At 40.6% G+C, this 219,826-nt stretch overlaps 3 protein-coding genes across 11 annotated transcripts; all 3 read left to right on the plus strand.

Moving 5' to 3' along the window:
• The first annotated feature begins 8,814 nt into the window (after nt 1-8,814).
• On the plus strand, nt 8,815-28,277 carry FAM83F (family with sequence similarity 83 member F). Its single transcript, XM_050914905.1, has 5 exons — nt 8,815-9,285; nt 13,090-13,257; nt 21,688-21,809; nt 22,397-23,109; nt 28,035-28,277. Exons 1-5 carry the CDS (start codon nt 8,830-8,832, stop codon nt 28,097-28,099), a joined length of 1,524 nt encoding a protein of 507 aa, XP_050770862.1. The 5' UTR covers nt 8,815-8,829; the 3' UTR covers nt 28,100-28,277.
• A 33,313-nt stretch (nt 28,278-61,590) lies between these two features.
• On the plus strand, nt 61,591-182,295 carry TNRC6B (trinucleotide repeat containing adaptor 6B). Of its 6 annotated transcripts, XM_050915602.1 has the most exons (25): nt 61,591-61,645; nt 66,676-66,774; nt 86,282-86,349; nt 133,861-133,948; nt 137,788-137,809; nt 139,495-139,839; nt 145,906-148,233; nt 149,245-149,403; nt 152,688-152,866; nt 154,104-154,178; nt 155,466-155,511; nt 163,005-163,153; nt 164,329-164,499; nt 166,765-166,890; nt 167,943-168,074; nt 168,610-168,705; nt 168,950-169,124; nt 169,512-169,646; nt 169,849-170,025; nt 174,803-174,949; nt 175,203-175,298; nt 177,778-178,002; nt 178,494-178,564; nt 180,440-180,579; nt 181,560-182,295. In XM_050915602.1, exons 2-25 carry the CDS (start codon nt 66,721-66,723, stop codon nt 181,948-181,950), a joined length of 5,595 nt encoding a protein of 1,864 aa, XP_050771559.1. In that variant the 5' UTR covers nt 61,591-61,645; nt 66,676-66,720; the 3' UTR covers nt 181,951-182,295. The 6 variants fall into 6 exon arrangements, with proteins under 6 accessions (XP_050771559.1, XP_050771560.1, XP_050771562.1 ...); XM_050915603.1 differs by lacking the exon at nt 164,329-164,499 and having other exon boundaries at nt 177,778-178,098; XM_050915605.1 differs by lacking the exon at nt 164,329-164,499 and having other exon boundaries at nt 177,778-178,047.
• A 13,593-nt stretch (nt 182,296-195,888) lies between these two features.
• Nucleotides 195,889-214,017, plus strand: ADSL (adenylosuccinate lyase). 4 transcript variants are annotated; one of them, XM_050894875.1, is made up of 13 exons: nt 195,889-196,052; nt 200,682-200,885; nt 202,021-202,065; nt 202,856-202,935; nt 205,315-205,486; nt 205,792-205,838; nt 206,248-206,338; nt 207,176-207,245; nt 208,269-208,416; nt 210,435-210,525; nt 211,090-211,179; nt 213,380-213,556; nt 213,874-214,017. In XM_050894875.1, exons 1-13 carry the CDS (start codon nt 195,897-195,899, stop codon nt 213,958-213,960), a joined length of 1,458 nt encoding a protein of 485 aa, XP_050750832.1. In that variant the 5' UTR covers nt 195,889-195,896; the 3' UTR covers nt 213,961-214,017. The 4 variants fall into 4 exon arrangements, with proteins under 4 accessions (XP_050750832.1, XP_050750860.1, XP_050750840.1 ...); XM_050894894.1 differs by lacking the exon at nt 195,889-196,052 and adding an exon at nt 200,571-200,595; XM_050894903.1 differs by lacking the exon at nt 213,380-213,556.
• The last annotated feature ends 5,809 nt before the right edge of the window (nt 214,018-219,826 follow it).

Below are 219,826 nucleotides of genomic sequence, written 5' to 3' on the forward strand. Positions count from 1 at the left end.
CCAAAACTTATTTTGGGCTGACTCACTCTCACCTCAACTCACTGACCTAAATTAATCCTTTGTGTAATTCAACTGACTAAAATTGACGTAAATGGAGTTACATCAGAGCTGAAATTAACCCAGTCTGACTAAAATAGCACCTGCCTTTTCTACTGAACCATTCCTTGTCTCTTCCCCATCTCCACCCACATATCATGATTTTAACATTTCTTTCTCTTCATTGCTCTCTCTCTTATCCCGCTGCCATGAGCAAGCTGTGTTCTCAGTGGCTGGTGTTGCCCTCTCCTCTCCAGCATCCTGTTCTCCTTCATCCCCATGGCACAGGCTGTCGGTCCCTGTTAACAGATGAGCCTTGCCTGTGTCCAAGTCTATGCAACAGCTTTTCATCTCCCATCGGATTTTGCTGTTCTTCATGACAGAGATGCACTGGCTGAGTTCAAAGCCTGGTTGCAGTGGGCACTTCACAGGCCTGTAGAAATGATAGTCTTACTCCAAAGAATTTGCAAGTCAGAGTGCCAAGACATTCAAAGATGAGGAGGGAAGTTAGATGAAGGTGAAGTGATTTGCCAAAGGTAGCATACCAGGACAATGGCAGAGCCATGGATGTCAGACTCAAAGCTCCTCTTCCTTTTCCATGACTATCTTTATGCCAGCATAGCATTTCTCATCGTCTCTTACAACCCCTATCTTTGGGCCCTCACGCGGTGGTTAAACATCTCCTTCACTATCTTTCTCATCCCCTTTGGCTTTCTGACTTCTTTCAGCTTGCCCTTGGAGCCTGCTCATGTTGGCTAGGCTTTCTTCCCTCCTCTTGCAAAAACCCTGGGTGTTTGCAGCACGCTCCTCTCTGGTTGAGCTATACTTTATGTTTGGCAGCGTGCTCCACCATTCGCATCTGGGTATCTCTTTGGGGCAAGGATTTATTCCATAATTACTCTAGCTTATTTATTATCATAGCATATATATCTGCAGTATTATGCAAACTGTAAAGGCTTCTAGTTCTAAAGGTCACCATGGGCGTACCTTGTGTTTACCTTCCAAACGCAGATGAGCTCAGAACAAAAGGGACTGGCAGGCCACTGAGTAGATGAAGGCAAGGAATCACCCTGATCTAACTAATTTGCCAGGGCAGTGTTCATAAAAGTAGGTTACCTAGTGCTGCAGACAAACAACCCAATCCAAACCCGCCCTCTTCCAGCTGACTGAATTAACTCCCCAGCATTGCTGTGTAGTCCCACAGCAGTATATAGCTGCATGTCCTGGACACCCTTCGCAGGAGCCTGTCCATTTCTCATCCTAAATGTCAGGCCTACCCAGTCTCCCATGCTCATGTATGGCGCTTCTTGTTCTCCTGTGGGTATTATGGCTGCCTCTTGTTCTGCAATGTTGAGTGCCAGCCAGAGCTTCTTGGAGGTGAGGGACAGAGGCTGTGATGTTGCCTTGCCATGGTGGATTTGGCCCCAGGCTCAAAAGAGCCTTGCTGCAGCTAATGGCCTTCAGATGAAGCCGAGCTGGAAAGCCACCATGCTACCTGGTGACCAAGGCCACCAGTACATCCCTCACATTGTTTGTCACGGTGTTACCCTCAGCATTGGCATGAGTGATATTTGAGCTGTAATTTGCTGTTCACATTGCTCTGCAGTGTTGAAAGAGGATCACAAGGCAACTACCTTACATGAGAGGGTGAAATGACCCCACTACATCCTATATGCAACTTGCAGGAAGAGTATAAGGAAGGATAAATTAAATGTTTGTGAGAAATGCAAAATGCTAAGCCATTAGTTGCAGTCCTTCCCAAGATCATCTGCTGTCTAATTGCATTTCCTGCCTTACTGTGGCTTAGGTCAATTGTCAGCATGAGAAGGAAAAAAAAAAAAATCCAATCATCGCTTCCTCTACTAATTGGCAGCCTCAACAAAGTGGAAGTAGAGCCATGAAGACTGGACTCTCTCATCCTGCTTGTCAGAGCAGAGATACACTGGTAGGAATGGGGATCTGCCACAGGCTGCACTCTTCCCCACGGGATGCAGCTGCTTCTCCAACAGAAGAAAATAAATACAGGAGGGTGGGGAAGAAGGTGTGGGGGTCTGACAAGCAGAAACATGTTACTGAGCCAGCCTTGCTGGAAGAGTAAAAGGAAAAATGCCCATGGTCACTCTCAAGGGAAGAGTTTTAAAAGATCCCACAGAAGGATGGGAGGGTAAATGGAAAAGAGCAGGTGAGGAGGATAGGCTAAACACAAGGAGAGATCTATGGATTCTCCATCGTCAGGGGAAGAGGGAAAAAGGAACATGGATAAGCTCAGAGCCATGGCTTATTTCTGCTGCAGCTCCTCCTCCCCCTCCCTTCCTCCTATGCATTTTGCATGAGGGTGCAGCATGGTAACCTACCACAGCCTCAAAATAAAGAGTAGTGGGGGACAATCTGACTGAAAAATACCCCTCTGAAGAAAGGAATCTCTTAAATATGGTGATCAAAGTGTTCAGATATTAACAGACAAGAATGGTTTATGAATCTGGATTAGCTCAGAACCCATTTGATTATTTTTAAACCTCTAAGACTGAAAGCTATAAACCCTCCTAAAAGAAATGCCACTTATTTTAAAATGAGCAGCGAAATCTTGATTAATTGAGTTGCAAAAGAAATGGATCTAAAAACAGGCACTGGAGGAACATAAGTGCATTATGCATTTGGGTTTTGCTTTTGGAAGAATTCAAAACCAAATCTTTCTGCCAATGCTGATCTGAAAATATGATATTCTAAGCCTGAATTCAGGTGTCTGTACACCCCGGGAGGGACAGCCTGAGTCACTGTGACACTGTCTCAGGACCAAGACAATCACCATGCCTCAGGCTAGCTGGCTTGGAAGCTCTTCGCTGAAGTCCAAGGTAGGAGTGTCTCCTGTATCAAAACGTAGGCACTATGCTAGTTTCTCCTTGTGTGGCTTTGGGGAGGCCGGAGTGCACCCCTACTTGGAGCAACGTTATAGCATGGGATAAATGCTGCTGTGCAGTGTCTCGGTCAAGCTGAAGGGTGATTTGTCCACAGAAGGAGCAGCCAGAGCAGAGGCAGGGGATGTCGCCTGGTACTTTTTTAATGGCCTTAGTTCTGGATTTATAAGGCAAAAAACCCAGCAGATTTCAAGCGTAACTTCCTGTAAAGTTTTGCTTTCACACCTACAACACGTCTCTCTGGAAACAGCCTTTCAGGAGGGAGGTCTGGTCGGCTCCTTTTATTTATTTTCTCTGACTCACTGGAGTCGCTTGCACCCACTCAATCTGCCTTCATGGTGGCACTGCTGGACAGAAACACTGGCGAGTGAATGGCAGGGATCCTCTGGAGCTAGCAGTGTTTCTGATAAGGTCATGAGCAGCTGACTTCGCCTTTACATTGCCTCTCTGGATATTTTTAAGCTAAATACACATCAGAGGCCAATGCATGCTGATCAGTAAAGGGCATCTTCCAAACCCAATAAACACACTTCTACCACATCTTAAAATCTAGCTGTATCTTTCTTTATGTTCATGAATCACAAATCAACTTGTTCCATCTCCAGGTCTAAGCCTACACTTCAGCCTTCTGCATCTCCCCTCAGAGGGTTCCCTTTTTCTTTCCTATGCTGCTCCCTTCACACAGTTTTGCATTTATTGTGGGGGCCAAACTGCTTCCTACCTGTTCATTTTTGTAATTTTAGGGCCAACTTCTAACTTCTCCCCCCATATTCAAGCTTCACAGTTCTATTCTTTCCCCCTCCTTATAAAAAACAGGGCTTCCTATTTTGCCATGGCTTTTTTTTAGCCATCTTCCAGTATGGCTAAAACTTCGTGGATACCAGAGCCTCATCTCTGCTTCCCACTGCTCTCCTTTCCTCCACTGATTATGCAGCTTTTCAAATGAATTTTGTTCACTCTTGGACCCATCATGTCTCTCTTGCATCCCCTCCACTGACTCCCTCTTGTCCACCACATAGCACTGGGAAATCTCATCCTTGTCATCAGCACATAATTCCATCTCCCACCTCATCTTGCTGCACTGGCTGGTGGCCTGCTCCACCGTATCAAGATTGTCCCATTAATTGCTTCCTGCCAGTCTGCTCCTCATCCCTCCAGCCTCTGCCTGGATCACCCACCCCAGCCTTCCCTCTGTGCTCCACTCCTCTTCCCGTCACCTGAGCATTTTCTTCTCCAAAGAGTCGGTAGCAATGCACACTGACAGGTGGCCAGTACACAGGTAAGTACACGATGCTGTAGACTTGTTGCTGCCTTATCACCGCCCCCATTCCTGGTGTTCCTTTGTCTATAAAGCACACTATGGTTTGAGAGCTACATAATTATAGCTGCAATTAAGCATCCTATTCAGAGACTGCATTGCTTATTCCTCACTGTTTTCTTCAGCGACAGCTTCCATTCAGGGTTTGGCTCATGTGCAAAGGGACTGTACAGCTGTCATTTTTCTCCCCCCCCTTGCAGGAGAAACGAAAGTAAACATAGGTGATGTTGGTTTGGGTTTTTATTTTTTAAGCTCTTCCCTGTAGCAGTCCTGTGAAGTAGAGTAGTATTTTCTTCATTTACACGTGGGGAACTGAGGCACAGCAGACGACTTGGCCAAAGCCCCACGGGGTAGCTCTGCTGAATTCTGAATTACAACCAGTTTTGAGTCCTTGCCTATATGGGAGTTGAAAGATTAAGCAAGAGACCTGGGTCAGCACTATTTCTTACAGGAAACTGCCTCAAACTGTTGCCCTGTGAATGGGAGCAGACGGGGAAAACAGCTAAAGGTCTTTCTGTGCATGCTCAGTCAGCAGATACCTTGCTGCAAGAAATGAGCCCGCGAACATAGTTGTTCCTTTCTGCTCTCTTCAGAGGACTCTCTTACCTATTTACTCTCACATGGAAACAACAGCTGAAAAACTGAGTGGGAGGCCAGAAGCACTTGACTCAGTTGCGGCAATTCTCCAATTCAGCAGCTAGGTTTTCTCCCTGAGGCAGTGTAATATGACAGAAAGGAAGCATCTGAAAGCATTTCTTCATCCTCCAGATTGCAGTCTGTCACTGCTGCTGCAGAAGTGACACACCCACCTTCCACCGCCTGCAGCTCTTTGGGTCGCTGGAGGGAGAACAGTGAAGGCAAACGCTTCTTCCTCTCCACCCTGAAATCACCTTGTTTCAGGCTTTTTAGCTATGCCAATACTTGGACGTGACTAATGCACCCACTCTTGCGCTGGGTTGGCAGCCCTTGCAAATGAAATTTCAGACTCGGGACAAACAGAGTGCGGGTTGCTGCGCACGTAATAGTCTTCCCACAAACTCCTGGATCCTGGCTGCAGAGAAGAGAGTTGAGAAGATGCAATCTCCACCAAGCCTTTGCAAGTCTTGCTGTGGTGCCAGCCAGCACAGGGAAGGAGTGTAGTGTTTAATAACAACAACCATGGCACAGGCACCTATTTATTTACTCTTCCATTTCAAGATGGCAAAGCCCCATCACCTCAGGCTAACCTGCAGCTGGGACACTGAGAAGTGGAAAACACTCTTGTATCCTCCATCCCTTATGCCATCCTGTTTTCTTTGCAAAAGTAATTTTTAATCAATTGCTGCTTTTTATGGAGGAAAAAAAAACAAAATAAAAATCCAAAAGGTAGTATGGTTGATCAGACACATTTTGGTAAATCATGTTGTTTTGTTTTGGAGGATACCGCCCCTCAAAAAAAGGCTTCTACTATACAGCTCTCAACTACTTTATCACAAAACGATACTTTCTTTTAAATATCTGCCCCTGTTGTTACTCCTGTTTTGCATGTAGATGCTGACTGCTCTTGGGAGAAATAAGATGTAGGTGAGGGGAAAGGCATGAGAATTTTATTCCTAAAGAGCTGAGCACCCAAAGGTTTATAAGAAGAGCTTGTAGCAGTTTGTGTCATAAGAAGAACACTGCTGGGAAATTTATCAAAGAATATATCATGAGGCGGGCTATTTAGGGACTGAAATTACACAGGAAGGACTGGCAAGAGAGATGTATGCTCAGGACAAATGCGGTTACAATTAATGCTAAATATAAGGTGTCATATCTTTATCTAATGCACAACCTGCACTGCCTCGCAAAGGAAAGTGAAGCAATTAGGCCCAAGTAACCAGAATATACGTGGGAGGTGTTTGAAGGCAGAAGATTTAAAACACTGTAATGGGGTTCGGGGAGGGTTACAATAAGAGGTAATATTTCCTGATAGGTTAGTTTACATCCTTTGGAGAACGTTTTGGAACCAGACCAGAAAAGTAAGCAAGACCTTAACCAGGACTTGGCTGGGACAACACCCAAACAAAAGCGAAAAGCAGAGAGACCTAACCCTGCCTACGCACACGCAGCCCCTCCAGCGAGTAATCCCCAGGAACAAAATAAATCAAAGGACTGATAGTGTAGTTCGGTGTGGATTTGCAGCTGCCTCGGCCCAATTCAAAAGCAGGCTTCCCCTTTCTTCTTTCTCTTGAGCCAGTGCTAAGGGCAGAGAGGAAAACCTAAACTGAAACAATAATGACCCTCTTCTAGAGTGAAAACTGGAATTCACTCCTCGATCCCAGAGGGGCACAGCCAGGCACAAGTATTTCCCCCCACCCTGCCTGCCACATTTCTTCTTCTCCAGTCCCGAAGGGTTGGGTTACCGCTGTGACGGAGAGGGCAGTTTGTTTGCACCGCCCTTTTTACCAGTCTTTGAGGTGAGGCTGTCAGCCGGAGGGTCAGGGTATATCAAAAGGGAGTGAATCATCAGACCTTATAAAAACTCCATATAGGAAATACACTTGGTTGGAAAGTATTGCTGCGAGAACGGGGAGGGGGGACGGGACACGTGCATGCATTGGGAAAGGGTCTCTCTCAGCTTTTGCACAGCTCCTTGCCCCTATTTATCATATCAACACACAGACAACACTTTGTCTTTTAGAGTGAGAGATGGGGGCTAAACATTTCATCACAACAAACTGAAAAATCTCTGCTGCTTTTACTTGGATGTGGGAAATGTTCACTTGCTTTTAAATATAAAACTAAACATATATTTGTGAACCTACTGTTGCTTTCATGTGGGAGCCTTAGCTGAACACAAAGGATTACATTGTGCAGCTACAAATGAATAGAGCACCTAGGATTAAAGAGATTTTATTTAGCCACACATGAAATGGCAGAGTTGATGGCAGCCTCCGGTACAGAAAAAAAAAACCCAAGTAGTTCAGTGAGCACTGGAACTAACAAAGCCGCATCTCCTGTGTATTTTTATATTGTGGTTGATTGACTAGGGTGTCTAAGATGGCATAAACTTCGTTTGAAGCTTTTCATACAGATCAGGCACTTATTAGTGTTTTCAATTTTATGGAATAGCTGAAATCTAACAAGGCATGAACCCACGTTGTACTTTTCCCTGTCAGGGACTGTGACAGGGTCTCTTTTTGCTATGAGGCCATTTATTTTCACAAAATTTGTAGGGATGTAATTACGCTTCTGCAAAACTTGTTTGAAATCAGCCAGTGGGTTCAAAAGTTATTAGAGAGATGGACAGACAGGCAGACAGATGCAGATACCATGACCATGTAAGCCTCATTTCCATTGGAAATCAGGCTAAAAGAACCTATATTGAAATTAATTTTTAAAGGGGACTTGATAGGCAGAGGAGTAGACCTCTGCAAAGTGCAATTTCAAATTTTAAGTGAATTCCATGCTAGGAAAAGCTATTGATGACAGTCTGGAATACTAAAATTCTCCCTTCTACCTAAAGGAGAGGAACAGCGCAGGATGAGCTCCGCTGCCCCACCTCATCCTTGCATTTTTAAGCTACCTCACACTGAGCACAGGCAGTTGCTTATAGAGAGGAGAAAAAGAGCAGCTCCAGCAGCTCTGTCCCTACAGTTTTTTGTGCACGTGAGCACTTAGGGCTAATCACATACGTAAAGCGCTGCAAATGCCTCTGAATGTTTGTATTTCACCACTGCCTTGCCTTTATCCCCGCTTCCTTGCTCATCCCTGCCAGCTCTGTCCCTGGGCTGCAAGGGGGAAGCACAGCTTTTTATCCTTTGTGTACGCACTGCAAACCGCAGTGGGGCCTGAATCTTGATTAGGGCCCCTAGCAACTATCGCATACCACGCAAAAATCATAATTTAACATTACAGCCCCTAGTCTCTCAGCTGGGACACGTGTGTCGAGCCAGGGGTATTTATTCATGCTCCCAGCCAGGGCTGTTTTATTCCCAGCTCTGACACCAGCCTGCTGGGCGGCCTCGGGCAAATCGCTCTGTCATCTTCCCATCTGTAAACAGGGTACCCACCTCCTGCTTTTCGAGAGTCGCTGAGCTGCTCCTGCTGCTCTGTAAGTGGATTTGGAGAGGGCCGGCTAGCAGCCAGCTGCAGCCGACAGACCACGGCTTGCGGCCACCATGGTGCTCTGCCCGCATCCCCGGCCCCACTCGCGTCCCCCCTTTCCCCATGAGCGCCCCTCAGGTGGCTGCCACGTCTGAAAAAGGGGGGAAAACCCTCTTAAACAGACTTTTGCATTTGCATCCCAAAATACACCCGCGGCCCAGGCCTGGTTCTCCTCCAAGCGCTGTGGTCAGGGACCCTGGTGCCGGCCATGTCCCCCAGGGGCCGGGGCCACGCACGGGTCTGGGAGAGGGGTCGCACAGAGGGGAGAGCCGTGTCCCCAGGCAGCCAGGGGAGCGTGAGGGGCCGGCGCAGGGCGGCGCGGCCGCTCCACCCGTCGGGGCGGGCTCGGGCAGGCCAGGTGAGGCGGTCCCGGCTCTGCCTTTCCCTCCTTCCGCAGCTTCCCGGCCGGCCGGCGCTGCTGGTGCCGGCAGCATGGCGGAGTCCCAGGTGCTCCTGCTGGACGAGTCGCACGTCAACGAGAAGGTGACGGAGGCCCAGGCCCGCTTCTACTACAGCGAGGAGCAGCGCCGGGCCCTGGAGGCGCTGGTGACCCGGGGCGAGGCGGCCTACCGGGAGGCGCTGAGGAAGGAGCAGCTCCGCGACTTTCTGTCCAGCCGGGAGCTGCAGGCCCTGCGGGGCGGCTGGCGGGGATACGACGACCCCCGGGAGGGTGGCAAGGTGGCGCGGGGGCCCAGTGGCGAGACCCTCTCGCTGGCCTACTGGCCCGAGTGCTCGGACACGGAGGTGCCCCCGTTGGACTTGGGCTGGACCGACAAGACCTTCTACCGGGGCATCAGCCGGGTGGCCCTCTTCACGCACCCCCGCAAGGAGGAGAGCGCACCCCACCTGAAGGAGGTGGTGCGGGAGATGATCCAGCAGGCGCAGAAGGTAGGGCCCGGCCGCCACACGAAGCGGGCGCCCTCGACGGGCCACCCCTGCCCGCCTTCACGCCTGGGCGGAGGGCTTGGCTGGGGGGCACGTGGGGTGGAAGGGAGGCAAGAGACTGCCGTGGCCGGGCTTTCCTCGCTGGCCACCTCCAAAGCGGGAGGAGCGTGTTGGCCCTCCAGCTGGTCGGCGTCCACCAGGCAGGGCTTTTTCTGCGGTTTGTTGCCAGTCACGTTACGGTTTGCCAAAGCTGATGCCCAGGATGGGGTTAAACCCCTGCACACCCACCCCCCAAATTGGGGTTTTCTACCTATGGTTCACTTTGTCCTGTCCCAGTCTTATTCCCTCGCTCAGGGGAAGACAGGTCGTGATGCTGTTACAGCCACCCCTCCTGTACATGCAGGTATCCCTAGTTAAACACAGAGCAGCGAGTTTGTTCATGGGATGGTGTTTTTTGGGTTTATTTTTTGTGGTCTCAATGCCATCCAGCCTGGAGTGTAAGCAGCCAGAGTCCAAACAGTACGCGGCTGCTCCTCCTATCTGTCTTTGGCTGGAAAGGACTGTTAGTGGTGACAGGGCACCTTTGGCAAGAAAACAAAGCAGCCATGATGCTACAAGAGCTTGCATTGAATAGGTGCGGGCAATGACAAGGTTTTTCTAGGTGTGGGTGAAGTTTCCAGGGAAGACCACCCAGGAAAAGATCCCCTTGAGAGCTGACATCTCCCCTGGGGAAAGGGGATAACAGCGTAAGAGACTTCATTCCTGCTCTTAGTTTTGCTGCTTTCTGTTTTTTCTGCTTTCTAATTCGGCAGTTATTTCCTACTCCACCTGCTCCCCACCCGCCGGCACACACTATACGTGCAACTTTTGCAGACTTGTTAAAACCAAAGCAGCTGGGAAACACAGAAAACTTTCCAGAGACGCATTAATCCAGCAGGTGATCTCCTCAGCTCCCTGCTCACAGAAATATGTGCACACCCCGTAATCCTGTTCAGCGACTGGTGTGATCAGTCGTATAGAAGAGCCAGAAGCTGTAAAATCCTTAGACTCCGATTTAGTGTGACTTCACATCCTCTTTGCGCTGCTGCAAATGCCTCTACAGACTGTGAAAGGAGTGGGAAACTTTGCTCTTTTTGATAGCTGTGCCTGGCACCTAAAAGTAATTAATTCCTTTGTAGATTTTTATTTTTTTACTGACTGGATGAACTGTGCCCCTCCCAGCCCAAAGGTGGTTTCATGTTTAACAGCCATTTGAGTGTTTAATGGTCCTTTTCATAGATAACTGTGCCTATTGTGTTCAGCTGAGCTGGCACTGGCAAAAAAAGTCTCCAGGTAGCAGCTTTTCATTCAGCAGATGAGAGTGGGGTTTTGTTGGTTTTGGTTTTTTTGAGGGGGGTCTAAGCAGATGCTAGTAGTATGTGGCACATGTCTGTGGGTGGCTTATCATCAATGTTTTACAAACACGTTAATTAAGCTACCTTGCTGCAATGAGATTGGCAAGTTAATGCTTGCCAATCTTTAAATACTGATGAAGAGCTAGGCACGCCTATGGGCCCTATAGATAAGTTTATTATCCATGGGATAGGTAGAGGAATGGGGAAAACCTCTTGCAGGGGTAGACACTCATGCTCTGACTTGCTGTATTTGGGAACGCTCCTAGGTAATCTTGACAGATCACCAACTGTGGCAGGGGTTTGAGAAGACTAACATAACAACAGGGGTTGCCTACTGCGCATTTTGCTGGCTTGGAAGCACCATCTGCAAGGCAGCTCATCTGCCTTTCTTACAGGACTGCAGTTTTCATGGTTTTAGTCCACAGTCTTGCAAAGAAGCCTGAACTGACCCAGGGCCCCAAAGCCCGGAGGAAACCACCCCTTCATATTGTAGGGCCAGTACTAACAATTAATGGTTTGTCCAGGACACAGTGTAATTTCTGCAGTCATTGGACTCATTGCAAATGGAGGGGATGGAAAGAAAACAAATTCACACTTCTGCTCTCTCTTCTTGATCAATTCCCTATGTGCATGTTCTTACTTCAAATGAATATTATGTGGCATTCTTGCTCCTAAATAACTACATCCATACCACAGTGTGTGGAGGGGAGAGGGAGCATAACAGGCCTGAATTAATGCATGAACTCTTCATGCCTTTAATTATAATCTGCCTGTTGTTCAGGAATAAAGTGGCACAAGTTCACTGTATTTTAATTTTCAGAGGTTCTGGTAACATTCCCTGCATCTTGCTGCTTTGTGCTGGGAAGTGAGAACCAAGGCAGGACCTGAAATCCAGTTCTGCCTAGCAGAAGTTATTGAGGGACTTATTATTAGTATAACGTAGCTCCACCATAGTTCACCTGTATCGGGAACCTACATGTTAATGATGAGCATAAACACAATGTCAGCCCTTTTTTTCTTTTTCTAACAAAGAAAAGCTTGTGTAAGCACTGTTGACAGAAGGAGCCTGACGGAGCAGATGTGTTGGTTGTTGTTGGCCGTACAAGCAGAGACTCAGCAAACACAGTGGGGGACATTTACTGTGGCATCACTTTCCCAAAAGCAATTTGTTCAAGGGCATTTTTCAAAGGAAAGAGGTCTCTGGTGATAATTATTCCCCCTTCCATAGGGGGCTCCTGCAACTTGAGCTGCACCTCTTCCAAACTTCAAGTGAAGAAAATCCTACTGTTCGACCCAGTCTTCCGCTCCTTTCACACCTGTATGTGGCGTCCCCAGCACAGCTTGGCTTGTCACTGTGATGCAAGCGCCTGGGAAATTAAAATTTAGGCAACTCTGTTCCCAGCATACTGTCAGCATGAGAGCTCTGACCTGGCAAGTTGATGTTTCCCAGCAGGACTAGGAAAACAGTAGTTCCCTTCATTCATAACCTTTCAAATGTTGGGGAGAATAATTCTTTCAGGCAGAAAAGTGAATTGGTATTTCTAATGGTGTAAAAGATACAGAAAGGGAGAGAAAGACAAAACATGTAAGATCAGCATTAAAGTTGCCCATAACCACCTTGGTTTTGTTGTTACTCATCCTATGAATGTTCAGGCTTGTCTGTCACGTCAGTACAACCGTTTGTTTTAATGTAAAAATCTATGCCTGGAAAGAGGGATTAGTTTTCTACCAGAAAAAATGTACATGTGAAGAGAGGGAACGATCATTTTGCCTCCAAATCTTGAACACACACTCCAGTCCCTTCCTGACAAATATGAGGTGTTTATGTTTGAGGTCCATAAGACATTCCTCAGGAAGCCAGCCCTGAGAGCAGACTTCTCACAGGGACTTGGGAAAAAAGGAAAATAAAATTCTTATTGTCTGCACTGTGCACCATGGCTGAGGATTCAGGCTCTCTGATTCCTCTGCGCGTTCATTCTTACATTACTCACCTTCTGATTAAGTGTTAGAGCTGTGTTTTCACTCTTCTTTTTCAATCTATTTTCAGTGTTCTTCTTTGTTTAAGTGGGTCCTTACAGAAGCAATGAAAGTTTCATGATACAGAGGAAAAACTAGCTATTTGGCTTTGGCATTCCTCAGGCTGCTGAAATAAGCCGTCTTCCCCTAGAAGAAGGAGAACCCTCAAAGACATTTATTAAGTTCCTTCCAAAATGCAGCAGGAGCCAAGCCAGAAAATTACAAGATTATTGGTAGTGCTTGGGCACATACATCCCTGTACTTTTGTCTCCCCTATATCCTCCTCTTCCATATTCTGGTATCAGTGCTCTCCTTTGTTTTGCACCAATGTGATGAGCCTCCCTTTCAGTTCCTAATATTTTATTCAGTTGTCTGTCTACTGTCTTCTTGTTTCCAGATTATTGCAGTGGTCATGGATGTATTTACAGACCGGGACATCTTCCGCGATATTGTTGATGCAGCATATAAGCGCTGGATCCCAGTCTATATAATCCTAGATGAGGAGGGTGTGAAGCTCTTCCTGGAAATGTGCAGATGCCTTGACCTCAGTGACTTGCAGATCCGGGTAAGATATTCAATACTGAACCATTATCTCCTGCAGGTCAGTGGCCTTTTTCAGTTGTAATGAATCCTGGAACTCACTTGGACAGGCAAACACATCTCTTCCTCCCTACAAGTCACCCCACAGCACTTAGACAGGGGTTGATGGAACATAGAGAGATAAGAGAGTGACTTGCTAATACAGAAGGAAAGATTTGGATTTTTTGCCTTTCACCTGAGACAGGGGTCTACGTAGTTTCTTGGCTCTTGTGACCTAAAAATTCCTGTTTGGGAAGAAAATTGTCTGAGGAAATTCCTGTGGGTCTCCTATGCAAGGATTCAAACTAGAGTCCAGAGTAGCTCTTTGAGTTGTTGTCTGCATGGATCCCAGTTATAGGACACATATACTCTGTGAAATCAAGACTTTCCTATCCAGCAGTGATCATCTGGGAGTGAATGAGCTTGTAGTCCTCCTTTGCCTGAGAACATAAGGGATTGAGGAGCATAGCTGCTCCCCAGTTCCGTATCAGAGCATGCCTTCATATAGTGCATGCAGCACAGCAGAGTAGTCAGCCTAGCTTGGCTGGCAGAAGCAGCCTCAGTAGGATCTCATTCCATTACATACAGACTGAAATCCTTTGTGTGTTTATAGTTAGTATTGTATTCCTTGCTTTTTTCATGTTTTTTAGTCACTATTGCTACTACAGACTTGTTCCAAATACTGAAAATGTTGCTAGGTTGGAAACAACCTATGGGATGCCAGACTTGCCCCTCTTGTGATCCAACTGTTCTTCTGAGCAGTGGCGGGGGCAAAAAAAGTGCCTTTTTGCCTGGAGGAAGGGCAGATCTTCCATAAACACTCAATAGTTTAAAAAAATCCACAACCAAAACTCAAAAAACTCTGAATTTTGAGGCCTATATTAACCAATTTAGGAGAACCATCTTAAATCTGGATGAAAATGACTTGCATATATCTGAACAGTGCTCCTGTGAACTACCACTCTGCTCTGAGTTTCTGGACTTCATCAAAAAAGACATCCAGCTGAGCAGCTTTCTCATCTTTCTCCAAAACAGAGATGGAAGTTTCTTTCCTCTGGTGTCTTTGAAAGCAAGATACAGACATTATTATAATAGACCTGTTTCAAGCTTCAGGGGTATTCTGTGGCCTAGGCTCAAGTCTGTTTGGTACAAAACTGTGAAATCACAGCAGTAGTTTGTTGTGGTTTAGGCCCAGCCAGCAACAAAGCACCAAGCAGCCGCTCGCTCACTCCTCCCTGCCTCGGTGGGACGGGGAGGAGAAAATACAATGAAAGGCTCCTGAGTCGAGACAAGGACAGGGAGGGATCACTCACCAATTATGGTCACAGGCAAAAAACAGACTCAACTTGGGGAAAAAAAAAGAAATCAATTTAATTTGTTACCAATCAAATCAGAGTAGGATCATGAGAAATAGAACCATATCTTAAAAACACACCTTCCCCCCACCCCTCCCTTCTTCCCGGGCTCAGCTTTGCTCACGATTTTCTCTACCTCCTCCCCTCCAGCAGCGCAGGGGGATGGGAATGGGGGTTGCGGTCAGTTCATCACATGTTGTTTCTGCCGCTCCTTCCTCCTCAGGGGGAGGACTCCTCACACTCTTCCCCTGCTCCAGTGTGGGGTCCTTTCCACAGGCTGCAGTCCTCCATGAACTGCTCCAGCGTGGGCTTTCCCACAGGGTCACGGCCTTCTCCGGGCCCAGCCACCTGCTCTGGCGTGGGGTCCTCCACGGCTGCAGGGGAATCTCTGCTCTGCCATTAACCTCCATGGGCTGCAGGGGAATCTCTGCTCCGGCGCACCTCCTCCCTCTCCTTCACTGACCTCGGTGTCTGCATGGTTGTTCCTCTCACATCCCACTCCTCACTGCAGCTCCTCTTCTCTTTTAGCAGTCTTTTCCCCTTCTTAAATATGCTATCCCAGAGGTGCTACCGCTGTTGCTTATTGGCTCGGCCTTGGCCAGAGGCAGGTCCGAGTTTGGAGCCGGGAAAGCTTCTAGCAGCTTCTGAGAGGAGCCACCCCTGTAGCCCCTCCCCACTACACAAAGCCCCGCCACACAAACCCAAACACATCGTTCCACTTGCTCCAGTACTTGTTTCCCAGTACTTTTCTCACCGTGTCATCATGTGCAGGAATGATGCCTTCAGTACTGCATATTTTAACTCCTGGATAGAGTGAATGAAAAGATGCCCTGGCATTTTAGAAAAAGTTGCAATGCTATTGGAGAGGTGAGTTCCCTTTTGTCTGCCTTCTCCATCTTTAAACAGTAAGCGGTCCCCTTCTGCTCTTCCTCTTACCTCTTTCTCCGTAGATATCTACACAGACTTCACACTCCAAAACCAATCATCACAGTGACATGCTACAGCAGTGACTAGGTCCTGCAGCAGCCTAGTTGTGTTATCCTTTCCCAAAGAGGCAGAATTTGAACTAATGCCATCAAAAGCAGGAGAAGACTCTTCTGTGTCCCTTCTGTGCTTCCCTTCTCTCACAGCAGCCCTTGCTATGTTTTTCATTAGACTCCTTCAGCTAAAAAAAGTCCAAACACAAGCTGAGCTGAAGGAGGTCCACTGAGAAGAACTTTTTAACATCCTTCTTTGGCCTAGTTGTTCACTCTTCTGCAGAGCTCCAGCCCACAGAGTGCTGTCCTTCAACTTTTTCCCCTCTTTTCCCAGCTATCTCATACTCTATCTTAAATTCCCCTTAAGGTTGTTGTATTCCTTTTGCAGTATGGCTAAGGCTTTAGTTAATCTTGTTAAGGTCAATGCAGTTTATTCCTGTCTATGGTACTGTGGAAGGACTGGGAAGAGTCTTCCTGTAAGGGGAAGCATGTCATTTGCCTCTCAAGGAAGATGGCCTCTTAGTATCTTGCCCAAGGCTGCCTTGAATGTATCTATGCTGCTGCTTGGGTCAGTATGGCAGAAATCATCATACAGCGATTCCCCTGACACCAGGCTTTAGATACCCAAGGAATCTCAAGCAAGGTTAAGGCTTCCCCTTGAGGACTCCCCCCACGCCCATCTCATTGATGTGATGTATCGAGGGTTGTTTTGAACTTTTAGTGTTGAAGACCCAGATTTAGAGCAAGAAAGCAAGCTGGGCCTCCGGTCTTGTTCAGGCAGAATGATTTTGTCCTGCCTTGCTTGATCACATGGACCAGGAGGATGTTGGAATTGCTGAGGAAGAATGAGAAATTCTAGTGCAGTTAACTCATCATTCACCCATTTCTTATTTATGACATCTTTCTCCTGACATCTGCTTTGGTATCTGAGTTTCTTCTACAGATTTTCAGCAACAGGGAAAACATTCTCTCCTTACACTGTCTTTTTGTGTAACCATTTTGCTTTCTTCTAAAAGATTTTCACCAGTGGGCCACAGTTTGTCAGCAAAGGAGTTGAATACTCTTCCTTCCTGCCCTTCTTCCCACCTTTCCGTCGGAATGCTTGTGCAAGATTTACAGGATGGCTTTTTCTCAGAAAGTTGCAGCAATGTGAGGTGTAACTTTAAGGTTTAGAGGCAAGTTCTGATCCCAGGGAAAGAGAGAGAGGGATGATACACTACCATGGGCTGTCATTGCTGCAGGGTCAGGATGCTTATTCTGTCTTCTGTCATCACCAGATGCTCAGATTGTTCTGTGATTCCTGCCCTTTTGTTTCCATTGCCCTGTTCATCCAATGCAGAGTGAATACTTCAACGGTCCTAATACAGGGAGATTTACTGTTAACACTGGATTTTGCCCTTTGTCTACATACAGTGCTGGGCATTTTCACAAAATTCCTCGCTATTGTATCATTTTGAGATGGCAAGGTATCATGATCTGCTGACAGTCTCACAGGAGGGAAACTGCTGTAGGAAGACAGTACCTCACTCTGCAAAGACAAAAAGTTCTTTACTGACTCCAAGCATGAAATGAGAAAACCTCAATTTTTGTCTGAAGGCCAGAGATCACTAGAAATGCATTTAAATTCAACCATCAGCACATTCATCCTGGGATGTTAGTAAGAGCGTGTCTTGTGTGTATGAGTCATATGGCTTCCTGCACCTACAGGACATGGTTTGCCAGACTTCTGTTATGTTTGACACAAGAGTGTTCTTCAGAGATCACAATGAATCAAAGTTCTCATAGCCCCACAAAGTCCTGTTTTTGTTGACCTGAAGGTGAGTGTTCTCACCAGTTTTTAGATGAGTTCTCTTTCTCCCCATGCTTCTGCTAACCAAGACCCCAGTAACAGACACTCCTGCTCAAAGAAGGAGTTCACCTAGAGCTCCAGGCAAGCGCAGGGAATGAGTTACCTGCAGGAAGTTCACCTTCATGTTAATTTTTACATTTCATTTTCCCATGTAAGGAGTTCCTCCCCTCACTCCAGGAATTCTTAGCAGTTTCTGCCTAAGAAATTTTTGGACTTTCATTTCAGTATTTCATGTCTTTCCTCATCGATTCCTAATTCAACTGAGGGAGAAGCTGAATGTAATGTGGTACAGTGCTGTTGGTTTTTTAGTTATCTGTTAGAGAATTCTTCTAGGCTGCTTGTGACCTTTTGAAAATGGGGGCTTACATGGCTCTCTTTTTGCAAAGACCTAAATAAATAATACCCAGTAATGACCTTGGCAGGCCAGGTCCAGCTAGCTGCATTCCATCCTATTCTACTTGAATACCTGCAAGTTTTACTATTTTGTCAACAAGCACACCTTTTCCAAAACTGTTCAGGGCAAACATATAGGGTAAGTCCACAGTATTTCCCAGCATTACTTGGCGGCTGCTTCCAGATTGTGGCTGCTTTTGTGTCCCTGTGTAAGATGAGCAGCTACCACCCATCTCTCTGACCTGGAGGTCTGATCACCAGAAATGAGAATCTGCAGACTATGAATAAGAAAAATTCCTTTACTGTTGTTACTGTGGTCCTGTCCACATGAATCCTGTATCTCTCTTCCTCTATCCTCCTTCTGTGGTACCTCCATCTAGGATTTTAGGATGGGAAATAATGGGCATCTGGGGCCTCCCCCTCAGCCCTGTGCTCAGGTGAAGCAGTAGTACAAGAAAACAAAGGACAGGAGCTACCCCAACAGATTCTATTGACTGAAGGGATCTGATTTTTCCAGGGACAGCGGAAAGGGGATCTCCACATTTTGAAAAACACAGTCAATATAAGGGACTGTTGAGTCACTGTCATCTATCAGCTACTGCTTTTGTCTGTTGCCTCTCCTTAATCTGTTTTACATCTGTTAGTTTATAGAGGTCGTTCATGCCATCCATCCCAACTTGAAATAAAGATCCCTGCTTGCTTTGCAACATATATATCAGCAGTTGTTGTAAGAGGGAAGGTACACACAGGATTCCCTGGTGGAAGTACTTAGAATGCTTCCCTTTAGGGTCTGTCTCGTGTATTCCCCCTACTCAACCCCAGCTTGTGAGCACTACTGCCCAGGTCCGTCAAGTGACGACTAAGCGTCATTCACAACACAACCTATTACTGACTTTCTAAACTGGGTCTAATTTAACTTTCTGTGGATTCAGGATGAGGTTTAAAAGTGCATCACAATAAAGCAAGAAAGACTGATTCCTTCACTGTTTGTATTAGGATGCTCTGTCAGGCTTGACTGTTACCAGTCCGTATTAAGTTGCTGCCAGGGAGATGTTAGTCACTGTTTGTGATGAGGAGTGGTGCAAGCCTGTGCAAAGGAAATGGGGAAATTTAATGCAGACTGCAGCTTCCATAAGCCAGGATATGATAAACCTTAAGCAGGCTTCTGCAAGAATACAGATCTGGAGGGCTCGCTTCTATCTGGTGAACTAACTGGTCCTCTACTCAAAATATTTGTTACTACTGTAACACTAGTGCCGCCAAAAAATGGCTGCAATCTCACCTCATTTATATTTGTCTTTCCTCTTTTGCTGTTGTGTAGTCTTCAGTACATGAACCCAGGCTTGTTCCTCCTCTGTACAACTTGATATATCAGTCTACAAATGCTCCAAGATCCTTCAAGGCAGAAAACATTATACAAATAACCTGTTAAGTGACTCGATGTTTATATGACTTTGTGCTTGTTTTCTGCATTTCAAGATGTATTTATGCACTCCTGTGCCTACTTTGTTCAAGGAGGTTTATGTGTTCAGCTGTTTGGTTCTATCCCCTCTGTGCCTTTCTGAGTGTTATGTGTAGCTCAGTTACTGCAGAAATTCAAATGTGCTTTCTTTCCACCAAAAGAAGGTGATGTAACATACAAACACAATAAAATCCACACTTGTTACATGCTAAGAAACTTTGTGCTCGCACAGGCTGATACTTCTCGATTCACAAAGGTACATGACATGTCAGAGCTGTTGACTGATTTGAAGAACGGAGGTACTTCTTGTCACTTGCAGGCAATATTCCATGATTTGGCAAATCCCACATGCACCTTTACTCAGCAAGGAAAAAAAAATATTTCAGGTGATCAGCCAGCCAACTACAAATGTTATTCTAAATACTGGAAAGGGCACCCTTTCTCCTGTGCTCTATCCAACCTGCATTCAGCATCCCACACATATGACTCACTGCTAGGCCTTGAGCAAGTCACTTCATCTTTTTCTCTCTCAGGCTCCTCATCTTTAAAACAGGGTAATAATACTTTCAGCGGTGTTGGGAGCATTAATTAGCTAATGCCCACACGGAACTCCAGACAGATCAAGCAATAGATGAATGCAAAATAGTAGTATCATCAGTTACTGTTAGTCAGAATTTGTACTGCCACTGCTGTATTTTAGTGGGGGAAATAGAAGCAGATTCCAAAGGTAAGCATTATATTCAGAAAAATGTGTTTTGAAAGAAATCTTCATTCTTATAATCACTCATTTCTGCATGCTGATTTCTATAGCCTATCAATATTTAAGCTGTCAGTGAGGTTTATAATAATAGGACTTAGCTCTTTGTGGGATCTGAGGCTGTGCTAGCATTAGCCAAATCCTCATGATTCTCCTGCTCTGCAGATGGGGGAGGAATGAGGCAAAGGTGAATTGACTTTCCCAGAACATCACAGGGAATAGTGTCAGGACTGTGATTACACTTGGGACTATCTGACTCCGAACCCTGGATTTATTACTCCAGATGACAATATCTTTCAGCTTTTCATTGTTAAAGAATTCTTACAGAAACAGATGGTGGAATGAAGAAAATGGTCTAAATTTGTGTGTCAGAGCAACAAGATAATTTGCTCTAAACTTATACTAACAATCAATGCTTTTGGGGTTGCGGGGGGGGGGCGGGGTGTTTCATGTTAGACAGTTTGGCAATTCAGCCTCATGCAGCCAGGACCCATGAGCAGAATAACACTCAGTCCAATGCGCAAATATATTCTTACAGTAAGTGCAGGCAGAGATCTGTTGTTGAAAATCATGTAACCTTAAATCTGTGTTTTCTTTGTGCCTTGTAGTGCTTTGTTTTATTACTTGTAGGTTTGCTGGCCAAAGGGTGTGAGATGGGAGGTTTGGGGAGAGGTATTATCTTTTTCTAACTACTTCCATTCATTTAATGAAAAGTTTTTCTTTCCTCTTCTTCAGAAATTCTTCTTTGCTGATCTATTCAGGACATCAGTAAAGACACTTATCCTACTCCTTTTGTTCAAAAAAAGTTCTGTGTTTTTTCACTCTCCGTTGAACAGTGAGGAATCTGGGTGGACACTGCAACTATTTGGGGTTCTTAGCAAAATTATAAAGGTCATGGTTCTCCTTTTGTTATAACAGACAGGAAACATCTATCTTTTGAGCAATAGAATTGTTTCCTCCTCTCTTCTGTAATAATTAAATTGTCCAGTCTTCTAATTTGGCCAGTTTTGTCAAGCCATGTGTTGTTGGGAATCAGAACACAAGCACAAAAAGAACCTAATACAGACCTGTCTCATACAGTAGCCTCCAAGTAACTGTGTCCTTTGCACTGCACAGGTATTGCAAAGTTCCTTGGTTTTGTGGTCCTGCTAACATAATCTGGAGAAGAGCTCACGAGTGCCGTGGAATAGGGATCAGGATTCAGAGAGTGCAGACGTGACTCAGAGCTTCCTCTGATTCATTCCCCTGAACTGGGCTGGGCCTTCTGAGCTACAGCACAGGATTGGAGGTGGAGGATTATTTGATTTTGAAAGCATTGTCTTGCCAGCGGGCTAAGATGAATAGCTGAAGACAGCAGGCAGGGTTACAAAGATGCTGAGCCATGGGACAGGGCTATAAGCTGATGGAGGAGAGTGACTTGCATAGACAGGGGATGACAACAGGTCTTACGGCACTATGCTTTCCTTTCTGCTGCCCTTCTGATTTCTGGTGGCTGATACAAAATGAGCTGTAGTCCCAGAAGTAGTGAGATAATGTGAGTGACATGTTAAGACTTGGAGCTGGCAATTATCTAATTCTCTGCCCTATTTATTGTGACATTTTGTCTTTTCACCTCCCTGTTAGAACATCCGCATACGTTCTGTGACAGGAGTTGGGTTCTACATGCCAGCAGGGAAGATCAGAGGCACATTGGCATCCCGATTCCTGATGGTGGATGGTGAAAAGGTGGCCACTGGATCATACAGGTGGGTCGCTCTTGCTTAAGGCAATGCTACATTCTTTGTGTAAAGAATGGCTTGTGGCTTTGCTTGAGAGTCTTCTTCCCATGTCATTCCTTTTCTTATCCCAGCCTCTGTAATCTGTGTGGGATCTGTAGAAATTGGGGTGGGACGACAGAGAAGGTGGCATAGAGCACAAGCTGCTCCTGAGAGAATGGAACATGGCCATGCTAGTGGACTATTTCAGTGGGCTAGAGATAGTTCCACGCTGCATCAGGTGGTGATCTGCAAGGACTCCCCACCAGCCACTGTGCTGAGTTCTCTTCAGTGAGGTTTTCAGTCTGGAGACTCCTCCTGTTGATGCAGTGTTGCTTTTTTAAAAGGGTATACTGTCCTTCAGAGTTTTAGGGCCTTTTCTTCCAGGTCTGGTCTGCACGCCTAATGAAGAACAATAATAAAGAGCTTCATGCATCTATCCTGACCTGTCTTGGCAAGGACATATGGGCAAATGGCACAATGCTACGTATTCCCATGTAGTGTCTCAGATATTGTTAGGTGGGCTGGGTCAAGTATGCACCCCAAAATCTAATGTTGGTTCTGTTTCCTACTCTCAGCTTCACATGGAGTTCTTGCCACATCGACAGAAACATCCTGCTAGTCTTGACAGGACAGCATGTGGAGATGTTTGACGTTGAGTTTCGTGAGCTCTATGCCATCTCAGAGGAAGTTAATTTCTACAAGGAACTGGGTATTGCTAACCCATTCCTTCTCGGAATTGGGAAGCCAGGCCTTCATTCCTCCACTGTGGCTCGGAAGTTCATTAACCCCAAGTATGGTTTAGTGGCAGGGGCAACCCGTGGTGATATGATGCTCTGGGCTTCACGACACAGGCAGGATAATCAGGGGAACATGGAAAAGGAGGAAACAAGTGAGTCAAAGAAACGGTTAAATCAGTTTCTGAATGACTTAGTCACATTGGAGCAAGAGTTCCCAGAAATTGATCCACCTCTGGAGAACTTGAACAAGCTGAATCGGAGCCCTCAGAAACTGTTCTCCCGGCTCCACATGGACCTGAAAAATAAATCCAAATCCAGAGAGTCGATTCGTGACGTGAAGAAAGAAGATGCACAGGCCAATTCAAAGCAAGGAAAACGGTTTGCCAGTGGGCTTTTCAGTCGCAAGGCCAAACGGTCTCCAGGCTCAAGCATTGAGGCCAATTCTTTTGCCAGTGAAGGACATTCAGGAGAAGACCTTGGGAACATGAAGCTGGAATATGAGCGGCTCAGCATTGGCCATGCCAGTGTTCGGAGCACTGGAGGCATCTCAGGTAAAACCTCTTCTACCAGCATATTCTGCTTCTGTGTCCCTTGTTCTGAGTTTGGCTGATTGGTGCAAACATATTCCGTGTAGGCATCTGTGATTAGATCCTATTATTTCCTCTATATTAAAATGAGTGGGATCAAAGAAGAGTAGAAGTTGTATCAAATGATACAGGCAATTTAAGTTGAAGGCAATTTAATGGCAGTCTTATTGTAAAGTTGGTACTTCTCATGTAAATATTTTCTCATACTTCTCAGCAAGCGGGCATGGGACAAAGGGAGAGAAAGGTGAATGTCTCCTTGTGTAAAACAGGTTGTGTGTACGGTTCATCAAGTGCACTGCCCTAATAAACAGCAGCAGTATGTTCACTGTTGTAGTGGCTAGCAGAGTGCAGACAGATTTTCAGTGTAAACCCCTCCTTTCCTCATTTGGGTTTCTTCAGGTGTGTTTACTGTGACAAATTACTGGTGGAGAAGAGAGGAAAATGTGTTTATGTTGAGGTGAGGGGGCAAGGAGTGGAGGAGAGGGTGGAAGCGTTTTTAATTTGCTCCTTTATCACCTTCTGAAATGGGAGAGAAGGTCACGAAAATAGAGGCTATGGAGAAGTACTAGATCTCAACTTTTCATTCTTTGCTAACACGATTGATATTTTCACTAAGTCCTTTCAAGGCTTCATCCAGTTGAAGACACAAATGATAAAGATTTCTCCCAATTTATGGGTTCATAGCTGAATTCCCAACGTTTTAGATGTTTTGTCAGACTGAAGTAAATCTATGGACTATTCAGCCTGGTTGTCTTCCTCTCTCAGTGAGCTGTGCTGGGTGTCAATACATCCTGCGCCAGCAGGAAAATAAACTAGTTCCAGGGAGAAAATTTCTCCTCAACTTGTATGGCCAGAGACCATTCTGTGCTCTGATGAATACGAAATGCAGGTGTGGCGAGACTGAATTCCCTTGAGACTGCCATGATGTGAAATGGAAAGACATTTTCCTGAAACCAAAAAGAAAAGCAAGGTATTGGGAAGGTCAACAACAGCAATTGATTAGGTTCTTAGAAACATTTCTGGCTGAATGAATGACAGACTCAAAAATGCCAAATGAACACAAGAGAGAGGAACTGTAAGAAGGCATGGATAGCTTATTTAAGACCATAGTAGACCCATTTTAGGATGTGCGTTTGGCATTTGGGGAGGCAGAAGTAAACCCTAGTCTAAAGAGGTCCTCTCTCCAAACCACTTTATGTCTTGAGCACAGACAGTATGTGCTGCTGGGCCCCATTCCTCAGAGCCAGGAAAAACAAAATCGGTGAAGACCTATAGGGAGATGTATGGACATTTCCTCTTGGAGGACTGGACCTGAGGGCTTGCACTACCCTCTAGTGACAGAAGTAGAGAACTGTGTAATCTCTGATTTGTCAGCACTTTACAATATCAGAGATTCCCTACGTTTCTCACTGTCAGCTGTTTTAAAGCAGACAGCCCACCATTCCCACAATGTCATGATGAAATTAGGCCCAGATTAAGGCACGAAAGACATTGATGTCTCTAGTTGAACAGTGGGGCACTGTGCCCTTCTGGGGCGTTGCACAGTCAGGGCAGCAGGGATGTCACTATTCTTTTTAACACGGTGGATCTGTGCCAGACGATCTGATGCTTGGTCTGGGCCATTTCCACAAAGACACTATCATGCTATTATGTTCAGGTTTTATTTATTGCCACTGCTACTTCCTGAGGGCTGCCACCTCTTTCAATAAAGGGGAAGGAAGAATTGAGAACAGGTGCAGGGAAGGCGCAGAGGTCCAGCACACCAGCCTTCCCGCTGTGCTCTTCCTGACCTGATAAGTCTTTCCAAGGAGTCCATGCAAGTATTTTTTGGTTTTATGCAAATTGAGAATGCCTGTTCATGGTGGCCATGGGAGACTCCACAGCTTTTGAAGTACGGTTTTAGACTTAGGTCATCTGGTGCTGTAAAAGGCTGGAGGAAGATCACTGCTTGTGTGTTGCTTTTGAATTGAATCACTGTTCTTGAGAGAAAGCTTCTCTAGTCTAATGGTCCCAAAGTGGCATGTGAACAGAGATGGTAGAGGGCACATTAGAAAGATGGAGACTCATGAGAAAGAAGAAAAAAATCAGTTAACCAGAAGATCCTGCAGCTACTTGATCAGTAGCACATGCTTCATTAGGATTTAAAAAAAATTCTTGAACATGGGCATGGAATAGAGTTCCAGCTTCAGGATAAAATTAGGAGGCACTTTGTTCTTGGGTAACTGTAGGACTGACTTCCTTTTAAAAGTTTAAGTTGTCTTTGAGCAGGTCTAGTAAAAACTGATGCTGTGATACTCTGGGTGACAGAAGGGGGGTAAGAAGTGGAAATGAAGGAGGGAGAAGGTGCTTGGTATGCAGTCAGGTTAGGATGCAATTATTCAGAGCTTCACAGTTTGAAATAGCTGCCCTTACCTTTTGTAAAGATTAAACAGCACACTTAAGCCCTGTGGGCCTGCCTGTGCACACATCCTTCAAAGTCACTATTAATTCTGTAGTACCACAGAGACACATCCCACCTTGCAAATGCATAGAGAAACCAGATCTACATCCCGAGTAGCTTGCAGAGTAATTGAAAGACATTATTCAAGCAGGCTAAAGGTCAGGTTCAGTCTTGTAAGAGCAGATGGTGATGAAGAGAATCTGAACTGGGAAGGGAAGTGATGAAAGTGCATTCCATGACAGAGTCTGAAAATCTGACTCAGTATTTACATGCTAGAAAAGGATACCTACAAGTCAGAATTGGGAGTCTGGAAAATACAAGGGCTACAGATAGTAATGTCCCAAACTAAGTGTCTGAATTAACATCCTGAGGTGTTGTCCTAGCACACTGCATGGAGACTGTGCTTTGTCTTACAAGGCTTTCTTAAACCACATCATCAAATTGACACAACTCTTGAATTTCACTGTTGCTCGCTTAGGAACACAACAGCAGCAGCTCTGAACCTGACCAGAATCTTGTTAATTTTAAGCTGCTGCTGGGCAGACTGTGATCAGCAAAGGCACTGACGTCTGTGTGCAGCTTCTGGGAAATACTGCAAGGGTTTGAAAGCTGTGTGCCTTTCGAAGGCGCTGGCTTTTTGTTTTGTTTTCTCCCCTGCAAGAAGCAAAGTGGGCTCGTTCAGAAGGGTCTGCTATCCTGAGTTGCTCCATATATCGGCCTTCGTTCCTCATGAGTGTTGGTTGCAGAACACATATACTTAATAGCAGGATTTTGTGTTTCACTTTTGGGTGCTTCTTGCAACAAGAAATGGGATTTACACTGGGCACTGCAATACCACAGAAACACCTGCTTTGTTATCACCAGTGTTTTTCAGCCGAAGTGGGATCATGGACGGGTGGTAACTGGAATTTTCAGCCTCTTTTCTAAAGAGAAAGAGGGGAACATTGTTGGGTACATACAAGGAGGGTGTTTGCTCTAACTGTGGTGGGATCTGTAGAAAAAGGTCAGAAGATGAGTAGAAAGTGAGAAGAATAAAGGAGTGGAGAGTTGAGATTAAGTACAGGAGCACAGACACTTTTGAAAGTAAACATGAGGGTCTTGAATGTGATACAGACAGGGAGGGGAACGGGGTGGTGAGGAGATAGGAGTAATGATAAACTTAGTGGTAACATACAGAATGGGTCAAAGGAGGGACAAAGGAAGTAGAATGAAATGCCATGAGGAGATGTGGGGAGGAGGCAGTAGCATACAGAGCAGCCACAACAGTGAGGGCAGGTTGCAGTGCAGACTCCCATGTGGAGATCAAGAAGTTGCAGTGTGGAAGAAGGTGGAGAGGAGGGGGAGAGAAGAGAGCTGTTCTCTTCCCCATCACCTATGGGTGAGGAAAACATTGATCAAATACCTACAAGCAAGAGAGTGACGTGAAAAATGATTCGCTTGAAGCCCAGTTCAGAGGCAGTGCTTGGGTTGAAAGCTCCCTCATCTTAGTAAAGTTGAGACTTCTCAGTAGTATGTCACCATGACCTGTGACAGTTTTCCCTCCCTGTTCTCACTCTGTACTGGCCACGGCCTCCAACTGCTTGGGAGATGCACATATACCTACCTTCTGTACAAATACATGAGTGGGGTCTGCCCTTGTTCAGAGTGACTGCAAGCCATGTGGCAGCCCCTCTCAGTACGTACTGCCCTGGGCTATAGGTCATGTAAGCCTTGCTGAGCTCAGAGCACAGACGAGCACCCTTACTTGCAAAAACCTCTGCAAACACACTTTAGTATAGTGCTTGAAAAAAATGTGCTGGGGCATCCAGACCAACAGCTGGCTGTAATGAAGGAGATCAGACAGCAGTGCAAGCATTGAAAAGTACAGATACTAGGAGCAGAAGAAATCCATAGAGTGAGCAATGAAAAAAACTAAGATGATAAAAAATTGGGGCAGCATACTGTGCTACTTAAGTGAGAGACCCTGAGGCCTCAGGATTTGTCTTGCAAAGGAAATGGTGGAAATACTGGCACTTGAGATGTTTAAAACGGGATGTGAAAAAACCTCTACTGAGAATGTGTGTGGGGATCAAATGGATTAGATGACCTGACTTTTTTTTCATACCTCACTCTTTGGAAAACCTCCCGCCCAAGTCATGGCCAGAGTGTTTTTCAGTGCCAGCTGGGACCTGAGAATACCACTGAAGCTGGCCTGGGTACAGGCCAAAGCCTGGAAATACTTCTCCAGTGGTTTTCTCCACAGTATATTCTGAATTTGCTCTTATTTTAATGTCTCTTCATTTCACAGTAGTAGGAAAAAAACCCACGAGTGCTAAGTAATGTAGGTCTAACACAAGGTGTATAGTAAATAACAAGAGAGGATTGAAGCATGAGTCCAAACTTTATCCAGGTTGGATACTTTATCTTATTTACTTAACATGAACATTACTTTAACTTCTTTTCATTCCAGGTAACCTGGGTCCAAACTCCACTACGAGCGATAAAAACAAACAATCTACCTGTGTGTTATCTTGATTGGGAAGGATTGTCTGGAGAACTGAAGACTGAAAAAGCTGGAACAGTAACCTCTTGATTGATTTTGAACCTACAGCCATGTCCTCATGCAGTGGTCTGTAAAGCCACTGCGTGGTCCTGGATGCACCTGGCACCCCCAGTTAAAGCACATTTACTGGGTGAAGCGTAGACTTTGGATGGTCGGTCCCTTAAATGAGGGTTAGTGATGAATGTGTTAGTCCATATGTCTGTGTGCACACATATTTTATATATAAAAACAACTGTGATGACTGGTCTCAGAGCTTGCTCTGTGTCCAGATAAATGCAGGAGATTTTCTGACTTACTTGTGCTGCTACTTCAGTCTGTCTAGCTACAGACTCAGAATCACTGTGTTGCATTGTTTACTCTACTGCACTGCAGAAATGTATTGGTCTGACTGGCTAGAAGGCTAAATCCAATCGAAGTGGCAAATTCTGGGTGAAATAAGGATGTTTACAGACAGCATAGCTATCCTTTTGTCCACAAGGAGTCTTCCTGTAGATTCCTGTTGTCACTTATCCACACAGAAATGAGTGGTCTGGGAGAAGGGTTTAGCTAGCAGAGGCCAACAGATTAGTATCTTAACTGTTCCATGTCATAAATATAGCAGTCGAACAAAGTGATTTAGCAAGAATGTAGTAAAGAGAAAAAATGGAATATAGGGGGATGTTTAACCTGCAGTTGAGACTGGGTCAGCAGAAATGCTTTGTAAGGGGGACTGGGCAGGATCTGGGAGCAACAACACAGCCTTCAGTGGCTGTTACAAACTCCTGTTTGTTGCTAATTCAGCAATACTTTACCATTCATGGAAACTGAATGATTAAGGAGCACATCTTTGAGGGTTGAAAGAGGAAGCAGAGGAGGCATACAAGCTTTTCAAATGTTCCTTTTTTTTTAAGTTAACCTTTCCAAACTCTAAAACATGCCAGAATCAAGAGCTTTGATCCGTAAGAAGCACTGCATGCAATCAGACCAAAGGCCATCTCATCTGCTGTCGTGTCTCTGAGGATAGCCAGTAACAGGTGATCACAGAAGCATAAAATACAAAGCTTGTACACAGAGGTCTTTCTCTGACACCGTTCCAGCAAGTCTATGGACTTTCTGAACAGGCAGTTCCTTTTGGACCTGGCCTTAATGAATGCACTTAGTCCCTTTTTAAAAATCCTTTTCTACTTTTGGCCTCCACAGTGTTCTGTGGCAACAAACCCTGAGTTCATTGTGTGGTATGAAAAAGAACAGTTGTCAGGCTGTTTTAATGGTTTTCTTGATGATTTCATCAAGTGACCCTAATTCTTCCACTGTTAGATGTAGTGACGACCACCCCTATTCCTTGTCTCCTTGCCACTTGTAATTTTACAGACCTATATCATATATGTCCTCAGTCATCTCTTTTTCTAAGTTGCAGGTTCGTGGTATACGTAGCTATTCATTGTATGGGACCTGATTGACACCTCTGTCCTCTTGTTCACTGGCCCTTTTCCAGTTGTACCCACTAACAGAGTGGAGAAGCGAGTTGTTTTTGTTTCTTCAGTGTGTGGATTGATGTTTCACTCTGCTTTCTTGCCATCTAAATTACATACTCTGCTGTCATAAATAAGCCCTCTTGTGATACCTAAGAAAAATAAATCCTAATTGTAAGTAGACACCTGAAAACTAACATACCTACTTGCCAAAAAACTATTCAGACATCAGAAAAACCCAGGTTTAGTTTTCTTTCTTTTTGTTTAGAGAAACCATTTGGGTTTTTCACTGCACAAGGAATTCACAGCAAAGGCAACAGCTGCGCTCCCAACACAGAACAAGCTGTTCCAAAGACTCTTCTAGGTGCTGTATTGCAGTAGTGGTTGTTACACTGAAACAGCTGTCTGTGGTTGATGATGAAATGCAATTGATTGATTGATTGATTGATTAACTGTCTTTCCTGGAAGTGTATTTAACTTGAATGGCAAGCAGGTCTGTTTTACTCTGAGTTTACCCTGTAGAATGTCTTGAGACCCTAAAATACCGAAGGTATTGTGCCCTCTGTTAAACATACTCATTCTCACTCAGTGGGTTAAATGCTTGCTACTCTATATAGCTATTCTGTATAGCCTTCTGGGAACAAGCTGTAGTTTCACAGCTGGGTCTGTCAGCTCCTATTATCAGCAGTGTTTTATAAAATTGTTCCTGGTAGTGGGAGAAAAGAGGTGTTGGAAGTGACACCATCACTTGGATGTAGAAGTAACTTAATACATGAGTTATCCTGTTGGCTTCAGGTGTACGGCTCATATGCCAAAAGCTACTAGCTGTATGTTTGTAGGATTTTCTGAAATGGCTTGATTTTGCCATAATTCCGTTATTCTCCAGATGTTTGGGAGATTTTTTTTTTTCCTCTCCTTGTATTTATTTCACTTTGTTAGCAGAGATCAGAGATAAATTTATCAGGCCAACATTGTTCCACTTTTCGTTCTGATACGAACATTGTCATCTGGTGCTTCCTTGTTCTCCCAGACTTTTAAAATATTTATTTATTTTTTAATTGTGCAATAGGTTAATTAACTAATTAGTACCATGTTGATATATATATGGTCAGGTTTTCCAGGAAGTCCCCTCTGTCTTTGTTTTTATGTCTGTTGCTTCATCTTGGGTGGAGTGACTTCACAAATAGTCCGAGAGGCTGATTTCACTTGCCCTTCCTTTCCTTCTGTGCTTACTTATTAACGTGCTTTACTTTCTCTTTCCTATGACGGATATGAGAGCACTTTTCTTTAATCTTGTCAACTAACAGGATCTCCTTTCCAGAGAGAGTCTCTCATCTGTTTGTCTTCTGTTTTGTTGCCACATCAGTTCCTGAAGGGTAGCGTTCACTTGTTTTTAAATTCCTTCCCCTGTCACAGAAGTCTCATGCCTTGACTCCAGGGGCTAGTAGAATTCCTTAGGCTTATCACGCACTGTTTAATTACTTAATTTGAGAGAGCAAACTTGCTCTCTTGCATGATATGAATCTGCTCCTTAAACTCGGCGTGACGCTTTGGGAATGCATGCAGCCTTGCTGATCCAGAATGGATGTTTCATATTCTGGTGGAACTTGTTCTTCCCTGAAGATAAGATCAGCTGAACTTGGACTATTTGGCTGCTCCTATGGCAACAGATCTGAGTCTGGGTGAGGTGACCACATTTATTTTGACTAGTTTTGCTAATTGTGGTTCTTGATGAGTGCTAGAAACCTGAGGCTGTGACCTGTAAAATGAATCTCTATCACTCTTCTGACAAAATGTGGTTGATGGTGCTGGGGGGCAGAGGGGCAAGGAGCAGAGGTTATGAATTCTGTTGAAAGTCTGCTAGTGGAGGCTGAAGGTACAGCAGTCCCTACAGCAGTCTTCAAATAAGCTATCATTTGGTCATTGCCCAAGATGCCACCTCTTGCAACCAAGTCACTAACCTCCCAAGGGGGCGGGAAAGATGGGAGACATTTGTTGTTCTGTTGCTATTTTAAAGAACAGGATTAGCTCTCTTTGGCATCTGTATCCTGACCCTGGACAATCCGAAGAGGACGTCTGTTCTCTGGACCTCGTTTACTCTTTGGCTTGTCAGCCCAGGTTTGCTGATCTGTGTGGTACCATGGGGCCTACACTTGCAGTCCTGGTTTTGGACAGAGAGTAACGAAGCTGGGGTTCGTGGCTCTTTCTTTCTGGCGTGAAATGGTGAGTGGTTCTGAATGAGCCTCTTGGCTGAATGTGTGCCTTCTGGGTTTCTTTTGGTATGCATTTGTATATTTAATGTATATGTGTCCAGTGACTTATGCCAGAGACCTTTTCTAAGTCAAACAAATAAACTCTTTACTATGTTACATTCAGATAGTTTGTTCATTGGTGTTGCTTTTAATTTTTCAGCTACAGTTCCTGGGTTTGGGGGATTTTTCTTGTTTATTTGTCAAGAACCTGTACTGTCTGGATTAGAGCAGGTTTCCATGTAACACATGAACATCTTTGGCCAATGTTTGGCGGTACTTGTTAAAAGATGTGTGGGCAGCTAAATTCCCCACAAGTACAGTGTCCTGTGGCTTTGAGTACCTTGAGGGAGACTAATTCATTCCTGCTTTCTTATTGCTGGAGTAGGCTGTAGCAGATGTCCACTTAAGTTTTTCTTTATTTTCTTTATTTTTTTACTACCGCTCTCTTTGCAGCTGAACTGTATCTTGCTGCAGCTATAAATGCATCTGACAAAGTGCCACCTCTGTTTCCCTTACCATCCTTCTTATATGATTTGTGCCCATCAGCAATGACATTTAATTTATGAAACTGAGTCCCTCTGCTACATTTCAGTTTTACCTGGTACAACGTAATCCTTGACATTTTAGTAACTCCCAAGCTCTTGTTTCCCATGCTCCCTTTGTTTGTGTATACAAAAGCCTGTTTTAAAATTCCTGACCATGTTTCAGAATAAATCCAGCCTCTATTTTACTTTTGGGCATTAAGGTACATGAAAAAGTATTTGCAGTAAACAAAATCTTCGTCTTTCTTTCAGTGTTTAAAGTCCACGTAGCAATTGCATTCGTTTAAGAGGAGACTGTCTAATTCAAGCTCCTTTCACAGGGTATGTCAGGGCTCTGTGGATCCTGAGCATGTTTCTTTATAGTATTAGCACGACCATTGCTTTGTGCCTTTTCTTTTTCTGCACTTGTTCTAGGGAGGTCCAAGAAAGTAAGATAAACTTGTCCTTCCCCTCGCTTCACTGCTACTTTAATATTACACTTTTCTCTTGTTTCTTGACACTTTAGTCTGTGCTCTTTCAAAATCAGGGAGCAGTCCAGGAATGAATGACCTCTTTGTGTCCCTAGACCTTATGTCCCCTGTCCTTAGTCTGCTGAAGAAATGCAAATTTGGGAATCCTCATTAATAAGCAAGGCTTAGGAAAAGCACAGTCAGTGACGGTAGGAACCATTTTGGAAGAGAAACCTATGGCTGTAGATGAAATGGTAAGGCCTTTATGCATGTGGCAAGGCTGGCAGATGTTTACCTAACTCTTTGCACAACACCTGTTTCTGATCTTTCTTGCAAGTCTGGGCACGTGTACTTGGGGAGTTAGGGTACAGAAAACCACAGCATAACATACAGCACCCCAGCTACTCCATTCTCACTCCCAATGTGGGCAAATTTGCCATGCTTTTCAGCAAGATAGGGAAATAAGGGACAGTAGCTGAGAAATGTCTGCACAAGAACTTATGGGCAGAGTAGCTGGTGTATCCTAAATTCGTAACATAATGTGTCAATGTCTCAAGTTTTGGAGATGTTTCTAATCCTGCTTCTCCCTCCCTTTCCAGCCTGTCTGTCTGCAGTATCAACTTCTGCCTTTTCATCTGACTTGTTAGGTTTTGGGGTTTTTTTTCTAAAACATTACATATGTCACTTATAGGAGAACTGTAGGCATAAAACAGCCCTTCTGCCTGTCTCAGGTAGAAAGCAGCAACTTCTAGATGACGGGGAGTGCCGAAAGCCATGATTTTATAGACACTGGATGTGTGAAATTGCACATAACCAGGAAAACACAACCAAAAGAATTTGTGCAGAAAGCATAGAGGCAAACTACAACATTTGAATAATGAGGATTGTAGCTATTATAGAGGGCCTGAAACCTAGAACATAAAAATGAGAGCTGATTTTAATGCATATACATACAGTAGCATAGGGAAGGATCAAGGAGGTCAGGTTAAGGATATTTTCCATTTGTGAGTATTGACTGTATTCAGGAGGTCCTTTGCCTTTTTAATTTATTTAAAGCAAAAAAGCTTCTGAGTAGCAAATTTCCAATGTGCAAGAAAGAAAAGTATGTTGCACCAGTGGGCTGTGGACTGATCAGCATTTTGCATGGGCTCGGGGGTGGATTTGGCACATGCCTGCTGTGGGCTGAATGAACACCCGTGTTTCTTCAGCTATTTGATTTACCAAACTGGAGTGGCTGTTACGGGAAGGATATTGCTTTCTGCAATCGGACCAATAGCGAATTGATTGCAGGATGGAGCACTAATATCAAGACTCTCCAGCCTTTGTACTGTGGCAGGTGTTGTGCCCTTTTATTTAAAAAAGTGCCGAAAGCAGTACTCCCAGGCCAAGGGCTAAGACATACGAGCTAAACGAACATGAGAATAGGGGGTGACAAAGGAATAGGAACACTTCTGCGAAATGTGCATCCTTGTGATACGGCTGGTGGAACACATTGGTCTGTGTTTCCCCTGAACTAGCTACAGACTAGTGGTAGGATGGAGAATGGGGAAAAAAATTGAGCACACAAGAGAGCAGGCTGCTTACTCCAGAGCTGGATTCTACACCAAGCATTAAAAACAAAGGCTATGTCTTCCACGCCAACAGGGTGTGTGGGATAGGAATGTCAGTTGTCTGTATCTGCAGACAGCAGGTCTGGGGTTTTGCACCCTTGGGATTGTAAAGAATATAAATGTTATACCTGAGTGTTTATGTAGGCAGACCCTTGTGTCTGAGGTTCCCCCTAGGACACAAGAAAAGGTGTAAGTGCTGCTGCTTGGTTATAAAGGGCAGAACTATACTTGCCCCTTCTTGCGTTGTTTGGTGGGTGTTCTGCTTAAGAAATGCAGGGGCTATTTTATTATTGTTATGCTCTGGCTTTTCTGAAACTTCAGTACTAAAGGAAATAATAAGGAACTTCCAGGTAGCTGGGGTCTAACTTCTGTGGAGGGGACACTTCCACAAAGAAAGATAATTAAAAGAAAAAGCTAGGTCCCTGAGAACTTACAGTATATTTGGTGAAATTCTGTGTGAAATCTCAAGGTGTAGATGCTAGACAACCTTGGGAAAAGGGCATTTACCTCAAGTGTTTGAAAAGAAAAGCTATTTAAACTTTGAAAGAGCTATTGGTTTTATTGTTGCAATATTTATGATCCTCTCTTTATAGGTCATGCAACCATTTCCTTAGTTATCCTTAATCTCCTACCAGAAATTCTTTCCCTTGGCTGGCAGTCCCCTTCTGCTGAGCACTTGCACTACAGAAACAGAAAATAGCAAATCTAAACAAACTGGGATCATTTATAGCCGTCTTGCTAAGTGCACAACACATCTGCAGAAGGATCAATTGCTCTGATTTAGCATGGCCATTAGTGACATTTTGCTGCCACTGAAAGGAAGAAAATGGCTCTGTTTAGTGTCTTGAGGTATAACTGCAATAATCATAGACATTAGAAATGGAAAAGGCCACTAGGTCGTCTGGTCCATTGCCCCAGTGCAATGCAAGGCAATTCACCAATGTACCTTTTCTAGGACTTGGTAAATTATTCTACCACTTGTTTGAGATTCTCCTTCACAGTCTAATAAATCTCATAGGAAGGAAGTTAAAAAATAACTTTTTGGAGAGGTACCATAGGTAGACGTTCTGACAGGCATTGCACTGAAATAATGACCTGTCTCCTGGTTTATCAAAGCATCTGCCATTGCCCTTTCACAATGAGGCCACTGTAATATATTCACTTCCTTTGTTCTGTATTTATGACTGCAGTGTTTCAATAAATCAGAACTTTTCTGGAAGGAAGAGCTGGAGCCGTCTCTACTGGTTTCTCACCAATTTCCAAACCACTTTTAAAGATGTTAATTCAGCTACAGAGCTAAAGTTACACTTCTGCAAATCCAGATTAATTTTCCTGCACCCAATGGGGTTATGCTGGAGTTACTGACAGCACAGTATGACCAACAGCTTCCTCTTTGCATCCAAGGAGACAGACTCACAAGAACAAAGAGAGAGACAGACAAGCAGAGGCGCCAGCTACAGATGCTCTACCCTGCAGCCAAAAGGAGGGTGTTGTTCCAGGCAGGCTCCATCTTGTTTCAAAATCTTCCACGTAAGTAGTGCTTGGTATAAGTAATTGGGAATTCACCCATGCACAGCAGCGTTGTTAACGTGAGGACACCCTTGGAAACGCTGCAGGGTCTTTGCATTGAATATTGCTGCAAAAGCAATTGCTGCAATGGAAGGTCTTTGGAAGGAGTTGGGCTCCCTTGATAAACACAGCTTCCCTGTCTTCTTGAACACAGACCTGGTCTGGAATGTCTTGGAAGAGTAGCTTAAATGTGCATTTGCCTTGCTCTTTGTGCACCAGCACTACCCTGTGGAAGCAGGACCATAGGCTACAACAGATACGAGGGCTGGTTTAGGCTTTGTAAGATCCTAAATGACGATAAGCAATCCAGCAGCAGAAATGAAGTGTGGTCTAAGCAGTGGAAGCAGACTAGAACTGAGCTACTGAGGGCTCTTGAGAGGGAACACGCTTTCTTTTTAGCAAGGTCCTTGAATCCAGAGCAGCAGTCATAAAAGAAAGAACACTTTGTTCTCTTTCAGAAAAAAACAGAAAGCAAGCCCCAACAAACTGTTGACTTTCCTCTAGCAATCCAGGCGTCGCTTTAGGGCAGGATTAGGAGGAAAGCCCTGGGGTTTTTGCTTGCTTTTTCCCAAGTGAGGGAGAGAGAACCTGGTGTTTTGAGAAGGGCCGTTTGCGCATGATGAAATCCACTGGAATCTTGATTACCTTTCCTTCCTCATGCAAAAAGAAAATGGCACAGTGGGCCAAATACTGCTGTAGCCCCTGAGCAAATGAGTCTTCCTCCATTGGTGCCTGCGTGCAGTTTATCAGTGTCTCCTAAGAGATCATCTCCCAGTACCAAGAGGTCTTATAATTGCTCCCAGGAGTCAGCCTAAGGGCTTTGCCCACACAGCCCCACCTCGAACTCCCAGCAGCCGATCCCATGGCAGCCACAGGGAAGCTGCTGGCAGATTTCCATCAAGGAGGCGACACGGAAAGCTATCCTCACGAACCTGGGTTGACTTTGCTGCCAACCATTGCAGAAGCAGAGCTGGGGCAGCGAGTGAGTCATGGGGTTTGCAAGTAGTCAGGTTTGAGTATTAAAGAAAAAAGAGCTTGGCCCACCCAGCTTTGCTGTTCTTTGTTCCTGCAGCTGCCAGAGGCAAAATCATGGGAACAGCTGCTGCCACCTTCCTCGGGGTTCACCCCACCTCATGTGGGGTGACCCTGGGCCTTTTTCCTTTGCAGCTCTTTCTCCTGGTACTCATTGCCCGTTGTCGCCGTCAATCTCCCTTTTGCCTCTCCACACAGCTATCATCTCTGCAGGGTCTTTGCCAGGGACTCCCTGCAGCTGATCAGGGGTGACGCAAGGGCGAGGAGAAGACTGCAGCTGATGAGAGCTCTGAGGGACAAAATATGCCCTTCTGTGTGCAACACGGGCCCTAGATCCAAGAAGCCTCCCATATAGCTTCCCACTGCCTGGCACATCACCTCTTCCCCACATTTTTCCCCACCATCATCCTCATTCTGCCTTGCACAGAGATTTTCAGTAACCACGTTTTTTTACCGATCCCATTTTTATGCTGTCTTTCAGCTGGTTTTCTCCTCCATCTTTCTTACTTATGATGCTCCCTTCCTGAATTATTCTCACTTTCTGTCCTCAGGTCCTGCCACGATTGACTCTGGCCCCTTTGCAAGTGTCAGTTAGCAGTCCAGTTAAACACTCGGGGATGGTTTTTTTGGTGTTGGGTTTTTTGTGGGTTTTGTTTTGGTTTTTTTTTAAATAAAAATGTAACTGTTTTGCTTCCCCATCAAACACCAGTTTTGGAAACTTTGGGAAGAAAAGGAAGCCTGTGAAGGGGGAACAATATAGCCACCATCCAAAGTGTGGGAGAGTTTAAACAGTCAAATTGTAGCTTTAAATCCCTAATCAAAACTGACAGCAACTTTTGTGGTTTTTTTCATTTTCATCTGGGCTGCCTGAAGGAGGCACAATTTTCCACACATTGGAAAAGGAAACTGATTTTTCCCCCTCTGGATTTTCTGCCCTGCACTCTGTACACTCCACCGCCCCATCCTCCAGTAACTCTTCAGTCTACCCCCTGTTCTCCAGGCCCCACTCCTTGTTTTCTCATATGTTTTTCTTGCAGAGCATTATTCCTGCTCACTGTCTGTGTCCAGCTCACTAGACCAAAGAAAGGCAGCCGCTTTGCCGATGGTATTGCTTTCAGTCCTGCTGACAAGTGTGGACAGCGCTGCGCTTTTTTACTATGGACAGTCTCACTTCCACAGACTAAGGAGAAAAGGCAGCCGTTCTGCTTGCTTTGATCTCATTAATAATAAGGGACAATGGGAGTCCTTTTGAATATGAGGAAAAAGCTTGAGTTAAAATAAAAAATTAAACAGCATACCCAATTAATTAGAACCACAGCAAAGCCTTGGAAAGCTGCCATCTTAAATTACTATACAGCTACAACTCCCAGAAAATAATTTAAATTAAAAAATCATATGCTCTTGCTGTCCTAATAAGAGTCTGGGATAGAAGACAGGTGGGAGCTTTCCCCAGCATCAGTATTGATCATACGTGTGTGGTATTATCATCAGAGGTAGGTTGCTTATTCCCCTCTTGCAAGTGCACGGGCATATACATATCCATAGCTCCTGTGGCAGAGGGAAGGAGCTGGCAGGAATGTGCCCAGCCCTCTTCTTGCTTCCAAACCTGATTCTTCTGTTGTGATGGGGCTGGGTGACACAAATTGGTACATAATGAGTACTACACAGGAAACTGGCTAACTTGAGAGAAATAAAAACTCCAGTGTAGATCTGAACCTTGGAAAATGGAGGGAGAAAGTGCCTGTAGCAGTTACCCTACGTCTAGTTGTAAAATTCTAATGCTGTCCTGATGATGAAGGTGGATCTGTGACAATAAAATACTATAATTGCTTTCACATACCTATACTTTAGTTTTCATTTAGGTTCAGCTAAAGATGACTCAAAACAGTTTTGCACAGGCTGCTACTGGTGTTGAGTATCATAGCTCTAACCAAGTTGGTGGAATGGGGAGGTTAAAAGGTAAATAAAGTCTTGTCTGAAGAGCCACATCACCTCTAGCCTCAGCATAACTGCTCCAGTCCTAGCCAATAATTCCTATATGCACACTAGTTCACTTTCAGCACTGAAAGCACAAAGCAGGCATCTTCCTCTGCCAACACAGTGAAAAAATGGGCAAAAAAAGACTGTTTGGGTAAAAGAACACAATATTATTCAAAACATTTTCCTAATTGCCTTTTTTCCATTAAAAAAAAACCACATTAACATTGTTTTGCTGAAAATGGCAATATTTAAAATAGCTTCAAATAATGTTAATGAAGCATTGTTTTAATTTTGCCTCCAGGAAAAAAAAAAACAAAACAAAATGCTATTATAAATTGTTCTCCATTTAAAAACACTGCCGTCATATTTGTAATTTTTTCCCTTTAGCTGTGGGCTGACAACCTTCTTTTTTCCCCTTTTCCTTCCAACAGTATTATGTGAGCGTGATAGCACAACAAACTGAAACTTCTGCTATGCACTTTGCCCAAGATATGCATAAACTGCTCTTGTTTCTGTTGCAACTGCATGTCTTTCCTGGGTATGACACATAAAAATAGGTAATGTCAAAATAAGCCTATTATATTAAGAACAGTTACAGATGTGAAGATGTCTGACTGGGACTTCAAGCTCAGATCCTGAACGCTAACAGTCATTAAAGATTTTTTTTTACATTTTTTTGTAAAGCAGGAATGTTAGCACAACGTACAAATTTGAAAATTACATTTTACATTATCTCTCTAATTTCCTCCTGCTATTTCATTTAATTCTAGTATTCATTACTTCGTTTTTTTCCTTAAATTGCTCTTTTGTGTTTGTTCTCTGCTGTTATAGGTGACCTAGAAAGGAAAAAATAATTGGGTTGAAATCTGCTCTTCCCTATTTTAAATACAAATTCCTTTTTCCTATCCCCATTTTTGCAGCTCCCAGGCATATGAAGTATTACTTCCTCTCTCTCTTGCTTATTCCCTGAAAAGCTGTGTGAAGGATGCAGGAGAATGGTTGAGAAATCTTCTCACCACTCAGCTGAAGGAACAGGAAATGCTGAATCCTTAGCAGATACCTTTTCTGAAAGTAATTATTAGGATAAATACTTTTAGATAAGGATAATTGGTATTTTAAACAGTATCAAAATGTTTCCAAATATTCATGTTTTATTCCTTTGGTACTTTGATGTCATCTGCCTGCTGAAACTTCACTGAAGTCTTCTAGGAAAAGGATAGATAAAAAAGCAGCTTCCAGGGGAAAGAAATAAGCAAGAGAATAACCTAATCAGCCTGTCTTTATATATAACAAGAGAACATCAATTCTTTTATTACTCTTTTACGAATCATCTTTTTAACAACAGCCATCATCTTTTCCAGTGCTGCCTGCATTTCAGTCACAGATAAAGTACAGCATTGTATCATATGTTAAATGCCACATTTCATACTAAAACACTTAAACATAATGCATCATAAAGAGCATCAGCATACACTTTACTGTGGCTTTCCGAAAAGTAACCTCTTAATCGCAACGCAGGTAACTAACCAGTTACTTTCTGTGCCCACTAGATAGCTGCTGCTTAAAGCGTCTGAAGCAGAAAAAAGGCAGAATTAGCAAAGACTGTTTTTCAGTATCAGTAGCTTTTAGTGACTGACTATCCAGAGTGCATTCAGGCACATTAATTTAAAAAACTTAGCAAGCCTATAAAAAAGATGTTACGGCACTGTTGGAAATAATAAACCAGTGTCACATCTAAAAACCTCTGACTTTCAACTCCAAATATCACAGCTGCTTCTAGTGTTTTGTCCCCTCTCATTCCTGCATTCAGAATTGTTGCAAGCTGGCAACATTCCTTGTTTGTTTAGAGAAGTCCCTTCACGCAGCCTTTTCCTGTACTGTATCTCTGTCAGGTGCAGTATTACTTGTCTCTCTGATATCACAAGTAAACTTAATTTTAAAAGAGAACAGCCATGTGTTTTCACGGCATAAGGAGGTGAAGTTGGAATAGTCAAAAGGTTGTGGAATTGACCTCAATGCTGAAGTGTGTCTGTCTCTCAGGCTACAGTCCCTGTGAGGTTTGATACCTTAAGACGTTTGCAGGCAGGGCCCTGGCCTGCTTCTGTGTCGTGGTTTAACCCCAGCCGACAGCTAAGCACCACGCAGCCGCTTGCTCACTGCCCCCCCACCCCTGGGATGGGGGAGAGAATCAGGAAAAAAAACTCGTGAGTTGAGATAAAGACAGTTTAATAGGACAGAAAGGAATGAAAAACAATGATAATGATAATAATAATAATAATATGACAATAGCAATACTAAAAGAATTAAACTATACAAAGTAAGTGGTGCACAATGCAATTGCTCACCACTCGTTGACCGATGCCCAGTTAGTTCCCGAGCCGCGATCCCCCCTCCCGGTTAACTCCCCCCAGTTTATATACTGGGCATGATGTCATATGGTATGGAATAGCTCTTTGGCCAGTTTGGGTCAGCTGTCCTGATGGTGTCCCCTCCCAGCTTCTTGTGCCCCTCCAGCCTTCTTGCTGGCTGGGCACGAGAAGCTGAAAAATCCTTGACTTAGTATAAACACTACTTAGCAACAACTAAAAACATCGGTGTGTTATCAACATTCTTTTCCTACTAAATCCAAAACACAGCACTATACCAGCTACTAGGAAGAAAATTAACTCTGTCCTAGCCGAAACCAGGACATTCTGCAGAAGCCAAAGGCAGCATATTCATACTGCAGTGAGCCTGTTCCCCCGAGCTTCAATGGTCTTTCACATCACTTGTCCACCACAGAGGAAAGATCTTCCAAAAGTCCTCGCCCCAAAGAAGCCCAACCTTTCCCAGCACCTGGAAATGCAGCACAGCGGTAGTGTAACACTGACATCCAGTGGATGAAAAAATGCAATTTCACTAGCCAACTTGGTCCCATTTTTGGACAGAAGTGGCAATGGGGGAGGCATGAAAAAAATAGGAAGGACTGTTTTATTCATAAGCATTTGGACTTTATGAGAGCCAGAAACTAGCCTGAGAGCTGTGATCCCTCCAAATCCACAGGTGAACCTGGGCGGGAACTTCTGAGTCATCCATTATAATTTCAGACAAACCAACAAAATCTGCTTGCTTTCTACAGTTCAAATTTGTTCTGTAGCATGAAACTCCAGGGACAATGGAACGTGGTATCTTTTGCTCCTCTGAAATGAAAATGTCTGGCTTCCTAGGCTTGTGCAAAATAAATCATATTGCTTCACCTTGCTTTCCATGTCCTGCTACAAGTACACCAAAACCCTGAGCAAAACATATGAAGGAAAACCTGCAAAAGAACATCAGTAAGGGGAAAGGGAATCTAAACAGGGAAATGATTTTTTTTTTTCTTTAATTATGGCAAAGACAATGTTAGCATCTTGGACATATCCTTCTCTCCCAGCACGTGCAACCTGTACTCTCAGTATATTAGTGATTTTTGCTTACACCAAGAAAAATACGTGTGGACAGGATGTACACAGTTCCTACTCAGTGAATAAACACTAAGGAACAGAGATGAGGTGCATCCCTAATTTATACTACTATTTCATATTGATTTATACAGTGCCTTTTGCATTCCTTAAAGCACTACAGTAACAACTATGTATATACCCAGTATAAAGTCTTATGCATATTAATGGAGCTCTTTCCCCCACCAATCAATGTAAAAATCAATTACCATTACTGAATGGGGAAGCCATCAAAAGATTCACCGCTGTTTACTGACTTGTGTAGCCCAAGTTCACATGGATCTTGTCTGCTGTCCGTGCCAGCAGCACACGTATTGTTTTGCTGTGCTGGCAGCTGCCCCTCCTGGTTGATGACTAACCTGCGAAGGGCTCTATGGCTCTTCCAAGACAGACTGTGTTTTCACTGAACACCCATAGACCTGTTCACTAATATGACAGGCACATCACATCTCTATAGTTCTCTCTTCAGCACCAAAACGGTATTTTCAGCTGCCCCACTATTCTGTTGATCAGGTTGTAACAAGATTCTCCGGAGGGGATCAAATGAAAACATTGCACTGGCATGCCACCCTGGGTGAGGTCAGGAAGTGACAGCCATTAAGATAACAGCAGTCTTCAAAAATACTGGAGAATAAGGAAAATGAGCACAGAAATTTGGTACAAGCAAGGATACCCTCTCTCTCCTCCTAGTTTATCCTCCACATGCTTCTGTCATTCCATGTATTCACCTCAGTGCTTTCTCTCCCTGTCAGTTTCAGAGACTTACATGCTCCTCTGGCCATGCTCTTCTGCTCTGCTAATCCTAAACCCTTCTTTGTCCCATGTGGATCCTGCTTATACATCTCCCATTTTCTTCCTTCCCTTTCTGAGATCCAGCAGCACTGTCCCATGCCTGCTCTCCAGACCCTTCCAACCCTGGGCTAACACTGCTGCACCTCACCCTTGGCTTCACATTGCCTCGCAGGAAAGTGGCCCCATGCCAGCTCCTGCCTCGGTCTCCCACCGTCCCATCCCCGCAGCCCTGTTTCTGGCTTAGCCCACTCCATAGATACTGAAGATCAGCGTTTATTTTTAACAATTACATTTATGAATGATATTGTAGTCACTGCAAAACCATTTTTCACAGGTTGTCCTGATTGCTATTCACAGCTTCCATCTGAAAATTATAAAAGTCAGAGAGCCTGCACAACGAAGGGACTATAGATATTCTGGACTGAGCTGTCAGGAGTGCCGTGGCCTGCAAAGCCTCAGGCCTTGTTCCAAAGGAAACCGCTCCTCTCAGCCCTAAGAACCCCCAGATTCCACCCGTGAAATGTAAAACACATGCCGGCTGGCTAATCAGGTGAGCCTGAATAACTGGCTACCCCCAGGCCACCCTGAGGCCGCCGGGGATCAGCCTCCACAGCTGAAGGCAAGCCCTGAGGGAACATGAAGGCCCGCAGGAGAGAGGTGGACCATAAACCTCCCCCCTCGCAGCTCATCGCGCCGTGTTCCCGCACTTCCGTGTGCGGAGATAGACGGCGACGCACACGGTGGGGTGAGGGGGCAAACCGGACTGTCGCCACGCCATGAGCCGTTATGACTAGCCCCCTTCCCCTCATCTCCCTAACGGCCGCAGCGGCGCCTCGCGGGCCCGCGTCACGTGCACAACTGCCCGAGCCACGTTGGGCTCTCCAAACACGCAGCATCGCCCCGCCCCGCTTCACGAGTCTCGGCACCTCCCTCCCCGCCCCTCCTCCTCGCTCCAGGGAGATTGACGATGAAATCAACCAATCAAAGGCACCTTCTTCCCCTCCCCTCCCCCGCGCGGCCACCCCCCCCGCCTACGGTTGCTGTGTCATCCGGCGGGTGACATCGGGGGCGGTTGCCAGTTGGCTGCGGAGGCGTCCGCCTCCCGCCAATGGCCTCGCGAGCCGCACGACTGACATCTTCCCTGCCCAATAGGTGTTTCAGGGCGGGCCTGTCCATGAAGGGAGGGGGCGGAGCAAGGAGTAAATGTCGTTGGGGACGGTAGGGAGTGTGGCGTTCTTGCCGTTCTGCGGCGGTGGCGCCTGGCGCCGCTAAGCGACGACAGCCGCGGCCGTACTCCTTATTGCGTGTGCCCGTCATAGCGCCCCGCCCTTGGGGCCGGCAAATGAAGTAGGCACACTGACGTAGCCTCCCCTCCCGCCTCGGCTGAAGGGGGCCCCAGCGCCGCCGCGCAGGGACCGCCAAGGAGAGCAGCTCGGTGGGCGGGTCTTCGCGGTGTTATGGTGTAACGGGCACATTTCTTCTCCAATAGTGTCCGAGGGTGCAACCCGCAACCCAATCCGTAGAGTGGAAAGGCGGGGCAAGTAGGGGCGGGCGAGCGGGTGCCCCATTTAAGGGGCAAATCTCGCAGCCAACTGGTAGAAAGGAAGAAGGGGTGGGAGCCAGTGAGGGTTGCGAAGGGGGCAATGTTAACCGATGACAGTCAGCAAGTGCAGCCAATCAGTGACGATGTAGTGACGCGACAGCCCAATTAGAAGCGCTGAGAGGCGGGTGTTCTGCTGTGATTGACGTGGGCCGTGGCTAATGGGCGGAGAGATCCCCGAGGCTCTTCCCAATGGGCAGCGTGTAGGGGCGGAAAGGGGAGCGGAGGGAGAAGACGAGCAGGCGGAGCGACGAATCAGCGTGGGGGTCGGCGGTGCGCCGTCCAATGGGCGGCGCGAGGGGCGGCACGGGGGCGTGTCTCGGTGTGTTTGGGTTCGTGCTCCTCGGGGGAGGGAGACGGCGGCGAGGAAAGTTTTTTTTTTTTTTTTTCAGTGGGGTTTTTTGGAGGGTGGGGGGCGTTTTTCGCAGCTTCTTCGCGTTTGTTTCCTGGGTTCGTGTTTCCCGGGCGAGCGGGCGGGTGGAGCCGCCCCCGGCACTGAGAAGAAGGGGGCTCAGCGCACCGCGGCGGCGCCTCAGCGGTGAGTGCGGGACAGGCCCCCCCGTTCCCCCCCCCCCCCCCCCCCCGGGCGGGCGGGCTGCGGGCCTCCCTCAGGGCCCTTCCCGCCCTGAGGACCCTCGCGCCGCCTGTGAGGGGGGCCTTTGGCGCCGAGCGCGCGCGCCCCCTCCCCCCTTCCCGAGCTGCGGTGCCTCCGGGGGGGGGGGGGGGGAGGGGAAGGGGGGGGCCGGGCTGGCGGGAGGGGCCCCGAGCGGCGGCTCAAGGGCGCTGCCCCAACGGTGCCGGGGCTGCTGCTGCTCCCCACCTCCCCCCGCCCCGCGCCTTCCCCCACCCCCCCCGGCGAGTGCCTGTCCCGGGGCAGAGCCGGGCTCGCGCCGCCCCCTCCCCGCCGCCCGCCTCACGTGCGGCCGTCGCCCGCCGCGGCTGCGCCCCGCCGCCGCCGAGGGTGCCCCCCGCCACCGCCTCCGGTTTTCCCGACAGGGCCCCGGCGGGACGCGCGGGCGGCCTCGCGGCCGCTGCCCGGTGCCGTGGTGCGCAGCGCCGTGCGGTCGGCTGGCTGCCGAGCCCGGGGAAGAGCCGCCCGCCCGCCGGCTCGCCCAGGCCGGGCAAAATGTACAACGGTGGAAAGACCCCGAGGAGCCTTTTTGTGGCTGGGGAGAAAAGTGCTTTTGTGTGGCGTGGGGACAGTCCTGAGGTTACGTTGATACCACTACAAACCGCACTGGATGTGTTGAACATGATGCTAGTTGAAATGTGTGTATGTGGGTGGGAGGAGTGACCGTGCTCAGAGGTGTGTCCCAGGCGGAAAAAAAAAAAAAAGTTTCCCGAGCTGTTTGTAGCAAAATGAGCGAATGTTTGTTTGTGGAGACACTGCACCGGCTGTGGATAACGCTGCTTGCAGCATGGTATCTCGCAAGCTCAAATCTGCTTTATGAAAATGCATGTAGGAGTATCTACTACAGGATAGAGCTGAGGCTCGTTGAATAAATCCAAGTTTCAGCAAAGTGTTTTCCTAGCTAAAGTAGACATGCTTACTACTGTAAACGGTACTTCATTTTTCCATGTTTAATATTTTATTGACCTTAACAATATTTGTTAAGATATTTCTCCATAAAGTTAACTTTTTTTTTACAATCCATAATTACTATTTTTTAATCGTGACTTGTTAGGTTTCAGTGTTACATTTTCATCCGCTACAAAAACCGTGAATCTTCCTGAGAAATAGTAAGTAGATCTTTGGGGTTTGAATAGCTCCGTATTTGAAAGGTCTGTTTTACTTGGTATTTTCCAATAATACCACTATCCAGATGAATTGGATTTTAGTTTCTGCTACAAGTGTTGTAAAGGTAATAGCTTAGATTCGCAGGGCTGTTAAATATGTGCACAAATTCAAGCAGCTTTGTAGTTAGTTTGTCTACACTGAAGTTGCTCAACAGTTCCCTCCACTGCTACAGTGACTCTCTCTAATGGTACAGATTCCTTGGAACATGCGTGCTGTTGAGAAGCAAGGTAAATGCTCTCATTTCCTGCATCACCTGAGGTCCTGAATTTAAAGATAAGGTCAAGTTTTTCTACGTGATCCACAGTTAGTGCGGGGACTGCCATGTAGATGTACCTCAGGGAGTGATTTGTAAGGGTGACTTTTCACCTGTGTTTAAGTTGCAGGTAAAACTAGTCAATTCTGCAGCGAAGAAATCACCCTGCAAAAAGTTGAGGCTGGGGAAGGGGGAAATGGAGCCCAGAGCAGTAGTAAGTGTGTGTTATCTTTTCTGCTGTGAAGTTCTGGGGGCAACAAGGCGCAGGCACATCTTTCTTTGTAGAAACTAGGTGAGGTTATCATTATACCTTTTACTTTCATCTTGGTTAGCTATATTGCATGTAAATGTTTTGTGAATATACAATTCTATGGAAAACTATACATATGTAGAGAATTAGCTCAAGTTTCAGTGCTAATTGGTAAAATTCTAATGTGCATACTTGTCTTGTGAACTTGGTCTTGGTTTCTGTTTTCTCATAATGTTTTCGGGATGCTTGGTAAAGGGGATCACTTCAATCCTGTAATGTGGAAGTACTGGAAAAAAAATTTAACTTAATTACAAAACAGTCAGTGCCTTTTGATTAGGCAGCCTTGTGAATTGGTGCGTTACTGCAGTTTCTGTACGGCTGCAAATTTAGCTGGAAATCTAAGCTTTCATTTAAATAATCTCAATTGTTTGGAAATAAAAATCTTGAAACTGTGAATCAAAAAAAGCTTTGTCTACCAGAGATTGTGTGACTGAATAGTCCCATAAAACGTTTAGGTAGAATGTGCATCATGGCTTTGCTTGTTGATGAACGTTTGATCATTAAAACTTGATGTTGGAGGATGACTTGAAGAGGAGAGAGCTTCAGGAGAGAATTTTGCGTAGTTCTGAGGTAGTGTATTTTACCTTAGATCTGCCTCCTGTCGTAGGAAGTAGGAAATTAGAAACAAATTTGTTTTGCAGAAGTAATGCATAATATACATCATATATAGAGATAGCTGCATCTAGAAGAATGGGATGAATAGCTGCATCCAGAATGATGGAAAGAATTAGAGGACTGTTATAGAATAAGCAATTTGAAAATATGTTCAAATGGGGTTTGTTCTCTTGGGTTTTTGAGTGGGTTTTTTTTGTTGGGGTTTTTCCTCCAGTAAAGCTGGTGTATTTCTGCTCGCAGAAAAGATTGGATTTACAATTAAGCAGTATGAACTGGAGATCGTAGAATAAGTCTAAGGAGCTTAGTTATTGACTTGAATGAGTTTATTAATAGTCTGCTTAATGATTCAGTTACTTTAGTCTCCATTTTCTGCAGAATGCTTGGATGCAAAGTCTTTTGTCCTAGTCACTTATTGCCATTATCGTGTTTATTTTCTTGGAATGTCGTTTTATACATAGATATTGTCTGGTTTGTGCAATAATAGTAATAATAACAATTAACAGTCATTTTCCAGCTTCTTTGCAATGGCTTTCCTCAGTAATTGCTCTCTAGTGCTGCTATTAGAGTCACAAATTCTGTCTATACTGAAGATTTACAAATTCTGCAATATTTCTACTTACAGTGTACCTTACAGCTATTCAGTTCTTTATTACTAGATTTTATTTTTCACTCAGCCTTTTTCTGTGTATAATTTCTGGATCAATAAATGTGTCAGTTGTGAAGAGCTGGCATTGTTTGTCTTCGTATGATAAATTAAGCGTATTTAGCACATAGATAAGGGGGGAAGTAGCTGGTACTAGCAAATATATACCAGTGATTTAACTTAAAAGTTTTCTGCCACCTCAGTGCTTATAAAATGTGCTTGCCTGGATTATCTCTGGAATTGCTTTTAATGACCTATTTGTTGCAATTTCAGAAATTTTACTTGTGAAATGTTACACTATCTTGGGGAAAGAATAGCAAGAAGACGTCAGTCTTCAGTTCTAATAGCAAGAACTTAGCGCAGAGATGTTGAGCAAACAGTTAGGAACTTATATTTCTAATTGTTTGACCAGATGTGGTGGAATAAGACATGGATTCTTGCTGATAGTCTTCCTTAGCTTAACATTTACTGTCTTTCTCCCCTCTCAGATAAAATATATATGCTAAGTTCACTTGTTCTTTCAGCAAACAATGCGTGGAGTAGGGACTGAAGAATCAGTTTTAATTTCTTGTGAATCAAACTAAACTTTCTGCTACTATCTGCTAATAAAAACAGGGTACTTTTTGGTACTTGAGCCAGCTGTCACTGTCAGACAAGTAGTTGCCTGTTGGTATTTCTGCTTGTGAGGTGACTACGGTAATAGTAATCAGGATATTCTGATTGCTGTTCCCTGTCACTTTCAGTGGGTAGTAAAACTCTTCCTTACATTTCTCTGCTTTACTGTTCATACCTTCTTTGTGTTGTACTTATTTTTTTTCTTCAGGGAAGTAAGCACGCTTTGCTGCAAAGAGTTGGTGTATTTTATTTTTTTATCTCCCTTAGAGCAGCAGGCAGTGAGTACGTTAAACAATTTTTTCCCTTTGCCGCCTTATAGCGGTAAGAGGGAGAGGGTGGTTTTGCACTTATTATGGTTTGCATCATGTTGTAGGGGAATGTTCTGAGGTTTTTAAGTTTTCATCAGTGTAAGGGTTGTGGTTGGAGTTTGGATGTTCTCCGTGTTTACCATGTAATGAGCTATGGAGATGACCTTTTCCAGTTTCAGCTAGTCAGTACGGATTGCATTTCTGGGCCCTGCCAGCTTTAGTAGTTCTGAAATCAGATATCTTGCATGTATTTCCTGATTTAGTGTCTGTGGATTAGAAAAAACACAGTAGTTCCTCTATGAAAAAATCTGGGAAGAAAATTGATGTTCTATGTTAGACTTCCACTGTTTAAAAATTTTTAAATATCTATTTAGAAGGGTAAAATGGATCTGAACGTACCTCTTACCCAGTTTAGCTTTTAGGTCTGTGGAGAAACATACTGCTTGTCAGGAGAATTGGGAGGTCCTATAAGGCAACAGTCATGTTGCATGCTGTAGGACAGTGGTCAGAATAAATGTGTAAACTGGTAGTCAATATATTTTGACCCTGTCGGGCAGAAGATTGAAGGCTGAAAAGCTTATTAGCGGATGAAAGGATAAGAAGCAAAGTTGCAAAACAGAGTTGATAATTTTAGATAGCCTGACAGAGGATTAGGCAAAAGGTGATACAATAATATCATGTTGCCTATGTGAGGGGAAGCCCTCTAAGCCATCTAAATGAGTAGTGTCATTCATGTTGTTACTTGCATTTAATTTTTATAATTTCATCGTAGCTCTTGACAGCGTTATAAGAAGTACTGTAGTGAAAAACAACCTGACAAAGGGTTTTTCAGTAGTGTATTCATTTTTTTGATAGTGAAGTCTGTTCTGTATTAGGAGAAATTTATTCTTTTATGCCGTTTGATTTGGTAGCGGTTACAAAGAACATAGTTTTTATGAATACTGTTAACTCTCTTCTGTTAAGTTTGGAGATTTTCAGATACTAACCTCTGTTTTGCTAGCTGAAAATTCTTCATGTTCTTCTGATCATCTTGTATCCTAGGGTTGCTGGTTTTTTTCCTACTTGAGTCTCTCTTTTTTTTTTTTTTCTTACAGCAAACATTGGTTGTGCCTTGCAGTTCTCTACTGTGTTCTTCTTGTGGCAAAAGTAGACTTTGAGAAAATTTCACAAGTTAAATTGGAAGTATGATTTTAAATCAAGAAGGTAAATGTTTGAAAAGCTGTATGCTGGCGTTCTTGTTTTAAGACTGGTCTATTAAGTCTGCACATGACCAGAATTGAGAAACGTCTGGGCTGCTCTAAGGCAGTCATTACCGACTTTCCTGGCCCTGTGACCTCTCTGCAAAAATCTCATGGCTGTATCACATGTGTGGTAGGAAAGGGGTTCACCTCTAGGAGACAGAAGTAACTGTCCAGGGACTTGCCAGTCTGCTGTGGACTACATGCTTTGGCCCTGGGGCGATCCACCAATGTTAATAGGAGTAGGCCGTCTTGTCTTGCTGCTTCTTACAGCCAAGAGAGATAAATTACCCAGCAATCCTGTGTCAGCATGGTCTAGTTATAAACTTGGATGTCTTATGAGCTATGTGTGGCTGAAGAGACACAGGTTGTCCAGCTCTTCACTTGCACATTTGAAAACCTTTTACTTCTCTCCTGGGATGTTTTTTGGATCTTTAGAAATAATCTGATGACTCTTTCTGGAGAGGATTGAAATGCAATAGAGTACGCTTTATTTTCTCACTACAGCTGACAGTAGAATCTGCTTTTTATACAGCAGTGCCATAACTTTGTGATTTAAAAGTTTTTCCAGAAGTTAGGTTTTGTAGAAGGTTAAATCACTTATACATTCACTTTCTTTACTAATACAGTGAAACAGTTTCGTATGTCCGAGGTTGCTGTTGCTTGCACACTGTGACTTAAGAAACCTTAAGTTAATAATATTAGTGGGTGCAACTAGCTTGAGGAACAATGTCTTTAATATAAACTTAGAGAAAGTATTAGTATAAATTTTTGATTAAAAATTTTTGTCTCCGAGATAGAGGAAGGGAGCATGTCCCCTCACCCCAGCTTCTTACAGAAAACAAAATATACTTCACTTCAAGATGAATTATGATCCATCCTTGACCTGAAGCAGCTGAAAATCACTTTAAGAAAGAAGGCCATAATACATGTTGCATGAAATAGCTGCTTTACAACATTGTCAGCTACTTTTATGGGGTTTAGTATCTTTCGTTGTGACCCTCTCTAGGATTTTTATGGATTGAGATTTTTTCCTGGATATGTTTCTGTGACTATAACAATATTCTCATATTGCTGTAAACGTAGCAGTTTAACTGTGTTGGGAACATGCTTATTCTGAAATTTGTGTTTGGGGTTTTTGTTTTGTTTTTTTAAGTTCAACTTAAACTGCTTCTGAGTAAGAAGCTACGAAAAGAGCACTTTGGCACCAATGTGTGTCCACACAGGAAGTTTTACTATTACAGCCATTGTAATTTAAATTCATGTCCTTCCATATGTATTTGGGTTCTGAGAATAATTTGTTTCAAATTAGCTTTCTAACTTTTTCTGTTTGTCAAAGGGCTGAGATTCTGCCTTGTCGGATTTTAATTGCGTTGTACCAGATGTCTATTCCTGCAATTAAAAATGCAGATGAGTCTTTTTTTGATGATGAGAAGAAGAATGAAAAAGAATCAAGCCACAGTGCTTGTTTGGGACTGTTCATCAAGATACAGACCGTTTTTTGTTGACATTGCAAAAAAATTTCAATATTTAATATTTTTGAAATTTTTCTCACATTGGGAAGTTTTTAAAGATGGATATTGTCTTTATACTAGTATTCCCCTGCCCCTTATATTAAGTGTCTTTTTTGTGGTGATTTTATACAGGCACAGCTCATGTATTTCCTAGCCCTTCAAAACAAAGTGGGATACTAAAGCTTAAATTGAGGGGGTTTTTTAAATATAGCTGTGTTTTTTACTTGGATAAATGTTTGGGTGCTTCAGGATCTGCTCATCCACTTTCTGTGGCTGGTGTGGTGACAGCATGAAGAACATGTGCAGATTTTAGTTGTTTTTCCGTGTTTCTATTATATTTAGTAAAAGGTTAGGGGAATGTTACCTACGTTTCTGATGGCACTCACTTTGCGGAATGGTATTTGAAAGGGGAAAAATGTTTTTTACTGCACAGCTAGGCTTTTTCGCTCACTTTATAAACTACATAGTTGCAGTAAATTAGCTGTCTATAACTTTCTTTGCTTGGCCTTTTTAATTTTTAGAGTGCACGGAGAAGCAACCAAAACTGGCTGATAATCTTCTCTTGTTGAAAGTTAACTACTCTGGTTCTTTCATACTCAAAGGCCAACTTTCTTTCTTTTTCTCTGTCCTTGGCAATTCATGTATTGCAGAAAATGGATTCAAATTGAGAAAGACTTCCTGTTGATTGAAAAGTAAATTCGCTTGCGGAGAAGTGTCTCAGGGGGAAAAAAGGTAGAAGTCCCATTGTATCAAATACTTTTAACGTTGGCTAATAAGCAATGGAAAACGCTCTTGACAGCGTAACATAGTGGTGGCCTCAGGGCAAGAATACAGTGACATAATTGGTCTGTTTTGTCTCCAGCTCTAACCCTGTACTTATCCAACACTGGATAATGTTACTTTCACCAGTTTAGGTAACTAGATAAACTGGTACTGCCTTGTGTATGGATACTGTGTATCAGCTTAACTTGCCCCTGCTTCAGCTGGGCACCTAAATAAACTAAAAGTAACTTTAGTTTTACAAAGTTTTAACTCAAAAAAATAACTGGGAATTTTTATTACTACAGTTTCAGATTGAATAAAGGATGAACAAAACCTGACATATAAAAGTGAAAAACATTCAAACCTAGGAGCAAATTTAAAGAGGTAGGTTTTTAGATACAGTGGGAGAGCTTGACTATTAAAAATTAATTGTCATATGTTGCAAGTAGGTAGCCTAAAGGCAGACTTGTGTATTTTTGGTGGAAATAATAAAGATTGGTTACCTATCTTTTAAATACCACTTTCAGAGGAAATTAGATGTGAATGTTGAAGAACTGTTTTATGCCAAACCCAAAAGACTGAAAATTTAGGGCCCTGACCTCACACATACTTGAGCAGGTCCAAAACTCTTTTTGCAAGTAGTTCCACATTCAGTAGTTCTAACTGAGCATGTTTATCAGAGATTGCAGTGTTGAAGACTAGGTTTGTATCGCTAATAACTTTCATTTTGCTTTTAAATTAAAAAAAAGAATTTAGCCATAAAAAATGAGTGTATTGCCTCGTTTCTTTGAAGCAGATTGAAAAAACATTGTTGAATATAGAGCAGATTTTTGAAAATTAGCTTCCTGTTCCTTTTTTAGGTGCCTAAATAGCTGAAAAGTACAATTCAGGCTGATGTCAAGCTATAAATATTGATGAAGCTGAACTTGGCAGCTGGTTATGTTGAAAGTTGGTGTTTGCAATTATAGTTTAGAATTATTTGCTTAACAACTCAGTATTTGTTTTCTTTGGCAATAATAGTGTTAAGATCTTGGACTTCTCTGCATATATAATCATGTTAGTAGGAAGTCAAAATGTCTTTGTATAAAACAAAAACCTCAGTTATTAATGATTAGAAATGTGATAAATACGGAACATTCATTTGGAAAATTTCGAGGTATAAACTAGCAAAGGGTGAAGTAAAAAATAAAAGCAAATTGTGATTTAAGCTTCATTCTGCATCATACCCCCTGGCCCTTGTCCTCGCTCTGTCTTGGCTCAGTCTGGCTATAAACGTCTAGCCAAAGCTGCATTGTAGGGTGTAGTGCCGTCATCTAGAGCTTTTCTACGTGCAGCAGGGTATGGGTGTCTGTGTGTCATGACTGCTGTAGGAGTTAGCACCAGTATTGCTGCACTGGTGTGAATTTCCTAACAATGCAGCTCTTATTGTAAAAGATAACAAAAAGGTAGTTTAACAGAGGAAACTTTGATACTCTTCTAATTATAATACAGGAGGATAGTAAGAACTAAAGAGTTTGAAAGGTGCGGTATCTTCCAATTCTGTGATGCATTTGAATGATTTTTAGTAGTGCTGTCTTAAACTTTTATAACTGCTGAAGATGCCATTTAAACGTGTCAAAGGATAAGCCACCCCTCCCCCTTTCCTGTGCGCATGCCTGCTTACTACCGTATCAGTTTTAATTTAGTTACTACTGCTGGTTTTGATAAACGTACTGTTATATAGGACTTGATGACTGTTAGTTGTGGCTCAAAAGGAAACCTTCGATCCTGAGTTATCTTTCGTGGTATGAACAATCTGATGGGATGATTCTGTTGGGATTATCAGCAGAAAAGGAGTTATTTATAGCTTTCAGTTTAAAGTTGAGCTGTTGAGAAGTAGGCTTCTCTCTCATCATAACATTTTGCTTAAGATCTAGAAAAACGTTTAAAGTCTCTGGTCTAGTATAACATCCCCCCTCCTTCTCTTCACCTCTCCTCCAGGAAACTCAAGTCCTCTGTATTCTGAAGACTTTCTGTCATTTTGCGAATGTCCTGAAATAAAGGCTTGCTACCATTGTACTGGTTTTGCTCCAGCAGTGCTGAATCTTTGGGAATGCTAGTATACGTGGATTGCTGGCACTTTGAGCGTGTTGACTGTATCCCCATTTTTGCCACCTGGGCACCATTAAGTTACATGATAGTTGTAATACTCATGGTAATGACTGCTTGTGTGCCATTAGGATTCCCAGCATTGCTACCATTATCAAGTAGAAGCAGTATTCGCAGTGTGAAATAGCCCTTTTTTGTGCCTGAAAAGCATTAGTTTGCAAGACCTAAGAGAACATAAGATGAACAATTGAAAAGAATGTGGTTTTTATGAGTGATAGTGATAGTTTGTTTCCAACTTTGCTAAAAAATTTCTTTCGTTATGTTGGCTGGGTAAAACTTTGATATAAAGTGGAAAAAGTAGCCAGTATTCTCAACTCATGATGTTTTAATTCCTAGGTACTCCAGTCATCACCAAAACTCTTACTATGCTGCTGACTGTCAAGAAGACACTGTTGGTCAGTTAAGATAAAGAGTACTCCCAACAGCCTCAGTTTCAATAGTTTCCATAAATGTTGTGGTAGAGTGTTGAAGGACTTGAAGAGAAAAAGTAGAAATAGTTTTGAGGATGTTTATTACATATACAAATGTACGTACACACACGTACGTACATACATATATGTGTATGTATATAAACGTGGGTGTGTGTATATATATGCTTCAGCCACACTGAAAAGATAGAGTGGGACAAAGCACAAAGGACTTTGGAAAACTTAACCAGTTGGCAGGCTTGGGCTGATTATATTTGGGATGTAACCTTGATTACAGTTGAGAAGTGATGTGTAGTGTACGATGGGCTGCTGAGGCAAAGTAGAGACAAATACCTTTTATGTTCACTGTAACCTTTAACAGATTGTTTGGCAAAATCAGTATGAGCAGGAAAGAAGTGAATTTTTATGCCGCTTTCTGCAGTAGAAAGTGGCAAAAAGGCATAAGCAAAACATTTTTAAAAATACACTTTTCGATTTATTTTTCCTTTAGTGGGAGGAGGAACATTTAGCACCTTAAACGTTGTTTATGTAAATGTTTTGGAACACTGGGAAGGTGGCAATGCAATGTTCTGTCTTCAGCTCATGTTTCAAGGCTGTCTTCAGATTCAAGAACTAGAAACAGGATTTTCTAAATAGAAAGTCTGACTTAGCCCTGGACTGCACAAAAATGGTCCTGCCTTTTCTTATCCTACTTTTGAAACTGATGATCTAGTAGGCAGGTGATCAAGAGAATAAAATTTTTGCTTTTTTTAAAGGTTATATGGGCATGAGTTAAGAAATATTACTAGTTTGCTCAGAAAAAAGCTCCATAAATGTGATTTGCTAAGTATCCTTTTGCACTTGTTTCTCATGTCCTCCTTCACACTGAGTCGAAAAGGGAGACATTCTTTAAAAAAAAAAAAAATCCCATACTCACTAATGATTGGGTTTTCTTGAGCAGATCATGTTGTGTAATTGTCCATTTAGCAAAAAACGTTGACATCTTCAGGAATGTTCTATTTTATGAAAGTGGTTTGCTAATTTATATTTGGGCTGTCGATGTGAAAAGACTTAAGTGCTATGAATTGGGGGTTGTGTTTTGTACATACAAGTTAATGACATAACTTCTGTATAGTCCTTCTGTTCTCATGTTCCCTTAGAAGAGCAGTACAGACTAATGTACATGATATCTATTCCAAGTTACAGTTATTTATCTTGTCGTTGAAAGTGGCTGTGTCATATCTACATTAACAGCTGAACCATTTTCTGTACAGCACAAAAAACATCAGTGCAGAGAAGTTAATATTGAACAAAATATGAAGTTGTGCAGCCAACACTAAATTAAACATAATGGACATTTTATCCTGTGTCATGTTTTGCTGTAGAACACCACGGTGATTTTGTGGAGTACTCAGCTGCCACTGCTGAATGCTGTTCTCTGGATTTTTTTTTTTTTTTTGGTTGTTTAATAAGAGGCTGAGGATTTCTGCTTTTTCCCATTCCTCCTGGCTGCTTTGTTTAGAGTCATATCTTTTAGTTCATTTTTCCTTGAAGTGCTAGTCCTTCCTGGATTTCCTTCCACCTAACTAATGCAAAGAGATGGTTCTAAACAATGTGAAAGAAAGAGGTTGTAAATCCTCTCTCAAGCACCAGTAGCATCTCTCCGTGTCCTACCGAATTGTTTCTAATTGATTACAATTTACATTTCCCTCTTCAGTTTTGAAAAATGAAGTGGAGAAGGACTACCACAGTGAGACCTGGAGTATCCTAGATAATTTTTATAGTAAATCATGAGTGTTACAGTGCCAGTGTGCTGTAGATGAAAAAAACATGAAATATTGCTGTATTGTTTTGAAGTCGTGAATGACTTTAAGCCAACTTCCCAATATCCTAATTGGGTATGTGATGTTTTTGTGTAGTTATGTCAGCAGCTGGTTTTTGTGAGGTGATGTTTTTAGACAGCTTGAGGCCTTTTGAGCAGAGAGTGTGCTCTTGGTTGCTTTATCAGAATCATTCCACAACGTAAGTCAGAACTAAGTTTAAAATTAAAATTTGCTGCTGTCAAACATTTACCCACTTAGCAAAGGGTCAGTTAAACCACAGTGGCAGCAAGGACCCCCTTTTGTCTCCAAATGTACTGTTTCTAGTCAGAAATTGTTTGAATGGAAATCATGCCCAGAAAGCTCTTAGTTAATGCTAGAAGCTCATGAAAGAATATTCAGTTTATGGCAGCTAGTCCAATGACGGGAACAGCTTTTCACTAGATAATGCTGTACATTAAGCATGAGCAGTAGCCAACAAGATGATGCAGTGCACTTAGAAACGTGCCACCTGTTGGTTACCTTCACAACAAACCTTTCTTTTATGGTGCCTGAATAATGGCAACTGGAATAATTTAGATTTTAGTGATGTGAACTTGGATGTGTAGTGGTAAACCAATAGTTCTGGACCTCTTTTCATTCCTGGAAGCTGGTTATATTTTGCAAAACCAAAATTGAAGTATTTAATTCTAGCTGTGGTTAAGACAGGGTGGTGGATTCTGAATGATTTGAAATGGGCTTGAGTGTTAGCCAGTTCACTGCCGCTGATATGTTGTTCTTTCAAAATAGGATTAAATACCCAACAATTGGTAGCTAATGGGATTCATTTTTACACATAATATTTAATATTCAGGAGGTATTGTGGGATTACATAATCACTTTCCTTGAACACACTTGTGTGTGTTCTCTCAGTTCTTATACAAGAAACCAGTGTCACCCCATGTTTTTTCCCAGTTGTGAATAGAAATTATATTTTTAGAGCTTCCTACTGTTCTGTCGTATCTCATAGTCAGTAGGAAATTCTGTCACACATGCTACCGGTCTTTACTATTTCTCAGATTTGGATGGGAGGTTGGGGGGAAGAATTTGAAGAAAATATTTTCCTGATGGCAGCCTGTTCCTTTCAGTTCTGTGCACCTGGAATATTTTGGTGTTCCTACAGAGGCAGCTTATGTGAGCTGACCAGAAAGGAGGTATTTTCTGTGAGTAAAGAACTTGGTGCACAAATGTGGGAAGATGTGCAGCACCCTAAAAAATACTTGATGAAAAAAGGTAGTCTAGGAGTCCTGACTCTGTACAGGATATTCTGCTCCTTCATAGATTCCCTAACTCAGCTAAGCAAATTGCTGCACTTGACTATATTGGAACTAGAAATACATACAGAATATTTGGGGGGTTACACTGTATATGCATACAGTTCTAGTCTGTCAGGGCAGGACTTACATATATGTAAGCCAGGAGTATGTAGGTATAATGAATTGTTTCTGTTATTGCAAGATAATAGAGACTGAGTCTGATCTTTCAGTGTGGCTGGGTGCCTGAACTAATAAGTAAGTGGTGTAGTTAGCTGATTAATACTTGGTTAGGAACTGACATAGTTCTTGGAGCGAAGGGGGAGGTCCCTCCCTTTGTTCTGTCAGAGGGATGATGCATAAATTGTGGGTGGGTTGTTTGTTTTTTCCTTTTCCTCCCCTCTGGCTACCTAATCGAACTGTGTCTGCTTTCCTGGCTAAAATTTTTCCTATGCAGTCCAGGCGAGCGGGTTGATGCATCCTAAAGTCCTGGCCACTGGCAGAAGTAGATACTTACTCTGAGGATTTGAATTAGGAGGAGATGTATGCATGACATTTAAATTCTGTTCTGACTTGGTAGACACTGATATTCTCCTTGCTGTAACATCTTTGCAGTCCTACTCAGCTACACGTACTGTTCTGTCTTTAACCCAAACTGTTTTCACTGCATTCTACTCTTGTGCCACTTTGACTTTGCTAATTAACATTGTTACTGCTCTAGAAACATAGGCCTAAATTTGTCAGAGTAACAGGAGGAGGACGAACAGTCTTTTCTTGCCTTATATCTATTAAAAGTTAGATAGATACTGACAAGAGGCTTTTTTCAATTAGGCATAGGAATCCATACTCCATGAATAAGATTCTGTAATGAGATAAGACAGATTATTGGCATAATTAGTAGCAGTTCTCTGTTTTCCCATGGAGACATTAGTGGTCCATAAGCATGTGGTGGTTTGGCTGGAACTTTGAATACTTTTGCTAGATGCTAATGCTACGGTATTTCAGTATCCAGCCTGCAACAACCCCTCTCTGGGAAAAGGTGTTTCTTGGCCAGCTTCTGCAGTGTTTCCTGTTCTCCAACTTCAGATCCTATGCTGTCAAAAACTGCACAGACACTTCATTGGTCTTGCGTTTTGGCTGATACTCTCATTGGATGGAGGTACGTGTCAGAAACGCATGATAAAACTGCTAAGTCAACAACAGCCTTTGACTCCACCTATAAAGTGTTGTGTACTTGACTGCGTAGATTAATAATAGTGTATTAAATGGCATGGCTGGATATTTCTGAAATGTTTTAGGGAGATGGAGAATAGTTTAACATTCAGTTGAGGAACCAATTTTTCATTTTTTCGTATAGTTTTCAAAATTAATAGGGAAAATTGAAAACTTACAGACAACAGAGTGGGCTACTCTTACCTCTGCATATTATTTTCAATATATTTCAGTAGTAGAAGTATTTCCTTAATCTCCTACTGTCTGGTGAAGCCAGGTAAATGCAACTTGCTTTACTTAGTTTGCTAAGATGAAAGCAGTGCTTATTTTTTTTTCAATGGAGGAAATACTGCAAAGTGGTAAATGTCATGGCTTCTCACTCGTTTCAGAGTATGCATTCACGTATCCTAAAAGTAATCAAGAGTTTGAGTTTTATTAGACTTCTGTCTCCAGAGCCTTTGTTTCTAATAATGATTTAAAATGCCTTGCCTGGTAAAAACATTCTCAATTTGTGTGTGAACTCTAAGATTGCTAATACTTTTGGGACATCATAATATTAAGGTGATGATGTACTTAATGTAGATTTTTCACTTGGAAAACTGCTTCAGAGTGATTGAGAGGAATGAGCATGTTGCACATCTGCTTTGATAGTTCTTTGACTGCATGTTCATTTCAGGATGAAAAATGAACATTTCAGTTTTGTACCTATACATAGTAAGTAAACAGTTAAAAACTGTTGTGAAAAGGATAATATGATGATTAATAATGAGAAATTTGTAACTTGCTGCCAAACAAAGAACATTTTCAGCATGTATAAAATTTGCAATGCCTATTTTAAATGATGACATTCATTTTAGGAGGTATTGCTGTTACACCTTTGAGGAGATGTTAGCTTTTTTTTTTCAAGTGGTTCCAGTGGCAAAGTTTATAGAAACTCTGATAGTGACAGTAAATCCTTGGAAGGGGAATTTCCTGTTCAACATCGGTTTGAGGTTTCTGTCATGCAGCACTATGCAAGGTACATTGTTGGACTTCAGTGTCAGGCCTGTATGTATAGTATCTAGTGAAGATTTGGAGCAAGCTAATTAGCCAGCAGACGAAATACTGTAGATACAGGTATAAGATACTACTTAAATGGTTTGGTGGGTCACAGTATAAGGATACTTATTTTTTTCTCAAAACTGATTGTTGGTCTAAGTTGTGTGGTGATGGGTGAGTAATAAGTATGTGTAAGCAATAAAAAGTATTATATTTTTAACATTTTCTCCGAGGGAGTTAAAGATGCATTTCCAGCAGTGGTGCAACTTTATTTTGTAAAAGCCTAAATTTGCTAAAACTTGAGCCTAAATTTGAGCCTAAGGCTCAGCAAGTAAATGCTTTTTGCAATATGTAAATTTCTTGCCTTTGAAGAATAATCTCCTAGCCTGGGGTGGCAGTTGAAGTGGAAGAATAGTGAGGAGAAGGGTATTTCTCTCCTTAACTCTAACCCTAACTGTAGCTCTCTTCCCCCATCTCCCCAGTACTGCATAAATTACGAGGGGGTGGGACTGGGGGGGCTGTATTGCTGCTTTTGCGATTACGAATTTTTTGTTTACCCTATGTGACTTCATTAAGATGAATATGGCTTTTTATAAGTGCTTTGGGCGTAACGGTTGCTGAGCTTTGGAGACAAATGACTTCTGTTTTTATATGTTTTTTTAATCTAGTAATGCCCACAGTTGGCTGACCTTTTAAATTTTTTTGTCTCGTTTTAGGGTTTCGTTTTTGCACTGAATGTAGCCAGGACGGATCCTTGTGGGCTTTGGCAGCCCTTGGAAACTGTCAAAGGTAAAAATCAACCAAAGTTCAATATTGTATTCTTGAAAGTTGGAGGCGAGAACATTAGCCTATACTAGTTCTTAACCAACTATAGGATATATTGCTGTTTTCATATACTTTCTAGTGTGCTATTTCCTGTGGGTTTGGGTGTGAAGTTTTTTCTGTAACTGCCTGATGCGATTTGTTTTTGTCAGCTAAAGTCGATGCGTGTGATGGTTTTCTTTGAAAATGAATTAATTTATGATGAGATTTTAAAGTCACTGGAATCGGTAAGTGATCAGTTCCTACAAGTAATGAAGTTACATTCAAGTTCTGTTTATCTTCTGGATGCTCTTGCTTTCATCTTAGTACCTCTCAACTCGCATTTAAAGTGAAAAAAATATTCTGTTCTTTTTCCGTATGTTAAATTCTATGTTGCTTTTGTACATTCTTAACAAACTCGATAGAATGTAAAGCTGTAGCAATTAGATATAATATGGCTAGACCATCTGTTAAAAATTAACACTTTTTTGTCTATGTACCTAGATAGAGACTAATGATTGCAATCATGTATCAATACTATTGTGTGAAATAAGCACAGTCTCATTTAAGACATAGTTCAGTACAGTATTGTCTTGTTCTAACTGCTTTTTTTTCAAGTATGCCATGTATACAAGATCACCATCTTTGAAGAGCACTGGTGTGCCTGTTTTGCTTTGTGCTCTTGTGAGAGAGTTTGGGACCTACCTTCAATTTCTGCTTACTGTTGTAATGGTGACAGTTTGCACAGCCTTACTGTCCTTCAAGGGCTTTCCAGTGGGCCATATCCAATTTAGATTTTGGGATTCACAGGAACCACAATTGGTTTTACATTAATAAGTGCTTTTCTTGCAGCTGTGCTCTTCGGAAGCTTGAAATAATTTTTTCTTCTATATCGAAAGAAGAACAGTTTTCCTCTTTAGCCCATATTTGATTGGTGCTGGCAATCTGAAAAAAAAGCATTGCTGTATGAAAGGCCCATGTATTAGATAAGGTGCTTAGTTCCAGTGATGCCTGTTTCTTGAACAGCAAATTTGAAGACATTTGGATTACAGCTCTCTCGTGCTAATGAGGGCCTTGTGTTTCTGAACGGTGGACCTTTCTACCTGGGGGAAAATGAGGCTGAGGAAGTACCTTGTTCACTGGTATTGATTTTCAAGGATTTATAAGTATATGGAAATTCGGCTCAGGTTTTACTTGCCAGAGTGCTAGAATGCAGTAGTGAAGAGATAGTATCCATAAGGTGCTCTGCACTGTTCTGCTTACACTGAATTTTTGACTGGTAGCTGCATCCATCATCCTGATACCACTGAATGAAATACGTACATCTTTGCTGCAGAAAGAGATGGAACATAAATAGGACTAAATATCAAACTGGATTGTCCCAAAGCTATATTGTTTTATGACAGGACAATATTGTAGTAGGCATTAAAGTTTGTAAGAACTGCAGCTAGTTCATATTAGTGAATGTTTTTACCTTTTAAGAATAGATTCTCATCTCTGTATGGTATTTTAAGGAGTTAAATAAAAATTGTTCCAAACTTTAGACATGCATCTGCTGCATCGTATGTGGACATACCTGTGCATTGCTATTTGTCAGACCTTCCTTGGAGTCCTCACTCAAGCTGAAGTTGGTTAATTTTTCTAGAAGATATCAGGTGAATAAAAAGATCGGGGGATTTCAGTCCCATCTGCAGTAGTTTGGTGGGTAGATGCAAGAATGGAAGAGGATTATCTTACTTTTCACTTTTTCCAAGAGTGACTTTGATAGATGTTGGATCTGAAAATCTAAATGGACTGTCTATAAACTCTATGTATTTTTATCCCCTGGGAACCTGGCATACTACATAAATATTGGAAATAAGTAAATAAATGCCTTTTGGCATTTCGCCTTTTTTCCAATCTTATAGGATGCTCGTACACATCCTGATTGCCTGTCTGTCCTCTGTGTACAAAATAAATTTGTGTGTGACCTATGTGTGACCTTCAGCCCTCTGTTCAGAAGCTAGTGAGCTGAAGAGGCGGTGTCAACAACAGGGAATAATTATGTTATTTCTTCACATGGTGGCACTGAGCAGTCACTTTGCTGGCTGCGAAGTCATCCTCAGTTATAAATGACTGCTACAGAAGTCTGCCACAGAGGTAGTTTCCCATGGATGCAGGAATCCCCAAATGCCTGCTTTTGGCAATAAATAAACTTGAAATGCAGCACTTGTGCCAGTGGCCATGGGAATCAAGGATTCAAGTATGCAGAAAGAACATAAAGATGATAGTATTGAATTGGGCTTGTAGTTTGTTGCCTGATGTTTTGTCTTGTGAAAGAAGCCAGAAGCAAATGCAATGGGAAAAAAATACGGTAGAAGGGTAGTGTTCAGCAAAACTTCCTGTTGCAACACCTCTTGCAGTCTGTGGCTTAGGGTCTTCCTACACCAGCTGCAAGATTTTTTTGGTGGATTTTCTTTTCTCCTTGTGAATTTTTCCAGTAAATTACAGAGCCTTTTAAAACTTCCACCTTCTTGCCATCCCAGGTGAATGAGTTCACTCTGAGCACTGTATGAAATAGTATGATACATGTTTTGAACATTAAAGCTGATAAAACATGAATTACGGGACAAATGAAGAGTAAGTGAATAAACTCTCTTTTTCCTTCTCCATTACACTTGCTTTTTTATAGATTTCTCTCTGTTTTGCTATTTCCTACTCTGATCTCTGAGCTATGGATAGTTCCAGTGTATTTAATCTGTCCTCTGTGGGAAAGCTTGCTTATCTTTGTTCTTGTAGCCTTTACCTTTATTTTTTTAATTTCCTAGTTCTACTGACTTTTTTTCTTTGAGATGCACGGGTTGGTAGTTTTTTGTCGTCTTCCAGGAGTAATATATAAAAACTGGTGTCAAATATTGCCACTTTCCATTCCTCTGGTAGTGAGGGATATCTCAGAAGATAAACATGGCAGTTTTTCAGAGGTTCATATTTGAGTTCTTCCAGCACTCTGAATGAACAGTGACCTGTCCTTGCAGTGGTCTTGGCCTGACCTGACTGGTCTTGTTTTATTCTCTAAGCTTTTTTTTATGCTTCTGTAGCTCAAGTTCACTCTTGCCTTTTTCTCTGATTTGAAGCCAGTTCAGTGCCACAGCAGTCCTTCTGGCCAGAGCTGTTTTGGCTGTTAGACATCAGGCTATCAGTCGAACAATCTGTGGAGCTTCCGAATTACTTGAACCTGATATTGCAAAATCGTGCTCAGAAACTCCCAGCTCCAGAAGCTCTGGAGTGAGTTTCAGAAACTCAGCGTGGTGCAGTACCATGGACAGGGACTGCTCGGCCTGTCCTCCTGCCCTCCTGCTGCAGAACAGTAGATAGCCTGGGAGTGAGAAATACTTGTTACATGCAGGAGGATCTTGGCATAGATGCATGATACAAGTCTTGCTTAGCATTTGATACCTATGATTTTTGATTACATGCTGCAGGCAGAATATTTGGTGAGGGTTTGGGTGAGAGTTCTGCTTTATCCTCATTCGTCTTTCCCCAGAAAAGGAAACTACTATGCTGTAAGTCATATATTCTCATGCAAAGCATGAGAGCTGTAAAGATATTACTGAACATAACAGCTTGTTGGTTATAAGATTTAATAAGTTGTATGTAACATTTTGTAGCTTCAGGCCCTTTATGTTTGTAGAACATATTCTGCATTCCTTGTGTCAACTTAATAGCCATGAAAGATGTTGTCTACCTATGCACAACATACAGAAGACATTGACAGTGCAGACAGCCTTACCTTATGAACAGGCTTTAACCTTGAAATGAAGGAGGTACATCCAGATGAACGATTTCCAAGCTTTCTCTTTTTGACCTCATTACTATTTGCACTCCCAAAGTTGTCAGTTTCCAGGCTTGGAATTGCTGCTGTGAAGGTGACAGTAGAGTCAGCAGCTCTGTAGCTGAGGTGCAAAAATGAAGTGGAGAGACTTTAAATGGATTTTAAATGCTGGTGCAGTTGAAGACCTACAGCGTCTTGAGAGGGACAGCTGTTAAAGGCCAACAGCTCTTGACTTTAAGAGAGTTCTTAACTCAGTGTGAGCCCTTACTTTCCACATACCTGGAATGTTATAGATCTGCTGATAGCTTACATCTTGCATTTTGAGAGTGAGAGATTCCTGCTGAAATTATGCTGGTGCGTTTAGTCTCCTAAGTTGATTAATTGGATCCATTACCTCTGAAAGATGGCTCATCCTCTGGAGTAAAAGACATTCTAATCTTTGTAACCAAAGTCTCCCTAACTGTATTGCATTCTTCCATAAGTTACTTTACAATTCTAAGAATGGAGTTTGGGGGGTAGATTTTGTTCAGTTGGAACTGTACTGACACTGTGAAACAAATTTAAAAATAAGTTACCAAGTAGTGCTGAACATTGGAAACACTGGGAGCTGTTGACCTGGGTTAAATTGGGAATGTTGACCTGAAGATGAATGACTTTGTCAGTTCCCTGAACCATTGAGAGCCTAGAATGTATTTATTTCTAAAATGAAGTCAAGGAAAAAATTCCCTAAGGTAAGAATTCAGAGGTACTGTGGGATCACTGGAAGTCTAACAATTTTTCAAACTAATAACCTTTAGATTGTCTATAAGCTTCACAGATTCAGCTTATATTTGCACAAAAGCTATTTCCTAGTAAGTAAGAATTGCTCAGCTCTAGTCCATGTGATTATTCCTTGCTGACTGTAGCTTTAATGAGTAAACACAATGAATATGTTAAATACTCAGCAATGACATATTTTAAAATTTAAAAAAGTGTATTCCTGTTAGGTGCTTTTTCCTCTTAATTAAGTAGAGTTATGTCTTATCCTGAGTAACAGTTGTCTTATGTGTTTGTGTAAAACACATAAATTCAGCAAATATGTGCAGAATGGGAACATTAGAGGTCATAGCCTAGAATTGTTATTTATGCGCACCGCAATCTCACATAACACTGTTAAAGGCAGAAAAATCATTGGTTTTAAAATATGTCTTTCTTTTTTATCTTTTAGGCAGTATTTTGCATTTCTGCAGAGCTTTGCACAGATCCTGTTCCCATGCAAACTGATGAGGGAGAAATACTGGAGGAAAGCAGTCCCAAGGTCAGTGAGGTAAATGCCACTGTGTTTTGGAGGAACAAGAGCTTGCTTGGCTGAAATGGGGGGTTACATGGAGTGAACATTGACTGCTAGTGGTATTTTTAATAAATACCTGCATGCAAGTAAATAATATTTATTACCCTGGAGATATTTAAGAAAATAAAGTTTTTAAAGGCCTATAGAAAGACGGGCTTTTTTGCCGTCTACTAAGGATTGGAACATGTGTCTTTGGGCACTCCCAGGAAGGAAAGAGGAAACTCTTGTAAAGAAATACTAACCTTGATTGTATTCCATTTGTTAGAACTGGAAGAGCTTGTCGAACTTTGTCCTACCCACCCACCCTCTCAACTGACTTAAAGAATTAGGCATGTGGGCCCTTAGGTGCAGTTGTCAGTGTTCGTGGATTACCGACTGATCTATATTCAAGGTTCTGCTTCTTGTTTCCTTGTACTTGCCAGCATGTTCTTTGTTGTGAGACTGGGTAGTATGTTGCTTTTAAAGGTACCTCTGATTCTCAACATACCTTGTTGGGACAAGAGGCTATAAAGTGTGTTGTTGAATATAATGTTGTTGTGTCCTGCTTTTTGCTTACTTCCTGAAGATGCAGATGTTGAGTCACGAATTACTTTGGTTTGCATAATGACATAGTGATTATCATATTCTTCGATAGGTTTATAAATTTATTTTATAGTCCTGACTATCTCAATGAATTAGTGTTAACTTTGCAACTGATCTGTATTTAAAATACGGCTCCTAAATTTCACGAAAAATCTGAATCATTGTTAGCTTGCTTGTAGTTTTGTGTAAGAGACTGGCTGAAAAAGCCAAATACTAGAGGACTAAAATCAAAATTTGTTGTTTTCTAGACGGAGTTTTTTTGAGAGATGTTCTCATCATTTTATGCTCTAATAGAACAAAATATTTTTTAAGCTGTAGGCCTCAAGTTAGGAGGTGATTAATTATTAGAGAAAGGATTTGGCAGTTGTCCTGCATGTACTTTAGGAGTTGTGTTCATTTTAAATAGCTTTGAAGGAAGGCTCACTAGATCAGGAGCTGACAAATGAAGACTTATCAGTGGATGTACCTGTAGTCATCCAGGGTACTGAATGGATCTCTTGACAAGGGTGTGATTACAAGGTTCAGTGGGGGATAGACATGTGAGAGGAAACATCATGGTGCAATTAATTACTAATTTTATTAGCATGGTTACTGGTGCTTACTTTCCACCAAACAGAGAGAATCTGTGTTTGTACATATTTATGTATATACACACAGGTGCCTGTATGTATGTGTGTATATATATGTATATGGATACATAGCTTTCATTTTTTTGTCTGTGTGGCAGGAAGTAGATTGAAGTAGCTATCTTGTGAAACTTACTCTTTTCCTCCAATGAAAAGTATGCTTTTCTTTGGCATTCTTAAATCTAGGCAAAGATTGTATCTCTATTCCAGCATTACGTGTTCAAAAAAATTTAGCAAGCTTAAATTTCAAAACAAATCTTTTAGACTGGCTTTGAATACGTAAGTGTGTATGCAGTATTGCTTTGAAACAATTGTCATTTAGAGAACATGGGAGATTTTGAATCATACATCTGGTATTCAGTGTTATTATAGAGCTATATAGGATCAGTATATATTAAGCAAAAAAGACTCATGACTACATCTAGTCCTTCTCCACGTCCTCTGATGTACAGGACTACTCACTGAAGTGTATTTTTCAGTGTTTCTTTAGTCTGTAAGCGATTATCCTCTCTTTCCTCGTTTCAGGAGAGTTTTATAGCTATAACAATTGAAGGATTTGTCCTAGAAAAATGTAGGCAAAGTATATTCCACTATATTGTCTTGTATCATTAAAATTATGTCCTTAATTTACAAATGTTTACATGATGTAGTGAGCCATTTTCATAAAGATGTTTTTCTAAGAAGTATTTTTTAAGACTTCAGTAATACATTTCAGGTTTTTTCCTTTTGTCAGGACTTTTTTTTTTCTCCCCTCCCCCCCCCCCCCCCCCCCCCCCCGGCAGATGACATGAGTTTTTTGGAAGAAGTTAGTTTTATGCTTCAAAGACAATAATGTAACTACCTATTTATTCATATTTTATTTGGACCTTTCGTTTCTCCCCTTTTACCCATTCCAAAACACTAATCTGTAAACAAAAGCTAAATATATAATTATTGTTATGCTTATTGTTCAGATCAGTGGATCTTCTGTGTTTTTCTAGGTGGTGTTTTAATACTCGTATTTAAGTACTAGCAATCCTTTTGGACCTCACTCAGTTTACGCTCTGTTCTCAAAAATTCTGTAATTTACCTATTCTTTTGCCATCATTAGAAATTATTTTTTGAGCCTGTAAATGATACCTAAAGAAGCCGTCATCTTCTAGCATTTTATTTCCTATGAACGTTTAAGAAGGACTTGGAACACTTCATGTGTTAGCAGCTCCTTTGACGCTCTTCTCTTAAACATTGTAGAGGTCAGATCAAGGCCCCATTCTTAGCCTTTGTTCTGAATAATTCATTTCTAGCCAAAACCAGATTTTTGCATATGATACAAGGAATGAAATTACTGTTTATGGTGATTCGTAGCATCTTTTATTGCCTGCCTCAGAATAATTATGAAATAAAAGTGGGCAAGCTTTCTGTCTTTAAATTATTTCTTCAGTCTTGTAGGACTTCAACAACAGTATTAAAGCTACTGTTGCAAAAGGTGGAGGAAAAGATTGTAGAATTTATTTTTATACTTTTTTGTTTGTATCTTAAGATACAAATATAAAATAACATAAAATATAAGTTAAAAACCACTTTATGTTCAAAAGACAAAGGCCCAGGCCTACATGCTGGAATGCCTTGGTATCAGCTACACTTGAAGCATTTCTGTTGAGTAGCAAATGGCCTTGCTGTGATTGTGCTTGATACTTTTTTTTCTTTTCAGAATGCAAGATGCTCAGGGGTCTGGTAGGTACTTCCCCACAGTTCAGAATTTCTCTCTTATTTAGTTTTGGTCTTGACAAGAAGTGGGAAACCTACATTTGGGCCTCTTGCAGAATGTTTCTGTTATGACTTCACCTGCATTTAAATTGAAAAGCACTTGAACAAGCAGACACGGAAAATTGTCTGTAGACTCTGTAGCCAAATCCCTTCCATGCTCTATTATATTTTGCAAAGAAGGGTCTTTGCCAAAATGTCACCTAACAATCACTTCTGACACTGTCTTAAGCTGATCTCGAGTTGAAAATTGATCTGTCTTATTTTCCGTAAGTATGCATTGAACTTGAGGGGAACAAAGTAAATATACTAACTTCTAGAGTTATCTTTGTTATATTGATATTAAGGTGTTTTGTCTTTATTTATCACCATGGAAAGACATGCTCATAATTTATCTTTGTAAAGAGTAAGGCTCACTATATGAAGTTCTGTATCTCAGAGTGTTAATAACTGACTCTCCTGACTCCACAAAACGACAAAGCAAGAGGGGTTCCTGTTGATACATACTGCAGGAAAAGCAGTGATTAGAATAATAGTCTTAGTTACCTGAGACTGCAGATCCCATGACCAGTTATCAGTATTCGTTTCCAGAGTCTTCAGTTAAAAGGAAGTTTAATTGATAGGAAAGATATCACTCACTTTGCTTTTTATGTTCTTGCCCAGTAGCATGGGAAGAGGCAGTATGTTAATGCTGTCAGCAGTCCTAACCACTAAGAAGCCTTGGTACTTCTCTTCTGGAATCACAAGGGCATAACTTGAGGAACCAAATTTATTGTAGATTGAAGTATACTTGAATGAAGTATTCTGGGGTGCCAGGCATGACATCAAAATCATCTTTCATGGATATACCATGAACATCAGGATATAAAGATTTGAGTACTGCAAGAATTAACTTTCTTATGGTGCCAGTCTGAAAATAACCTAAAAAATTATACATGAAGACTCTATCATACAGTGGAAAACAAATGACGTATCATGCTTTATTCCTTGTGAACTGGTTTGGTTCTATAACTTTCAGATTTTCTGGCATTCTAGACTGCATAGTATTCTGAGATATCAAGAGAAGATGAAGCCTTCTGAGCCTTGAAGAGAAAAGATTTCTTTCTGTTTTTGAAAAAGAAAAAAAATTGTGCCTCATGTAGAGCTGAGCAGATCACTTTAAATGTTTATGTGCTTCAAACTAATTAACATTACATGCAGTATGATTAGAAAATTTAATCCCTGCAGTCAGGCATCATGGAGAGTGATAGTCTTGCTTGACTCCTATCAACCTGGCAGCACTGCTACAAAAGTTGGCCTTCATGCTTGCCTTTGCCACTCTTGAAATGAATGACAGAAATCCAGTGGCAACTTCTCGGTAATTAAGCTTAAGGAAAGTTACTGATGGACTCAGTCCTCACTTTACTGTTTATTTCCCCCACTGTTATTAATGCATACATCTTTATTTCATTTTGTAGTGTTTTTTTGGTGGTTGGGTTTGGTTTGGTTTTTTTTAATATTGTGATAGTTGAGTTGTGCTCTCGTTCTTCTCAATTTTGCATACTTGGGAAGTGTCTACAGTTCTTCCCTTTAGTTTTTTGGCAGTGTATCCTGTTGTCATTCATTGGATTGCTTTCCAGCAAAGAGTGTGGTTTGTGCATGCTCTTTCCCCTTCTCCCCTGCCCTGCCCCATAGGCTGCTTTTGGAGAAACTTCCTGTCTTGGTAGTTTTGTTGCCAGGGCTTTTCATCAGTTAATGTTCCATTGTTTGATCTCACAATTTCTTCCTTGTTGTCACACTGTCAGAAAATACTCTTTCTGTTAAAATGGCATCAACATGGTAAAGACAGCTGGCACCTGTCAATAGCACGCTCTTGATTCCAATAATTATGTAATATTAGTGCCACAAAGAGGGGAAACTACCTGCACAGAAGTAAGCTTTTTCAAATGAGCATAGACTTTTTAAAAGTAGGGGGTTTTGGCAGATCTAGAAGTCTTATTTGACAGGAATATTGGGTCTATTTTATCCATATGATCTGCTGGTGAATATCGTACAGTGAAGTATCCTTTCACTTTATAAAATAATTGGGGGTTGAGATGTCTGGTTTCTGGCTTTTCAGGGTCTCTTTTCCTCCCTTCACAAAAAAAAAAAGGAAAACAACATTTCTACTTGGAACCCCACACCCTCTACTGTTCTTCGGATTATGGTGTTTTGTTTTTGTTGGTTTTTTTTATTATTATGTTTTGTGGTAGTTAATTTGCCACTGATGATTACTAGGCTTTTTTCATTAACAGCCTTGGTACTCTGAAAATATCAACAAGCACTGAGCTGCTTGTTTGTGGCTGATTTCTTTTCAGCTGTTTTCATCCATCTGTTAAGGATTACTGCACAGACAACACTTAAACTTTGTTTCTCAGTTGTTCCTTTGCTGTAAAATATTACAGGAGGAAGCTAAAATTTTATGCCTGATTTGAAGTATTTTTAGATTTCTTTCAATATTGGCAGGACTTTTGAGCTTATGTTGCAAATTTCTTTCTCAAAAAATGCAATTAAAATTTTGGTGTCAAATGTAAAATTTCCCCCTCCTCTCCTAGTTGTTTCTTCATCTTTCAAAGTAAAAACCTATGAATTTGCAGGGAGGGAGGGACTTTGACCTATGTAATTTATGGAAAGGTATTTATGAATTGTGGTTTTGATTCAGTGTTGTAGAAGGGAAAGGAGGAAAAATAACTAGTTCTGCTCTTTTAATGCTTTGTATGGTAAAACTCTAGGTACACAGAATTTTGATGAAAAATGTGGCTGCATAGGATTTGTAATAATGCTCAACTCCTAATAAGTACAGGAAAAGGGAAGAGATTCTGTACTGTATGGTGTTAGGTAAATGTATTTTTATTCAAAGTTTTTTCATTAGTATTCATAGAAATAATTATTGAACTGAATAGGTAGTGTAGAAATTAGGCTACTTTTCCATACTCTGGTGGCTTTTTCAACACCAGCGACACAAACATTGAGGCTTGTCCTGTTGTTCAGTCTCGGTGTCCAGTGCCACTTATCAAGCTGTCTTGAGGTTACCTGTTAATCGTTGTTTTATTTCAAGTTACTGCCCTGTTCTTATCTGTCAACATGAATCTTTTCCTTACATTATTGCCTGCCTGTTCTTATCCTGGTTAATTCTTATTTTTCTTGCCTCAGTACAAGTTTGTATTTGATCTGTTAAGTTACATGTTTTTATATTTATAAACAGAAGCTTAAAATTCAGAAGGAAGTGTTGTTAGCAGGGAGTGTTGCCAGTCAGGAGGTGTCTTTCCTAAAAGCACGAGTGTTCCACTAACTGCATTTATGGGTAAGTTTTATGCTCAGTTTTTGATAGTGGATGTTGCTTGATGCTGACAATAGTGCAAAAGTTAGGCTGGTGCTTTCATTGTGTGGGATTTAGAATTAATATAGTAAAAAGAAAATCTTAGTTGGGTAGTTAACACAGCATCCAAAACCTTGATGCCTGTATCTCTGTGGCTTATAATACTACTTAGTGATACAGAACTGGGTTTCTGTTCAGATGGCACTAAATAATTTAAAACATTCAGGCTAAAGGCCTATACGGTAATGAAATGAACAAAATGCTTTGTCACTGTAACTAAAAAAAGCTGTTTTCCAGCCTAGTACTGGCCTGGTACATGGTGCTTTCAGACTCGATGGTTTCTCTGCAGTATGAATCCCTGCTACTCTTGAAAATTTTGGCTTGTTACGAAGAGGTGAACTTTCAACCTCGGTGTACTTTCTTGTGAATACCTGACAAGTCAGAGTAGGTTTCAGTTGACTCATGTGGCTGTTGCCTCTCCATTGGGTCCAGGAAAGTAGGTTGGTTTTTTTTCATCACTCACCATATTTTTGGAATGTATTCTTTTATTCACTTTTGCTGCTGCTGGTGGGTTACTTGTGGAGCTTACAACATTTCTGTTCCCTGATACACAGGGTATGTTTCCATCATTTTTCTGGAACTTGAGTTGTAGGAACAGCTAGTCTTTCTAATGCTGACCTACAACTATACTAAGTTCCTAGAGTCTTTGTATAAAGTATCTTGTAAAGTCTTTTAGAAGTAGAGAGGTATTCTGCCTAACAAGACAACATATACTTCTCCCAAAAGATAGCAGCTTAATAACTGGTCTGAGCACAAAGACAATTTTTCACAACAGAAACTGATGTCATCTTCACCATGCTCTGCTGGCTTCATTTTTCTACTCCTTAGGACAGTAATTTCAAAACTAAAATCTTTGCATATCGTGTATTTAAAAAAAAAAAACCCACAAACCATTAATCTCTCAGTAAAGAATGAAATTACTTTAAATCTTAAGCTAATAAAGTAGTCCTCCCTTTTAATGACATGTTATTAAAGCTTGTACAAATGTTACGGCATACTCCTCTTGTTTGAAAAATAAATTAACATAGTCCATCAAGGGGAGCAGAAATTTTGGATTAGTTTTTCTCTTGAACACTATAGCCAACAAAAGAACCTAATAACACTTTCCTACAAAACACTACACAGTTGGACCTTTCTATGTGGGGAGAAAAAAACCCCATGCTTGTGAGTTCATAACTTTGAAGTTCAAAATTTCAAGGCATTGTAGCAAAGAGCTATAATTACAGTAGGTGGTTTAACTCCAGCCGGCAACTAAGCACCACACAGCTGCTTGCTCACTCCCCCCGCAGTGAGATGGGGGGGAGAATCGGAAGGGTAAAAGTGAGAAAACACATGGGTTGAGATAAAGACAGTTTAATAAGTTAAAAAAAAAGAAGTAAGGAAAAAAACAACAGAGAGGAAAATAAAACCCAAGGAAAAACAAGTGATGCAAAATGAAAACAATTGCTCACCACCAATCACCTGATGCCCACCCAGTCCCTGAGCAATGGCAGCCACTGCCAACCTCCACACACACCCCCACCCCCACCTCAGTTTTATTGCTAAGCATGATGTCATATGGTATGGAATATCCTTTTGGTCATTTGGGGTCAGCTGTCCCAGCTGTGTCCCCTCCCAACTTCTTGTGCACCCCCAGCCTACTCGTGGGTGGGGCAGTCTGAGGAGCAGAAAAGACCTTGACACTGTGTAAGCACTGCTCAGCAATAACTAAAACATCAGTGTGTTATCAACACTATTTTCAGCACAGATCCAAAACACAGCCCCATACTAGCTACTCTGTAGAAATTTAACTCTATCCCGGCCAAAACCAGTACAGTATGTTATCAGGGTCTACTGGCTTTATAAAACAGCAGTTATAAACAAGGTAAAATTGTTGAGGACTTTGCAAAAAAGAATGTGGAATTAAACAGACAGTGCTACTTGAAATATTGTAAAGGAATGCTGTTGATAGCGTAGCTGCTTGGATGTTTTTAAAGAAATTCAGGATCAAGTGCAAGATTTTGCCAGTTAGGTGTACTGTTTTCTACAGAGGCAAGATGGATTACTCATTTGAAACCTACTTGCCCATAGTGAAGGCTGCTAAAATATAGGTACCAAACTGAAAGATGACTCTCTCTGTTTTCTAATCTCAGAACACCCTGAAGGGCTTTTGAAGCACAAAAGAGAAGGTTAATACAATGTTGTATTTTCTTTCCCTTGGAAAATACCATCATCTGCCAAACTGACTTTGAGATCTGTAAGAACTGTCATCATTCAGTCCTTTGATCCAGCCTTTTCATATGTGCCGTTCACGTGGAGGAAATGTAATGGCATGGAATGTCATTGCAGTGAACAGATGTGTATCTCTGATTTCTAAAAGAAAAAATGTTTTGGTCTTAAATAAAACTCAGTTTAAACTCACTTTTTCCATTCTTTTAAAGGTTCTTTCTTTTTCATAAATCTTTTCTCGTTAGTTTTTTTCCTCAACCAATAGCATCTCTTCTTCAGTTGATTACAGCAGATTATAATACTTTGCAAAACAGACAAAAAACCAAATAATATTTGCTTAAAAAATTTAAAAAAGCAGTTCTGCATTTGAGAGCTAACATGGTATAGTCCCACTATGATTTTGGAGACAGAGACAGTCAGGGACATTGCTTTGTGGCTTTGCTTACAAAGTGTCTTCTCATGCAGGTGTACTATTGGCACACAATTTGAGGGGTTTCTGCCTTTTCACAATATTGCCTTTTGATCTCTTTCCATTCAGTATTGGTTTTACAGAGTTGTTGGCAGTGGTTGTAGTCCATGTCAGTGTGACAGAGTTCTATATAATCAGCCACTTAAAACAAAATCTTGTAGATGTGAAAGTATTGATAAATGTTTTCAATCTTATTGTCTTATGGCAGACTGAGGGGATAGGTATTTGGGGAGAAATTTGAGGCACAGACAGTAAAAGAGTACTTTACCCTTCTAGATCATTTGTAGTCTGATTGGTTTGGCTGAGTCACGGAAAGGTGTAAAACTCACTGGTCTCATTGACTTCATACATTTGCAAGACTTCATACATTTGCATGACCCTACAAGGACAATTTCGTTTTCATTTTGTGAACTAGATGGGTATGAATTTGTTTCAGTTCCTCAAAATTTTTTCTTCTCTCATTGGGTGTGGAAGAAGTGGCTATGGGATTTGTGGAGAAGGCCTTTTTTTTTTATTCTTGACACTAAAAATAGCAGGGATGGTCTTCATTGTTACAGCAGATAAGGGAGTGTGCAGACAACTGAGGACACTTGAACTCTGCAAAAAGGCATTGTGCAATATCAGTTCCCCTGAGGGTAAAAGCAACATTAAAAGCATGTCAACATTTCCTGTCACTTGTTTAAAGTCTGTTCACTGAGACATTTAGATAGTAGACAAGATGGTGTATCATGAAGAACGGAGAATGTAATAGTTGTCTACAGATGCAGTAAGCCTGTGTGGAATTAGGTTGCTGAGATATGTTATAGAACTACTCTGAAATCATATTGGTAGGTTTCAACAGATACAGAGTTTCCATGTGTGATTCCTGAAGAAATACCTTATTCCCATGGCGTTTGAGTTTTTTGTTTGAGGACAAGTTGTAACGTATGTAGGCAAGAAAAGCTCAGGTTCTATCCCAGAGATGAGTGAGTGTTTTAATGGTTTGGTGGTCTGTCAGATATCTAACAATTTTAATAATTCTGAGAAATTTGAAAAAATTATACAAGCAAGTAGCATTGTCGGTGGCTTCCTTGTGACTGAAAGGAGTTTGGATTTACGTTCTGATAACTGGAGAAACTGGAAAGTACCTGTACACAGTGAGTGTGAATAGCCTGTATTCCTTCTCCTTTTTGACAGTGCTCAAAAGTGGATGCCTAAGGCTTAAAGCAGGGTTAATATATACTTATAACAGAATTGCTCTCAGCTTCCAGCTGTTTGTTGCTCAGGAACTTTCTGAGCCACTGGCAGTTTCTATGTGTTTAGAATCCACGCAATAGATTTCTGTGAACACAGAAAAGAAAGTTAGTTCTTTCCCTTCCTTGCCTGTCTGGTCAGATCTCTTAAGGCACAGTAATTTCAGCACCTCTTTGTGTGTGCCTGGTTTATGTCACTTTCAGTGACTCCTAACAAAGAGCAGAAAACAATATTTGTGGCAGTGAAGGTGATTGAATGTATAGTGCTAAAGTGTAATTTAGTTTTCAGTAATTCTGATTATCATCTGCTTTCCTGAGCCATTAAAAATTCTTTTCGTTGTTTGTGTCTGTTGTCCTTTTGTGGCGATGCATCATCTAGCTTTCCAAATCGAAGTGGAAGAGATCAGTTAACATGTTTTCTCTCTTCTCTGTCAGGGTGGTTAACAATATGTATATCAAAATATCAGCCACTTACAGATGTCAGTTTAAACTGCTATGACTTGTTCATGTGTGTCTGCACCATAAATAGTAAATTAACTGTAAAATGAGTTGGCTAAATAGAGTCATTGGGCTGCATACAAGTGGCTGCTCAAAGTGGTGGTGGGTGAACTGTTCAAGGGCTTTCGGGTCAGGCTTTTCCCCTAAATGGGAAGTGTACAAGATTTGTTATGGAAGTGTAAAAGTTTTTTTCAGAGTTGCAGAAGTTAGCAAGAATTCATGGTTTATGAAATGCTAATGATCTTTAGCTGAAGAATAATACAGAAAGTTAGTTAAATAAGAGATGGGAATTACTCGTGTCTTACTAAATTCAGATTTTTCTGGGATCCATACTATGTACATACAGAACGCTAAGAAATGGATGGAGTGCATCATCAACTGTGGTGCAGGAAAAGGAGAGCACTTTTGCTTATATTCAGAATGCTTTATGCATTTTGTGTCTGAGATTGCTGACCTATTATTCAAAGTTGCCTTGGCAGCTTCAGAGTTGAAGTTTTCAAATGGCATTTCTAGATATCCTGTCATACAATAACTTGAGTGACTTAAACATCTTTGGTGGTTGAAGGTGTTACTGGTAAAATAGTATCTTGCTGCAAACAACTAGGTAGTTCAAATTGCCCTCAGAGCAAGATTCAGATGAATTCTTAGATATATCGATGAGCTGTTGTATTTGAAATACTTTGCAGCTAAGTAATGCATTTTTTAAAAAATAATTTTTTAATTAAAGTCAACTTTCTTATCTGTACAGTATGAAATGTAGCTGGGGTCCTGACCTTTTTAGCATTTCGAAAGTGTGACTGTTGTTTTCATGATATTCATAAAACTATTTGTTTTAAGCTTAGCAGGGAATTCATGGTAAGCTGCTGGGTATTTCACAGAATATTGGATAACATAAACATTTTAAAAATTACATAGAAAATGGTCCATAGGTTATTTCTGCAAGTCCAGGTGATTAATTAGTGACAGTTGGAGGCAGAAGCAAATCTTCTAGTCTTTTAACCACTGCTGCAGGTTTGGTGCTTATTTAGGTGAAACATAAATTACATATTCTGAGTTACATAACTTCTCTATTCTTAATGATTAATTGAGCTGCCATTGATAATCTGTCGTATTGTTCTATAAGGATGATGCACATTTTAATGACGGTATATATTGTGTTGGCATTTATAGTTAATGTTGTAACATTTCATGGAGTCAGGAATTAAAGTACCATTAGGCTGCGTATACGTAGATATTAGATTAGTGATTTTAAAAAGTAATTATATGCGGTTTAAGTGTGTTAGCATTCAAAATGATTAGCAGGGAGTACCAAATGTGATATGTAACTTAGCAGTAGGATTACGTTAGTAAGTTTTCTCTTCTCTTTTTACTAATAGGAGAACCAGTTAGGACTGCATGATGGTAATAACATTGAAATGCTCAATCTAGATGCTGATGAGAAACTTCAAGAAAATAGTGAGTAGGCTAGGAGATGGTTCACAAAAATACTTTGCTCTTTCTCATTTTAGGAGCTGTTTTTTCTATTCTTTCTTTTAAGTTTAAATCACTATTTCTAAGGTGAGGTTTTTTAACGCTTTCATTGGTGTACTGAAATTAAAGTATAATCTAAAAAGTATATTTTGGGACTAATTTTGCTGACCAATTTGTGCTATTCTATGCATATTTTGAGATGCTAGCTTAACACTAATTTATTCCTTAGAAAATTATTAAAGTTTTTGCAGCTAAATTGCATTGATTTTTATTAAAAGTTAAATTAAAAATTTAATTAACCTGTTGCTAATGAGTAAAATTTTCCCCGATGCAGTTTGTCCAAAGTGCTCCTAATAAAGCCATTCAGAGAGGTGACTCAGCTTTCCTTTCATTTGTAGTAGTGATTACATTTCTGTTAGACCTCAAATTGTCTCTGAGATTTCTGACAAGTTCTTCTAACTGCTTGGCATTTATAGGGCTTCCACCACTGTTGGCTGTAGTGAGTACTGACTAATTGCTTGGATTTTAACGATTAGCTTGTGCAATTCTACTTAAAGCAAGTATTAGTGAGACAAAAGAAATGCTGATGACCTGTGTACAATAGCGCTGTTGCTGATGATGATTGGGAAGGTGCACTGGTGTTAAAGTAGTAGTTGTGACAAAACACCAAATTTAGCAGGTAACATAAAGCACTGGAAGTAAATTGCCACAACCTGCAGAAAGCAGCTTTTGACCTTGGCTGGTCCTCACCAGAGTCTAGTTGTATGCCAGATAAGGTTTTCAGTTCATGTGTGCTTGCGATGCTAGCAAATGAAAAATCTTAAGAGAGTCTTCATCTCCTGTTCACTCAGGTGGCTGGTTGCAGTCTTTTTTTGTAAAATAAATAAATAACAAAAAAAAAAAATCACAGCCATGAAAAGGAACTATGGAATGAGTGGGGGAAAAGGTAGTGATAGTAGCTCTCTGATGAAGCTGCATTAGTATGTTTCTGTAACTGGTGAAGACAAAAAAGACAAAATACTGTTTAAAATTAATAGCCTTTCAATGTAAGTATAGGATTTCTTAGAAGCATCTATCTTTTTTCCTGAGAAAATGTTTAGTTTCTCATATGCTCAGTTCTGTTTTGGTGGGCTAGGATACCTAATGAAGGTGTTGAATCTTGTTAGGAAAATGTGCCTTCTGACATCAGAATTCAGGAAAGATGAAGCTTTTGCCCTTGAAACTTTCTGACCCTTCAAAGTGTGGCTGACTTTATCTAGGAACTCCAGATTAGGTTTACTAATTAATCAAATCTATTAGGGTCTCATTGAAGATATTTTTAGAAAGAGTAGTATGAAACTGTAGTAACAGGTGTTGCACTTCTGGGAAAAAAAAAAAAAGTAATAGTTTATGTCTAAGCTCCTTCTGGTATATTTCATTTTCTAAAAACTAAGTATTGAGTGTCTTAATTGTGAATAGCTTTTTTAACTTACATAAAACAATTTGTCTTTTATTATTTAGAACACTCAATGTATAAACTTTTGTCAAAATTTGGATATTCAGAGGTGCCTGGATTTTTAAGGAAAAAAACTTTGAAATAATGAAATACGGAGTTCAACAACTTGCGGTTCCTTTTTTTAAAAATGCAAGTTTTCTATTGACTTCCCTCCTGCTGTTTAAGGGTCTATTTCTGGTTCCTGCTTCCAGCTGCCAAAATCTTGAAGCCTTCTACATCGCTTGCCAGGAGAAACAGGTGTGGAGTGCGCTTCCTTTGATTCCTGCTCTTGGAATCAATGGCTCCCTCTGCAGTCTTTTTAAGAGAAACTGAAGTGTTTCAGATCCTCTGTCATTTCACCTTTTCTTCTTTCCTTGGGAGGAATACAATAGGTACAAGAGTTTTGTCCTACTTCCACCTTCCACTCTTTTTCTACATATTCAGGACAACTGCATTTCCTACATATGCTGTAACTCAAGAGAGACTAAGGACTTAGAATATGCCTTTTCAGAATGCTTGCAGTTAACCAGATCTGTTGTGGTTGCTGTATGCTGTGTATGGCTGAAACTTAGTGAGGACTCTGGTCTCCAGCTTCCTTAAAAAGAAGACTAAAAGAGTGCCGGACATGATATGGTGATGATAGAGTGAAGAGAAACTGAGAGACTTGTGGGGAAGAAATGTGCATAGGAATTTTATAAGAACTGTGGGTGGAGGAGAAAAAGAAGAATATTTGCAGCTAACTGTGGCTGTTATGTGCTGTTCCTCTCTTCAGTTCATCCTCAGGTAGTCAATCAAAAACTTAAAAGATCATGTTCTCATCCTTTCTGCAATGTGATGTTACTATTGTCATTGGGAAAATAAGACCTAAATATTTTAATTTTTAAATACTTTTTTTGAATCTCAAAAAAACTCTAATGAATAGATAGCTGGGCCTAAGAACTAATTTTAGGCAAATGTAAACAATGTCCGTGGAATTTTACTGGGGCAGTTTGCTCATTAATTGTTTTCAGAAGGCTCTTTGTCAGATATATCTCTCTGAATTAAGATGAACTACCCAGTAAAGCGACTTTTACTTTTAAATGTCAGGGAAAGCTGGAAACGGGTATTACTTTATAAGCTTATTCTAGAATTTTTAGAACACTAACTAAACTGTGTAGCGTTTTCTAGCAAAAATTTTAAAACCTGCAAATTTCAAAGTGAAAAATATAAATCACTGATCATGAAATTGTTTAACATATGCAGACAAGCAAAAGAAAATTAGAGGCAAGGTTCTGCAAAAAGAGGAGTGCAAAAATTGCTGCACTGGATCAGGCCCGTGGAATGATCTTATATATATAACTTCCCCTTTCACTTTGTAAAAATGATCTCATTGCCAGAAACAGAAAAGCTTGTATTGCTATTGTTTTGTAATCCTCTAATACACAAATAAATCTTCATACATACAGATATATAAAAAACATAAAATCCACAAGGACTTGTGAAATTCAGAATTGCAATTTATGTTTGTACAACAACTAAGTTTTTGTCAGCTTACTAGTGTATTTTCCAAATAATTGTATATCCTCTATGTTGTTTTTTGTGAGTGGGTTAGGTTTTATTTATATTGTGGTAGCAAAGGGGTGATATTTGTTACAACACTGTCAAGCTGTGCTTTTTTTATGTATGCCTCAGTCGTGTGTCATCTTGCATTGGGGGAGATCTGCAGTACAAATGTTGGATTTTATTCATGTAAAATCTTCTCTCTGCCTCAGACCTTTCTTTATTCTGAGCTCTCACAGTTTAGAGTGTTGTGGAGGGGTTTTGAGCCTTCACTGTACTCAGGCAGTATTCTAAAAGAGGACATACTATGGTTCTGCTACAGTCATTTCAGTATTTCTTTCTGTATTACTGTTTGGCACAGTTTAGTTTTTCTTGGTGGTTGTTTTATTTTTGGTTTTTTGATTACATAACTTTCTATACTATTTTTCTTAGACCTTTCCACACTGAAGTGCAGGTTCTTGCTGGGTTGGGCATTTGGTAGGGTTTTTTTTTCCTATATGTTACCTCTCAACATTAAACTGAATCTGTTCTTGTGTTCATAGGATTGCTGGGAAATTTAGGTTGGAAGAGACCTCATGAGGTCTCTAGTCTGACCTCCTGCTCAAAGCAGGGTCAGCTATGAGGTCAGACCAGGTTATGAGGGATTTTATCCCATCTGGCCTTGAAAACCTTGAAGCAAGGAGGCTACAAAACTTTTCTGGGCTATCTGTTCCAGTGCTTGAATGTCCTCATGGTGAAAATGAGTCATCTTATATCCAGTCTGGACTTCCCTTGTTTCAACTTATGCTCATTGCTTCTTGTCCTGTCACAGTGCACCACTGTGGTGAGCCTGACTCCTTGCTGACCTCCTTGTAGATACAGACAGGCTGCTGTTAGGTCTCCCTGAAGCCGTCTCTTCTCCAGGCTGAACAAGCCCAGTTCCCTCAGCCTCTCCTCACAGGGCAAGTGCTCTGGCTCCCTGAGCATCTTGGTGGTCTACTGCATCCACTTCATGGATGTATTTCTTGCATTGAGGGGCTCAAAACAAGGTGTGTTAGACCATATCTGGAAAAATAAGCACTGAGTAGAGGCGATAATCAATTCCCTCATCTACTGGCAAGGCTGTTCTTAATAAAGCCTGGGATACTGCTGACCTTTCCTGCCAGGGCACACTGCTGGCTCATCATCAGCTTGCTATCTGCCAAGACCTTTTCCACAGAACTGCTCCCCAGTCAGTTTCCAGCCTGTATCGTTGCCAGGGCCTCAGGTGCAGGGCTTTGTGTTTGTCCTGTCTGAATTCATAAAGTACCTGTGGGGTCCATTCCTCCAGCCTGTCTAGGTCCATCTGAATGGCAGCCCTGCCCTTGGACATGTTAACTGAACCTCTTCACCCCAGTTAAGTATTATCTTAAAATTCTGACCAGACTACACCCTACCAGCCCTTCAAGTCATTGGTAAAATTGTTTAATGGACTTGTCCTAGGGTAGACCCCCGCAGCACCCACTTGATACCAGCCTCCAGGTAGCGTGCAACACAATAACCATTGTCCTCTGAGCCGACCAGCCAACTGTTTCCTACCAGCCTAGTTGTTCATCCATTCTAAAAAGAGATTTTTTTTTCTAGTTCACTAATACTCAATTTCTTGAAGCTCCCATGTCCTCTTTTAGTGTCTTGATGCATTTTATTGTTAGCTTTTTTAATCCGTGAAAACCTACCAATTGATCTTTATTTTGTGTATTGAACAGTTTCCGTGTTCATGAGTACTTTCTCACTCTGTGACTAATTTTCTTGGTGAACTTCTGTGAAAAACTTTGTCATTGCCTTTCTCTAAGTTACATGAAGTCCAGTTCTTTTCTTCAGTGCTGACATGATTGTACCATATCTTCTTCAGTTTTTTATAATGCAGATTTTAGTCATTTCAGATACTTCTGCCTACTGTCTGAAGTAGAGCAAGCTGATTAACATTTCTTGAAGTAGATGGGGTTTTCTAGTTGCTTTAAAACAGATTGTGCCTGGACCTACAATCTTGTTGTTTCTAGCTCAGGTGATTTGTTTTTCTTAATTATTTGCCCACTTCTCTTTGAAATGGTAATTTTCATAGATATGTATGCTAGATGATAATGGGTCTGGAACAGCGATGTCACTATCATTCTTCATATAAAATTCACATTAAAGCAACAGTTTCATTGTCAGTACTTCAGCAATTGCCTTGTCCTGGTGGTGGTCTAGTAGATGTTCCAGTTCTCGTTCAAATTTCTTGTTTATGATATAATAAAATAATTTCCCATTCCTTTCTAAGTTTTTGCTGGTTTTAAAATCATTCCCATTTTATACTTCAGTTTTTATGATATCTCCTTTTCTACAGCTTCATTAAATTGAATTTCTATTTTATATGGGAATCTTGTTAGTTTAGCACTATATATGCTGTATGTAGTGCTTCTTCACTCCCAAAGGCTGTATTTCATCTTTCTTCCCAGTACTGGCCACAAACTGTTCCCTTGCTTACCATTCATATGAATTGTACTTGTCTCACACCAGCAACAGGCTAAAATACCTCCCGATTTCAGGTTTTGTAAGAGTAACTCTTAAACATTTACCCTCACTCACAGAAGCATGCTGTTTTGCAGTGTGGCCACAAATCTATAGCTATTTTACTAGTTGTCACACTTGTGTTTTAACATCTGCAACAACAGAATTAGTGGAATGAATACCTTTCTCTTCAGCTAGACAGTTTTGAGTCCAGATGTTAGAGCTCCTGAGAATCAGATATGGACTGAGGTACAAATAGTTTTCAGTGTGTCTGATATGGTGGGAATACATGGATAAAAGTCTGAGTTATTTACAAAACTGTAATGCAAAATTTTCTTGCTTTCAAACATTGCTTTTAAATGAAAATACTGTTTTGACTGTGGGTCACGTGGGTACATGTTTACAAATGTGAAATTACCTTACACGTATTTGACTATCTGTCTTCTGGATGTCATTACCACCTTATAGTTCATAAGTTTCTTGGTTCATTTGTGGTCTTGCTTAGGGCTGTGTCTGTGCAGGCAAATAACATAATTTCTGTTATCCTTGTTAGATGTCAATATGCAGATAATGTTTTTTTGTCAGTATTTTCGACCTGTAAACAGGATCAAGGTACAAATGAGTAAACTTGACTCTTTTGGGGGGAGGATAGGGGCACGAAGGAAAGTGGCCACTGAATTTTGGTTTGGTTTGGTTTTGGGGTTTTTTTTGCTCCTTCAAAGACTGACTAAACCATGTTATCTTTACTGACTGAATAGTGCTTTTCTCCTCTTTCCAGTTTAATGTAGTGGATCATGGATTTGTGTTTGATTATGATTTAGTTGCTTTGTTGTGTGGCTTATTGAGTATTGCAGTGTGGCTTGTTTGCTGGCTTCACATTGCTAACTGTTTCTGGATGTTTATATAAAATACTAAGCGCACGTGTTGAATTTTTGTATAAAGAGAAGACTGTTTTGCTACCTGTGCAAGAAATTCTGGCCAAATGAAGTAATTAAGAGTGCATAATTAATTACTGATCAAATATAATGTAATTCGTCTTTCTGGCCAAAGAAATTACTGAAAATGTGTGCTAAAACTGTATTTTAAAATACAAACAATTAAACAGAAAACTTCCTTAGTGCCCTTGGAATCTTTTAACATGTAAGCCAAAGGAAATGCCTACCTTATGTTGTCATTGGAACAGCATCTATTTGAGGTTCCCTTAGGCCTCTTTTTTTACCCTGCTAAGCAAGCTATGTGTGTGCAGTGAAAGTCTTTTTCATATAAAAGTTATTTTTCACAAGAAGTACTCTGCTTTCACAGCAGTTTCTGTCTATGGTTAATAAGTTTCTTTGAAAATTCTGATTTTTCTCCAGAGATGTTGATAGACGTAACTTTTTTTAATTCCTGCTTTATATGTAAGGAAGAAGTGGTAGAAGCCATACTTATTCAGAATGACAAAGGAAGTCTGTAACAGAGCAAAACTTAGAACCTAGGTACCCTGACTGATAGTCTTCTGCTGTAGCCATTAAATCATTCTTTTTCCATTGTAAGATTTTCTGAAAATTGTGCTATAAAATGATACCATAGCAATGGTGTTGGAGATGTACGTTTGTTGCTAAGAAACTACATGATCTGTTCTGGACCAGCCACTGTGATAAAGTGGCTGTCTTAAGTTGTTGCGTATGGAAAAGGGCCACTTTAGGTGATGTGCGTTTTGCTCCACCAATTTCTGACCTGCAATGCTTGCCTTTGCAGATGGAACATGAGGATTTTGTAATGGAGGGGCATGGCAAGACTCCACCTCCTGGTGAAGAAAACAAACAGTGAGTCACACATTTATTTAAAAAGGGCCTTACCATAGTAAATGGTGTGAAGCACTCTTGTTTAAATGTGCTGGGAGCATTGGTTGTTCGTTTGGTGCTCACCCTTTTGGTTCCTTAAATATCCATATATAATAGTGGATGGTGGCTGGAAAAAAAAAAAAGCAGGATGTTGACTTGCCTTAAATTTAAAAGCATAGAAATATGCATTGCGATTTCAGAAAGTAAATCAGAAGTTTTTGTAAAAGGGATAATTGTTCTGGAAGCTTGGCACTGAGGTAGTGAGTTTGTACATGAAGTTTTTATACAGCTCTTCTTCACTGAAATAATGTGATGTATGATAGAACCAGGGCCTTCCTTTTGGTGTGCATATGGTAGATTGGTCCTCTTTGAAATACGAGCCTTACTACTTTAGAATATGTTTTAATAAAGGAACAGAAATTGTAAACAAAATGCTCTTTCAAGGATGAACAATTTAAGATGCTGGTACGCAGTGCTTTAGGGAAAGAAGCTTGATCAGAGAAGAAAATGACAGATTTCCATTAGCAAAAGGCACATAAAAATGGATTTTTTCATATGACTTCAAACTGAAATCCAGTAATGGTTGGGGTTTTTTTCCTGGGTTTTTGTTCAGATGGGAAGAACAGAGCCTTGTCCTAGAAGTATTGCAGTGATGGTTGTCTTCCGTATTCTTTTCTTTAGTTAATGCAATGGTAATTCAATTTTGATATCATAATTTTTTTTTTTTCCTGACCTGCCTTTTCGGAGCAAGCAAGAAGATGGTCTTTAGGAAATCCACAGCACAGAACTCCCCCCTGCCCCCCATGCCTAATTGGATGTCTCCTCATGAGAAGGAGGAAGTTGTCATTGATCAGCAGTACACTTGTTGCAGAAAGGCTGGGATTTGACTTGGGGTGAAGGTCTTCCTTGCCTTCTAGATAAGTTAGCAACTGTAAGTCTACTGCCTCTGTGACAGTGAGAAACCATTTCTGAGGTAGTCAAGATGAGTTCAGGGAAGTTCTAGTGCTGAAGATGCACATTCTTTCCATCATGGAAGTGAGCCAAACTTCTCAAAGTAATTGCTGCTATTTCTTTCTATTCAGACTGCCCAACTTACTGTGGTACCAGCAGATACAAAGCTTGTTGAAGTAGAAACTTTCAGAAAGTTCCAGAGGAAAAATCAGTGCAGAAATAAGAAGTAAGAGTTAGATTTCTGCTCTTCTGAATTGTTTCTTTAGATATCTAGTAGTATAATGAAACACGTTATTGTAGTGAATAATACAAGGGATGTTGTATTGGATTTATCATAGCCTTGTGCTTGCTGTCTCATTTTAGGTGCAAGTGGAAGCTAGAATTACTTTACAGTTGACCTGATTTCTAATTAGAGCTTTTCAAGTGCCTTACATTATCTCTCTTCTCCAAAACTGTGGTTATTAGAAAGAGAATATGGGATTAGTTATAGGCAGGATTTTTATTTTTTTAACTAATAAATTTGTGTTCAGGTGGCATCTGGGATCTTATCATACAGATCCTGCCCTAAGGAGTATCATTCCTAGTAATGTTGTTAATAATATTTTGATAAAAGTCTAAAGGTGCAATTTTAGTAATGCAACTAAGAGATCAAGATACTTGTTTGGTGCAACTGTAGCATAATGCCAGCAAAATTCTATTGTGGGTATTGCTGTTAAATTTAAATCAATCACTTGAATCTTTTTCTACCCACAATCTCAAATTTTCAACTACCTAACAAAATTGTCTGCCTTGGTAGAGCTTACCTCTTGCTGTAAGTGACATTGATCTGGCATCTGAGATAAACAAATGATAATCATACAAAGGATCAGTAATTTGTATTCTTAAGTGACTCCAAAAAGCTTCATTGATTTCAAATCTTTTGCTGTAGATCTCAAAAGAAAAGAAAAAAAATCTGAAATTACCTCTTTGTATTATTACTTACTTTGATTAGGGATTAGTTGGACATCCTGGAGTGGGTCTAGGAAAGGGCCACAGAGAGGGACTGGAGCATCTGACATAGGAGGAGAAGCTGAGAGAGCTGGGACTGTTTAGCCTTTAGATGAGAAGACTTGGGGAAGGATTTTATCCATGTGTATAGGTACCTGATGAGGGGACTAAGGAAGACTGAGCCAAACTCTTCATAGTGGTGCCTGGTGAAGAGGCAAGAGGCAATGGCCATAAACTGAAATACAGGAAACTCCACTCAAACATAAGGGGGGAAAAAAAAAAAATTTTTTTTTTCTTTACACTGTGAAATGTGGTCAGACCTTTGGAACAGGTTGCCCAAAAAGGTTGTTCCTTCTTCATCCTTTAAGATATTCAAAACCCAGCTGGACACAACCCTGAGCAGCCTGCTGTAGTTAACCATGCTTTGAGCAAAGGGGTGGGATTGATGATCTCAGAGATCCCTTCCATCTGCAATGATTCTGTGATTCTGTGTGCCTGTGTTTACTGTTGTCCTCCTAGTTGATTTGAAATAAAATTGGAGCTTGTTAGTGAAAAGTAGATCATAAGTTTGAATGTAGAGTCAGATGTTCACTACAGAAATAGCTGCACCAGCTGAAGATGCTTCCTTCCCTTTCCAGCTGTTCACAGACTTCCTAGAGTTTACTGCTTCTACAGCTATGCAGATGGGATTTTTTTTTTTTTGAGTGCTTCTAATTTGCTTTCCGGAAAAGTTGGCCATATTAATTTAATTGCCTTTCATAGGCAGCCTGATCTCAACAATCTCAGTACAGAGTTACCCAGGAAGTAAGTATTCAGAAGATTACAGTTTCAGCAACTGACCTGCAAGGTAGCTAACTTGCACCAGAGTGCTGGAGCAGTCTGCAAGTGTTAACCTCCTAGGCAAGCCCAGCAATTTCTTAATATTTAACTGCATTCCAAGGGACTCAAAGTTTGAGTGGGCAATGAAAGAACAGAAATAACAAGATACTTCTGAGAGACTTTCAATGGAAGCAGTAGTTCTTACCTAGCCCCAGTTTCATGTGAGATTTCTGTTGCTAAAGTACAGCTTCATAATGGATTACAAGGAGCCAGCATCCATGGATGACTTCTGGCAATTTATTTCTGAAATGCAACAGTATTTCAACTCAGTTTGACTCAGGGGTAAAAACTTGGCATTGCAAAGAGGTACCGTCTAGTATCAAAAAAACCAAACCTGCTTCAGTCTCGCAAACCTTTCTTTTGCTGTACTGAACAGGTTTTTTGGGCAGACTTACTGTACTAAAGTTGCAGCATTTTAAGATTTTTTTTTTTTTTTGATTGAACTGTAGATGATACCTGAGAACTGCTGTCTGCTGGTATCTGTCAGCTTTGTGGGGAGGAATTATCCTGTTAGACTGTATACAAGGTCTTTAGAAATCTTCAACTGATCATTTACAACATGAATATAATTTATTTCAATTGAAGCTAATTATGAAAATGAGAATTTACCCATTCAAAATCCTTAGTATGAGTGAAATATGAAATGGGCATACTCATCTCAAGTCCTGTGAACAATTTGCAGTTTATGCATGGTGCCTGTGTCACGAAACTGTTATGGTTGTGCAGCAGTGAGGGCTGCCACTTGCTCTAAAACCTGCACTTCAGAAGAAGCGAGTCTGCCTGGACTACTGGAGCTGATAATGGCTGTCTTGGACCATGCTTCTACTCCGGCAGAGGACCAATGGACTCCTTGAGAAATTGTTACCTCTCAGTTTTTAAGTACTCTGTAAATTTCTCCCTCTTCTCAGCTCTCCGATATGTGATATAACTGTTTATTTGTTACACTTGGCCACATTATTTTGTTTGGTAAGAACATATGTTTGGTAAGAAACCCCTTTTCCTCCCTCCCAAAGGAAAAGTTTGGAGAAAGATCGGTATCATTATGTTTAATTGCAGGTGGACATTTTGTTAGAGGCATTCTCATATTTTCATCCATTATGGAGAGGTTGACCTGAATTGCCATGCTTAAGGAGTAAATATTATCTCCCCCCAAAATACTTGTATTTTATATGGCAGTAGCTTTTTGCTGCCTTACCAGTTGTAAGAGGGCTTTTACTTTTTCACTGCTAGAGCAAAGATTAACAGGCAACTTTGATCCAGAAACATCTTTCCAAAACAGTCAAACTTCTGTTGATGAGCAGAGAGCAGTTTCTCTTTGTACCTTTTTTGGGGTAGGAAAAAAAATTGTAATCAAGTCCTTAAATTGAGGTTGTGCTCCTAGTTCTAGCAGTATTAATTAGCAACTCTGCCTGTGCTAATAAATTATCCCTTGCTGTCAGCACCAGAAATTTACGTACCTTGATCTATTAGTGAAAGGGATCATGTAATGAAAAACTACTCCTTTTGTAGAAAGGAAATGTAAGAGAAGAAAAATGTAAACGTTTTACTGTTCCTGACTGACACACAGAGAAGTCTGTTTGACAGTAGCTATTCGGACAAAAAGTGAGTCAAGTTCATACTCATGTTTACTAGCAAGGTAAGCCAAGCTATTACTGCTGTCTGAAGTAACTCAGCTTGGCTATTCCTCACCTGCTGTTTTGTAGTAATGGGAGAGAAAAGTCTTCAACTGTCTTGGCAATTTGCACATCTGGAAGTGATTCATATTGTAAGAAAGATAGCAAAACAAGATCATTTCCATAATTTTAAAAGTGTCATTGGTTAGACCTACTGGATAGCCTTTTCCCTGGCTTGATAGTTTAATGTATAGATTCTGAGGCAAGAGTTTTTAATGAGACCCTCCAAAATGGCAATAATGCCAGGAAGAGATTGCAACCAGTGAGGATCACAAAATTGTTTTAAATTTGGTAATGTTCTCTTACATTATTCTTTGACACTTCAGCAGGAATATTCAATGTCTTCCTGGATTTGTGTGACACTACAATTAAACTGGTAGCTAAAATGGTCTAAGCTGGAAACAGGAATCATAGACTAATAATTTAAGTTGGAAAGGACTTCTGAAAGTCATCTTGTCCAATCCTGTGCTCAAAGGACAGCCAGATTTGAAGGTTAGATCTAACTTCTAAGCTGTATCAGGCTTTTTAGGATTATTCTAGAGCCTTTCTGGGCAATCTGTTGCAATGTTGATCACCCTCACAGTGAAGAAAATTTCATATTAGGATATAAAATATCCTAATTCCTAATAAGAATTTCCCTTGTTGCAATTTATGTCCATTGCCTTTTGTCTTCCAGCGTACATGTCTGAAAGTCTGGCCCAGTCTTCATTAAAACTTACTTCTATGTTTGCTTACACAGCAGAATTATCCCCCCCCAGTTTAGTTTTGTCATTTTAGAGCTTGTTTCACCTAGTTTTATCAGCCTTTCCTTGTACTTCAAATTAAGGAGCCAGTTAATAGGCCAGTCTTCCTTCATTTCAGCAGCCTGCCAATATTGGGTGCCCATGTAAATATCACTGCCACAGTGGCATAAAATGACCAATATTACTCTTTCATAGTGTTGCTGAAACCTATAAAAAGGCTGCAGTGGTATATTCTTAAGATGTCTGCTTTGGTTGGTGAGAATGCCAGACATTGTTACAAAGTACTACAGTATTCTTTTGAAGGGTTTCTTTAATGTTAAAATCCCGTGAAGGACCCTAGCCATAGCTTCTGTCCCTGTAGCACAAAACACTGTTCCTACCAAATTTAAAGTAAACAGTTAGCTAAACACTTGCATAACAGGGGTTTTGTTTGATGTTTTAAGGACGTTCCATATTACAGAAGGTATTGAGATTTGTCTTGAGTACCATTGCACTCTTTAAATTTACTAACAGTACCAACCTAAGCAGAAGGTTTTTTTCAGAAGATTCATGCTGGGATTTTCAAAGTAGCCTCCAAATCCTAATTCAGATTATCAACTCAGATTTGGGGTACCTAAATTTGGGTATCACCCCAAATTCTATTGAAATTCATGGCAAGTTACGTCTTTCCTTGAAAGCATCAACAATTATGTTCAAAAGTAAAGGCGTAGCTGATTTTTTCATTGCTAATTGTTCTGTGTGTGTGTAGAATAAGCAGCCCATTAGAGAAATGTCCCCAAATGCTGAAGTCCTCTGTCCAACATCCTAACAAGCCACTACAGAGACACATGCTATGTCTGTAGTGGCCATACCAGACACTTTTGTCACAGAGTATTGCAGTTCTGTTAGCATGTCAGAATATGCTTCAGTCCCAGTGATAACTCAGGCTAGCTCTGGTGTTGGCATCTGAGTAGGAGAGCTCTGACTTTGAAAATTTTTTTTCTTTTATGTAGTTGGAGATTTGAAAGGATATTTGAGGGTGTGAGACCATTAGACTAAAACTTAAGATGAAAACTGGTCCAACTAAGGTTTGAGGAACTTTTTCATCACCTTCATATTGTAGAAGTCTTTTTCACTCCCTGCAGTGGAGTGAGTGGCAGGACAAGTTTGCATTTGAAGGCAACTCTACCTGTGTATATATGGGGGCCCTGAGGCATAGAGAAAAGAATTGCCCTTTGTTGTGCAATTGAGTGGGTAGAAATGGATGAGACAGCAGTGAATTCTGTATCTGTAGAGGCAGCTGTGTATTAGCCATAAGACTGGTAAGTCAATAATGTTGCAAAAGCTGGCTTGCAACCTTTACAATACAGTACTTCTGAACAACGTAACAAAAATATGCAGGATTTATACTGAAGCACTTTAAAATGCCAAAAGTTCTATCAATTGTCTTCCGTATTTTACCAGTTTAATGTTATACTTAAATCTTTGGAAATTTTTGTACTTAAAATTAGAGGTATTACCCACAGGAAAATTCTAGTCTGAGTATTCTAAGCAAAAATAATTTAAAATTTCTGCAAGTTAGTCTTGAAAATATTTTCAATTGTTATTTCATGGTTTTTAAGATTCCCCATTTCACCTCCTCAGTGATTTTTTTTTTTTCTCCTTTCAAACCATAAATTAGGAGGTAGCAAAGCACATAGCACTGTATGTTTTATTTTGTCGTGAACAGATACAGGCTTTCCATGTACCTCAGCGAACCTACACCGTTAGTGTACTGTTATTTTGCAAGTATTTTCTCAATATGTGGAAAAACAGAAGCCAGATGACTGTTGAGGGGGAAAAAAAAAGCTATGGGAGATCACACAGAAAAAAGTCAACTTTGGAAGTTAAGTTCCCACTTACTATCCCAATGTGTTTAATCTACACTGCTGCTGAATATTGAGAGAGGAAAAGATTTGTGGACAGTGTACATTCTAAGTGTGAATAGTTTGGTGCTTCTTTTCCCTAGGATTTTATAGTGCTTTCTTCCACGTCTTGTGGTAAAAACAGGCTAGTTTGTTGGGGGGGTGGGGGAGTGGGGGGTGTCCCCCCGCCCCAAGATCTGTATTTGTCCTGCGTAGGAAGTGCACAAAGCCTGGCGTAGGAAGTGCACAAAGCCTGCTTCTGAATTTGCAGTCTCATCTGATCGAGAGACTCCTTTACACTTGTTGTCTTTCCAAAACAAGAGAAAAGTGTATTTTCCATTTCAGCTTGCTTGATTTATAAATACAATATTGCAAAATACCTAGAGTAGATAGTGTCACATATTGTCCTTGATACCATTGGTTTCTCTAGTTATTACAGTTAGTAGTAATTCTGATTGCTAGCGAAAAGGAGGATGTTCTGATTTACCGCTGTCTTAAAGAGCTTACTGTACTTTGAAGAGGAGAGCATTTGCATACTGATCAAATTCCGAAAATCCCAGAGCCTCTTTATTTCAGACACCACCACCCCTTCCACCCCCTGTCCTCTAGTCCCTTTCCAAGAAGCAAACTATCTACTGGCCACTCTATTGACATCTCAAGTTCATTGTCCAAGAAGTCTTTTTTTAGATCTGGCTGATTAGTGGCTGTTCACTCTCCCTCTCCCAAGTTGCCAACTCCTCAGGAGCTGCCTGAGGTAACTGCCCTCTGATGTATCATTTATATGGATGGCTGGACATAGCTCTGTTTTCAGCATTTCGTTGCTATTTAGATGGCAGCTGTTGGATGACCTCTTACGTGGCAGTGAGATAACAGACTTAAAGAACAACAAGCAAAATCATTTAAGGGCTGTTAATAATTTTGAGCCGTGTCTAAATTATTGTTTTGTCTATATTCTTAAGGTAAAAATATCTTTTAATTTACACAAATTTCTGTGGTATCTACACCAAGTTAGTGCCACACATTTTGATTTGCTAAGGATTCGCTTTTTGGACTGTTAAGCGCAAGTCAGTGGCATCATAAATGTTGTATGAATTACATCGTAAAACTTATTTTTTTTTTTTTCCTTTTGCATCCAGTTTAAGTTGCTCAGTGCTTTTTTCCCTGTTTCGTTCTCTCCAAAGAATAAACATATTCATCAAGTCTTTGGTATTTTTTGTGTGTAAACCCAGATGAATGGTTGAATCTTCCTTTCAAGGAAATGAAGGAGGGGAAGGGAAAAAACATCTAATGGTTGTATGTTATATTAGAGTTCGTGCTCTCTTGCTGTTTCCTGTGTCAAGAAAATAGAAATTTTGGTAACTATCCACTATGGCTTAGAGATACCAGAGGTTAAAGGATAAAAAAGGTAAATGGTCTTAAAGTCCAAGAACTTGGTTCTAAGTTGCAGATCCCATCTAGACCCTTCAGGGAGTGATCGTTGTTGGTTAAAGAAGGGGAGGGAAGAAAAAAAAGCAAGCTCTTTATTCCATGTAGAAGATATGACTTACTTTGTATGACTAAAAATACTGTGCTCTGTGGTCAACATGGTATGAATTAAAAACTTGTTTACAGAGATATTTTGGAGCTCTTAAGCTGCATTGCTCCTCTGGCATGCTGTGATCTGGAGAGCTGGTATGACTTCTTTTACTCCTACCTAGATAGATGGAATTTGCTGAACGCTTTGCCCTTCATCAAAGTTGATCGTATTTGGGGGTCATACTGTTTTTAGGTTAGTGCATGCATTTTGAATATTTGTGACAGCTGCAGCTTGTAGAATTTTCTGCATGGATAGCTAGCTGTTCCTTTCCTGACATTTCAAACTGAAGGGCTGTACATGAAGGCAAACTACTTAGGGAAGATGTTCAAGTCACTTGGAAAGATCAGTTTACAGATTTTTGCAGCAATAAATAGTGCTTTTATTAGAAAAATGAGTCAAATTAGGGAAATCTTCTCTTACAGTAATCCACTGAATAGGCATTCCTTTTGTATTCTGCTTTTACTTTGGGTTTTTTGTTTTGTTTTTTTTTTTATTTAACTTAGCATATTATGGTTCCTTTAATGAGAACAAAGGAAAATGGGTTGGTGCCAGCTCCAACCAAGATGCCAGAAATTCCTTTGCTCAGAGGTTTCCGGGCCAGTGATTGAACTCCCCATACTAAAACTAAAGGCAAGTTAGAACAATTTGTTGAGAGGTACTGGTCTATCTCACCATAAATAAATTTAAAAAAAAAAAAATTAAGTGCAGTATAACTTCCTTTTAGGTGGAAAAAGAAAGAAAGGGGAAAAAAAAAAAGATTGGACTAGAATAAGACTAACTCTTTCAGTCCAAAAATCTTCCTTGTCTTTTGTGAGGCCTCCCATAAGTATTTGTAAGCAATCTGCTTTGCATGAGCAGACTAAACCAAAGTGAGTAGAGTATACTAAATTTCAGTAGAAGCATGTCTAAAGGCTCCATATAAAGAGGTCCTGTTGTGGTAAAGTGTTTACAGACATGAAAGATAAGTTTTTCATTAAATATTCCAGCCTGGTCAGATGAAAATGCTTGCTGCTATTTGTTTTAAAATGTTTAAAGCTTCAAGGCTTAAAACAGGGGGAAGGAAGGATTTAACCGATGGGGTTATTACTCCTTTTGAAATGCATAGTAACAGCTATTGTTGATGGAAGGTCAATTGAATCAATCATCTAACTAGCATGGTAATTCACATGCTGTAAATAACAATTAGAAAGCAACCGCTTGCTGTATATATGGGTGGAGTGATATCCTATACCATTTCCCTGAACATCTGTTTATTTGAAAGAAGTATTATCTTTTCACTGGCATAAATAGAATTGCATAAAACAGATAAAATTTTCCTATTTCATTGATATTTTGACAGTTTATAGGATTTTAGAAACTGAAGAGGGAGACCTGTTAGGATAGCATTATAGTCTCCAAAATCAAGAAGCTTCTGAGAAGACAGTAAGGAGCAGGTTAACCAAATTCTAAGAATACTAATTTGCGCAAGTTCCCTTGCATGTTATGTTACTGGAAAGTACTCATTTAATTTCCAAGGATGTGGGTATAAAAACTCATTCAGCATTTAGAGGGGGACTTGACTGAATAGGAGAAGATGTTTGGGGTCAATTCTTTCAGTTCCTAGACTACTTAAGTCTCATGCAGTTGCTTTCCATGTCTCTATCTTTCCCGAGTAAGTTTGGAGTCTCTTGTCCAGTTTTGGTCAAGTGAGGCAGAGGAGTAAGAAATTATAATATAGTTGTAATTACCAATATGTTGAACTTCAGTAACTGCCTGGAGGAGAGACCAAAATTAATTTCCCCACTAAAAGAAAGGCTTCAGGACAAAACAAAAGATTATCTGTTCTGGTTATGTCTGTTAATAGCTAATAATCATGTGTGTTTTGGGATTAGCTGCAGCATATGCTATTTTTTGCCCAAGTACTGAAGGAGCTGAAAAAAAAGTTATGCGAAGAGATCTACATAGGGCTCAATATACTGGTAGAGCCTTGGCATCAACGGAGAACTGGCTGTGCAGGAAGCTGGGATTAGTGCGGTAAAGTAGAGGTTCGGTGATGTGTGACGGAGATTCATAGGAAATGAGCTTTCAGTGCTGTTGTTCGTGGAATAACTTTGTTAAAAGGCAGCTAGAAAGCTTCATCGTTCTCCAGTTTGGAAAGGGCATTTGAGGAGATTGAAGAAGTGGAGGCCTAGTGATGGATTATTTATAGGCTGAACAGCTAGGGAAAGTATTCTGGCAGATTGAGGAAAAATTAGGTGGAAAAGTGGGTGTTTGCAAAGTTTGGTGAATGAAGTTTTCCTTCTGACTTGTTATCTTTCTGTAAGCACTTCATTAATGTATAGGGTCAGAACTTTGGCTTGGCCTTGAAGTCATGTATAGTTCTTCATATGCTGTGAAGTTTTCAGGCCTTGTATTCTTTCTTTTGTCCTTGGCAAGATATGAATGAGATCTGAGCTTTAGTATGGCTCCAAAGCACTGTTGCAATATAAGTTTTGAATAATAATGATGGTATGCTCCATTCCTAAATTTGTTGATAGGTGCCTTTGTGTAAGGGATGCAAAAGCTGTTGTAAGCTTTTCAGAAACCGAGCAAGCTTTTCCTTTGTCGGACACTTTTTGTCATGGTATTTTTCTCTGAAGAAAGAATTTACATTATACTTTTGGTTACTATAGTTAAAAACCCCTGCCAGCTCTGTTTTCACAATTCTGCAGTATAAAATGTCTCACTACTCAATAAATGTGAAGGGGGGGAACCCCAAAACAAAACCCTAGTTTTCCTTAGGAATGAGTGTTTTGTCCTTGAAGAATGCTTGAACATTTTAAAGTTTTGCACTCCTGCAGAAGGAGCGGTCATCTCTTGCACAATGGCTTATGTGCAATTGCTGTGAAGACTTAAAAAAAAAAAAGTGTGTTGATACAGCCAGATTTAGCTATCGTCTTCACTTTTCAGAAGTGTTGGGCATTCAGCATCTCTGTCTATTCAGAGAAAATAATTTAAAAGGGATCTGAACTGTCCCTTATCCAGAACTGAGATGCCTGTGTCAAGTTCCTAGTTGTTACCAAGTCTAAGAAGCAAGATGCTTTGAACTCCTGGTTTTAACTTTAATGTTTTTAATTGTTCTCTTGAAATAAATCGTATGGCAGTTGTTAGAGCACACAAGGAATAGTTAAGACTCTTAATTCTGTTCCTTAAGTTAAGGGGTTCTCTGCTTGCTTTTTATTGTTAGAAATTGTGCAACTGTGTAACCTAGTCCTCACATATGTGTCCCTAACCTAAGAGTCATGCTTTTAACTTCATCTCGGGAAAGACAAAGGGACCTTTCTGATCCCTGTTAACTTGAAGAGGTGTGCTTGCTAGGATTGTAATCCAGGTCAATTGGTCCACTGGTGACTGGTTGGGGAGCTGGGAAGGAATCGGCCTCCAATTATCTTGTATCTGTTACTGCACCCCTCTTCGGGGCTTGGGGGAGGGAGGTCTAGGGAAATCTAACTGGTGAACTGCAGTAGGATAGAGGGCATGTAGGCTTCCGTTCACTTTGGCAAAAAAATCTGCTTTTTTGCCTCTCATACTTCAGGAAGCAAATTCTTCACCAGCAGGAGAAAGGACAGTTGGTGAGAAGGCATTCATGCTATGAGAAACTTGTTAATATTTGAGGTTTCTGCTGAGGAATTGTGTCGGGAGGAGCTGAATTGACTTTTTCACTTTCATGGTATCAGCTATGAAGAACTTTCTGGGGGAAAAAATAAGTCTTAAATTTATTGCCACATGTGTATGGGCAATGTAGAAAGCCCAGTGGGTGGAGTCCAGTGTTGTAGGATGGCGAGGGCACAGCCTTCAAAATAAGTAAGATATGGCATCAAACTGTAGGACTTTGAGCCCAAACAAAATGCCAGCTCATGAGACAGGGAGTTTTGCATGAGAACTGGATGAACTCAAATCCTTTTAAAATTGAGTAAAGATCGACAGATCAGACAGACCAGGTCTCCTTTTTGAGATGACAACTGGAGGGTACAGTTGATAACCTCAGTTCATCTAGTGGACACTGGAGCATGCCTCTGTATATAATGTTGAAGCCTAATTTACTGATTCTTATCAAAAGGTCATCAGAAACAATGAGTTGTTACTAGAACCACAATGCAGCTTAATGTGAATTAAAAAAACCACTCCTCTCCTGTCTCAGTTGAGATACGAGCGCAGAGAATCCATGACTGTAAGCATCTCTGTTAATGTGCGTGTGTGTGCATGTATATGTCGGCTCATACTGGATACTGTCCTCATAGGAGCACTGTGAAGCTTCATTAAAGTTTTTAAAGTGCTTTATGATCCTCAGATGGAAGGTGCTTAGAAATGAAGTGTTTGTAATCAGACAAGTTAGTAGCACATAACAAGGATATAACCTATTAACACTAGCTATTAACAGCACTGTTAGCATCAGAAAGCTTAATGGTTAGGTTTTAAAGTGCAATTGCCCTCTGAAAAGGGATGTGCAGATTTTGTATACGCTGTGTATTTTTATGCTCTACTCCATTGTTTTCTGAACTACTGTGCTGCTGCTTCTTCCACAATTTTGGTTGGGGAAATGCTGCATTAAAAAAAAAAAACAAAAACCAAAAAACCAACAACAAACCACAAAAAAACCCCACCAAAAACACCCCTCCCCCCAAAAAAAAACAAAACAAAAACCCCAAAACTTTTTGTGAGCCATCTTAACCAATATGCCAACAGGAATAGATAAAGAATGAGGTATGTTTCAGTTGTTAGCTTAGTTGAAAAAATTCAATTAAAGCATTTATTTAATTTATTTTTATATTAAAATAAGGATTTTGAAGTTGCTTCCAAATAACATTTTAAAAGAGACAAAACATGGGTAATTTTTCACCTTGTCAAGTGGAGTTCATGGTTCTTTATGGAAGACAAACTAGTCAAGGTAAAACCTAGGCTCATAGTCCATACATTTTTAACAGAATGCTAAATAACCCAAGATGTTTTATCCATGCTACAGTTATTTAAGAATTGCCCATACTGGTGTCTCTAAATATTTTTGGTTCACCGATTATTTGCTTGTCCCAAAAAAAGTTTTCTGATTCAAAAAGCTTTGTCAATAGAACATTGACAAGGTGAAATTTTATAGCAGTGATTTACACTTGATACACAGCAACTCAAGTGAGTGCTGGTGCTTAAAGTCATCACAGTATTATCAACTCCCAGAAGTAAAAGCTTCCAGGACTTAGAATGGAGAGCTGGCAGGCCCTACTGAAGTTAAAGAGGATTTGTAAGTCTGAGTAAAACAATTTGGCTTTTGAGAGGGAGTAAAATTATCCGTAGCTTAATGCATACTGTCATACTCAGTGTGAACATGTATAGAACATGCAGCTGCAATACTTAATGTAATTTTTCAGAAGGGGGATAGCTGTTTCATAAATATGCAAATATATTTGCTTTTATGAAACTTTGTGTAAATCAGATCCCTAGCAGTTGGTTTGGATTTTGTCTTTAGATATTCAGATATTCAGAGCAGTTGTGTTCTCTTCGGGTCTTGCCACAAATAAGAACATGTTCCCTGAGATTTCACCACATTTCTTAAATTGCCATGTTTGGATTAGCCCTGCCACCAAGCACCGCAAGCTGTTACATCCAGCAGGCCGATTCTCTGCTCTGCTTTAGACAGAACAAGCTGAATAGCTAGCATCTAACTGCTTTTATTTCATTAAGTACCTGTAAATGTGACACGCATTAGCTATTTCTAGAGTTTCATGAGCCTGCAGAGATAGATGTAGGGGTGGTTGCAGTGCAGGCTGTAGTCCTGTTGAAGAAATCCCCTCATTGGGGGAATCCCCGTTCGAGAGTTTCTGTACCTTACCACGAGGGCTGTAGGAGCAGTGTGTCAAAACCTGAGCCATATTAGCCATTCATAGCCTCCTGATGATTTTTTGAAACATAATGTTTAGCCAATGACTTATGTAGTATGATAATATACACTGATTTTTATTCTCATTCTTCAGATGTGCAGCTTCTGCCCCCCCCAATTCATTCCTATGGAGTGCCCTCCCATGACTTTTCAAGTTAGTTTCATTCTGTGGTGTTTTTTCACTGTTAGTGTGGTCTTTTTTACTTTCTACATAGTTGCAGTACAAAACTGTACAGAATTAAATACTTGTGTATTTTAAGGGTTCAATCCTGAGGGTGCTCCCGTGAGCTTCCCAACCGGCTGTCAGTTATCTCACCAAGCATGGTTCCATTACACATTCAGTTCAAGCAATTGTTACCTGTGTTGGGCTGACTCAGGAGCAAGTCTCTTCACAGCAGAATCATACTCACATTAGCATATACTGTTTCTGAACTATATTCTTTACTGTTTCTGCACATTCAAGGTTATGTCTGGAAGCCTCCTGCAGATTTTTTTTTGTTGCAACATGCTGGGATTCTCTCTTTCAACTGTTGGAGCATTTATCTATGGAAATTGTGGGAAGAGACTATTGGGTGTCTGCCTAATGATTGAGTTGCAGCCTGAGACTTAAAACAGCGAAGGCAGTAGGAGAGACCGAGATTGCTCTGCTGTCCTGCGGGTGTTCGTGCCTCTGAACCTGGATGTCAGGTTTATGTGTGCATGTCGTGTAGACAGTCCGGTTACAGCCTGGATTAATTGTGGACTGCAGATGAACCTCTTCTTGTCCTTGAATCAGGATGGGGTGGTACTTAAAATGTGGTTTCCTCTCGAGGTTAAGTGCTAGGGTCATGTATCCCCCGATGCACTGCAGAAGAGTGCGTGTGGCTAGTGGGACTTACAGATTTCATCATTCGCTGTTTATCGGTTCTGCAACCTTAATGTAGAATTAGCATAATTGGCTGCTTTCTTTTTAGCTAGTTTTAAAGAGAAAAGCTCCAGCTGAGTTGCTCTGCATATTCTCACGGCTCGCCTATTTTACCTTTTCTGTATATTGCCTTTGCATGATGAAAGGGGACAAATCAAGCGGGCGGAGAGCGCGTTAGAGCGGCGTTGCTTGGTGGGGAGAAGTTGTCACCCGGTGCAGGCAGGGCGCGGTCCCTTTAAGGCGTGAAGTAGGCCGGCTCCGTCTCGTGATTGACAGCCTGCCTGGAGTCACATGACTTGCCTCTATTTGAAGGTCACAAAAAGCTGCTTCCTTTAGAGAGAGCAAGAGGGAGGGAGAGAGAGGGAGAGAGAGTGAGGGAGTTCAAGCCAAAATGGCCGACAGAGTCTCTGCTGGTTTCTGAACATTTAAAATAAAAACAAAAAACAAAACAAACACAAAATCATTTTTGGATCTTTTTTCATTTCCATTTCTACCTTGTATGCCTCAACTCGCTGGATTTAAGCACTGCTGCACTTTATGAGGTTAGTGGTACATTTATATTTCATTATTACTGTTTTTACCTATCAGTAGATTTTTAAGAGCCTGAGCTGACCGCTTTCATCCGTGGTTTTGCAGAGCTGTTTTTTCTAGCACAAATACTAGTTTCAGATGTTGTCTGGTTTTTCGTGTAAAGCACTTTTAGTGGATTTTTAGGGCTTTTTAGAAGGAGGTCTCCGTAGAAGTGTATTGTGGATTTTGAAGAGATCTGTAATTTAAAACACTTAGGCAAATTACAGAAGATCGTTTCTATTTTCCAAGCTGGTGAAGTACAAGATAGTACTGAAAATCTTGTTTTATTTAAATAGAGGCTTCTTAAACAATGATTTCTTCCTCACAGCACCCGAAGCTCTTAAATCTGCTGCAAAAATTTGCATATATAAAAATGGGTTTGCATTCTTTCTGCTGCTGGGTCCGACAAGGGACAGATGGGGAAGTGTTCTCACCGGGCCATCCTTCCCAGGGAGAAAGGGGGGCGGGGGGGAACCCACCTAAAATCACGCACCCAAACATTTACAATGCCAGGTTTGGGTAGGGAGCGCGGGGAGGTTTGGGGGTTAGAGGATTCCTGCGCTGGCAGAGCCCTGCCGAGCAGAGCGCACACAGCAGCCGCCGGGCTCCTGCGCGGGCTCGGGCTGCCGCTCCCCTCCCCCTCCCCGGGGCGCCCAGATCCGCGGTTTCGGCCGTCGTTGGGACCAAATGGTCCTGCCCCATAAAGATGGCATGGGGAGTTAAAGCGAGCTAGGCGTGCTAGGTAGTGCCGGCTTTCGAATGGTCTTGCCGTGTCCAGTTGCCCCGGAGTAAAGGGACCCTTCTCTGCTCAACGGGTCTGGCGACTGATAAAATGTGGGGCAGATATTTAGGAATGCACGCTTGCAAATGCAAGATGCTGGGTGCTGCTGATGTTTTGTAGACTTTTGCTCCGTATTCTTTATAAAACGGGTATTCATCTGCGTGTTAGTAAATGTAGCTAAAACGCTGTGTTTCCTCGCTTTTTTTCCCGTCTTATATGCTACTAAAAATTTAAATCCAAGTTATTTTTGCATCTCCCTCCAGAACCAAGCAGAAAATTAAAGGGAAATAGCTGAAGCTTGCTTTCTGAGAACAGGCCCCTCCTCCTGCATTGTAAGAGTGTGATGTAATGCTCCTTTCTGTGAGGTTAAATGAAAAAAATTCTCTGTGGTGGTATACATTATTCTTCACCCCTTCCTGATAGGCCTTGTACTGTGATATTTTTTGTAGCTGGATATTTAAGCAGCAGAAAATTATGCAAATAATCATGTGAATGTACTTTCACATTGCAGTGTATGTGTGCATTGATTATGGTTAGCAGGTCAACTTTGTAAACCTACAAGATGGGTCATCTTTTATATTTCTTTGTGGCCTTACATTCATACAGTTAAATACAAATGGAGGAGACAGATTTGGATACGTTTACTGAAAATATACTTGGCCGTCCTCATTATAGTCTTGTAGTAGTATATATCAGGGCTTTTTTTCCTCCACTGGCTAGCAAATATTTGAAATAATTCTGCAGTATATTAAGTTTCTCTTGGAAGTTAAAGGTGGTTTTTTATTTTAAATTAGAGCAAGCCAATAAAAAAGAACTCCACTCAAATTTGATATAGTATATTGTGCTGATAATTTTGGTCTTAAAAAGTTTAGTAGTAATGGATAACCCAGTTCATGTATGAAATAATACGTTCTCCCTGTTTAGGGTTAATGAACTTATTAGATTCCACCCTCGTGTTACTGGCATGTATCTGTGTGAGGGAATATTATAAAAACATTCTGTGTCTTTGACCTGGTGCAGCCTGCTGGCTTTTGTTATTCAAAGCCTTCTTGGGCTTAGTGGGGATACTAATGTAGCCAGAATATGTTGAATATACCTGTTGATTGACAAACTGAATTAGACATTAGAACTGTTTTCAAAGGCAATATAAGGTGGTAATAGTCTCAGATTTGGTACTTACTGGACCAAAACATCAATTATGTAGTTTGTGATAATTGCTGTAGCATATGGTGGCTGAACTGGGGAAGTAATAAAAACCTAAATTTTGTCCTGAGTTAGCAATATTGTAGGATGTAGCCTTTCCAGAATCTGCACTTGAGAAAAGTACTCGCCTTTCCTGCATATTTTTTGCCTTCATATGTTACTGTCTATGTTACACACTTCCAAACTGTGTAAATGTCAGTATAGCTTGATTGTGAGGAAGATGGAATATAGGATATTTTCTAATAACTGCAACTGCTCATAGTTGCAGAAGCTGTCATGGATCAGACAAAAGGCAACTATTGAGAATAATAGAAATTATTCCAGTATGGAGTGTGTCAAACATTTAGGTAGCTTTGTGAGACAGTACACTGTGAATAGGAAGGACCAATTAAAACGATTCCTCATAAATATGTCTTTGACCCATCAAATCTTAGTGCAGAGTGTGTTGAGGACTCTGCAGCCTGTGAAATTGCAGGATTTTAAAAGTGCGAGTCTGGGCAATTCTCAATACTGTTTGCATTCAGTATGTTCCTGCAGTACAAAGGGAACAAAATACTTATTTGAAATCATTTTGAGACACCTGACTCGAGTTGCAATTTCTAGATCAGTTTGAAGCTTTGCAGAAGTGTTGGGGTGGGGGATCCTTTTTTGCTTTGTTCAGTTTACAGTGATGACACTGGGTTCGGAAGCTTTGTTTCATTTTTCTATTTGCATTTGTATGTCAATTGTTATTGGTATCTACAGGAATCAGTCCTTTTCCAAAGCAGACTATTTTAGTAGGTTGAAAACTACAGTGAAGTCTGTAGTCAGCAGAGCCCCTGGAGTTTTTTGCACTACATCTAAGAGATTCTTCAGAAATAATTGACAAGAAAAGCCTTATTACCATTGAGCTTCAGTATACAGGAGTCTGCAGTTCTAATGGGAAAAAAATTCAGGGACAACAAGTGTCTGAAAAATCAGTATGCTTACTTTCAGCAGCTTTTTTTAGCCTCTTTCTCTCCTGCTGGGAAGGAAAAAAAGGGAACTTCATAAGAGCATACAGTCTTTGCCGGCTGGTTTCAGCTAAACTTAACGTTTTGAGACTTTTGTCTCTTATTAATAGATGGCTGAGTAGAGGAGAAAGTATCCAAATCTATAAATGAAGAAAAATCTATAGAATTAGTGTATTGCTGGAAGAGAATTTTTATCTGTACCTTTCCTAGTCCCCCTGCAAAAATTTGTTGTGGCTTGCACCTTGAAGCAGAATTCTTTAGTTCAGGTCATTATGGATCTGCTTTCCTTTTGGTGACCTGGATGGAAGGTGAGAAGTTTAATTTACAATTTATTTTGAACAATATTTGTTGCAATCTGCACATTAGTATTCTCTTCAGCTGGCAGTTGTTTTAGAACTGAAAAGTTTGAGGGTCTTTTTGCTTTAATTGATTAAGAAGAAACCTACCTCCTTCCTAAGAGCTGTTTCAGCTTGTTAAGTATTGGTTTCCTATTTAAACAGCTCAAGATTTGAGGCAGGAAAATAAGATACATAGGATGTTTAGCTCTAAAAAGCTATACTTCATGTCCTGTCCAGGGGATCAGGTGTGCATATCTGGGTTCTAGTTTTGTAACCTTCATGAAGGTCTTGTAAAGGGTGGTGTGTAATGTCAGGGAGAAGTAAAGTGTCTTTTCACTTAGAAGAATCCTGCTGAGGAAGCTGGTTAGATTTTAAGTGGCTAAACTTTAAATAAGTAAATATAATTATTGCTGCAGAATTAATTTGATAAATAGATGGAAAATTCAGTTTAGGTGAATACAAAGATTTATAGCTTCTCAAAGCAAGACAAGTTCGGTATTTATTTCAAGAAACAGCAGCTTTAGTTGCTAATGTAACACTGGCATTTAGTTGGTATGATTACGTGTGCCATATTTCAAATATTGGTCAAACAAGATATCTAAAGTTGGGTGTCAAGATAACACTTTTTGGCCATTTCAGTGTTGAGGGCAAACGTGGAGGCATCATGGAGATAAAAAATACTATATACTGAAAATATTTCTGTTCTATTTTAGTGATGGTGCCATAATTATTTTGAAAGGCACAAGAGAAATGGTGCCTTTCTGTATTTGTGCTGAATTCCAGCTCCAGAGCTGTACATTTAGCACTTTTCACTGCTTAAATTCTTTTTCTCCTTTGTACATAGGCTTCCAACCCAAGAAGACGATAGTTTTTCTTTTTTGTAGAGACAGAGCATATATTTTGCGAGCAGCATGAATATATGCAAACCCTGATATTTTTTATACATAGTGCCATCAACACACTTCTGAAAGGAGTTCCTAATGGTTTATGAATATTGTCATTTTAAGGTTATTTTCCTGTCTGTATACAGTATGCTGGCATTATAGTTCAGGGCTGAAATGCTCTGGTGCTACTAGAATTAAGTATTTATAATAATTTTTGAAAAGTCATGTCTTAAGAATTGGTTGATGTTATATGTAGATATTATAGTGTGGGCAAATTGAAAGACAAACCTTGATCCTCTTTCAAAATATTGTAGTTCCAGGACTACTTCTAATTAGCCTGTTTAGTCATGTGGGAAAACATAAAACAAGATATGAACCCTGGAGTTTTTTCAGGTACCTAAGAGAAGATACATTAATAAAAAACAAGATGATCTTTAAAGGTAGAACAAATCAAATCAAGGGTTAAACAGCATATCAAAATGTGTGCTAATACTCGTGGAGAGAAACTACTGAGGGGAGTCTTGTTAAAAACCATAGGTAGTAAGCATGAGAGCTGAGTACTGTTCCTTTCAGTGCTACAATTTGTGTCTGGACTTTAAAAGTACTTCGATATCGATAGGTGGAAAAATGCTTAAATGTACAAAGCACGTGTATTAATACAAATTTATGTTAGATTGAGACATTTAGAAGTGAAATGTAGCCTTGGAATTTACTACAACAACAAAACCAAAACAAAGCATCAAGATACAACTGTGTTTTATTTCATGCCAGCAGGAGAGTGCTTCACTTTTTAGCATGGTACTTGTGAGGCCTTACCTTCAGAGTGTTTTGAACTGTAGGGGAGCTCAACAAATTTTGAGGTAGCTCAAGTAAGAGCAGCGAAACATAATAGAGGGAGGTAGTCTAGCAAGAAACCACTTCAGCTTTTTTGTGTTTATTTTTATAGATACATACATTCTCTGCAAATGAATAAGTAGTTGTTTAATTTGTGTCGGAAGAGCATTATTTTGACACTTGGCTCCATCATAGTTGAGTGTGCTTTGAACAGGATAGTTACTTCAGCAACTAAAAAGCAGAAAGGCACGAATATTTTTAAGTGAAGGTGGCCATTCTTTTAATTCCTTAAGAGTACACAAAGCCCCACTGTGCATGCTTAAATTAGAAAATAAGGGGACGGTGCTCATCTTTCCCAGTGTTCTTACTAGATGCAGAGTTAGGGCTTCCTGAAGTACAGATATGGGTATAACAGCTGAACCCAAAAACTGATTTGAACTTGAGCAGAACATTGTCTTAATTTCTGAATCAGAGAAGAAGTATTTTTTTAGAAAAATAAAACAATGGAAGAATTACTTCTAGTATTCTCAGTATTTTTTTTCCCTTTTTAAGCACAGCATTTGTTGAACAGCACAAGCATAAACTACTGTCCATCTGTAATTTCATAGTGGCTGTTGGGCACAGCCTCCATGTACATGAGAACATGCAAAACTTCAGCTGCAGTGAGACTGCTAGAATTTTATTTTTTTAAGCATGTACACACCATAGCCTTTGTAGATTTTGAGCTTTTGGGGCTAGTTGACCTATATGAAAACAGGGAAGGTTAAATACATATTCTGTTAATGCCACTTAACCATTAATTAGAGTTGAGCTCAATTGTTCCATTTTACATGTGCTGTGGCAAATACACACAGATGTGTTGTCCTCATGGTTCAGTCTACATTAGTGAACTTGATTATGCCTGAGCCATCCAGTTCTCCAGGATGCAGTGTCCTGTGTCACTAGAACCTTCCTTAAAATAAGTCTTCCGTGTTTATATTCCACTTTTTTCCCGTGTTTAAATTTTACTGTTTGTAGTAGAAGATATTGCAACTTAATATTAGAGTCCTAATGTAGCAGCATTCGTGTTCTTGTTGCAGCTTCTGTATTAGTATTTATATTTTTAATTGTATATAATTTCAGTTAAGCAATCATGCTAGATTCAGGGTCTGATTTAAAACTCGTGGTTCTAATTCTGTGTTGATACTCTAGATATACTTGTCTGCAAAACAGCTTTCTTTGGCAAGAGGGTGACTACTACTGAGAACTTCATCAACTAAAGGGAGACGGATATATTCTGATACGTCACTTTGCCAGTTAAATATACGGCATGTTTATGCTCAGTCTTTTGCTCAACAGTTCATAGGGAGGATGATCTGATCACAACATACAAGTGAATTTTGATATTTCAGTGCTTGAAAATTCTAATCTGGTAACTCTTGCTGGATTTTTACTGGGCTATTTTGCCTCTTACTGGAGAGAATTTGAGGACAATAAAAATGAAAATGGATACCTTCTGTATGCAGGGGAGGGGAGGGCAGAAGGAACCAAAACTTAGCTAACATCCTTTCCTAGCTCATTCATATGTGCATCAAAAACTGGTTGTCCTGTGAAACAGAATATAGTAATTAGATAGCTTGATTCCCATGTGAATTTTTAAAAATGTATTCTTCTATATTCTAGTTAAGACTATATAAATAAACCTCTCCTATTCTATTAGGCTTTACTTGGGTACTATTAGTGTTATTACCCCACTATTTTATTCAAAGGAGCTTCTATGGTAAATACTAAAAAAAAATCTTAAAAATTTTTAAAAAAATTAAAACTGGTTAAAAAAATACAGCGCATGGAAATAGAGAATATCCTATTTAGGTTATACATACATCATTCTGTATCTAGCTCTATTTTTCTTTGTGGATGTCATTACAAGTTCATGTGCACTGGTTGGAATCTAAATGTTGATTAGGTTCAAATTGCCTGTAAAAATACTTGGTTAACCTGAAGTAAAACCCCAAAAGCTTTTTTGAACCTAGTGTAAAAGAAGGCTCCAGCTGGTGCTACAGAAGTCAGTTACAGCAGTATTAATGGGAGTTTTAAATTAAACAGCCTTGTGTTACAGAGTCAAATACATTTTCTGTTCCTTTGCAGGTAATGTTCAGATTACCTATTTGGTACATCTCAACCAGACCAAACAATGCTGAGAGAAAGAAAGTGGACAAGGCATTAGTGTTATCTTTGTTTTATTTTGTCTTTACCTGTGTCCTGTAATCCTATTCAGAGCAGATCTAGATTACCCTGGCAGGAACGCTTGCTAACCAATATACTGGCCTTGCTGTAGTATTCATGACTGCTTCATCAGATGGTAACACACTGATGATGGTGTGATGTAGGAAACTAAAAACAAAATCTCATCTGGGTAAGATTTAATCTTCCTAATAAGTTGTTTAGATGTATTTCTTAATGGTGGTATTTCTCTAACTTTCTAGGGTTTAATCAGCAAATATGTTTTGAAACCACTGAATTACAGTGGAAAGTTTTAGTAAATGACCTGGGATGGGAGAATCTTAAGTCTTACATGCAAGTAATTTTTCAGCAGTTTGAACCAGTTTAGTTGTCCTTGTGCAAAAGCTATCTGAATTTGCATTTAACCACCTCATCTTTGCATGGTAGCTATTCTGAAATGGCTGTTTCTGATGAAGTCCTTGGGTGACTTTATCACAAAAGCTACAGTTGCTTAGTTCTTTAAGCTAGCTCTTTGTGGTTAGGCCATGAATAACTGAACAGGTTAATTTTTGGAAAGTCAACCTGTCTTTAGTTTTCAGGACAAAGGTTTTTTTCCCAGGGGTGGATTTAAAGGCAGCATATACTGTTTTAAAGGTGATGAGCTGTATTTGTGTGTTTGGATCATTGGAGTTCAGGAAAAGCTGAGGTTAGCTAGTGTCAGTCTCCGTTATATTCTGCTTCAGTCTAGATAATGTGAAGTGAAACTCCTCTACAATCGACTTGCAAGTGTATTGTCAGCTTAAGTTTATGTAACTTCACTTGATCTTTTTCGTAAGAAAACTTATCTTTTAAATGATGTTTCAGTTAGTGCTAGGTAACTTGGTTAAGCTTAAATCCTCTTCTCCCTTCACATTCCTAGGCCATTTTTCTATTGTTAAAGTAATATTCTGATATATTAGTTGTTGTAATCGTTTTAGCTTGAGCATTGCATGCCCTGTGCATTTAATGTTAAGCTGTTAAAAACAGGCTTCATCACTGCCTCAGTGGGTTAAGAAGAAGAAGGCTGTAGTTTGTTCTGCATTGTAAGTTTAATTATAGCAGATAACTTGATTTCATTTTTTCATCCTGTTTTTTAACAACCTTTGGAATAATTAATTATCTGTTTTCCAACTTACTACATCTTTTGATATTTGTGTTTGTATCATAGATGTATGTATATGCATATATGTAATATGTACATGTTGGCAGTTAATGCAGTTAAAAGCTACCAGGTATCAGCTGCCATGTGGAGACTTCTTAGTGGGCCTTAGGCATTAAAGCCATAGTAAAAATTGCTGTCAAAGTTGATTAAAATTTTTTGTTTGGGAAAAGCCTGCACAAGCAAAGCAAGTGCCATTCTGTAAGGTAAGTGTACAGATTGAAGAGGAGCAGCAGAGAAATTTAGAGGCTTTCTGAAGGCCACACAGAAAGTCAGTGGCAGAGCCAGACTTGAACTCAGAAGTTCCTGGCTTATGGCCTGGGGCTGAAGCCAGTCGTACACAGCTGTATTGAATTGTGAATAGAATGATGCTTTCTTTTTCCTTTACGGCTTTATGGGAACAAAGCTGATTTAACTAAAATTATAATGTGGGTAAAAAGATGGCATTGCGTATTTCACCTTTCTCAAAATTTCAAATGCTAAAAGTTCTGTTCTGTGTTAAAACTTGCATTCAGCAGTTGTGGATTTCCACTTACCAAGGAGTATGGTTAATGTAGCTGGGTCATAAATCGTAACAAATTGTAGTGCAGTGTCTTGAGGTCAGACTAAGGGCTTTTGCTGAGGGTAGAGGAATTCAGGGCTTAAAAGCTGCTCTGCATACTACCTTGAGAAATATTAGTGTTATAAAAAAAAAAAATTCCCTGAAAAGTACATGATTTTCTTTGATGTTTTAAAATAGAAGTGAAAGCCTAGTTCAGAGGCAATCTTCCTGAAGTAACTGTTTATTAAACTGAAATTCACATTCTATATTTAACAATTGTGGAGTTTTTAATGAGGCTTTAAACATTGTTATCCTTCAGTGCAGTATGAAAGAAGAGAAAACATGCTGTAGGTTTGCTGACTGGTATTTTCTTCCTTCCTGAAGTAAAAACTTATCTTTGAGTAGCTTTTATTGAATGTATGGACAGTTTTGCTTATTTGAGGAGTTCCCTTTAGGGAGGAGGTTTTGATCTAAAATATTACTATAGAATGAACATCACCATTACTAATTATTTTTCTGTACTTCTAAAAATCTTGGCAGGGATTAGTAAATCCATTTTCACGGTAAAAGGCACTTTATTTTCCAGGCAAAATGTCATTAGTTCCAACCTCTAGCAGCAAAGTAGAGTTTGGGTTTTTTCCCTCAGGTACATTTGCTTTATCTGTGTACCATTTCTTGCTAACTGAGGCCCTATACAAATGTATAGTAAGGATATTTTCATAAATTACTAATGTGGAACCTGGCTAGAGAAAACAAACTAAAAAACCCAAAACAAACAAACAAAACATCTGAGTGTTTTACCAGGAAGTAATTTTAATTTTGTCTGTTGAAAACAACAAAGGTGTTAAATAGTTCCAAAAAGAAATCCAAGTATTGAAAACTTAACAATAAAATCTTTCACTTCTGAGGGGTTGAAGCACTTAGGCCCTCCTTTATCTCTTCTCCCCGGCTCCGCAACAGTGCCCCAGTGTCTCCTGGCGTGTGCAGTGTGACTGTATCTCACTATTGTTACTGAGTAGTGTGCACTTTCAGGCCGCATCTAAAAATTTCATTGGTAGTTAACAAAAATCAGAATAATTAATTTGAGTGTTACAGTGGTCTACTTTTTTACACATTCTCCTTTTTTATGCACCCTGCTAACTGAGCCAGATGGAAAATGCTTTCTGAGTTTCCCTTTCAGTTTCAGCTGTTTGAGTGTTTACAAGTCCCAGTTCCCTTTGGTTGTGGCTTCAGAAGACGTTTAAACTGGATGTCTGTCAGGTTTGTTGCACAAGCCTGGGACACTTTAGAGACTGACATTGTTGTGGCAGTTCTTGCTTTATTCACCTATTACAGCTGGTAATATGTTGTAATTAAATTGTGTATTTCTTCCCAGCAGGTCTTACAGAAATACTGTAACATATAGTGATGAGTGGCTGAGTTTTAGAGTAGAGTTGCTACCCCGTCACCACCCGAAACAGTGTTATGGACTAGATTCTTGCGATGGTGAGTGGGAGACCCAGCTGAGCTTGTTTCATTCTGAGCTGTATTGCCCCCTAATTTAAGTTGATAGAGATCGCTTCAGTGGCAGAATAAAGTTTTCCTTCCTCTCTTTAAAACAACATGTTAGTTAAGAGCAATCTTATCAAATGCTGGTTTAACTTAGGATGTTGTTTCCAGTGGTGCCCAATGTATTTTTTTAATACTCCTTAGAAAGAGCATAAGAAAAAGTTGGTGACTCTTACTTGGTATACTTCCCCATTTAAGTCAGCCACATGTAAATTACACTTACTGACTATCATAAGTCCAGCTGGTACTTGCAGCATAGCAGATGGATTTGATTAAAGCTAAAGGTCTGGTTCTTCACCTGAAATTTGGAACTTTAAATGCTTGTGTGAGTGGTTGAATTCTGTATCACTTTTACTATAAGGTCATGCTAACCTTTTTGCTAGGTAGCATTGACCATTTTTTCAGTACAGTGGCTTCATAGAAAGATAGATGCTTTGCACTGGCAGTGTGCATGGAAGCATCAATAAGCTGACAAATTAGATTTGAGGTTCTAGTGTTTAAAGGGCTTTTCTTTCAGCAGGAAATAGTCTCCCACATCAGCTTATGCATTTTAACCTTCAACTTTATATAGCAGCAAAGAGTTGACCTGTCTTTATGCAGAGCCACCTTTCTCAAAGAGGATAGAGAGAAGGTTTAACTGAATAGATTAGAAGTGCAGTTTTTTGTGGAACAGTGAATATCTTACTTTCCCGTCATGTATCATACACTGGTTTTGCATAGTGTCTAAAAAATGAAACTGCTCTGTTTCACACTTTTACGAAATTCATCAGTGGTAGATAGGAAGAGGTAGCTGTTAATTAAAGATAGGAGGAGTCTTCAGCTCTATTGTCAGCAGAGGTAAAAATTATTTTTGTCACTGGAAACATGCAGAACTTATGTAAATCTATATGCTGAATGCTTTAAATGGTTTTGATGTAGCTATTTCTCTGTTAGGACTGATGTTGAAAAAAGTGCATATTTTTAACCACTCAGAAGTAAAAAATGTCTGTTAGTCTTTGAAAATTATAGTCTCTGTAAGTTTTATGCATTTCTTTGTGTCTTATGACATCATTGCTGAACATGAGAAATGTGTGGTTTTCATTAAAAATAAACTGTTAATCTTAGATAATGCAACAAGGCAAAAATTACCTAAAGGTAGCAAACACTACTTGGGTTGAGAATTTAACAAGACAAATCAGCTTAATCTTGGAACTTTAGAAATGTGTTAAATGGTAAATTTCACTTGTCACTATAATTTCCACCTCAGTTTTTCCCTTGTGACTTAACATTTTTATTTTCTGTGTACCTTTGTGGTGGTACTCTTTTTGTAATCTCTTAGGTGGCAGTTCAGTGGTTTCCTCATTTTTAGATTCTTTTCTGAATTACCTGTTGCTTTACAATTTATTTCACTCTTCCATAGCAGAAAAAGAGTGGTGCATGTCTGGAAGATTAACCATAGCCGTGTTGTACATGGTTTGCAAGTCCCTGTCATCTTAGAATTTTTGTATGTTGAAGCAACTTTCTGATGTGAATTTCCATGTTGTGAAGGAATGTAAGCTTTCTGGAATAGAGATGTTATAAGGCTTACTTACTTTACAAGAGAAATTTCTTCTTCGATAGTAATGTATAGTTAATTTAAAAATATTTCCTTCTTGCTCCTTGAGTATGAATGGACCCTAGATTTTTCAAGCAAGACCTATATCCAGTCCTCAGATTGATTTTTTTTTTCTTCCTATTTTTTTAAATTTCTAAGTTATCTTAAGCTACTGTATTAAAAAGCAAGAGATATTTAAATGGGGTTGAAGTTAGAAATTGATCTGGTACTGTATCTGTCAATGATATAAGCAGCAAGTAAAATTCATCACTTAAGCTGTAAATTATAATTCCTGGAAAGAGACAAGGAATGATAACCCTCAATCAGGATTTCAAAAATCTTGTCTTCTGCACTCAATACAAATAAGAAAAGCTCTCAGATGAGTGACTGCTGAGATTGGGCAGACACCAATTCCACAGAAATAACAGCACAGTTACAAGAAATTCTCTCCCTGGTGGGAGACTATCCTTAGTTCAGACAAATGCCTGAGGATACAGTTGAACACTTTTCACTTAAACTTTCTAATGTCTTTGTTTAAGAAATAAGGAAATGATTGTTTACTTAGCAATTAGTAAGGGTTTCATGTCTAGACTAGGTGGTTTAATCTATGCTTTATTTCCGGAAGGCATGAAATAAAGTTAACTTTTTAAAAATGCAGCTAGGGAATGGTGCACAGTATCAGGACTATAAAAATGGATGAATCAAAAATAGCTTATCAGATTATTGAATGTGAGAGGTGGCAATCATCTCTGCCTATTAATGGACTGTTTCCTAGAGCTTCTTTTGTTTCTACCTCATAACTGTTGTGGCTAGTTAATTTTAAATAGGGTGTTAAACAGATATGGTCATGTGGCCTGCAGAATGCTGTTTTCCACACTTTTCCATTCCTTTTGGAATGAAGAAGAGACATTTCTACATTTTTCTAAGTTACCACTATATGGGTGTCTCAGGTCATCTTGCACAGGTTACAGGTAAGATGCACTACTGTGTTTAGCAAAGGCTTGTGTTTTCCCATTTAAATCAGGAAGGTGTGCGATTTAGGGTGACAGTACTTTATTGTAATGTAGTGGCCGCTACTTGTGATGGTTTTGTTCCATGGATTCCAGTAACTTTCTCCTTTAGTTCTTACTTTTAGCAAAGACGTGAATAAACAGTAGTATTTCTAGTGTTAACCTAATTTATCCTTGGTGTGGTCTCTTTTTGAAAATATGTTTATCATTAGGCAGTTGCAGTTTTCTATGACCTTACAAACCGCTTGACTGAACTTCTAATATCCTTCCTGATAATGCTTCCTATGGAGAACTGACAGCTGTGTCTATCTTTCTAAACATAGCTTGCCAAAAGCCAAGTTAAAAACACTAAAAACCAAACAGCACCACCCCACCCCGCAAACAAAAAGAAGTATTGAGATGTTTACTTAGAAATTCTTGCTTTTCTCTATCATATCAGTTAATGGAAGCAAGTAATTAAAAACATGAGGAGAAATTAGAAATTAAAGGGTTTGAGGTGCAGCAAACTTTCAAATAATGAGGCACTTTTACACTTCTGTACAAACATTATGTGCCAGTACATTGTGCTTGTAGACATGAAAAAGGGGGTTGAGGTTTTTTCTTTGCTATATGTGAAAACTGATTTTTATTAGCTTTCTGAAGTATATTGTACATGTTTCCTAGGAGATTCCTAAAGCAGAAGGAATTTTCCTTGATATATATATATTCAGTCATATCATAAAACGTAGACCTATGATATAGTATGCTTAGAAATTTAATGTTGGCCTTTAGAATTATTGTTTAAGAATTTGTTCTTCACGAGGAAAGAAGAGTGCACAGCTAATGTAAAATCAAGTGTTCTGCAATTGTTCTTCAAAAACACAGCAGCAATTTTAAGTCTTTGAAATTTAGGAGAGTGTATAGCAATGCAACTTTTACTTACTATTTTGTGTTGGTTGTCCGTGTCTTCCCCCCCACTGTTTTTGACAGTATTTTGGGCAAATAGTAAACCGCTAGATTCCAGAGAGTGTTGGTATGATACTGTTAATTCAGGACAGCGATCAGTGTTCCATATGAGTGAGGAATTCACAATTGCAGATAGGCAAAAATAGTGTTCTAGGTAATGAAGAGTGCAAGTAGTGTTTGTAGTTGCTGCATGCCTTGGTGAGGGTATTTGGTTCTTTCTGCCATTTTGAGATCTTAGGTAATCATTTTCTTGGAATGCCAGATCAAAATAATCATCTTCTTTATGTCCTCAAAACTCAAGTGATTATATGAGGAGACAAGTTTAGAGAGGCTTTGAATTTTTTGTCTGCTTAAGTAACTTCATGAGGAAGGATTATTAGTTTCTTGTAGTTCAAAACAAGTCATGTCTTGTACTGTGTTGTTTTCATTTTTCCTGTTTCCTACACACAGTTTCTTTACAATTCTCTAGTTTTCATTCTGTGTGCCAATGAATAATTTCAGCTTACATCTTAATTAGTCACGAGTCATGACATGAAGTATTGAGTTGTGATGTTTTGAATAATAATTTATCGATCTCACTTTTGAGTGGAAAAGGACTAATGAAAAGGATGGCCAGCTGGTTGCAGTAAGAAGGGTGAGAAGCACGCATCTGGCAAACAAACGCTTCTGTACCAGGCTCTGCAAAGAATCTGTGTGCTTAACACATTTGAAGGTTCCCTGAGAGTCAAGCACAGTTGTTTTTCAGTGCCCCTGAGTTCTTGCTGCTTTAAAAGTAGTATCAAGTCTAGCATACCTCTTTATTTTGAGCAAACTGCACTAGAATAGAGTTCAGTTTTCTTTATTGATTGAGAGCGGCTCAAATTCCATAGTAAAACCCACACCTTTAATTTATTCCCTTACATTTTATGACTGTAAGTCTCATGGTTTGGCCTTCAGGATGTCTGTAGCAATGCAACAAGGAGAGGACTTAATGCGCTTGTGATTTACCTAGTTTCTTGAGCAGGATCTGCAGTCTCTCATCCTCATTGAGGCTTTAATGAGACCTGATCGCTGCCTGTCTGCCTTAACAGCAGGTGCAAGCCACAGAACAAGAGGGCGTGGTCTGTTAGCAAAATTGCTCACTTCAATGCTGTATATACATCTTACAAACAGCACTCCATCTTATGAATGGTGGTGTGCATCTGATTCTAAAAGCTGTTTAAAGCAGACAGCTGGTTTGATTTAATTTATCAAGGTAACTTACCAGTGTTTAAATCTTCCTACAAAAGTAGGAAGGGAGGAAGTTTATGTTAGTTTGTATATTGTAAAAAGTATGTCTTAAAATGCATGCCAAAGTTGATGTGTGACAGGACAGTCTGTTTTAATTATACACTTAAAGTGGTAAATGGATTTAAGCTTTTTTTGTTGTGAAACACCTGGCTTAAAATTTAGCGCTGCTGTTTCGCCAGATTTTACTTTTTCATCATCTGTAATTACCCTATAGGCAACAAATATTGAATAGTAGCCTTATAAAATAGGGTGGTTTAGTGATACAGTAGTACTGGCATGGCAAGTCCTGACTTTATTGTCATCTACAGTGGAATCTTGACAACCTTAAGTACAACCATGATCTGTAACAGTGTAGTTCTAATTCCTTTCTTTGTATACATATGGTCCTCCATGACTTACAGAGTGTCTCTTAAAAGTGTGAGAATATGCTCCAACATAATTACACCTTTTCCATGGGATACCCATTGTACATAATACTAGATAAAAGCTAGGAATCAGCAGCTTTGTGTATATAATAAAACTCCGTTGAGAACTAAGTGCACTGAAAATTGTTTTTGACTGATTATTAGAACTAAAGCATAAACTTGGAAATACTGTATTGTAACAAAAGGATCACATACCTGTGCTTTTCCGTACTTGGAGAATTACTTGCCTAATGGTTATGTCTGTAGTAGATCTGTTTGTCTGGCAAGCATACACTACTACCACTGTTCACATAAAGTTTCTGTGGCTGCAGACTAAAAGGTTGCTCCTTCTTTGCTTCCAAGTACATTTGGACACATCTCAGCAGTATTTGATCTTGAACTTGGTCATACTTCTAAGTGGCAATGAGTTGATTAGGATCTTCAAGACTTTTTTGTTGAAGGTTGGGTGACTAGTTTAACCCAGGAAAACTCAGCAACTTTTGGGCTGTTGATTTCCAAAGAATTACTGGGGGTGGAGGGTGGAACACCATTTACTGAAGCCTAGCTGTTAAATCTCATCAGTCCTCTGTTGAAGGCATAATGCTTGAATGGTAACATAAACTGTGTTAACTAGCTGTTGTCCCACGTGAGAGGGAAGAAAAATTGCTTCACGTGATGAAAGCCATATATCAAATATACTGAATTGTTCTCTGGTTTTGTGCTGTAAGAGAACTTGAGATAAAATTATAAGCGATACACACCTTCATCGCCCAGCGAGTAAGTTTCTACTGCCAGATTACATCCTTTTGAAAGGGTAAAAAAAAAAAAAAAAAAAAAAGGAAAAAAATAACCAAAAAAACTAGATCCAGGCATTCATTCCATAGTCAGAAGAAAAACATATTTTGTAATTTAAAACACAAAACAAAAACCTGTTTTTCGTTCTGCCAACTCTTTGTCAGCCTTCACAGAATCTTGTTATTTTGGTGGGAAGTAAAACTTGTGTTTGAGCCATTTTAAAAAAACAAAACAAAAAACCAACATAACAAAGACCCAAAAAGCTGCTGGGCTGAAATATGAATTACACAATTTTTCATTTAATTTCTTTATTGGCATTGTAACAACAAAGTCCCCTTTTCTAACACAGGGTTCACTGTGAAGTGAATCTGCAAATGTTTTTAGTGCGAGTTGATTTGTTTTATGTAGAAAACAGTAGTCTTTCTCCAAAGCAAAAGTATTTTTTGCAGTCATATTAATGTCAGATTCTCAAACTGAATTTAAAAGGAAATTTTTGCAGGAGTTCAGAGCTTGTCACCTTTGGGGTCTTTTCGGTAGGTTAACAGGAATTTTAAAAAATTTTAAAAATTAATTTCCTGTCATTAAAGTTTGTGAATGCGGCAGCACATAGAAGCAAATCAGCTTCGGTATGTTTTAGCATGGTTGGCTTTCACACTAGAACTATGATTGGTGTCTCATGATACTTACGGTCATTGGAAAGAGTAAATAATTGTAAAGGAGTAAGGTGTGTAGCAGGTCAAGTGTGGACATGTTATATTAAGTTGTAAGATCACTGAAGTACTTGATTAAGTGATGACTACAATATGGTTTGCTGAAAACATTTATTTTGGACTCAGAAAGATTACTTCTTTTGAGAACGGATACTGAGTTCTTAAATCGGTATTTCATTTCCTTAATTACTGGAGTACATGATTGAATGTTAAGTAGCAGCTTACTTTCATTAGTGGGGTCTGAATTAATATTTGGATTGTGTCCTAGCTTGATATTACTTGTTAATTTTGTAAAAGTACCAACAAATATGACGCTCATACCTGTCTTCTCTAAGGAAAGTTACCAGATAAGAAAAACAGAATTTTACTAAAAATCTCATGAGAACTGTTTTCTGTGTTTGGAGGAAGCCAAACTTAGTGTCTTCGTGAGAATGCTGTCTGAAATTTAGTGTGATCTTTGCAGGATTGAGCATGACTGAGGCTTTATAGTAATGTATTGGCGATCAAGGGCTGTTCACATCACATTTGGAGTATTAATTATGTCCTTGTTTCTAATGGAGTGCTCCTTAATGGCAAGAGCCATTTATTCTCCATAGTGCTGACTTGTCCTGTGACTTTGAACATAGGTTATTTATTCTTTGCTTGGGTTTACTCATGTGCAGAATTAAGTTTTACATACTTCTTAGTGTTGTTGCAATGCTTAATTAATATTTATAAAGACCTTTGACATCCTGTGATGAAAGGAGCTGTGCAAGTGTTCAGTACTGGTATTATTTTATTAGTGAAAATACAGGAGGAGTCAGGAGGATGCCAGTTTTTAATTCAGAGTGAGCAATGGAGTCATTCTGTAACCTTGAGCAGGTCATGCAGTCTCTTGTTTTGTAACATATCCTGGGAAAGCTCTGTGTTGTGCGGCATGTGTTATTAAATGTCATCCTTCCCTCCCCCAAGTCAATTCTAAATGGGGAAGAAAATAAAAAAAGAAAGTGTACAACTTCACTGAGCTGCTAAACATAGCTGGTATTTCTTAAGGAAATATATCATTAAAAGTAGCAGAGGGTGTAGTGGATGTAACAGTTGCATTTTAGAGTCAGCATGAGAACTTGAACATTTGTTATCTAGTCATAGACCAGACTGAATTTTGCCTGTTACAGATCTTTCTCATTCAAGTTCAGTATGCACTGTGCTTAACTGCAACTTCACTGTGAAGTGAGTGTATATCATCTTTATTGCATTCTAAGAACTCACTAATCCATGGTATTTAGCTGGTAAACAAGTTCTTACTTCAGACTGAGTACTGTCTCTATTTGAGCTTTGTGATTGCCAAGATTGATAATCAGCTCTTGCAGCATCTAGTATTTGGCTATTACATAACAATATACATATCAATCTCTTGTGTGGTTTTTCCCTCATCTGACAGAGGAAGGTTATGATTATATACTGTCATTAAAATTACAAGATACCGATGAACTTTTGAAAAATATACATCTGTTTAAGACTTAGCCAGCTAACCATTTGTCTAATTATATAAGGCGCAATAGCATTAAATGAAGTTATTTGCCATGCTTCATGCATGCAAATATAGGGTTTCGGGTTCTTTCATACAAGATGCTACATCTGCATTTCATTCATTGCACAAAACACATAAATATGGTTTAAAACAAGGGGCTTCAAAACTTACTTAAAGTGCTTTAGGAAGGAACCAGCTTGCCCAGTGAAGTGTGAGGCATAGCTGAATGCAAGTGCTGGTTTGTGCATGTGCATTATGGTGGATTCAAATTGAAAGCCCCTGGATCTTTGTCCTGCTTTATTGCAGTCAGGTTGTGCAGGTTGTTCCTGGGGGCTTTACTTGCCTTTAGTCCTGCTTCAGTTCTCAGCTCAGCTGGCATAAGCATGAAGAGGAATAGTGTTTGTCTCTACTGAGGATAAACAATGGTTTGTAGTCTTCAAGAACAGCAATTATGGAAAAAAAAAAATCTTCATATAACCCTAGTTATAAGCCTTAATTTATGGAGCATGCTTTGTAGTAATGGAATATCAAGAATTTACCTGCCCAGCTCCAGCTGAATATACTGAACATATGCAGATAGATTTGTTTGAAGTGACAGTAATTTGGCAAGATTTATACAGTGTTTCCCAGACCTGCAAAATACGTTACTTACTTTTTCCTTCTGCCTTTAATTTAGACTTCCTGATATGGATCATGACAGTCCTGAAACTTTGTAACTGAATATTTGCAGGAAGTAGCTGAATGAATTTTCTTACCTGTTAAAAATAAATACTGCCTCAGGCAATAACTGGAGTAGAAAATACAAACCTTAAATACCTTTGCCAAGAAAGGTTGGTTGGTGTTTTGTTTTTTTTTTTTAATGTACTAGAAGTTCAAGCAACCTTAACTTGCTGGTTCTTCCAGCTTGGCCTACAACAGATGAATAACAACTTTGTGTGGAAAACCTTGTTCTTAACTTCCCACTGATAAAATTAAATACATTCTTGCTTTAGTATTTTGATTTAGTATAATTAAAATAATGACTTACAGTTTGATAAATGTTATTTTCATTACTACAGTGCCCTGAAGCACTGTATATGGAAAATTTTGCAATATTATACAGATCTGGAGGTATGTAATGTGCTTGTCAGGCTATTAATTAACTTGCATAAAGTGTTTTGGTTTTTATAGCAAGTGAATTAGAGTGTTTCTTTGGAAACTGAATAAAAGTAAACAATCAGATTGCTTATAAAATGAAGTATAAATTATGCCACTCTGCTGTGAGGGTATCCTTATAATATCCCCAGGCAGGTAGCATTTCAAGCACCTCATCATTCAGTAGAAGCTGCTTTTAAGCAGCATGCTTCTGTCTGGGTTTGGGTTTTGGGGTTGGTTTTTTTTTTTTTTTTCAGTAATTTAACTGTTGCTACATAGAAACAGCTTTGCTCATATGTATATTTCAATTTTTTTCTTGATCCCTCCTGAAGTGCCATACCATGGAAGTTGAAGAAAACCTCCAATATTTTAAAGTGTGTTAAACTACAGCTATAACACTGTAATGTGGTATTATCTAATGTTTTCTTTATTTCCACCTTCCCCTGAAATTCTGTCCTGTATCTGCAGATAGTCTGGATCTTTACCAGGCTGGCTTTTAGGTCTCATTTTTTTTTATGACTGAGAAACACAAATATAAAAATGTTGGTCATAATCCAAGAAATGTTAAAGTTTGTTTTAAATGTAACTACTTCTGTTGTCAAAGATTCTGTATGATCCAGTTTCTTACTGTCTACATGGCCTATGCTGGTGCCACAAATGGTGCTCTGGCAGAAAATGTTTCATTTAATTAAACTATATTATACTTTTTCAGTATTCTTTCTGAAATGTCACATTCTGACATTAAAACAAATGTCATAATTGTTGTGCGTACTGTGGCATAGTTACCATAGCAAATAGATTAGTTTCTTGGGACTTTTTTTTTAGTGTTAAAAAAATAATTCTATCCTTGGCATTTAAGACAGAAGTTTGTAATCTAATAATGTACAGAGCTGCTTTTATTAAAATTAAGTTTACACCGTAGTCAGGAGTTAGCATTTGCTTTTTAATTGCAGTCAGAAGATTAACAGTAAACAGGTTTTTTATAGCACTTCTCCTACATACCTACAAGAATGCATTAAGGTCGCAGTAATGCTCATCAACTTCACTTGCATCACAATTTGTAACCAGTTCAAAGCCCCAATGAGGCATTGATAAAGCTGCCAGTAGAGCTTTGAGCCTGACTTGTGGAGTCGATCTGGGCTGCAAAATGCAGTGGTGTGCTGATACAGACACCTGAAGTGGAGGGTAGCTCATTTAGGGGTTTCTGCTGCAGTGCTTCTGCAGAAGACATACCTGTAACTAGTTCCCTGCTCACTGGACCACCAAGTACAGAAATACTTGTTCATTCTACTCTAAGGTAATACGTTTTTTTGAAAAAGGATTCCAGAGCTGGATTGCCAGAGTCAGCGATACCAAGTTGGTTATGGTCAGTGATGCAAAGTCCGCTGAGAGCTGGGCAGTATGGTGCCCGATGGGAGTGAACGCTGGGGCTAATAATGTTCAACATCTGTATTAATTACCTGGTCAATGGGATGGAATGTACCCTCAGCACATTTGCAGATGATCCTAAACTGCCTCTGGAGGGTAAGATTGCTGTTCAGGGGTAACTCAGTAGGCTGGAGGAAATGGTCTGATAGAAACCTCTTGAAATTCAGCAAATATAAATGGAAAATACTACATTTGGGGCAAAATAATCCTGTGCTATAGTGTAGGTTAGGCATCCACTGACTAGAAAGTAGCTCTGCACAAAAAACACCCGAAGGTCCTGACAAAGAAAAAGTAGAATGTGAGTCAGCAGGGTGTCCTTGCTGTTAAGAAACCAGCCACATGCTGGGCTTTATTAGCAAGGCTATAGCCAGTGGGTCAAGAGAAGTGCTGCTTCTCTGTTCAACACTTAAAAGTCCAACTTTGACATACTGTGGCCAGTTTTGGCTCTCATACAGGAAAGACACTGACATATTAAATGGCCACTAAGATGATTAGTGTTTTGGAGCACATCTTGCACAAGGAGAGGCTGAGAGAACTGGATTTGTTCAGCCTTAGAAATAGAAGGGTAAGGGGGTAATGTTACTGCTGTCTTCAGCTGCCTAACGAGAGGGTGTAGAGAGCCGGACTCTTCCTGGAGGTGGTGCAGAGTGATAAAACAAGAGACAGGGAACACAGGTTGCAGAAAAGAAATTCTGATCAGATATTGGGGGAGGCAAATGCAATGGGTGTAGTAAAAAAATGGAATAAGCTCTCCACAGTGGTGCTAGTGTCTCTATCCTTGGAGATACTCAGAATGTGACTAGGTCCTGAGCAACCTACTTGATGATGGCTCTGCTTTGAGTATGGGGTTAGACCAGACTCCAGGTGACTTCCAGAGGTCCCTTCAATTAGAATTATTTGTGATTCTGATGGTTAGACCAGTGAGAGTATCATGTATGTAGCGCAGAAAGTGTCACTTAGTTCCAAAAGATGAGTTGGTTTAAAAAATAAAAAATAATTTAAAAAACAAACTGGAAAAGACTGTTTAGGGAAAAGGTTCTGTGTAACTTTTCTTCTGTTAGTTTTCAAACACAAGGATCTTTTCTCCTGACATGCAAACCATTTGAGATTATAAAACTAGTAGAGTTTACATCTCTCAGTCTTTTAATACAAAGCAATACTGGCAAATACATGTGTAATACTGGACTTGCAGACTAATAAGCAATCTTTTAACTGACATCTGGCACTTCTCCCAGATAGCCTGCATTCGTTTCAAACCCCGTGTTGTATGGCGAAGTAAGACTCTTGAAGTATTTCTGTATGCAGAGTGAGGTATGTAAAATGTTCTTTTTAGATGGTGTAGTGAAAAGAAGTGTCTTGCGTGCAAAGGAAAGTTCAGCAGCAGCTCCCTCAGAGTGGTCATCTATCCAGAGCTTTGATATCTCCCCCCCCCGCCACCCATAATTGCAGAAATGAAAGGACTTCACTTAATGGAAGATACAGATAAATACTTTGCCAGGTAGTCTGTCACCTTACCTGCTGAAATTATGGCTCTAGTGAGAATTAGGGTTTAAAGAGAACGTATTACCAGGATAGATCATTTGTAGCGGAACAGAGGTCTCAACTGTACTTCTTGAGGATTGCCAGCTCTTCCCTTGTCAAAAAACTGACTTGTTTCTCTCTAAGCCTGTAGCAGAGACAGGTTCTTTATTGAGATTTTATTGTGGTAGCTGTTACCCATTTACTGTTCCATATTGTTTGTTATGCATTCATTTCTCTACATATTTTTTTGTGGCTTTCAGAACCGCAAAGATACTTATCTTGGTAAACAGTTGTAGATAATGGAGTTTTCTACACATGTGAATAGTTTTTAGAGGAAAATAAGGTTATTTGATAATCACGTAAAACCTTGAAGTCCTGAATAGAACTGTGTCTTGCTGAATGAGTGTTCTGATATGATAAATTAGTGGACATATTAATTACAGGCAGATTTCTGACTGAAGGTTTTGCCACTCTTGGGCTATTTTTACCACATTTCACAATTCTCTAAACACACTTTATCTGTGTCTTTGGTATGCATGAGTGAGCATGCTATGAAATAATAATTACTGATCTGTAAGAGCTCTGAAGCATTTGAAGACTGAAGTAGGGAAGAAAGCTCGCTCAGTTCTTAGAACTTTGGCTATAGCTCTCCACTTCCTTAAAACTTTCCTTTTTGTCAACTGCGGCTAACATTTGGAAACATTAGCTCGTACCTGGAAGTCATTCTTTTAATGTGTATAAGTGATACAGCTGGAAAGAGTGATTCCATAAAAGGAGTGCAAGTAAGAAATATGGAATATTAAAAACATTTTGGTTCTTTTTTTACACAATCCAAGGTTTTCTTATTAACAGGAGTCTCTTAAAACCGAAATTCACCCCCTCCCCCCTACACCAGTTGCTGAAGTGTTGAGATCAAACCTCCTTATTTATGAGCATTTGTTGTTGTGTTGTAGGGCTTATAGGGTCAGGTTCTTCAAAGTAAACAGCCCTTTATGGTCAGAGTTGTTTTCTTTCTATTATGTAAACCATTGTGCAGAGAGAGAGAGAGAATACTCCACAAAGAATTAATCGTACTCTACTAACAAGTCTAATAGCAGTCTATAAGGAGTCTTTCGTTAGAAAAGTGTACTTTTAGCGACATCAGTATGCCAATGTTTTAAAGTTGGTTATTTTCTACAGCAGCTTCAAATTACTGATGTTTTGCTGCGATAAAGGCATATCAGTTGTTCCAGATATGCTATTTAAAGTAAGCAAACTTCTTGCTGTGACGCTGTTTTGGTTTTCAGCCAAAGAGAAGAAGAAAGCAGCTTACTCTAACTCCTTGACAAGCAATAATCTTTTGCCTTTTTAAAACACTGCTTTACAGAGCACTTCTAAAAGCACACTTTCTAAAGTCTTTTCATTTAATACATGGCAAAGTGTATATTGTGTGTGTATAAAATCCACATCTTGCCCTGGAGGGGGTGTGTGACACTTGTTATTGTCTTACGTGTGTTACACCATGTACATATATGTTACAAATATGAAAGTTTTAATTTCATACTCTACTGAGGGGTTGAGTTCTGATATCTTGATTTCACTCTCATTCAAAAGGTGTGTGTGGGACAATCGTCCTTTTACTAACTGGTCGATTTTAAACTGCATAGTTTATCCCTTACTTCAATACTGCAGTTGTTCAATGATGCTGTAAACTTTAAGTCTTATTTCAAACAAACAAGTAATTTTTGTTTTTATGTTTTCCTCCTTGAAATTTTTGTACTCTGGATCTTCAGGGGTGCTATTCTGAAGGATCAATTTTTTTCTTTATAAACATCAGAATTCATTTGGCCTAAAATAATTTGATACTCCATTTCTGTCAGTTCAACCTAAGGACTGACTTTTCTAAATGGTTATCTCCTATTGTCGTGGTTTAACCCCAGCCGGCAACTAAGTACCACACAGCCACTCGCTCGCTCCCCCCCAGTGGGATGGGGGAGGGAATTGCAAGAGTAAAAATGAGAACACTCGTGGGTTGAGGTAAAGACAGTTTAATAGGTAAAGCAAAAGCCGCACTCACAAGCAAAGCAAAACAAGGAATTCATTCACTCCTTCCCATCGGCAGGCAGGTGTTCAGCCATCTCCAGGAAAGCAGGGCTCCATCACATATAATGGTTACTTGGGAAGACAAACGCCGTAACTCCGAATGTCCCCCCCTTCCTCCTTCTTCCCCCAGCTTTATATGCTGAGCATGACATCCTATGGTATGGAATATCCCTTTGGTCACTTGGGGTCAGCTGTCCCAGTTGTATCCCCTCCCAGCTTCTTGTGCACCCCCAGCCTCCTTGCTGGTGGGGTGGTGTGAGAAGCAGAAAAGGCCTTGACTCTGTGTAAGCACTACTCAGCAATAACTAAAACATCCCTGTGTTATCAACACTACTTTCAGCACAAATCCAAAACATAGCCCCATACCAGCTACTATGAACAAAATTAACTCTATCCTAGCCAAAACCAGCACTACTTATTTAACCGGCTTTTGTATGGCTTACGTCTGTCTAGTTTATGCATGCAAGCATTGCTTAACAAGAAAAGTGGCTGTGATGATGTGCATTTTAGCATTTTTTATAAAATTAATTAATCCCTTTTTGAATCTTTTGATCAGCAAGATCGTAACTCTTTACATGGCTTAGTCTAGTGGAAGTAATTTTACTTTTAGGAATTCGGTCTGTCAGCCCTAGGATTTATCCCATGCTGTGTTACATCTTGCTTCTGTTTGATGTTCTGTTTAAATGTGCTGGAGCACACTTGCGTGTTTGGACACACCCTACTCTTCTCATGCTGTTGAAATAATGGAGCATGTCTGTTAAGTGGGATATGTTGAATGAAAGTAGAAGTAAAACTCTAAAGGTTTCTATACTCCAGTAGCAGTGCATTTAATTTTGCTTCATTTTTAGTCTCTGACATACAGCTTCCTGATATGATTTAAAAGCTTTCAACCACCTTGAGCATTTGAAGCAGTAGGCTGCCAGTGTTCTTGGCTGCAGGAAGAAGGGCTTGCACCTCAAGGTGCAAGAACTCATTTGGGAGTTTGTAGTATGCTTTTTCTTCATTGCTCACGACCCTTAGTTCTAATCAGCTTATGCTTTTTAATGTATTTATATATCAATACTCTTATGCTAGAGGATTGTACCAATAAAGCCCCTGTTACAGTTAGGAGAATTGCATAGATGCAGGTGACAATGCTCAGGTCACGTATACAGAGTATGAGATAAAGACTAAATACAGTCCAGAGGAAACATTCTCCTTAATATATTAGAACAATTGAGGAGTCTGTTTCAAAAGGAAACACGCTCACTTTACTAATAGATCTTTCTATGACACAATTTATAGAGTTTTAACTGGGTACTGAGCAGAGAGGTGTTGCGATACAATAAGGTGTGGTTTCATTCAATTGCAACCAATTTAACATGTTCCTTTGAAAGGAGAAGATTCCTTGCTGCTTGTGCATGCTAATTCTGGTGTTCACCTGATAATACTCTAAGCTAATACCACTTACAAAATGGAGGGGAATGATCCAAGTGAGTTTGTGAGTTGAATTTGCTTGCCATACAATCAGCTGAGTTCCAGAGAGGGTTCAAGCAAGGGAAGGTCAGGGACAAAGCTTGATAAGGAGAAATAAAGTGGAAGAAAATGAAACCTACTTCTCCAGTGGCAGCAGCAAGCTGTTCATTAAATAGCTCTGTTGAAGACAGCTTACTTTTCTGTAAGAGATTTCGTCCCTATATAAATTGAGTGGAGCTTTTGCCTTGGAAGCATACCTGGCCTTGAGCTTGTTACAAAGGTGTTTTGTAATGCATCTGAGACAGCAATGTGTGGTGCCTAATTCTGCTGGTATCCAAGCTGTATAATTTATCAAAATACTGAGGAAACTTTCAGAAATGCTGAGAAGCTAGGTGCTTGTAGTTAGAGTTCACTGGAAATTCTTCTTGCTTCAAATCTTGACCAAAGTTGGATACCTTACCGTAGATTAAATTTCTGGTTTAGTCCCTCAAGTTTTGAGTCTTTTCGTCTGTTTTGAAACAATGAGAAATATATTTGTGGTCTGATACTTTGGATCACTAGATGCCTGTCTCTAAGAAAGAGTTAGTTAATAGCTCAAGTGTTACCTCTAAGTGACACTGGTCCATGCATACAAATCATTATCTCACATAAGGTGACAGCCTTTAGCTCTGGCTAGTTATGGCTAAAGCGTTTAGGGAAAATTTAACGGTTGCTAATGTGACCTTGTAGCTCTATAGATAAAAGCTTATTCTGTTAAAGTGCTGCTGATCCTACAAGTGTAGTTTTGGAATCCCTCATGTTCTGGAAGAAGATACAGAAGTTGGCTCACAATTTGGAAGCAGATTTGTAGATCATCCTATGCTTATTACAATGCAGAGAACCAGATGCTTCTATGGAAGTTTACTGTCACTCCTGTGTTGTGTTACAGTATAGCTAAACCAAGTTGACTGTACTGAAAGAAAGTAAAGTGTGGGGTCAAGAGGAGGGAAGATGACTCACAGTACTGGTATCTAATCCGCATCTTGACCTATGAGGAACTTCCAAACACTGTTACACTGTTGTCCTATAGCCCTGTGGAAGGAACTGGGAGTTGCATACACTAAAGTGCCACTCCTGAGTTTCTAGGAATTTTTATTTCTTACATTGTACTTATTTTTTTTGTGCAATTTTAGTTTAAGGGTGACTTTATAGGGTTGTGGGGTTTTTGTGTAGACTAATACACTGTGTGGCACTCTATCTCTACCTATCAAAGCGTGTTGCCAGCAGATAGTGTGTAATACATAGCACGTCATCTCGTCTCACAGTTCAGTTTGTGGTAGCAAGAACTTTGAAGACAACTTCTGTCCTGTACCCATGCCTCAAGCCCATACGTTGCGAGAACAAGTCTTCTTAAAATAGTTTTCTGGAAAAATGAATATTAGGATTTTGCAGGAAATTAACGTTTTCCAAAAGTGGTAAAGTGTTTTGGGGGAGGGCACACTTCTTGAATACCTATTTTTTCTTTTTTTCCTGAAGTGGCTATCTGTTTTAATAGCTTGGACTTCACAAGTATTTTCTGTTACTTTTCTAGTTGACTAGCTGAAAAACCTTCTTTTCTCTGAAATGATTGCCTTTATCTTAGCCGGAAGAGGTTGTTGTAAGAACTTAGATAAGGTATTGAGTGTACTGCATCATAGATACAGGGTTTGTTTGGTTTGGTTTTGATTTTTTTATAAATAAAATGAAATTTTGGATTACAACCTATAGCTTCTCTTCATTTGTAAGCTGTTAATATGCCTTACTTTAAATAATCAGAATTAAAGTCTGTAATACGCTTTTTCAATACTTTTCAATAATGTTGATTCTAAGATTTTGTGGGAAATATTAAAGTGAAATTAGGTCATATTTTTAAGATCGACACATGCTTTCTCGAAGAAAGCTAGAGTAAAAAGCTGGCTGCTGATTGCTGTTTAGCAAACTTCCTCTTCAGGGTTGTGGTGTCTCCATGTTCCCATTACTATGTGCTGGTAACAAAAACCGGAACCACACCCCATTGTATTACTCTAAATTCACTCATTTGGAGTTGATGTATTTTCTCCCCGTGTTGATCTTGTCAATGTAAGCAGCTGATTGCTAGAGTGTACATGATGGACTGCCCCAGTTTCCTTGACCACACCAGGAAGAATTATGTTTTAGCTAATGAGAGAAGGTTGATAGGCAGCGTTGTCTTCTTAATGAATCAGTGAGGCACTTGAAAGCTTTGTTTATGTTAAATTTATTGGAACATTTAACACTGCAAGTTAAGTTTGTGTTTAACAGCTTCTTGCATACAGCTGAAAAGGGAAACCGTTGATCATAAAACTTCAAATATTAGTGAAATGCATCAGAGTCAAAGGGGGAAGATGGCAAGTGTGATACCCAAAATGGCAATAAGCTATTTCCCTCCTTAATTCAGTGAACTTTCAACATAGTGGTACATTTGTTAGCATGTCTATAGCATCAATTCTTGCTCTGTCATTTGGAGAGTATAAGTTCGTATTTACAACATGTTGGTGAGGTTTCAGTTACGCTTTGTCAGGAACTTTATGGTCTTGTACATGTAATGCAGCCCAAGTGTTCAGATAGATCCCTTCCACCTCAGTATAACTTAGGTGTGTGCTTACATGAATCGAAGCCTGAATTACTGAGTATTGATTATTGCTATATTATAGTTGTTGATGATGTGCCGAATGGAATATTAAATGCATATCTCTACTAAAAGAGCAGAAGAAGGGGAGGTCGTCATGCAACACAAAGGGCTTCTCTTCAGCCTTAGTACCACAGATATTTGTCTGTATATGTCTGAAAACAAGGCAGCAGCAGTAGCAATCTCCCTGTCCTGAACTTACCACAAATACACATGACCATAACTAGGTGTTTACTTTTCAGGCTGTGGATCATCTATCTTTGGCTCCTTTTATTATTAGTGCTACATATCGTTGTAAGCCCTAGCTTCAGCTTTGATTGTGAATGACCTTTTTCTCATTCTTCTCCATTCGCTGCTCTTCTGCTCGCAAAACTAGGGAAGGTGCTTTTAAGTAGAAGGCTGTCTATGTGCCAGGCAGTTACTGGAAGTCATTTTGTATTTTGATCCTACCCTTTTTCGGCAGCTCTTTTAAGACAACTCTTAAACTTTTGTCTGCTGCAAGAAAGTTTTTTGGAAATAGTATACTTGTAACTGGCACTACAGCCCAAAAGGCATACGTAGCTTGACAGTACAAAAGTAGTAAACATAATTTGAGGTTATAGTAACTTTGAAAGATGAGGATGTCACTGGAGAGCTTTTTCATATTGCTTACAATCTGTGGCTCAAAGAAGATGGAAAATTTTGTCTCAATGCCATGACAGACGATGCGAAGTATACTGACCTCCCCAATGCTTTACGTCTTGTGCTGTTAGTAAAACTGAAAAACCTGCAGGGCTTTTCCTTGCCAGAGTTTAGGGCTGGGAAGTGTGCTTTGACATTTTAGAGAGAACAGAAAAGAGCAAGAACTGACCTGGCTTAAGCAATACCAGACAGAGTGCATAAAATGCTTTTCTGTATGATGTGGAATGCTTGCCTCAAACTTTGTTAAATGCAGACTGAACTTGCCGTTATGTATGAACTGCATTTGGTAATAACCTCAGGATGTTGTTACTAAGGACTCATCTTGCCCTTACCCATTTTATCCATCGATGAAGGAGAGCCTAACTTTAGGAAACAAGGAAGACATTTTATTACTGTCCATAGAACCTTTTCTCTTTAAGAGAATTCTTTGAAGTCCTCAATCAGGAAGCTTTTAACACATAACATCTCAAAATATTTTTGTAGGAATTGATCGGCTATGTAAATATCTCTTTGTACACGGGCTTGGCAGTATCTAGTGAAAATGCAAACAAAAATGTTACCTATACCATATAAATGCAATGGATGGAAAAGTCTGAGTGATGTGAGAGCAAAGCCAACTCAGCTCTAAGCTTTTTAGACTGTGGTCAGAAAAGAGCTTTGATTTGTGCATAAATACAAGAAATAGTTCAGTACTATTATAAACTCCAGTTTTGTTTATACAGCTCTTCTGTTTTTTATAAAATCTTGTTCTGAAAGATCATGGGTTATACTTGTTAGTTTTTTCCCATTTGTAAAGTACACATCTCTGGTCTCTGATCCTACCCCTCATCTGTCAGATCATCTTTTTACATTAATTGTCTTAATCTTTCCCTATAAAAAGAAATTACTGCATGTGAGCTGAAAACTTGGTCTTAAATTTAAGGAGGTAAAGCAAATTGGTTAACGAAAATGTGATTCACCATAGAAACAGCTCAGCCAATAGCATATATGCAGTAAATTAACCATTTTCTGGTACTTTCGTGTTTGATATGAAACATAGCAACAAGATGATAGCTTGACAACAATAGCAGCTGCACATATTTTTCTTCCTTTTTTGAAAGAATGTTCTTGTGGAAAAAATGGATTCCCTGGAAAGTAATTTATATTACAAGTTTCATCACAAAAATTCTGTGGGTGGATACAATAGGCTAGAAATTAAATTAGTGATTTGTATAATAAATGATGGTTTTGATTTGATATGACACTTCTAGTCTCTTACAAGTGACATAGCTACAGGCAATAGAATAATCTCTTCCCCTTGTGAAGATAAATGTCGTATCAGACCAAACCATCTTATATTAAATTGCAGCTTCCCTTTTTTTACCATATGAAAAGATTCATGAGACTGTTCATTAAATAATAGCGCAACCCAATTAAAAGGGTACTTTGGCCAAAATGTCTTGAAGATATTTTCTAATATCAGGCATGTAGTTAATTTATATAGGGTACTGCCATAAGAGGCCTAATCTGAATAAAGGCATTTTCCTTTATACAGCAAGTGGCGTGACTGTGGCCACACTGAGCTAGAAGGTGCTTTTCTTACCTCAGTTAGATTGAAACCCTCAAATGCAAATGAAGTATGATGATAAGAGGAATCTAGTATCTTGACTTCCTTTCTTAGCGGGAAGAAGGATATAGTATGTGTGACTCTTATACAACTTGATTGTGCTCATACCGTTGGTTTTCATGTTTTGGCAGAGAGAAGGAGCAAGAAAGGGAAGAACAGTTAATGGAAGACAAGAAAAGGAAGAAAGAGGATAAGAAGAAGAAGGAATCTGCTCAGAAGGTAGGTTTTGATGTTTGAATTCTTTTATCCAGCTGGAACATAAATAGTATTGGGGGTGGTGAGATGTTAAATTGTTTGTATTTGAGCTTAAAAACTTGATTGTTTAGAGTGCTTCATTAAAGACTATTTTTTGCATCATTTTTCTGGAACTTAAGTTTTTAACTTAGATATTTCTTCTCCTTAGTGTGTCATGTGAAGTAAGAGAAGTTTTTTGATGTAAAGTATTGAGTATGGGTTCTCCTGGTCTATGCAACTCCTGCTGTTTTGAGGTGTTTGGGGATGGAAATGCTGCTGGGCTTTTGCAATTCTTGCAGTAAAATTGGCTAAATATTTTCTAGAGCAAGAAGATACTTTTTTTGTGTGTGTGTAAGTCCTTAAGGAAGTTTATATGAAATATTTACTACTGAAGGTTGCTTTTGTTTTTTGCTAAGTATCACTTGGGTTTTACATTTTCTGTAGCTAATAGCACTTTTGCTGAAGTGTATCAGTTTGAGTCTGAGCCGTGGAGAACTGATAAGTCACTGAAAATTGTTTTTGCTCAGAAAGTGGGTTTGAACACTTGGTGTATTAGAAGCTCTCTATTTTGCTGAAAATCTAGTAGATTGTTCTAGGAGTTAATTTGACATATGAACTTTAGTCCCTTGCAGCTTTATCCATGCTTTTTGCTGGTAAGATCCTTTCTGTCTAGTTCTGGGCTTCCCAGTATAAGACACATGTAACCATCCTGGAGCGGGTCCAGCAAAAGGCCCCTAAGATGATTAAGGGACTGGAGTATCTGACAAATGAGGAGAGGCTGAGAAAGCTAGGACTGTTCAGCCTGGAGAAGAGAAGGCTCAGGGGGATCTTATCAATCAATGTATCTTATAAATACTTTGTGGGAGGAAGTAAAGATGATGAAGGCAGGCTCTTCTCAGTGGTGCCCAGTGACAAGGCACAAGGCATTGTGTACAAATTGAAATACAGGAAATTCCACTTAATTATAAAAATACTTTTTTTGTGCGTGTGTGTGACTGGGCAACCACTGGAACAGGTTTCCCAGAGACGACGTGGTGCCTCCATCTTTGGAGATGCTCAACAACGAGTTAGATGTGGCCCTGTGCAATCTGTTTTTGATGACTTAGCTTTGAACTGGGGAGTCTCCTGGGGGCAGGTGGGGAACAGGGGTGGGAACTGTGGACTAGATCTCCAGAGGCTGTCCCTTCCAACCTCAATGATTATGTGAAATTGAGAGCAGAAGGCTTTACTTTCTTTCAGTAGTCTCTGGTTTTCAGTTGCTTCAGTAACAACAGATCCTATGAAAGATCAGACGTTACTCTGTGTTAGATTCTGTAGGTTTCTGCTGAGAACAGCCAGCACCGATTTCAGTTAAATTTTGGCTTATCCGAGGTCTTTTTAAATCTGGCTTTTTCACCTATTTGAGTCTATCAGTTTAAATTAGGTGCAGATAAACTGATGTATTTCTGTTGTCTTTATCCAGCCATTGTGTTGATACATCCCCAATAATACTGCAAAAGATCAGTAGCTACCGAATAAGATTTCTTCAGTGTCTTTTTGCCTCAGTGTTGCTGCTGTTTAATGTTCAAGTACAAAAGCATATGTAGGAACCAGGAGGAGCAGACCTTGGTAAATAAAGACTAGTGACTTGAGGATTATATGCTGATATTCGATGACATGAGAAACTTGAAAAGGTTGTACTGATCATTTTGGTAGCAGTGCTGTGAATGTTTACTGAGGAATCAGTGCCTTGAATACAAAGGAGATTTGCCAGCTTTCCTGTGTGATCCCTCACCTACTAAGTTATTCAGTATAATTGAGTGTTATGATATTTTGCCAAAATCTTGGGAAGGGTAAACACTAAAATCTCCTAGAGACCAAACTTAACAGTAATACTTGGAGATATCTAGGAATAGCAAAGAAGGCAACTGAATGGACAGAACATAAATGTGTGCGTTCGTTCTTAGTGACTGTGGTGGTATTCACCAAATCAGCAGTAATGATTTGGAGGTACCTTTTTCAGACAGAGTTTGTGTAACATGAAACAATTGTTTCTGTCTGAAACTTAAAAAATAAAAAAATCACTTCAACAGAGGTTATGCAAGCAAATTCATAGACTAAATTCCTGTGGTTGGTGTCCCAGGGGCTGTTTGGTAGCTTGTCAGAAGGCTGAGTTTGACTCCACCTTCCCATTCACTATAGCTGCTTCTGCCCTGCTGATGCTTATAGGTTGCCCACAGAGAGATGACAGCTATGAATCTGAGACAGTGGCACATTTTCTCAGCTTTTGTATTCTAGACAAAAAAAAAAAAATCACAAAACCAGATTGTTTTGACTAGGAAAGAGATGCAGTATAGGCAGAAGTAATTTTTTTTTTTTTCCCTAAAGCAAACTGTGGTTATCATGTAGAATTCTTTATGGGGTTCTTCCAAGTAGACAAGTTACTTATTTACTGAACATGTTTACTGTTGACCATACTAAACTTAGCAGCATTACCAGATTGGATTCATGAATAATTTTTTTTCCCTCTTTTCCTTTAGTAGTGAAGCATCAGAGTCACTTAAGTGCTTAACAGAATTTTTAACTGTGCTACGGAAGAAGACATAATTTGATGCATACAGGATTTTTCATAAGTGAAGTGAAAATTGTTGTCTGGCTTGGTACAGACGCAGTTTTGGTACAGGTGCATTTTTAGTGTCTTGGAGACTTTTGGATTACGTAATTCTGTGAAGTTACGATGCTTAAGATTTTGTATTATAGTGAATGTTCCACTTTGCTATTGCAGTGTTCATCTTTGCAAAGTAAATGATGCCATAGCAATTCAGTGCAGTTTGTCTTTTTATTCTTTACCATACAAAGGAGTTCTGGCTTGGTTGGTTTAAACAATAAACTGCTTTTTACTTGTGCTTTCATTATTCTATACTGTCACTGTGTGCTTTCCAGAATTATGGACTAGTTCAGCAATTTCTTTTAAGAATAGGTGTCATAGAACCTGACACATGATGATCTTTAGGGTTTTTCCATTATTGTGTAGTGGAACTCATGATCGACAGGTTCAAAACATGCTACAATACACATGATTCCAGAGAATATACCAGTGGTATGTTTGTCTCTACTGTAGCTTGAAATCTGCTATACTGAAAGAATGTAGAAGTGCAGCAAAACCACATATTGAGTACGTTGGCCAGCGTGATGGCTCACTTCAGTAATCAGCTTCTTATTGTGTTCAAGAGATTTTTGAAGTCTGGTGCTTTATAGGTATTGCTGATACTTTTTGTAATTGTGGCAAAGAATCCAGTAAGGTTGAGGATTTCTTCTCCTTGAAAGAGATGTCATGGGAAAGGTGAAATGGGAAGATGGCAGAGAGACAGACTGCTACTCTCACCTGTGGTTACTCCTGTGGGAATTCCGTTGCTAGCCCCAACAGTCTGCTGTAAGGATACTCTCGTAGAAGAAAGTTTTTGTTACACTTTAACTGTAATACTTCACCTCCAAAATCTGAAAGAACTGTAGTGCTATAGCGCATGTTTTTGTGCTTTGGAAGTCCATGTTTGGGATGAGAAGGGGGTTGAATACTAACAATCATCATGAGTGAAGTAATTACTGTTTCTGCCAGGGACTTTTGCATCAGGCAAAGGTATTATAGGAGCTGTAGTATTTTTGAAAACTTCATATTATGACTAGGAATACTGTTTAGACTTGTAGTTCATCAGCTGATTATTTTCATTGCAACAACAGATACTGTTCTTGTGCTAATAAATTAAGGTCATGATTTAGCGCAGCCTGTTCAATGTTTGTTTTGAGATTCTTAAAACTCTATTTACATTCTTGCTCTTAATTTGCAGGTCACAGATCAAAAAACCAAAGGTAAGAATCTTTGATCGTAAAGAGTATTTTTTATTGACTGGAGCCAAGACTCTAATCTTGATCAAAACTGTTGGAAAAGGGAGGGGAATTATGGGTCTAGATGAAATACTGAAGATGTGTATTCAGAAGAAATAAAAGTTGAGGTGATTAAAATGGAGAACCTAAAACTGTCCATGTTGTCAGCATCAAAATACTGGAAGAGGGAATGAGGATTGTGGATAAAATAGGTTAGCTGAAATATTTAGTTTTCAGTTTTGCAAAGACTTGAGACAAGTAACCAAAAACTGAAACCACTTATATAAATGGAATAGAAGACAGGGAAAGTACTGCTTATGGTGAGGTAGCAAAATGAGTGAAAACGACTTGGTTTTGGAAACTTGAGAGAAATTCAGGCACCTGAAAGTCCAACCGATAAGGCAGGACTGATGAGTGAGCATCTTGAAAGTTAAGCTTATTTAGCTGATCTAAAAATATATTTAATCTTGATTCGTGTGTCAGTTTTCTAAAAATTGTGTGGGGAAATTGCCATTATTGACAGAAGAGAACTAAGATAGTAACTTGATTTTACAGCTATCAATACCTTTTTTGGGGGCGGGTTGGGCAATGAAGCCTATATAGAGAAATCAGAAAACCCTTATCAAAATAAAATGTGGGGAATAATGGATTCATGTTGCCAAAGAGAGACTCACTTTTTTTGATCTCACATTTGTAAGAGGAAGGGTTTTACTGATTGTGTTCACTTTGCTGGGGAGAGGATTCTGGACATCCCTTTTCTTGTGTTAATCTTCAACAAAGGCTAGAGTAGATGTATTAAATTTTCATTGCCTTTGGAGTCTGATGTCTTAGCAACTACACCTTCTAGGTGCCTGGCTAGGAATTTCTTTTGCTCTGTTTCAAAAAAAGCACATGGAGAATGTGAGTAAGGGGTCGCAAGTTAAGTCTCTTAAGCAAATTTTGTGATGGTGTTAGTTCCTCAAGGATTTGTTTGTGGTTTTCCTCTTCTCCAATGCATAATAGCCCTCAGAAGCAGCTTGTCCTTGCTTATAGGGGCACCTGGTGACCAGCTGGGAAACTTTAGGTGAGCCCAGTACAGACACTGTATGTAGGACTGCCTTTTGGGTGAGAGTCAGCTATTACTGCCTTATTTAAGAGCAGTACAGAGAACTCAAGATTTGTTAACTCTGAATCCAAGAGGAGGTTGGGTTTTTTTCCCCTCTTCTTGTTTTGGCCGTGGCTGTGTAGCCTAGTAAGCAGGTGAAAACTTGGGATCTGGTTTCAGATCTCCCATAAGGGTGATGCATAACAATCCAAAAGCCAGTTGAAGCTCAGGGAACAGAGCGGGGTGGGAAACCAGTTATATTTGACTGCTCATATTTTAAAATGACTCATTGCCCAGGGTGATATTCTTTGCCGACTTTACTTTTCCAAGAAATTTGGGGCTTAGAATGAAATACTTGCTGAGGGCAGAGTTTCGTCCTGGGGTACAGAGTTGCACATGGAAGCAAGAGGTTTGCCGCTACTGCTTATTCCTGCTTCTTTAATTAAATTGTTCTTCGATGAGGTTGAAGTTGCACGGTATTTCAGAGAAGAATGAAATTATGAAAGGAAAGAGTCGCAGTGAGTTCTTGTAGCTAACACAGGTTTAAGTGGAAAAATTTCTGATTTTCGTTCTTCCTGTTTTTCAGTGCCCGAAGTGACGAAACCAAGTTTAAGCCAACCAGTGGCTGCCAGCCCAATTGGCAACTCTCCATCGCCACCAGTCAATGGTGGCAACAATGCCAAAAGGGTGGCAGTGCCGAACGGACAACCGCCAAGCGCCGCCCGCTACATGCCTCGGGAGGTGCCGCCGCGATTCCGTTGCCAGCAGGACCACAAAGTGTTACTGAAACGTGGGCAGCCCCCTCCACCATCCTGTATGCTCCTTGGGGGTGGAGCAGGGCCTCCTCCCCCAACAGCACCAGGAGCAAACCCAAACAACGCACAACCAGTGACAGGAGCACTGCTGCAGAGCGACAGTGGGACTGCAACAGGCAAGTAATAATAATATTAAATGAACACGTGTGTGTGCATGGCAGAAAAGGGATCACTAAAATTGTGCATAAGTGTATCATTAAATAATAAAACTCATATTGCTTTTGGAGAGCTTACTTCTACTATTTTAGCATACAGACTTTTCTTTTGCTGTTAGCGGCAATGGATGCAATTTTTAATACTGGATGGAACAAGAAAGAGGGTTAATTTTTTAAAAATATATTTTGGGTGGTTTGAATCAGATGCTGTAATGCTCTTAAGACCGCAGCAAGGTGTAAAGAGTGCACGGATAAACAGCATTTTATGGTTGTCATTGAATAGTTCTTAATAGCTCTTTAGGTTTCTTTAATGACGTGAATTTCCTATCTTATCACTTTTTTATATGATCTGGTAAAACAGACATGTAGATATCAGGTCTGCAAATGGCAGGTGTCTGCCACTTCTCATCTGGATGAAATAGGAAGATGGTCCTTTTGCTCCTGACTTTTTTTAGTAGTAATCTTGTTTTTCTCCTTAGATAAACCTTTTATAAAAGCGGTGACCTGTTTCTGCTTTTCTGTTCACTTTGAATTCCAGAAGATAAATTGATTTTAAGATTAATTGTTTTATGAGCATGGGGAAATAATGACTGCTCCTCAATTTTTTAGACCCTCGGGGAATTGCAGTAATTGCAATATTTCCTTCTTAAGTTATGATAGTAGAACAAACAAAATCCCACTCAAGACATCTGCCTTCTAAAGAAAAACTTCGGTGATCTGAGAAGTCAAGGACAACTTCAGTTCTAACAATAAGGGTGTTTAAAAAAGAAATAATAAATGTTTGAAAGTCAAAAAAAGAAAATAACGATACCACTATGTCTAAGTTTGCCTTTGAAAACCGTGCCAGATTAATGGGATGGGGTTTTTTTACCACAGTCCTGGAGAGCATAAACTTTATATAGTTCTCTATGGTTCAGAAAAAAAACCAGAGGTGACTTGGAACTCCAGAATCAAGTAAGCTAGATGAGATGGCTGTCTTTATTAAAAAGGATTCTAGGAAAATGAATAATTCCATTTGTTTCGTGGTTTCAGTACTTGAATTCCTTTGTAGCAAATCCCTGTTTGACAGATTATTTATCTTGTTGTCTTTGATGTTCCCTATTTAATAAGGGGGGTGCGGAGTGAATTTCAAACTACAATGTCAAAATTTTAGCTGAGCAGTTTAAAAACAGATCTCTTAGAAATGGCTGATTTTGATAAAACACCTGAAAGATGGAGAGGGAGAAAAACCCACCCCAAAGCCTTTCAATTATATATAAAATCCTAGCATTATGTCAGCATTGGTATACCTTCACAGTGATTGTAGTAGACTGACAAAGGAGACTTTATGGTAGTGAAGCATTCTAAAAGTTTTTGAAATTTCTCACGAGCAGCATTTTTTTGCTGTTGGATGTACTATATGAGGACCATTTTGAAGTATTTTAGAGGCTCCTTAAGTTCTGTGTAATTAATTTGACACGTAATATTTGTTTTTCTGAGACTGAAATTTTATTTTATGAATTCTCATATTTTTATGTTTAGTTTAATGGTGCGTTAACAACTAAGGTGTTCTATGGTTGTATTTTATTGATTGTGGCAACTTTTTATGCCAATGGTTAGTTGCTTTATCCTGATGTAAGTCAGGAGTGATGCCAAGAAAGATACAAGTCCTTCAGACCTGCCTCACCCCATCCAAATTTCTGTGCCATGACACAGTTAACTGGGCTGCGGAGCTGACTTGGATTAAAATTAACCCAGGTTATTTTTTAAAGCTAATTTCAGTTTGAGTGATTTACCAGTTCAGCTCACTGAATATCAGTGGGAGCATATGTGCTAGCATGTGAGAGTAGGTGTGCCAGAGGAGTGGGAATGAGCAGCTGGACAAGAGAAAGGCCAGGGCTGTCACGGTGCTCCATCAAAGTGCTTATGGAAGTATGGTGTTGCTATATGTCTCGCACATCATTAATCCCATCTGAGATCCTGGCTGTTTACAAATTGGGTTTCATATTGGGCCCAATTCTGTCAGGCACTTATGCACTGACACTGTGGTTAATTCATCCCATGTGCAAACAAAAGCAGGTTCCCAAAGGGGAAAATAATGCAGCTTACCTAGTCTTTCACATTGTTATATTCGCTAGATAGCTACAAATGGTGTTGGTGAGGCTTTAATACAAAAAGTCGATACATAATCCTTCTTTACATGGATCTTTTTCTGCCAGAATTGAAATGCTTTTGTAAGATGGCAAAACTCTAGTTCCCTGAAAGATGACACTAGATTTACCATTGTCTTGTAGCAATACAGGGGATTGGGGTGGAGGGTGGTATGTATAGTTCTTCCAATACCAATGATATTCAGGATGTGCAAGACAATTTTGGAAAACAAAGCTTAAATTTTATTGGTGAAAGTCTTTCAATAGTTACAGTACTGTGGTGGGTTGACCTTGGCTGGGTGCCAGGTGCCCACAAAGCTGCTCTATCACTCCCCTCCTCAGCAGGACAGGGAGGTGAGAAAATAAGATGGAAAAAAAACTTGTGGGTCAAGATAAAGGCAGTCTCATAAAGCAAAAGCAAAGGCAGTGTGCAGAAGCAAAGGAAAACAAAAGATTTATTCTCTACTTCCCATCAGCAGGCAATGTCCAGCCACTTCCCGGGAAGTAGGGCTTCAGTACACATAGTGGTTGCTCCAGAAGACAAACATCATAATAACGAATGTTCCCCCTCCTCCTCCTTTCTCTTAGCTTTTACTGCTGAGCAGATGCAAATGGTATGGAATAAGGGGTGGAGATTGTATTGGGTCTGGCTGAGATGGAGTTAATTTTCCCCATAGCAGCCCTCATAGTGCTGTGCTTTGTATTGGTAGCTAGAAAGGCGTTGGTAACGCACCAGTGTTGTTGGCTGCTGCTGAGCAGTGCTCACACAGCATCAAGGCTGTCTCTCCAACATTCCCCTCACCAGTAGGCTGGGGGTGGGCAAAATCTTGGGAGGGGACATAGCCAGGACAGCTGACCCAAACTGACCAAAGGGATATTCCATGCCGTATGATGTCTGCTCAGCAATAAAAGCTAAGAGAAGGGCAGGGGGGAGGAGGCATTCGTTGTTACGACGTTTGTCTTCTGGAGCAACCGCTATGTGTACTGAAGCCCTACTTCCCAGGAAGTGGCTGGACATCGCCTGCTGATGGGAAGTAGAGAATAAATCTTTTGTTTTCCTTTGCTTCCACACACAGCCTTTGCTTTTGCTTTATTAAACTACCTTTATCTTGACCCATGAGACTTTTTCCATCTTACTCCCCCCTGTCCTGCTGAGGAGGGGAGTGATAGAGCAGCTTTGTGGGCACCTGGCATCGGGCCAAGGTCAACCCACCATAAATACCCTCTAAGAATCACCACGATCTCTCACAGCAAAACTGCATCTTCATTTCAGGACTCCATTTCAATACTTTCACTTATTTCAGTTCCATGCTTTCATCCTTAAAAGTAGTCATTTGCTAGTAACTTTTTTCATTTTAGTCAGATCAGAAATGTGTTTATCTTCAGCGTGTTTGTTATTAAGGAAGAGTCTGTTTACGAACCAAGAGCCCTTACCCATTATCTTAAGACAAAACCATAAATTGCCAAAATTTTGTTGCTGCTGTCAAATATAGCAAGGGGAGTCTGGTTTTATAAAACAGTCCATTAAACTGTGTCCTAGTACACTATGTTAGCAAGCATCCCAATCTTAATACTTTTAGAATGTCTTCACGGAAATTAAATGTGAAATGCTCTGTTAAAATCACATATGTGAAGATCTTGCTAACTGCATAGCTGCCTATGCATCATTCATTTGCTGAATCATTAAGTTCAAAAGACAGCAACCTCGCAGTCTTTTGAACTTGTCTTTGGCTGTGCTCCTTAAGCTATTCCTGTGATCAGTCTAATCAGAAAGTTGTTAAATTGGAGGGGGAAAAAAAGGATTACTCAGTGTCCTAAAAAGATAGCCAGATATAAATATTGGTAAAGAGTCACACTTCCTTGCTATTGTTAAGTTTGCAGTTGAGATTAAGGCAACAGAAGGAACAGAATGTGCATGGGAACCGCCTGGTCTTTTGGATCCTGGTGGCTAGGATTAAATGGATGAAGATAAACTTTTGTTCATCAGTATTCAAAGCTTACAAAGAGAGTTCTAATCTTGCTTTGAAGTCTGGATCTTTACTGGTGGCCCTCAATGAAGGAGGATCTGGAAGGCATTCAGTAGATGTTCATTCGTTAAGCTAATGAACTGAAAGCCTGAGACAGGCACTGAAAGCTGATCTGTTCATCTTCTATTAAAAGTATTAGCAACCAGAAATTGTGGTCTTCACTTTTGAGTATATGATACAGGAACTTGGGGGTGGGGGGGGTGGGGGGGCGTGGAAATCCACTTAAGGTCATTATGCCGTATTTTCGTGGAAGCTGTCATATGAGCCAGTATTGGTAGTAACAATATATATTCAGGTATGAATACTGATGCAGATGTTACTATGAACTTTATGCTCTGCAAAATAAGTTAAACTGGTTGGGTGCGATAATTGAGTAAGACTAATACATTAGGGTTCAGTACATGGTTTTGTAGAAGGGAGAGTGTTTAGTCTTCATCACTGGGAATTTGTGGTGAGGGCAATTTAGGGTCCCTTGGTATTAAAAATACATAGAAAAATGAGTGGAACCCTATATAGAGAACAACACTGAGGTACTAATGGACTTAAATTATTTAGAGGATCAGAGGTAATTATGTGGATAAGGGGATCTTGGCTGATGTTTTAAACTAATGATGATAACATGTCTGCATATATGCAGACATCATGCTGCCAGCACTGACATAGGCTTCATCCATTGTGGCACTGTGTTAATTTATGTCTGCTTTAACTATATACAGATATCTTGTCCATGTGAAGTCATACTGCATAGGACATAATAATAGTTCACCATAGATGAAAGAAAGGGGCCCTATTCATTGTCGTTCATCATGTTAATTTCCTTAGTGACTCCAAAGCTCATTGAACTTGCAGGTTACCCTGTAGAATGTGCTAAGCCAGCAAAAAACTAACCCATCAAAAAGTGGACAGTTTTGTGTTGAGTTAGTGAATACAGTTGACTTAGTTAAAGGACTTAACTGCCATCAGAACTGTCACAAATGAGAGGTGAAACTTGGGGAACTTGAAGTAGGTAGAGCTGGTGAGGGAGAGAAGGAAAAGTGAGATCTCTTACTAGCCTCCATCCAGTGGCAGAGAGATCAGCTTAGCTGTGCGCAAAACCACAAACTGATTTTTAGAGCGAATATAGCAGTGACACAAATGTGGGGTAATTACATACTGAATACAGGTTGCACGTTACTACATAGAAATTGTAATTTGTGTAGCTTTGGACTCTTTCAATTTACAGTAACTTTGGGAAATAATTTTATTTGTTTTGCAAAGGATTGAAAGAAATATCTAGTAGCAAAATCAACTGGAAAAAGATATTTGAAGCTGAAGGATAGATTTCTTCAGCTTTATATATTCATTAGATGCTTTTTGTCTTCAGTCTTTTGATCTGTAATAAATTGTAGTTGCTTTGAGTCAGTTGAGTAGCAGACCAACAGCTGACTGCATGTATACACACAGGCATATGAATGTGTGCACATACACGTTCTTGTTCTATATATAGTATGATTGTAAATGTGTATTTGAAAAGTCTACAAGCAGTATCAGTAATGACCATGCAGGGTTCATTAACTGGGTTATAATTATTATGTTGAACTTAGAGCTAGACTTTTAGCAGAAGTAGTGAGTCAACGGTGAATTCAAATTCCCACAAAATGCTTGTGGGGAGTTTGTTGAAAGAAGTTTGTTATCAGTATTTTCAATGGTGTTTTCTAGCCTGATGTTCTTCCAAAGCAACTTTGTTACACATTTGAGGGAAGGATTCTTATTAATCAAAACAGTAATCAGTGGTGTCAAAAATGTGATGTTTAGTGCTTGTAAATAATATTGATCATTAATGACCTTTTTGGGTGTGGGGTTTGGGTGTTGTTTGTTTTTTTTTTTTTTAGATTCGGCAATTGGAGGTGCTGCTGCTTCAAATTATGCAAATTCCACTTGGGGTCCTGGAGCCTCCTCCAACAGCGGCACCAACGCCAACCCAACTCACATCTGGGACAAGGTGATTGTAGACGGGTCTGACATGGAAGAGTGGCCTTGTATTGCCAGCAAAGATGCTGAGTCTTCTTCCGAAAACACCACCGATAACAACAGTGCCTCGAACCCTGGCTTGGAGAAGAATGCTCTGCCAGGAAGCACCACTAGTAACAAAGGAAAAGGAAGCCAGTGCCAGTCTGGAAGCGCTGGAAACGAATGTAATCTTGGGGCCTGGAAATCTGATCCCAAGGCTAAATCTCTTCAATCTTCCAACCCTGCTGCCGAGAGTAACAATGGACTAGGTAATTGGAGGAACTTGAGTGGACAAGATAGAATTGGTCCCGGTTCTGGCTTCAGCAACTTTAACCCAAATAGCAACCCATCTGCTTGGCCGGCACTGGTTCAAGAGGGCAATTCTAGGAAAGGGACTTTGGAATCTGATAGTGGTAGCGCCAATGCACAGATTAGCACAGTAGGTCAGACCTCTAGGGAACAGCAGTCAAAGATGGAAAATGCGGGTGTTAACTTTGTCTCTGGCAGAGAACAGGCTCAAATTCATAACACTGATGGACCAAAAAATGGAAACACTAACTCCTTGAACTTAAGTTCACCAAACCCTATGGAGAATAAGGGAATGCCCTTTGAAATGGGCTTGGGGAACCCTTCCAGGAGCACTGACACCCCTTCACAAAGCACTGGAGAAAGAAAGACTGGGAGTGTTGGATCTTGGGGTACAGCTAGGGGGTCTTCTGGAACTGACACAGTCTCTGGACAGAGCAATTCTGGAAACCATGGGAACAATGGAAAGGATAGAGAGGACTCCTGGAAAGGAGCTTCTGTTCAAAAACCTAATGGGTCAAGAAGTGATTCTTGGGATAACAATAACCGGTCTACGGGTGGTGGGTCTTGGAACTTTGGCCCTCAGCATGCAAATGAAAGCAAATGGGGTGAAGGGAACAAATTAACATCTGGGGTCTCTCAGGGAGAATGGAAACAGCTGTCTGGGTCTGATGAACTGAAGATTGGAGAATGGAGTGGTCCAAACCAACCAAATTCTAGCACTGGAGCATGGGACAATCAAAAAGGCCACCCTCTTCCTGAAAACCAAGGCAATTCCCAGGCTCCCTGTTGGGGAAGATCTTCCAGCTCTGCAGGAAGTGAGGTTGGAGGTCAAAGCACTGGAAGCAACCACAAAGCAGGAAGTAGTGACAGTCACAATTCTGGACGCCGATCATATAGGCCTACGCATCCTGATTGCCAGGCAGTCTTGCAGACTTTGCTGAGCAGGACTGATTTGGACCCCCGAGTGCTTTCAAACACCGGCTGGGGCCAAACTCAAATTAAGCAAGATACCGTATGGGATATTGAAGAGATGCCACGGCCCGAGGGGAAGTCTGATAAAGGAACTGAGGGGTGGGAGAGCTCTGCCACACAGACAAAGAACTCAGGGGGCTGGGGCGATGTACCCAGCCAAAGCAATCAAATCAAGTCTGGATGGGGTGAGCTCTCAACCCCAACAGAGTGGAAGGACCCCAAAAATACTGGAGGATGGAATGACTATAAGAACCCCAATTCTTCTAATTGGGGAGGAGGAAGACCAGAAGAAAAATCATCTTCCTCTTGGAATGACAGCTCTAGTAAGGATCAGGGGTGGGGTGGACGGCAATCTAATCAAGGATGGTCTTCTGGAAAGAACGGTTGGGGAGAGGAAGTTGACCAAACAAAAAACAGCAACTGGGAAAGTGCAGGAAACAAGCCAGTGTCTGGTTGGGGTGAAGGTGGGCAAAATGAGATTGGAACTTGGGGTAATGGTGCAAATACAAGCGCTGCTTCAAAGGGTGGATGGGATGATTGTAAAAGAACTTCAACATGGAATGAGACGGGTCGACAGCCCAACTCCTGGAACAAGCAGCAGCAGCAGCACCAGCAGCAACAGCAGGAGGCTTCTGGTTCCTGGGGTCCACCGCCCCAAACCCCAAGTAATGGGCGACCTCCAAACCCAAACTGGAACAGCGGACCACAGCCAGCTGCCCCCAAAGAGGAGGAGCCTAGTGGCTGGGAAGAACCTTCTCCACAGTCAATCAGTCGAAAAATGGATATTGATGATGGCACTTCAGCATGGGGAGATCCTAGCAGTTATAACTACAAGAATGTGAACCTGTGGGACAAGAACTCACAAGGAGGACAGGCCCCACGGGAGCAGAGCCTGCCTACTCCAATGACTAGCAAATCACAAGCATCAGGTACTAGTCTTGTTCCTTTCTTCAGCAAGCTCCTATATATGAATGTAACCTTAATGCATAAGAGATACTCATGTAGCCTCCAATTCCTGATAGTTTTATTCTATAAAGAAAACCAGTTTCTTATTTGAATATTTGGTTCTCTATTTAAAGTGTCTTCCAATGCTTGACAACCCTTTCGGTGAAGAAATTTTTCCTAATATCCAATCTAAACCTCTGCTTGCGCAACTTGAGGTCGTTTCCTCTTGTCCTGTCACTTGTTACTTGGGAGAAGACAGACACCCACCTTGCTACAATCTCCTTTCAGGTAGTTGTAGAGAGCAATAAGGTCTCCCCTTAGTCTCCTTTTCTCCAGACTAAATGACATTTTTTATATTTAATTATTAGAGAAATGGGGAGAAATTCTTCACTTACTTTTTGTCAAAACCTTTTTGCTCTGAAACACTCAGTTAACACTTGAAATTGAGCGAACCTGTGATTTAGTTTTTTAGCTCAATTTGACTCTGCTGTATGATAGAGAATACTTAGCAAAATATTTTGTTCTTTGAAATAAGGACAAGAAAAAGTTACATAGCCTGGAAATATAGTAAGATGTTATTGTTATGTAATCTCTTTTCTGACTCAAACATGCTTTAAAGAATACTATTTTGTTTTAATATGTACTTCAAATACGTCCTTATTCTTCAGTATATGAAAACCCTGAGTTAGTCTGGTGCTTTTAATTAGTCACAGAAGTTCACCAGATAGGAGGACAGCATTAGATGTGGGGTTCATGTTTAACCTGGGAGAAGACTATTACTCATCATAGCATTCTCTTCCTTTTCATCCCTGGAGGTCAGTGCCTGCTCTAAGTTTGATGTGAACAGTTGTCAGTTCTGTTGCACCCACGCTATTAAGAATCTAAAGTCCTCAACAGAAAGAATGAAGCAGTAGATTAATGACGTGGTGCTGCACTGCAGTAAATAGTTCGTTGTCTAAATGGTCTGTAATGAAAACTCTTTCTCCTTTGTGCAGTCTGGAGCAAAAGCACTCCACCTGCTCCAGATAATGGTACGTCTGCCTGGGGTGAGCCAAATGAAACCAGTCCCGGGTGGGGTGAAGTAGATGATACAGGAGCATCGACAACAGGCTGGGGGAATGCACCTTCCAACGCCCCGAATGCCATGAAATCTAGTGAGTATAGGCCAGATACCAGTTTCTTTGCAATGGTCCTGGAGATTTTTAGTGTTTGGCATTTTGATATAGGTCACCCATGGAGGAATTGTTATCTGAGGCCTAGAAGCAATGTTGAATGTCATGTAAGATTTTGATGGATGAGTGATTAAGTGCTTACAAATGACTGGAACTTTGTCTTTTAAGGTAATGAAAAATTTCTTAACTAAGCAATTAAATGGGCAGCTCCGATTTGTGGAAGTGTTGAAACATTAGAGCATCTGAGTGAGGAAAAACTTGTTACATGATAAATCACTTTTCCTGATCATATCAGAAAAAGGAATGCACAGTACAGACAAATTTCACTGTGGAGGCCATTACGTGGTAATCTATGCTTAGGTAATGCAACTTGCCTTTGAATGGATTTTTTTTTTTTTTTTTTTTAATTGTATGTGTGGAAAATTGTAACTCTCAAGAACTGAACTTTCTTTTGTGGTTGTACCTAAATGGATGACTATTTTCTGGATATTACCTGCCTACAGCTGTGTTCTTCATGAATGAGATGTTGAAGTCTTTTAAAAATTTACTTTGAAGTTAAAATTTTGCTGTATTAGGAGTTTTATTTTTGTGGAAACTATTCCTGTTGATGTAAGCTGTTTGTAGAATTTTTATTTCACTCTTTTTAAGGCGAATACAACAAACAAAAGCAATCACTTGCTGATACAACATAGCAATGTTACAGCCAAAGCCAATATGAAGTTTGGATATGAAGTTTCCAGTAGGAAATACTGATAATACATGACTGTTACTGAACTTGACTGATGATACCCGCTGTAAAACTGTTTCCAATTACAAGTTGCTTTTGCAGCGTGTAATTGTTTGGAATGAAATGCTCTATACAGGTTGTATGCTGTTGCGTCATTCTCCCTTCCTCCCATCCCAATTAAATAGCTTGGCCATTTATGAAACAAAACTGGGAAAAAAGCATTGCTTCCTTAGTGTTAACATTATAGCAGCCTTTCATGGATGGCTGTAGTGCTTTCTGTGCTTGTCACACAAACTTGGCACTTTTCAGGATGTTAGACTTTTTCTAGATGGATCTTTTCTTTCGTCTGTAAAAAGCCACCTAAGTATGACCAAAATAAGAGCCTCTGAAATGCTAATGATCCATTGCAAATTCTATGGATTTGTTAATACTTAAGATAGTCTTTAAAGACTATGCATGGTCACTTGCTTGTCCTAACTGGTCTGCATGTGTGACATAACCAAAGAGCTGCAGTATGTGTGTACTATTTTGTACATAAGCTGTCCCCAGCTCTAGAGGAGCAAAATATAGGGAGTTTCCCTGTGACAGCTGTTTCAGGTTGGGGTGTAGTAGGTCACCAGTGTTAAGAGCCAAGATCTTCATTTTCCTGTGTTCTGTGACTGCTCTCTCAACTCCTTTCTAATTGGCACCCAGAAGGAATGAAGAAGAAAGCTACATTATTCAGTGGAGTAAGGGGAGATATTTAATGTCTTGGATAAGTTGGAAGAAGAAATTGGGACAAAGAGCCTGCAAAGGCATAATTTATGGTTGCAGGTAAGGACAGGAAACAGAGACTAGCAATGACTGGAAAAGAAAAGTGAGTTTAGAGCTAAAGAAGGGAAGCATAGATCATTACCAACCTGTTTAAAAAAAAGAAAAAAAAAGATTTACATATTTTTCCTAGCATTGCATAGGAATTCTCTTGCAGAAGTAGGAATAAACTCAGTTTTCTGTAACATCGTTATTTTGTCTTTATCTTGAAAGTTTCCTTTGCTTACTAGAGCTATTTGTGCCGCCTCATTCAACAAATGCAGAAAATGAAGCGGGAATCCTACAGACAAGTCATCTTTACACCACTGTCCAGATTCACGTTCAAGAATCTCAGACGAGAGCTGTCAATGCAGAAAAATAATCTGTGGTCATGCAGTTAAAACCAGGATCATAGTACTATTTAAACACTGTGGCCAGAAATAAATTAAAGCTGCAGGGACTACCCCATATATGATATTTCCAGATTAAGTGCTTGACTGTGCAGTCACAATCCTTAAATGTAGCCTTTTCTGTGTAAGTAGCATGATTAAAGGGTCAAGAGGTAGATTTTTGCACTTGGACCAGTGTGTTTCCTAAGCAGCCCTCAATTTTGGTACACAAATGAATATACTTTAAGAAGTTATGTTTCCTGTGAAGTATGTGAGTTGTTATTTATGATGGATTTTAAGGTAGCTCTTAAACTGCCATGAAATGCTGCTGTACTTATTTTTGGCATGATCAAGGTAGAGTTCCCCTTGATAGACTAATTACAATTCCTGACTTTTTTTATATTCACATTTTCTGCTATGTGTGTTAATATCCTTATCCCTGATTTCCACACTCAAACCCCAGATAATTGAAGAATTAGTTACAAAAAAGGTGATGATGATGATGGAAATCTTTCTTAAAGGAGATAAATGCTTAGGGAATAAATATGCAGAATGAAGAGTTACAGTTGGACAGTGGAGAAGATGAGGATTTGGGCTCTTGTTGGCTTGTCAGTAGAGGTTAGAGTTCTAAGTTGCTTGACAGCTGGTGCTAGAGAGTAACAGCAAGAAAAGAAGCCAACAGGGAATAGTCCTTAGTCTGAACTGATATGACAAAACGGTTGTAGCTTTCTGGTAGTGGCATCTCTGCTTAAACAGCACTGCTAATAAGTCTTTTTAGTGACAATGTTAAGAACAGAAATTCAAGTACAGGGGTTGTTTTCACATTAAACTACTTTGGTACATATACCAGAGCACAATGTCAGGTCCTCTCCTTCAGATTCTACTTAGTTGTTATTCCTTAAAGTTCTTTGTTTCTGTAATTTTGTGAAAGAGCTTAGTGCAAGGGAAGTGTTAAGTTTTTGAAGGAAGAGAGGAAATTGATAAACCACCTGAACCAGAGTCCTCAGCACCCTTGGTGGTTAAGTGTCCTTGAAGTCTTCCATTTACACTAGAAAATAATAGGTTGCCTTTTAAAGAAATCTAAATGCAGCTGTATCTGTATAAGAGATGAGGTCCCTATGGTTATTATATCTTTAAGGGTTTGACATAGCTTTAGAATAGTTGCAAAATATGACATGCTAACATGCCACCGAATCTCTTTGGTTTTGGGATTCAAGTTTTTACAGCTGTTAGAGTGAAGACACTTTTTTTTTTTTTTTACTCCTTTGGGGTTCTGATGATCTCAGCTAATCTTCCAGTGTCAAATCACCAGCTGCATGGTATTGTAGACTGCTTTTGAGTTTTTTTTTCTTTTTCTAAAGGTTCTAAATCTATGCAAGATGGCTGGGGAGAGAGTGATGGGCCAGTGACAGGAACACGTCATTCCAGCTGGGAAGAGGAGGAGGAGGGAGGAGTCTGGAACACAGCAGGCTCTCAGGGAAGCAGTTCCTCCCACAACTCAACAAGCTGGGGGCAAGGAGGAAAGAAAACACAAATGAAGGTAAAATGCTTGAATGATTCATAACTACTGTGTTGTCTGAAAGCAGTATGACTGATATGTTAGAGCGTTATAATAGTTCTTCTTTTAAAAAGATATTACAGAATTCAACTAGAAAGGTGCCTGTTACAACAGTGTAAAAAATGTGAGGTTTCTGGATTTGTTTTAATGTATTACACCTGTTGTGACTAATAAATCTGCCAGTAGGTGTCAAATTCTTTTGGTATGTAAGCTGCAGAGCGATTACTAAGTGAAACTGAGCAATAAGTATCCCAAGGCTATTGCTTTTCTCTTGTTGACACATCTTTCTGTGTTAGGCTGCTGCTGTTCTCTTTGCATAGCCTGCCCAAGTTTGGATTCCACAGTCCCTTTGGCACATGCACTTCTTATTTCTACTGACTGTTGGATTTAGGTCTGACTTGTGTTTGTTGTTACTGACCTTTGGCCTCAAATAGGAGCAGGAGCTTGGCTATAGTCCCAAGTAAATTGCTTTCTAAGGCTTGTTTGTGTTAAAGTTCTCTAGTACAGTAACATTTGGTACTGTATTAATATGAGAAGGACTATACTTTGTCTACTTCTAGTCAAATAGGTAGGGCAAACTCAAAAGGCAAGTGCAGAGCAGCTTCCTAGGACGTGGAAATACTGTTGTGACATGGTATGGAGTTTTACAATTCCTATTTTGCAAAAATCATTCTCATGAACTTTTTTCTCACTTAAAGCTTTTTTATTTTAACCACCAAAGCAACTGTCCAAAAAATTTTCTTTTCTGTTGAACTGTGTTCAGTTTTGGTTTTGATCACTTTTAAATTACAGTAAGGCCAAATTGAGAGCCACATCAGCACAGCGCCCATGTAAGAGAAACCGTACTAAAGGGAAGAAAGCCAAGGAAGAAATCTACCTCTGTATGTGGTGGATTAAAGAATGTATTAAACTGTAACAGAGGAAAAAATAAGTAACATTCACAAAGCTTTCCAGATTCCAGAATGAAATTGAAGGTGTGATAAACATTCTACACAGCAAGTGTTCATGCAGTTTGGTATACCTAACAATGAACAATTTTGAGAGAGAAAAGAAGAAAATAGTATTTGGTAAATGTTTCCAACCACTCAAAAACTTAATTTGTTCAGGAGGTTAATTTCTCTGATACCAGGATTTTCATTCAACACTTGTGCATCTCAAGGATAAAACAGAATTTAAGAAATTAAGAAGTTGCTTAAAAATACTTTTTTTTTCTCTTCAGTGCGCATTAAAAGGAGGAAACAGTGATTCGTGGATGAACCCTTTATCCAAACAGTTTTCAAATATGGGCTTGCTAGTAAGTAAATTTTTTTTAAATATAAAATCCAACTTTGTAAAAAAGCAGTAAGCTTTAAATAAGTCAAAAGATCAGCTGTTTCACACTGTGTAACTACTCATCTGCATTTGCTATGCTGGCATGTTGATTATAATACCTATAATAGCTGGGTATTCAGCACTTCCTTGCTAGTCAGAATGGCTTCTCAGACAACCCCAAAATCTACTTTGACTGTTCAAAGTTAATTTATGACAGCTGTTCTGAGATTGCAATTTCCTTGCAAGTAATAGGATTTAGGGTTTTTGTTTGGTTTTTTTTAATTTCCATAACTTGCTGTTTAGAGCACTCAAGGTAGAGGCCTCAGCTCCTGGCTGTAGTGTCAGACATCTGTGATTAGTCCAATGCTATTCATTCTGAATCTCAGCCAGCTATCAGAAAAGGAGATTTACAGCCCTGTGTCTGTCTTGGCTATTTATATTTTAAATACTGTGCAGCAGGGTCTTTTTAGAACAAAAAGGGCTCATTATTAATCAGTACTTCAAGATTGATTGGTAAAGTGAATAAATAAACAGCACATCATGGAGAGAAAAGACATCTGCAGGGAAGTACCTTAAAAATAGTTACATATAAAATTTTTTTTAAGAACTTCTGACATGCTAATTTGTAAAACATTTTACAGAATATTGTGCCAGCTGTCATCCTGTGAAGCAGGAATAGTATGTAATGCAGGCTAGCAAAAGATAATGCTGCAGAGGTTCTATGAGAAGCCCAGAGCTGCACAAACTCACTGACATGACTAGGATTAGTTTGTAATGTTGGCTCCCAAGCTCAAATTCAGTCTGCTAGACCGTAGATGCTTTTGAAAGCTATGGGAACACCCTGTCCCAGACTGCCAACTAAAGAATAACTTGGCAGCACATTTCAAGATTTGATGACTTGACAGGTCATGAGGATGAGCTATCATTTTGGCCACTATTTTCAGTGTTTCATCTCTCGACCACTGGAACATGAGGACAGAGGTTCATTTCACAGAGCAGCTGTCTATCCATCTTTCTCTGTCTGTCGCATGTGTTCATGTGTCTAGTTTCATATGGATAGACTTGCCATGCACAGCATTAGGGTGTCAAGGTGAGGTGTGTCCAGGGTGATATCAGGAATCCTTGTGTTTGATTTTAGTTTAAAATAAAAATTTCATTGGCACAAGCATGTCCTTCCTTCATTTCACCTTTAACCATCAAGGGCTGCTTTCTGAAACATTCCTCAGCATTTCATAGAAATCAGAACTGAATTTTATTTTTTTTTTTCCAGAGTCAAACTGAGGACATTCCAGGCAGTAAGATGGACTTATCTGTAGGTGCGTATAATTTAATTTAAATGCATTTGAAATACGAGATCATATGTGATATTTTTATGTGGATGACGCGCTGTGCTTTGGAAAGGTTTGATCCTTACTTTTAGCACTCCTCATAATAGGATAGAGTTATAGCATCCAATATCTTGGCTGTAGGCTTTGAATAGTTACGCAGCTGATGCTGGTATGCAAGATTTAGATGTCTACCTGTACAGAACAGAGCTATAACTTGTGGAAAGGACATCCTATAAGACTGTTTTGATCCATGTAGTTTGTATTCATTGTTACTGTTTCAAGAAAGTGAAGATCCCTTTTCATTTGGTGGAAGAGGAGGACTGTTTTAGCTCTTGGCAGTAGGACATCCCAGTTACCACAGCTCCCTGGAGGTGAGATGTGAGGGAAAAGAACATCTTCTATCATTGATTTCTTCAATTGCTTGCCTCAGGCTATTACAAGTTACTGCTCAGTAGAACTAGATTTTTTTACTCTTGATAGCCTCACCACAAATACTACACAGCTTAAGTGGGATGTGCTGTGTGGAAAATACTATCCTAAATGAGAGTCGGAACTGGCCATTTAGATTAATCCCATTTAATCACCTTTGGATTTGTCATTACTTTCTTCTATGGCAAACTACGTAGTGAACTCTCACAGAAATTTTTTTTTGATCTTGAAATCAGATTTAGTTTTGCATTCTGTTCTTCTCCAGATCTGGTTTCAGCTGGGACAGAGTTAACTCTCTTCTTAGTAGCTGGTACAGTGCTGGGTTTTGGATTTTGTGTGAGAATGATGTTGATAACACTCTGATGTTTTAGTAGTTGCTAAGTAGCGCTTATCTTGAGCTATGCTATGCCAGCAAGCAGGTGTGCAAGAAGCTGGGAGGGAGCATAGCCGGGACAGCTGACCTGAACTAGCCAAAGGGGTATTCCATACCATAGAACGTCATGCCCTGTATATAAACAGGGGGGAGCTGGCCGGGAGGCATGGATCGCGGCTCTGGCATCAGTCAGCGGGTGGTGAGCAATTGCATTGTGCATCACTGGTTTCTTTTCTTATTTCTTTTTTGTTGTTGTTGTTGTATTCTTTTTCATTACAATTATTATTATTATTAGTTAGTAGTGTATTTTTATTTTTACTTTAGTTATTAAACTGTTCTTAACTCACGAGTTTTACTTTTTTTTCCTTTCTTCCTCCCCACCCACTGGGAGGGGGAAGGGGGAAGCGGCTGTGTGGTGCTTAGTTGCTGGCTGGGGTTAAACCATGACATCTCTGAATATTCACTATCATGGTATTGCAATAGAAATACCACAGGTTTCTGAAATCTTCTGCCGTTTGAGATGGTTTCCCTTACAAGATTCTTAAGGTATATATTAAAAAAGGGGTGATCGAAATCTGCTGTTCTGATTGTTTATTTTATTTGTTATCAAGTCTTTGAAGGCTTAGTAAGGCTAAAAACTTGTACAGGATAGTCTTTGATACTTATAAAGGGGAAGAGGGGTTTGTTCCTGTTCTAGGGACTACTTCTGTTCAGTTTTTGATTCTTCAAAATCTACAGAAGCGGGAAGATCACCTCATATCCCTGGCTACGAAGACAGATCTTCTAGTCCACTTAAAGGACATTGCCGCTGTACAAACGCAACAATAATTTTGGAGAGACACTCATCCTATTTCTGTAACTGTCAGGAATGTCACAGAGGCCTCAGATTCCTCCCAGTTACAATGTCAAAAGCCAGAGGTCTGTAATTCTTATTCCAAAGGATGATACGTCAAAGTAGTAGTAGTATTCTCAGCTCTCATCTAGAACAGTGAATTTCCTGTGAAGAAGAGGTATGCCCTATGGGCTCCAGAGAAGTGTCTGTGTAGTAGTTCTGTGTCTGGAAGGGGACCCTGTATCAGTGCAGATCAAGTTTGTTATGAAGGTGTGGACACCATTGCTTCTGAATCTCATGTGATTAGCACTGAGACCCACAGTACAGCTGTTACGCAGTAACTGTTTTACCTGTTCCATGTTTAAAAATGTTCTGGTACCAAGCTGCTTATTTCCAACTACTTCTGCATAATAGTAAAAGTTTCTACCTCAGCTGAGATGGATGCACACAGGCACAAAGTGCTGCTGAAAGGACAGAAGGGGCTTGGTAAGGAGGGGAGGGCTGGCTGGAGGAGGTGACTGACTTGGAATCAATGCTTATTCTGCTGGGGGTTCTGAATTTCCTGTGGGAGACTGTTAATTGAATTAATTACTGATGATCCTGCGGTGGTGTCTCTGAAGAACCACCTGCAAAAGTAGCTCTGTGTCACGTCACAGTCTGTGGGATCTCTAGATCAACTGAAATTGGTGTTTACAAGTCAAGTACAGTTAGTTTCAAAATATGTTCTGAAACTCATTGCTCTAAGTTAGAATAGCGTGGGGTCTGTGATACAAGTTGGCCATATCCAACATTAAGGATAGAATCTATTTACTTCTGAGGTGTTAACCTGCCAAAGAAGTTACAGTGTTCAGGTCTATGACTGACTGTGCTAAGCATTAAGTAATCTCACTTTCCAGCATCATGTACATCTACAGTTTGGTGCATTGGATCCTGTCTTTGTGTGGCAACTTTTGGCTTGTTTTATTGCCTGATTTCCCCCCCCCCCCCCCCCCCATCTAAACATCAGATAGTGACAGTAGGGAAGGACATAGTAGCAAGAGCTGTTTGTTCAACTCTCAGGTAAATACCACCTTCGGTTTTATGTTTTTACAGATATCAAGACAGTTAACTAGTCTGTGTTCCCCCTGCCCCAGAAAGTAATCCAGTAGTAGATACTGCTTTCCTCTCAAGTGTCTTGTGTCCTAGTGATACAATGGCCATATGATTGAAATTGAACCTATACTGTGGGAGCTTCTGGTAGCAGTGGAAAACTAGGTAGCACAAGTTCAAACCCTGCAAATGCAAGCAGTGTAAATATTCGTTCTTGATTTGAATAGTAGATTTTAGGGACTACAGGACGCAGTTCTTGTGAAACTGGCCGTTGTGCTGTAATTGCAGTTCCTGTGCCATTTTGATTCTGCCATACCTCTTCTGTGCCTTTCTAGTATTGTTGACCAAATTATTCCAATATTATGCCGTGCAAGAAGTCTGCTCTGATGTTGACCCTCTTTGCACTAGTGCTGTCACCAGCTTTAGTACTTCCTCATCTGCAACTGTTGTAGCATCATGTGTGATGCTGTAGTCAGGATTTTTCCAACCAAAAAAGTTCTTTTATTGGGAATATCCATTAATCTTTGTTGGTACCAAAGGCAGAGTTGTGGTGGTCAAGACTTAGGTGTGTCTAATATCAACTCCAGATTTGGTATTCTGATGCAATCTGAATAGCTGCAGTGTGTCTCAGCTTAGAATCCATTACATTCTTAAAATGAGTATCACACTTCATAGAGGATTAAGTAGTCCATTTTTCCCAGAATTGCTTTCTTCCTCTGAATAGTTAAGGATCCCAATAAGAGATGTTAAAGCATGCATTTATATAGTACAACACAGTTTTGGGGAAGGTAACAGAATTTTTGGATCTCAGCACTTTGGCCTCGTACAGCCTCTTTAGAATTCAGGCTCTGATGGTTTCATGCTTCTCTGAAGATCTTCTAGATGGAGATAAGATGTCTTCTTGGATGTTCATTTCTCATCTGCCTTCGGATGCCGCTGTTAACAGATCTAAGAATACACAAATGAAGAGGATGGTAGCCTGGATTATGCTGATTTATAGCTCTCTTAGTTCTTTAGCTCCAAATTAAGCTTTTGGATCCTTTAGAACTTTCTGCTGTCAAGGACCTTAAGGCTATCAGACCTTCTGAGGAAAGATGGCTGATGCTCAGAATATCCTGTGAAATGGTGCAGAAAGGTTACATACTTAGTCTTGATATGTTGCACTTCTTTAAGTTTAGTATGCCCATTAATGGTGGCGTCCCTCATCCTAGGTAGAGGCATTTATTATAGTTTGTATTCCCTTTCAAAGTCTAAGAATGTAACATCTTCCTGAGGCTTTTCTGTTACTTGTCTGCTTAGCAGTTTTGCTCTTGCTGCTTATGGCAGTTGCTTGTGAAAACTATAAGCTGTTTTGCTCAGCCTATATCTACTTCTAAACTTTAAAAGTTGGACTTACTTATGAGGTAGGCTTGTTCTTCAACTGGTTTTCAGTCAGGATTACAACATACCAGGTTTTCCTAACTAGATAACTCCCAGTATGATATTTTCCCAGTTTATGGATAAATGCACATTGATCTCAGAGTTAAATCTGTGCTTGGAGACCACACATATCAAAACTTTGGCATACATGGAGCACATTTATGATGCATGATGATCAGAGCCAAATAGGTCCAGTTGTCGGTAAGTAATTCTTAATACGTTGGTCTCAGTCTCCTTGTTTGAAAAATGTGTTGCTTTTATTGCAAGGTGCTGGAGTGACACTTTTTTATTTACTGACCAAGACAGAAAAGAGGTGGATCAATAGCATGCCTGAGAAAAGATCTGGATCAATAGCATGCCTGAGGCAGATCTACTTCCTCTTTTTTTTATTTTTCTATCAAATCTCTTCAACGGATAGCTTGTTTTACTTTGAAAATAGGATACAACTTTTTTCCTATTGAAATCTCTCCTAGTATGCAAGTCCTGAGGCATGAAATTTGCTACAGTAAGTAGCTTGTCAGAAGCACTTAATATTTTATCTTTTCCTTCCCTCTGTTTGACCACCACCTTTATCTTTTTTTTTTTTAACATATTAGTTGTAACCTCTGCAGATCACTGAATTCTCAAGTCACCTGTAAAGACTGGGAAATGGATTTCCAATTTCTATTGATTCAAATGCAATTCATGCAGCTGTCTATTGTAAACACATTACAAAGCCGTAACCCAATTTAGCATTCAGGTGCAACGCCTCGATATCTAAGTGCATGTGCTTGCTCAGTAGGCTTGGATGATGTAAATTTATGGAAAAGGTATAAAACCAGTATCTTTAAAATGTTTTCATTTTTGTGGTCAAGCAGAAAACCTGTTTCAAATGTTTTTTTTTCCATTTGGGTTACCCCACTGGATGTATGTATTTTTACCACGTTGAGTCTCTTGTTTGCAAACGTTTTAGGTAACTTTGTTCAAGAGCAGTTTCTGTCTCCTATCTCCCAGTACAGGATCACATTAAATAATTTGGTTTGTATAGAAGTCAATTTTTTTTTTCTTTTAAGCTGTGTGCATGTGGTGGGGGAGATCTACTTAATAGGGTTTTTTTTCCTCACTAGGGCATGAATGTCGTCTTCCAAGCTCTTGTTTCGTTTTGCATTTTCCACAGTGTTTCTAACAGCTGTTAATAGTGGGAAAAGTCCAAGAACTGATGGAGTGTCTTTTTTTATGAAGATGGTTGGACTTTTAACCTGTTCCACATTTCTGCATGTAGAGGATTTGGGGCTTCATACTTATTCATGCACAAGTGTTCTTGCTACTGCGGAGGGTAAAATTCAAACTTTTCAGATTTTAACAGTCGTCTTGTACTATGTAAGGTAAAGCTAGTCTTCAGCCACCTGCATCATTTATAGCTTTTGTTGGCAAGTGCAAAAGACGAGACTCACGCGACAGGTTTCAAGGTTGCATTAGAATTTTCTATGAATGGGATAAAAGAATGCTGTCATCTCTCTTAGCAAGGCCTTGTTTATATTGAAGTTTAAGCAGCTGCCTCAGCACTAAGTGGCATGCATATCTATGCTTGAAGCCTTTAAAGGTGCTATTTAATGCTCTACATGTTATTTAACAAGCTATTTTACAAGGCATCATTCAGTAATGTTTGAGGAGTTGATTGGATCATCAGGATAACTGAAGAGACAAAAGGGTGTTTCTGCGGCTTAGTCATCTTGTGTTGGCATTGACCCAGTTTCATTTCAGATAGTGATGCAACTCTGTCTCGCTTTCAGTTTCTTTTCAAGCAACTAACGGACAGGGCTTCCTGTCTAGAATTAAAGCACACAAGGCTTTTGGTAGTGCATTGCTGGCATTGTGTGTAGTGGTTAGATGTAGGTATTGACAGGATTGAGATGTACATGACATTTTATGTGACTGCTTTTGCAGAGCCAGTTCTAGCTTTTTAGGATATGTTAGAAAAGGATGAGCTCATCCAGGTCAGTATGACTCCAGTTAAAAGCCAAGATATGTAGGTGACTTGTCAGGTGTTTTTGTGATAAATGATGTTGAAGGAATCTGAGAGGATGAAGCTGCATCACCTTTGCAAGCTGTGCCAGCAAGAAAAACCCATGTAATTAGTGGTTGATTTCATAGGTTTTTGGCAATAACATACCTATGAATATTAATAGTTGGTGATTGGTGATCAGACATTAAGAAGAGATGCTGGCTTTGAGAAGCTTTTCTGAGGAACAGATAAGTGTTTTGAAGGTATCGGAGTGACTAGCTGTCTGCTCTGATAAAGACTTAGTGTTTTGTCAGCAGTAGGGTAGGATATCTATCATCAACTTCCTTTGGAAGAGTTGTAGATTTTGGTTAACTGTGGTGACAGGTTTTTTTAAACTGTTCTGGGAAAGGCCATCTGTGCTACTAAACGAAATTATTTAAAACTAAAAATACCAGTAAAGCTCATTTCTATCACATTGTCCGTATTTTAAAACAAAGATGTTTTCCATCTACTTCAACATAACAGTATGCATCTGATACCTTACAGGTGCCAAATATGACCAAAAAAATTGTTCCTTGGCGGCAGTTCAGTGTGTAAGGTAGAAAATTTCCTTCAGTCAGCGCTTGGCTGATGATAAGCTTATAGAGAAAGATGATGTCTTGTTCACTGTGTATGTTACAGTTTGATCATCTGTTATTAACATCTCTTCCTCATGTTCCACCAGAACAATGGCAGGAGACTGTAGGGGATGTTTGAAAAGTGTCTCTTTTACTGGTTGTATAATCATTGCATACAGGCTGAGGGAGATTGGTTGCCTGTCTGGAAGCTACGCTATACCAGATGATCTGTGGCGTTCAAGAGTTAAGTTCACATGAGTGCAGGAGAGTTGTGATCAAATTATGTGCATGGTTTTGCAGTCTGAGAAATTCTTTCTCAATGCCAAACCCAGTGAAGGCTAAGTAGAATACATGGAGAACTTAAATAGTGATGTCTCTATAGATACTGAATACCAATAAATAACAGTGCGAGTTTTGGAAGACGCTGAGAATTATGTATAAGTGAATATCATTAGTTGAACTAGGCTGCTGTAGAAATTGATATATTTATATCTATACATAAATTGTGAGAAATACTTCACATTAAACTCTCTAAATTGGCTTGTTCAGTCTTAAAAATGAAACTTCCTACTTCAATTTTTCAGTGCTTTTAGTAGCAACTGTAGCTATGCTAAATTGTAAGACAGATCTAATTTACACCCTACTCTTAAAGATACTTCCTTCGGCTGTGAAGCTGCTGTCATGAAACATGGTAGAGATTATTGGCACTAATTTTGTCATCTTTCCTCTTTTTTACAGGTGGTCTCCCAGATAAGAAGTTTGAGGTAGATAAACGAGCCATGAATCTCGGGGATTTTAATGACATGATGAGAAAGGATCGGTCTGGGTTCCGTCCACCTAATTCCAAAGACATAGGAACCACAGATAGCGGGCCTTACTTTGAGAAGGTGAGAGAAATATTTTTAGATAAATTAATGTCAACCTCTATGTTTGAGGTCCCAGTTTTTACCCTACTCCTCTGGAAGTGCTAAAAATTCAGTAACCTTGGACGAACTCAATAATAAAAGGTGTGGGGGAGTTACGTTTGTAGAATGAATGTGTACGTAAAACAGAGGTGTCAGATGTGCATAGACAAACTAAATTATCTGGGGAGAATGAGGCTTTTTATTCTAGAACAGACTGCTCTTAATATGGACAAAAAGAAATTCCTTTGTTTTTCTTGGAAGGGTAAACTGTTGGTAGCAATGAAATTCATTATAGGTTTCATCACAGTGATTCTTTTGGCTACTGACTACAATCATCTACTGTAAAAAAAATTTGGTTTAGATCTAAGTAAACATAAGTAATCACAGTCTTCCAAATTTTTTCTGCTTTCGTGTCTGTCATTTATTGGAAACACCCTTTCTAAATTCCGCAACCCCTTATGCTGTATGTCCGTCTACTGTAAGCTTCTGTATGACATCTGTTTCTCTGTGACATCTGTTGTATGTTATGGTAGCGTTTCTTTCATATTCTTGCCTATTTTAAATAAAAGCTTTCACTGTTATTATCAAACATTAATTGCTTCACATTATGAATTGGAGAGTGTCCAATAGATTCAGAATGCTTTAGGGTTTTTTTAATACAGTTTATCACATGTAAAATGGAAAAGAAATTTGGTTTAAAAATTCTGAAGGCGTGTTACTGTCAATGAATTTAACTCCTCCATTTTGGTATAACAGGCCAAAAAACAGCTTTGTCAACTCCCTCTGGTGGCCTCATTAATAAATACCACTAGCAGAGCTAATGCATTCCTAACAAATTATGTTCGTAGGTGTGTGCTAACATTAGGAATTCATTCAAGATTTGTTTGTTTCTGTAGTGGTAATAGCCACTGTCAGAAAAGAACTTCATGAGAGTTCAAAATGTATTTTTAAAAAGAAACCTTTAGGAATTTATTGATTATCTCCTTGGACCAAAATCTTAATTATCAAGTGATCATTTGAGTCAGAAGTTTTGTCCTTGTAATTGCTATTACAAATTAACTTTGCTTCTTCCAAGTCACTCACCGTCCCTCTTTCTTTCCTCTTGCATTCTGTTGCTTCACTAACCAACTCCTGCTGTTGGCTAACTGCTGCTTCAGCTGACTTTGCCTTTCTCCAATCAAGATGGGTGCCTTGGGGATGAGGCTCCCTGCTCTCCCTTCTCCCCTTCTCCCAGCTACAAGCTGTCTCCCTCTGGTTCCACACTATCCAACGTCGGCCTTGGGGCAATCGGCTCAGGGCTCAGTCCCCAAAACTTCGCTGCTAGACAAGTAAGCAGGCCACCTTATAAGATGCATTGTTATAAGGCTGCAACCTGGGCTTAATCCTGGTTAGTTGGTTGCTTGCATTTGTTTTCCTACTAAATAAATTAATATTGTTAATGGAAACTTCAGCTATATCAGGCCATTGAGAATCAATCCACTTTGGTTCCTGTCATCAGACTGTATTCCATCTGGTTTTGTTGGCCTCTTACTTCCTGCATAATAGTGCAGCAGCAGATAGATGTGCTTTTCAGAAGTTATGAAGTTAGTGGCAACCTTTATATTTTAATTGCTGATTTAAAACCCAGTTAGAGGCTGTTGATTTGCCCCACCACCCCGACACTGAATTTTTCCAGACTCCACCCGATGACCTTGTATGTAGAAATGTGCCTTTAAAAAATTGCAATCGTTTTGCATTGTTCCTGTTCCCTTCTCCCTTCCCCACAGCCCAAAGAAAGGATTGATTTAGCAGCCTTTAAAAACTCTTGAAATAGCAATATTTTTGTTCTGTATACGGCGGAATGGTGGGGAAGAAATGAAGAGGTTAACTGCAGTTTGGAAGAATTTCTGGCTATTATGTTTTGCGTTATGCTAGAAGAAAATGTTGCAGGAATACTAGGAAATGAAAGAATAGAACCTAAGTATTGCAACTGGACTAGCTTATGTAGTCACATGCCTAACATGATGGTGTTTCTTTGTGTTGTCTTTCTGTTTCTATGTGACACAATCAGTGTTGAACTCAGATTAAGTCCAAAATTTGCAGGCATGTTCTTGGATTCAGTGTGCAGAACTCTGAGCTTTAAGGAGGGCTGAAAGTGTAGCTGCAGCTTCAAGCCTCTCAAAAAAAAAATTTTAATGTGTAGTTGACCCCAGTCAGTTCTTTCCAGAATAAAAACTTTTGTCTCTTGGGGTTTTTTGTTTATCCCCCTACGTGCTTAGTATGACATCTTGAGTTGCTTCTGAAAGAGAAGATACATTAAGAAAGTGAAGTGTGATGCAGGTGAATGAGGCAATCTATAATGCTGCCAGTATAGAAGCAAGATGAGAGACTTCTGTTTTAGCAAAAGGACAGTGGAGGATGCACAGTATTATGGTAGAAGGGAGGCAAAATATATGAAATCGTGGTGTATAAGGGAAGGAAAGGTTTTGGAGAAGGCCTGCACAATCTCAGTTTGGAAGAATGATGAATTTATGCTGGGTACAGCAATGCTGGCATGGAGAGGAAGAACAGAGAATGATGGCTGAGGGATGGAAAATGTACTGTTTAGAATCCCAGGTATCTGAGGATCATAGACATCCTGAATACAGCAGAAGATGGGAAGTTCTGAGGGTCTTGAAAATAAAAGGGTAGAATCATGGCACATAAGGACCTTTTGGAATACGAGCTTCAGCTTTTAGAAGCAACAGCATGGAACTGTTAGTGTAGGAGACTGTCCATAACATTTCCTGTGGCTTTTGTTGAAAGATGTTACAAATAAAAGACAGTCTGCTCAGAGGCTGAAATAGTGAAACATAATCATGAATTTTCTTTGATCTTTTTCGTGCAGTAGGATTTATTATTACAGAAGTTACTTATAACACAGTAAATACTTCTCATTAAAAAAACTCAAACAGCAAGTATTCTTGTGATAGAAAATAAATCACTGGGAGAAAAAAAAACAAAAACATTTTTTCTCACTTGAAAATTTTCCTGCTCTTCAATTTAGTAGGAAAAAAAGGAAAAGAAAAACATCCCAATCCAGAATGCTGAAGTTTTCACATCAAAAGGAAAATTTTTAGTAGAATTTTAGAATTCTAATATCAGGTAGTGAAAGGCCTGCAGAGGAAGTAATAGGCTTATGCGTCATATCTCAACAACCTACTCAGAAAAAGTACCTGACTTTCCTAAAGTGATGGCCCAAAATTCTTGTTGACACGGTCTTGCCATACTTCTAAGCCAATGGAATGTTTTTTTGAGTGTGGTGTTTGTACTCCAAGTTTCCATTTCCCAACATGTAAAGTGCAAAATATAAAACATTAGCTTTGTCATGTGCTTTGAAATAAGTGGATAAACATGACACTCTCATGTAGAGGAGAAAGAGCCTGCATCTCAAAAATGTAGTACAGCAGTTTTAACCCAGGTAGATATTACTGATTTAGGGCAAACATCTTGGTAATTCTAAGGGTACTCTGTTTAAGTCAGTACTTGCCTCGTTGTTATTGATATGTAGTTAATAGCATAGAAATCCATTATCCTGAAAGATTCATCTTCTCACTACTGCTTTAATTTTATAGGGTGGCAATCATGGTTTGTTTGGAAACAGCACAGCACAATCGAGGGGCATGCACACACCAGTGCAGCCACTAAATCCTTCCCCCAATATCCGGGCGCAAGTGCCTCCCCAATTTCTTTCTCCCCAGGTAAGGAATTTATAGTAACTGGTTACTTGTAAAAGTAGAGCTGCAGCCTTCAGAGCACATCATTGAGGTTACTTATACATCTATCTTAGTCTTGACTTGATGTTAAGAAATTGAAAACTTAGATAAGATAAAAAAATAAAATTCATAGTTGAAAGTGCTTAAAACTCAGTGCCGAAGGATTAGCCTTCTTTCTTATTCCAAGGCAATTGATGGTAAATGCTCGCTACCAGTATTTTTAAACCTCAAAGTGGATTCAGGAATCCTGTGTCTTACATAGGCTTTTGCAAAGTATTTTAAAAAAAAAAAAAAAAAAAAAGTGAAAGCTGAAAGTTTTTTCTGAAGTGTGACAGGTTGCTTAATTTTTTTCAAGCAGTCTTGTCCTGTGCTTCCTGCCCCCCCTGAAAGAGAGGCCTGATGAAAGGCTACGCGTTGCTTTTACATTGCAGAGCTCTAAGACTTCAGGGTCTCCAAATGCACAAGTTTACCTTTTGCTTTGGACTTGGTGAAGACTTTTGGAGATTCTCTTGAATTCTACTTGTGTAACTCTCAAATAATGCAGGGAGAAATGGGGGGGATTCTTCTCCACCTACTCCTGTCTTTTACTATAGCTTATTCAGTGTACAAAGAGATTAACTCTTTCTGTGAGGCACTGTTTCTTTGCTCCGGTGACTGCCTGAATGCCTTTCTTTTCCTTTGTCAAGCAGTACGTTTTTAATGTGATAATGCAGTACTGTGATTACTGGTTAGCTGCATATATATCAGCATTTTAATTTAGTGCAGTCTCTAGCAACCAATTGGTTGGGGGAGGAACCTTTGTGTGTGTGTCTGCATCTGCACATGTAATACTGTATACTGTCAATCAAGTGAGGTATATTCACTCTGCTCAGGTCACAGATTGTGCATGTTTAAATGTGATGTGTTAATAAATCTGTAATGTCTTTCTCAGAACACCATTTAAGATTGGTGTCGTACCTGTTCCTTTATAGAAATACTTCATCATCTTTTCTCATAGCAGTGCATTTCTTGAGGATATGTAACTCGTTTCCATGCAGGTTTCAGCCTCCATGCTCAAACAGTTTCCCAACAGTGGCTTGAATCCTGGTCTTTTCAATATGGGCCCCCAGCTTTCTCCACAACAGATTGCCATGCTGAGCCAGCTTCCACAGATTCCCCAGTTTCAATTAGTAAGTAGCTAGTAATCTTGTGAGACAGACTGTTTACAAATTGTCTGCTGAAAGAGTTTTCTTTTTATGTTTGTTGTAATTCTGTTTTGTTTTACTGATCTTGTGTTATTTTTGTAGGAGTATTCCCTATTTGCTGTACAGGAAAATACAGCCCTACTAGAGGGCAGCAGATGAACTAAACAGGCCTATGTACTTATTGTGAATGTTGCAGTGGGTTAGTAATGATTCTACGCAATGTCTTTGCACAGAAAGCAGTTGTTTGTTGATTTTTAATGATGTTTTCTTCAGACTTGTAGTCATAGTGATGGTAATAAAGCAGGTACTAGTAATACTGTTGCATGATGTTAAATTAGAAACAAGTGAAGGATATAGTATTCTTGTAATGCATTCATTGTCATTGTATTTGAGTGTGTGGAATGAGAAACAGTTTACCTAAGTTCTGAGCAAAGCATTTGCTAGTGACTAGCTCCTGGCAATTATATTTCACTTGATGAGTTCTGTATTTTCACTCTTCCCACCCCCACTTATCTTGTAGGCATGTCAGCTCCTCCTTCAGCAGCAGCAGCAGCAGCAGCTGTTACAGAGCCAGAGGAAGTTATCTCAAGCTGTGCGACAACAGCAGGAGCAACAGGTGTGGCACTGTTTTTGTCAATCATATGAAGTATAAAGTGCACTGGGAAAATGCAGTCTGCAGCAAAGATGGCGCTGGCTTTAGTAATGTCATCTGCTCTCTTCAGTTTGCGCTCTCTTCAGATTGCACTTTCAGAGAGCAAGGTCCCTTGGATCTCTTTCAAGTTACTGTTTCTTCATGTTTACTGGAATTCTGTGTTACGGTATAGGATATGGCATCCCCATTTTTTTTCTTTCATTTGCAGATTGCTCGTATGGTGAGTGCCCTCCAGCAGCAGCAGCAGAGGCAGCCTGGCATGAAGCATTCACCATCCCACCCTGTTGGGCCTAAGCCACATTTAGACAGCATGGTACCCAATCCTTTGAATGTGGGTCTCTCAGATTTACAGACCAAAGGGCAAATACCTGGATACGGTTCAGGTAAGTGCTCTGTGGAAAGACATTTGGTGCATTGCCTATAGTTACCATATTAATATGGTAATTGTGTTACCATATTAGCCAGTTATGTCGGGGTCCCAAAGTCAGGACTTTATGTATAAGCACTAGAGCAAAGGTTATGACAAGTGTCAACTCTTGATCAAATTGCATTATTTTTCATTACATGGGAAGAAGACAAACCTAATAACAAAGGATGTCTTGGTGGCACTAACTGACCTAACAAGTTTATTTGGAAGTTGCCTCTTGAACATTTCATTTGCTACCGTTGGATTTTTTTTACCTTTCGTATGATCACAATGACTCCCTGTTTGAAGATACTTAAAGCAAAAAGAGCGAATGATAATGGAGTTTTGTTTGTTTGTTTCACAGGCTTTGGCTCAAGTGGCATGGATTATGGCATGGTGGGAGGGAAAGAGGCTGGAACAGAATCCCGCTTTAAGCAGTGGACTATGATGGAAGGGCTGCCCTCTGTGGCTTCACAAGATGCCAATATGCACAAAAATGGTGAGAAGGGGAGTGGCTATTTTGGGAATGCCCTTGCAGTATCATCTTGCCAGGGGTGAAATAGCTCAGATGAAACTATGCTTCAAGTTAGTGAATGTCTTACCTCACCAGTATGCATCTTAAATATTTTTTGTTTTAGTATACCATACTCATAAAGATCCCAACCTTTCCCGAGTGTAAATGTATCTTCTTAATGCTTCAGGTGCAATAGTGCCCCCCGGAAAGGCTCGTGGAGGATCGCCCTACAACCAGTTTGACATAATTCAGGGTGACCCACTAGGTGGCCATGCCGGCCCTGCTGGTGATAGTTGGTTACCTGCCAAATCTCCACCAACGAACAAGATCGGAAGCAAATCCAGCAACGCCAGCTGGCCTCCAGGTATTACATAAGGGCAGGGGTATGTCCTAGCTTTCGACTAGATGTGCTGGGACCTTTCCTCATCATACTTTTAAATAACCACTGCAAGGAAAATATTTGCTTGGCCTATCTCATTTTTTAAATTTCTTGCACATTGAATTAGAACATAAATGTTGAATTTCCAGTAAAAAATTGCTGGGCTAAATATGAACTAACTGCTGAATTGCCTGAGTAGTATTTGGTTTTTGTTAGGTGAGCTCTTATCTTCTGTAGTTTGGTGACTTTACACTTACAGAAATTTTCATAAGAACACTTGTTCATAGAATACACAATACCAGCTCCCTCCTCTTGTATTGATTCTTTATTTGTGTTGTGTTAGGCTGACGCTGGGTGTAAAGATTCTGATTGATAGTGTGGAATCAGAAAGCAAAAGATGTGAAAGCTTGTTTTTTGTGATGGTGGGAACAGGATTTTCTTGACCTTTTGTATTTTATGTAGCACGAACTTTTCTTCGGGCAATTGTTTACAAATACGATCCATTGCGGACCACAAGGTTTCTTTTGCCAGCAGTATTGGTACAATATGTATACAATGTGTGTGCTATGCTGTTGTGGTTCACCTTTGCTCATGTCGTGTAAGGAATAGAAGAATGTTGCCATGTTTCAGTACTGCTCAGCAGTCTTGTGGCTTGAGTAGAAGTTTCTTGCTTTCTGGATTACAGACACATTCTTTAAGTCTTCTAGAGTTTTAGTGGCAGAATTTTATCTTTCCACTAGAAAACTCAACAATCTAGGAAAAATACGTATGTATTTGAACACGCATACAATTTTCTGTATAAAACGTTCATTAAACACAGAGTGGTGTCCTTGAAGTTGCATGGATTATCACCAGTGCTGTTCAGCAAATAGTGGATGCTGTGATTTTTCTCTGCCTGGAAGACTCTTACATTCCAGGAAAACATTACTAACTGCAAATCCTCTGCTGTGTATCCTCTCAAGCACAAAAAAGTAAAGGTGCAGGTACATCTCTTTTGTAAATCAGTAGCACAGACCTTGCATCAGAAGGCCTAGGAATCTGTGTGACAGCTACAACTGCAGGAAACCTACAAAAAGTAGTTAAAGCTTTTTATGTGGGAGCCCCTCATTGTCTAATTCTGGCAAGAAAATGTTTTCTGATGAGCTAATAGAATTAAAGAATTAGTTATCTCAACACCTGCACACCCACAACATTTCATACCACTGACTGCTCTCTGTAGAGGTGTATTTGCATTACATTTCTGTCAGCCTGGTTGTTAAGTACTGAGCTTCTTGAGCTGCAGTTACTGTTCATAATGCCGGAAACGCCCAAAATGAATTTTTTTTCAGGACCTCTCTCGTAGACTCATTGTTGCTGAACTTGTTTCTTTAGTCACCATTCCCCTATATAATACTGAGAAACACAGTACTGCTTGGAATGTTAGGAGAGGGATGTGAGGATCAGCTCTGCTGTGTTTCCAGGTTTTGGAGCAGTCACTGGCTCTGGCAAGATTTTTGGTACCAGAAGGCTGTTACAGAAGTGAGAAGCTGAATAGCTACTCTTTGCCCCTCATTGATGTCGTAGAGCTTCCTTAGTGATACCTGCAGTCCCACTGTCAGTGATAAGTAAAATTTCTGCTGTTGCTGACTGCGTCACCACTGTGAGAGGATAGCTGGAGTTCACAAATCCTGAACATAAGCTCTCACTGGGATCATCGGTACCATCCCTAATTTCTTGTGTAAACGAGTAGCCCATGACTGTGATTGCAGACGTCACGTAACAGATCATGGGTTTTGGCATGTGGCTTTTATGCAATTATTGCTAGCCCTCTCTTATGAGGTCCATAGGCTATTGGGACAAGTGTTACTGTCCCATAACCATCAGCCACTTAAGCTGTCTCATAGCCTCTCTAGATTATTGGCTTCCTCAAGAAGGAAACTTAGCTGAGATCATGATCCACCTTATCTACACCCCTGATGAAGAATAAAGACCCAAAATTATTTTACACTGTAGGTCCTTTTTCTCTGCAAGCTTGTAGATGAGACCCGCTGTCAGTTCTTGGCATGGAGATACAATTTTTCTTCCTAGTGTTGCACAATAATTTGTTAACAAAAATGAGTTTACAAGAGAAAACCTCTTCAAATAGTTGCGTTTTTCCTTTGAATGAATACAGTGGTCACTCAGCATTCACCCTGACTACACCTTTCGCGTTTTCCTCCTAAATGCCATCTGCTGCAGAAATTCTGCCGTTCAAGAGAGCAGTATTGTTCAGCACAAAGATAAATGAAGTGGTGCCCAATCAAACTGATATCACAGCTGGAGGTGAGAGCAAGTTTTGCTGCATTGGTGAGAAATACATCTTTTGGTTATGTCACACAGACTTGCATACCTAGGTAATACTAGACTGTAATTTTTCCATTCAAGAGCAGTTCAGTCATATACTCCAGGCAAACTGGCCTGGATATGTCTGTCATGGTTTTCCTAATAATCTTATGTTTGAACTTTTTGGGAGGACCTTTCAAATATCAGTGGAGAAATGCACTTCATGTTTTCTTTACTATCTAGAAATAAAAGAGCATGTCCGTAGGGAAAGTTGGGGAATGTGCATGAGAATAACTGTCAGTCCCAAAGGATACTTTGGAAATTTGTCAGTATGGTGAAGTTCAGGGAAGACTCTTCTCCAGACCAGGATTATATTGATGAGTGAATGTGTTTATATGCAATACACCTGATCTTTGGAGCCTTGTTTGAATATTCCTTAACTTCTTGATGAGAGCTTACTATGCACTTAATTTTCAGTCTCACCAATTCTCAGAAATCTTTACAAAGGCAAGACTTGGACTTACCCTTTCCCCACTCCCCCCCACCCCACCCCCCTTGCAAACAAGTTCTAATTTCCAGGTCCTAACCTGTGTTCATGGATTCTTTATCTCAGAGCAGAGAAGATCTTTTGACTAGACCCAAGAGCTGTATTGCTTGTTGCTTAAGCATAAGGTGGTCCTGTTTGTGAAAGGATTACAGTATTTTGGTTGTAGCTGAGCAGATTCCTTCCTTGATGCAGTGCTGATTGCTCATACTGTTAGGAATGTTGATACCTGGTATCCTAGATTATTTTGTTGAGTTACTAGAGATTGGGAGATGTGAATCAGGTTTACAAAATCATGAAGGCAGTGAACAAGCTAAATGCAGAATTGTAATTCTGCGAATCCTGTAACACTGGAACCATGGTGCAAATGCTGGACTTCAGAGGATATAAATTTTAAATACATGGGAGCTTTTTTTTTTTGCCATTGGGAGTGGTGAACTTCTGGAATGTGTTGTTTTTAGAGCTTGTGGAGACAGATGGTACTAGCCAGTTGAAACAGTGATTGGATAAACTGATGGAAAAACAGTTTCACAAGCAGGTGCTAGCAGATAGAGGGTATTTCTGACATGCTAGATAGAAGGACCATGGATGCTGGGAGAGTGTGAGGGCAGTAAGCCTACAGATAGTGGCCAGGTTTGTGTTCTGTCCCTAAATGGTATCTCTTCTACCAATGTTAGCAGAATACTGGGCTAGATGGACCAGAGTTCTGACCCAGTGGGGCATTTATTATGTCTTCTCTGAGATTCTCCTGCCAGTGCATTATCACAATCTAATACTGCCCTTGCTGTGCCAATTGTTTGAACCAGTAGTATCACATTTTCTTCTGTATTTGTCTGTGAAAGTCATAGTCTTGACGATGCTTCTTCATTACAAAGGTGACTGAAATGAACCCTTCCATGCCAGATTCACCCTACATGGTTTCATTCCAGAGAGCACATCCTGGATCCCACTTTTAATCATGGATTTTTAATTACGCTCAAATATTCTGTCATTAATTATTTCAAAACTTCAGGTTGGAAATAAAGGTATGATTCCATATCCTGGACTTGTATCTGCAAGGGATGAATTTGCCACCTTGGCACTCTTTTCACACTTACCCAAATTGTCATATAGTATCTGAAGCTTCTTTACTTGTTTTTCTGTTTGGCAGTTTTACTTTCTTATCACTGCTTCCAAAATTGACCACAGCACTTTATTCATTGAGCATCTACTCAGAGGAGGAACCAAGTTACTGATCTTTCTTACAGTAACTGGAGTTTTTTTATGTTGATACTTTATATAAGTCATCCTCTTGTCTTAAAAATCTGACATGCCTGGAGCTATAGTTGAAAGGAAACTAAAGCATTGTAAGTATATTCCATCTCATTGTGGAGCATGAAGAATGTCAATGAGTATATACATTGCTTTTACCACAAGGCATCTCACCTTAGCATTACGTCAGTATTGATAGGTAATGTATAAAGTGTGTGTGCGCACCAACAATGTAAAGTGTCAAATGTGTTTACAAACTCTTAAGGTAGGTAGCCTTTCCTTGAGAAAGGCTTCTGCACACGAAGTATGCGTGCCGAATCTAATCTTATAATATATAATCTAATCTTACCTATCTTAAAAAATATGTAATGTATTAAGGAAGGGTGAAACTTTTGAGGCCTCATCTGAGTGTAGTAAAACAGAAATAGTCAAAGGAATACCGTATGCACTGCACCACTTTTTTGTAGTGTAGACTTGTATTCAGACGCTAGAAAGAGTGCCATGGGAGGAAATGTGAAATAGATTTTAATTAAGAAAAGTCTGAATTTTTTTCTGAGGAACAGTGTAGAGGACAATTATTTACCCTCCTAAAATATCTTCAACAATTACTTCCAGTAAATGGCATTTCCCTGTTTGCAACTAATTCCTTTTTCCTTCCTGTCCCAGAGTTCCAACCAGGAGTGCCATGGAAAGGTATACAAAACATTGACCCTGAATCTGACCCCTATGTGACCCCTGGAAGTGTGCTGGGGGGGACAGCCACATCTCCCATTGTAGATACTGACCACCAACTTCTGCGGGACAACACCACAGGTAAAACAGTGAACAACTGGTATGTGGTTATTTAAGTCATTCTGATATTTGAGAATATTCTGATGTTCCTGTCGTAACAGCATAACGGTCTATTGCATTTGACTGAGGAGGAAGCCATGTGCCTTTGCACTGTGGCCGTGTATCACATGAAAGCTTGGCGTTGGTACAAATCGTGTCTCTCTTGAGTTTTAACAGTATTACAGAAACTCTGTGAAATTGGCCTACTCTTTCTCTCTCCTTTTCCCTTTGATAGGGTCTAATTCTTCCCTCAACACCTCGCTGCCTTCACCTGGTGCCTGGCCCTACAGTGCCTCTGACAATTCCTTCACCAACGTTCATAGCACTTCAGGTACGCGGACTCCAAAACTTACCTGGACAAAGCATTTTCCACTTATTCACTAGTTCCTCATTCTTGTTCCACTTTGAATATTTAGTCTTTCAGTAATTTCTGAAGAACTCAAAATTTGAGTGGCTGATCAGATAGTTTTCTTCCTGATGATAAAATACTCTGTTGTAGTTGCTTTAAAAACTAGACTGAGATCCTCTGCCCTTCCTCCCACCCCTGATACAAAATTCTTAGTTACGCAAGTTAAAGAATAGGGTATCTGTGAGCAGCAGATGCAAAAGGAAGAAAAACCCCACATGCACAGTCTGTTGACATGTGTAAGGAATTGGGGGACTGTCATAATTTTTTAAACATACTTGCTCCTGTATGTATGAGTTAAGGAATTAGAGTAATAAGGTGAGTGATTTTATTCATTTTACCTTTAGAATATTGGAGTGCTGTGAAGGGAACACTTTTGTCTCACCTTTTATAGCACTCATTGTTCCCTGAAACCTGGAGAGAGAGAGGGCTTTTAGTCCTCTGGCTTTTAATGGTTGGCCTGTAAATAGTACTTTAGGTATCTGCCTCAGATCCTTGGTAAGAAGGTTTCCAAAGCTTTCTTGTGAAAAATGGTTTCTGCACACACTTCTGAGTAGGACGCTGGAAATACTTGCTCCAGACAAACCATTTGGATTTTGAACTTCTTACAAATGCCAGAGTTTTCTCTTGAGACATTGTCTTGACAACTACTTAAAACTGAATAATTGTGTGTAAATAGCAGAAGTGACGAACATAGCTGCAAGCTGCATCTGGCCCAGACTTTGTTTTTTGCATCTTACTGAATAAAAGCTGTGTTCATATGTTATCTCAGCATCTTCACAAAATGTGTTGAAAATCCTATTTAGCCCTCGACAAAAACAGTGTTCCTGCTGCCAGTTTGTGGGGTGACTTTGGTTTGAAGCAGTATCTGCGTATGCAGCATTCCAATGACATAAAAGATTTCTCTTTCATAGCCTCAGGAAAGGAGTGGCATGTATCAGCTTCTTACCTCTGCATAATTTTTGTCTAGCACATAAGAAAGACCCAAGAAAGAAAAAAATGATTAAAGTCATAGTTGAATTGAGGAAACTAGACCACTGTCTGGCACACATACCATCTTCTACTCATGTTGTTAAACTACACACCAGCATTTTACAGCCAGAAAGTGGGTCATCTGAATTAGGGATTTAGAATTCACATATCTGTAAAACAAACTGAGTCTAGTGAAAGCAGATTTTTAAGGCACTTTCATATACTTTCATAGGTTAGTGCTTGAAACCTGCTTGCTATTGACAGTTACTCTATCATGGAAATAGTGATCCAACTGTAAAATGAAGCACGCTTTTACTTGCTGAAAGCTTTATGGTCTTGATTCCCAAATATATTAATTTGTGACACCCTGGCATATTGTAACCCTGGATTTTTACCCCTTGTTTCAAATAAGTAATTTACTAACTTTTGTTAGTGAATAGAGCTTAATACGTACATTTGCAGACAGACGCACATGTTCTGATTAAGATAATTCATGACACAAGTGCCTCTTCCCCCAGATTGCCCTGTCTGTGTTCGCTGGTTCTCATTACAGAACAAGGAAAAAAGAAATTACTCGAGCAATTTCGACTTTTGGTTTCGTTTTTTGCTGTGTGATAAATGTCCATTGGTGTCAGAAGGTGTGGGAGAATTTGCAGTCTGCCTTCTCAAGGAAAACTGGTTTTAGGAAGAGCTCCCAAATATTCATAACCGATAGTGATGTTTTTGGGAGTGCGTTAATTTTTCTCTTTTATTGGACTTTTATATAAAAGGTTCTTGAAATGTGTTAGGGATATCCACTATTGGTCTTAATTTCTCCTAATAGGCATTTGGTAATGCTTTCCAGTAAAAAAATGAATACGTGCTATCAAGATTGTTTAAAAGTCCAGCTGTCACACAGCTAAATGGCCTTCTTTATGTGTTACCGTTGTGTCAACTCTGTATGAAATTTGAGATTCAGGAGAAAACTTTGATCTTATAGGAGGACATCTTTAGGAGGTAGCATTAGCTTAGTAGACAAAGACTGATAAATACTCATTTCAGTTCTCTGCAAGTTTTTGGCCTGAAGAAGGTTCAGTTTCATTAAAGGTCAGTAGTGCCCAAACTTGTAAGAAATTCCCAGGTTCTCAAATGAAATGTAGTGTGGACATAAAAGTTGCTGTTCATCTTATTAATGATTGAACATACTGCGACTGGTTACATTATCATAAATGATCTAGGGATTTTTTTTTTGTCAGCGTATATAAAATAAGCAAAGATTAACTTACATGTAGCATGACTTTTTTTGGTATGCTAAATTAACTGTTGTATGGTTCTGTGCTTTGTGCTTGTCTCTGATATAAATGCGGTCAAAGGGTTTACAGTGATAGTACAGTTAAAGGCTAGTTGAATCTCATAAGTTTCTCTAATACGTACAATTTATTTAATCTTCTAGCAAAATTCAGTGATTACAAATCAACGTGGTCCCCAGATCCCATAGGACACAATCCCACTCATCTCTCCAATAAGATGTGGAAAAACCATATTTCCTCAAGGAACACTACAGGGCTGCCCCGCCCACCTCCTGGCCTGACCAACCCCAAACCATCATCTCCATGGAACAGCACAGCACCCCGATCGGTCAGGGGCTGGGGGGCACAGGACTCAAGGCTTGCCTCTGGTGAGAAGAATCAACTGATAGCACCATTGATCAGGCCTGAGGAGTGTACGTTTTACAGCACTAATGGTTTGGAGGAAAGAAAGTTGCAGTTGTCTGGTAAAAGGAAAAAAAGTTCCTTCTTGAAATGGAAATTTGCTGTCAGTAATTGGAGTGAGGGGTGGGTGGGGGTGGTGTGTGGAGTCCCAGGTCCTGCTGCAGGGAATGAGTGAAGAGGGCTGAGAGCTGCAAGGAGGGAATATCTACTGCATGGGGCCTTTCAAGGCTAGACGCTTTCTGTGGGTGCGAAACTCCTCAAAGATAAACTCTAGTAAAAAGTGAATCTTGTGAAATGTGAGGAAAGATGTGTTCTTGTTTTCAGGACTGAAGGTTAGGCTTTCATTTGTTAGCAGGGCTGATAATGCTGAATTGTCTGAGATTGAAAGACCTGACTGTAAAGAAAAATGGGGGGTTTTGTATCAAAACTGTCTTGATTGCTGTCTTCTAATTTGCAGCATCTACTTGGAGTGATGGTGGCTCAGTTCGTCCTAGCTACTGGCTGGTTCTTCACAATCTCACTCCACAGGTATTTTCTGTTGTTGTCTCTGGGAATTTGTTTGCTTTACCAAGATACAGATTTGTGGATTCTTCAGTTGTTTCTCTTTGAATAAAATCTAACAAAATCAGAGTTGTCAACATACGTAAGATGTGTTTCTACTAAACCGTGCTGCAGTCTGATTTGGTTTTTCTATTGTAATCTCCTCAGCTAACTTTAAGATGTTCAGTTTTTGCTACATGACTGTCATAACCTTTCATTACCTAGAGTTTCAAAAAAATTATTGGAACAGAAAGATTTTTCGTAGAAGTAAGGATAAGTTGCATGACCATAATGTGGCATGGTTTATAACTGTTAAAGAGACTGTTCTTTGGGATGTTGTCAATAAGAAAGCTGGTGTAACTGCCAGTTTTCACTTCGGTGTTTCCATAGTGAAACCACAGAATGTTTCCAGCACTCCTGCCAAAAACAGTCTAGTTAGGTTATTTCTGCAAGTATTCTCAGAGCTTGCTTCCATTCAGAATGAATTCTGTGGAGATCCTGGTTTCAGCAATCCCAATTAGTCTGTATTCAAGGCTTAGAAAAGCCTGTATGATTATCAGCAGCGCCCCGAGGTCTAGACAGAGAGTCCCCTGTTCAGCAGCATAATTTACCATGCTTCTACTACAGTCTAAGAAAATATCAGTGTGAAAGGAAAAACTAAGGTCTCCTTCAGATCACCGAAAATGGCAAACTGTCTTCCTTTCATAGAAAAGACTGTTTTCCTTGATGTGAAGGAAACAGCACTGGTGTGATGAAGAGGCACAGTTCTAAGTCTCCCTTGTGCAAGGTAGTTTAATACTGCTTTAGGAGTCATTTAATGGAAGAAGAATATTTGTTGGAGGCATTTAAGTTAATAGAAAAGAGAAGGAAGCAGATTATAATTATCTCTTCCATAATAAGTCTTCTATTCATTGTGAGTCAGTACACTAGAGGGAAGGACGTGTAAAGGTTAAGGTGGATTCAGGAACAGTATCTTCATTTCAAGTTTCTCTATTTTAACTTTGTCCATATTTGTACCCACACACAACTTCCTTTTCCATCATTTGAGGTTGTATTGTATAATAGGGGGGAAAGGGAGAAGGAAGAAAGTAGCACTTCCTTAAGTATCTGCACATACGGATCCCATTCGTGTGTGCATGTTCCTGTGGCATACCAGGAATGGAATCTGTCTGTACAGAACACCTTGGAGAACAGCAGTTACTGGAGGTAAGTAAGAAGCTGTTACTGCTGCAGAAGGAATGTAGGCAACAACTGCTGTGAAAACATTAGTTCAGGAGGAATGAACGTTGTTGGGTTTGGCAGAAGGATCACTGACTGTTTCTGTGACTGAGTGTTTCATAAACCACCTAGACAAAAAAGCACCAAAATAAATTTTAAAAAAACCTCATTGTAGAGGTGATATTTCCAGTTTTTGCAAAGAACTTTTAAATACTGGTTTATCTAAATTTGACTGAAATCAGATTGCTGGAGATTAAGAGATTCTGGTTCCTTTGGTACAAATCCTGATGGCTGAAGATGGTGAGAAGTACAAGTTGTATATAATTACTGGAAAACCTGCCAGCATAAGGGTAGTGACAATGTAAGAAACTCAGTGAGATGGGGAAAACTGGACTCAGGCTACAAGTGAGCAGGAAAGGTAAGTCTGATTATTCCATAAAGCAAAGTCATTGTAACTGTGAGAAGTCAAGGCATACTGATTCTGTTTGAAAATTAAATTCTCAACTTTGTTCACTTCCCACTGCTTTCACCTGTTTTCCTTTCTGAGAGCAGATTATCTTTTAATTAGTGAGACGAAGTTAGGATTGAAGTACATTTGGAGAAATAGTTACAAACATCTGTTTCATCGTGACTGTTCTTCCTCAGATCGATGGGTCAACCTTGAGGACGATCTGCATGCAGCATGGCCCACTGCTGACATTCCATCTGAACCTGACCCAGGGCACCGCCCTTATCCGATATAACACCAAACAGGAGGCGGCCAAGGCCCAGACTGCACTGCACATGTAAGCAATCCCCGTGTCTGTTCTTTGTTACTACGTTAGTCATGAACACAAAATGTCTGTCCAGTGCTATGCTTTGGAAACTTGTTTCAAGTATCATGGTTGGAAGGGAATCTTTTGTTCGTTGGCAGAGAAAGAAGAGAAACAACAGTGCCTTCTGTTTGTGTTACTCTAAGTGCTGGCACAAACTGGCACATAAAGAACTAAGAACGTGCAAATAGGATGGAATTGTGACTAGTATGCACCTTACTGTACAATTTTGGCCATTTTATAAAAGCTTCTGAATTTTTTCAGATTAAAATCATTCTTATATGCGTAACCTAAATATGTGGGAATCTGCTATAGTTTTGAGATACACCTGAAATACCTTACTTGAAAAGCTGCAGATCTGAGGTTTCCTGTTCTTAAGCTTTTTGGAACAGACTGTGGCTCTAGTATGTTTTGAAAATGTGAGAGGTTTTGAGACAAAAATCTTGGGGGGGGGGGGGTGTAAGCCCTTAAACTCAATAAAAACTTTTGATCTATACTAATCTTATCCTGAATTTCACAGGCTTTTAACCTGTTCTTCCTCTATTTTGTTTGTGCATTGCCAAATGCACGTTTGGCATATGTGCATTAACCATTTTAGCTACACTGTATAGGCACTTTATTGCTCTTGGTGTTAATGTTCAGGACCTTAGTTTAAATTTAGAAAGGTTTTGTTGCAGGCATAACAACTGAATGTTGCGGGGAGGGGGTTGGTTGGTTTGGTTTGGGCTTTTTCTTTCCCCTTATAAAATGGAAGGTTTTGTGCTTTGAGTCAGTTTCACTGTCGAGAACAGCTGAAGTTTTCTGTGCTCGCACCACTGTGGCAAGCTGATACCTCCTTTGGTTTGGGCACCTAATAGTGTTGTTTCCATGCCTTCTGAATCCCTTGCCCTACCTTCTGGCTCTAATTTCCCCCTCCCCCCCCCCCCCCCCCCCCCCCATATCTTGTCTTCTAGGTGTGTGTTGGGAAACACTACCATCCTGGCTGAGTTTGCCACAGATGAAGAGGTTAGTCGCTTTCTGGCACAAGCTCAGCCCCCTACACCTGCAGCAACTCCAAGTGCACCCACAGCAGGCTGGCAGTCCCTGGAGACAGGACAGAACCAGACAGATCCAGTTGGACCTGCTTTGAATCTCTTTGGTGGGTCAACAGGGCTTGGGCAGTGGAGCAGTGGTGGCGGCGGCAGCAGCAGTGGGGGTGATCTCACTGGCGCTTCGTTGTGGGGGCCCCCAAACTATTCTTCAAGCTTGTGGGGGGTCCCAAGCGTAGAGGATCCACACAGAATGGGCAGCCCTGCTCCCTTACTACCTGGAGACCTTCTGGGAGGAGGGTCGGATTCAATCTGAACTTAGAACTTTCAACTCTGACCTCGTGACCTTTTTTGGAACAGCAGCAGCACTAACTTGACCTTTTCGTTTTTTTCAACTTGCAATAAATACATTTATAAAAGGAAAAAAGAAAACGGAGAGAGAAAAAAAGGTGGGTCATTGACAGACTGTCTGAGCACATAGTTGCCTCCCTTATATAACTTCAGTTTTTTCGTTTGGAATATGAATCCAAAAAGAGAACATATCACTCTTGAAATACTTGAATCATGAACGCCAACTTAGAAAGACAATGTGAAGCAAGTACACATACCATTTAAATTTAAACACAAAAAATTAAAAAAATTAGTTTCTAGTTTTTCACTTTTTCATGTTATACGGAAGTTGTTGCTAAGAAACATATATACTGAAAAAATAGCTTTTTAACTTTGTTTGCACTGGGTGTGTTTCCGTCCTTAGGTCTACCATGTTGGGTTGGGGTAGGGGAGGGGTTCAAAAGAAAAAGGGGGGGGGGGGGGGAAGACTTGACGGAGCCTCACTTTAAAAACAAAAAAATAAATAAAAAAAATTTAAAAAGTAAAAAACCCACAAAAAAACAAAACAGAAAAAAAAAAACAAAACAAAACAAAAAAACCAACACTTTGTGATTGGCTGGTTGATAAGTACCAGTGTGTTCTGGCACATGTAACTGCCCACGTGTGCTTGTTTCTGTGTGAGTGCGTGTGCACATGTTCGTGTGTGTGCATTTTTTTCTCTATATATATAATCTTGAAACGCTGCATTGCTGATGGTCTACGGGCTGGCTGGCCATCTGCATGTCTTGATTCTGAAAACAAGACAGGCATGGTGGAGTCCCTGTGGCTGAAGCAGAATCCAGTTGGGCTGGATTAAAATTTGTCAGTAGGTTTTTTTAAATTCATTTTAGCAGGGTGCTATCTCAAGTCGGCAGATCATTGAGTGGGTAGTTGCTTCCTAGCCCTTGTTCTAACCCTGTGGTAGAGCAGAACACTGCCATATCCAAAGGATTTGGTGAGAGGGGAGCCAATGTTGTCTTTTGAGTAGCAGTGTATTTATTTATTTATGTCTGCATGTGGGGTTTTTGTACTGTGTGAAGCCTAGAATGTTTGTTATATAATGCAAGCCATTTTTTTTCTTCCAACGAGGGGAAAAGAGGAGGAAAGAAGACATTGCCATTTTTTGTGCGGCTAAGACAAACATTCTTATTCAGTCTCTCGCAAGCTTCAGTACCTTTAAAAGAAATGAGTGTTTCTCTTCTCCACCAAACCTAAGTAGGCACCCATAACTCATTCTTGAAGAATCTATCAAAAGCTTGAAAGTCCAGCCCAACCAAATTAGCCTTTTAATTGATTTACTGCTTGTATTAAAACTGACAAAAACTAAATTGTGTCAGCAAATAGCTGGCCGGCCTGCCTCATATCCTGAAAGCACATGCAGCTAACTCCTTTCTGCGTCCTTCATGGTGAGCGTTACCTGTGCCAGGCCTTGGTGTATTACAGCACCAGACCATCACTGACAGAAACGTTTACTTACGAATGTTCTTAAACCAGTGTGTACTTCAAACGTTTCCTTTTGTTTCTCTGTGTTGTGTTTTTTCCTGTGTACGTGGTTTTGCTTAGGGAGGTATATAACTAGCAAAGACTTTTTTTTTAAAAGAAGTATTGCACCTTTTTGTTTTTTGTTTTTACTTTTTCTGTACTGTTGCTTTTTAATTTCTGTATTTAAGGAAAGGTTTGGGGTTTTTTTAGCATCAGTGTAGTAGTACTCTGGGCAGGATAGGGGTGACCTATAATCCACAGTGATAGCCAGTGTGTGCGTGCATGTGTGCGCTGGGAACAAAACTTTTAAGACCTGTTGTTGTGAAAAGAGTTATAGCAGGCTTGAAGGAACATCCCTTGACACAAAGCGGGAAGTCTTTCGGGGGGGTGGGGCCGGGAGAAGAGGGAGGAGAGATGCTGGTACTTTTTCTGTAAGTGCTAGGACTTCCATGTGGTGTTGTCTAGCCATCATACTGTCTAAAGTGCCGACATTCTGTACCAGCACATACCTGTCCATTCCAGCCCTCAGCAGGAGCAGTGCTCGGGCTTTATTACCTGGGGGGGGGAGGATAGGGAAGTCTCTTTCTTCAGCGTTTTCATTGAAGGATATGACAATGTCTAATACATTTAACTCTAAGCATGGGTTGGGTGGGGAGAAGCAAAAGCAGATTCAAGTAAGGGGAGGGGGGGGTGCGTGTGTGTGTGTGTGTGTGTCCCTGTGTGCTGGGGGTGGGAGGGAAGGGCTAGGGAGTTGCGTGGCTTTTTTTAATTCGCCCTTTCTATGTAAACCCTATGTCACAAGGAAGACTGACTGAGGGGAATGCTGCATATACACATGCCTGTAGATTTGTATGCAAAGTGTTATGTGACAAAAAGTATGAGTAGGCTTGTATTTGTTTAGTAAACTGGAGTGTGCAGCATACTCTGGCCCCTTCTGAATATACTTTTCTATCATGTCTCCTCCTTCATCCATCCCACCATGCACAAAGAAACAAAATGTTCTCTTCCAACTCCTGCTAGCTAGTGCCCCTCGCGTGCACACATCCATAAAGCTTTGTTTCTGCTAGTCTCTGCTCGAAGACCAGCCGCGCTCGGACACGCAGAGCAGGTTCTTAAAAGTCCTGTGCCAGCAGTACTTCCTAGTGAAGCACCTTTGGCCCGAGTAAGCCAGTATCCGTTCTGTCACATGATTTGCTATACATGCTGGTTCATTGCTGTGTTCCACCCTCACTTCTCTCTCCCAACCTGCCCTAAGGTCCCTTTTCCTGCACTTTGGGCTAGTTGAGTTCATTGCGATACTACGGTGAAAGCCGGGTGCTAGAGCCCCTCTTGTTTACAAGACGTAATGAGGGATTTGAAATATTTAAAAAGAAAAGCTAAATTGTTCTTCCATTGTAAGCTTAAAGGGAAAAAAATTAAAACATACAAAAAAAAGACCAAAAAGTGCATATATATATTTTAGATGAAGACTAACTCTGGGAGCATTTAACAGTGTTTTTGTTTTTATTTTAACATTTTATTTTCCTGCTTTAAATTTGCAAGCATTCTCAGGAATTCTAGGGTAGGAAGCCAGTTTTTTGAAGATGGTTTATTTAACCTTATCCTAGATAGATGGCTGTTTCTTGTTGATAAACTTTTACAAGTTCCTGAATCTTCAAAATGTTTGAAAGTTTTTACTTTAAAATAAAAATGCTAAAAAAAAATAAATAAAAAGAAAAAGAAAAAAAGAAAAAATCTCCAAATGTTACTGTCAAGCGGGGGATCAAGAATTTTAAAGACTGTATAAATTAAAATACATCAAGAAAACTTCTCAATATCAGCAACAGAAATTCATTGTAATATTAAACAAGTTGTGGGAGAAGAAGGGTTATCATTTATAGTGCTTTGTTACTCATGCAGACATGTGTGCAGTTGCATGGAGAAGAGAAGTGTGTGAATGGAAATCTATCACTTTGTTCCCTCTCAATTGAAATTAAATGAAAATATTCTTCCAAGCACCTTTTTAAAAGCAAAGTGAAACTATAGACCTAATTAAAATGCAGTATAGTTTAACTGAAAGAGTCCTCAGTTAGGAGGACTAGCAGGAAATACATGATGGTGCTTCTTTAAACCACTTTTAAGTAGTGCTAAAGAAAACCAGTGCTGACAATACCCAATAATGAAGTAGTTTTATTATCCTGCCTTTTTCAGTACAGAAAAAGGAGAAAATATGAAAAAACTCCAGTAAAATGTACATTAGAAATCAACTTTCCTGTTTTCAGCTATTTGGTCAGTTTATTCCCCACTTGGAGATTTGCTGCTTGCTTTTCTTCACCCACCCCACCTCCCAGTCTTTCTGTTTTATTTTATATGAGGGAAATATCTGTTAAACTCTTCTGTTCACCCTATTGCTGCTGGCTGTCAGGGCTTACAGTCTTGAACTTAAGAGTTTGGTGTTGGGATGGCCAACTTCTGTCTCCCAGCTCTAAGGGTCAGGGGCTTACTCTGCCTGAAATGGCTAGGCTCAAACCACAAAAACCGCGCTAGTGCCTTTTTACATGCACCCACATGCCCTACAGTAGGGGAAGGGAGGGAAGACGAGGCAAAGTGAGGCAGTATAGCCACTTCATGGAAATAGATGTACCCGTTCTTAAGGAAAAACAGCATGCTGCATAAGCATGTTGTGCAATGAGTTACATAACAATGGTTGAGATAACTTTTCATTATTTAAAAAAAAAAAAAATCAGATGCCAAATTCCTGTCCTTTTCATTAGTTGCCCAGTGTTTTCATGTTGCGCTGCGTGTACATCTGAGTGTATACATGTGTGTTGAAAATAATGCATCAATAATAATAATAATGTGCTTTTAAAAAAAAGTCCTGTCATGGGCCAGTAGAAGGAGGGTTTATTTAGGGAATTTGGGATTTTATTATTTTATTTTTTTATTTTACGGAGAGAATTTCTGAGTGTTTTGCCAGAGGCTGTGTTTTATCAAATCAGCAGTGTCCTAAAAGAGAGGAAATCATAGGATTTAGTCAAAAAGATCCCAGGAACTTGACAGTCACTTAGAAGTGGGTTGTGACTGATTGCTGAAGGGCTGGCAGTCTGGAGCTTCAGCAGTCTGCTGGGTCCAAACCTATTGTAGTACAACAGTCTGCTCCTCCTTTCTCTAAACATGCAGGCCTGCAAATGTTAGTGACTGTCTCCTCGGTGATAGTTTTCCTAAACTGTTAAAGTGACATTAATCTTGTTGTTTTCCAACTACAGTTGATAGTTCTGTTCCTCTCCAAATTACATGCAGCTAATCATGATGTTGCTAGTATGGCTTAGTCATGGCACTCGTAACCATTGCAAGTGATTTCTGAGCATTGTGCTAACCAGCCTCATCTTCTGGGGACAACCATCGCTTAATGTTGTAAATATTCTGCTACCATTTGAGATTGTAACAGCAAAAAGTCAGCAGGAATTGATGTTAGGGTACTTCTGGGCTCTTACAAAACTGTTCCAGGGAGGGAATCGGTGGCAGCATCTTGTTTAAACATATTGACAAAGGAGGTAGGGAAAAGAGGCTGGGGAAAGCACAGCTTGGAATAGACTATGGGCATCTCTTTCCAGATAAAAATCAAACATAACATCTGTCACTGAAAAACACTTTTTACTTTCTCAAGTGACAAACAGAACTCTTTTTATCATTTTGTTCTTGTTTTTAGTTCTCCAGGTTACATAGTTTAAACATACACATACTTCACAGGTGGTTTCAGTATTCCTGTTTTTTTCCTGGTTTTGAATCCTTCAGTGCTTAACTCGTTTAAAAAAAAAAAAAAAAAAATTCAGCAATCTTCTAAGCAAGTGTCCATTTGTTAGCAGCCACTTTGCTTACCCCGCCCTGCAGTGTGTATCAAGCTGAGAGTTTTTTAATGGGTTTGATGATTCTTTGCTCCATTTGAATATTTTATTTTAGCAGTGACAACAAAGTCTAGCAAGCAAAAAAAAAAAGTGGGGTACAGCTCAGAAACCTGTGTTGAGACCTCTGACATTTACTTTGGAAAGCAGTTTTAGTACCATGTACTTTGGAAGACTTGCCATCTTTTCCCAGTGGTTTTATGCTTTTACCTGGACACTTGCCCAGCAGTCTTGAGAGTGGGTTTTTTGTTGGTTTGGGGGTTTTTTCCAATCACAGGGTGTCAGGTTTTTCTTACAATTTTTTATTTTGCTTCATGTTAAGTGGCTTGTGTAATGAGCAAGAATATTAAGCCAAGCGTGTTTTTTCTCTGCAGTATAAACAGGATGTTTTCAACAAACTGGCTGGGATAACCATCTCAAAGATTAAATAACAATTGAACCTTTATATTAAGTTGGCCTCTTTTTTTTTTTTTACATGGAATTTCTAAACATTTATTCCTTAGAACTTTTCCCCTATTCTTTCTTCCTAAAAATGCTGCCACATCTTCCACTGTGTCTTAGTAGTGTATCCAAACAGTTCTGTAGGGGTTTTTTTTGGTTGGTTGGTTTTTTTGCTTCATTCTTTATTACGTTTACCTCTTAGGCTTCTAATTTTGTTTGTGCACATTGTTTTCCTGTTGACTTTAAGAGGAGTACTGTTTGTGTATCTGAGATACCCAAATTTGGCCAAGTCTGGTCCAGGAAATTAGGAGTGGTCCTCATGTGAATTAGTCCCACTGACCTTAAATGAGTGAGTGCTGCCCAGGTAAGGGCTCTTTGTATAAGTAGACCTTAGCTGGATCAGGGCCAAGGTAGCAGATGAGGACCTGTTGTATTTCCAATGCAGCAAACAACTGTGTTGCATATACCACATTCACTGTAAATCATGTGACCTTAGTATCCAGGTTTCTCAAGTGGATTGAAATGCTGGTTTTGTGGTGGATGGTTAGCATCTCAGGGTATGAGTCCTGACTGAGTAAAAGGTAGTTTATTCTCTCTAAAGAGGTAAGGTTTCCCTAGCAGAAGCAGCTTTCTTAATTGTAAATATGCATGCACGTATTTGTGGGCAGGAAAGTAATGCCAAGAAAACTAAGTTGAAATGAATTCTAAAACCAAACAAATGCTGTTGAAGTGCAACTCTGGTCCTGAGTCTGAAACATATGCAGAATCTGTTGGTTTGTCTAAACTGATTTTGCACAAAATACATTTCAGTTCTCTAGTTTACTTTCTACTATTTTGCAGTGTTAGGAACTGATACTGTTAGTTAGATCATATCAGTCATTCCCGCAGTGATCAAAATACAGATGTCTAAAACCCAAACTCTTTTCCTTTTCCTTCACCTCCAGTACTAGGCCTGTGGCAGAAGGATGTTAACAGTAATGGGGAGAAATATGCAAAGTTCCCCAGTGTAGACCGAGCCGGTTTTCCCTGTTGTCCTGAATTCACATCCAAACCTAAAACACAAAGCAAAAATTAGGTTGGAGCAGAGTTGTTGGTTGGGCTAAATGACAGGAGCCTAACTGGAGATTTTTAGCAGCCTTGCTAGTTCATGTCCCGCACAATGTTTTGCATAAGTGTCCCATCACTGTAAATACCAGTGTTGCTGAATTTTACCAAAGTTCCCCTGCAGTAGATAATAGGAAACAGGTCCATTTTGTAGTGACTCACGAAGCAGAGCTTTGTCTACAGTAGAATTCAAGGGTCTGTCTACATTGCTGTTAAAACTGAGTCAAGGTCCTGTTTAAAATATAGCTCTTTATTTTGTGGTGTTATGTGAGACTTTAAACTTTGTGATGTAGTAACTATAGCTTCTAATCCTTATATGAAAAGTGGTTTAAGGTTTCATCTGTGCTACAAAAAGCACCACAGCTCCTGATGGTTTGGAGCCTATTTTTGAAACTATTGTCAGGCCAAGATAGATGCAGCTTCATCTGTGGCACGCAGCAAACAATGTCCATTTGCATCCACGGTTTGCGTGCGTGTTGCTTTTCATCGAGCTATGCAGGAAAGTTTTTCTCTAAGAGTCTCCCAGAATCCTGTGCTGTATAAGCAAGCTTCTAGCAAATCAAGTGCCCTCTGCAAAGAGCCATTTTTGCCCTGTATGTGTGACAGTTGGGACTGGTGACATTCAGCAGTGTTAGGGCTCCTGTTAACTTTGTAGTGAGAAAGGGAGTTTTTTGACTTGACTCTGACAGCCTTTCTGTAAATGAATACAGAGCACTCCAGGGGAAAAGAAAAAAGGGGGGGGGGGGGGAGAATGCATTGTGCCAGCCAGCATTAAGTATTTTTGAAGCAAACATTCTTGACTGTGGTGGGTGGATGGGAAGAGAAGAGACTGGAGAAGTTTGCACGGATGCGCAATACAAGGAGGCAGTGCTTAGCAAGAAATGTTTCCTTGGGCACTAAATGCCTCCTCTTGGGTATTAGTGTGTGTTGTTGCATTCACAAAACTAACTTCCTCATTTTTTTTAACCTGTTTGGTTTTTTTAATTGAGACAAAGTGGAAGCTTCTCCTGTTTCAGATGAAAACACAACCATAAGTGAACATTCTCTTCATCATTTACTGTTGAGCAGTAAGAGCAGGTTGCACAGCTTGTTAGATTAGCTATTCTAGTGACATGGTTATGATATTTTGTGCTTTCTTTCCCCTCCCTCTCCCTGCCAGATATGGCTTACCCTTTCTATATAAGGCGCTGTGTGGGTTTTTTTGTTTTGTTTTGGGAACGTGTGGAGAAGAAGCAAAATGAAGTGAAAATGCAAGCCAAGGTAGAACAGCCTTACTTTAGGGGGTAGCCTTACAACAGAGCTTTATAGTGAGTGTGCTGTATTCCAAAATATGTAAGCCAAAAACAAAAAAAGCATTCATTTATGCAAAAAAAAAAAAATTAAAAAGAGGTGTTGGAAGACTTCTTTAATATGTACCTTCTAAAGGTAGAGTAAGGTCTCACCAAGTGATACGTTATTGTGATACTTCTTGCTGGGTCAGTAGGGATGGGTTGGGGTATAAGCGCTTAACGTTTTCCTCCTTCTGTGTTTTTACAAGCAGTAAGTTAAATGTGGTATTTATGAATGTGCCTTTGTGAGTATAGTGACTGTCTAATTGAGGAGACCACTTGGGCTGGAGGGGAGACAATGGTCAATTTATTCTTTCAAGAGGTCAGACATCGAGACTGCAGCCCACTGGTCCCTTTTGACAAGCAGCATATTTGGGCTGGTCTCTACACTGCACAATACGTATTCATATGTGGTAGAGATCGGGGTGGGGGGGTGCAAAGGGATGTCATGTGATGCACAGAAGCTGTTGATAGTTTTAGGCTAGTCTGCCGTTGCAGGTTGAGTTTGTATATGTATTATGTGGCTTCTCTTTATGTTTGTGTGCATGAGTGTGAATGCGTGTGGCTTTATTTTTTGTAAGCACTGGAGAATTGAAACACAGTGATGTTTGAGACAAATTTATACATGTGGAGAAGATGATGTTTTGTAGCTTCTGTTAAATAGTGGGTGCAGGCACACTTTTACCCTCTCTGTCCGTGTCCTGATAAGAGAAACAGGAAAATTTATTTTTTTCAACCCTTCAACTTCCAGCACACTTAACGTTGCCATTTAAATGAACAGGGTATTACACAAGAAGAAAAAAAGAGTTTTTGAAATGGTGAGGTAGAAGTGTTTAAAAGGAAAAAAAATCTGAAGTAATTTTTTGTTTCTTCGAAGCTGTTTGTAGCTAAACATGGGAATCTGCAGTGTCTCCTTCCATTTGTTTTTTTTCTAATAATTCACCTCTTCGTCCCACCCAAAACATGAGGTGTACAAGATCAAGAGCTGTTGCTGTAGCCCTTCATAATTCCCACCCTGAAAAGAAACTCCAGTGGGATCCCTCAGCTCTATTCAGGAAGACAAAGAGAGGAGAGACTCTGCAGTTTTCTTTGCTTCGCTCTCATTCCTCTCTAATGGCCTTGAAATGTATTATTATGCAAATGTGAATTTTGATACTGAACTTAAGAAGAGGTTGTTTGTTCTTTTTTCAAAAAAAAGGTCCCATATGTGGTCAGCATTGCTTCTTTATTTTGTAAGTGAATTGTAAACTATGCATTCTGCAAAGGGGGTGTAGGGGACAAAGATAGCTTTGCTAAACTGTTTAGGAGTTTCTGTGTCCATGGTATATCCATTATATTTGGGGAAGTGGGGAGGTGATGACTTTGAAATAAAAAGGAGTTGATAAGAACCTCTCTTTTTCAGAAGCTGACCGATAGGTAACTGGGCAGAGATTTGGAAAAGTAATGTTGACTGCAAAACAAAATCAGCTCTAAACCTTGTGCAGGATTGTGAATTCTAGCCGTGCAGTGTTAACGCAGGGCCAATAGGGTGAATGGGACACCAGCTCTACCTGGGAAACTATCTACCACCTCCTGTGTTCTGGCCCTTGTCAAGCTCAGGAAACACAGTACCATAGGCACTGTCTTTTGGATTTACTACTCGTTTTCCATTACAGCAGTCCTTGCGCTCTTCCAGGAGAACTGGAACACAGCTGGTCCTTGATGTCTACACTTTCTTCTCCCTAAAATTTTCTTTGCTGCTGTTTCTGGCACAGCTCATACAGTGACAGCACAGCTATGGACAAGATGGTGGAGGTGGTATTTACTTCCTAATGCTGATCAAAGCACGACTATGAGTACTGCATTTTTTCAGTATCAGCAGCTACCAGTGCTGCTTTGTCTGGTGTTACTTCCAGTGACTTCACATTAATGTTGGCAGTGTCTGAAATTTTAGGGAATGTAGACTGATGTGTAGACAAGGCCCTCTATTTAAAAGAAACTATCCTTTTTTACTGTAAGGTGGTATCATAATGGTCATAAACAAAGGATTCACTTCCTCACATCTTCAAAATGCAGTCATTGTGAATTATGTGTGCTCCTTGAAGCTTGCTGAGCTTCCAGGAGCCGTCTCCTCAGAAAAATGTAGATCTCACTGCCCTCTTCGTCATCTTAATAGGGACCCTTTGACTTGACTTTTTCTTTTGTCCATGGTGTACCATGGTACCTGCATTATCCTTGGCATTATCGTAGATGTAATATCATAAACTGAGAGATTATCCTGCCTGTATTCAGTGTTTTCATGCAGCAATTTTATTTTTGTTGATGTTCACAGTACTGTAATGAGTAATAGACTTGATGATCACTCTCGCATCTGTGCCTGCCTTGCAGATGTGATCTTATCAGGGTTCCACTCTGTCAGATTGCCTTTAAAAAAAAAAGAAAAGGAAAAAAAAAAATTCTGAAGTTTAAACTCGCTCACAAAAATACCTCGTGGTACATTTCCCCTTCTGATGTAACTTTTTAAATCTTATCTTTTCTTCTAAACTTAATGGGCTTTTATTTCTATCTGTTATCTCCTTTATAAAAAGATGTTTGAACTAGTGGTTTTGAGCACAGGACCAGAAGCCTGGAACTCCTGAATTTTAACATTGGCCCTTATTCTTCCCTTGCCTTGGGCAAGTCATTTAACTTCTTTGCCTTTGTTTTTTCATCTGTAAAGCGGGGGTGATAATACTACTTACCTACCTCACAGGGGTTTTGTGAGGATCAACTAGTAAATGTTTGTAAAGTGCTTTAAAGATAAAAAGCATGATAGAAGTATTATGAGGTTTTTACAGCAAGATCGCTCATTCTTTTTACATTGTTCGCTTGTGTGGAGGGAGATAACCTTTTTTTTTTTTTTAATTATTAAAGCCATCCAACACTCAGATCCTAAATAACAGAAGTTGATGGAGATTCAGTTACTCGTACTCCTCTGTATGCCAGTTTCCTTCTCCTGCTCTTCCTTATATAGTTATGCCAGTGTTGCTACAGGTCGCGAGTGTCTAGTTGTACTTTCGGATAAGCTTCAAACTTGATTGAAGTACTTCGAGCTTGCTGCTTCTTTCACCAGATCACCAAATCGGAATCAGTTTGTGTGCTTTTTCCCTGCCTTTAAATAGTGTTTTTGGTAATGTCATCCTTCAAGTGGACACATCTTTTCCTGCCATCAGGAAGGGGGAGGTGGTGGTGTGTAGTTCCAGAGAGGGGACTGTAATATGAAGAACCTTGCCACTTTATGCTGCTGCTCCAGGGATGCAGGGCAGAATAGCTTTCTGTTTCCTTCCCTGAATTAATTTCAGTGTGTTACCAGTCACACTTCAAATGCAGTGTCTCTTCTTGTCCACAATATACAGAAGCCATCACCTGCCAATAAAACGTAGGAACAGAGGGAATGATAGTAGATGCTGCTTGTGTATATGCCTTACAGCTCTCCCAGAATCTCTCTGGGAGGGTGGTGGGGGAAGAGGTCTTCACTGGGTAAATCCCACAGCTGTCAGGGAACCTCTGCTACTTTCTCCCCTGTCCAATCACATGGTCGCTGTTTCTTCTTTCTTGGATGTGCGTCTCAGGGATGTGCATATGAGCCCATGCCTTTTGGAATTTGGCCTTTGAAATATCAAGAATATGGTTTCTGTACCTGAAACCTTCCTATTTGACACTCCCTGGTCCTCTCTGTCCTGCATTGCTCCCCGTGGCCTTAGGAACATCTCTCCACTGTTGCCATATGCCACCCTCTCCATCTCTGCCAGTACTCAAGGTGAAGCGTATACAGTGATTCTGCAGAGAAAGAAGCTGAAATGATGCATGTGCACCTGTGGGATTTACACACATACGTATCTTGGATTTCTGCCGCATCCTGTCTAAAACATGCAGAATATTTGATGCACCATGCTTTTTCTTTCTCATCTAGAAAGCAGAACAAACAGCAGTATGACTCTGCTGATGGTCATTCTGTAATGTTTACTTTGAATTAAATGCTAAGTATTTTCCCCAAAGAACCAAAAAAACCACCTTCTAACAAAAGTAACCAAATGTAACCTTTCTGGGGGCGGGGGAGGGAAGGGGAGGAGGAAAAGCAGTGACGGGGGAGCGTTCTGATCTATTTTCATCTCCACCGCTTGGATGGAGATACGAAATGCTGCTTTGAGTTCCACAAACATAAGGGATTATGTTTACAAAGGTAAATGCCTTCTACCTGTTCAGGAAACTGGCTAACGGTGGGCATCAGATGTTTGGTGAGTTTCTCTTCATTGCAAAAAAGTAATGGGAGAAGGGTGTGTCTGGAAGAGGAATGGAGAAATAGATTCATTTCATCTAGTCTTCTTGGTAAAATAATGCCACCTTCCTCTCCCCTTACAAAATGGAGGGAGGAGGTTGCAGAGCAGAAAATCAGCGATGTCCAAAATGGCTGGATTAGAAAAGGCAGCTTTTCTACTTTGCACATAAATAGGTAACAGGAAGGTACAGCTAAAGTCCTCTTGCCTGAAACACTGTCCCCCAGAAGCAGACATTGTAATAATAAAAATAGTGGCTGTGCGTATATTGATGCTATTTGCAAGTTACCTATAAGTGTTTTGGTGTTTTGTTGTTTTTTTTTTTTCTTATACTTGAAATGGCTTCCTGTACTAAACTCTTAACCGTAGCTCTGGTTTCTCCCCTCCTTCTCTAGTGTGCAGTAAAGAAAGATACAGGACAAATGGGGAGAACGTAGAGGAGATGACACAATGTCTCGCATATCCAGGTTTCATCTTAATTTCCATCCCATACACTTGCAGATGTTTGAACTTCCTAAGGGTTTTCCATGGACACAGAAACTCAGCACTTTAGAAGGTGCTTTTGTATGGCTGGCTGCCCCCCTTCTCCTCCTTTTCTATATTTTTATTTTACTTTTAGTATAGTGGTACTTAAAATCACTGGTTCACTTAAAAAGAAAAAAAAAACCAACAATAAAATGTTTAAACTCTACTAATGTACAAATAAGCTGAAATGTTGCATTTTATGTGTATTTTTGCCATAGCAGGTACTGTATTTCTCATGCTGGATTTAGGAAAAAAAAAAAAAAGAAAAAAGAAAAAAAAAGAAAAAACACAAGGGTGATGTTTTATTGGAGTGTGACAAGTTAAGAGTAATAAGGAATTAAGTCGTCGTCATTTCATTGAAACTGAGAGATGGTGTAATACTTATATAAGTTTTCTGAAGGTTTTTTTGGGCTTTTAAACAGCTTTTTTGTTTTTATTTTATTTTTTGAAAGATATGATTGTATTATGTGCAACTCAGTTGCTTACATTATAACTACAAAATATTTTTGGGTTCCTGGAAAAAAAAAGAAAAAGACTAATAAATGTGTTTGGCTGCTAAGCATTTAATGCTCGTGGTTTCTGCACGTTTATTCCGCCACGCGTGTATCCTGCCGCTGCCCCGTCGCCGCCATCTTCTGTCCCGTCGGCCCGCGCGGCCTCCTCCCGCCGGGGGGCGCCACCTCCCCTGCGCTGGCCCGCGGCGCCGTATTCCGCGCCGGGGGCGGGGGCTCCTCGCGACAGCGGGGCGGGGCCGCCGGCCGCCCTTATCCCCCGCTGCCGGCGGGCGCCCTGCCCCGGGCGGCCGTGATCGCTCCGTCGCCCCGCGCCGCCGCCGCCATGGCGACCCCCGGCGCCGAGGAGGACGCGCTGGCCCGCTACCGCTCTCCGCTGGTGTCGCGATACGCCAGCGCCGAGATGGGCTTCAACTTCAGCGAGAGAAAGAAGTTCGGTACCTGGCGCCGCCTCTGGCTCTACCTCGCCCAGGCTGAGAAGGTAACGGCGGGACGGGGCCACCTCCGTGCCCTGGCGAGGGATGAAGGCTGGGCCCGGGGCGGAGGGGAGGAACGGGACGGACTGTCGTGGCGGAGCGTCTTCGCGCCCCGGTCCCGCTTCCCTTTAGTGACGCTTTAGGGCTCTGGCGGGGGGCGGGGGGCGGTTACCGGCGGGTGCGAGGGGTCGCTATTGGAGCAGCTCGCCGCCCGTTTGCTTCGCGCGCGTCGCTCGTTGGGTGTTTGCGGCGCGGTTGTCCCCGGCGCGGGAACCAGCGGTAGCCGCCCGTCGTGCCTTCCCGGAGCTGCCCTTGGGAAACGAGACCGAGCAGTGGCCTCGGTCTGCCCGGGGTGAGCGGGAGAAAACTGACCAGAGCAACCTTCAGGCGCCCCTTCCCGTGTTTCAGGGGGAAAAAAGGGGGCGGGGGAGTATGGAAGCCCAGTTTTACACAACCCTCTCTATGCAATCCTCCACGTACCTGTTATCCCTCAGCAAATCGCCTCTTCTCGGCTCATACCCTCCCCCTTGCACTTTTGCCGCCTTTGTGAAATTAGTTTTGTAAACGCTTTGCTAAGCAGTTTTTGTGGGTGGTAGGAGGGGGGGCTTGCCTGCTGAGCAAACACCAGTGTCCTTCTCAAGCGCTTGGCTGTTTACCTTTCAGGAGGTGTGACTGATGAGACGTGCTCTCTTGTTCAATCCGATTGCTGTCAGTCTGTGCCAACTGGACCACCCCACGCATCTGCAGCCAGTTGTTTTTAGATAGACCTTATTTCTGAGATAAGTTTGCTTTTGGCCAAAGTGAGCAGAACAGTGACCTCAGAAATGCTTATAACGTTTCTGACAGGCTGAGTGCCACAAAAAAAACCTGATAGCACAAAAGGTTGGTATCAATTCAGCTATTAGGAAGCAGCGACTGAGAGTATGTCCGTATGATTGCAAGCTGTTGTTAGTAGAGTCTACAGAGTTAACATTTTTAAAATGTAGTTTAAGGTAAAACCTTCTTACTTTGACTTTGGTTCCAGTTAGGGGTATGTGTACAGCCCGTTATTACTTCTCAGTTGAGACACAGTCAGTTTTTAAGATGCACTAACTTGATTCTTTGTGACTGAGAGGGAGACTCATATCAGGTTTTTGACGGTGAAAAAGCTGTAATATGTTCCTGAAAAACATAGGAAAAACCACACAAAACCACTCTGCCTTCTGACAGGATAGCTTTAGCTTTCAGGCTCAATAATTGCCCATTTGTTTTGTACAGAGTCCTTCAGTTTCCATTTTCAAGGTACTGGGGTTGTTAGGAAGCAATCCAAGCACTAGGTCTGGCTGTTATTACTAGAGTAAGGGCAGAGAAGCACCATGCTGGAGAATGAACAAGCAGTGCACAGTGTCATTAATGTATTCTTTCTCCATTCAAGTATCATACCACTACAGCGGCCTCATGGATAGTACGCTGCACCAAACGTGATGTTTTAGAAGCTGAAGATGTAATTATACAGCTGTGTTAAATAGGAGTCGCCTTCTGAAATACCACATGCTGGATATTGTCACAGTTGAGATGCTGGAGTGAGCAGACTGCAGATCCCATCTAGCATAGAAAGTGTCAACACCAAGAATGCATGCTTAAGGAGCTTTGCATGTTCAAAGTATGATAATTTAAACACTGTCATATCAATTTGAGCAGATAATCATTGCTTTTTCTTCTGTTCAAGAGCAAAACACTTCACACGGCTAGCCCAATAGGAGAAAGCAAGCTCCTAAAAGAGCCAGTGTGAGACTTATAGGTTTCCACTCCCAAACCCTGAACTTGGGGTTCCCCTGTCTCTTGACCCTTGCTTTCCCTCCCGTTGCCACCGCAGAGTTTTGTTCCCAGAAAATAGAGACAGATCTTGCAATTTCTTGAGCACCCTTTTCGTAGTGGGAAGAGGGAGACTACTATTTTTATCTGTCTCCTCATTCCAGTGGAGTTTGTCTTCTGATGTCAGCTCTGGACTGAAAGATGGAAGAGTCAGCTACTTTCAGCACCTGTTAGCTCTGTCAATGATCAGTTAGTTAAAGATATAAGCGGTTTCCTCAGGTTCCTTATTGAAGGTACATATTATTTCTCTTTGGGTACCTTTTATAAATTTATTTTATAAATTTATACATTTACTACAGTACTTATCCTCACTTTCAAGCCATTTATATGTTGCTTCTCCAGTCATTCTTATTGAAGATACATGATATTTATTTTTGGGTACATTAAAAAAAAGTAATGAATGAACTATGGGCAATACTTATTCCTGTTTTATAGTAAATCAGAATATTAAGAAGATCTAACCATAGGTTTTCTGAAAGCTGCAAGGAAGTAGTAAAAGAGGAGACATGCAGCTTAGTGATGAAGTTTTGGGTAAAGTACAGGGCCAGGTAAATGATTTCAATATTCACGCTACTTATGGGAGAAATTTTAGAGTAGTCCACTTGGAATATGTGAAATAACTGAAAAACTATTTCACTGGAAACTGGATTAGACAGAAAATCTTTACAGTTGGTATTTTGTTTCTTACAGCAGGCAATACCAGGAGTTTGAAAGAGGAGACTCAGCAAAGCCTGTGATTAGTAAGAGAGCTCCTTAAACTAGTCTTTTCCCAACTGACAGTAGTTAAAGTTTGGGTTAAGAGCTGAAGCGTGTGAGTTTCTACCCATCCCAAAACTCTAGGTTGGGTTTTTTTAGCATAAATTCATTTGTATTATGATACTTCTATTAACACCTCATTCTTGTTTTTGAATCTTGAGCTCTTGACCTAAACAATATGTTATTTGAAAGTCAAGTACAAATTTCATGGAGCTCTTCCTTCTCGTAGAAGTAGCTTTGACATCCTGCAGCATCAAACTGACTAACAAAATGTTTTGCATGTGAAATCTGAATGTTTTCTCTCTTAAAGCCTATAGTAGCCCTTGATTTTTTTTTTTGTCCAATTTAAGTTTCATATGTTCTTTATTAGATGAGCAGCGCAGTGTTCTCATTCTGTTTGCAGGACATGTTCCATGTCACCTGCCTGCTCTGCTCTGCTCTGCCCTTTAATAGGGATGAATGAACAGTCATAGTTGTTACAGTGGCGCATCAAAGTATTGGAACAGCCTCGGAGGAACAACGCCTTAAAAGCACAATCCAGAGAGCACATCACTGACCTGTAGTGCTTTGGAGAAAACCCTGTGTTCTCCCTCGGGTAGTTTTCCTACTTAGTTTTTTAGGTAGACAGGTTTGAAGGACATTCGATTGCTTTCTTCCTGCGGTACTGCCAGTATCAGCAAAAACTCATAGGGAAGAGGCCTCACATGATGTTTGTGGACGCATGAGAACAGTATTTGCCTTGGCACTACACTGCCTTGCATGTATTCCTATGGCAAGTAGTCCCTTTTCTTGGGGTTTATTTCTTTCTTCTCTGTATGGCTGTCAATGACTGCATACTGTGGTCAGCTTTTCCCAACAGATCATGGATGTGTGAACAAGGCATGAGATTTTAATCTTGGCACAAGAGTGTATTGCCTGCTGAGTTGCCTGTGTGCTTTCAGGCAGTTACGGTCTGTATCAGTACACCTCAAAGACAGCAGTCTGGGGCCAGGTGCTTTTCCTCATTTATCTGGACACTCGTGGTTGTGTATACACTTGCAGTATCATATTTTAAGTTGTGTGGGTACTAATTATCTGATAAGGACCTTGAAGACACATCTTCTTCACTTGCTGCCTTCTCTAGTTCCAGATTCCACATCTGCAAAAAATTTTTTCAGTCAGTTTGATTCTGAACAGAACCAGCTTTTGAAATACTTTGTATCCTTGAAGCTTCCTGGCTGGTGACTTCTAATTACTAATGCAGAAGACAATAGCATTTTAATTCAGAAAAGGCAGTAACGCCAAGTTCATTGTGAGACTTTTAAACTCTCAGTATCAGGAAAAGACATTTTTCTCAGCTTAGTTAGCTTGTGCAAGTATAGAGCTGTGCAAGAGTTATACCAGTGTCTAATTCTGTGGTTTCATATCTTACTCTCTTTTTAAGTCAGCTTGCTGAAAAGGTTTAGCAAGCATTTTTGAACATGAACTAGGAGTATTTATCTCCTGCTTCCAGATCAAGTAACTCATTTCCCAAGCTTCCAGATTCAGACTGGGATGTAGTACTTTAGGACTTTTGGAAAGGTGCAAACATATGTACTTTTCCATATGTTCTAAGCCTGCTGTTTACAGTTTTGTAGGTCTAGTTGTGGTCCAAAGAGTTCTTCCTGACACAAGCTATCCTGTCACATGGTAGCTGGATTGTACCCACCCAAAGGGTAAATTTCATTAAAAGAAGTTAAAACTATACTATTTTTATATCACTTTTCCCCACGTGTCTAATTTTTGTAGTTGTCACAGGGGTATTACATGATTGAGGAAAGTATGAAGCCCAAGAGGAACATCTAAGCATGAAGACTGTCCTATCCTATTGGAAAAGGTTGGACAACCCTAGAATGAAAGCATTTGCTGTTACAGCTCTTGATTATGCCAAATTGCTATGCTTCCATGCGACGTCATATGGTAGTAAATTATCTAAACAACTTCTGTCTCAATTCGGGTTATCTCATAAAGACAAAAAGAAATAGAAAGTTCTCTTCCCCTTGCAGTCACTTGGGCTTCCTATCACAGATGAGCAGATACAGGAGATGGAAGCAAATCTGGACAACATTGACTTCAAGATGGCAGCGGAGGAAGAGAAGAAGCTGCGTCACGATGTGATGGCCCATGTTCACACCTTTGCCCACTGCTGTCCAAAAGCTGCAGCCATCATTCACCTTGGAGCAACTTCCTGTTATGTAGGGGATAATACGGTAATATAATATTTTCAGTTTCCTGCCTGCAGAGCTGGGTGAAACAAAGCTACAGTTGCTTACTTGATAGCTCTTTATAAAATAATATTAAATAGATTTTTCAGACATTTTTATTAGTTTTACTGTTGAAGTTAATTCCCCTTTATCCTAGCTACCCTAGGAAGGCAAGCTCCTCTTGCCTTCTTTCTTTTGATATGAAGCAAGATCTGTCTGGAAACTACCTGTTCCCTAAGCTCTGCTCACATGTTAAATATTCAAGGACATAAGAGATCGTGAGTTGCAAACACATGCAGAAACGTGTGAACTGTCAGTTATGCCAATTGGACAAGAGTTCATAGACTTACAAAATAAGGCCACTTTTGATATACACAGCCCATGAGCTTTCAACTGCTGCTTGGAACCCCTGTATTAATTCAGGATAAATAAAGCTTTTCAGTGGCCAAGAGAATGGATAAGTGTGTTCAGTGAAAAAGGACGCACCACTGTTCTACAGAACTGTAAAATGTTTGTGAAAAACCTGTCTAAAACTGAGTGCAAACTAAAGCCTAATTTCTCAGTATATATTGCTGTTCCCCTGTGTCCAAGTCATTGCAACATCACAACTGCTTTTGTCGTACAAGAAGCTGCTGCATGATTATTTTTACCCTACTCCTTTGCAAGCCTGTTTGGCTTTTAGGTCATACCACCTTCCTTGTGACACTTGCACCTAGCTGTACCTCAGTCTCAAAAGAAGGAGTAAAGACGACTGCTGCCTGATCAGTCCACTTACTTTCCTGCTGTCTTTAGCCTACAGTGCCTGCATTTTCCACTTGGGATGAATGATTTAGTCTGTCATTCCATGGGTGTCCCGAGTATCTCAAAATAATCATTCATACCCAGTCAGTGGAAATGGGTCTTCTACTGCCCAATATGACGTTCTGTGGATAGTATAAAAGGAGCAATGATGGATCCAGCATTTTTGTCATAAGCAAGTTCACTGCAAGTTCTGGTACAAGAAGGAAAGCAGAGCTTTCATTTTAAGAAGAGACTTCTGAGCAGACAAAGCATATTTTAATTATCTGTGTCCTCTCTGAGAGAAGCCGTTATGTCTGGTCCTTCAGACATGGCCCAAACTTCCTTTCTTTGCTTCTTTCAGGATCTGATTGTCCTCCGTGATGGGTTTAACCTGCTGCTACCCAAGGTGAGAAGGCAGTTGTGCACAGTGTCTCAGAAGTGGGCAGCGGTGATGTCCTGTGAATAGCCTGTGTTTAACTTGGATTTTCCTAAGCCTAGGAAAAGCTAGGAGGAGCTGCCTGTTTGGGTTATTCTCAAGAAAGTGAACAGTTATCTTCCTTTCCTTTCTCAAGTCTTTCCCCAGAGCTTCTTTGCTCTCCATTGGAATTACAAGCAACTCCTTGTTTAGCTGTGCCACAGGTACTAGTTTCAGAAAACAACTGTATTGCTTTCAGGGTCAGCTTAGGCATCCCCTTAACTATATTCCTAGGAGTGCGTCAGCATTCAAGAAGCTATATAATACGATTTTCTGAGGTCAAATGGAGTGGGAGTGTAGTGCAGTGTTGTCTATCTGACCTGAATGTCTTGGCACCCAATTTGCCCTGGACTGTACATGTGTCAATTATACCCAAAGCAGCTTTATTTCTGACCAATTCCAGGAATAAAGGAAATACCCAGGGATAAACCAACTGCAGGATTGGGTTGGGCACAAGGACTAGACTAGTTTGAGCTGAAGTCCAGCCACTTGTATCATCTCTTGCTTGAGTTTTGTAGCAAGCAGAAATTCTGTGCATGCCCTGAAAAAATGAAACACATCATACTCTACAATTAGAGGCGGGTATTCAAGGACTGCATAGTTGTTTCCCTCCCCTTTTTCTCACAATGTTGTTGTGCTTAAGCATGCTAGCTTCTGCTGTGGGTTTGGGGTTTTTTTTCCTCTCATTCTGCCTCTCTTCTATCCTTCCTGCATCCACCAGCTCGCAAGGGTGATTAGCCGGCTGGCCGACTTTGCTGAGAAGTATGCTGACCTGCCTACTTTGGGCTTCACTCACTACCAGTAAGTAGCCATCAGCCTTTGCTTTCATTTTGTTGACTGTGCTTTGGTTAAACTGACCTGCTACTGCTTTCTTTCATCCTTCTTTTTCCCATCTCTGACCAGCGGCAGTTGGTACTGCTGGACATCATTAAGACATTGTTGGTGCTTCAGAAAAGAAGTATGTGCCTAACTTCAGACTTGTCTCGGGAAATTGAACTGTTGCTTTGACTAGCTGTCAGAAGTTGTTTTAACACAGCTTGGTAAGGAACGACTTCCTGGCAAACATAGATGTGTATATTCTGGGCTGTTTCAAAAAGCATGACTGGGAATTGCAGTAAGTTTGTCTTCCAGTCACATTTTCTTTATGTTTATTTTTCTGTCAGTTAAGTTAGTTTCAACTGCAGCTTAGGTTCATTACTGGCTACTTGTTACTACAGCCACTCTGTCACTATAGCTGAAGCTTTCTTCTAAAGTGATGATTCAGGATCCATCTGTTTTCATACATCCCTGGGAAGAATCAGGAAGAATTTCTTCTGTTTAACAGGATGATACTGATTTTTATCTCTTAGGAAACTTATACTTCTTGTGCAGTACTTCTGACATTGACTGCTTTTAGAATAGAATAGAATAGAATAGAACAACAGAACAGAATAGAATATTTTTAGGCAGACTACTGATTCAAAGGACAACGAGATCTGGATAGGTCTGTTGTTGGGCTACGTTAATCTGCTGTTTCATGAAGACAGTTTGCTTTCAGAGGCTTTAAACTGTACACCTTGAGGTAAGCCTGGATCTTCTACCCTGGTGATATGGAACACCAGAGGCAGGGAAATTAAGCACAGGTCGTGTCAGACTCAGTGTCTGGCACTTTAAAGTTTCTCTCAAAGGAGAGTGAGAGCATCAGGTCAGTTCTCTGATTAATTGTCTTGCTGTATATGCCACATCAGTTCAATCAGCTCTAGTCCTAGGTCCCTCTTCATCTACAGCTTTTTGGAGGAGTATTCTCTGGGCTCAGTTTTATCTTCGCTTTTGGAAAGAGTACAAAGGAGTATTCAAGAAGTGTATGCAAGGCGAAGTCGTAAAAACTAAGGTGAAGAAGGCATTGATACCTCGGCCTTTTCTGTGTCCTTTGTCAGCAGGGCCTCTGCCCCAATTACGAACGGGTCCATGTTTTCCCTAGCCTTCCCTTTTCCTGCTTACGTACTTGCAGAGGCCATTCTTGTTGCCTTTCTCATCCCACACCAAATTCATCCAGGTGGGCTTTGGCTTTCCTAGCCGCATCCCTGCAGTAATGGACAGTTTCTTTGTATTCCTCCTGGATCGCCTGTCCCTGGTTCCACATCTTGTATGCTTCCTTTTTATGTCTGAGCTTAATCAGGAGCACGATGTTCATGTGCATATGCTTTTTTTAAATAGTATAGACGTTGTCTTTGGAGTTCGTGTGGATAATTTGAAATATTTCAACTTCTAGGTTCTGCATAATACCCCCATTTTCTCCTCAGAGCATTTGCAGGGGGGCAGTGTGGTTGAAGCTTGCAGATACTGATTTCAAGGTGGAGGTCTTACAAAAAATGTTAGCTAACAGCATTGTTAATTATTGCATGTTTGCCCAGAGGCTGAGGAATGTGTTTTTATAAATAAAAAGGAACAGTCCCTTAGAGGAATCATTTAAAATCACAACGTGTACGCAGACGTTTCTGCACTGAGAAATTCACACCAGTGCTATAAGTTAGCCAGGATGCCGCCTGTGCCCTGGGCGAGCAGAATTAGGGTGGGGGATAGATGCACCCCCCGTTTCTCCCAGCCCGGTGGCTTCTCTCCCCTGCGGGCAGAGCCCCGGGCGCGGCGCGGCCCGCCGGCCGGCAGGGGGCGCCCTCCGCCAGCGGAGGCGAAGCGCTGCGGCTGCAGGAGCGGGCCCAGGGAGCCCGAGGAGCGGGCCCGGGACGTCGCGCTCCTTGCACTGACCGGGGCTTTTCCGCTTGACAGAGTTCTGGAAAAACGCCGTGAAACCCGTTCTAGATATTCTGACTAGTGGGCCTCCGGTCACTTTTACTTAAGAAACTCTCAAAAGCTGTAGTAGCGAAACACCTTCAGATACCCATTCTCACTTATTTCTTAATCCCCTAACACATACAGAAACTACAATTACTGTTTTCTCTTGACGTAATTACATCTAATTCTTGAAAAGAATGATCATATCTTCAGTACCATTTACTGGTGATATATGTGTGCTGTTACATCTTCCTGCATAAGCCAGATCTTTTTAATTTCTGCTCAGAGGAGTCAGAGAGACCAGCCTGCAAGGAGGTCTTAACAGTAGACTTAGCAGCAAAGTGTGGTCCTTGTGGAGTTATTGCGCAAATTGTCAATGAGCCACATTCTGTTCTTGGTTGTTTTCAGACCTGCACAGCTCACCACTGTGGGGAAACGCTGCTGCTTGTGGATTCAGGACTTGTGCATGGACCTGCAGAACCTGGAGCGGGCTCGGGATGACCTGCGCTTTCGGGGTGTAAAAGGCACCACTGGCACTCAGGCCAGCTTCTTGCAGCTCTTTGAGGGAGACCATAGTAAAGTAAGTCAGACAACCCAGGGCGTAGACCTGCAGTCTTTGCAATTCTCCCCTCTGGAATGCTGTTCTGTTTGGAGGACCATGGAGATTCTGGCATCAAATTCACAAGGGCACTGCGATCCTTCTGGGGACCACTGACAAGGCCCTGTGTGAAAGTGAGCAGAATTTGGGGAGGGGGTGCTTCCCAGCAAGTAAAACATTTGTTGACAGTAACCTGAGAAAAGCAAAGGATCCTTTTTGCTGTTGCTGACCTGCATGAGTTGTTGCATTCTGAGCTCTGTTTGTTTTGTTTTTTTCTTCACCCTGAGGTTGAAGAGCTGGACAGATTAGTGACTGCAAAGGCAGGATTTAAGCGGTATGTAACAAGCATACTTAGTCACCTATATTTGGTGTTAACAAAGCATGACTCCTGCTGTCCGTGTTGGCCCAGATTCCCCTAGCTGCCAAACTGACATCTGTGCTGCTGTTGACTTATCTCCCCTTGCCATCATCCATTCCCAGTTGCAGCTTCCCACAGGAAACTTCACCTCCTAAACAGGTCACTTCTACTTGTTTCCCTGTCAAAGCATGGCTGTCCATTTTTCCTCCATTTTTCTCTCTCCCATCTGCATGCTGCCCCAAGAAATTGACAGCCTGAATCTAAAATTGTTTTCATCAGGGCAGAATGACAGCCCTCCACTTTAAGAGCCATGTCACTCCTTGCTCAAAGTCTTGCAGTACCGTTGTATCTGTCTGGAGCACTCAACTTCTGTGCTTATTTTTAGGGCTTATATGGTCACAGGGCAGACCTATAGTCGCAAGGTGGATATTGAAGTCCTGTCTGTGCTGGCCAGTCTTGGGGCATCTATACACAAGGTGAGCACCCTATTTGTATACATTGGGAAGAGGGGGAAACATTTTAGCTCTTGAAGAGAAGGTGCTCATGGTGCAGAACGCTGTTCTCAAGAAATCTTCATTGGTGTTCCTTGTTCATGATCCTCTTTGGGATCATGTAAATTCACTGCTGGGTACATGCCTAGTAATCAAACCTCAAAGATCTTAAGACCAGTGGCAAATAAAGCAAGTTTACTGAGCAGATTCTGAGATGGGTTAACAATTCTCACACCAGATATTAGTCTAATCTACGCTAAATTGATACAATTAGAGTAAATGTCTTTCCTAGTGGTGTACAAGTTTTTAAATTTCACCGTTTGCTCCTAGTTAATTGCTTCTCTGATAATGGTGTTATTCTCTCTGTCCTTGTGGATTCTTTTCATTGATTTATTTCTGTTCCCTCCCTCCTCCTCCTCTTGGGCTAAAGTGATCTGTGGTATTTTCTTCTGGTTTAGTTTTGTAGGCTGGTTGGTTCAGTGAGCACGCATTATCTGTGTTTGCAAATCACTGTGTAATTTTGTTATGCATTTTCACTGTTCCCTACTGGTATCTCTTCCATTCCCTGCGAACATTTGCCTTTCCTGGAGTCCTGTTCTATTCTAATACAGTGGATGCCTTTTTTTCCTTATGCTTTCTTGACTGGGGTTCTTAGGCCAGGAAGTATGATTGCAGTGTCAATTTTTTTGTCAAATTTTTCACTGTGTCCGCAATTTACTTCTCAGACACAAATGCAAACACTTCTCCAAGAACATTAACAGGAGTATATATTGGTGTGTGTTAGTTTGGTTCTGTTTGTTAATTTCTTGGGCTTTTTTCTAGATTTGTACTGACATTCGTCTTTTGGCCAACTTGAAGGAGATAGAGGAGCCTTTTGAGAAAGACCAGATTGGTAAGGGATGGGAGACATTTCTTGGACCAGTGTATGTATCTTTTCGTTTATGTTGGTGCAGCCTTTTAAGCAAACGTGGAAATGTCACTGACAGAAGTTGCTTTAAATTAAGTGAGGTTTGACATTGTTAGTATTTTGGGTCCTTTTTAAAAGAAAAAAAATGCACTTTACCCAAAGGTTTCTGGATATTAAGTAATTAAAATCAGATTTGTATTTCTGCACTTCCTGGGTTTGGGGGGAGAGCAGAAGCAGTCATGTATTGCCCACAGAGGAAGACTTGGGTCTGAGTAGTACTTAGTGTTTTCCATTCCTCATGAAGCTAACTGGAGCTGTAGGTTTTCAGCTTGACTCAGCATTTTAGTCTTTATAAACAGACAAATTTGTAACAATGAAACTAGGCTGGACCGTTGCCAGAAGAATGCCAATTATGTGACTGACATTGGTAGATGGGGAGAAGGAACTGTACAGTTTTGGCTCTTGGCTGGAAGAAAGTTCAGGCAGGCACCCTAAATAGTTGCATAGGATTGAATCGGCAAATGAAGCCTTAGTCGTATTTGTTACTTGAGTCATTCTACATTCTGTGGTTGGTTTTGATATTCATTCACCAGAGCAACAGGCAGCAGTATAAGTATCTGACTTTGAAGGACAATGTTACTGAGCAGATGGGATCTTGAACACTGCTAAAGTTGCCATGGGTAGTCTTGAGAGATGGTGCTAAATACTGCATTAAAAATTAAGTCCATTTGTTCTTTTTATGTGGTAGTACTACTTCTTTTTTGCAGAATTGCAAAATGTCTTCTCACTTTTTTCTCCCCGCATTTAGATGTTTCCCATCTGAAGGGGAAGTGTGGTGGTGTCCTTTTCTTTATTCTGTTTTGTCCTTAGAAAATCATCATGTTTTGAGGCTTTAGTCAAAAACATGATTCCTGACACATTTTTCTTATCTGGGGGAGGACCTTCATCTCTCCTTCCTGAATGCACTACTTCTATGTCCTGTTTCCATCACTCTTTCTCCTTTCACAGGTTCAAGTGCTATGCCTTACAAGAGGAATCCAATGCGTTCAGAACGCTGCTGCAGCCTGGCTCGACACCTGATGACTCTGGTGCTGGATCCCCTCCAAACAGCCTCTGTGCAGTGGTTTGAGCGAACGTTGGATGACAGTGCCAACAGGTTTGTTTAGGTCGTGCAATGCAGCAATTTCAGAAGGTCTTGTGCAGGAAGGTCTTTTGATGTATTTAGAAAATACTATTTTTAAACTAAAACCACAAGTTACCACCTTGATGAAAGGCAGTCTTGATAGAATCTAGAGACTACAAACTGGTTTGCTCTCTAAGATCAGATCAAAACTGTTAGGTTTTTTTAACGTCAAGATCTTCTGCAAAGTAAACCAGCAGAGAGAGGGAGGGATGCAGAAGCCATGGTAATAAATCGCTCTCGTGGTCTTCCTGTTTCAACAGCATGCTATAGCAGTTCTTACATTTCTCAAATTTTCCTCCCTGTCTGTTTTGAATGTGTTTTTTAATGCTGCTCCTCCTCTCACTTCTTAAACAATAATTCAACGTTTTATCTGTAATCCCTTAACCCTCCAAATAATCAAAAGCAGCTCATTTTCATCACTTTGTAAAGTGTTGTTCTTTACAAGTAGTAGTTCAGATCCTAAAGAAAGAGCACAAACTTTTTTTTTTTTAAGTAATGTTTCATGAAAACCTGTGCAGGTCTTTTGGATATTGCTTAGCAAACTCGTTTTCTGATTCTTCATTATGACTACTTTGAGATGAGCAAAAGTTATCTATAATTATTTTCAAGTAAATTATAGCAATTACATTCAATGCTCCCATCTTCCAGTTAGTACTAAATTTGCATAAAGCTCATATTTACCTTTGAAACGTTTTAGTTTCAAAGTAGGCTTCTGTTGCTGAATTTGATCTCCTAGAATCTTAGAAATCTTTAGATCTTTAGATTTGTAAGATATGGGGCTTGTGGAACAATGAACAGCAGTAGTTTTGGCTATAGAGTAGTGTTCAGATTGTTGATGAGAATGTTATTTTTAAAATGTCTCCACAAACATAATGTCTGCATAAAATTTCATGAAAGCATAGAAGATCTTTTCCCAAAAGGATGTTACTCCACAGCTTGTTAAGAGAAGAGCTGCATAGGCAGCAGGAAGCAATGTAAATTTAAGAAATTGGATACTGGTTGATATGGTGTGTTTATTTCCCAATAGCTACCAAGTGTTGAGAGATGTACTGGAATGTTTCAAATTTTATTTTCACCTCATCGAATAGAAAGGGTCATTTGTCCACTTCATAATCCAATTAAAAAATTCTGTGCCTTGGATTTTTCTTGTTAAAGCTATAGTGTTTTGAAAGGAGAGCAAGCCAGAGAAAATGCAATCAACCTACAAAACAGCAAAGTCTTTTTGAAGACAATGTGATGGAATTGGGGGCCTTAAATGTAGCACAAGGTTCAAGTACTAGTATATTTTAAAAGGTCACAGTTTAGAATGGGCCAGGCACTGCTGTCACAGATGGATGATGCTGTAATTGCTGCACTGTGACACAGAGCCTTTTGCTTGATACAGCTCAGTCCCCACTACTCCTCTCCTTTCCCTCCTTTCCTTTTTGTCGTTCTTTTTTGTCAGGAGCTTCCTTTGTGACCAGGAGCTGGTCTCTTGGAGGAAGACCCCACCAAATGCATGGATCACTTTGAAAGTTCCCCACTAAGCACAGCCAGGCACAGCATGACAGTGCAGCATGTCTTACTCCTGGAGAGTAGGATCAGTAGACAGGGCAACACAGAACACAGGGGAAGATAGTCTCATGTGTTTGCTAGCTCTGTAAATTGCTGCCCTCTTTCCTAGCTGTGTAATCATTGAATTATCTTGGAACTGTCTATGTGCACCTTTACCCTTTCTCTTCCTCTCTCTCCCTTTCTCTACTGACCAAAATAAAAACCCCCAAAACCTCCCATCTCCCCAGCTTGAGAGCTACCGCTATAAGATGTTCTTTAGCTTTCCTGGTTGTGACCTTTAAGCAACAAGAAGCACCTATAAGGAGAACAGTTCCAGCTTTAGGGCCACAGTGATGCTATTTGCAGAATTATTTACAGAAACTAAAGAGCTGGATCTGAGGTAGACTGGACCATGGCCTTTATTGCTAACTGGGGCCCTGGGTATGTGTGTTTCATAGGCGCGTGTGTCTGGCTGAGGCTTTCCTCACAGCTGACATCATTCTGAGTACACTGCAGAATATCTCCGAGGGACTTGTGGTATATCCAAAGGTAAAGCAGGAGATAATGTGTGCAGTGTTGCATCCTTGATAATGCTGCACCTATGCCAAAATGTATAAAAATCCTCCCACTCAAAGGATTACATTTTTACCTGTTAGTTCAAATGGTTTCTGAATTTTGCTCTCTGTTCTCACTATATTCTCACTGCAGGACAGACATGAAAGGGTACTTGTTGAAGCCAAAAGGTAGTAAATTAAAAATTTCTCAAAAAGGATATTTTCCCCTGAACTACACGATAGATCTGTAGAACTTACCGCCAAAAGATACTGTCAAGGCAGATCTTGTACAGTTCTGTAACTTACCTACAGGTTAAAAAAAAAATTCATTGTACATCTTTTCCACACTAATGTCCCTTACAAGATACAGATTCTAAGTATTATCAGCTTCAATACCTGGATTTCCATAGCTACGTTCAAAACGAGAAATTATCTTTGCATCATTGTCCAGTCCTGGAGATTCAAAGGGAGAGGAAAACTTCACTGGGAGTCCCAGTTGTCTACAGAATTACTATAAGCTGTTTCTTTTTTCTGTTTGTTTTGTTTTGTTTTGTTCAAGGTGATTGAGAGGAGGATCCGGCAGGAGCTGCCATTCATGGCCACAGAGAATATAATCATGGCGATGGTGAAAGCAGGGGGCAATCGTCAGGTACATATGCAGTCAAAAATACCTTTGTTCACTGCCTGGCATTTCATTCCTGAGAAACAGAAGTACCTGGGCTCTTGTCCTGACCATCTCACCTTTGTTTGTTCTCCACCTACTCCCACAGAGTTATTAATATTACACTGGTGCTGCAAAGCCAGACTCTGCTCTCTGAGGAGAGAGCAGTTGTGGAGATCCATATTTACTGTTAGGAACACTGTGTGTTTGAGCTGATCTGGCTGTCTGTGCTGGAGAAGAGGGAGACCTATTTTTATATTAGATACTAGTAGGCGTTTTCCTTTTGTAAATGGTTGAAGGAACTTGGAACACAGGCCAGGCTTCTTTAAATGGAACATGTTGGCAGTTGGCTACCTTATAAATTAAAAGAATGAACCAGTGCTGTTAACGAAAAAGCAAGTAAGACCATTCTGAACCATGTGTCACTCTTCCCTAATTCAGTATAGTGCTTTTTGTTATTAATTTTGTTTATGGTCCTCCATTCAGTTTTCTGTGTTCAAACAAATTGAAATTAGATGTTTTCCTTAGTAAATAAATCCAGACACAATTAGATTATATTTCCTTATCATTTAATTTCAGAATTCAGTTTAAAGCTGATACTCAAATTTACATCTTAATAAAACAGCTTATTTTCACTTACCTTTAGATAGTAATTTGTCCTTCTATGATTATTTTCACATCAGGGACAAAAGTTAAGCTTGCAAGATAGTAATAGCAAAAGGGTTTGCTAGAAGCTTTGAGTAGGATATGTGGTTCTAGTTCTCTGAAATACTTCTGGCAACTCACCCGTGGTGTCAGTCAGGAAAAATCCCTTTTCCTTTTTTCTTTTCCCCTGTGTGTCTCTAATGTTTGTCACTGGCTCAGTCAGTAAGCTTCCTAACTAAACTTATTAAGGGTCACATCATGTGGATAAGTTTCATTATCTTTTCAGCTGGTTCTCTTTCTAAAGTATCCCATACTTACCTAAACAGTCCTCTCTCTTGATTAGATTGAAGAGTGAATTTCATTTGTGTTTCTTATTGGCCTACCTTCATTCTGGTTCTGTTTAATTACAAATCTATAGAGTTTAGTACACTTATAAAATCTGTTCTTATTCACATTAGTGTGGTCTGGTTTCATGTGCTGGGAACTCTGGAACAGCACATTTTCTATGCTTTCCCACCTCATAGCATAGAAACTCGGTTCCTTTCCCCACCACTGAACAGCTCCCTCCCCTAAAAATCCAGAAGACGGATCTGTTCACCTGAGGCAGGTCAGTGCTGGAGCAAGATGGCCTTTGGATGGAGGAAACAAGGAACAGGAGATCATTTTCCTCCTAATTGAAGATAGATCAAGGATAGTACATGTGAGGAGAAGATTCTTACATGGCTGTAAATGCAACCACATGACTGTATTTTAGGGCCAGCATGGCAGCATCTGATTTTGCAGGCAGTCCCTGACTATAGTTGGGTTCCCTTGTTTTTACAGATTGATTCCACAGGAAATCAAGGGATTAGGAAGTGTTTAAGGAAAATTGTTATAAGGGTTTTGCCAGTCTTAGTGTCATGTGAGGGTTGTTTGGGAGAGAATGTCTTAAGGCCCTCAGGTTTGTAAGCTTTTTTTTCCCTTCAGTCGGTCCTTATGTAAGCCATGGTTTACATAGTCTCACTGCTCATTTAGTTAGACAGGTTCTTTTTCCCTTTTCTAAGCCTGTAGAGGTTTTACATTGTTGTGCTCCCAAGATGTTCCATACAGGGGATGACTAGTGGTGAACAAGGAATTCCTTTATTACAGTTCATAGAATATTTTGGGAACAGCTACTATAGTCTGTCTTTGGAAAAATCATGCAAGTAGGCAATAGAACAACTGAAAAAAATTCCTATAGTGACTCCTAAGAGTATTTGGGGAGTTTGAGGAAGTGTAAAGAATTCCAGTGTCCTAAGTTTGTGGTATAATTGAACAGGGAACATATGTGTCATTCAGACTGTTTTAGCCTCAAAGGGCAGATGTAGAATGATGAAGAAAATCTTGTTTTAATATAGTGGTATATGAGACACTGCAGTCCAAGCTGTGTCTCATTTGTATGCTGTCCAGTGCAGTACGCTTTGATGTTTCTCCCTCCCGCACAAGTTAGCTGGATGAACATGTGCTGTCAGTAGCAATGGAATGACTTTTTTCTTTTCCCCTCCTCTTCCCCCTGCTCCTACAGGATTGCCACGAGAAGATTCGTGTTCTCTCCCAGCAAGCAGCTGCTGTTGTGAAACAGGAAGGGGGTGATAATGATTTCATTACCCGTGTCCGAGCTGATCCTTACTTCAGCCCTATCCATAAACAACTTGAAAGCCTGTTGGATCCCTCCTCCTTCACTGGACGTGCTCCTCAGCAGGTAAAGTAGTGGAAAGAGGCTACAGGTGTTACAGGTTGTAATGCAATGTGTTGTTTAATCCTGCATCCTCTTGTGTGCCAGAGAGTGTACGTATTATGTACCTCTGCCCATAGTACTAAGGCAGACACATTCTCTCTTTTGTTTTCCTTGGCTTCCTTGTCTTTCCTTATGGGCTTCACATTTTTGACCCTGGACATATCAGACTGCTAGGTGTCTCTGCGAAACAGAGACCCCAGTGAGACAAGCAGGTCTGAATGGGGAGGAGAAGGGAACCCTTTCTTTTGGTAATTTTCTCTTTCCCGTCTTTTCTTGAACAGGTGGCAAAGTTCCTGAAGGAGGAGGTTCGACCAGCGCTGATTCCATACCAAAGCAAGATGGGTGGGAAAATTGAGCTGGCACTTTAGGTATATTCTGCAAAGGTGTGTGGGTACAGGAAGATAATAAAAGCCTTATTGAACCAGGCCTGTTTACTGTGTCATGTTATTTTGGTTCTCTACAGTACATTTAACCCCCAGAGCTTACAGCCACCTTGATTCCAGATGGGCTTTTCATTCTTTGTCTGCTGTTTAATCAAGCCTCCATCTATTGTGTGCTGAGTTACTGAGAAACGCTTGATTGTGACAAGGTAACTTTATCACAGTACCTTTCATTGGCCCCTTATAGAACACAGGCAGCTGTTTAAAGAGTAATGCCAGGTGCTGCCTGACATTCATGTATGACTTTTTGAAGAGCAGGGATAAGGGGAACTGAGCCCACTCCCATTTCCATCTCATTCATCTGCTCTTAACCTTTCTCCACAGGTGTCTCAAAAGATGATAAAAGGTTGTCCTGGCTTTCAGAGTACTGTGATTTGGGGAGCAAATAGGCCAAAAAATTAGGAACAATGAAAGGGAGAGGCCATGGAACTTCTTGGCTTATCAAACTGGTGGTCCTTCAGGGCTCCCTTGCTGGTTTAATACTGTACCTGTGGCTCCATAGCTTCTGAAAATCCTATTTACAGGTGTAGGTTAGGAACCAGCCATTGTGATTTACTCTTCCAGGTCCTTTGCTGTAGGTGCTTGATACTGAATGGCAGGTGGACTCTAGCATATGAAAGTCATTCTCTACTGCAAGTAAGTTTTGTCTGATAAGGAAAGAAAAAAGATGTTGGAATTCATTGGATGCCAGAGGAATTCAATAGCTTTGGTCTTATTTCTGACCCTGAATGTTCCGTTTGTAATGTCTGTGCTTTACTGGCCATTCAGTACTGGACCAAACTCTTCTCCCTTTGACTTAAACTGGAATGATTCCCTTACCTCTTCTTCCAGTGTTGTCACATTACAGCCCATTTCTTTTGCTTGAGTGCAATAAAAAGCTCCCTCTTACTTCTGTTATTTATTTAGACTCTCAGAGATTACATGATCAGAATTAATTGATTCTTTTATCAGGTGTGATTGCTGGAGAGAATTAAGAAAAGCAGAACTAATTGAAAGAAGCTACCTGCTCTCCTTAAGGCCATCATTGTTTAAAGAGGATTTCAAAATACAGTATGTTTTAATGAGGCTTGTCTATATTAAATAGTCAGAGAAGTGGGAAGCTTCAGGCCATGATCTCCCCTCATCTAGATTGCTCTGGCTTTACCTTGCTTCTAGACTGTGGCATTCAGAATGTCTCAAACATTTGTGAGTTTTATGGTGTTTAAAATATTTTGCCTGCTCATGCTATTAACATTTAATTAGCCATCTGTTTGAAAAGGATAACTCTAATTGAACACTGGTAATGTTCAAACTATTACTCAAATGGATAGCCAAGAAAGAAAACAGATAGATGCGGAAGTCCTCCTTTTTTGGTCCTCTTTCCTCCTCCTTTGTGGGATTAAAAAAACCAAACAACCCTGTGCAGAGAAGAGGAACAGCTAACATATCTTCTCTCATCATCTGGAAACAAATCTTTGTGCTAGGTAGAGGCTGCCAGCTGTGAGGCATTGGACCTGTTTTCCTGGAAAGTTTAAAAAGAACAATGACACAGGGAAATGTCACCCTCCTAGAAAACAGTGGCATGATACACAAATCCTTTTGGAGACTTCTGCTCCTCTTTAGAAGAGCTTGGTTTGGGACCTCGCTTTCTTTTTTCCAGCGGAGTTGGCAGAGGCACCAGCCAGAGATGTAGTTCCCCCCTCTCCTTGGTTGTTGGGAGTAGGTCGCCAAGAAGTGCTTCAGAAGCAGCTCTTCACTAATTTGTGAGGCCTTCTAGTTTATTCTGGTACATATCCCTGTAGTCCGTGTCTGTGATAGATGCCACCAGTAAAGCTGCAGTGGGTCTGTGCCCTGCTTAGAGGAGAAATTAATCTAGACCTGAATGATGGAAAAGAACCGAGTAGCTTCTCGGTGTCTTACCAAGCGTGAACAGGTTTCTTTCCCAGTTGCCGCTGGCTTATCCGCTGTAACTGTGAGCATGGCAGACCGGACTGCCGCTGCCTCCTTCGAGGCCGGCACAGAGGCTAGCGCCGCCCCAACTGCACTTCCCACAGCTTCGTGCCACGTCTTCTACGTTAGGGGCCTCGACGCGTGTCACCGTCGCCGAGAGACCCCTTTATGCGGTTCCCGTGCTCCCTGGGTACCGTGTGGCAGCGGCGGCGCTGACCCCGCTGCGGCCTACAGCCCCCACAGCGCCCAGCGCCGCCGCCCGGATGCCGCGCATGCGCGCCGCCCGCCCTCCTGAGCAGCGTGTGGGGCCGCTGGGTCGGGGCCGGGCGCCCGCTCTGTGGGGACAGCGCGGCCGGCGGGCGGGCGGTGGCGGGGACGGCGCTGACGAGAGCAGGTGAGTGCCGGCGGGGCTGCCGCGGCCGAGCCGGGGGTGGCGGGCAGCGCTGGGCGGAGGGGGCGGGGGGCGTCCTGCCCGCGGGCAGGAGGGCTCGGCGGGCCGCCCCTCGCCCTCCGGGGCTGTCAGTCAGCCCTGCGATGGTCGGGCTCCCCAGTAATGGTCGCGCCACCTGTGAGGCACCTCACACACACCCCACACACACCACCACCACCCCCGGTACCCCATCCCTCCCCTACTCCCCTGCGGTGCCCCTCGGGCCGGGGGGGACGACTAAAGCCGTTGGGGCGGCCCTGCTGCTGGGGTTGTGTGTGGGGCGGGGGGTGCGCGGCCTCGTCTCCGCTCCCCGGCCCCTTCCCGGGCAGGGGCGGGGGGGAAGGGAGGGACACACACACCCCCCCCAGCCCCTGGACAGGCTCTTGCTCACCTGCTGCGCTGACGCAGGGTCTGGGCTCTGGCGAGTGACTCATGTTGTGCACAGCTTCATCGTCAGGCTCGGTTGGGTTGGTTGGGGCACATTCTGCCTGTGGGCGTGCTCTGCCTGGTCCCCACTTCCCCCAGGCTTTGCTCCCTCTCCCCCACCCAGCCCTGCTCCCCCCGTGCTCCCCGGGATATGTCTCTCCCGTAACCTGCCTTTTCTCCTCTCCGTGGCTGTGACTCTCAGGTGGTCTCGTCCGTCCAGCTCTGCCGTCCTCGCCTGAGTCTTTTCAGAGGTGCCCCAGAGGAGAGAGTGTCTGTCTCCTGTCTGGCTTAGGGGAAGGAACAGTCATGAAACAGAGATGGAAATATGGCAGTATCCTCTAGGCAGTGGGCATAGACAGATATGCTGCAGGCCCTGTGACTGTCAGCTGTAATAAATGTTAGAAGGAAGTTCGGAGACAAATGTAATTCCTCATACTTGGTGATGTAAATTCAAGGGAGTGAAGAACTGCCGTGACACAGATTTAAATCTCTTTGCAGGCAGTGGTTGTGGGCTCTGGGACAGCTGGTGTCTCTTCACAGAGCTGGTAAGGGTGGGACAGGAAAATTTTCTTCCCTGTATCTGCTTTTCTTCCTAATTTTTTGAGGAATGTCTGAATTTAGGCAGGTACTTTCCTTCTAAACAAGTAGATTTCAGTGTTGGTGTGTGGTTTTTTAATGTGATGTCATAGCTTCCTACTTCATGATGTCTCAGCCTTACTCTGTATGGCTTGCTGTGATGTTTGGGGGGGGGGGAAGGAGTGGTGGGAATAAAGCAGTAAAAGTGCCTTGAGGAGATGGAGGATCGTTTTGTGCTAATAGATGGGAGAGAGAAGCGGTCTTGCTGGAATTAAGAACAGTAGGTGTTCAGTAGTAAGAAGCTGGGTCTTAGAATCACCCAAGAAGAAACTACCAGCCTAGCAGGAGTGGGGCACTGCTGTGCTTTTGCCAAGATGTTGATCGGAATACAGTTGCTTGCTGGATAATCTGAATTCTGGAGTAGTTTTTCAACTGCGACAGAGTCTGGAGTGGTGTGCGGGAAAGAAACAGTCACTGGAACAAAGATCTATTTCATTATGTATTTTCGGATCCGCACGCTGTGTGTGTGGCTTTCCCTATGCAGAAACAAAGGTTGGATTCCTACCCTGGAGAATTCACGACGTAAAAGGGAAGGAAGGGTGTGAGAAGAGGCGTGACATGTAATTAAAGAGGTCAGAGTGGGGACGGGTTGTGTCATGTTAATATAAAGTTATGTTAATTCTGTATTTAACAGATTAAAATGACAGGTGCCACCTTTCTTATTTCCTGTTTAGGATAACGTTTTGATAATGTGTCTTGGTAATCTCAGGGAGATGTCATTCACAGTGACTCTTCCTCCGAAGAAGGACAAAGGGAATCCATGAGGGGCAGCAGAGAGGAGGGGCATATTTCTGGAGGAAGTGCACTGGTCAGGGGATGATAGAGTTAACATCAGCTAATGAGGCGAGGGAAGTACTGCACACCTGCTCAGGATTGAAATGATTCTCCAATTTTGGGGTCTCTGCTAATGTCTTTTAGGTTTCTCTTCTTTGCTGTGCTTTTAACCTGTTGCTTGCTTTCCTGCAAGATGGTATCTTTTGCAAACATCAGTGTTCCAAAGGACCTTGACTAAAAGATAGGCAATAATAAAAATATTTAGCTTTTAAAAATCAACATCTCTTACCTGATGTGACATGGTAACAGTAGAGATTATTGGTTAAGGGATCTGTATGAAATGAGCTGCCAGTCTCAGTCCCATTCGTAGTGAATTGATTTGTGTTGCAAAATTGCTTACCATGTTTGGTATTCAGGATGCTTTAACAAAGGAATTGGTGAGTTCGCCCCTGCCAAGTGATACCGCATTTGAGGTTGTAACTGTTTTGGAAATGATTGGGGTGATGTCTGTCTTCCTGGCTGTTAATTGCAAACTTCTCACCAAAACATGAGAAGGAAAGAAAACTCTAAAAAAAATAAATCCTAAGGAGTATTGCAACTTTATCTTCAGTGATAAAGGTAAGGCAGCTGATATTTTGGTGTATGTGGTCCTACAGCTCTTCTAGCTAAATCAGTGGTGATCCTAGTTGGTGACCTGGATCACACTGGTGATCCTAGATCCTATCTTAGCTCAAGTGGATAGGATCTAGAGATTTTGTAATTGTCAAGTAAGATGAGGTAGACAAATAGCTTCATTGTATATAGTGAGTGCAGTGTCCTAAATGTCCCTCGAGATGGAGAGGGGTTGGCGCTTCAGGTGTGTATCCTCAGCAACACAAAGACTTCTTTAAACTTCTTTCTGTGCCACCCTTCATCACACAGTCAAGATTTTAGATACATAAAGCTTACACAGGTTAAGTATCTGGGAGCATTGGGGAAAATCTCACTTGTCAGCTGTGTTACTGTTGACAGCAGGTAGGGAAGAGGAGGATGTTGTCTTGCGACATTTGCTTTGTCTCTGAGGAAGTCTCAGCTTTTTTTAAATTAGAGTGCAACAAATTATATTGGTAACAGAGCAATCCTGTTTCTGGTTTAAGAAAAAAAGCAGCCCTTAGGAGAAATGAAAACACACTTGTTTTATGAGATAGGAGAAAAGAAGATAGCATATTGGTATTAGTATGACTATGAAAACACTGCCCAGTCAGTGCAGTATTTCTTGGCTGGGAAGTACCTGATGATTCAGAGATGAGAGAAAATGTCCATAACCGGACAGCCCTTTTGTTCTGGAGGAGAAATATTCTTGATCCCCAGAAACAGGAAATATCAGGGGTTTTGTTACAAATGGTAACGATTATTGTATATGTTGCTTTTTTTCCTCAGAGTTATCTGTGCCTATAAATTTCTGCAGGAGCAAGATCTAAGTAGTCTAACATGACATGCTAGGTAAGAGCTTTGCAAACAGTCCTGAGAGCTGTTTTGGGTGTTACTAGCCTCTTCAGAAAGTTGAGTTCTGGTAAGAGGGAGCCCTGAAGGAGAAAAATCTTGAGTGCTATGGGATAT

This window comes from Gymnogyps californianus, chromosome 1 (assembly GCF_018139145.2).
Source record: "Gymnogyps californianus isolate 813 chromosome 1, ASM1813914v2, whole genome shotgun sequence".
Classification (NCBI taxonomy): domain Eukaryota; kingdom Metazoa; phylum Chordata; class Aves; order Accipitriformes; family Cathartidae; genus Gymnogyps; species Gymnogyps californianus.

What these genes read in the sequence shown, in the direction of transcription:
- FAM83F (XM_050914905.1), top strand. Translation starts at nt 8,830, where the DNA reads ATGGCGGAGTCCCAGGTGCTCCTGCTGGACGAGTCGCACGTCAACGAG. An exon ending in TGATCCAGCAGGCGCAGAAG is followed by an intron (nt 9,286 to 13,089) that starts GTAGGGCCCGGC and finishes TCTTGTTTCCAG; the next exon opens with ATTATTGCAGTGGTCATGGA. An exon ending in GTGGCCACTGGATCATACAG is followed by an intron (nt 21,810 to 22,396) that starts GTGGGTCGCTCT and finishes TCCTACTCTCAG; the next exon opens with CTTCACATGGAGTTCTTGCC.
- TNRC6B (XM_050915602.1), top strand. Translation starts at nt 66,721, where the DNA reads ATGCAAACTGATGAGGGAGAAATACTGGAGGAAAGCAGTCCCAAGGTC. An exon ending in AGAAGGAATCTGCTCAGAAG is followed by an intron (nt 133,949 to 137,787) that starts GTAGGTTTTGAT and finishes CTTAATTTGCAG; the next exon opens with GTCACAGATCAAAAAACCAA. An exon ending in CAACGTTCATAGCACTTCAG is followed by an intron (nt 175,299 to 177,777) that starts GTACGCGGACTC and finishes TTAATCTTCTAG; the next exon opens with CAAAATTCAGTGATTACAAA.
- ADSL (XM_050894875.1), top strand. Translation starts at nt 195,897, where the DNA reads ATGGCGACCCCCGGCGCCGAGGAGGACGCGCTGGCCCGCTACCGCTCT. An exon ending in TTGGGGCATCTATACACAAG is followed by an intron (nt 206,339 to 207,175) that starts GTGAGCACCCTA and finishes GCTTTTTTCTAG; the next exon opens with ATTTGTACTGACATTCGTCT. An exon ending in TTTTGAGAAAGACCAGATTG is followed by an intron (nt 207,246 to 208,268) that starts GTAAGGGATGGG and finishes CTCCTTTCACAG; the next exon opens with GTTCAAGTGCTATGCCTTAC.